This window comes from Lepidochelys kempii, chromosome 3 (assembly GCF_965140285.1).
Source record: "Lepidochelys kempii isolate rLepKem1 chromosome 3, rLepKem1.hap1, whole genome shotgun sequence".
Taxonomy (NCBI): domain Eukaryota; kingdom Metazoa; phylum Chordata; order Testudines; family Cheloniidae; genus Lepidochelys; species Lepidochelys kempii.
The window spans coordinates 112,576,905-112,865,262 of record NC_136382.1 but is presented as its reverse complement, the minus strand read 5'-3'; the positions used below and the strand labels follow the sequence as shown (position 1 = coordinate 112,865,262).

At 40.3% G+C, this 288,358-nt stretch overlaps 2 protein-coding genes across 12 annotated transcripts in view; both read right to left on the bottom strand.

The window, feature by feature from the left end:
- Positions 1 to 858, bottom strand: part of SAMD5 (sterile alpha motif domain containing 5) — a 3,218-nt gene extending 2,360 nt beyond the window's left edge. Inside the window, exon 1 of the mRNA XM_073336673.2 lies at positions 1 to 858. This exon is cut by the window's left edge and continues 408 nt beyond it. Within this exon, the coding sequence (XP_073192774.1) occupies positions 1 to 81 (81 nt within the window). The 5' untranslated portion in view covers positions 82 to 858.
- A 48,166-nt stretch (positions 859 to 49,024) lies between these two features.
- Positions 49,025 to 233,330, bottom strand: STXBP5 (syntaxin binding protein 5). 11 transcript variants are annotated; one of them, XM_073337566.2, is made up of 29 exons: positions 232,434 to 233,329; positions 230,557 to 230,654; positions 199,231 to 199,312; positions 197,762 to 197,862; positions 188,753 to 188,809; positions 173,417 to 173,551; positions 170,307 to 170,370; positions 169,597 to 169,680; positions 148,508 to 148,631; positions 147,514 to 147,592; positions 121,258 to 121,412; positions 119,214 to 119,286; positions 116,773 to 116,920; positions 116,623 to 116,690; positions 113,980 to 114,020; positions 112,074 to 112,294; positions 110,897 to 111,075; positions 107,095 to 107,220; positions 104,170 to 104,321; positions 92,262 to 92,327; positions 87,570 to 87,632; positions 87,422 to 87,469; positions 75,294 to 75,344; positions 72,681 to 72,920; positions 70,816 to 71,188; positions 59,446 to 59,611; positions 57,219 to 57,330; positions 55,656 to 55,876; positions 49,025 to 54,891 (listed from the first exon to the last, which is right to left on the bottom strand). In XM_073337566.2, the coding sequence occupies exons 1-29, from the start codon at positions 232,584 to 232,586 to the stop codon at positions 54,850 to 54,852; spliced, it is 3,522 nt and encodes a 1,173-aa protein (XP_073193667.1). In that variant the 5' UTR covers positions 232,587 to 233,329; the 3' UTR covers positions 49,025 to 54,849. The 11 variants fall into 11 exon arrangements, with proteins under 11 accessions (XP_073193667.1, XP_073193668.1, XP_073193670.1 ...); XM_073337567.2 differs by having other exon boundaries at positions 92,262 to 92,324; XM_073337569.2 differs by lacking the exon at positions 87,422 to 87,469.
- Between the last annotated feature and the right edge of the window lie 55,028 nt (positions 233,331 to 288,358).

Below are 288,358 nucleotides of genomic sequence, written 5' to 3'. Positions count from 1 at the left end.
ATAGCCATTATCTACGAAGGACTCCGCGTACTGGGAAAGCTGCAGGGTCTTCAGCCACTCATAGACTATGTTGGTGCACATGTTAGCTGCAAAATAGTAACTGCAACTTTTAACACCAAGCCAGGCTCCCCTTTCTTTCGCTTGCAAAACAAGCGACCACCAGAGCAAAATCTGCGATCAAATTAAAAGAGCAACATGCACAAGTCAAGGTCTGGAAACCAGCATCCCCCAGGAACAAAACAAATCTCCAAAGAAGCAGCAGCCACAGATCGCAGGCGCTGCTGAACGAATCCTCTTGCTTATTCCTTCTTCTCTCCTACAACCAAGCAGAGGAGCCTGTGTCAGTGGAGAAGAGAGACTTGGGTTGGAAAAAGGGGTAATACTTAAAGGCGCACCCCTTAAAATCCCGGGTCACGGCAGACACCCACTCTCTTTTGGAAGTAATTTGTTGTCGCTGTGTTTTCTCCGCCTCCTCCTGATTTTAGTTTCTTTTTTCCTTCATTCCCATCTTCCTTTTTTTCTGTTGCATGACGCGTCTCTGTTTACTATGTGCTGCTTTTTTGTAACGTTAGTACCCTGTTGAGCTGAGGAAGAGTACGAGCCTGCACGCTCGCCCAGCAGCATGTGTCTGAGCAAGGCTTCCTGCTAGCTCGCTCTGCAGGGCGTGCAAACCGTTGCTTTTCTTTTTCCTTTTCAAAAGACTCGTCTCGGATTGAAAAATAATCCCGGTCACTTCCCCCGAGTCACTTTCCCTGCTTCTCCTTCACCTCTGCGGGGATGGCCAAGACGCGTCGCCACAGCAAGCCCAGAAATTCAAGTTTTCCACCCTCCCTCTCCTCCTTTTCCGCCTTTAATCCCACCTTCCCCACGCAGTCCTGGGGAGGGGGGAGTCTCTTCTTCAGCCACCAGCCCTCACCCCGCTCCCAACTTTCTCGTGCCTGGGATGGCCCTGTACCGCCGGCTGGCCCGGGGAGCCGCTCTTGGCCGGGGAGGGGCGGAGGAGGCGAGGCTGCCGGGAGCCGGAGGCAGGAGGCCGGGAGGGAGCCGCACGCGGTGCTGCTGAGGGCTTGTTTGGGTGGCGGAGGCGCCCCGCCCGCCCTGTGCATTCACGAGCGGCGGCCGCTACAATTTGTCTTCTCGGCGGATGCGCTGAGCTGGCCCCGCTGTCTTCTTGTTTCTAACGGGTTTTGTTTTCCCTGTGTGCGTGTGTGTGACACCCGCTGTGCTTTCGGGCTCGTCTCCCTCCCCAGCCCGGAGCTCTCTGAAGCAAGGGGAGCAGATTTCCTCTCTACCCCGGGCACGCAGAGGGGTTTTCTCCCCCTCCTCCCACTGGCTGTTCCCGTCCCTCTCTTCTCCCCCTCCCCGTCCGCCTGTGCCCCCTGCCCACACCTGCCCCCCTCGCTCCAAGCCATCCCCAACTTCCACGCCCTGCTGGAGCAAACCCGCCTGAGGTAAGTGACCCAGTCAGCCGCCCCGCCGGGCTCCTCCAGCGGCAGGAGCCACGGGCCCGGGACTGCCGGGACAGAGGCGGGACAGCGGGGTAGGTCATCCATACGTTTGCATGGTAGCAGCAACCGCCCCAGCTGGAAACACGGCAGCGCCCTGCGTGGGCTTTGAGTGCTGCTGCTGCGGGCGGGGAAGGGAGCAGAGCGCTCCGGGGTTAGCGGGCAGCTGGGGAAATGTCTCCCCGGCTCTGGCTCGCAGGAGTCTGGGCGTCTGCTGTAGCCCCCGGGGCTCCCAAACTTGATCCCAGGTTTGGAAGAAGAAACACGTGGAGATCTGTGCGAGATAGAGGAAGCAGCAGCGCTAGGGGCCCCAGCTGGTCTTGCTGCTGCTCCCCTCCCCACGCTTTGCTGTTCCCGCCCCCCTTCTGCCCCACGGCCCTTCTGCCGAGAGCAGCGGCTACCGGCAGGAATCAGAAGCCGCTGTGAAGCCGTGACACTAGCATTGTCTGCTAGTGGGTTTGGTTCCTCTTTGCAGCCGGGAACGGAAGCAGCTGCAGGGGGGATGCTCGCGGGTGGGTGGGGAGTTTTCGGAGGAGTCTCTAAACTTTCCTCTAGGAATTTGGGGGTAGGGAGAAGAAAGTCCTCAGGCTTCAGCCTCCTCTCGCGCTCTCCGCCGCCAGCGGGTGACTCTGTGTCAGTGACTATGGGCGCTGGGAAGCCGGGCTGCTGCTTCAGTCTGTTTCTCTCAGGGTCTTCCCCGGCGCTTCTTCAGCTCTCTCCAACTCTGGACCGGCAGCGCCCTCTCAAGCCCTCTGGTGTAAATGCAGCCCAGAGCTGTCCCCAAACAACTCTAGCTACCTCCCTTCCCCCCACTGCACACGCCGTGCTGAGCCCTCCAGCCAGTCACTCTCTCAGCCCCGTGCTGCGGCTTTCAGCGAGTCTCCCCGGCCTAGGGCTGGATTCGGCCCTTAGAAAGTCCAAGCCAGCAGTGCGTTTAAGGGCTCTTCGTGGAGGGAGCGGTTTAGAACTGGAAGGACACGCGCATAGCGGTTTCCAGAAGACTGTCTAGGGCGCAGCCAGGCACCGGGTATTAAGCACGATGTGCTGAATCTAGTTTGCACTTGGCTACCCTTGCAGCGAAAGAACGTGCAGGAGCAGATCGGCAGTGCAAAAATTTACTTTTTGAGTCCTGTGAAAGTCTTCTGTACCTGAAGGGCTCAGGTGGAACTCTCAAGTGGGAGGACCCCAGTATGAATAAAGCAATAGATTATTTTTGTTAGGTGTCCAGTAGTAACTCTGTATGGTATCCGAATAGTTCTGTTTTTGTTGAGCTTTTGCGAACAGCCGTTTGGTTATGTAAGCATATAAATGGAAGCAGTCCCTTTAACAGGGGGCCAGGGCCCTCTGTCACACTGAGCCTTGTTTAAAAGGGGTGGAGAGGGGTGGGGTGTAGCCTGGAGCTCAGAATACAGAAGACAAAACCAAACAGGTTGAGTTTTGTTTTTTAATTAAAGTCACAACCCACTTTAATGAAGCTTGCTCTTCAAAAGAGTGATGTTTCATTCTGGAAAGTGTAACACAAATTTTCTGCAATGCCTTTATTCCAAGGCGTGTGAGCTGATGGCAGCAAACAACGTTTCCAGTGCAAGGTAATTCTAGGTAGCCCAGTTTTTATGAGAGGTATTACATGTCAGAAAACTTTACAGAGCTACATTGTACAAACAATTACAAACCTACCAAGGTGCAGATAGCACAAAGCAGCAGATTGCAAGTTTACTTACAGCAAAAGATGACTGGAGAGAGGCCAGCATTCATCCCCTCCCACAGCGTTTCTGATTTCCCTCCCTATCCGTTCTCCCAGCATGTTAGGTTTCCCTTACCTTTCAGAAGCAGGGGAAAGGGAAGCACACAGAAGATTTTAAACCTCCTGCCCAGGGCTGGGAAAGGGGTTACAGCAGCAGCATGATCTTCTCTCCTCAGACAAGGAGGGTGGGTTGGACTGGAAGAGCCAGAGCAGTTGCAAAACCGGCAGGGGCATGCTGCTTCTCAGCCAGCTGTAGCACTCCAGCCCTGGAGCAGGAAGGAGGAGAACACCAGCTCTTCCAGGTGCAAAGAGACCAGGCTGTCCAATGGTACGTTCAGCAGTTCTGTTTGTCTGTCTTTCCTCAAGAGTCTTGTTTTGTTTTTATTATATGACAAGAGTGTAGGGAGTAGCCAGAATGAAAAAGTCACAAGCTGTTCAATTTTCCACTCCCAGCAGGTATGCTCATGCCACATGAGGGGAGAAAGATCTCCCTTACTTCCCCCTGCCCACCATTCCCCTAGAAAGAGAGAATGAAGTAGCTATCCCATAGGCTTGTGCTGTCCCCATTCTCTGAGAAGACAAATAACCACTGAAGATTCTAGAGTGTGAGGGAGGAAGGAAAAGAAAACAGGTCTGTTAGCTTCCTTCGAACAAAGACCACTACAGGTAGTAGGAATCTTTTGAGGGAGTGGGAAATAAATGCAGGGGACCAGGGAACACAGGCCCAGAGGCTTCCATAGGTTTAAAATTCTGCCTGCTTATCTGAATCTCCAACCTTCGGAAGCCATAATAGTTAAGATAGTCACATTAACAATCCACATTCAGTAGGGTTCTCATAAAAAAAATCTGTTTCAAGGGGCCCTAGAAGCCCCCAGACAACAGCATTTTGGAGAACTGTCTGTGGAGAAAAAGATGGTAAATGTTTCCACCTGTGCAATGCAGTACATGCTATACAGATGGGATTTTCAAACGCACTCAGCTTGACTTAATGGTTCCCATTGAAGTCAATTATAAAATTCTCACCAATGTTACTGGGAGCAGAGCTAGGTTAATGCTAAGCACATCTGAAAATCCTACCCCCTAATTGCTTTTGCCAATTTAAGTCCAAACCTTAAATTTACTTTGAGCCATTTGACGCTATGTGGATGTTTAGCACATATGATAGAAATGGCACTTGTATGGCCCTGCTGTTGTGTGCTACATAACCTCACATCCCAAAGACATCTCACTTCATGAAACTCAGTAGATTCTGATGTACCCTGAGGTCTTGATCCTGCAAACACTTGAGTGATGCTTAACTTCACTACTTTCAGTGATTTCAATGGGACTAGGCATAGTAGTAAAATAAAGCAAATGTATAAGTGTTTTCAGGATCAAGGCCTTAGTGTAGGACTCAAAGGATTAGCAATTTTTAGGAATTAAATACAAAATTTTCACATTAATTTCAATATAGATAGATAGATAGATATACGCTATGCACTATGGGTCAAATTTTACTTTTAAGCATTTTCATCTGTATAATATATATTACTTCATCTCTGCATATATCACAAGGGCAGAATTTGGCCTCACATCTAGGGCCTTTCAGCATAACAAATTAGAAATGAGTTGAAAATTAAGAGCAGGCACATCTGCATGTTTTATACAATTCCCAGGATGCACCACAGAAAGAGGGCACAATGAGTCAAAAGGCTGATAGGTTCAAGCTACACTCTTTTCATCCTGACTCCCTCAACCCAATTTAAAAACTACACGTAGCATGTAGATAACTTAGTCCAGTACAAGGGAGGATTATGCTAGTGCACAACATGTGGAATGGTTGGCTTTGTCTCTGACATTGCCAATAGAGACAGGAACCAGAAGCTGAACATCTATGAGAGTGCTAGAGATAGAAAGAAAACAATAATAATACCTAGTTTTTATAAATAAATGAGAAAAAAAGGGCCTCTCCCCTTATGGTGCTCAACAGGAATTTCAGAAAGGGAATTGAGACCATTTTTCTCTGAGGGTGACTGAAGCTGCAGTTTGATATGGACCTCACCAGAACCAGGTAGACAGAGGAAAATTGCGTATTTGGAGTCTTGTAGTAGGTCCTTCATGTGTGCAGATTGTGGGAACAAACTTTCACTCCTATATTACAGACAGTTTTCTGCCCTCTTCATGTTTGAGGGCAGAAAACTAGAATCAAACCCAAAGACAGAGAGTTCACAATCCAGAATTGTGTACATACTTTAATACTTACATAGGAACTGATCCTGCAAACATTAATACATACTGTATGTTTAACTTTGTACCGTGAATAGCCTAAAATCAATAGAGCTACGCACAGCACTTAAGTATGTGTGTAAGTGCACTATCAGGACCATAAAGCTTACATATTTTATCTATAATTGAATAAAAATAGAGATTATTCTACTGAATGTTTGTAGGTTGGTTCATAGCTTACTATATTTATTTTTTAAGTTTGTAGGCAAAATTTCAACTTTATTCTCCAAATCTTTATCAGGTGATGAAGGTGGGAAAATTAACTGGAATTTGTGCTGGAAATTCTAGTAATCTTTTAGGTGATTTTCAAGTTGCAGTGGGGGAGGTTTAGGTTGGATATTAGGAAAAACTTTCTCACTAGGAGGGTGGTGAAACACTGGAATGTGTTACCTTGGGAGGTGGTGGAATTTCCTTCCTTAGATATTTTTAAGGTCAGGCTTGACAAAGCCCTGGCTGGGATGATTTAGTTGGGGATTGGTCCTGCTTTGAGCAGGGGGGTGGACTAGATGACCTCCTGAGGTCCCTTCCAACCCTGATATTCTATGATTCTATGTTCCAAAACCTGCACGTCTGTTTAGGCCTGTTGTAGATAGCAAGTACTTAATATTCACTGTTAAAGCAATAACTGAGTTTTTAACCTATAAACAAGTTGGTACCAAACAGTAGGGTCCAGATTACTGCAAGATGTGTGTAGCATAGAAGAGTCAATGGAACTTATTAATATCCTGTGCCAGAAAAATCAGGCCCCAAAATTAGGAGTGGAAGGATAAGAAAATGCATCTCCTTAAATTATTTTCTTACTATATTTTTCTGTAAGCTGTGCTTTTTTGAAAACTGCCAGAGTGGAGGCAATTCTTGGCTGGTCTCACCATGTCAGGCTATATTACTGATATAATGCAATATACTATGATTGATGTTGTCAGAAAAGATGTTTCACAGCAATGACAGGTTGGCTCAGAAAATGTAAAGGATGTAAAGCATTTATTTATATATATATCTATCTATACTTTAAACAGAAGTTCACTGTCTCAGTGTGCCAGTAAGTGGCCAAGGGTTCATCCTGGCTGGACCCTTGGGGAAATTTTCAAACAGCATATCAGTCAATTTATTGCTGTTAAAGTGCATTATTTCAGATTGTTTTATAAGAGAGAGTTTTATAAGGGGAGTTTGTTTATGGTGCTATTTGAGAGACATGACAACACATTTTTAAAGATATTTTTAATCTTAAGGATTTTTCTGTATTGTCACATATTTACCTCAATCTCTACATAATTTTATGTCTGCTGTTGCTCCTTATAAGAGTGCTAATACAATCCTTGAACTTCTGTTTCGGAATCCTATTGCTGTGAGAGAAGCATGTAATATCTGTTGGATCTCATTCAGTATGGATGCTGCAGGGCACATATTACGTGACTGGAACTGTCCTGTTTCCATGATGCAAGATGGGGTTGTCATGTTCTGGGGTTCAACTCAGACTGGTGAGAGATTGTGTTACTGCTTGTCCTGTAACCCTGAGTGCCTTAAAATGCTCTGCTGCTGCAGCAGCTCCCTATCTGGATGCTCCCAGCTAGCATACAACCATACACTGAGCTCAGCAGCTCTGACTCCAGCAGCCTGCTTGTTACACTGCAGCCCTGCTCTGGTCTCCACCAGCCTTGGTTATCATTAGTCAAGTGATCCCAACACCCAGTCTCGAATTTCCTCAAAACTATCTGCCCTGAAGGGTCCAGCCCTCTCCTGGAACACTCAGAGAAACATAATGAGGTTTGTTTGCTCCACTAAAGAGACAAAAGCACATTACAGTTTCTACTCCTGGGGGAATTCTGTGCCAAATAATTAAAAATTCTGTGCCAAAGAAATAAAAATTCAACACGTAATATTTAAAATCCTTCAAATTTTATTTGTCAAAATAACACTACATAATCACACAAGTTTCAATTATTTTGGTAATTTATTTCAAAATACCTGTCAGCAAGTATGTCTGTAACAATCTAGACATACACAAAAAGTCCCCCAGGAGTAGAAAGTTAAAGAAACCCCTTATGACAACCCAGCCCCCCCCCTGAGCCCAGCCAGGGGGCCGGACCCCCCAACCCCTCCCCCGAGTCCAGCCGCAGAGGCCTCCCAGCCCATACACCAGCCCCACTCCCTTCAAGCCCAGCTGTGGCCCCCCCAGTTCAGACACCCACCCACCCTCACCTCCCAAGCTCAGACACTACCCTCCTCCTCCCACCAGAGCCCAGCCGTGATCCCCCCAGGCCAGACACCCACCTCCTTCCCCACCCCAAGCTCAGCCATACCTCACCCCAGGCTAGACACCTGCCCCCTGCGCCCAGCTGTGGCTCCCCCAGGCCAGATACCAGCTCACCCCGAGCCCAAGCCCAGAAACCAGTCCACCTCCCCTCCCATGGCCCCTCAGCCCAGACACCAGCCCCCTTTCCTGCCCAGGGATCCAGAAGAAGAAACAGCCTGTTGCTGGGTCCCAGCCAGGCTTTTATGGAGTTTCCTATGGCCTGCTGTTTCCTTCCCTTGGGGTGTGCTGGGAACTGCAGCTGCCAGGAACTCTGTATTCCCCTCTCCTCCACAGTCCCTTCCCCACAATGTCATCTATGTGTGAGCTGGGCTCTGCCAGGTCTAGCGACTGCTAGTGGTAACCATCAGCACTGCAGCCCATTTCTGTCAGAGAAAGGAAATTATGCACAAAAAACATTAATTTCTGCATTGTGCAGTGGTGAAGAATTTCCCCTGGAGTAAATTTCTTAACTTAATTGGAGTAAATTCCATTCAAGCAGAGTACTGAGTTCATTTATTGTAAACAAAAAATAAGTTTATTAACAAAAGCACGTAAGTGATACCAAGTAGAAGGTATAAAGTTAGAAAGGATTGCAAACAAAAGTAAAAATAAACTTTCTAAAGGCTAAGACCTATTTTAACCAGCTGCAGTCTGTCTTCATGGTAGTTTCCTTACCAGTATTCCATTCACAGAGACTTCAACCCCTTTGGTTGAAGGACTCATCTTTCTAAGCTTGCAAGAGCTCTAATCCCCTGTCTATGTATAGTGCTGGGTGCCAAGATGGCTTCTCCACTCTTCTAATATCTTCCCAAACTCTTTGTATTGTCCCCAGACTCAGGATTACTGCATCCTGTTTTTCCCTTCCCTTGGACTTTCCATCCCCCTGCTGATCTATATGTACATGGGGCTTCCATTTTTTTTGCTCATACCTTGTTTAATTTCATTGAAGACCAGTAGCTTCCTTCCCTCCTGTCTGGAAGAAAACCTGTATTTTCTGAATGGGTTGTTCTGAAACACTAAAAAGTGACTTAATATACATTTTGAGCAAAAAGACAGTGTTGATAGTGTGTACACTGATGCAGTTTTTTTTCTTTATTCCAAACGCTTTTCATCAAATTGAATGCTTATTCCAGTGAGCTGTTGTTTCTGGTAAACACAGGGAAAATTAGACTTTATTTATTTTGTGGTATAATCTAGGAATTTCAACTGAGAATCAGAGCTCTGTTCTGCTAGGCACTTTACACAAAGTCTCTACTCCAGAGAGTTTACAATCCGGTATTTCCACAAAACATCATCTCAGAAGCATAGTAGTTAAATAGCTCAACACAGTGTTCATTCACACAATTACTGTTCACTTTCTGTTTATCTATCTTCTCTTATACAAACTTCTTCATACTGGTCACTTCATCAGAGAGTATTCTATCAAGCTCACATACACAAACATATTAAACAACAATCTTTAAGCAGCCTTCAGTTTTTTTCCAGTGAGGAACAGAGTTTCAGTTAGAACACACACTCACTACATGGTATGAATGAATGCATTACATGTAAGCACAGGTCTTGAATAAACATGTCCAGATTGTCATTTCATGCTAGGCATTCTTAAAGAAAACATTATATGAAAAAAAGAGACTGTCCTGGTAAAACTGGAGGTATGGTTTTCTTCGTTAGGTTATGCTGCCTGACCTAACAGTTGTGGTGCTAAATCCCAACTCCCTTAATGGAGGGTTGGATAAGTAGAGAAGCTGCCTCTTCCAGCAAGATGTCCCTTTCTGGCTCTTCAGATCTACAGAAATTAGCCTCTTGGTACTTTTAGGAGTATGACAGAACCTCTGTAAAATCAAAGGGTGAAATCCTGGTCCCAGTGAAGTCAATGGAAAACCCTTCATTGATTTCAATTAGGAGTTAGGCATCTAAGGGCTTTTGAATATCTCACAAGGTGCCTATTTGCATCTTTAGGCACTGAAATACCTTTAAAAATCTGGCCCTTAACTTCTGCCCCTCCTATACTTGGGTACTAGACACAACTGCAGCTACTGCCAAAGAGTGGCCCTTCTCAGTTCCCCCTGAACATATACTCGACTCCCCTCATCTATCTCCCTTAACTCTCCTTGCTCTATCCCAACCCCAGTCTGTTCTGTCTCCATTGCTCTATCTCCCACCCATCTTTTCCTGAACCACTGTGCCTCATTACTTCCCCTGTTTATCACCTCCTGCCTGTCCCTTCATCCCCTTCCCTTTTGCTTTTTCCCCCCTCTCTAGCCCAACAGCTTCACCTCCTTGCTGAACATCCTCCCCTTCCTATTCCATGACACCACCGCCACTTTATCCCCTCTCAGCTGTCATTGATTTTCCTCTAACCCCCATTTTTTAATTCCCATACACAAAAGCATTCAGTAGTGCATGGGTTGAGCACCATCCCTGCAAGGCTCTTTCCATCTTCCATAGCTCGCCTGCTATACACTATATCTAGTGTTTCTTATCCCCCAACAGAGAGACAGGAAATGCTAGCAAGAACCACATATAGTAGCAACCAACAGGAAGAAGGTAGAGAATGTACATTCTGTGTCTTCATGTCTATCAAAAGTTTAGGCGTCCTCCTTGCAAGAATGAGTCAAGGTGATTCTCCAAAGGAGTACCAGATAAAACTTCCTTCAGAGCAGTCCGTATTGCTGATCAATTGCCCACAGGACTGAGCACAATGCGTCTGTTAGCCTTGGAAGCAAAAGATATGGCACTATTTCACACCAGCTGCCCAATATCAGTGGAGTTTGGCCCATTTATGCTTCTGGCTTCTGGCCTTGAACTTGAACTATCACCATGCCAGCTCAAAACAAAGGCATTTTAAAGTGTGTTATGTTTTTCTGAAAGCTCCTCTCCAAATAATCAACATTTTAAAGAATCAAATATTTCCCAAAATTCCCAGTAGATGTTCCCATTTCAAAGAAGGAATGAGAAATAAATCATCCATGACCTTACTGTCAAACCTTACCCTTTTCCAGCTTTACAATAGTTTGTCAGCCTTCCAACTAGATCTCCCAAAAGACAGTGCTTCATGTCAGCTCTTGCCTTTCATGTGATCTTTTTCCAGTCGCTGAGGCTCAGAGTAAGGGGAAGGAGTTGGCTGTTTTACATTTGCAAAGTTACTGTATATAAATGTGATGCTCCAGAACCAAACTCATTAATCCAAGTCTGGATCAAGGTTTGGGTCAGACATGGCAATGAGAACCTGTTTTCATAGTGTTCTGAATGTGAACACCTTGAGCTTTCTGAAAGTTTGGATTCAAGTCTGTATTTCAAGCTCCCAAGCTCAAAAGCTCTAGAGCAAGGGTTGGGAAAGGAGTAGAACATACTTCCCACCTTCTGGCAGTTCAAGAAAGGAAGATGCAGGCAATCCTGTGAACTATGCCAAATGTAAAAGGATGTCTCCCTCCTGAGCACCCCTTCATGACCTGGGGTCCATTCTTGCCCTCCTCAATTAACTGTACACGCTGGCTTCAAACACTCCTCCTTGGGGTCTGGATTTAATAACACAGAAATTTAGAATTAAACTCCAAGTTCCAAAATAAAATCTACAACAGGGGTTCTCAAACTGGGGGTCAGGACCCCTCAGGGGGTCACGAGGTTATTACATGGGGGGTTGCGAGCTGTCAGCCTCTAACCCAAACCCCACTTTGTTTCCAGCATTTATAATGGTGTTAAATGTATTAAAACATGGGTTTTTTATTTTTGGGGGGGGGGTGTCACACTCAGAGGCTTGTTAAGTGAAAGGGGTCACCAGTACAAAAGTTTGAGAACCACTGATCTACAATGTTCAAATCAGTTCCCTGCTATAGCAAGCCACTCCGAGCCCTTCCTAGATGGAGCAACTGCCCTGGTGTCTCAGCATCTTCACTGTAGGAGTCTCTCTCACTCTGCAGTCTCTTCCCTTCTGACTCAGGTCAGCTGCAGCTTCAAGCTTCTGTCCTGCCTGGCACTAGGGTTGCCAGGCATCTGGTTTTCGACCGGAACACCTGGTTGAAAAGGATCCCTGGCAGCTCCAGTTGGCACCGCCGACCAGGCTGTTAAAAGTCTGGTTGGTGGCGCAGCAGGGGCCTATGGCTAAGGCAGGCTCCCTGCCTGCCCTAGCTCCACGTGGCTCCCGGAAGTGACCACAGGTCACTGCAGCCCCTAGACACATGAGTGGCCAGGGAGGCTCCGCGTGCTGCCCCCGCACCCAGGGCCGGCTCCACAGCTGGGAACTGTGACCAATGAGAGCTGCAGGGGCAGCACCTGTGGTGCGAGGGAAGCACGCGGCGCCTCCCTGGCCACCTATGCATCTAGGGGTTGCAGGGACCTGGCGGCCATTTCCCGGGAGCCGCGGTAAACAACGCCGGGACCCCACATCCCAACCTCCTGCACCCAAACGCCCTCCCAGAGCCTGCACCTCCCCCCCAACACCCTCCTGAACTCCAAACCCCTCATCCCCAGAGCCCACAGCCCCAGCCGGAGCCCTCACCTTCCTACACCAGAACCCCCTGCCCCAGTCCGGAGCCTTCCCAGCCCCACCCCAGAGCATGCACCCCCTCCTGCATTCCAAACCCCTCGGCCCCAGCCCAGAGCCCCTTCCTGCAGCCCAAACTCCTCATCCTCAGTGCCACCCCAGAGGCTGCACTCCCAGCTGGAGCCATCACCCCCTCCTGCACCCCAACCCCCTGCCCCAGCCTGGTGAAAGTAGGTGAGGATGGGGGAACATAAGAACGGCCATACTGAGTCAGACCAAAGGTCCATCTAGCCCAGTATCCTGTCTTCCAACAGTAGCCAATGCCAGGTGCCCCAAAGGGAATGAACAGAACAGATAATCAGAAAGTGATCCATCCCCTGTTGCCCATTCCCAGTTTCTGGCAAACAGAGGCTAGGGACACCATCGTTGTCCATTCTGGCTAATAGCCATTGATGGACCTATCCTCCATGAACGTATCTAGTACTTTTTTGAACCCTGTTATAGTCTTGGCCTTCACAACATCCTCTGGCAAGGAGTTCCACAGGTCAGCTGTGCATTGTGGGAAAAAAATACTTCCTTTTGTTTGTTTTAAACCTGCTTCCTATTAATTTCATTTGGTGACCCCTAGTTCTTGTGTTATGAGAAGGAGTAAATAAGAGAGGGGGATGGAGGAAGCTGGGGCAGGGCCTCGGGAAAGGGGCAAGGCAGAGGTGTTGGGTTTTGTTCCATTAGAAAGTTGGAAACCTGACCTGGCAGCCCCACTCAAGCTCCTTACTCCCTGTCAGACCTCTCCCTTATATCCCTATGCCTGGCTGAGCTAGTCACATGACCTTCCTGCCATGTGACCAAAATCATTTTCCCAACTGGGCAGGTTGTCACGGGTGGGACGAGGCCCATATCCCCTTAAAAACCAGACATCCTGTGATGGGGGGGGGCTATCATTGAACAAAAAAATAGTTAATATTTTTTAAATGATGCAGTTCCACCAAATTTGGGAGGTCTTTGCTTTACTTGGGTGGGGAGACCTGATGCCTTATGCTGCACGACCTCCTCAGATTTCATTGCTGGGAAGGACTAGTAAGACATTCTGTAATGCTGCAGGGCTTCCTGCAATCAGTCCTAACAGCAATGGACTGTAAAATGGCACAGTGAGCAAAAGCTACACTGTTGATATCGTTCTTGTACTTTTCAATGGAATCCCTATGAATACATCTGCTTCTTTTAATATTCAGCTATGCTAATGGACCAAAGCAATTTGAGAATTGCAGTGTTCTGCATGCCACTGGAATAAATTGATTTAAGCATTATAAATTGGATTCTGTTTTGCTTATATTAATTTTCTTCCCTACCTCTGAACTTGCACTTTTCAATTTTTTTTAAAGGGGAATCTAACATGCTAGCTAATGTATTTTCCTTGTTATGTTGCAGAACCTGCTTTTGCAAACTAATAGGCCCTGTCTGAAGCTATTAGCCAACCATTGCAACTACGTTTTGAGCAAGATTTCAGATTTCAGCATAGTTTCTCTCTGAAAAGGCTGATTTATGTAGACAAATCAGTTGAGGAAGATCTTTCTGTGGGTTTTGTTGATTAACAGATATTTAAAAGTTTTACATTTCATTTGAGTGCAGAATTCTGGCCCTAAAGACTAAGGAGGGTAATGTAATTAATGCAAATCAACATGGGTTTATGGAAAATAGATCCTGTCAAACTAACTTGATATCTTTTTTTAACAAGATGAGAAGTTTGGTTGATAAAGGTAATGGTGTTGATGTAATATACTTAGACTTCTGTAAGGTGTTTGACTTTGTACTGCACAATGTTTTGGTTAAAAAACTAGAATGATACAAAATTAACCTGGCACATATTAAATAGATTAAAAACTGGCTAACTGATATGTCTCAAAATGTAACTGTAAATAGGGAACTGTCGTCAAGTGGGTCTGTTTTCAGTGGAGTCCCTCAGGGATCAGTTCTTGGCCCTATGCTATTTAATATCTACATCTTTATGACCAGAAGGAAAGCATAAAATCCTCCCTGATAATATTTGCAGATGACACAAAAATTGAGGGAATGGTAAATAATGAAGAGGACTTATTCAGAGTAATCTATCATGTTTGGTAAACTGGGCGCAAGCAAACGGTATGCTTTTTAATGTGGGTAAATATATATATCTGGGAACAAAGAATATAGTTCATATGCACAGGATGGGAGGGGCAAAGGTGTTTGGTTTTCTGCAATTAGAAAGTTGATAACCCTATGAGACTCATGAAGAAATGTTAAAGTAGGCAACATGGCAGATATCTCAATATTATAAAATGAGGAAACTGAGGCACAATTGAGGCACAATTTCCAAAGATGCTCAGCACCCACAATTAGAATCAGATTTTCAGAATTGCTCAATTCCCACTTAAGGACCAGAATAAATGCCCAGATTTTCAAAAAAGGTTAGGCTCTGAGATTTTTTGAAATGGTGGCCATAAACATCGCAATGGGAACTGCTGGGTGTTTAGAGTATTCTGCAGCTGCCAGTCTAAGGCCCTGATTCTTTAAGGAACTCAGCCCTGTGGAGCTGTCTGCTCATGTGGCGTGCCTTGCAGGAGCTAAGCTTAAGTACTAATTTGGCCTCCCAACACCCTACTACCACACTGAGCCCCTAACAGCAGTAGGTGGAGAGGCCTTGTCACTTCATCACATTATACTACAGCAGCAATGAAATGGAAATATTGTCCTCTATTAAACAAACTTTTTTATATTCACATGAGGCTGGACCAAGCATTTCAACTGTTTATTTGAGTTTAACATTGCAAGATAGACTGCAGGTTACAGCCTAACTAATTAAATGCTCTTTGATTTGAGTGAAGTGTTTGGTGCAGTTTAGACAACAGAGCCTAATTAGTGCTAGACACTTAATGGAAATAAAGACCCATGAAAAGCAAGAGGTGTTCAAATGGTAAGTCAGTGAAAGAAATGCACAGGAGAAGCAAAAACAAAACCAGGAAAATAAAATAACCTTTGCAGCGCTGGAAAGAAAATATCTCAAAATAAACTCCTTTTAATTATGAAATAGGATAAACCTACATTAACTCAAATGTCTAGCAGTCTGAGGTAATATAATGGAAAACAATCTAAAATGTATTATGCTGGCAAGCAGCAGGGTAAGGTATTTCACAGTCTCATTACATTTCATTACTTTAAGGCCACCCAATCACCCATGTATTTCTGCAACGGAATAAAAACTTCACTCAAATTACACTGCGCATTATGATTCATAGAAGCGCAGCAGGGAACAGAGTGTTTGCTTTAACAGCACCTATCCCTTTCAGTACATGCAGCCAATGTATGGTTTTCCTTGGCTGGAGAAATATGCAAGCAACTATCCACTAAAATAATTTTGAAATCCCTATAGTAGTTTTTTTTAAAAAGTATTTTAAACAAGTGAATCCACTTTAGCTTTAAAGAGTTAAAATTTTATTTGATTTATACATTGTTCCTAAGGGAGGAGTAATGTAAAGTGGCTAGAGAACAGGACTGGGAATCAGAAGTTCTAGATTGTATTCTCAGCTCTGCCCCTAATTTATTGATGTCATTGGGAATGGTGGGTGCTCAGCACTTCTGAAAATCAGGACCAAAGTGTCCCAAATTCAGTAGCCAAAAGTAAAGAGAGTTAAAATCAGTGGCCAGTTTTGAAAATTTTAGCCTTAGGCTCTCTCTGTCTACAATTTTCCTATTGTATTGCCACCTTCTTTGACAGGTAATGGCAGATTTCAGGATCTTGCAGGTTGGTTTACCATTAGAGGAGAAATCAGTAATGTGGAGTGTGGGTATTTATTTAGTGTAAATTATTTACACTATAACCATCGGTCCCTGAACAGAGGTGATAACAAATGGCACACAAACCATCCCTCCCCTTTCAGGTACCCCAGCACAAACACCAATGCTTGTTCTCAAAGAACCTGCAACACAAAAGCAACAATATAACATTTCTTTAAAAAAGGGGGGGGGAAGTACATTGCTTGTCTGCTAAGGAAAAGAACTTGCATGACTATGTGTGTCAAGGTTCCTCCCCCACTCTGAACTCTAGGGTACAGATGTGGGGACCTGCATGAAAAACCTCCTAAGCTTATCTTTACCAGCTTAGGTCAAAACTTCCCCAAGGTACAAAATATTCAACCCGTTGTCCTTGGACTGGCCGCTGCCACCACCAAACTAATACTGGTTACTGGGGAAGAGCTGTTTGGACGCGTCCTTCCCCCCAAAATACTTCCCAAAACCTTGCACCCCACTTCCTGGACAAGGTTTGGTAAAAAGCCTCACCAATTTGCCTAGGTGACTTCAGACCCAGACCCTTGGATCTTAAGAACAATGAACAATCCTCCCAACACTTGCACCCCCCCTTTCCTGGGAAATGTTGGATAAAAAGCCTCACCAATTTGCATAGGTGACCACAGACCCAAACCCTTGGATCTGAGAACAATGAAAAAGCATTCAGTTTCTTACAAGAAGACTTTTAATAAAAATAGAAGTAAATAGAAATAAAGAAATCCCCCCTGTAAAATCAGGATGGTAGATATCTTACAGGGTAATTAGATTAAAAAAACATAGAGAACCCCTCTAGGCAAAACCTTAAGTTACAAAAAAGATACACAGACAGAAATAGTTATTCTATTCAGCACAATCCTTTTCTCAGCCATTTAAAGAAATCATAATCTAACACATACCTAGCTAGATTACTTACTAAAAGTTCTAAGACTCCATTCCTGGTCTATCCCCGGTAGAAACCAGCATATAGACAGACACAGACCCTTTGTTTCTCTCCCTCCTCCCAGCTTTTGAAAGTATCTTGTCTCCCCATTGGTCATTTTGGTCAGGTGCCAGCGAGGTTACCTTTAGCTTCTTAACCCTTTACAGGTGAGAGGAGCTTTCCCCTGGCCAGGAGGGATTTCAAAGGGGTTTACCCTTCCCTTTATATTTATGACAATGTGTAACAGCACTAGGTGGTGACTCTCTTCATAAAAAATACTGCTTATGTTCAAACACAGGGATCTTGTGTTTTGAGACTTAAATGCTTTTCCATATTCATTTGTTGCATTTTCTGTTAAATAAGACTAAGCACTTCAGGGACCATGTCTTCTATGGTGGGTTTTCCACACTTTGCATAAGGAGTTCCAGTTCTGACTATTATTAATTGTTTGTGTTACAGTAATGCCTTGAGGCCTCAGTCAGGAGCTGGGCTGTCACTTTACAAATGTAGTGAAAAAGATGATCCCCGCCCAAAAGCTCTTACAATCTTAGCAACTTACAAGATTCAAGATACAAACAAATGGGTCGGAGAGGGGAAAAGAAAAGATGAGGTAGCAGTAATACAAGCACATTTTCATGTGGCTTAATGTTGCACACAACGTAGCACACTAGGTACCTGCCTTTTATCAACAGGTGGTGTTCTGTAGGCCTCACAACAGAACCAAGTCTTCAACAGAGATTTGAAGAATGATAAAATAGTGGCTTTCTGGTGTTTTGGGGGAGTTTATGCCATGCAAGAACGCATGGAGATGCTTTCCTTGTGGTATAAGTGGACTAAATGTTTGTAAAGGTTTTATTTTTTTAGTGGACCAAAGTCAGCAGTAAAAAAAAAAAAAAATCTAATAAAACAATGGATTTTCTAGGGAGGAGAGTGCTGAATCATGAAGGACCTTAGAGAAGAGGATTAAGAAAAGCTTATATGTAATGCAGTGGAGAACAGGATGCCCGTGAAGGGACTTAGAGCAGGGCATGATTACTGAAACAGTGAGCTAGGAAGAATTCCTCCCCTACCCTCTCCTAGCAGTGCTATGAATGGCCTCCGCACCTTTTAGCATCACTGCAATACAAATAATAGTAATAATAATTAAAGATCCTTGGAAGTGCTATAGAAATTAACATATATTAATATTTTTCTCATATTTGAAAGCTTACCACTGACAACACTTTAGCTGTTAATTTTGGTTTATCCCATTATTCTTTATTTCATCCTGGAGTATCTTTGCAGACACAGGGAGCAGTGCAGCAACACCATTCATTCCTGCCCTTGTCTTATTCCTTTAGTAAGCCTAGCCTGGGTCAAGTCCCTGTGTACAATGACCCACCATCTAGTTTGTAATCAGCCTCTAGGTCGGATTGATCTTGTGTGCATTTGCGTTATTTTCTTTGACATCCTATCATCTGTTTATCTTCTGCAGTGTCCCCATCATTGTAATCTCTTCAACTGTATCCAATACCATGCCCTGATTTTACATCCTACTCTCCTAACTTCTTAATTTGTCTTTAAAATAATCTCACTTTATACCTGCCATCTTTTGAAGAACTCTCATCTCTACTGCCTTCAGCGCTCTGATATCTGATTCATTTAATGCAGCTGTTTTCGGACCACAGAGTAATACTGCAAGCACACTGGTTTGATAAATTTTCACTTTGGTAACACAATGTTTTGATCAGTCCATACTTTCGTCAATTTCTGTACAGCACTTGGGTTCTGTGCAGCACTTGGGACTAAGGCATGTCTCCTTTTAACCTCATCCTTGATGGAACTGTCAGCACTGATCAAGCTTCCTAGGTAGACATAAGTTTCTGATTCTATGACTTCACCGCTTTTGCATTTCAACACTTTTATCTATTGTCACTTTTCCAAGATGCAACCACTTTATCTTGTTGGCATTTATTGTAAGTCCAAGTTGACTGCATACATTTTTCAAGGTATCAAACTTTACTACTTATTCATGAAAGTTGCATAGGATCATAGTGACATCTCCTCTCAGAATTTCATGAGGGACTGATTGATTTTGCTTGTAAAAATTATTTGCTTCATCATTATCTTTCATGTTGGTAGGACCATATGCTGTGATGGTGGTAAGATGCCCACAGCCATCATTAATTCAAATGTGTTTGCCAGTTGAACAAGGTCATCTGCATAAGCTAAGGAGTTGTGCCCTCCAACTGTAACATTATCTATGTCCAGTTTAAGAACATGATGAAAAGTAATGGTGATTTCATCTGACACCATCTTTGACTTGACCCAGTTGCTCAATTTTCCACCAATCCTTATGGCACTGCTGGAGTGTTTGTACATAGCTTTCATAATTGCTATTATCTTATCTGGAACTCCATATGATTTTGCTACTTTCCATAATGCTTCTCTCCAAACCAAATCAAATGCCTTCCTAAAGTCGATGAAAACAGCAAAAATCTTTAATCGCTATTCTCACTTTTTTTCAACTGTTGGAGCATGAATCAATGCGACATTGGCCTGGTCTGCTGCTGCACTCTTCCTCACCTACTACTTTCTCTAATATTAGTCTTAATCTGGTGACAATTACTTTGACCTTGATTCTTCCTGGTACTGACAATCTTATACCTCTATAAAATACACAAAATAAAGGAAGTGGCACATCCTGCAGGTGATCAGACTCCATCATGTAGGTACACAGTTATATAGAAATGCCATATCCATAATATAGACCCTAGGTAAGATTTAAAGGACTGTGTGTAAGTTTAGCATCCAGGAGACTTCCTGCAAACCAGTGACCTAGCTCTGTGGCCCAGGGAAGATCGGTGCCATGCCTTGCCTCACTGCACAATTTATTGGTCAAACAGAAACATAGACAAAATACCAAATTAAAGTGGTTCCTCTGTCCAATATAGGCTATGTTCCCAGAGGCCTGTCCATCACCTCTCTCATCCAATGCCCTGAGCACAGTCTCCTAGAGAAGCCTTTGGACTCCCTATAGTTCCCACTTCCAGGCCATCTACCTGGGAGTCACCTAGTAATGGATTCTTTCACCCAACTCTGGATTTGTATATCATGACTGTTGACAGCGAACAGTTGTTAAAGAGGACATGATCAATAACAATCCTAGTGAAAGGTTTCAGAGTAGCAGCCGTGTTAGTCTGTATCCGCAAAAAGAACAGGAGTACTTGTGGCACCTTAGAGACTAACAAATTTATTAGAGCATAAGCTTTCGTGAGCTACAGCTCAAAGTGAGCTGTAGCTCTTGAAAGCTTATGCTCTAATAAATTTGTTAGTCTCTAAGGTGCCATAAATTTGTTAGTCTCTAAGGTGCTCACGAAAGCTTATGCTCCAATAAATTTGTTAGTCTCTAAGGTGCCACAAGTACTCCTTTTCTTAATCCTAGTGAAAGTATCTGGAGTGTACCACATCTGCTTCTGAATCTTTGGGTAGAAGACGAGCACGTCAGCAATCACTGCATCATTGGCAGCTACAAATTCCCAGCAGTTGCTGACCATTCCCAACCTTCCTGAGAATACTTGTCCTTTCCTACTTATGTGTGCAAGTTGCATAGGATCATAATGACATCTCTTCTCGGAATTTCATTAAGGACTGACGGCCTTTGGTGGTAAAAATCATCTGCTTCATCGTTAACCTTTGTGTTGGTGGGGCCATACAGTGTCATAATGGTAAGATGCCCACAGCCAGTATGGATACTGGATACTGGTTATCACCGGACCCCCTAACTTCAGAGCCTCAGCAGGGGAGCAACTAATTAGTGACAGATGGGGCTGGGCCCATCTCTCTTCAAGGGGTCAGTCATACTGGTGAGATTAAAACTCCAGGTGAGATTAAAACTCATCAGTGTAGAGAATGGGGTAAGAGTTCCTTTATGTTGTATAAAGAAATCTGGAAAGACAGCAACTTGGTCATCTCCAACACATTAGTCAAATTAAGGGTAGGATTTTTAAAAGCACCTAAGGTACTGAGAGCCTAACTTCCTTAGCTGCTTTTGACAATCCCATCCTACATATCCAGGCCTCAGCAGGAAAAGCTGGAAAGCTCTGCACAGAATGGTACCTCAGTAAAATTTCTAAATACTGTGCATAGTCTAAAGGAATGTGAAAAGCCTACCCATGGATTCCACTGCTGTAATTATCCTACTGTAGGAACGGCAGACCTGGATACAAGGGAGAAAGTAGAAAGTAAAAGTTTGTATCTGCTGATTTTTCTTTTCTGAATTCCTGACTCAGAATTAAAGACATTTTGGACTAAGACATGCCTCTATCATACTCAATAGATGAGAAGAATGGAGAGAAAATTATTATTAGAATTAATCTAACTTTTTTCTAAAAGCTCTTAAGGTATTTTTCACCTTTGGAAGCAGTCTCATCATGGAGTTTTCCCGAATGGGGAGCCATGTCCCTCCACATTGTTTGAAAGGTCTGAACCTGCCTTTTGAAGTTGCAGAGCAGTTAGGAACCTAGATACTAACAAAATCATTAGGTATCAAGTTTTACTTTCCATCTATGGCTGACAAGAACACTGTACCTTTTCCTTCTGGATTTGGACTTTCCCAATGTGACCATGCACTTGTGACCTCAACACTCACTCACTTGTAATTCCTTGTATTTAAAATGTGTGTTCAGCAGCACAGGCTGCCAAGAACAAATCGCCCCAGCACTGCGTTCTTTCCTGATCCTGCGTTCAAAATACCAAATCAAATACAAGGTTTCATTCATCTTCAAAGCCCTCTGTCCAATTGTCTCAATTATCTGAGAGACCACCTCACCCAGTGTGATCAGGAACTCCTATTATATCTATTATACACTCCAGTGGAACAATGGAAGTGCCAACCTTTAGACTGAAACTTGTGTGTGTGAGAGACAGAACTGTCTTGGCAAGTGGTCCAGGAATCTGGAACTCTATACTTGAAATATACCAAGATAACCAAAAACCTCTGCATCTTCAGAGGAAAATGCTAAATATATCTTTATGTGTATATTTAATAATTTTGAAAGACACTTCATGCCACTGTGATAAGCATCTTAAAAGAACCTCTATCAATAAATAGCATGACATGGCCAAAAAATAGCACAGAAATCTCTCTTGAAGGAGCACTCAAGATAATCTTACAACATAAATAACTAAAAGAATTTTATGGCTTGGTGACTGAATGGACAGGGCAATAATAATAGTTCATTAGAGTGAACAAAAAGCAGATTTTCCTAGAGGCAGTTGGCTTAGACCGTAGAGCAGAGATGCAGGGGATGAAGGGTTGGGGTGGAAAAGGAGTATTTTGTACTTCTCAACAGCAAGTCCTCCAACCAGTGAAGTATTGCTATGTGCAGGGCTTTTAAGAGCAGTTTGCCCCTTTTTATGCCCTCAGATCCAGGGTGGGGAATCCTCAGGGAGGAAATAATTTTGTTAATCATGTGTATTTAATTTAGCAAATATCGATCTAGGAGTATTTGGTTACAGGGAGAAAATGGTTGCATTTGATCCTTTTTGGGGCTGTTATAAGAATCATTAAAATTTGTGGGAAGCAGGGGAACTGAATTTGGGCCTGGTCTACACCTAAAACTTAGGTTTCAGAGTAGCAGCCATGTTAGTCTGTATTCGCAAAAAGAAAAGGAGTACTTGTGGCACCTTAGAGACTAACAAATTTATGTGAGCATAAGCTTTCGTGAGCTACAGCTCACTTCGTCGGATGCATTCAGTGGAAAAACTTTTTTCCACTGAATGCATCCGAATAAATTTGTTAGTCTCTAAGGTGCCACCGGTACTCCTTTTCTTTTTACCTAAAACTTAGGTCAGCTATATTGTGCTGTGAAAAATGTCACATCGTCTGTGACACATTTACCTCAGCCTAACCCCCACTGTAGATGCAACTATGTAGACGGAAGAATTCTTCTGTTGACCTGTGTGCTGCCTCTCCAGGGAAAGGATTTATTTCAGCAATGGAAAAACCTTTTCTGTCACTGTAGGAAGTATATACACTACAGTGGTGTAACTGTAGTCCTGCAGCTGTGCCACTGAAGTGTAGACATTCCTGTGGACAAGGGAGCTGGGGGCACAGAAGCTGAGGGCAGCCGGGGGAACCTACAGAATCTGATGGTACAGAAGGAGCTAGAGAGCAATGGGCTGGAGGCAGAGGGACCTGGAGGAGCATTGTGAGGCAGTCACTAGGAGGGATGAAGGGCAACTGGGTGAATAAGTTAGCTACATAGCCTGGGACATTTTGTCAGGAATCAGGACCTGCAGCAGAAAAAAAATCTCTGGATAACCTGATGAGTGCAGCTGGCCTGTAGTAGGCTAACTATTTGGCCATGACACCTGACTTATTGAAAGGGTCAGCAGACCGGCTCTTAAGCCCAGCAGCAATTCAGTGGCTGCTCAAAGTGGCTGTGATAGTTCCTGCTTGTTCCTGGTCTTGGTAACCTAGTTCTGACCCACAGCTCAGATTCCTGATGTTGGCTGTGACCTTTGTCTCCAACCCCTGGGCCACTGACACCTGCTTTGACCACTGGGCACAATCACCAACGTCCTGGTCACTGATACCTTTCTGCTGATTAGAGGGGGGAAACTGCCACTGTTCACACAGAGAGAACTTTTTATGTGAAGAGATTTTTGAGATGGAGTCAGAGTGCACTTGACTTTAGATTTCTGGGTTTCATATCTACATCTTTTTTATTCTAATTCAGCAACCACTCTTCAGTGTCCATAACGTGTCTCATGAGAGACAGAATAACAAACAGTATTAGCATGTCTCTATTGGTCCCTCTAATTAAGATGTGGCTAATAAAGCAAGCGAATCTGCACACACTCTGATAGAGGGTCTCAGAGCAACAACAGTACCAAATATGTTTGATTTATTATTATTTGTATTCTACTAGTTCCTAGAGGCTCAACCAAGACTGAGTACCCATTGTGCTAGGTGCTGTACACACATATCATAGGAGACAATCCTTGCTGTGCAGAGCTTACAGTCTAAATACATGAGACCAAGTAGGAGAGGAGAAATAGAGGCAAAAAGGATGAAGTGACTTGCCCCAGGTCACATAGTAAATCAGTGGCAAAATTAGGAATAAAACCTCAATGTTCTGATTCCCAGTCTAATACCCTAGCCCAGGGGTAGGCAACCTATGGCACGTGTGCCAAAGGTGGCACGCAAGCTGATTTTCAGTGGCACTCACACTACCCAGGTCCTGGCCACTGATCCGGGGGACTCTGCATTTTAATTTAATCTTAAACATTTTAAAAACCTTATTTACTTTACATACAACAATAGTTTAGTTATGTATTATAGATGTATAGAAAGAGACCTTCTAAAAACATTAAAATGTATTACTGGCACGGGAAACCTTAAATTAGAATGAATAAATGAAGACTCGGCACACCACTTCTGAAAGGTTGCTGACCCCTGCCCTAGCCACTATATCACCCTGTTTTCACTTTGTAATTATTCCTTTATCCTTGGATTTTAATTACACATAAGCTTTGTTACTGTAAGCAGTGTCAGGATGAGCTCCACCCTGACATCTGGTGGTGAGGTGTGGCAAGTTGTGGAAAAGAACTTCAGGGGCTGATCTCATTTGCATAGGCACATCCACCATGCCTAGAATGAGACCATAGCTGCCCAAATGGTCACTTTGGCTGCCGTGGGATCCCCAGTGTCTCTGTTATTGGGGCAGGAAGAATAAATTGTTATTACCCTGATTATGGGAACTGTGCTTGGAACTGTACGTGGCCTTTTGTTATGATGGAGGGATTCACCATCAACTAAGTAGCACTCGCTAGGCAAGGGCCATGGGTTCCAAAACTGTGTGAATGGAGAGAGGCTGGGGACAAGTATTAATACTTGGTGGCATGGGCCCCTTGGTGAGGGCCTTACATGCTGATTGCACTTCCTCCTCTCTCCACTGTGGAATATCAGAGCTAATTTTGATTTCATTAGAAGTCTAGTTATAGGCTGCTGAGCTCACTTTGGGCTGACAGTGCACCAGCACTGGGGCTCCCCTACTATAAGCTGAATTCACCTAAGAGCTGAAATCACTGAGTGTTGTGTTAAGTAGTGGGGGAGCCTGAAGATATATTGTGGAGCAGTTTGCGGGACGGCTGGTGAAGCAGTTCGACGCGGAGCAGTGTGTGGATGGCAGGAGCTGCTTGTGGGCCGTGGAGCTGAGTGAAGGAGTTCGTGGGGCGGCTGGCGGAGCGCAGCTGAGCGAAGGAGTTCGTGGGGCGGCTGGCGGAGCGGAGCGCAGCTGAGCGAAGGAGTTCGTGGGGCGGCTGGTGGAGCGGAGTGCCGCTATGGAGCTATGGGGCGGTCAGCTTCAGATCACGTAAGGTGCCTCTTACCCCCGTCCCATTTCCACCCAGGTTGGGAGGTAAAGCTCCGCCGATAAACTTTCGAACTCTGGGGCTGCCCTGACCAGGGACAGAGACTTTTGGGGCATTGGACTTTTGGGACTTTGGGTGATTTGGGGTTGCTGGACTCAAGAACCAAAGGGAAAAGGGCATGCCCCAATTTGCCTGGGGTGGGATTGTTTTTTGCTCATGGGTTGTGTTATGAATCCTGTTGGTGGTGTTTCCCCAACATAATGCCACATTGTTTCTCTCTGTTATTAAAAGACTTTTGCTACACTCAGACTATGTGCTTGCGAGAGGGGAAGTATTGGAGGCGCCCAGCGGGGGTGGTATATATTTGTCCCAGGTCACTGGGTGGGGGCTCGAGCCGGTTTGCATTGTGTTATTGGAATGGAACCCCTAGATATTGAACCCGGCCCTTGTTGCTGCCAACTCTGACGGGCAGAAGGGTTACATTACATATTAGTAGCCATTAGCAAGGAGATGAAGACAAATTAAAATACAGGAAATATAAACAACTAACGTCTAGATGGGTCATTCTAAGTAAAACAAGTAGAATATGGGCTGGGTTGCAGGGGTGGAATAAGATCAAAGAAACACTAAAGCCTAAAAACCAGTAGGCAGAGGACTGCAGGACACTTGAGCATGAAGCAGAAGAGATTCTGCAGATGTGAATGATGAGAACCCTAATGACTGAAATGAATTACACCCAGGTACAAGAATGGCTGGATCTCCCTTGAAGAAACGCAGAACAGCCTGCAAGAAGGAATGCCCCAAGACATGGTCAGAACACAGTTTAAGGGAACCACATCTCAAGGACAAACTACTCTTGAATTAATATAACCAGAACCACACACTCTAGGACTGTTGCTGTTGCCTATTAATTGGCAAAGCAAGCAGCACAAGTGGCTCGAGACTGAATTGCACTGATAAATGTTGCCTACGGTAGGAAAAAAATATTAGCTTTTCAGCCCCTGTGCTACCAAGGGGGGAAACTGTAGTGTAGATAGTGCATGGGCTTTTTTACCATTGGATCATCATCTCATCCTCTTCTAAGCCTCACGAAGAACTAAAACAAAATGTAAAATGTTTTCTGTAACCAGTTTCCCAATGCAATAGCGTTGCTGGAACTGAGGACTAATTCAGAGCCTAAAAGCCATGGAAGGAAGGCAACAGAGAGTACGTTAGTATTTATCTGTCATCAGCACACACCGAAAGTTGTTGAAACTGGGATATTTTTATGAGGACCGTTGATTAAGTCTTTGATTGCTGATATATCAATGGCTAAGTGTAATTTATATTTATGGCAGCAGCACTTATACAGTGCTAGCAGTGAGGATATTAATCTTTCTTCAATGGTAGATCGGCCCACAGTATAGAAACTTGATGCTTTTATGGCTTCTCTCTCTTGCTTTCAGTTCTAGATAAATACTTCCTGCTAGATAGTCTCTTGTAGCTTGTATTTCTGTCGCACCTTTCTTTGAAGAAAGCCCTTTACAAACATTAAGCCCCAGAGCCTTCCTGCGAGTCAGGTAAAGGGGAATATAGAGGTAGTGTCTTCTGTCACTGACATGCTGCCTCTTCTGGGGTTAAATGCATCAGTAGTCCAACATTTCACCTCAGTCCTACACAACAGGTTAGGACCAAAAATGAAGAATAGTATATGTAATAGAAACTGTAGCAGCAATTACAAGTAGGCAAAGTATAGTTTTTGGAATATAAAATCCACTTAACTTATGAAATTCCGGGGGGAGGCGCGGCAAGAAAGACACCAAAACTGTTATGAAAATGCCATGGGAGCTGTACTGTAAAGACCAAAAATAGTCCTAAAAATAACACTTCTAGCAGCACAGGGCCCCTAACACCAACATCACCAGAGGTTCCTTAGAAATTGTCTGAGTACTGACTTGGGCTGACAGTGTTTAGCTTTAGTGATTTAACAGGATCACAGCTATGGGCCAGATTTTTAAAGGTATTTAGGCATGTACAAAATGTAGCGAGGTGCCATGGGGATTTTCAGTGTGAGTCAGGCACCTAGGTGCTTTTGAAAATCCCACTAGGTGTCTATTTTCATCTTTAGGCAACTAAATAGCTTGAAAAAAAATCTGGCCTATTAACTGTGTTTCAAGATGCAGTTGGAGCCTAAGCATTTGCTGCCTTGTGCTTTTCATAACACTAATGTGTTCCATTGTTTTGTGCATTAATGCTTGCTCAGGATTCCACACTGACAGAATCAAGAATGGTTTATATGTCTCAGAATGCTGTTCATGCTGTGCAGAGCTCACGGCCTGATTGGCATGGCACACCTGCAGAATCCAGGCTTTTTCCTTAGATCTTCCTTTCCTATTTACAATTTTTTCCAATGTATCCATTCACTCCCTGCCCCACAGTTGAGAGGAAGCTGCTCAAATTCATTTATAATTGTTTACTATGTAGGAACTTTCACCAGCATGCTGCCACATTATAAAATATGTATTTATTTTAAAACCATGGAATACAGTTGGAATTGAAAACCAAGTAAAGTGCCTGAACAGATTGAGGCAAACGTGAGACATGATGAGAATTCAATGGGGACAAAATGTGATTTGTTAACTCCTGCAGTATCTGAGCATGGAAGAAATCCATCAGTCAGTATCTCTTATATAGGATGCCAGCAGAATCCCTCTCTCAGAAGAATCTTTTGAGAATAGGTTTATCAGAGGCTATTGAGATTATTCAGTTACACAGCAAGGTTTCAAAGCCCATTAAATTAAGGCTTTATTTAGAAAAACAGCAGAAGGTATTTTCAGCAAGCAATGATAGGTGTGCATCGTTGATACAGAGTTAGTAGCTGGAATAATGTATCTTCGTATTTTGTCTGACACCCAGAAACAAGTATTTTCCATTGTCCATTCTAAATGGTAAAGAATTGTTTCCATGTTATTTATGTGAATGATAATACATTAGAAATGCTCAATATCTGCTGCTTGAGATGACAGCATTTTATTCTCAAAGTGATTCTCAATAGCTGGCTAAGAATCTTAATAAAAATTCAAATTCTTTTTGGGAACATTATTGGATTTAATGATCTCATATTTTAGAATTCTATGCATGTTTGATAAGGGCTTCTTGGCTTCAGCTGGCTAATAGATTTAGGACTAGCCAGTTTGTTCAATCCATATTCTTAGCTGAAATACTGAGCTTTGCTATTGCCTATGGCTGGCTAATGGGGATACCATCATACAGGAAGAATAATTGTCAGAAGTGGGGTAAATTGTTTTCCCTGTGCTTTACACTACCATTATTGTTTTGAGTTTTGTATCAAATAAAGTTACCTAAACTGCCTGTGAAAGCCTCATTGCAATGTGATGGATTCCTACAATTTAGCTGACAGAACAGATTGCTTTGTGGTTCTAATATAATGCTGCACATTTTGCCCCATTCCATTCAACAGCCTTTGTCTTTTAGTTTCTGAGTACAAGTTACACTTGCATTATTTCACCTGCACTGCAATGCCATGACTGGAAGCTGAGTACTTCAAGCAGACTTAAAAGTATTTTTTCCCAGGAGAAAACTCAATTTATGCAGATTTTATTGTAGTTATTGCAAACTAAGTTCTAGAGAACATAGACCTTTATGAAGAGTGAGACTGACCCTAGTTGAGTGAAAATACAGGTAAATTGGGTTCTGAATTAAGTCTTACAGTTAAAACAAAGTGCTACTCTGAAAAGTGATTGTATAAAAGTGATTCCCTACTTGCTCAACAGAACAGCTCTATCATGGGGTACTTGCCCCTTATGGGGAGTTAGGATCCAGTCTGCCTGTGCCTGCCTTGTGAAGGCACCACCTGACGGTAATTGAGGGTATGTCTAAACTGCTATGTAAGGCCAAGTTTTTGAATACAGGCTCAAGCCTGAGCTCCCTTCTGTCTACATACACACTGTGCTAACCTAAGGCTTGGACCTAGGGTCCTAGGACCCCATGGCGGTGGAGGATCCATACCTGAATCAAGCTGGGACCCAGGCTTCAAACCCTATTGCATTGCACTGTAGACCCAGCCCCACTGGGCTGCTACTCTGGGAGGTCACCAAAAATATCCCACAGGCTGACTTTCTTTGTCCTTTGTTCAGTCAAATTTGGTGGACAGTCAAGTTTTCCCATACTGCACCACAAACAAAGGGCTAGAAGGTAATAGGAAGTCTGGGATATTTGGATTTGGATTCAGGCCTGCATAATGCACAGTAGGTACTGGAGACCCAGCTTGTGACCTAGGGGTCAAAAATTCCTAACTTGGGGTTACAAATGAGTGTAGACTCTCAAGACCAAGGTTAACAAACCCTGGGTCTGCTAACTCCAGTTCTACTAACCTTAGGCTTACACTGCAATATAGACATACCCTGACTTCCCCAGGTGGCTGATCAGTAAATGAGCCTCTGAATCTAATAAGGTTACGCAAGCTCAGTCAGAGGGGAAACTCCAAAAGGAGATGAGAAGCTTCTCTGGGGAGGAGGCTGAAGGAGAGGCCTGAGCAAAGAGGGTGAATTCTCCTGGGATCCACCACAATGGAGAGCCTGTAAGAGGTGCTCCTAGACAAGGGAGCCTCCTAGACAGAGGGCTACAGTCAGCCAGCATCCAAAAGGGCCTGGTCTCAGACAAGGGTATCCCTGACATGGCTGGAAGCCTGGCCTGGCCAGGATCACCTGCTGTTCCTGAAGAAGAGACACAGTGGATGGACCTCCCTGACTCCAAAGAAGGATCTTACTCCAGTAGAGGCAAAAGGACCAACACCAGTGTCATAAACTGGAACTGAGAGAACCCCTGGGGAAGAGCGTGAGTAGACGTGAGCACTAGAATCAGGTGGGGGGACAGATGGGCTAAGAATGACCAAGTCATCCAGCTGAGATGTTGATGTGAAAGCTTTTGTTTGTTGTGCATTGGCTTTTCTGTTAATAAATGAGACTCACCACAAGGAGATGCTCTTTAGCATCTAACAGTCTGTTTGGACTTACTGGGGTGAGGAAAAATCAAGTAAGAACTCACCTGCAAGACAATATCCGCCTGCAAGGGGGAGCACCAGAGCAGCCTGGAACGAGTGTGTGTGTGTGTGTGTGTTCAGAGTCACATCTGCTTAGTTCAAAAGACAGAAATAAGTTTTTATTGGCTCTTACCCTTGAGACACAATAAATATGGAACTCCACAATGCCATGGAGGCGAGGGAGGAAATCTCTGAAAAGACCATCTTTATTATGTTTTATAGTGAAATTTGGAATTTCTCTGATATAGCCAATTAGGTAAAATCTCTCAATCACCACCCTAGATATAGGAAACTACATGATATTAAAAAAAGTATTTTTGCTGAATATGGCGTCTAGACATGGAACATAAGAACATTTTTTCAGCCATAACCTTGACATTACTAGCTGTAGGGTAACATAGACCCTTGTAACGTAGACCCTTAATCCTACCGTAATACATTTCTTTTAGTAATGACATACAGTATTACTGTGCTATGTCTTAAGAAAGTGTGACCTGGGGACCTCTTGGTTCCAATTGGCAGAGAAGTGCATAAGGATTACAGGGATCCCCTGGCTCTGGTATCTACATAATAGTTTGTCCAAGTAAGGACTCTGCTGAGAGCCTCTCTCACACTGGTCCTCATAATCATTGAAAAATGTATGCACAGATAATGTGTATAGAGTTATGTATTGATACTGAAAACTATGTTCTTAAGGTCTGTGAGTTGGGGCTGGTTACCAGAAGATGATAAACAAGTGTATTTCATGCAGTGTGGTTGTAGCCAGGGGTGAAAGTAAAATTGAACTCTTACTGGTACAGGGTCCAGCTCTGTCTTCCCACCGCCCCCCTCTGAAGGGGCAGGGCCTCAGGCGGAAGGGGCAGGGCTGGAGGTCAGTGTCCTCCAGCCAGCCCATCCACGCTGCCTGGCCTGCACTGCCCGGGGCTCCAGTGGCGATTTAAATTGCCAGCACCGGGGCAGCTGCTCCTTTTGCCCCCCTGCCCCCCCAGTCGGTGGCCCGGGGGTGGGGGGAAAAGGAGCAACGACATTAAAGCGCTTTAAAGTCAGCTGTATGGGCTGGTATCAGCGACCACTTTTTACCGGTACGCTTTACCGGCCTGTACTGCCTTACTTTCACCCCTGGTTGTAGCTGTGTTAGGCCCAGGATGTTGGAGAGAAAAGGTGGGTGAGATAATATCTTTTATTGGACCAGCGTCTGTTGGTGAAAGACTCACGCTTACACAGAGTATCCATTAAAAGATATCTGACCCAGCTTGTTTCTCTAATATCCTGGGACCAACATGGCTACAACAACACTGCATACAACAAAGGAAGATATCAAATTTTGTCATCGGAAATGGAAACTCTACAATATGAAGAAAAAGGAAGCAAAACCCAGCCCTGAAGAAGTGTTCTGTGTAAGCTCAAAAGCTTGCCTCTCTCATCAATAGAAGGTGCTCCAAAAAATGATATTTCACCCACCTTGTCTCTCTTTTTCTTTCAGGCAGGAGATGCTTATCTACCTGTTTGGCTACATGTAGACTGAGTATTATATATTTCACAATAATTGCCTATTTACAGTCTGAGCAAAATGCTAATCAAGCGTTTGCAAAGTCTCCAGGGGAGATTCTAGACAGAAAAAAACAAGCAGCAGGTCTTGCCCTTTTACAAGTGAAAACAATATATTGTTGGAACTATATCTGGGGGTGCAGAGGTATATCCAGTTATCCTTCACTGCGGAGACAAATTGCCAGCTGGCTTGTCTTATGAACAGAGGATCACAGTCTGTCTGGCTGTTTAATGCTGGATGAGAGACATTGGATGAGCTAAACTTTATGAAAGGGGAATGTCTTGTTAATTAAGTTTAGGCTCTAAGAAGCATGTTATTTTATCTGTAACCATTTCTTTCCATTAATTCTACTTGCATTGTCTCAAATCTCTGTTAAATAAACTTATAGGTTTTACTGAAACATATCTAAGTGCCATGTCCTAAGTGCAGCTATGATCTAAAGTGTAACTGGTAAGCTGGGAGGATTTGTTATTTTGGGAGCAGAGGAGATGGGGATTCTGTGAGTGTAGAGTGGATCATGTGCTGGGCACATCAGGGGATGCTTGGAGTGTACCTGTCATTAACCAGGAAAGACAGAGCAGGGTCTGTGGAGGCCTGGAAGGCAGTGCTTGTGTTTTCAGAGCCTGGTAGTGTTGGAGAACTGACCCATAGCAGGCTCAGACAAGGGTCCCTCATCACTAAGGGCAAGTGATGGCAAGGTGCCTCACAACCCTGGGACTCCCGGGAAACATCTCTGCAGTAAATGAATTTGGGTAAATTAAAATCACATTCATTGCCTAGAGAATAATACTTTTGCCTTTCTGGAGAGTATAAAAATGAAAGCTGGGTCAAAATATAGACATGGGTGAGTGAGCTAACAGCAATGGAGTTGTGCTGTTTTGTACATTTTTTTTTGAAGATTTAGAAATTAATATATTTGAAGTGACAGTTTAAGTGCAGCTGTTTACATGACTTGAGTATTTCTGTGATGCAGTGAAGGACACATCAATGTATGAACTTGGATGTAAAGTTGAAAAGGTGCATTTTATTTTGATGTTCAGTGAAGAAAATATCTTAAACCATGAAATTTGGTTTCTAAACACACACAGTAAATCAGTTTCTTGTTGTGAGCTTGAGCCTGTTCCCTCTGCTATCTGAGGGAAGAAGACCAGGTCTTATATGGTCAGGACTATGGTAAAGTTATCTGTTAGTATTAGGAAGTAAAATATAGCTATTAAATACTATTGGTTGTTTGAGGTCCTATCAGTGCAGTTTGCCTGAGGAAGGTGTGGTGGATGACAGCCTCTGCTTGGAAAGGCACTGAATGTCTGATGAGTAGAATCATAGAATATCAAGGTTGGAAGGGACCTCAGGAGGTCATCTAGTCCAACCCCCTGCTCAAAGCAGGATCAATCCCCAATTAAATCATCCCAGCCAGGGCTTTGTCAAGCCTGACCTTAAAAACTTCCAAGGAAGGAGATTCCATCACCTCCCTAGGTAACACATTCCAGTGTTTCACCACCCTCCTAGTGAAAAAGTTTTTCCTAATATCCAACCTAAATCTCCCCCACTACAACTTGAGACCATTACTCCTTGTTCTGTCATCTGCTACCACTGAGAACAGTCTAGAGCCATCCTCTTTGGAACCCCCTTTCAGGTAGTTGAAAGCAGCTATCAAATCCCCCCTCATTTTTCTCTTCCGTAGACTAAACATCCCCAGTTCCCTCAGCCTCTCCTCATAAGTCATGTGTCCCAGTCCCCTAATCATTTTTGTTGCCCTCCGCTGGACTCCTTCCAATATTTCCACATCCTTCTTGTAGTGTGGGGCCCAAAACTGGACACAGTACTACAGATGAGGCCTCACCAATGTCGAATAGAGGGGAACAATCACGTCCCTCGATCTGCTGGCAATACCCCTACTTATACATCCCAAAATGCCATTGGCCTTCTTGGCAACAAGGGCACACTGTTGACTCATATCCAGCTTCTCATCCACTGTAACCCCTAGGTCCTTTTCTGCAGAACTGCTGCCGAGCCATTCGGTCCCTAGTCTGTAGCGGTGCATTGGATTCTTCCGTCCTAAGTGCAGGACTCTGCACTTGTCCTTGTTGAACCTCATCAGATTTCTTTTGGCCCAATCCTCTAATTTGTCTAGGGCCCTCTGTATCCTATCCCTACCCTCCAGCGTACCTACCTCTCCTCCCAGTTTAGTGTCATCTGCAAACTTGCTGAGGGTGCAATCCACACCATCCTCCAGATCATTTATGAAGATATTGAACAAAACCAGCCCCAGGACCGACCCTTGGGGCACTCCACTTGATACTGGCTGCCAACTAGACATGGAGCCATTGATCACTACCCGTTGAGGAGAATTAATGTATGAAATACACAGTAAGAAAAATAAAACTATTAATTAACTATGGACTCACTTGTATTGACGAGCTCCAGAAAGTGCCTGGAGGGGAGTGCGAATGAGGAGAATGTAGGTGACGATGAGCAATAGTGAGGATTTGTCTGCAGTGAGAGAGAGAGAATAGAAATGAAATATTTTGGTGAGTAGCAGAGAGCCATGGGATATTTGTCAACCTAGAACAGTTTCCAAATAGGTATTTGGAAATTGATGAGTCATAGGAATTGAGGTTTAAATATCACCCACATTGTTTACTTACAGGTCTTTTAATCAGGTTTTTGAAGCTGTGTTTAAACTGGAAGAGGAATATTTTTGTGTAACAGAGCTAAGAGCGCCTTGCTAGAATAATTACATATGGATTGAAATGAGCTAAATTTGTATTGTCACTTAGTTTATCAATTGAATTATTTGATTTGTTCCTTATCTAACAGCCTCCTAATGTAATTAAGTGATGATTGTGAGCAAGGGTGGGTAATCAGTGTGAAAATTAGCTTTTTTGTTGAATTAATCATCTGTTTACTCTGCTTCCAATCCAGTTTTTAGCTATTATTTATACTCTATTTAAGAAGATTGCAACTCTTCAGCAAAACCACTGTCTTCAGTAAAACCACTGTCAAAAAGAGCAGCTTTTCAAACTGAAATATGTGTCATTTCTCATAGCAGTTGAATGTGCTATCCTACTTAGTTTTGGCTTGGAAAGGAAATCATTATATTCAGATAATACTTTTCCCAGCCAAAATTATGCACTCATATGGAAAAGATTGACTGTTTAACTCCAGTAAGATCCTGTAATTTATGCATTGTGAATTTTATAATAGAAGCCTACTGTAAGAAAAGGTGGTTTTCTTGGGGGATAAACACACTCTTGGGAAAACAGATGATCTAGTGGTATGAACAAAAACTAAAGTCCTCAATTCTAATCACAGTTCTGGCAGTGACTCACTTGAATGGTATTCTGGGCAAGTCATTTAACCTCTCCCTGGGTGGGGTCCCCATCTGTAAAACCTATCCCTCACAAGGCTGTTGTGTGGATTAGTTAACATAAGTGCTAATTTATTATTATTACCAAATTATCTGGGATTCACTAAATTAGATTGAGGTAAAGGAACTGGCTGCTGCCTGGACCTGAGTCACTGTGCAAATGATTCATTCTCTCCATGTTTCTCAATTCAGAAGATACTGCAGTCAGGCACTAGCCACACAATTTTGGCTTGTGTTAGAGCTCTAGTGAGGTTTCACCAAAGTTACATCTTCAGGAAACACAAGTTGGACATGGAAAATACCTACTTAGAGCTCATCCCTGCCCCTTCCCTCCACCACTCTGTGATTATAGTGTGCAGCTTTCCCTAGGGCTTGCTGCAGTCAAGTTTTAAATGACTCAGATGATGGCTGCTGTTGCTTTCTTTGACAGACTATTCCACAGTTTAACACAAGGAAAAAGACTGAGACACACTTCATGTGGGTGATTCCTATATTACATTCTGTCAATGGGAGTATAGCAGAGTAGTTTTTAAATCAGAAATAAGAGTGATCCTAAAATAGTCTTATTAACCAGATTGATACTTCATGCTTTAGAAGTAGCAATTTGGGCCCCCTGCCAAATAAATGTAGATTTTTGTTTATTGATCAGTTAGAAAACATTGTTATTCTTCTAATCAGAGTTATTACAGAATGGTACATTTTTCCAGTAATGACTTAACAAAGAAGCCAATTGTGACAGGCAGAATACAGCAGATTCTAAAATTAATTTGAAGAGATCTAGGTTTGGGCTCATATATGAAGTAAACCTCTGGCTGTATTTAGTTGAAATGTTGAACTAGAAATCCTGCCCCGGATCCACAACACAATTTGACTGTTGTGGATGTAAGCACCAGATTTAGGCGCCATTGCAAACTATAAAATCCTGGTTTGACTGCCATCTACCATTGTAGGTATCAGAACTCACATGGCATCTATATTCTGCTGTAAAAATCCCCAAGGCATCTACATTTCTGCCACTGGGCATGAGCACTTCTGCCTCACTCTAAAGCTGTCTGCATGCCTAAGCCCCCGTACAGGTGAAGCTAGACATTTCCCTGACTATCTCACCTGTGGGGCTAGATCCAGTAGGTCTCAATCTCTCCTGCTGAAGTGTTCCACTGTGGAGAAATTATTAAAGAAGCATTGGAGCAGGGGCACTGGACCCTAGTTCTCCCACCTTCCAGGTGGGTGCCCTGACCACTAGGCAATTGAGTCACAGGATGAGCACGAGCCACTGCCCTGTTTCCATGTAGCCTCAGCAGATTTTCTGTTACTAACATTTTGGTTCCATTGAGAAAATACAGCTAATGCAAGCCTTTACTTCATATGATGTATGTTGATCAAACAGTGGTGAAGCACCATACCTAGAGATGCTATGTGTAGGACCATAGGCTTTAGCTAGTGTTAATTCATTGTGCAATGGCAGGGAGCATGGGTATGTCTATACTTCAAGCTGGGAGAGTAATTCCAGCTGGAGGAGACGGACTCGCCTGAGCACCAACAGAAAGGGCATGGTAAAAATGTGTAGTTGTTCCAGCATAGCAGCTGGAGGGGCTAACTGCTGAGACACCATGCCTATCACCTCAGCTGAGATTATTAATCCCTCTCACTGCTCACGCTGCTAAAGCTGCACTGTATGTTCAGTCCGAGCTAGTGAGAGTATGTCTCCTCCAGCTGGAATCACCCCCCAGCTCAGACGGCCGGTATGCGCTATACATGGGGAGAAAAAGGACTCTTGCCGCAGTCACCATGTAGCTGGTGACAGCTGATTCCCTGATTTTTCCAGAATGCTTTAAACTGAAAAGAAACACCCTTTTCTGTGCTCTCCAGAGCAAGCATAGTAAAGATGAAAGAGCTTTGGGCTTTGTAAAAACTTCATTATAAAACCTTAATTGGGGGCCAAATTTGACCTGACAGCATCTCTTGCAATGAACCCCTAGTATATCTAGTCCAGAACATATTTATCTTTCCCCAGTGTGCTGGCATGTGTCCACATCTCTCCATGTGGTTTTGCAACTATAACCTCTATTTCATGTGAGGGAGCAGTTTCATATAGTATGCATCTGCTTATAGCTGTTGGCTTTGCAATTGCTGTTTAGTCATAATTCTTCTGCTTTGCTTTGGGTTTCTAAGTCTGAAAATTATTCCCTTTGACACATCTCTCAGAGGCAGCTTTTCTCCAAGGGCTTGCTGTGAAGAGTTAAGTTTTGGCTGGAGATAGTTAAAGCTAAAGATATTCTTTTAGAAGTAAGGGAATTTTACATTCTTTTGCCATCTCTCTATTAGTGGATGGCACAGATGAGGTGCCCTGTAGTTGAGTCCATGAACTCTTAGACATTAGATGGCCATTCAAGGGCAAGATTAATAGCATGGCATAAAAAAGGCAAATCGATACGTATTATAGGTCATGTAGTTTTTCTCACCATTACCATTCCTTTTTGTGGATTAGAAAAATTTCTTTGTTCTGCAGTGTTTAGATTATTGAAAGACATTACAAGCCTGCACTTGTTTAATTGCAGGTCATTAGGGAGTGATCTGGGTTCAACCAGCAAGCCTGAAGTTGAAAGCTGACTTCTTCCCCCTTTTCTCCCCACCCCTCCGCCCCCCGACAAAATGTATTATGTATGCTTGGAAACATTTGCAGTCTCTCTGTCTTCTAAGCACATATATCCTTTAACCCCTTGCCAAACTGAGTATCACATTGAAAAAGTACACAGGAGTAAAGCCCTGTACTATATAAATCCACTAGTTCATGGCTAATCTCTCTCTCTCAATACTTCTTTTGAAATCAGTCCTCCTAAAAAGCCATGCATTTAGCTCAAAAAAATTCTTCATATTGCTGTGAGCCAAAAGAGGACATTTAAAAAAAAATCTGTCCTTTGGTTTTTGTGGATCTGTGTAGGCAATTCTGTCTAGGGACAGGGCCCTGGATCCACAAAGGGACTTAAGGATTGCAATACTCAATAGCTAACTTTTAGGTGACTTGAAAAATCACTGGAATCCACCAACCTTGAGTTAGATGCCTAGGCTCCCTATGCAATGCATGGGGAGAGAAAGGTACCCAAAAATGGGGCCCACAAAAGCCAGCACACTGGGTAGGGAGCTGCCTAAACTAGCCACTGGGCGATGCCAAGGAGAGGGCTGTGTCCTCTGCTCCAAACTCTGTGAAGGGGGCAGGGCTTATTTCTGCCTGTGATCCACAGCCCTGAACCCCTCTCCTGGAGTCAGGTGGTTGAGACGTCCAAGCCCTTGTGATAGAAAAAATGATATTAATAAACTTATTATAGCTTATTCTTTTGCCAGGTCATGATAAACCTTCCTATGCCTTTACTGAAGCTTAAGAGCTATTTATCATCTTTCATACATACGCGGAAAAGTACCTCATATGCATACATTTTTGTTTAATTATATGAAATATTCAAGCTAACCAAGAGAATTCCAGAAGGCTTCTGCTTTATGTTACCCTAGGGACAAGCAGCTGTCAGGAAGATAACCCCTCCTTAGCCATAAAGTCATGTTTATTACTCCTAGGAGTTTTATACAAAATCAGAAGACCTGCATTCTAAACCTTACCTTGCTTTAACTTTCTATGTCAATTTCACTTATACTACATTTTGAAAAAAGGATGTAAGCTTGGTTTCAACTGAGGTGTTGTACAGAATGTTTGATAGTTTTAGTAAGAAAGACTGCACCTGGTAAACATGATTTGGTCTAAAGGACTTCAAAGAAGTAGCACTGAAGATCCATAAAACCTAAGGGTAAAGTGAGCCCTGCCCTCCCCCTCTTTGCAAAGAAAAGCCTCTCAGAAAAACATGTGTAGTTGGAAGTTTGTATATGAGAGATCCCCTTTATCCTTAGAGTCTAGAGTCTGCTTCCATCCCTCAGGCAGCATCAACCTCTCTATTCTTACAGATTTGTATTTCTAGTATTTTTATTTTGGTAGTTCTGGCTCCAGTGCTCCCCTGTACACCCTGAGATGTCCAGTGAGAAACCTCAGATGGCATTAATGCTGTTTCAGCTCCTTTAAAACTCATAGAATTGCTTCTGCAGTTGCTACTGTGCACCGCTGGCAGTTCCCCCTTCAGGAACAGAGGGAGTGAGGCTGCAGGATCTCTGCGCATCTTGGAAGACCCACTAGTTAGTTTTGGGTGCCAAGTCCTCTCCTCTTCTCCCATCAGAATAATAAGCAGGAAACTCTGCAAGTCAATATTCAATTTGCTGCCACTCCTGAGGAAAAGCCCACACAGGAGAATTTGGCATTTGGTCAGGGGTGTGTTTTAAGATTCCCTTGGCTTTCCTCTGATTCTGCAGATAGCCTATGGAGTAGTGAAGCCTACCAAACAGCTGAGCTGGTGTTTATTCTGTGATTGTGTTGTGAATCTGACAGACAATCAATGTTCATATATTTATGCTTCTCTAAACTCGCACAAAAAGGCAGAATTTTTTTGTGTAGTAAACATCAAGCTGGAACTGAAAGCAACACTCCATAATTCCTTTGCCAGTGACATGTTTATGCAGCAGAGCAGTATCATAAAGGATGAGAAGTTTGTTCTCAAGACAGATTTTTCAACTTTACAGATGATTGAAATGGTCAGTAACTTACCCTGAGGCCTTTGAGAATGGAGGTATTGCTATGCTCTGAGACAGGTAGTCAAGCTGTTAAAACAAACATCTAGTTCACCTATGTGCACAGTATGAGTGGTAGCAGCCCACAAACTGTTCCCTGCGCTAATTCCAGTGATTGTCTGTTAGATTCAGGCTAGCAGCAGGGAATTTCTCAGCAGTTATTCCCTTAACAATCCCTACAGCAAGCAGAGAATATCATAGGTCCGGACTGCGCAAGTTACGGGGCAGCTACATAGAAAGTGCACCTCCTCTTCCATTTGCACAAGGATTAACACAATGGGTGGGACCTGGCTGAGGCCTCTGGGCAGTACTGAAATATACACTTGAAATGAGATACAGGGTAAAAATGTCAGGAGTGAGTAAGTGATTTGGGAACCTAAGTGCCATTTTCCAAAATTAACTTGGGCCCTTCTGACTTTTGAAAATGGCCCAACACCACTTTGAAGCAGATTTTCCAAGGCATGGAGGTGCCTAATGATGCAGGTAGGTGCCTAATGAAATTTTCAAAAGCACCTAAACAGATTCAGCACCTAACTGCCATTAAAATCAGTGACTTTCTATAGGAGTTAGTCACGTAACTCACTGTGGCACTTTTCTAAATTGCACTAAGCACTTAGCAGCTGTGATACACACAGCTGATTCAGGTGGCCCCTTGAACCAGCCAGCAATGGTTCAAATCAAATCAGCAAGAAAAGAGCAGCATCTGTACACATAACAGAGTCAAAAGACCCTTAATCCTCAGGACATTCAGCTCTGTTTACCTCCCGTGCCTCTTCCAGGCAGTTACTAGTCTCTGGCAATCCAGTGTTAAGTCTTTAGTGCGACTCCAGATTTCCAGGGGTTTCACTGAGACCAGAATCAGGCATCTCTATCATAGATTCATAGATATTAAGGTCAGAAGGGACCATTATGATCATCTAGTCCGACCTCCTCCACAACACAGGCCACAGAATCTCACCCACCCACTCCTGCGAAAAACCTCTCACCTATGTCTGAGCTATTGAAGTCCTCATATCTGTGATACTGACAAGAGGAACAGTGGCACTATTTGGCACTGTTGCACATCTTTTCCAGTTTATTTACATGCACAGGAGGAGGAGGAGGGATCTAGGCAGCAGCCCATAATCTGTTCTCGTCTCTGGGATTAGCGTATGCAGGTATTGGGGGTTTGGACAATCAGCAGGGAACTCTTCTGGAACTAGTTAGTCCTTTAAAAACAAGCTCCTTTTAAATTATATAAATGATTTTTAGTCAAACTAAAGCAGACATATTAACCACAGCTGTTTGAGCTGCATTCACTTCTATTGTGTCTCAAGTTTCTAGAGTCAAACTGTAACTGCTCCGAGGAGAGAAACTGGTGACTTTTCTGAGCAGAATAGTGGAACAATGGAAGAGAAAAATTTGGTTTCTTTATCAGTGGCGTCAATCAAAATTTTGTCCCTGGTGATGCAGAGAGTCACCCTGAAACCAAACCAAACCAAACATGCAAACATGTGATTGCAGAGCCACTGGCCATTATCTTTGAAAACTCATGGCGATCGGGGGGAGGTCCCGGACGACTGGAAAAAGGCTAATGTAGTGCCCATCTTTAAAAAAGGGAAGAAGGAGGATCCTGGGAACTACAGGCCAGTCAGCCTCACCTCAGTCCCCAGAAAAATCATGGAGCAGGTCCTCAAGGAATCAATTCTGAAGCACTTAGAGGAGAGGAAAGTGATCAGGAACAGTCAGCATGGATTCTCCAAGGGCAAGTCATGCCTGACTAATCTAATTGTCTTCTATGACAAGATAACTGGCTCTGTGGATGAAGGGAAAGCAGTGGACGTGTTGTTCCTTGACTTTAGTAAAGCTTTTGACACGGTCTCCCACAGTATTCTTGCCAGCAAGTTAAAGAAGTATGGGCTGGATGAATGGACTATAAGGTGGATAGAAAGTTGGCTAGATTGTCGGGCTCAACGGGTAGTGATCAATGGCTCCAATCAAGTGGAGTGCCCCAAGGGTTGGTCCTGGGGCCGGTTTTGTTCAATATCTTCATAAATGATCTGGAGGATGGTGTGGATTGCACCCTCAGCAAGTTTGCAGATGACACCAAACTGAGAGGAGAGGTAGATACCCTGGAGGGTAGGGATAGGATACAGAGGGCCCTAGACAAATCAGAGGATTGGGCCAAAAGATATCTGATGAAGTTCAACAAGGACAAGTGCAGAGTCCTGCACTTAGGACTGAAGAATCCCATGCACCGCTACAGACTAGGGACCGAATGGCTCGGCAGCAGTTCTGCAGAAAAGGACCAAGGGGTTACAGTGGATGAGAAGCTGGATATGAGTCAACAGTGTGCCCTTGTTGCCAAGAAGGCCAATGGCATTTTGGGATGTATAAGTAGGGGCATTGCCAGCAGATCGAGGGACGTGATTGTTCCCCTCTATTCGACATTGGTGAGGCCTCATCTGGAGAAGTGTGTCCAGTTTTGGGCCCCACACTACAGGAAGGATGTGGACAAATTGGAAAGAGTCCAGCGGAGGGCAACAAAAATGATTAGGGGACTGGAACACATGACTTATGAGGAGAGGCTGAGGGAACTGGGAATGTTTAGTCTACGGAAGAGAAGAATGAGGGGGGATTTGATAGCTGCTTTCAGCTACCTGAAAGGGAGTTCCAAAGAGGATGGCTCTAGACTGTTCTCAGTGGTAGCAGATGACAGAACAAGGAGTAATGGTCTCAAGTTGCAGTGGGGGAGATTTAGGTTGGATATTAGGAAATACTTTTTCACTAGGAGGGTAGCGAAACACAGGAATGCGTTACCTAGGGAGGTGGTGGAATCTCCTTCCTTAGAAGTTTTTAAGGTCAGACTTGACAAAGCCCTGGCTGGGATGATTTAATTGAGGATTGGTCGTGCTTTGAGCAGGGGGTTGGACTAGATGACCTCCTGAGATCCCTTTCAACCCTGATATTCTATGATTCTATGAAGGTTCAGGGCTTAACAAAGAGAGCGAAGGAATGAGAATGCCTTTTATGTTCACTTCTAACATTGATTTTTAAATGTCCTAAAATGAAGAAAAAAGCAGTGAAATAAAGTTGTTCCCTACAAGTCTTTCTGGTAGGTATATTGATAGAGAGAGATGAATGTAACTAACAATTTCTGCCACATACGTTGTCCCCTGCTAGGATGGGTTGGGAGCTTTTTATTAGCTAAATTTGTCTGCCCCTTTTTTAAGGGAAAATATTTCTAAAAACAATGTGGACAGTTCCCTTTCTGAATAAGTGACTGTATATTGCATTTTGTGTAACCTTGGCATATAAGTAACATTCACTAGGTAGTGTTCTGCCGTGTAAACAACGGTATGCCAATTAATACTTCCTGAGCTGCTTTTCAATTTTTGGGTGTGCTTGGGGAAATTTTACTACTTCTCTCTCACATTTGCAAATGTTTTTTATTCAATGTTGTATGAAAGTGTTTCAGCTTGTTCTTTACAGTTAGTCTCCTGCACTGCAGAAACCATATTTGAATGAAAATTCCTTTTACAAGCTACTAAGCAGGCCGTGCAATTGGCAAACTTACCACTGCATGGGCAGGATCAGGCCTTAGAATGCAGGCGCTTCAGAGCAAGACTAGTATTTTCTAGGAAGTGTTTAGAACACTTGTGGATGCTGTGAAGTCACATGCAGAACTTGAGGCTGGCAACTGCTATAAATGAGACTGTAAATCTTAACATGCTCATGACTGAGAATTTGTAGTAGCGATCCTTCATGACGCCCATTACAGCAGTTTTTAAGTCAACCAGCAGTTATGTACTTGTTGCTGCTGTCCTTCTTGCCTTAGTGCCCTGCAGCTCTCATGAAGAGTTTAAGAAAGTTGGAGTTGTCATTATACAAATCACAGCATAACCCAATTGTTAGCTGTCTTTTGTAGCTTAACATCTTAACGATGACCAAGATACATGGTGAAATGTAAAGGGGAAAGTTATTTAATCATAGAATATTTATGCAGTGTTTATGGTTAAATGAACGTTCCAAAAATCTGTCTGTCTGACAAAGAAGGTGAAGACTTGTTTTTTCCATTAAGAACACAACAACTGCTTTGAGATGGTGTACAGTAATTTTTGCCATTGGCTAATGCAGAAATGCTAGGTAGGACTGCCCTCCTGTGGCAATAGAATGCACAACCGTATTTGCTTATGACAAGTGAACAGGACTAAGCACAGGAGTAGTCAATAGGTGAACCACAGGCCACATCTGGACCGCCAGATGCTTTTGAATGGACCCCAAAATTGTTTTACTTCTTATTTTCTCTGGAGTCTGGACCTTGACAAAAATAATTGACTAGCCTGATTAGTATGTATACAAAACTATTAATAGATAAGGCTGGGGGGCCAATGTGATTATCAGTTCTGATCTGCATAACACAGGTAATTCCCCTGAATTAATTTGTTTCTGAACAGGTCTTCGAGAAAAAACATCCAATCTTGATTTTAAAATTGCTAGTGATGGAGAATCCAATACAACATTTTTCAAGCATTAATTACCATCACCTTATTTCCAGCCTGAATTGGTCTAGCTTCAACTTCCAGTAGTTATGTCCTGTAATACCTTTGTCTTCTAGACTAAAGAACCCTTTATACATTTTCTGTTCCCGATGTAGGTATTATAGATTGTGAACAAGTGATCGCTTAACTTTCTCTTTGTTAAGCTAAATACATTGAGCTCCTGGAGTTTCACTATAAGGAATATCTCTCTCTAATTATCCTCAGAACTCTTTTCTGAACCCCCTCCAATTTATCAACTTGTTTCTTCAATTGCGGACACCTCATTCCAGTAGCAGCCAAGTATACATAATTTAGTCTCCCTATTTCTTCTTAAAATATCCCGTTTATACATCTAAGGATCACATGAGCCCTTTTGACGGCAGTGTTGCACTGGGAGCTCAAGTTCAGCTGAAGATCTGACCCAATGCATTTTCACTCATTTCTTTCCAGGATAGAGCCCCCCAGCATGTAAGTATGACTTATAGTCTGTGTTTCTACATGTATAACTTTACATTTTGCTTTATTAAAATGCATATTGTTTGCTCAAGCAAATTTATCATGTAATCCAGATTGCTCAGTATCAATGACCCATCCTCTTCATTATTTACACTCCCCCAAGCTTTGTATGATCTCCACATTATCACTGATGATTTTGGTTTTTTCTAGGTTGTTGATAAAAATATTAGACAGTGTAAGGCTAAGAACCAATTCTTGTGGGACCCTACTAGACACCCCCCCCCCAAATGACAAGTCCCCATTTACAATTGCATTTTGAGACCTATAAATTAAGAAGTTTTTAGTCCAGGTAATTCACCATGTTAAGAGCATTATTTAAGATTGCAAAGTCAAGCACACACGTTTGGAAATGCCAGATTTATGGCTTTCTGTGCAATCTTAATTCTGCCTCGTCTACAGTGAATTAGGCAGGGGTTCTGTGGTAAATGTGATCATGTAATTAAAGATGATATCAGAATGTACACACAGGTTGCATGAGCAGCAGGAAATCTGACACTTCTTAACATTTGAGTGCTTGACTTTGGAACCCAAATAGTGTTAAGGTTTTTTTGTTTTTTTCAGGGGTGGTTATCTTTTTAAAAGAAAAAGCTTAACTATTCTTTTATGTGCAAGTGGCAATCCCCCATCAGATAGCAGCAGGGTCTGGACTCTGCACCTTCAACACCACAGCAGACTCGCAACTAACTATGTTATAATACAAAAAATAATAGCTTGCAGAAGCTGTTATCCTAAAGAGGGATTGGATGCTAGGTGTGGTCAGCTGAAGGGGATGGGGGAGGAGAGCCCAGCCTGGCTTGTTTGTCTTCCTCTCCTACCCCTGAAGTTAAAGATGTGCCTGCCCTATGTGTAGGGTCCTACCAAATTCACAGCCATGAAAAAACACATCACGGACTATGAAAGCTGGTTTCCCCCTGTGAAATCTTTTTTTGTGTGTTTTTACCCTATACAGATTTCACAGGGGAGACCAGCGTTTCTCAAATTGGGGATCCTGACCCAAAAGCAAGGTTATTTTAGGGGGAGGGGAGTCACAATATTGTCACCCTTCAGAGCTGGGTTGTTGGAGAATGGCAGTTGTTTGACACCTAGCTCTGAAGGGGGCACGCAGCAGCACAGAAGTAAGGATAGCAGTACTGCAACCCCCCTACAAATTACAATACCATGAAATTTCAGATTTAAATAGCTGAAATCATGAAATTTATTATTTTTAAAATCCTATGACCATGAAATTGACCAAAATGGACCATGAATTTGGTAGGGCCCTACCTATGAGATATACGGGGGAGGTGGATGGGGTCAGAAGACTGCACGATTGGGATCAGGGGGTGTTTGGTGGAGGGAGCTTATCATTGTCCCTGCCCCGTTAGGATTTCCCAGAGCGGGCATGGATACTGGGGCCCTGTGCCAAGTCCAAGGGAAACACAGCCTGCATTTTTTCCACTTCCCCACTACAGCTACTCTGGCAGCTCCGAGTCCAGCCCAGCTACATAAACCCAGCTTTAGAACGTTTGTGATTAGTTATTTTGGCACAGTGCCAAAACTTCCCTGACAAATTCAAGTGAGAGAGGGGTTAATTTCTCTCCCAGCAAAAGCTGATTTTAATTGGTGGTACAACTTGTGGCCAGTCAAGCCCTAAATGTAGGGGTTGCCAGCAGCTTGCCCTTAAGTATTTTCTGGCTTCATGCTGCATCATTCCATCTGAAAAGACTGGAGGCTTTGCCATAGCTTCAAATAACCTGGGTTGTTTTTTTTACTGAATTGAATAGGACATAGGATACCCCTCATTTCATAGTAAATTAAATTTTAGTCACTATTTTAAAAGTCATAGTGTACTGCAGAATTTAGTATTTAAAATGCATAATATAATAGAAGTTACAAGAGAGAAGCTGGAGGTTTTGGGTACTGAGCACCTACGGAAGATGTAAAATGCAATTTATTCTTGCACCGTTGGATGTTACTATCAACATTAAATATTGCACTACTGGTTATTTTAAAGTTGACATTATTTGGTTTCAAAATAGACACTCTCAGATGAATGGGGCAGTTCACACATCTCAGAGCTATTACTTCAGGTTGCCTCCAGACTTCGGAAAATATCATTGCATTAAGTCTTACACTTGATCTACATTTGGAAAGGTTTTCATTACAACTGTAAAGGCCAAAAGCAATTTTATAATTGAAAGTTAGAGGTGATCATCTGCAAATTCAACAGGCACCATATAACAGCATACACAGTGCACTGATTTCATCAATGGAAGTTCACAAATGTCTCTATTCCTGGATAGTGAAGGGGGGGAAAAATAGAAAAAATGTGGTCTCTTTTTCAATTATTAGAGATTTACTAAACTATCTTAAAATGGCAGTAGAGAAAAAATTTGCCTTATAAAGTCTATTTTGCAAAATGGGTGATCATAACTGTCTGTTGGTAGTCCCAGGGCTAGCTTAGAGTCATAGCGTTTAAGGCCAGAAGAGACAACCAGATCATCTAATCTGACTTCCTGTATATCACAGACCACTAAACACCACCCAGCCACTGCCACATCAAGCCCATGTACTATAAACCTGAGGAGAATTAATTAGTATGTGCCACAGGGAGAGGATAGGTGGGAGTGAGGTACACCAATGCCTGAGTCCTCTGCAATGTCAGGGAAATGATTAAATGAGATATACCCAGATGATCCTAGGAAGTGATCTGTACCCTATGTTGCAAAGGAAGGTGGGTGGGGGAAATCCAAGGTGACTGCCAATTCTTTCCTGACCCTGAATTTATAAGCAAGACCCACCTGCCAAGTAGCTGAGGACCAGCTCACTGCATCTATTGTCATCTCTCCAGCTGTGGCCATGTTTGATGCTCCAGAGAAAGGAGACAAAACCCAGAAAACATTGGGGGAATACTACAGATCAGAAACTTCCTGATAAGCAGCCTCCTGACTTTCTTGTACAAAAATACATTGATGAGTTTTCTGATCCCATTTATACTTAAAGCATCTTTTGGATAGGTTTTAGGACCCCCTTGTCTAATATGCTCAGGTCCACCCTTCCTAGTGATGCCAACCGTTCCAGACTGGCTGAAAGTCTCCCAGACTCGATCTCCTGGTGGCTACTGAAACCAATTGGGGTGATTTTAATAGGCCACTAAATGTCCGGTCAGCGGTGCAGCAGGGCTAAGGCAGACTCCCTACCTGCCCTGGCTCTGCATGTCTCCCAGAAACAGCCAGCACATCCCTTTGGCTCGCAGCTGATCTCTGCACATTGTTCCCACCTCAAACGCCGACTCCACAGCTCCCATTGTCCAGGAACCATAGCCAATGGGGGTGGTGCTTGCAGGCACAAAACTGCCTGGCTGCCCCCGAGCCTAGGAGCCCAACATGCCAGTCGCTTCCGGGAACCGCCCAGCTGGAGCCCATACTCCTCACACCCCAAACCCCTGCCTAAGCCCACTCTCGCATCCCAACCCCCTTCCTGCACCCAAATTCCCTCCCAGAGCCCAAACCCCCTCCTGCACTCCAACCCCCTGCCTCAGCCCAGTGAAAGTGGGGGACAGCAAGCAATAGAGGCAGGGGGGGATGCAGTGAGTGGAGGCGGGGCCTCGGAGAAGGGACAGGGCAAGGGTGTTAGGGTTGCAAACTATCTAATCGCCCAAACCCTTCCATATTTGTGTGCACATTTGCCTGCTCCTTGCTGTTCATTTTCACTTTCAGTTCTGCTCTGGCTTCTGCTGTTAGTGGTACACACCATCTCTGGAGCTTATCGGAGGGCATGCATCAGACAAAAAATGAAACTAATATACCCAAATTGCTGTCAAATGCACAATGTACAGAAACTAAAATGTTTAACAGTACTATGCTCAGAATATGTTTGTCAGATGGGAAACATCCTTTCTGAATAGAGTAACTGGGCACTATACAATACAACAAAACAAGACATTCAGTGGAAAACAAGTAACCACTAATTAAAAAAAAAGTCAGTTTGAGATCTTTCAGGAGAAATTTGAGTAGTTTATTTTGCCCAATCAGAGCCCTTCAGCATAATGAGACATTCATATACACATATGAACATTTTTCTGAAACATTAATGTATAATACATTTTCCATTTAAAATACCAGCTGCACAGGTATTTTTTATTTACAAAAATATTCCATACTTAATTTTAACTGTTCTGTTATGATGACAGTTTAATTCAAGTATGAGTAAAATAACTCTACACAATCTAACATTTGTGTTTGTAACAGTAGAATTTGCAGTTCATATGAAACTATATTTGTAGACAGATGGATTTGCAACCCTATCTAAAATGCATTTCCCAGTAATAACCCTCAAGACCTAGGGGGGCTCAGCAAGACTTAACTGAAAAATAAATTGCAATGAACAAAAAACCAAACCAAAATAAAATAAAACCACCATACACATGTACAAAGATATACATAAAGCAAGAACTGTACCACAAGCATGCGTACCCAAAAAGTGGGCAATATTAGAAAAATTTACTGATGTTTTCCATTTTTCCATTGTGCTGGTACAATGAAGCAGTAGCATGTTTCTTCTAGTTCTAACCACTGAACCATAATGGAGCTCAGGTCTGCAGTAACGTACTACTGTTTATTTACATTTTAAAAAGGGAATACTTAAAATATGTTCTCCCCTCTTGCCTTGCCTGTTGCTGAATATTATTGGTGCTTCATATAAGACTCCTTAAACTTAGTTTGTTTAAAACATGTAATGTCTATGAATCAGTCTTGACTGGTAATATATAACAAGTATTAATAAAAGGCATGCAACTGTCAAAAGAAATTACTACAGTTGCATAACAAAATTAAAATAGTTTTTGATGTGTTTTAACTTGAAAAATTAAAAGTAATACTGACTTAGTCACATCTTGTATTTGATTATTTTCTGATTACATCTCTACCTTTAACTGCTATCTGGATCTCTAGGCCTGGAATTCATCAGTCTTTTCTGAAGTGTAAAACATTCCAGAAATACACTGCTATCTTGAAACACTATAACCAAATATAAAGTTTACAGTACATTTATACAAGACACATGATGATTAGAAATGGGCATAATTTAAACAGCTTTGCTTTTAAATGTAAGTTAAACTGTCAGAATGGAAATAGTTAAATCAGTTACTTCAGCTGATCCACATATATTTTTCACTTTAACTTCACCCCCTCACCCTCCCAACAGTTAATTTCTGTCTACAAAGTATTTGAAATTTTTGCAGTGACAGCAAAGTCATTAAAATCCACAGGAAAAGATTCACATAAGACTATATAGGAAACTGGTTAGAATGAGGAAAAAGTGCAATTGAGAAATTACTCTGAAAAGGAAGGCAATCATTGCACACAATTCCAACAACATACATCAACACAGCACTGCAATTGCAATCCAATTTCCACCCAGGTAAATCAAACCATGAATAGAATGATGAGGGGACTTCAGACACAGACAATATGCTTTTTAAAACGTATTCTGAAAACAAATAATATTGATCAGCAGGTACAAAACTGATGAAGAACCAAAATTAGTGAACTACAAAAGGAAAACTTTAATTGACAAAAATACATAAAACTCCCTTATATTTGGAAATTTATTAGAAAAGCTGAAAAAAATACCTGAAAATCTAGTTTTTATTTTATTTTGTTTATCTTAAAACAAAAAAATTATGGTAAACATCCAACAGCAATCTGCAGCTCTTGAGAGGGGTTTTACAATTAGATTTTGTTTTTTGAAAGTACTACTTTCCCTTCCCTTTATTTTGGAATGTTCCAAAAGGGAGGTTATAGTAAGGATGATTCATTTCTGCAGAATATTTCTGAAGAAAAAAATGGGCTTTTTTTGTTTAGTAATTGTATCTCTATATGAGATATGAATGCATTTCTTATTATAAGCTTAAAACATAATTTTGTATGGATAATATACATACTTTTTAAGTACTTTGACTTAAATTTTAACACATTTTTTTAAATTAAAGGTAAAAGTGTACATATATAAAAAAATTTTAAAACTAAAAGCATTTTATAACAGTATGTATAAATATAACAGATTGCCACTGTATGATCTTGAAACCAATCTGAAAGTGTTGTAGTTATTTAAAAACCACAGATGCTGACACAGGGTAAGTGCCTTTATTAGACTCTATATTGTATATATTTATATACACAATGTTTGCTGATTAAAAAAAGCACACATTTTCTAAACTATATTCTAAACTGTAATTATCAGCTGTGAAGACTAGTCTGTTCTAAGCACTGTGTCTTGTATGAGAGTGTTTTTATACAAATAATTAATCAGAACTACAGAAATATGGAAAGTAAAATTGAGGAATAAAATACCAAGCTTTTAAAGTGCAGGAAATAATTTCAAGTTTAAAGTTCAGGTCAGATCAGTGCTATTTATTAAGCCAGGGAAAAAAATTCACTGCCAAAAAAAGTCACCTTTGGATATAGCTTTCTAATGTAATTGTCATGCAAGGAGTACCTCAAGCAAAACATAAGTATAAAAACAGACAAGGAATAGAGTTGTAAATTAGTGTAATACTTTCTAACTGATCATTTTCCAAAGAACAAATCTCTCTTGAGATGTGGGTGGTGTAACAGTTTCAGACTTATTTGGAATATGCTTATGTTTATACATAATAACATTCAGAACAAATTACAATTTTACAGGATTTCTAAACTCAAGCAATGCTTCTTCAATTTAAGATAATTAAATTAAATGTGACACACAACATTTAACACAAGTAGCAGCAGTTTCTTGCACTTCCATAAGAAAAAAAGAGAGAGAGAGAAGTGTAATAGTTCAGTTGTATTCTGATATTTTTCCAAACACAGAAAAAAAAAGTTTCAAAGGACTGAAAAGCTAATCAACAGGATAAAAGGTGATGTTTCCCTTCTCCGTTTGAAATGTGGGTTCACTGTATAAAATTTGTGAAATAATAGGAAATAAAATGCCACGTAGCTTCCGCATAACAAACTTCCTTCCAAGGAAAAACACTGACAGGCAACATTTTAGATTGAAAAGCAATTAAAATTGGCTATGTAGTCCCTATAATTGACTAAAGAGCCATTGTGTGTTCATTTTGTAAGCAACGATCATTTCACTAATTTTTGAAACTAAGTTATATACTATGACCCATGAGAAACAGAAACAATGCTAAGGAAAATATGAGACTGTTCAGTGCCTAAGAAACAGACATCTTCCCTGTTCCAATATATGCTCTCTTATTCCTTCCTATCTTGCTTTGCTTGCTGATGGCTGTCCAGTGCTTCTTTCTGGGAAGACTAAGCAAGACTTCCCTCTTAATCCGATGGGAGCTTCCATGGATATGACATCATGACTTGTTGATAAGCACTGCTAAGAATATCTCTCCCAAAGACTGATCAGAGTAGCTTCTTGAATAGATTCCTGTTGCCCTGAAATGCAGTTCCATTGGGGAAAGTAACAGAACTAATTTGAATTTAAGGGTGAGGGAAAAATTAAACAACCACTTCAGAATTTCTTTTTAAATTGATCTCATGTAAGTTTATCTGGTTTTCTGCTGCTGGATTGCAAGCAAACACAAGATTAATGTATATTGAATACACAGTAGGCAAACTGACTGCAAAACTGAAATAGGTACCGTACAGAAGAGATGAAACAAACGTGTGGTCAAAATAGCTGGAGCTAATATAACCCTTATCTATAACTTCTTGTTAGCATTTTCATGTCCATATCAGTAACTTCTTTCTTTTGTGCATCACTTTTTTTCCCTAACAAAAATTTAAATATATAGTCAGACTTGTTATTGTGTGTGATATAGCACAGAATGGCAGGATGTGTGGTACACCCTCAAGTACTGATAAACCAAAAGGCAGTCAGTGAATTCCATTAACAACTTCCTCACCCCCAAATAAAATTAAGTTATTTCACCAGTTTGTATAGAAAATTCTGAACACATTTTCTCAGACAAAACTTATAATTTTTTGAACTGTATTAAGAATCATTAACACTTCATATCTTGCATCTCTCAAATAATAAGTCAAGTTTACAGTAAGCTTATATACCCATAACAGCATTTTTCAATTAGATGTAAGCATAACAAATTTTGCCCTGGGAATTCCTGAAGAGGAGTGCATGACAAACGTGTAGAGCTACGGTGCTAGAAGGAGTTTATCTTAATGATTCAATATGGGAAACTTTTCAGAAAACTTCTCCACTGTTATTCTCTAACTATTCCCCCTTGCAAAACGCAATTAGTCACTATTTCCAATTTGAGATTAAAATAATGAAATCATGCAGTTTTTACAATGCAAACATTTTCTTCTCAGGGATTTGTCTTTCTTTCTTTCTAACTGTTCATCCCTACAGTTATGGCTTTGGTGCAGCAGTCATACACTAACCCAATATGCTGCTTTGATTTAGCACAATGCTTACTTTTTTTCCTGCCCAAATTTAAAAAGTGTGGTCCTCCATTTTGTGAAATACTGAGAACCTCTTTATTGTTCATTTTCAGTATCATTTCCATTTACTGAAAACATAGTTTTGCAGACTAACTCCAATCTTTAAGTAGGTCTTGAATGTTTGAAGCTACTAAGATACAGACTTGTACAGTAGCTCTACAAACAGGATTTAAGAAATAAACTAAAAGACTTATAGCTACTTAACATTAGATGCTTGCCCTTATCCTTGAAACAGCATCTTCACTGAGTTTAAAACTGTTTCAAACCTGAGTCCAAAGTTATTTGATTTGGTAATAAAGAACAAAAGGGGGATAAGTTAGCTACAGTTTTTGCTTAGAACCATCTCAACAATTTTAATTAAATAGCTGTAAAAAGATATTCTGTTAAACATTTATAAAAATTCACAGGATGAATGAAACTGATAGCCAACACCAAAATTTTACAAACTGAACCAATAATTGGTTGGTTGGTTTTTTTGTGTGGGGGAGGAGGGGAGTGGGAAAGATTTAGCTGAATGAAAGAAGATACATAAAAGACACTGAAATATTCTTCTCACCACAATGGAGATGTTTTCACTTTTCACTTCGCACAGCCTTAACACAAATGAAAACTCTCAGCATGATACGTAATTCATTCATATTATTCACTTGAGTTTTTTTTAATGCAAAAATGTTTTATCCTTTTGTTTTGCACTTGACAAAGTATGACATGAATACAAGAATACTACATCAGGGGTCCAAGAAGAGACTATGAACAGGTCAACTTTATATACATTTTCAATATGGAACTTTCAGACTTCCAGCTTGTCTGATCAAAGAGATGGTAGCAAACAGAGTATAACTCTTCTTCAGTAGTAATGGAAGGGAGGGTAGGTGAAAGTCAGCTATTTATACTTCAATAAGACAAACAACTTTATTCCAGCTCTCGGACCCCTGATTTATTGCCTCTCCTCACAGGAGGGTGAAACACTGGCATCAGTTACAACAACACAGAAACTTTTCGCATATGACATATTAACACAGGATTGATCCTGCATTGCCACTGCCCATCTTGCATCTTTTCCCCTTTGCCTCTCTTCTCCAAGTGTCCTGTGTCACCTCTGTTCCCAAGTGCTGAGTAAACCCACAGCTATGACAAACACTCAAGTTTTTGTGTGCGTCTGTTTTAAATATAATGCTCCTCAGTTAAAGCCATATGACTGAGGTAAAACTGTGTATGATTTGTGCTAGGAAACAACACTATCCAACAGACAGTGAATACTCCTCCAACTCCAATGGTCCTGCAGAAATTAATTAAAAGAAAAAAAGGACATTTTTCCCTTCTCAAGATAAAGTTAAATTGATCTATTTGGATGTAGGTTGTCAGAACTGGTACCACTTCTTATCTTTGTACTTCATCATCATCTAAAAATAAATGAAAAGGTAAAGATATAAATACAATTAACATTTCCATACAGTGCCATAGACATGCAGAGATACAATCACATAAAAGACAATCAGTTCTTTATTTTTCATTATCTCACAAAGTTTTTCACATTGTGATGAATTTCTTCAACAGTAATATCAGCAGATTCCATCACAAATCTGCTAAGCGTGAATCTGCTGCTGCCTTTCTGGCTCCTGATTGTGAGGGTGAAAGTTCAGTGGCAGGTAGCAGGACAGGAAGAGATCTGGAGGGCCTGCAATGAGGGTCTCTGTTCCTGGTGGCTGCTCTGAATGATCAAACTGGGATTTCTGCAATTGTTTGTAGAAACAATACGGTTGGTCTATCTGCATTTAAGTTCCTCAGGGCTCGTGTGCATAGTGTAAATAGAACATGTACATAATGTAAATAAAATAGAGTAAAGATACCCAACTCCATGACATGAATTCCTTTAACAATGGAAACTAACCTGCAGTATCCACCATGACACATGCCAGATAGGCACAGTCCAGCTCTGTAAAAAATTCTTATATGGTGAGGCTGGTTACTTTAATGGCAGACATTGTCAGCTTAACCATTAGGGGAAAATGTGATGCTCCATAGGGAGACAAAGGAAGTGTTAAGTATTAATCATATTGATTCCTATTTCTTGCAGATCTTTTCTCTTTTTCAGTGAATATAAAGTTAATTGCACATCTCATACAACTCTGATATAGCACCATGTTGATGCACTAAAAGGACTCACCTCATGAGCATGTTTAGAGAAAGAATCAGCACTACTTAGCATAGCAGCTGTTCTTTCGTCCAATTCTCCTAGTTTCTGCCCTCTTTCGTCTAGTGCAATCCTGGCTCGTGCCAGTTCACCAATTACTCCAGATGCTGATCCTTTAACACCTTCAATACCACCAGGCCCTGGGATATGCTGAGCAAGACTTCTTGATGCCTTTCCAGATGCTGATTCTCCAACTACATATATTCAAGGAACAAGATACCCAAAACAGAAAAATAAGGCTTCCTATAAACTGATTAGTGGTAACATTAGACACTGTTTAACTCCAACTTCAAAGCAGAAAAAATTAGGAATTTAACTCAAAATTATCATCCATTTAAGCATTCTGTTTGACTAAAACAAAAAACAAATACTACTGTTTAAATAATATTATTACCCTCACATCATATGCTACTGTAAAATTAGTACTTTTTTCCATTAGTCAAAGGAGGGCCAAATTATTTTTTCACTTAGGACACCAAATACCTAATGGCAGACCTGATTAAAAATCATATTGATTATTTTGTGTGTGTCAGGTCATTTCATCAGAGAAAAAAAATTTTTTTATAATAATCTGTTTAAGTCTTAGCTTAAGAAAACAAAATAATATCAAAATAAAAGATATAAAAAAAAATTACTCGTAATTTCTGGAGCATTATTTTTTTAAATTTCCATTTCAATTTATTCTTACTGCGATCAGAATATGCACATTTCTGGTTGAAAGGGTTGTTGCAATATCTTGAGATTTTCTGATCAGATTTTATATTTCCATACAGAATGGTTCTCATTCCATTTAACAATATAGAATTATATTACTGACTGCTTAAAAAAAGAATGGCATCAATTAATTGTTTCGTTTACATTACAACTGGAACCTGAAGTGAGGCCTATAGTTAAAAACTACCATTCTGAAGACATTTGAAGATACTTCTATAATTTTGTCAAACTTTTAGGTTTCATGCAGAAATGTGGTTGTTTTAGGTGGTGGTGGTTTTTCCCTGCCCCCCAGAGTCACTGCTTCCCAGGATAAACTTACCTGTTTTGTAAGTATGGTCTACATTCTTTGTTTTTAGATTTATAACTTTATATTTAGCCATATTAAAATGTGCTCCAGATCTTTCTGTATTACTGGCCTGTGTGCTTCATTATTTACCACTTCCCTTCCATATTTGAGTAATCAGTACAATGGGTGGATGGTGCTCAGTGAATCAGGTATGAGGCCACATATGAATGGTGATGATTAATATAATTATGTATCAGCTGTTGTACTTATTGCACCATCCAACCCCTGCATAAATGAGGCAGAAGATTCACTGGAAAATAATATGTGATCTCGTACTTAAGGATTTCATTATATTGCATATAAATATGCGAGTTATGTTTGCAGAGGAAATCTTATTTCCCGATTTCTGAGTGCTTCTCTTTAAAACATTAATCTTCTTTTAATGAACAATTGTACAGAATATTTAAATACATTCTGCATGGTTCACCACTTCCCTCATGTGGAAATACTTTTCAGAATAAAAGAAATGAACTTACAGAGTTCTTCTCTGTCGAGTGACTGTGCACCACCTCCAAACAGGCCTTTAAAGAAGCCCCTGTTTGGGGCTTCTGGTGTTTCTACTGGAGTGAAGAGCTCACCCAACATTTCCTTTGTAACGAAAAAAAAAATTATTGCAAGAAACAACATATTTCCTTTTTAAAGACTCTTATAAAAACATAAGACTACTGTAGTCCATTTTCACTTTAACCATCTACCTTCAGGGTTTGCAATTTCATAATGCAACGTATTCACACTAGGAGAGAACTTTGCAGCAGATATTCAGAAGAATTGTATCTTCTATGTTTGGCAATATGCCTGAATAGAAGTCAAGAACAGATCAGGAAACTCTTCAAAGTCATCTGCTATTGAATAGTTTGAGCTTGTAATACAAGAGTACTTGAAAATAAATATTTAAGAATAGCAATGTCTTCCCTCAACTAAAAATTGGGCAACCCTAACTCTTTTCCTGCTGAAACTACATTTACCACATTTCTGCATGTCCAGTTTATGTCCATACTTTATATGTAGTTCATGTTATCCTGCCTAATTTTTACATATTGCTTAATTTCAAGACATCAAGTCATTTCCATCGCTTCTGATACACAAGTCTGTGGCTATCTAATATTTCATTGTGGCACCATGTCTTCATTATATAACGAGCTGCCTTTATGTTTTTTTCTGATTTCTAATATGCAAAACACACAAATTCAAGAACATGTAAGTCAGGTCCAATTAAAACAAACACTCAGCTTTTCTTCTGACTTATAGCTGTGGCTGAAAAGCTGTCTTAGTTCTGGAATTTTTAAAATGAGATAACATTAGGATGGACAGCGACTGGATACTCATGGATTCACTTTTTAGAATTCTAGGGTGAAATCCTGGCCCCACTGAAGTTAATGACTTCACTAAGGCCAAGATTTCACCCCTATTGTGTTACTTGAAAACTCCTGCAAAATGTTATCCTTTCAGGGACATTTTTTTCATTTGTTTCTCTGTTTCACCCAGATGGCTCATTAGCATGGAAAAGAACTAATCCAACAGTATGGGAGCAATAGTTCTCATGAACTGTAACAGTATAAGAAGATGTACAGTGCACAAATTCCTGATGGTTGTCAGAGGATAGAATTCCTGTTTCTATCCCAGAATTTCTGTTTCTACAGTGATATTAAAATTTGCACTTCATGGCATAAAGATACATGAGAACACCCTTACCTTTGATTGAAGTTCTGAGATACTGGGTCCTCTCTAGATCCACACTCTTTGGTCCCATCCCTTTTGTGGGAAGCAGACATAATGGTGGAATTTTCAGGAACACTTGGTGCTCCTTAACTATTCTCCCATTGAAATTAGCAGTGAAACTTCCACTAAGTTCAATAGGAGCAAAGTCAGGACAATGCGGACTGCTTTTGAAAATCTTACCCAAGATGCTTACATGATATTCAAGGCAGCCAACACACATACACACACACACTGAAGTGTACACAGTATGCAACACATCCTGGTATTTAATGGTCAGTTCCATTTGTATCTAAATTATTCTTAGGAGAGTTATAAAGCCAGAACAGATGACTAAGTGGACTAAGAATCAGGCTTGTATGCTTACATGCTTCCAACTATGCACTGATGTTGAAGATTTTCCAAAAAAGGATAATGCCCTAATCCTGCAACATGTTGCTTGTTGCACGTGCATCCTCCACAGTTCTAACATTGCGGGAATTCTTCCCCATCCGTAACTGGCACTTGTGGAGTCCCTTTATGCTGTTCTGGACCTTTTATTTGTCATATGGGGCCAAAAAAGAGATAAGAATCTCATGCTTCATCTCTGAAATTCCCGCAACAAAATGCGTCAATCAAAATGCCTTCAGTATGTGCTCTCTGCTTCTGGCAGCATGCATCTTTGATTACTACCATTTTGACTGAAGTAATTTTGAAGTCCTTAACTGCAAGAATTATCAAGGAAGTTTAACATGGAACATGACTGACCAAAAAAAGGAAAAGACTGCCCCACAGATGTACACGAGATGTTTCAGCACCATTTGGCAGAAAGGGAACTGAAGCACCACAGATCATGATGTGTTATATATACTGTAAAGCCCTCCAGTGCACCATAGCTTCTTTAGCAGGGGTTTTAATCTACCATGTGATTATCAAGAATTAAGATCTGGGACCTGTAGAGGATACCTACTTATGAAGAAACAACAGTATTAACACTCTAATCTTTACCTGAAGGTTTTCACAAGTTTCTTGACTGTATGTGATTCTCTGGATTTCTGTAGGTGAGACAAGATACAACGCCTGTCCATTGTTGGTGAAGCAGAATGTTCTGGCTATCCGCATGTTGGTAAGTGGCAGGTAATATACATCCAACAATGGCCTTAAACTTGGCAAACTTGAGAAGAGAATTAAAAGATAATTTAAGTTAAGGAAGACTACCTTTATTTTTATTGTTCAGTTTCTCAACTTATATTTACAAACTATAGTATACTCTTCTTCCTCTTATCCTTTGTAATCGCATTACTAACAGTACTGCAGTAGACTGGTCTCAAGCAAGCATAATTCAGTGGGGGCATGAAACCTCAGTGATAACAAACAACATGTAGTGAACGAGGTAGCTCCTTGATTTTAGACCTAAAAACCCACCCGGTAGTAGAAAAGTCTATCGCCTAAAATTTAAAGTAGGATTGAACAATTAATTTCTAGCACAAAATTTTACTGCCCTTTCATATTAGTACACACACACACACACACTTTTAAACCTACACTATAAAATCAAGATTACCTCTTCCAGAAGTGATCTGAGTTTCACTAGAAGATACTTTATTTCATTGTGTACTTTTTTTTAGAGCATCTATTCTATTCATAGGGAAATGGGCATGGAAAGTACTCAAGAAGAAAAAGATTTCTACCATTTTGGTGTGAACTAGTCTCCCCTTTTCCCTAATTTGGTTGCATTTTAAGAGGAAACAAAGCTTACCTACCTTGTACTTTTTTTTTTTTTTTAAATATATAACCTTGCAGGATTCTCACTTCTTGGCCGCACTAGAACAAGTTAGGCTGAACTCTCCAAAGGCAGCAATAGTGGGCTAGACCATAAACCATGCCCCGTACTGGTGATGACATACAATCTCTGGGCTGTAAACATCATCCTTGGAACTCTTCAGTTAGCTTCTTATGTTATTGGAAAGCATTGCTTTCCTACACTCCCACCCCCTGAAATAAGTTAGCTAATCATAAATAAAATGACTGAAAAGATTAATTACTCAATGCAAACAAAGACAGACCACCATCTTAAAGTTCCCTTAGGAACTTGGGTGAGAGAGCAAAAGTCATGCAAGAGGTTATCTTCAGAACTGAAGAATTACATGCCAAGTAGTTTCCTCCTACTCTAAAAATACCAGCTGTGTAGGATTCTAACTCCTGGAGATTTAAAAAATGTAAAGGCAAAAATGAAACAAACAAGCAGCAAAGAAAAAGGGTAATAGCAACAAAATATACAAGAAGATTTTTTCTTCACATGAGGCATCTCTTCAAAATATCAAGCCTGATAGCCTGTAGAAAACAAAATTTCAAATGCATAGCCAACTAAAGGGACATCTCTTAAGAAACATATCAAGGAGATGGAGAGTTTCGGCTGCCCTGCTTCAGAAATAGGTTCTGCAGGAGAGAGACCAAAGCAGGATTCCTCCGTAGGGGCTGAATTCAAGCAGCATTGCTTTGTAAATATGTGGTGCAGGGACGAAGTGGCTGACCTGCATGTATCTGAAATAGAAATAACTGAAGACAGAGAGGAAGTTGCTCGAAGGTTGATTGAGCCAACACATTTTTCCAGCTTCAAGCTAGGTCAATCACAGCTATCTTAGTGATGGATATCAAACAAAGCAATATATTGGGTGGACTTCGTGTGAGGTATTTCGTCTGCTCCATTAGAATGGAAGGAACTTTTAATATTATGGACCTAGAGAAGGGCTTTGCCTGGGCATGTGAATATGAGAAAAATGTTGTCCTGCCAATAAGCTCAGTAAGGTGGAGCTCCATCACTACTTTGAAGATTACTCTGCAGCACCAACTTATCCTAGTAAAGGTTAGTTTAGGAGCATTAGTTACTAGAATCTGAAGTTCAGACACTCTGCAAGCTCAAGTCTCTGCTACAAGGAAAATAATCATTGAGTCTTTTAAAAGGCACATCATAATTTGTCAGGACAATATTAATGTTTCATGACACAGGAGGCATTTTAATTGGAAAGGGTACTAAAATATGTCAAGCCCTGAGCCCTTGCATGAACCTGATGATGAGGGGCTGTGGAAGCACTGATCTATCTTTGACCAATGCATGATAAGTCAAAGCAGCTACCCAACGAATTTAGATGGACCTAGACTTTAGGTTAGACTCAGACAGGTGAAGAAGGTTGTTCAAGCAGTTTCTGCACTACAGTGTGAAGAGGTGGCATTTGGAAATCCATTCCCTAAAGAGGATTATGCCTGGTCTGCTACCAGGCCACTGAGGCCGGAATATCATACTGTGTCATACTAATGGGATGTGAAAGGCCATGTGTTGCGTGCTTCAAGGTCCACTGCAGCTGCCTCACAAGGCCAAACATTTGTAGCATCATCCAAGATCACACTTGCTGGCTCTTGCATATCCTTTCCGCCAGACCAGCAGTCCCAGATCCTGCCCTGGGCTAAGAATGCTTTGAGAGTTAAACCATATCTGGCTGAATTCCGATATATTCCAACTGATTGCTAGAGACAAGTTGGGACACTGGGTAGTTCATAATCTGTGGTGAAAGAGACTGATCCTTTGAACAGCCAATTGTTCAAGTAGGAAAACACATACACTGTCAGCCTGTGCAAACAGACTTCTATTACTGCTGAGCATTTTGTATAGCCAGGTGGCTTCAATGCTAGCCCAAAAGAGACAATACAAAACTGATAGCATTCATCAGATAAAAGGAACTGGAGATGCTCAATTCCTGACATGTATTCCTAGCTGCATGTAAGTGTCTACAGGTCAAGAGCACATTGCCAGACTTCTGCCTCTAAAAGAGAATGAAGGCTCCCTGGGTGACCATCTAAAACTTCTTTGATCAGTTATCAATTCAGGTCATCACCATTAACTTCAATTGCCAACACCTAGATGCCAGTGGATTCAACCTATGATGGAGTCCAGCTTTCAGGAAGATGCAGGACACTTTGGTGGTGAAGCTAGGCCACTGACCCTACAGGTAAATTGGTTCTCTTGGGCAGTGCCAACACTGAGTTTTCATTTCCATGATTACCAATCAAAACTGACTCAGGTTTATACTTTGAAGATTTTTCTTTCAAAGCACTCTGATTGGCCTTGTGCCAGATGAGGTACCTCAATGAGCAATTTGAGGTGTTCCCCATAACAGTGAGTGCATATGGTGACAACTGAAGATGCAGAACAGTCCTACATAGCATATTAAAATTCCCAAGGATACAGGACATTTGCTGAAGTAATGACATCTTTCTGATGCATCATCCCTTGAAACTGATGTGTCCTTCCTTCCTTCCTTCCTAAGAAACAAACTCCTCCCTGAAAGAACAAACAGCTATGGAAATGAATAGGAGTAGAATCCTTGGAAAAGACACTAAAGCAATAATTGTTGAAATTACAAAGCAAAACTGAGCAAGAGCACTGAAACACCAAGCAAAAGCACCAAGTCAGTGGTGTCAAAAGACCAGAGCACTCGACACTGAAATTAAAAGTTGGACCACAGAACCAAAAGTTTTGGCTCTTAAGAAGTTGGGAACTAGCATCTTAGTGGTTTTCCCAGCCCTGTAGTGGGAAAAGAGCTTCAGAAAAACTAACTGAACAATGAAAAATTGGACATGCCTGGAAAGCAAAGGGAACAAAGAGAAATGAGACAATACCACTAAAATGAGGCACAGTGGAAGAGTTGGAGTGGTGGTTGGAAGACTGCAGCACCCAAGGGATGCTCCTTTGCTGATCGTTGTCAAGAATGAACAAAATTTAAGATCCCAAAGCAGTGGATAAACTGGTGTGTGCAACGACCAGTGACAGGGCTTATGATGGTATCTACTGCCACTGTCTTCGGGAACCAAAAAACATTAAGAGCTTTGGTAGTCTCACTTGTTTTTTTGCTCAGGGGCTAAGATCCTGGAGTAAAAATCCTGTACAGAAGAACCACAATTTTCTCTGTCAATACATCTAGTAGCTCATACTGCTTGGATCTTTGATATTTAAAAATTCACCTACTGCATTTAAGTCAGCAATCTAAAATATTAAAGAGTCTCATGCTCATAATTTAAAAAGAGGTTTAGTTTGAATAAGGGATTTGCTTAAAGAGGAAGTCCAAATTGGGTCAATTAGTTAGATTTAGAGCAGAGCTACATGAAAATGTCAGCAGCAGTCATCAGGTCAGCTGCACTGAGGTTCCCAACATTGATAACACTGGTGGAGTTGAACCAGTGTTAGTAACAATGAAACCTTTTTACAGAACTTTCCTAGCGTAGACAGTACTTTTTGGCCCTATGCTCTGTAGTACCATGTAGGACATTTGGTTTCTGCTCCCATTTGCTTATTCTCTGCAGATTAGCAAGCATTGCAGACACTGCATTGATAGCATACTGAGCCCTGGGTGGAGGGAGTACCTGTAACCTCCTCAGTGACCTGTTTAGAATGGTATTAACTAACTCGGAAAGGAGTGTCTCCAAATTCTGGCTGGACAGTTGGTGGCTGAGAGGTGAATCCTTGAATTGGTGAAGGAAAGATGGGCGTAAAATGGAGAGGGAAAAGTGACACATTCTTCAAATTTTGTCAAAGTGTGTCAAAATTGAGATTGGTAGAACAGCAGCAGATGTGGTAGTACTGTGCAGGTCAATATTGAGAAATAGAATTGGATTCCCAAAACTGAGACACAGAAATGTGGTCTGCAGTGAAATCAGTAATTCAAGTCTCAGCAGGAGTAGAGAGAAAATGACTGACATGCTACAGAGTTTGCTAAACTCCCTGCACAATGTAGTTCTCATGATTTAGTCTCCACGTATTTATACTTGTACAGTTGTGTGGAAAACAACCTGAACCAAGAACAATTAAAAACTGTGAATCTAACTACAGAATAATTTTAAGCAGATCTCGGAAAACCCTGCTTCACAACAGATGGTCTCTAAGCTATCAGAACTTGGTGGTTTGCCATCCTCATTAAAAGAGCTATTTGTGCGTAACCTCTTTCTACCCTGTTTATCTAAACTCCTAAACAGCTTGTCTAGAGAAGTAGGATGGAAGGTGTGTAAATTTCTGGACCTCTCACTGGCAGTGACTGATACCAGTAGGTCAAGAAGAATAATTTACAAAAAGCTCAACTCTATTTTGATACCTGATAATGCCTGACATTTTAGTCAGGCTTTACAAAAAAATAAAAAAACAAGACATTGACGCTTTGGAAGAGAGTCTTGAACTGCTTTACTGATGAGAAGCCACTTTTAAAAAAAAAACGTTTGCCTATTTGAGAAATACTTTTCCAGAATGAAGGAGAATGATGCAGCTAATGCCATAGATAACCAGAAAAATACCTAAAAACTTGATCCATTTGTAAAAAGGAGAGTGCAGTAGACAGTGGAATTCCCTTCATTGGCTTACTCTTGCCTTTCACAAATTCAGATTTTCTCATCTCAAAATCTTGGCACAAATCTGTCCTTGCTTACATCTACACAAGTTCCCTCCTCTTTATATTCTTAGCTCTCCATGTTTAATCTTTGCTCTCATTTTTGGACCTTCTTTCATGCTATTCCCTACTTTTGAAACTCCATCCTCTTGTTCAAAAGACTTCCCTGCACTCCGTCAAGTATGCATTTTCCATGAGGTCTTTGTATGATAACCCACTGTAGAATGGTTTCATTTAAAAATGTGTGCTACATATAGTCTGACTATTGTCTATGTTTAATTAGGATTTAAGCGGTTTGGGACAGGGACCACATGACAATTTAAAGTAAGTTTACAGTACTGAGTACAATGTCCACGTTAAACAAACAACAGGTTGTCCTCAAAAGATAAAGGAAATTCTGTCACTTTCCTTTCAACTCAGGGCTGAAGACTTCAGATTGCACAAGGTATGCCTATATTCCAGTATCTCTTGAAAGACCAGGAATGGAGAATACGCTAAGTACTGGATCTGTAAATTTACTGGTGAATCAACTGTTATCACAGGTTGATGATGGAGTGGACTGAAGGCATACTCCATTCCATAAGGGGAAATGATAAATATCGTAGGCACTATGGTTGTTATCAACACCCCACAAAAAAAGAATCAATGCAGATTTTAAACTCAGCTGTGAGCGGAAGTCTTGATCTATTTCTTGATGCCAGTTCTCAATAATGAGGACGTGCTCTCATTCTCTAGCACTGGGAATGGAGAGGTGTGAAATATATATGGACTTGTTCAATAAGAAACACTAAGCGTAGCCCACAGTAGCCTAGAAGGCTATTTTTAAGGGCAAATTTCCCATAAAATTCTAAACTATTTTCTAGGACTTTCAAGTTCAGACATGATTAAACTAAGTATGAAATGCCTGAAAACTTACAAATATACTTTTCTAAAAAGAGCAACTGCAAAATAAACTGCAAAATGTAAAACAAGAGGGGGGGAGTAAGGAAAACAAGGGGCTGCTAACATTTAATTTTTATATCATTATGATCATCAAATCATAATTCCCCCCTCAGGATTTTCAAGTTGTGAGATTAGTAATATTAAGAAAAGAACGTTGTAGTATGCCAAACAAACAGAACTGTGCTGCCAATTAATGGAAGCCGTAAAACTATACTAGATTTTTACCAACGTACATAGCCAAGCCATATGTAATTGGACTGTATATTTTATATGAGGTGAACTTCATTCAACTATAAAATTTTAGTGTCTTCCATGGGCCAGGCTACCAGTTTAGGAATATTTACCTCTGATGTCAGTGTGGGGTTTGCACAAAGAAGGAGGGTAGAATATGGTCAAGATGTCATAACTGAAGCTATTTATTATTTGTTGAAAACTTTAATGTCATGTTCAGTGTCACTTAGTGGACAAATATGCTCACCTTTAGGACCATCCCTATTTCTGCCCTTTTTTCCCTCTTCCTTTTCCATCCTCCTATCACTGTTTGTCTCCATCATCCCCGTTTTCCTTATGTCCTCAGTTCTTCCCTCTGTATATCCTCCCAGTAACAACTCATAATTCCCACTACCTCTGGGCTTGCTTTCCCTTTACATCTCCTAAAATGATTAGCAATGAAATACAGCAATTATGCAGACATTTAAGTGCCATAATTAGGCTTCAGAGTTAGCAGGAGTAGGGAAGTTCATACATCACAGAGCCATATTTTTAGGCTGTCTGCACACTGAGTGAGATAACACTGCATCATTTACTATTTTGAACAACTTCCTTGCAACTTTGAACTACACACTTCTTAAATGAAGGCTTAGATCAGGGGTGGCCAACCTGAGCCTGACCAGGAGCAAGAATTTACCAATGTACATTGTCAAAGAGCCACAGTAATACGTCAGCAGTCCCCATCAGCTCCCCCCTCCCGCCCACCCAGCTCCCAGCACTTCCCACACACTGGCAGCCTCACTGATCAGCGCCTCCCTCTCCATCCCCACACTTCCCAATCAGCTGTTTCATGGCATGCAAGAGACTCTGGGGGGAAAGAGCAAGGGCATGGCAGGCTCAGGGGAGGGGGGTGGAGTGGGAGTAGGGCCTGTGGCTTAGCCAGGGGTTGAGCAGTGAGCACCCCCCAGCACATTGGAAAGCTGGCACCTGTAGCTCCAGCCTCAGAGTTGGTGCCTATACAAGGAGCCGCATATTAACTTCTGAAGAGCCGCATGTGGCTCCGGAGCCGCAGGTTGGCCACTCCTGCCTTAGATTCAACACAATCTGCATATTTCAAGTGAGACACAAATACATCAAGTGTGCTGGATCCAAGCCAGATGGTTGACAACCCTCTTTTATATACTAGATTTATATAAAATGATATGAATCAATACAAAATTTGTCCTTTTCATTATGTCCTAAAATACAGTAATGTTATATAATTTACTATCTATGTATCTATCTGAAACATCTTGTTTCCACACAAGTTTGAAGGATAATTTTTTCCATCTGTTTTAAATATTTCAAGTTAAATGACATATTTATGATCACTTTCTTTGACATCTTAATTATCCATCATTTTGGATGAATTTGTTAATTTAGAAATGGTTATATCTTGTGACTGGGAGAAGACTGGATGATAAGATTAACAGAATAAACTTCTCCTTAGTTTCAGAGTGGTAGCCGTGTTGGTCTGTATCAACAAAAAGAACGAGAAGTACTTGTGGCACCTTAGAGACTAACAAATTTATTTGAGCATAAGCTTTCGTGGGCTAAAACCCACTTCATCAGATGCATGCAGTGGAAAATACAGTAGGAAGATACACACACACACATACACACACACACACACACACACACACACACCCCATGAAAAAATGGGTGAGACTTCCCTGGTCACTTGATTACAGACCTAAAAGTCGCAATATTACAACAAAAAAACCTTCAAAAACAGACTCCCAATGAGAGACTGCTAAATTGGAATTAATTTGCAAACTGGACACCATTAAATTAGGCTTGAATAAGACTTGGAGTGGATGGGTCACTGCACACAGTAACATTATTTCCCCATGATTATTCCCCCCGCCCCACTGTTACTCTCACCTTCTTGTCAACTGTTGGAAATGGGCCATCCTGATTATCACTACAAAAGGTTTTTTTTTCTCCTGCTGATAATAGCTCACCTTAATTGATCACTCTCATTATGGTGCATATGGCAACACCCATTTTTTCATGTTCTCTGTATGTGTTTGTGTATATCTTCCTACTGTATTTTCCGCTGCATGCATCTGATGAAGTGGGTTTTAGCCCATGAAAGTTTATGCTCAGATACATTTGTTAGTCTCTAAGGTGCCACAAGTACTCCTCGTTCTTTCTCCTTAGTGATTCTCTTCTTCCAAAATGACCAGCACTCTTGAGTGATGTTTTGAAAGCATGTAGGACTAGTGATATTTTGTTCTTATGGTTCTGTAGGCTAGGAGTTAAGGATTTTTGACAGAGTAGATCTACCTTAATCTTATTTTAAACAAGGCCTTGAAGAAATATCTGCCTCACACTATAGAGTCCTAGAATGACCTATGAGAACTGTTTGGCTGTATGTTATAATTATAGGCAGGGCTGGTTGCCTGACGCTTCCCATTATAAGACCCTATTTTCAGTTGCATGTATCAGTGGTTCTTAACTTTTCCAGGCTACTGTACCCCTTTCAGGAGTCTGATTGGTCTTGCAGACCCCAAGTTTCACCTCACTTAAAAACTACTTGCTTACAAAATCAGACATAAAAATACAAAAAAGTGTCACAGCACTTTTTAAAATAAATTCATTGGAATATAAATATTGTGCTTACATTTCAATGCCATACTTGAGCTGGTTTTTGTGAGCCTTGTCTAAAGCCCGAGCGCCAGGTGGTGAGGCTGAAGCATGTAACTTAACTTTGCGAGGCCCTCTGTGGTGTGGGGCCCCAGGCACTTGTCATACTTGCCACCCCCTAAGGCTGGTCCTGCACTTGTGATCCCTCTGAACCCGTGCTGTGACCCGCAGGTTGAGAAACACTGATCTAGATTAATTGAATACTCCCAGAAGACCACTGCCTACACCCAGGGATACACATACTCTTGGCTGAGAACCACTGACTTAGATCTTTGCCAAATTTTAACCATTTTAGCTGACACTTTCTATACCAAGTATCTGCCTCAGGCCGTGTGGTTTTGGTTTTTTATTAGTTCAGCCAAAATGGTTCAACAGTTTCTGAGAATGAGGCTAAGGAAAACATTCTTTTCCCATGTTATAATATTCTGGCAGCCATCTCTCTGAGTATGTCTATACTGGAGTAGGATGTGTAATTTCCAGCTTGGGTAGTCAGGCCCATGCAAGTTCTGATGGCGCAAGCGCTAACAACAGTAACGTAGCCATGGCTGCACAGGCAGCAGGATGGGCTAGCTGCCTTAAGTCTGTCCCTATGTATGGTCTTGGATGGGACTGGGCTCAGGACAACTACCCCGTTCTGTTGCCTGGGCAGGCACTGTTCAGTTGAGTATGCTAGCTTAATTGGAGCTAGCATGGGTCTTTTTAGCCGAGATCAAAATTACACTGTAGATGTACGCTTTGAGACACTCTAGTGCCTAGCATTAGTCTAGAACAATGGGCCCCACTCTTCGTTGGCCTTTATGCATTCCTGTAATAAACATTATTAATAATTATTAAAAATCTACCCCAAATCAGCCAATTTATAAGCCTTTAAAAATTTGTGTGACATGCTTAGCAGATACTTGCTAGACCTTTGCACTAAGATCTATGAAGATTTTATCTGCACTGAGCAGGACTTTCCCCACAACTGTATCTTGAGCTGCTGGTGGCTGGGTGGTACCCTGGGTCAGGGCACCAGAATTGAAAGCAGGAGCCTGTCTCTCTTGTGCGCTCAATGCTCCTCCTGCGGGGCCCAGACAGGTGGATGAAGTTCCTTGATTTCAATGCTGAGGAGGGCAAGGGCCAGATCCAGGTGAGGGTAAATGTGGTCAGTAGATTGAGACAAGGAGCCTAGGGGAGGGGAAGGGTAGAACTGTAGGATAGTGGGAGTAAGGAAAATGTGATTGGGAGTTGGGATTCTCATAAGACACTCGGGCTGTCTAGGCAAGAAGACTTGGACTTGGGGTATGAGAACTGGGACTGGGAGTCCTTGAGGAAAAAAAGGAAGGGATTGGGAGTTACTTGCCGCGTGTGCACAAACATGCTGAGATAAGTAATGTCATCAAAGATGTGATTAAAGACTGCATCATAATGCATACATACACAAGGGACTAAATTAAAGCAACAACAGCAGCCTTAATTCTGGCATTTCCTAACTTGAGTGCTTGACTTTGCAACCTTAATAATGTTCTTTGGGCATTTTTTTTTTTCTTTCTGTGCAATATTTTAGACAAATAGTGCATGTTTCTGCAAGCACTGTTGGGAAGAAAGTAATTCCTGAGAATATTAAAGCAAAAAAAAAAAAAAAAAATCAGTCAATACATAAGTGAACAAACTGAGGGGAAAAAGGAAATGTAAAATAAACCAAAACAAGGGATAGGGATAAGGAAGAGCAGGTTTTGGCTTTCAATATGTAACACAAGTTTTGTAACAAATCATGAAATCAGTAAAGTAAACTATGGATTTCATATGTGAAAACTTAAACACCACAATTTTATATTATACTTTAGAGGAGTTTAGCCTATGTTATTTGTTAGAAATTCATCTAAACTATAGCTTGAACCTAATTCGTATAGGAATAAATTTCAAGTTCAATATTATCCAGTCGCCAAATTTCCTCCACCCCCAAGATGTTACTATTCCTACAGGTTTATCATCATCATTGAATATATATTTTTTGTTTTTTCTCTGGATTGAGGAAACAGGATGCATTGCGGGACAGGATAGGAAGTGGCAGGGAACTATAATTTATCTCGTTTTAATGTTTAAATCATGATTAAATAGATCTTACCTAAAAGTCATAATATGTCCATTGGCACAGAAACATGCAAGGCAGCTACTATTACTTAATGCCACTATATCTCCACGAAGAACAAAAGAAGTCTCTGTTATGTTTTGTTTATGAATACAGTTCTGTGATGGCAGTGAGATAACTTTTGCTTGCTTTTCAGAACATATCACTGCATATTGGTTTTCACTGATTTCCTGAGAAGAAGAGGAAGGGGACACTGAGACAGGCCGCCGTTTTTTCGATTTATCCTTTTCATCTTTGTCTTCAGAAACATTGTGTTCTCTCCACGGCTCACGTGCTGGTGGAACTAAAGATCCCGTAGTGTCCAGAAAAGCCACTCTCAGGATTGCCCCTTTTAGCCTCAAAATGGTTCCTAGGATATAGAATTTGACATGATATCTAAAATAATTTTCCTGACTTGTCTTCCAAACTACATAATAATAGTCTTTAAAAAAACTGGCAAACATAAAAGGCATCCTTCCAAACAGAACTTTCAGATTTGCCTGGTCTCTTCTGCAGTAAAACTCAAATTAACTAACATTTTGGCCAATCTAATTAAAAAAAAATTTAAACTTTTGCTTAAGACCATCCCTATTCAGGAAAGCATTTGAGCATGAACTTAAGTTTAAGTGTGTGTATATGTCCCATTGACTACAATGGAAATTAAGCATATACTTGAAATTAAGCACATCGACCTTCCTAAACAGGGATGTTTTCCTGAATCAGAGAGACTGACAAGAAAGTGCAAAGAAACAGCTGAGGCTTTTAAAGGCGGACCAAGCTGGAACCCATGTGGTTTAAACTTAGATGTTAAAAATATACAGCTTTCACTTTTCCTCATAGGCATTTATGCTTTCCAAAACATAGCATCAATAAATTGTACTGTGTTTAATACCATCTATGATGAATACTATTAACTGTCAGAAGTGTCCACCTGTGTTTTCTTCTTTGAATTAGACATGTTTAGGTATAATCGAGCAGGCTCTCTTGCATCTTCCTTCCTAGTAGTATAATGGTTACTGAAAGCTATTGTTATGTTATATTTACTCAGATTAAATAAAAGTTTTGGTTTTTCCAACCTGTAAATCGAAGACATAATCAATCAGGATTTTTCTGAAGAGATCTAGAGGGCCCTTGAAATAGAGGAAAGAAAAGCAGCCAGGCCAGATATTCACAGGCAAGTGTTCTGAAAGGACGCTGAGACAGGCAAAAGGGCTGAACTAGTGACCCGAAGACACTGGTGTTGAACAAGGTGTGTGACCAGGAAAGAGCAGGTCATGATAGTTTCTATGCATTGAGGAAAAGCAGAGATAGCATAGGGGGAAAGCTGAAATCTGCCATATGGGTCTGAGAGAAGAATGTTGTCCTTAGGACATAGTACCAGCTGGTTCAATCATTATAGTCAAACAACTTTTATTCTTTTTTGTAGTGGGAAAATCTAATATGAACTTCATTGAGACCAAGGTGAATAAAAAGATTGTGGCATCTAACAATATTCTTCTCTTGCTGTCTCCCTCTAGTTATACTGTTAACACTGTGTGTGTTGCAGTAGAGCTACTCAAATGTCATTCTTGCTACACAAACAGTAGTCCCCATTGACCAGATATTCCTATACCAGATTGTAAATTTGCAGTTCAGACTTAACCTGATTAGCAATTTTCCAAATCAGTTATCTCTAACACATGAGTGACATAGCAACTTTCTAGAATACCAAAACACTACGCTGTCCTGACTTAAACAGGGAGCACTGTATAATTATTTATGGAATTATTACATAATTGAGAAAAAAACATTAAAAACCCCTCAAGAATAATAATGCAGAATACCAGCCACGTTATGCAGCAAATCTCCTGTCTTGTACATACCACTGGGAGAAACAATTACTGGCTGACTTAGTCTTTGTTCTCCTCCTGGGGGTAGGTTCAGTACAATGACTAGCACTGTACCCAGAGTAGTCCCAACCCATAAACATGGAGAAGGTGATGTATCTGCTTTCCGTGTGAAAGTCTCACAGAAATGAAGAGCAGAAATTGCTTCTCGGGATTCCTTATCGATGCTAGTTACACTGGAACTCCGGGATCGACTGAAGGAGTTGTCTCTGACATCTGAAACAAGTTTACATTAATTAAAAAGCACTGCAAAATACAGCATAAAGTTTCAAAATAAACTACAGTTAGGATTTTTTAGCATATTTTGTAAAGATAGTTCTTTAAAAATCAAGCATGTAGTAACTTTCACTCCATAGATTACTTCCTTTTGCTAAATATTTCCCTAATTACATTTCCTCTCCTGCCCACTGACCCCATTTTCTATGCTGTATTCTAATTGCAACAATCTCTTCAACTGCAGAGTACGCCACTATATAATTGTCCTAGATGGTCATTGTGTGTGTTCATCTTTTGCATGGGACAAAAGACAGTCATTTATCAAACAGCAGAAGCCTTTTATTATCTTAGTAAGAGACAAACATCTCAGTTTAAGCTTGTAAAGGGACCCACATACCATGGTGATAAATAGCTTGTCCTGTTCTCCGACTTTAGGAGATTGATGGAAGGAGGACTCACTGGCTATTCACATTAGCCTGAACTTCTGGCATAGGTCACTTAAAAAACCTAAAGTTCTTTGGTGGTAATGTTCAAAAACAAAGAAATTGGGTAATTGAAGACTTTCTTCTGGAGTGCTATAGGAAGTGACATTGATAAGCTTTTCCGGCAGTCATCCCTGGACTAAAAGAAGGTTGAGCACAAAGTAGCTCCATGAAAGGGTATTCAAATCATAAGCACAAAGTAATTTTGTTTTAATTTAATTCAAAGTTACTGTGCAACTCCTTAAAAATAGGCTATTATAATGGAAATGCTACCAACATCTGCATCAGCATGTGTTACCAGCTGCACACATTGTAAATACCAGAGAGGTCAACATTTTTAGAGATTCTCTTTTGTACTCAAGCATGAGTGTGATTTTTAAATTCCTGACAAATCATTCTCTTTCAGTTAGCATCTCCCAATGCTTTTACTAAAAGGCAAATCAAATTTATCACTGAAAATATGGTGTAGTTTACACTATGGCTTTGTTTAGGCCTGGATTATGCTAGTTTTAAGCCCTCACTGGTACACAGATACAGTTGGAAATTCTGTGTACTAGCAGGATTGAGGTTTAATCAACAGAATTTACTTATGTAATTTATTCATAGAAGCATTACTGCACAGCATAATGAGCCATTTCATTAATGGGCTACATTGTTTTCCCCACTGAGAGAAAATCTCCTAGGTAACTGTGCTTTATCTGAAAAGTTACTACTTTCTGCATTATAGTAAGAAAATATGGTACAGAGTCATATATCCAGCGAAAATAACGTGTAATACATGATGAATCGTTTGTTCTGCTAACTTCAGCTACTGATTATAGCACCCTCATCAAAAAGATTCTTCTTAAGATTTTAATATTTACTGGGGAAGAAAATAAATCAAGGGTTTTTCCAGTTAAATATCGGTAATACCCAAATTTAGTAATTTGTAGATATGATTAGCTACAGATTATATTTTCCTGTCATTAACAAGAATCTTGGAAAATCAGTTTAAAAGCAGTCAAATTTTTTTTTTTAATAGAAGTGCCTTAATTATACGGTCTCCAACTGAGCTGCATATTGAAGATAAAATTGAATTGACCCATTACCGAGCGTAAGAGAAGCTAACCAAAATTCTGGTAACTCACTGAAACTGGGGGTTGCAAATGACTTCTTGAATTCTGTCCCTTTGACTTTTGATTTGCATGTACCTTTCTTGTGTGCATTATATAAGAATTCTCCAGTTTCTTTTTCTGAGCAAAATAGGATTGTTGTGACAGATATAAAACTATATCTACATTTGTGGATTTAATATTCAAGAAAGATAACAATGTGCTGAAAAATATGCTTATTTTAAGCCTCTTTAATTATGCAACTGAATGATCATTTGTGTTTCTAAACTTTAATATGCAAGCTGTACAACTAGAATGTTTACTATGAAATTACTGTACTATGTCTCAACAAAATCGTAAAATAACATTTTCTTATAACAGTTATACATCAACTTAGCTCTACACATGTTAGCTTTAAACATGTTAGTAGCCTGGTTGTAGTCAACTACAAGTGTAACTGTTTGCAGAATAGGACCTTAATTAAAATCTCCTGGGAGGTCTGTAAAACTTCATTTTCCCTGTTATGTGGTTCCAAACAGACATGACATTTTTCTGGTAATATTCCTCTGGTAACATTCCTGACATCACAAGGTAACTGACATAAGAATTACAGCAGCCTCAAAAAATTCAGATAAAAATTTAACAACTACGCATAAATCTGTGTGCGTACAATTAGGATGACAACAACTGAGATTTTACATGTCTATTTAAACACATATTTTGGATTCTTACTTTATGGAAATTTACTCTTCCTATAAAACACAGTTGCAATATGGGTCAACCTTTATTTTTGAACTTACCTAAATCAGGCTTTAGTTCAGTTGGCAAACTTAACTTTCTGGACATCTTTGCTGAAAAATAAAATATATCTTTAAAAGAAATATGATAATGTTGGCCTTTTTATTAACAGATTGCCATTTTCCAAATGTTTAATACATCGCAATTTATTACATCCAATTTCAGTACTAAGCAATTAATCCAAATTCTGTATGATTGAAACCCTTGTGTTAAGCAGTGTTTCCACTAGAGTTGAGCCTGACTCAAAATCCCTACATCCAAAATCCCATTAAGTTTTGGGGAGGAGAGAACTGAAATTCAGACTCAAAATTTTAAGCTTATGCCATCCTTAAGATCTTGCCTGAAACTTGACAAAACTCATGGATTTTGTTTGCATTTTTTGCTTTGTTCAAACCCCAAGTTTAGACCAAAACTGATGTGGGGGCAGGTTATACAAACCCCTGGCAACGAACACAGTTCACACAAAGCCCTGTGCATGCAAACAGCTGAATTTTACACAACTTTAGTGTACACCTCTTTCTCTCAATGTAATCATCATCTTGACATATATAAAAGGCAGAAGATGTAATTTATAATTATGCCACATTAAGATAAAAGATTTTACAATTTTGTACAGTTTTTTTAAAGCCATCTTAAATATTCTGAAATTTAGGGCAAAGTTATGGAAATACAGAAACAACAAGCAATATATTGTCTATATACAATATGCACAATGTTTTCTTAGGTAAAATATAGTAGGACCTTGATAGTTTGGACCATTAGGGTATTGCACCGTTGTGAAATACTGAGTTTTGCAAATTAGGATGTTAAAAAGGAAAACACGATGCAGTACAACGCAATTTCTTCATTTATTGCAGTCATTTATTTTAATCTTAATTATATAATAGGTAGTCTTGGCTACTTTAATCCTCTTCTGCTCTTTGGGGTGAAGAGACACTCACTTTCCTGTAGGATAAGAGGATTCCAAGTGACCAGGGCTACACTAGCGCACACATTATAGTCTATTTTGTAAAAAAAAAAAAAGTAATTAAGCCCTAGTAAAAGGACATCTCACTACAGCACCTTGTATTTAAAATGGTGTTTCCCCCACATAAGAGCAAAAATTGGAATGAATTATAAGAGCAGTTTATTAGCAAGGTTCTACTGTGAGAGTGACAGGTATTGCTGGATAATCTGTCAGTCATTCAAATTTTGATATATTTCGTGTTAGTCTCATAAAACGCAGGTTTGAAAAATATTATGCAGTCACATTAAATACAGATTTAATACTGTAAATTTAAGGAAAACCTAAAAGTAGTTCTAAAGAAATGCCTTTTAGAGAGTTCTTTAAATTACTTCAGTTGTTAAGATGTTTTTCTAACTCAAGCATAGCTAGGATCCAACAGTGGGTTACCTTGTAGAAGACAAGGTAGCATTTTTTTTTAATGAAAAAAGCAAGCCTCATTAAAAATCCATTTCTGGAACAGTTAGGGTGATATTGCTAGGTGTCCCAGTGAGTGGTGCACTACCAACATGTAGACAGAAAATTGCTCTTTTTATGGACACTGAAACATTGGAATATTAAGATACCAGGAATGTAAAACAAAGTAATAAAAAGGTGAAGCCATGTGTGACAGGTGAACTATCCAATTCCTCAACTTGTGTCAAATTTTGACAGTCATTCACACATATTGTCTTCATATGTAACATAATTTAAAAGCCTACAACTATAAAGACTGTAAAACCTTAAACACAACACAGAGCAACTAAAGAGCCTGCAGTTCCATACACAGTAAATAAATTTCTCTTCACAAAAAGTTTCTTCGAAAGAAATAAGACAACCATTAATTCTCTCTTATCACCACAAGCAATACAACTGATAGATTTTTAAAACCACTCATTTAGGGATTCATAGAGTTACATAACAAAACCTGATTTTTATATTATAAGTGTTCTAATATTGTTCAGAACTATCTATCAGCCTTGTAATGATAAAGTGAAAATTAAATTAACATGGTAAAATTTTACTTACAGAAAACAGTGATTACATTCAGTCCATTTATAAAGCAAGTACACAACTAAAACACTCAAGTTATAACTAACTGCTACTTGAACAATTAATTATCACACTTTTGTCTGTCTTGTGATCAGAAAGGTGTTGTGTCTTAGGCACAGGACTGGGACTCAGGAGATTTGGATTTAATTCCCAGCTTCATGTGTTACCTTTGGTAAATCACTTAAGGCTTGTCTGCACTAGCTGATGTGCAGATTCTAACACACACTAGCATGTCATTCACTAACTGGCATGTGTGTACCCTGCTGGTGGGCACTAAAAGTTCCCTAGTGTGCATTAATGTGTACACTGGGGAACTTTTAGTGCATGCCAGTAGGGTCCACATGGACCAGTTAGTGCACATCATGCTATTGCACATTACAATTTATATTCCAGTTACTGCAGACTAATGCACCGTGTAGACAAACCCTCAATAGGGATAATACTTCCCTACCTAAAAGAAATGTTTAGAATACCCAGATACTACTATGATAGAATACTCAGATAGACAGACTCTTCCCCCACAAGTCCCCGACTTCCCTTTGCTGAAAAACAGCTAATTCTCACTTGTCATCTTTGCTGAAAAACAGCTAATTCTCACTTGTCATCTTTGTTGAAATTAAATAAGTGTTCATTTTTTGCACCCACACTGATGACGCATGTGTGAGCTCCCTACTCTTGCAGGGTACAATACCACTCAGGCTTATTCTTCTGAATTTTCTTTGAAAATGAAAGTGTCAGATTTAAAAATTTAGTATATTCTAGTAGAAGTCCCAATTATCATCAGCTGAACCCTAAGCATATGGGCAAGACTCACCAGCCAGATACCCAGGAAAGAATTCTCTGTAGTAACTCAGATCCCATCCCATCTAACATCCCATCACAGGCCATTGGGTCTATTTACCATGAATAGTTAAAGATCAATTAATTGCCAAAACAATGTTATCCCATCATACCATCTCCTCCATAAACTTATCGAGTTTAATCTTGAAGCCAGATAGATCTTTTGCCCCCACTGCTTCCCTTGGAAGGCTATTCCAAAACTTCACTCCTCTGATGGTTAGAAACCTTTGTCTAATTTCAAGTCTAAACTTCCCAATGACCAGTTTATATCCATTTGTTCTTGTGTCCACATTGGTACTGAGCTTAAATAATTCCTCTCCCTCTCCAATATTTATCCCTCTGATATATTTATAGAGAGCAATCATATCTCCCCTCAACCTTCTTTTGGTTAGGCTAAACAAGCCAAGCTCCTTGAGTCTCCTTTCAGAAGACAAATTTTCCATTCCTCAGATCATCCCAGTAGCCTCTCTCTGTACCTGTTCCAGTTTGAATTCATCCTTCTTAAACATGGGAGACCAGAACTGCACACAGTATTCCAGGTGAGGTCTCATCAGTGCCTTGTATAACGGTACTAAAACCTCCCTATCTCTACTGGAAATACCTCTCCTGATACATCTCAAGACCGCATTAGCTTTTTTCCCAGCCATATCACATTGGCAGCTCATAGTCCTCCTATAATCAACCAATACTCCAAGGTCCTTCTCCTCCTCCATTACTTCTAATTGATGCGTCCCCAGCTTATAACTAAAATTCTTGTTATTAATCCCTAAATGCATGACCTTACACTTCTCACTATTAAATTTCATCCTATTACTATTACTCCAGTTTACAAAGTCATCCAAATCTTCCTCTATGATTTCCCAGTCCTTCTCTAAATTGGCAATACCTCCCAGCTTTGTATCATCCACAGACTTTATTAGCACACACCCACTTTTTGTGCCGAGGTCAGTAATAAAAAGATTAAATAAGATTGGTCCCAAAACTGATCCCTGAGGAACTCCACTGATAACCTCCCTCCAGCCTGACAGTTCACCTTTCAGCAGGACCCACTGTAGTCTCCCTGTTAACCAGTTCCTTATCCACCTTTCAATTTTCATATTGATCCCCATCTTTTCCAATTTAACTAATAATTCCCTGTGTGGCATGGTATCAAACGTCTTACTGAAATCTAGGTAAATTAGATCCACTGCGTTTCCTTTGTCTAAAAAATCTGTTACTTTCTCAAAGAAGGAGATCAGATTGGTTTGGCACGATCTACCTTTTGTAAAGCCATGTTGTATTTTGTCCCAATTACCATTGACCTCAATGTCCTTAACTACTTTCTCCTTCAAAATTTTTTCCAAGACCTTGCATACTACAGATGTCAAACTAACAGGCCTGTAGTTACCCAGATCACTTTTTTTTCCTTTCTTAAAAATAGGAACTATGTTAGTAATTCTCCAATCATACAGTACAACCCCTGAGTTGAGAGATTCATTAAAAATTCTTGCTAATGGGCTTGCAATTTCATGTGCCAATTCCTCTAATATTCTTGGATGAAGATTATCTGGGCCCCCCCGATTTAGTCCCATTAAGCTGTTTGAGTTTCGCTTCTACCTCAGATATGGTAATATCTACCTCCATATCCTCATTCCCATTTGTCATGCTACCATTATCCCTAAGATCCTCTTTAGCCTTATTAAAGGCTGAGGCAAAGTATTTGTTTAGATATTGGGCCACGCCTAGATTATCTTTGACCTCCACTCCATCCTCAGTATTTAGCGGTCCCACTTCTTTCTTTGTTTTCTTCTTATTTATATGGCTATAGAACCTTTTACTATTGGTTTTAATTTCCTTTGCAAGGTCCAACTCTACTTGACTTTTAGCCTGTCTCACTTTATCCCTACATGTTCTGACCTCAATAAGGTAGCTTTCCTTGCTGATCCCTCCCATCTTCCATTCCCTGTATGCTTTCTGCTTTTTCTTAATCACATCTCTGAGATGCTTGCTCATCCAGCTTGGTCCACAACTCCTGCCAATCTAAAAGAAATGTCACTCTAGACATACAAATTCTGAAACACTAAACAATTCATGGCAATATTCCAAGGAGTTTAAAAATAAAGGCTGAAATTGGCACAAGAGATAAAATCCAATTCACTGGTGATCTGGAGTACATGAAAATTTGATGGGTCTTAGATTCTAAGATCCACATCCCTCCTTTTTAAAAAACATCAAGGCAATAAAAATCTAGAATTCCGTATCATGGTTGATAAAAATAAGTTTCAAGATGATTCTGCTGCACATTAGTTTATTAAGGAAAAGAAATATCTACTCTACAAAATGAAAATGTATTTGTTTTATTAATACTACAAGTAGATAAAACATATTTAAAGGGAAGATAATTATTGCAGAGATGATTGCTGAGGGAGAGATCACAAGGTGCTTAAAATATATAGTCTGTTCACAGCATAACATTTCAAAATATCTAATAGTGTGGACAGTATGTTGAACAAGTCAGGAAAGCACAAAGTAAGAAATGTGAATAATTATTAAAGGTTAAATAAAAATAGTGTCACCTTGTGTATAAACAGAAAATACTTCACAGTTTTAATTAATGAGAAAAATGGGAAAACCATCTTATTTTTCATTGGTTGTTAAGCTTTTAACCTGAATCACTCACTAGAATACTGATCATTTGCTTTTATTTCTCACTCAGCTAAACAGAAAACATTTGGTCTATGTATCTTATCTCCTTTTTGTACATATTATATTGTATGCATAGTATGAGATTTGTTGTGCAGAGGAGCTCCCTCTAAGACTGTCTCTATTAGAGAATTTTATAAAAAATGCTCTACTGGTTGTAACACGGGTCAACCTTAAGAAAACCTTCTGTGGCTGGGTAAATTTTGATCATTATTTAAAAATGAGGAATAGCAGATTTAACTAATTCAGCAGTAAAAGCTCTAAAGGCCACATGAGATGTATGTGCACTGTTGTGTAGTAGCAAAATATTTACCATGCCTCACTGCACATGTGGTTGTTTTGAGCAGTGGTCAAAGTATTTCCTGTAGTATAGTTTGTAGAAGTAGCTATTAAACCATGTTAAGTATTTGGGCTCCATCTGGATAAACAGAGCTATATAAATATAAGAGCATTATAATTATTCCGTAGAAGATTAGGTTTGGAAGAGACCTCAGGACGTTTAGTCCAACCCCCTGCTCAAAGCAGGACTATCCCCAACTGAATCATTCCAGACAGGGCTTTGTCAAGCCGGGCCTTAAAAACCTCTAAGGATGGAGGCTCCACCACCTCCCTTGGTAACCCATTCCAGTGCTTCACCACCCTCCTAGTGAAATAGTGTTTCCTAATATCCAACCTAGACCGCGCCCCACTGCAAGTTGAGACCACTGCTCCATAGTTAGCTTTTCATACAATTCAAATGAAAGTTTGGCTATAATAATGAGCCTACAGAAAGAGACATTGTCTGTGCTTTGGTGTCTGAGTCATGTTCATTCCTGAATAGTCCTAGGAGTGTTACTAAAATAATCAAAAGACTAGATAACTAGAATACATCTGGTAAATTTGGAATGGTGACTTTGTGACTCCAGTTTATTTTATATTCTTTGTGCTAACACTGCAGGTTTGTGTGTTTAGGCAAGTTTTTCTTCATCTTGTAACAAACCAATAATTCTAACTCGGACATCAATTTGTTGCTATAGATATGAACCTGTAGGAATAAAGAAGCTTTAGATAAGCACATATCTTCAATAAAATGATTAAAAGGAGAAAGGTTTGTTTTAAGTAGGGCTGTCGATTAATCGCAGTTAACTCATTCGATTCACTCAAAAAAATTAATCGTGATTAATTGCACTGTTAAATAGAATACCAATAGAAATTTCTTAAATATTTTGGATGTTTTTCTACATTTTCAAATTGATTTCATTACAACACAGAATACAAAGTTATAGTGCTCACTTTATATTATTTATTACAAATATTTGCACTGTAAAAATGATAAACAAAAGAAATACTATTTTTCAGTTCACCTCATACAAGTACTGAAGTGCAATCTCTTTATTGTGAAAGTGTAACTTACAAATGTAGATTTTTTTTTGTGTTACATAGCTGCACTAAAAAATAAAATAAAACAATGTAAAGCTTTATCGAGCCTACAAGTCCACTCAGTCCTACTTCTTGTTCAGCCAATCACTAAGACAAACAAGTTTGTTTATATTTACTGGAGATACTGCTGCCTGCTTCTTATTTACATCAGCTGAAAGTCAGAACAGGCATTCACATGGCACTTTTGTAGCCGGCATTGCAAGGTATTTACGTGTAAGATATGCTAAACCTTTGTATGCTCCTTCATGCTTTGGCCACCATCCAAAGGACATGCTTCCATGCTGATGATGCTTGTTAAAAACATAATATGTTAATTAAATTTGTGACTGAACTCCTAAGGGGAGAATAGTATGTCTCCAGTTCTGTTTTACCTGCATTCTGCCATATATTTCATGTTATAGCAGTCTCAGCTGATGACCCAGCAAATGTTCATTTTCCGAACACTTTCACAGCAGATTTGACAACACACGAAGAAGGTACCAATGTGAGATGTCTATAAATAGCTACAGGACTCGACCCAAGATTTAAGAAACCAAAGTGCCATCCAAAATCTGAGAAGGACGAGGTGTGGAGTATGCTTTCAGAAAACTTGAAAGAGCAACACTCCGACGTGGAAAATACCAAACCCAAACCACCAAAAAAGAAAATCAGTCTTCTGCTGGTGGCATCTGACTCAGATGATGAAAATGAACATGCGTAGGTCCGCTCTGCTTTGGATGGTTATTGAGCAGAACCTGTCATCAGCATGGATCAATGTCCTCTGGAATGGTGGCTGAAGCGTGAATCTTTAGCGCATCTGTCATGTAAATATCTTGCAACGCCAGCTACAACAGTGCCAGCTACAACAGTGAACACCTGTTCTCACTTTCAGGTAAACAAGAAGCAGGCAACATTATCTCCTGCAAATTGTAACCAAACTTGTTTGTCTGAGCAATTGGCTGAAGTAGGACTGAGAGGACTTGTAAGCTCTAAAGTTTTACATTTTTTTATTTTTCAGTGCAGTTATTTTTTGTACCTAATTCTACGTTTGTAAGTTCAACTTTCATGATAAAGAGATTGAACTACAGTACTTGCATTAGGTGAATTGAAAAATACTTTTTTTTTGTTTTTTACAGTGTAAATATTTGTAATAAAAAATAAATATAAAGTAAGCACTGTACACTTTGTAATCTGTGTTGTAATTGAAATCAATATATTTGAAAATGTAGAAAACATCCAAAAATATTTAAATGAATGGTATTCTATTATTGTTTAAAAGCATGATTAATCACAATTAAGTTTTTTAATTGCTTGACAGCCCCAGTTTAAAGATTTAGACATCTATAAATTTTCTTTAGGGAGACAATTCCTTATGGTCCTGCCACTGGAATAGTATCTGTTTTTCTCTTCAGTTAGGTGGGAGCTAGATTTTCAATTATCCTTTCATGAATGACACCTCCTTACCCTTAATTGCTGCCATGATGGCAGCAGGTAACTGAACACAAGGACAAGATTAGTATCTTCCTATGAAAATAATACTTTGCAAGTTAGAGCAATGGGAAGTGTGGGTAACTTCACCTTATCTAATATCCAAGAGTAGCCTCTCTGATGGGCTAAATCCTCAACAGGTTGGGGACAAAGAATTCCAGAAGCTTATTTTGGAATTCAGAGTTTCTTGTGTGGCAATGCAATGAACTGCAATCATGCCACAAGACAAGTCCCATCTGATTATACATTTGATAAAGTGAAATGATTTGTTTTACAATAGATCAATAAAATTGGTAACCATAGATGGCACACGTTTTACAAAATATCCCAATCCCTATCCAACTGATCACAATTCATTTTGAAATAATGAAGAGATAAAACATGCAATTATTAATGTCAAATAATGGCAAGAGACAGTGACATTCTGTAATATGACAGAGAAAAGGAAGATATTAAAGTAGCACCATAAGCTCACAAAACAGCCATGCAACATAAACATGCCACATACAATGTACAGTAAACGGCAATGCAAAAAAGTATTTTTGTTTTCACCGACTTCAAGTGGTCACTCCTTAATACATTTCAAATGTAAAATTACACAACAATCCTATTCATAATGGCAACGTAAGAACCATGAAGATGGGCATTTTCTAATTCTTCTAGATAGATTCACTGGGCTCCTACATTATTAGTAGGACAGCTGTCTACTCACAAACCTAGTAAATAATTATGAGTGAGATGACAAAATTTTCAACGATTGTACAGTTTATTAAACTGATAGCAGAAATTTCAAGTTACAATGTGGAGTTCATGGACTATATGTAAAGCAAAGATTTTGTCATGGATATTTTTAGGAAAAGTCAGGGACAGGTCAGGGGCAATAAAGAAAAGTTCACAGAAGCCTATGACCTGTCCCTGACTTTTCCTAAAAATATCCATGATAAAATGGGAAGGGACTGGGCAGCTGCAGGGTGGCTGGGAGCTCTGGGCTCCAGCGGCAGAGGGGAGCCTCAGGGTCCCCTGCCTGCTCCCCAGCATCAGGGGTCCCCCTGCTCCCCCATGGCAATGGCTAGGGAGCTGCCAGAGTCCCCCTGCCTGCTAGCAGCAGTGAGTTGCCAGGCTAACCCCCTCCTATGGTGGCTGGGAGCTTTGGGGGTACCCCCACTGCCCGCAGTGGCTGGGAACTTTGGTGTACCCCTGCTGACTATGGTGGCTGGGAATTTGGGGGCCGGTTGCCTCAGATGGCGAGGATACCTCACAGCTCCCTGCAGCTGTGGGAGGCGGCACAACTCTGCATTTCCCAACCGCCGAGCTGAAGACATGGAGGTCTTTGGAAGTCACGGATTCTGTGACTTCCACGACATTCATGACAAAATTGTAGCCTTAATTAAAGGATATTACACATAGCTAACATCAGGCTCAAGTTAACTCTGCATATCACTTTTTTCCTGAAAGATGCAATTCTTTCAAACTTGTTCTAGAACATTATTTGAGTTGTGAAGCAAATTCAAGACACTATTCTATTCCCTTAGAAAGACTTTAGAATGGAACAGATGTGTATAATTCTGTATAATTATCACTGATTTGTTTTATTAATACAATAATGCTGCAATATAGTGATGACACAGTAGAAATTACAACATCAGAGTCAAGTTAAACAGCTCAGACAGCCTGGTCAACAATTAACATAACTAAAAGCAATTTTTTGCATAATATAGGTCATTTTATTAAAATATAGAAAAGAACACTCCTTTTGGAACACTTAAGAGGAAGATGATTTACCTTTCTACCAGGCAAAGATAACATGTAAAACCATCAGGTAAAATTTTGCAAGCTGTGTCAGATTACTCTACCATTGTGTTATAAAACTGACTTCCAACACCCTTCTTATTTCAGTCCTGGGATGTTTAGAACAGAGAGATCCTGTTACATCTGATGCTTTTATTATTGTGGCCAGCTCTCCAATCAGGATTGGGACAAAAATACATCCTCTTTCCACATTCCTGCTGTCTCTGGTATAGAGTCTTTTTACTAGCTTAAGAGGCATTTCTTACAGTCTCCATACGTGGGACAGGGTAAGCAGCCTTCACAACCTCCTCACATCAACATTCATACAACTCTGAATTTTGAGTGCTATATTTTTCCCTTTAGTTGCTGCACTGTCATTACTTGTTGGTCTCCCTTTGTTCCATTCAGGTGCAGAAAAAGTTGTGAGTTGCCAAAGGTCAAACTATAAATCAGAGCCAATAAAAATCCAATTATCTCAACTCCTAGTCTTATACCTTATTCAGCAAATTCTGCTGTTTGTAGATTACTCATAAAATATCTCTATGATAGAGGTAATGGAACCTATGTTCGTAGATTACTCATAAACTACCTCTATGATAGAGGTAATGGAACAAATTCTTGTGTATAGAGGGTTCAAACTTTTTGTGCTTAGCACTCACAATTAAAGATAGCTAATGAGTCTATCTGGGACCCTAACTATTAAAATACAATAGCTAGTCATTTGCCAGCCAGCAAACATTAGAATTCTTCACCACCCACTTTTGTCTCCGCAGGACTAGGTTTGTGGATATTACTTTATGAAAGAGGTCCAGAAAAGATCGTAAACGTGATAGTGAGGTACCAAAATCCTATGGTGGAAGTTGGACATGTCATTCTGGATTGTCACTTTCAAACTTACTTTCACTCATTGTCTCAACAATTTCTTTATCTGTGGTAAATAATTATTACTACACTATTAGTTATTCTTTCTATGAAGTATACTTATATTCTAAAAGACATTAGAGGTATACCAAACAATCTTGTTATACATAACAACACAGATTAAATCTTTGGAATAAAATATCTCCAAAGGAATATAACTAAATCTTATTGCTACCATACAATGTAGATACAACAAATAAAAATCTTAAAGTACTAATGCTGAAATAAGAATAAATTAGAAAAATGAAGAGACCTTTTCCCAGAATACACCAAATACCCATTTGCCTTATTTCCTTACTGACCATGTGTTAGATTATCAATCCATCATATTTCCATTCTGACCATAAAAGGGTTCATTTCTTAGCTTGCATACAACATAATTCAAACCATTTTTAATTGCAACTTTTATTTAAAAGAATTTATAGACTGGTGACTTGTCATATTATGGCTGGATACCGCTAGCATATACCGCTCTGGGTTATAGTATTGATAATGAGGATAGGTATATATATAGCTCTCATTCCTTTTTATGCTGAAGGAAAATGCAATCCTACCACTATTTTGAAAACTTGTAGGGAAAACTAGGCCTTATGGATATGGGTGTGACATTTACAAGGAAGTAAATCAGCAACAGTTTCTAAAGTATACTGCACCACAACAAACGTAATAGTATGTTGCAATTTGCATAGACTGAACCCTTTTAATATTTCAGAATAAAGTAGAACCTCTTCTCCCAAATAAATAGGAAGGTGCACATCATATAAACTAAAGTATTAAAACACCGTTTCTCCTTGATTTTGTTAATCATTGTGCCCAATATATTTAGCACAGAAGCAGCCCAAAGGATTACCATTTAGCACAGGGAAAGATAGATTAAGAACTAAATACACTACAATTTGAAATTTTTTGCTGTTGGGTTAGTGTTGCATAGAGTAAGGCACTAAATTAGGAAGAAAGCAGAATTTTTCTAGTTCCTACCTATATCATTGGCTACCATCTTGGAAAATTTTCTGCCTTTGGTCTTCACTGTAAATAATATTTTAACAAAAAATGTCAAAAACTATAAATGTACTAAAAGGATGAACTGAACAAAATAAATAATGCTGTTAAAATAAAAATACTGTACCCTTTTCTATAAAATTATTCATTTTTTGATCATCATCATCAGAATTGTTTGGAGAACCAGAACCTATATGAGTGAAGACAGAATGAAATAGACATGCAAAATGGACATTCACAAAACAAGATACATGTACAACACTTATCTGACAGAAAGACTATGCATTATATTTAAGAAGTCTTATGAGACTTAACATACTGTCACACTGACTTCACAGCTAAGATACATCAAAGTACTGATCAAAAGATTAGTGAAGCTTTCTGTTATGTGGTGGCACTATAGATGCCAAACTCTTTGCAATAAAGAAGCGTACACAAAAATAAGCAGGTAATCTGAAGCAAAATTACGTATTAGAGCAAGACACTACCACAACACAGTGCATCTGGGTTATTTTGGTTAGAGACATTTATTTTATTTAATATAAACATTTTAATACGTGGACACCTAGTATGTTGGTCTGTAAATAAGAGGACAAAGAATTTATCCAGATTTGGATCTACAGAGCAAATGGAATATAGAGCATCATTTGGTCTCAAAGAAAGAAATCTGTTTAGAGCAGCAGTTTTATTCTGCAAACAACTCCTATCCCAACACCACAACAGAAAACTTAATTCTGCAAGCAGTGGTTCTAAAGACCACAGATGGTGAATGGGCTACGATTTATGAACCACTGTTTTAGAGACATTTAACTTGGTGGCTTTTTTAATCTTATTAAAATACCCAACACTGCAGGTTTTTAAATCACTAAAAAAACCCCACACCAATAGAAAGGACAGAAAGTGTTACAAGGGTATTATTTTCTTACTATTTTAGGTATCCAAGCATGGCACTTTGTATATTTTATGCAACTTTATCCAGGGCACTAGATGAGGGAAACAAAGTTTAATGCTTTTATAATCTCTTTGTTTTGGTTTTCATTTTGTTTCTGCTGTAATTTAGTTCTCGGTGTCTCAAAGCTAGAGGATGCTCTGCCAACTAGCAAGGGCATGGAGCCTTTTTTATAGCTGTAAATCTGTGTAACCACGCAGTGGAGGAAGTTAGAGGGTAACTGAAGTTGCAGCTCTGTTCATTTGGAAGACTCAAATTGTCACACCATTCATGCTGTAGCTTCAGTTGACCGAAGAGGTCTCAGACTTTCAGTCCCAAACACTGATCTTCCAGACTGTTGTACAACCAGTCTCCTAATCAAGCTCTAGTTGAGCATTATTTTATAACTGTAAGCTCCAAAACCATATTCACTGAATTTTTAAAAAATGCCAAGCTTAATAAAGTTAAAGTTATATTTGGATATTGCAGTCTTACCCCATAGCTAGTCTCTCCCTAACTAGACAAACTCCAAACACCAAAATCTGCCTTCTATTCTCTGCAACTTTAGTCTATCAGTGTTTGATGCTCTGATTTCTTCTGGAGCTCCTAAGTTCTGACAATATCCACTCCCCACCTTCCCAGCATCTCATAGGTCCTCCCCAGTCTTGTTGCCCTCTCCAAGGCCTTGTCTACACTACTGTGGTAAGTAGACCTAAGTTACGCTACTCCGGCTAAGTGAATAATGTAGCTGCAGTTGACATAGCTTAGGTTGACTTACTGCGGTGTCTACACCATGCTGAGTTGACGGGAGATGCTCTCCCGGTGACTTACCTTAATCTTCTCATTCCAGTGGGGTACCTGAGAGTGCTCTGCAGTCGATTTAGCGGGTCTTCACTAGACTCACTAAATTGACCCCTTCTAAATCGATCGCAGCAGCATTGATCCCCGGTAAGTGTAGATATGGCCTAAGAGTCCCTCTGTGAAGCCAACAACTTATTATCTCCAGCCCCATAGATCCCATTTCTCCATTTTCTGTTACTGCAAATTAAATGTTTAAGTTATCTTAAGAAGCCCACTTCTGAATTTTAATCTAATTCAAGACAAAACATACCCAGGATGGATGTTTGTTTTTTATTACCTACCCAGCAGAGTGTGTTAAATTTCTGCACTATGCATGTATATTCTTTGGTTCTTCTATGACAGAATACAAGTAGAATTTATTTAAATACTGTACCTGACCCCTAACTCAGATAGAAAAAATTGATTGGGGGCGGGGCGGGGAGAGATTATGTTAAATGAATTTACTGAAATTTTTGAATTTCAAATTTAAGTACAGTGTTGAATCCAGTGTTTTTTCCCTCATAAAGTCTTTGAAGACTGGTGATAAGCTGGAAATACTGATGAAAAACCCACCCTATTTCTTTTCTTCTTTATCACCTTCCCAGTCTTCTTCCTTTCTTTGTTTTCCAAGTTTTCCTTCCTTAGTTTAAGGTTCACTATATTCCTTCCACCTGCGATGTCTACATAAAGATTTTTCTGGGGCCCATGATACCTGACTTTCACAAAAGATGCTAATCCTTGCAGGATGAATATTTTTGGGTGTCTCCTTATTTCTCTACCTTTCCTTTCCTCCCCATATGTTCCCCATGCTTTTTTCTCTTTGCTTGCCCTCTTCTCATCCGTGAAATGTCTACTTTTTCACCTCTTCTCGTTGTCAGTCTTTTCTCGTGAAACACACTCATTTACTCCTAAAATTGCTATCTTTTGAAAAAACAAAAGAAATCAACAAAACCAAAACAACCCACACATACCAAATAATTATACCTCAGTCAATATTTTACGGTTCATTTATATTAATCCTTTTATTGGAATTATCTCCTTAGCTCTATTAACTAAATTATTATTTTTTTAATCAAAACTTGTCTTAAATTTAAATGTCCAGGTTAGGTCATTTTACTTACTCTACCTGTCAAATTCAAGTAGTTCAGTTAGAACTATCACCAGCATCACCTAAAATCTAGGCAGAAGTATTTCACTGAAACAACAGCAGAATACAGTAAGTGGATCATAGATTTTTGCATCTACTGGACATGGTGGGGGATGAGCGTTTTTTTGTTTGGTTACACAAATAGGAAGCACATCTTTGAATCCAAATGAGGGAAATACTTCTCTACACCAGAGTATAGGGTAGCCCAAAATCAGGTTTAACACTTCAACAAACTCTGTATTTAGGTAACTATATCATAGCAACACACTTCTTTAGTAGAATTTGGTTATAAAATGTGAAGTAGAGTTTGTCTGTTTTTAAATGTAAAGTAGAATTAATCTACTAATCATGTCCTGGTCAAATTCCAATTCCATTCTCAATTGCCCTTCTGAAAAGGAAAATCTTAACTGTTGACAGATTGACAGTCTGATGATGTACACTGAAACTCTGAATACAGTTTGAAGAGCAGAGTATGAATTTGTTGACATTCTGGGATCCCTAAAAGACGTATCCTTTTTACCCAAGCTTTCAATAAGGGCTTTAGGCTATAGAGGGTATAAATAGGATCAAAGACTTTGGTATTTAGTATTCTTTATAGGCTGTTGTGGTAAGGATCATTCATAGTGGCATTAGTTTATTCATGAGATGAATTAATTTTAATATATGTTCCCACCCAGTCCTTTTAGGCACTTTTTAAATATCCAGATAAAATAAATCTGCAATTTTAAATCGTAATCATCTCATCAGACTAGAGCTTCTGAGGGAGAATGAGTAAAACGATAGCTCCCATTAAGAGTATGATGAAAGTGATGGGAAAGTGAAACAGTGACAGATATTTCTAGACACTTTTGAAAATTCATTTTTAATACTATATATATTCATTATGAGTGCATTCTTAAGTATTTGGAAGAGCGGAGCCCTAATGAGTTATTATTCATTAAACTATTGAGCTATTAGAGTGAATCACCGCAGTTTTCCTTTAAAAATCCAGCTCCAGTGTAATGGAAAAGCCAACTTATTTGGAGTGGGGAGCTCCTATTTTGGAAGTCTGCTAGCTTCCAGAAAATTCTGAGAGCCTGACAAAAATTTTCAGCTACCACCCTCATGAGAAAATGGCAGTAAACTCACACTATAAAAGTCAGTCAAAAATAGCTTTCCCCAAAAAACAGGATTTTTTTTCCCTTTATCAAAGATTTTACCATGTAAACCTGTATTAAAAACAGAAAAACCTTAGCAGTACCAGTTGGAACTTGTGATTTGCACAGATATGGAAATCACTTAAACTATTATTGTAGTCACAAGTTGCAAGTGTGTCATATTACCGGTATCTCAGGAGCTCCACACTGCAATCTCTAGCCAAGATCCCTTTTCCTCCCTGGCTGTGAAGTAAATATATATATATATATCTATGATAGCCTTTTTCTTTCCATCGTGTTGTATTCATTTTGCCATATATTATAGACACACAACACACACACACACACACACAAGTGATTGACAAAATTAATAGGAAAAGCACTCATAAAATATACTGTAGCATGAGACCCTCACTTTCCTCACAGCCTCATAGATAGCATGTATTTCCAATCTAAGAATATCTTTGCCTGTGTGCTGTCTCCCTGAAGCATAACTATTTGAAACTCACACATGCCACTTGACTCATCCTTACTAGAAACTAGGTTTATATTTCCAAGTCAGATAAATTGTCCTTGATTTAAACCAGAATTCTGTAATGGTTAATGAAATCTTAAATGGCAAAATGAATAAAACATGATGGAAAGAAAAAGCTAACATAGACGGTTTCTATATAATTACTTAGCAAGCATTTCTGGCACAACTTAGAACAATGCGTGTCACATTCTGTGCAACTATAATGTTAAAGTATTTGAAAAAACTGTAGTTACCCGAAGTCGGTGACTTGCAGCGATCCTCTGGCACTGTAGTCCCTTCATTAATATCACAAAGACCTGCTGAAAAATACAAAGAACAATTTAAAATAGAAAATAAAATTGCTGTTTACAATCTTTCCTGAACTAGAACTTGTGAACTTTTAGCCTCTATATTACACTAAGCAAGTGTTTCTCCCACTTGACAGGGGGAGTGAGGGGAGATTTTTTATTTATTTATTTATTTAATAAGTCTTTCACTTAAGAGGCTGACCTCAGTTACAGCACTAAAATAGTCTGTTTGACAGAAGAATTATAGTATTACCTCAGAAATACTGAAACTTTTCACTAGATTTTTTTAATCAATTCGTCAATATTTAATCAGAAAAATAATATTTGGCAAACATTTAAGAAAAAAAAGACTAACAGATTTATTTGGGCATAAGCTTTTGTGGGCTAGAACATGAAGCGGGTTCCAGCCCATGAGAGCTTATGCCCAAATAAATCTGTTAGTCTTTAAGGTGCCACCAGACTCCTTGTTTTTGTGGTTGCAGACTAACACGGCTACCCCCTGATATTTAAATTTCAACACATCATTTGTCAAGTCATAAAGAAAACAGGGGATCAGAAACTCCATTTGTATCTCTAGTAGGCAGTATGCAACATATGGGATCCCAATGGTTTGACTTCCTTCTTTGCATCTAATTCTGCATTCTTTAAGTGTGCAAAGTTATCATTTCTTTCAGTGAAAGAATCTTGTAACTACAGTCTTGTGATTTGTATGATGATGGTGTCATATTGAGTGTTATATGAAAGTCCTCAACAGGGGAAAAATAATTTCACTCCCCAAAAATAAACCATAACCACCTTATATCATCAATCCATTTCTGAAATGAAATCAGTGAGTTCTGTTGAAAAACCAATGGTAAAGGATCACCTAAGTGTGGCTTCAGGAATATAGTATAACTTTACCCCAAAAAAGGAAAGTTTTCTTATTTCACAGTATACATGTTCAATGCACATGTATACTGTCCAAAACAAAAGAGTAAAGTATGACCTAAAATGTTAAGTGAAATAAGAAAACTAATTTATGTTTGTGATAAAATCAGATGAATAGGAGGATTTCAATATTAAGGAATTCTATAAAATACTTTAAGATTAACATGTGACCACTATTGTGTATTTTAAAATAATTTCTACTTTCCTTTTTTGGGGTAAAGTTATACTATATTCCTGAAGCCACACTTAGGTGATCCTTTACCATTGGTTTTTCAACAGAACTCACTGATTTCATTTCAGAAATGGATTGATGATATAAGGTGGTTATGGTTTATTTTTGGGGAGTGAAATTATTTTTCCCCTGTTGAGGACTTTCATATAACACTCAATATGACACCATCATCATACAAATCACAAGACTGTAGTTACAAGATTCTTTCACTGAAAGAAATGATAACTTTGCACACTTAAAGAATGCAGAATTAGATGCAAAGAAGGAAGTCAAACCATTGGGATCCCATATGTTGCATACTGCCTACTAGAGATACAAATGGAGTTTCTGATCCCCTGTTTTCTTTATGACTTGACAAATGATGTGTTGAAATTTAAATATCAGGGGGTAGCCGTGTTAGTCTGCATCCACAAAAACAACAAGGAGTCTGGTGGCACCTTAAAGACTAACAGATTTATTTGGGCATAAGCTCTCATGGGCTGGAACCCACTTCATGTTCTAGCCCACAAAAGCTTATGCCCAAATAAATCTGTTAGTCTTTAAGGTGCCACCGGACTCCTTGTTGTTTTTTTAAATTTAAAGTTACCAGTTATGCTTTTTGTTTTTGTTTTTTATTAAAAGCTTTCACTATGTTTTTTAAGAATATTAACCTTCTCAGAGGATCTGTTATGATGGACCATGCTAATCTAAATACAAGTACTAATTGCACAAATGAAACACAACTGAATCATTTGTTAGAAGAAAGTATCTGCATGTGCAGAACAAGATTTTCAACACAGTGCAATCATAGTTTAGTGTCTGAACCTTCTTCGGAAAAAACCCCACGAATGTGTAGAGACTATGGAGGAGATGGGGAGGGTTACACACACCAAGTCAGAACAGACAGAATCAAGCTGTACTCACTTGCACCTGTGCAACTCTACAGACTTCAGTGTGTTTGCATTGTTGATATAGAGGGCAAAAGTAGATGCAAAAAGCAGTTTTTCTTATTTCAAAACTCTGGGGTACTTAGTTGTTATCTTCTGGAGTCTGGGTTAACAAATGAATATTTTCTGAATGTCAAAACCAAAGACTTATCCTGTGAGGAAAAAAGTTACTTAACCTTACTGTAACTATGGTTCTTCAAAATGTTGTCATCAATGTGGATCCCACTCAAGGTATGCACCTTCTCTTGAACTGCATTTTCCATTGGGCCACACCTGCACTATGCATGTTCTCATAGAAATCACAGAACTGCAAGGGACCTCGAGAGGTCATCTAGTCCAATCCCCTGCATTCAAGGCAGGACTAAGTATTATCTGGACTCAGACTTTAAGGTCAGAAGGGACCATTATGATCGTCTAGTCTGCATAACGCAGGCCACAGAATCTCACCCATCCACTCCTGTAACAAGCCCCTGACCTATGTCTGAGCTATTGAAATCCTCAACTCATGGTTTAAAGACTTCAAGGTGCAGAGAATCTCCAGCAAGTGACCCGTGCCCCATGCTGCAGAGGAAGGCGAAAAAACCCCAGGGCCTCTGCCAATCTGCCCTGGAGGAAAATTTCTTCCCGACCCCAAATATAGCCATCAGCTAAACCCTGAGCATGTGGGCAAGACTCACCAGCCAGACACCCAGGAAAATTCTCTGTAGTAACTCAGATCCCACCCTATCTAGTGTCCCATCACAGGCCATTGGGCATATTTACAGCTAATAGTCAAAGATAATTTAATTGCCAAAATTAGGCTATCCCATCACACCATCCCCCTCCATAAACTTATCAAACTTAGTCTTGAAGCCACATATGTCTCTTGCCTCCACTGCTTCCCTTGGAAGACTATTCCAGAACTTCACTTCTCTGATGGTTAGTCCATCCGACAGCTGTTTGTCCAACCCTGCTCTTAAAAATCCCCAATGATGAAGATTCCACCACCTCCCTAGGAAATTTATTTCAGTGCTTACCCACTCTGACAGTTAGGAGGTTTTTCTTAATGTCCAACCTAAACCGCCTGTAGCGAGGCAACGACTCACTGATGTGGCGCCTCCTGCTGGTAGTCTTGGGAATTAGCTCTTCCAGCCTGGAGTGCCCTCCGCAAGCCGGTGTCTCGCCTGCAGCTGGCCCAGTGTCCCTCCCAGACTCCAGTTCCCCCTTTCCCTTGGGGTTCTGCCCCAGCAGTACCCCCACGCATCTCCTTCCTGGGGAACCCCCAACCCTCTAAACCCATCTTGCCTCAGTGGCTACTGCCCATCATCATCTAGCCCCTGCTCACTGGGGCAGACTGCAGTGTAATGGCCACTCATCACCGGCAAGGGGTTAGGACCAGCTGCCTCTGCCTATTCCCCGACTGCCCCTCTGCAGCCCCAGGACCTTTCTGGGCCTGCAGTCTGGGGGTTTACCAGGCTGGAGCTCCCCAGCTCCCTTTGCCCTTCCCCAGCACTGCTCTGCTTAAGGTACCTCGCTCTCAGGCAGCTAGCCCTTCCCACTCCAGGGCTAGAGTGAGACTCCTTTGAGCTCCTGGCTCACAGCGCTTTTATAGGGCCAGCTGTGGCCTGATTGGGCACGGCCCCAGCTGTGGCTGCTTCCCCCAGTCAGCCTAGCTCTTCCCAGCCACAGCCCTCTCCAAGGCTGCTTTTACTATTGGCTCCCCCAGGCAGCCCTCTCTCCAAAGACTGTTTTAACCCCTTCAGGGCCAGAGTGGAGTGACTACCCCGCTACACCGCCCTTGCTGCAATTTAAGCCCATTGCTTCTTGTCCTATCCTCAGAGGTTAAGAACAATTTTTCTCCCTCCTTCTTGTAACAAAATTTTATCTACTTGAAAACTATCATCATGTCCCCTTTCAACCTTCTCTTCTCCAGACTAAACAAACCCAATTTTTTTAATCTTCGCTCACAGATCGTGTTTTCTAGACTTTTAATCGTTTTTGTTGCTCTTCTCTGGACTTTCTCCAATTTGTCCACATCTTTCCTGAAATATGGTGCCCAGAACTGGACTCAATACTCCAGCTGAGGTCTAATCAGCATGGAGTAGAGCGGAAGAATTACTTCTGATGTCTTGCTTACAATACTCCTGCTAATACATCCCAGAATTATGTTTTCTTTTTTTGCAATAGAGTTACACTGTTGACTCATATTTAGCTTGTGATCCATTATGACGTCCAGATCTCTTTCCACAATACTACTTCCAAGACAGTCATTTCCCATTTTGTATGTGTGCAGCCAATTGTCTCTTCCTAAGTGGAGTACTTTGCATTTGTCCTTATTGAATTGCATCCTATTTACTTCAGACTATTTCTCCAGTTTGTCCAGATCATTTTGAATTTTAATCTTATCCTCCAAAGCACTTGCAACCCCTCCCAGCTTGGTATCGTCCGCAAACTTTAAGTGTACTCTCTATGCCATTATTTAAATCATTGATGAAGATATTGACCAGAACTGGACCCAGAACCGATCCCCGCTGGACCCCCTCGTTATGCCCTTCCAGCATGACTGTGAATCGCTGATAACTACTCTCCGGGAATGATTTTCCAACCAGTTATGCACCCACCTTATAATAGCTCCATCTAGGTTGTATTTCCATAGTTTGTTTATGAGAAGATCATGCAAGACAGTATCAAAAGCCTTACTAAAGTCAATATATACCATATCTACACTTCCCCTCCCCGCATCCACAAGTCTTGTTACCCTGTCAAAGAAAGCTATCAGGTTGGTTTGACATGATTTGTTCTTCACAAATCCATGCTGACTGTTATTTATCACCTTATCTTCTAGGTATTAAGCAATCAATTTGCAAACTATTTGCCCCGTTATCTTTCCAGGTACAGAAGTTAAGCTGACTGGTCTGTAATTCCCTGGGTTGTCCTTATTTCCCTTTTTATAGGTGGGCACTATAGAAGCACTATGAGTTTCTACCCCACTACAGTGATGTTAACACTGCCTTTTCAAACTTGGCATCTGGTCTTGCAGCTAGGTCAAGAGCATAGGTCTTAACAAAAGCCAGGGGATTACTCTAGGCAGCTTCCTTATGGATTTCAGACATGGGAATGTTCCAGAAGCAGGCAGAGGAAGCAGCTTGTCTACTAACAGAGTGACCTTTGAAATTTGGAGGGAAAGGTTTATCAGTCATTTCATAGCAGAATGATATGCACTATGTGGTCCACTTTGATATTCTCTGGCAGAGGAAAGCTTGACTCTTCAAAACACCAAAGATGGCAATAAAGAGATGAGAAGCCGGGATGAAGAGCTTTGTAATTTAACAAGACCCTTTCAATGTCCAAATTGTGGAGTGGTTTCGCTCCACAAGAGTGAGGTTTAGGGGAGAAAACAGATAAACTGGTTCAAATAAAATTCCAAAACCCCTTAAGGGATAAACTTAGGATGAAGTCTCAATACCACCTTATGCCTGTACAATGTTGGGTAAAGGGGTATCAACAATAAGAGCCTGGAGTTCACTGACCCTGCAGCTGAAGTGATAGCGACTAAGAGTATCATCTTGAGAGTGAGGTCGTGTAAGCAGCATTCAGAAAGTGGCTTGAAAAGGGGGCTCCATGAGGTTTGCAAGGACAATATTAAGATTCCAAGTAGGAGGGTTCTTGGACGCATGAGTAAGTATGCAGTAACCCTTTCAGGAATCTGGTTACTGTGGGCTGTGAGTAAACTGAACATAACTGAACAAGTGGATGGCATACAGAGACTGCTGGTAAGGTGGTGCTCTATGTACCTGAATGAAAAGCCAGGTTTGTAGGGATGCAGCCCCAGAAGGAAGCACTGGGAGGGACTGAGTACTGGTCACAAGCAGGTTTATGGGACTGCAGCTGGGGAAGGCATGTCCCCACATTTCCTTTCCTGGCTGCCGTCTCACAAACCTGCCTGTAGAGGTGGGTCCTTTTTTCTCAAAAAATGTTGTCAATAAATGGTATGCTGTTGCCTACATACCATTTACATTAAAGTCAATGGGACAGTATTGGTTCCTGGCAAAATCTTGTTATTAACTGGATGTTGTCAATATCCACGTATTCAGTGGACTCCACTGTAATATATTGCAAATGTGTTGTCTGTTAAGAACTGCGGCGTGGAATTCTGTAGTACAGGCAGCAAGGTAACCTGATCACTTGCAGCTCTGACACGTTTTGTGAAGGGACACATCTTTTTCAGACTATATTCCATGTATCTGGAGGTGATTCAGGTGGGCACCCCAACCTGTTCCAGACACATCCATAATCAGTGCAGTTGTGGGAGGCGGAAGCGAGAAGACCCTTCTTACTGTTTTTGGGATTAACCACCAGGTCAGTCCTGATAGGACCACTGACAGTAATGCTGATAATGCTGAGTAGTATGGTGGACCACAACTCATACTCACCTGATGTTTTGTAGGAGAATGGATGGACTTTAGCCAGGCTTATAATGGATGCGGGTGCAATCTGGCAAGCAGTGTCATCTAAATGCAGGCTCACATATGCTAGGCCATATGACATAAGACCTTTTGTCTTTTCACCAACTTTTTAAAATATTCCAAAAAATGTTCATCTTGTTAATTCATTAACTGATACATTTTACATAGTACATCAATGTTCTTTCTACAAAAAATACACACATATAAAGAAACACCACAGACATAAGGCTGATAGTGAGGTAGGGCAGCTATAGCTCCTTCCTTTTATAGCTCATTTTGTTCCTTCATTTGGACAGAACATAATGGAAGAGGTTGATGAAAATACAAGGGATTTCTCCCGTCAGCAGTTCTCATCCCTACCAACTCTGGAAGAAACAGCTTTAACGTATAATAGCAGTATGTTTTGCTGTCACAAGAGCATCATGCTGACTGAACCTAGTTTGCTTAAATGAGATAAAAGGCCAGAAATCCTCTTGGCTACATACTCAAAGTACACACATCTGTGTTGTTGTGATGCCATGATTTTAAAATAAATTTTGAAACTGGTGCTCCCATTGCAGAGAATATCAAGGTATTTTCAGTTTCTCTTCGTGCAGCAATAGTATCAGTAAATTTACATGAATGGTTATTTGAGGGAGATGGGTAAGAGCAAGACTACTAAGAAGAACATAAGTCGGTTATGAGCACACTACTGCTGCTGAAGATGTGCTAGGCATAAAAATGCATTTCAAGTACTAAATTTTTAGATTTTTTAAAAACATCAAATTTCCACATCAAAAACCACTTTCCAAATAAACCACTTTCTTTCAAAGCTCAAACAAGATCATGTTAATACTTTGCATTTTGAAACCAGGTTATACTTGAGTCAGGGATGCTGCAAATAAAAAAAAATTCTGATAATTTCACACAGCTCTACCTTATAAGATATTTTACTTCTTTGATAGTTCTATTTAAACATAAAACTATCAATTACGAAACACTATTGCTGTGTAATTTTTTGCAAGTAATAAGAGATTAAGTTAAATGTAACAATCTCTATACTGATGAATCAGATAAAGGGGGTTTTAGCCCACGAAAGCTTATTCCCAAATAAATTTGTTAGTCTCTGAGGTGCCACAAGGATTCCTCGTTGTTTTAATCTCTATACTGGTATGCATTGTGCTTCTGTCTTAGAGATGACCACAAAAGATAAAAAAACAAAAAATATGTTATTGGTGTGTTTGGAGGAAACCTTTTTCATTCTTTAAAATATTCTTCTATAAAATCTGCATTAGTAGAGATTAAACATTTGGCTTCAATTAATTATCCGTACTAAGGCACATGGATTTATTTATCAGAGATCCACATGCCTTAGTGGATACAAAGGATTAGGTAATTGCATGGTTGCTCGAACAGTTTCCTCTCTCCCGGCAAAAAAATACATACCAACAGCTGAAAGCTAGAGATTAATTTAGCAAGCAAACAAGTTTTTAAAAAGTTTAATTAAAGTACATCTCTTTCTTCTCATAAGACAAAACAGTCTTCTATGTGATCAGTTATTCTCCTCTCCCTCGTTTTAAAAAATAAAATAAAAAACAAGAATGAGATTCTGTGTTGCGCCTTTTTGAATTACAGCACAGAATAAGCTGCCCTGGGGAAGGGTTTTATGCTTGCTTTGCACCCACTTGATTATGGAGTATTCTGGGGGCTGGAGCAGGTCTAACATTTTATTCAGTTCTGTGGGTCTGTCTAAATCATGGCAGCCTCCTGGGGGTGCCCTATGTGCTATAGTGCTGCCCTGCATCTCTGCAGTGCTGTGTGCTATGGCCCTGCCTAGATGTACTGTGAGCTCCAGCCACGCATGCTTGGGCTCATTAGGGAGTCCTAAGGAGGCAGTCTTATGACGATCTTTCACAGTTCCTGTATCTGGGGAATCCTGCCCTCAACCAAATGTATTTCGGTGGTGCCACAAGTAAAAGATATGATACACGTATATGATTGAACAAATCATGCCAAAATCAGTTTCTAAAACTAGAGACATAAGGTGGGTGAGGTAATATCCTTTGTTGGACCAACTTCTGTTGGTGAGAAAAGATATTACACTTATCCACCTTGTGTCTAATATCCTGGGACTGACACAGCTACACCACCACTTTCTAAAACTGGACAGTTATTTAAATGGACTAACAAAAAATTCATGGTGTGTGAACAGCAAGTTATTTACATCAAATCCAGATGTTCAAAAATATTTTATTGCCATTAAATGACTGACTTATATGAGAGGTGTGAAGTTTTTTCACAGACTCTGAATAGAAGTTAAAAAGGCCGCACATACAAGGAGCCACAGTCAGCATACCTTAATGAAGCAATGAAAAAAGGAAAGACTAGACACAAACATAGTGTGTTTGAGACAGAAAAACCTACTGAATAACTTGAATAATCAGGATTATATAATGCTTTTGCCAGGCAGACAAACTGTTAGTAAGTGCAACTAAAGTCTGAAGAAAAAAAAAGTCTAAATATCTGAATTCACACTACAAGTCAAGATTCACACAAGTGAAGATTCTCTTTTCATTATCTTTATGAGCCGTACTGGATATTTCAGCTAATAAACATGTACACAGATGTGAAAGAACGGTTCAGTTAATCATGCTGGCAAGATGTTACAGTGACAAAGACCAAGAGCACTAAACAAGTAGTTTCTAGCATCTCCTAGAGTGACTTGTAATCTGACTATATAAAAGCAGTATTAAAGATTACTAACATTTTTCCCTAAGAACCTAAAATATTAAGCCTATCAGACTACCTGTTTTGATCATATCCCATGGAGGTGAGGAGGGAAGTTTCTGTTCTTTTAAAATGAAACGTCTATCCATTAAGGAAAATAAAGGACTAAAAATCTTTGAAATGCTTTATAATACAGTAGGTAATACAAGCAGCAATTGGTGCTTTTCTTAGTTTTGCGTTCACAGTTCAACTACTGAACTTCATTTTGTATTTATTTTGATGTTTCTCAAACCAATGATTTACTATCAAGAAATACCTACCTCAGTTACAGCATCTATAAATCTAAAAAAAGAATGGTGCATATGTGACACTGTACCTCAAGATAGCAACCTGAAGCCCCCATATTCACCTCCGTCATAGGATTATGATAGATTTTGTACAAAGTATGCCTTCTGAGGTATCATTTAAAAAGTATTGATCTGTTGAACCTTAATATCCTATCAGATTGAATATACTATCACTGTATGTGAAGTTATAAAGTTTTCCTATATGTTGTGAGAAACACCCACAGCTTTCAGTTGCAACAAAGAAGCAACCATCATGGTCCAGACAGGTATTAAAGGCTCATCTACTATCCCAGAGTCTTCCCAGAGAAGGCAGGTATACAATGGGGACTGTGTGACCAATAGGGACTGCCTGACCCCCCATGTCACAGCAAGGATTTTTCTAGCTGCTGGAAGAAAGTATAAAAAGGGGACCGTAACAGCACCACTTGTCTCTCTTTCTCCTCCCCCATCCATCTCAACACCTGTAAGATCCTCTGGAAGACAAAGACTTGAAAACTAGGGAGATAAGTCCCAGGCTGGAAGGGAGTCCAGTCTGTGTACTGAGGAACTGTAAACATCTGTTAGGGTGAGAGACAGCTTGATTAAAATCTTGCTTAGTCTGTTAAAGTTAGAAATAAAAATAGAAACTTAGTGTAAATTCTAAGGTAACAAACTTTGATCTCTAAGACCGCTAATTATAATCACTTAAAATCTGTCTTTCTGTAGTTAATTATCTGTTTTATATTGTATTTTACCTGAAACAGTGTGTTTTTGGTTGAAGTACTTGGGGAATCTCAGCTCAGATTACAAAGGCTGGTGCATGTCAACTTTCCTATGAACCTTGAGCAGTGTAAGACAGTATATTTCAGGGGTTCAAGGCTGGGAGCTGGGGTGACTGGCTGGTGCTTCTCTCTGTAAAATTCATGAGTGGCTCAGGGATTATTCATGCAATTTAGCTGGGTGTGTGGCTCTACATACTGACGGCTGAGTGATCATAGCATCTGGAGGGGTTTTGTTACTTATCACTGGCATAGCTTTGTGAGACACCCTAGGTCGGAGAATTAAGGGGGCACAGCGATCCCACAATTCCAGGTTGTACCCCAGGTATCCTGCCACAGTGTGAAACACTTGAGATAAAAGAAGAAGATGCTTGAATCTTCTCCTGGCTCATTTCATCTGAACCAAAACTATCACTGGATGAAATTTTTCAAATAATTCCTTTTTCACTGAAAAGTGGCCATTTTGAGGTAACAATTTTTTTCATGCACACTTTATCATTTTCAAAATAACATTTTTTCATTTAAAAAAATCCACCATGTAACTAAGCTGAACAAAAAGTTGTTTTTCAAAAATATTAGCTGTTTTTATTTCAGAAATTATATGAAGAATTTGAACAAAGGTCACAGCAATTTAAGAAAAACAGAATAGCGATTTCAACTCCTCCCCTCCACACCTAATTTTTTGACACGACCTATTTTACAAGTTTGGATTTACAAATTTAAAATATGCATTTATATTTCATACCCTGAGGTTTCCCCTCTGAGAAGAGCACAATATTCCATGAGGCCAGATAATTATGGACATTCCTAGTGATAAGAAATTTTAAACTGATAGCAGCAGAAGCAAAGGTAGCCAGTTGATGTCCCTTCTATGCTGAGAAAAGTGGTATACGTAAGTGTGAGAAGATTGGTGGGGAGAGCAGACATGACAGGGAAATTGCAGGATATTATCTAGGCATATTTACAAAACTCTGACAATTATAAAGCTATGTTGGTTATTTAATTAAGATCTTTTAAAGTTCTTATAACTTTTGTGTTTAATTTATACTTCTATGAATGTGTACAATGCTTGTCTAGCTGTTGCTTAAGGTGCTTTTAACACAAATTAAAAACACGATTGATCACAATAAAAACAGCAAGTACTTCCCCACCATAAAGCTCAGTCTACAACAAAGCTTAGTCTCATATCACAAATACAACTTAACAACAAGAGAAAAATGACATCTGGGGTCAGTCAGGGAGGATGGGACAAAAATGCAGGAGGGATCTAGCATAGATCCTCTCAGATACCTCTGATTCAAGATATTGAATTGTGAAGAATCATCACGTATGAGAATGCGAATACAAACCAATGTTCCATTAATTATTCTCAAAGATCAGACATGTAACATACATACAAAAATATACATTTTGTGTTGCTAATGTGCTTATATTCAAAGTGGTGACTGACAGCCCAACTATGAGTTATGGAGAAAGATACCGTTGTTGAAATGCAACATCCAACGATTCTTACCTCCTGATGGTTGCCGAGATTTGCGAGGAGATCGAGGTTCCCTACGATAGGGATCATTAGAGCCATACAATTCAATGGTGCCAAGGTTCAAGAGCACTGTCTTCTGCAGGTAATCAACCATTGCAATACCATTACAATTGCCAAAAACTACTCTGGAAGAAGAAGAGTAGGAGGAAAGATTAAGGCTCCAATAAAGTTGCTAATAAGTCAAATGTTGCTATTGTTTTTATTCTCGTATGTAGTACTGTCCTTGACAAAAAATTATAAAAACACTTTTTATTTTAAATGGATCTTTTGAATGAACCTGAAAAAGGATTAAAAAAAATAAATACTTGTGTGAACTAATATTTTAAAGTGCAGTTCACTGCTCTAGAAAGTGACTAAAAATAGTACTTTCTCCTCAATAAACCAGCTTCCTGTAGCTACAGAGTTCACTTACCAAAGAGAGAATTTGAATGGTTTTTACTCCTGTTTGACTCTGCAGAGCCAACATAGATAGCTATGTGACAATTAACTGGATTTAATTATGACTTGTTCATCAACAACACAATTGCTGATATTTGAGTCTAAAGGAATCTCTAATAATATCCAGATTCTAACTGGGGTTTGTAGAGCTGGCATTTAGCAGAACGATCATTTTATTTGCAAAATGAGCAAATTTAAATCAGAAAGAATTTCTACAACTCATTTTATAAAATACACTTTTTTACAGTAGATGCTTTTCTTCCACAGTTAAGTTTCATCTCTAGAATTTACATTTCCCTGTATACCTTTTTTTTTTTTTGGAAGTTCAATATACATTTATGGTGTTATATAAATAGATATAATTACCATAGGCCAAATAATTGGGCAAATTTCCTAATGAAAGATTCTCTCAAAGAAGCCCCCTTCCAACCCCCGAGACACTGTTCCCTTCACTATAATGGATGCAAAATGTACTCTCTCTAATGCTGCCAATACAATTCCTTTTGGTCATTTACTTTATTATTTTAGTGAGAATAACTACCATTACTATGAGGAAAAGGTCTACTGAAGTTCCTTTTAGAAATCTATTTTAATGAACTTATAACTTGCTCTTAGCTAAAACAAGGCAGCTGGACAGGATTCTTTTAAATCTATTACACACAAACTCACATACAACTCTGTACATTTTAAGATTTTTGGTGCACAAAAAAAATCTGAAATCTGAAAATTACACTGTTCATGTAACTAAAAACATTTAAACTTTACATATAACTTTCAAATTCTGTTCAGAGAATCGCCACCCTGCACTTAAGCAGGGAGGAGTTTGTCTGGTTGGCCAGGAGAAAGCGACAATGCTTTCTGGCTTGGGGAAGGAGGGAAGACGTAAAGCAGCTGGAAAGAGCAGTCAGCGTGGTAAATGACTCACCACATAGGAATGTAGTGTTTGAAAAGGTCAGTGGGCCTTGCCCCTCCCTCCCTTTACTCAGAACAGGCTAGGCAGCACCCACCCACCCTCCCTAATTAGGTCACAAATATGCTGGGTGTTTAGCTGTATCTGGTGTGGATATTACGCTAGCCGCCACACTAAGGGGGTCTGGGAAGGAATTTTTCCCTTACCACCATATTGGCCAGGTGAAGTGGGGGTTTTTTCGCCTTCCTCGCAGCAGGTTCAGGTAGGCTCAGTTCATGCACAGCATGACAGGTGGTAGGCCAAATGTTGCAACTCTTTATTTAAGTGTATAGCGGATGTTCAGTGCAGGTACTCCATAAATTAAGGCACAAAAGAATGAAAAAATGTCTCGGAAAAGGAATTAAGGAGAAGTGCTTGAGCAAGCCGGGGGCAGTTGGGGACTCCGATGATTGGTACAGCAGGGAGCCAAACCCCCCCATCATTATAGTCCACTTTAACCCCCTCCTACGAGGGGGCGTGGTCAGTAAGGTCCCAGCAAGGGAATTGCTGGAGGGATCTGGATAAATAGGGGGTAGCTGTGGAAGGCCCTCCCACCCTGGAATTGGCAAGGTCCCGGCAGTGAATCTGCTGGAGGGACATAAATTTTGCATGTGCACTGCACACATTTTATCTGCCGGGTTAGTCCCAGACATCTGTCAATAATAAAGTTGTGACCTGATTAAACCCATATCTAATGTCTCCTGTCATCCTTTAAGATGCTTGTCTGGCTATGCTGAATGTTTTTATGTGGTTTTTTTTTTAAATAAATTCAAATAGATTAGTTTAGGATATTCAGTATCGGTTTATAAATCCAGGTTTATAAACATACTTTAAATGACTAATTATCATGGTTACCATTAAAAAGTCAATATGTGCCAAAAGATACCACCTGTTACTATAGAACATAAGAACATAAAGGCAATACTGGGTCAGACCAAAGGTCCATCCAGCCCAGTATCCTGTCTACCGATAGTGGCCAATGCCAGGTGCCCCAGAGGGAGTGAACTTAACAGGTAATGATCTAGTGATCTCTCTCCTGCCATCCATCTCCACCCTCTGACAAATGGACGCTAGGGACACCATTCCTTACCCATCGTGACTGATAGCCATTAATGGACTTAACCTCCATGAATGTATCCAGTTCTCTTTTAAACCCTGTTATAGTCCTAGCCTTCACAACCTCCTCAGGCAAGGAGTTCCACAGGTTGACTGTGTGCTGAGTGAAGAACTTCCTTTTATTTGTTTTAAACCTGCTACCCATTAATTTCATTTGGTGGCCCCTAGTGCTTATATAATGGGAACAAGTAAATAACTTTTCCTTATTCACTTTTTCCACACCACTCATGATTTTATATACAAGTATTGCATCTATTTACTTTAAGAATAGAGGAAAACTGATGGCATCTCCAATATTCCTACATAGTCGGTATAAACAAATGTTGACTTTTTAGATGACAGCCACTCTAGTGAAATTTATTAGAAAACTAGTAAAAAGTACAGAATATACTTACAGGCCATAGGCAGAGTTCACTGCCAAACTGGTTATCTGCTGTGGAGGTTCTCCACTCACCCATACCAGTTGAATAACCAGTTCAATGTGGTAGCCTGCAGACTGTTTGAGGGGAGAGCTTTTTATTCTGCAATATAAATACAATGTATAATGTCTTTATATTCATCTCTCCACTTTGATACAATAGGATCTCATTAACTTGTACAAGGCAGGGAAACTGAGAATTACTGAATATTGCAATCTACCAAATGAATACACACAATATAAATAAGAATAATGCACCAAAAGTTAATTCACCTTAATTCCCATTATTTGTGATGATACTTAGATTTACTACTTAAAACAACCTGAGTAATGATTCTAAACACTGAGGGACGGGAAAGTGCAGGACAAGGGTAAACAGCACTAGTATCGTATGGTGGCTTTAGTAGAGAAATCATGTCACGGATTCTGTGTTTCTAAGAGGGGAGAATTAGGAATTGAAGCTTTAATGTAAAAAGTTTATATTGAGGAGGGATCTGAATATGATGTGTATGTATGACTAACTGAGGTAGGCAGGGGCTTTCAGGCAAAGGCTGCTGGTATGACAGAAGGCCACAAGCCCATAGAGAATTGGTAGCACCAGAAGTTTTGAATACCCTCCCATTCAAGGGTCCCCCACTTCTCAACAAGTCACAGGCTCTGTGTGTACCCTCCATTCTCTTTTCTCCCCCACTTTAGGGTTTCTCAATCTCCCTGCCAGGAGTTCTAGGCATACCCCTTCTCATATACCAGGATCTCCGAATATCCCACCCCCAATATCAGAGTCTCCCATTCTCGCCCCATGACAAAGGCTCTATGTGCATCCCCCTTTCCCTATACCTGGAGTCCCCAATCTTCCCCACACCAGGGTTGTGTGTGCCTCCTTTCCTCCCTCCCCCCATTCAAGGCTCTTCCAATCTTCCTCCCATGGCAGGACCTCTCTGCTTGCCCCTCTTTCCCCATTCCACGGTCCCTATTCTCCCTCCCGTGCAAGAGGCTATGTGTATGTCCCCAATCCTCCTTTGCACCACCTCCAACTCCCCATTATTACTTATCTTCTTTCAGTTAGAGATAGGCTAGCAACAAGTTAAACTTAATTGGGAGGACAGTCAGAGATGAGATGGGCTATTGTTCTGCTGGAAGGCATGAATGAGTGCCATCAACCAGTTGCTTGATTTACAGACAATTGCAGAGGTGCCTGAAGTTGTGGCAGGGGCAGAGGACAGGTGCTCCACGTGCCCCCCATGTATCCCTTTTCAGTTTTCCAATTTTTTCCAAGATCCAAAGTGCTGTTGGAGATCCAATTTTCTCCAAGATCCACTGTTGCCAAGAACATTCCCTGAAATTATGGAATGGAGTGGATGCTGTGTTCAGAAGTTATGGTATTACATAGAGAGAGCAGAAATGCTGCTGAGTTGAGTGCAAGACCTTCGTACTCACAGCTCAACCAAAAATACAATAGGAGTATTTTATTATGTAAGTTAGTGCTTTATATTCTGCAATTCAATATATTGGTAGGGCATGAAAGAGCTCCCACACATAGAAAACAAGTGTGTCCACAGAATCAGTTTTTAGGCTGTGGATTTAACCCAGGATTGCAAACTAAGATGGCGTGTTTACTTTTACAACTTGGCAGCTAAAGCACATGCCAATCTAAATATTATATCTGCAAGTGAGGATTTTTAATTGGTATTGTCCTCAGGTTAAATATGGTGATCTAGAGGCATAACAACACTGCCTTTAGCAGGGTACAAATTGGGAACCCTCACTCCACTCCTGATTCCTCAAGTGAACAGTAGCTGGTATTAGAGAGACGAAGTGGGTGAGGCAATATCTTTTATTGGACCAACTTCTGTCAGTGACAGAGACAAGCTTGTGAGCTTACACGGAGCTCCTCTTCAGGTCTGGGAAATATACTCAGAATGTCACAACTAAATAGAAGGTGGAACAGATAAGCATAAGTAGTTAACACGTTTCAAAGGACAATTCAAGGTGAAGCGTAGAAAAGTTGTTCTCTCTTGCCACAAAGAGCAGGACAAGAGCAATGGGTTCAAGCTACAGCATAGCATATTTCGATTAAATCTCAGAAAAATTTTCCTAACTGTAAGAATAGTAGGACAATGGAACAGACTGCCTGGGGAGGTTGTGGAAACTGCTTCACTGGAGGTTTTCAAAAGGAGGCTTGATCGCCATCTGTTTTGCATGGTTTAGCCACAACAAATCCTGCATTTTGGCAGGGAGTTAGACTAGATGACCTTGCCGTCCCTTCTAACCCTATAATTTTAAGTGGCCTGTTAACACCTCTCAAGTCATGGCAGTGAAAAGGAGGGGGGAAGGCAGCTGTGGGGGAGGGTTAGTGGGTTATAGATTTTTGTAATGAGCCATAAATCTGTGTCTTTACCAAGTCCATGATTTTTCATATCTAGCAAAGTTATGAATTTAAGCTCCAGGCTCATCTTTTGAAGGTGTCGTGCAGATTTCCTTAGAGAACAATTGAAGTTTTTGTGCAGATTTCCTTTGAGGATGAGAACTGAGAGGTCAGATATAAAGGGATTGCTGTGTGAAAAGTGTTCACCCAGAAGTGATATGGTGTTTTTGTCTTATTTTTGTGTGTGAGTTCAATCAAGAGAATAGTGATTGTCTGGTTTCAGTCCCATATTTGTTCTTGGGGCATGCAGTGCACTAGCTGAGGAACATCACATGTTATGCTAGGTAGGTACAATGGTATTGGCATTGTAGGAACAATGGATCTTGAAAGGTGTCTTGTCAGGAGTATGACCATCAAAGCTGTGGAGATATGACTGCATCTGTTGTTCTGGCAGGATCAAGTGCTACTTTAAGTTCATATGCGGGTGAAACCAGACAGACAATCACTACGCTCTCGAATGAACTCACATAAAAAAATCATGTTTGTTACAGTATTTACAATTAACCGATGGAACAGATGATACATCTATGATCACTTCTAATGTCAGAAAACAGATCTGAAAAGTTCCATTAGAACAGGTCATCTATTCCATCCTTCAGACCAATGTTTCCCAAAGTTTGCGTCACAACACCTAGCGGGGCTTGAAGAGCATGTGGTGTGTGTGCGTGAGTGAGTGTGTGCAAAAAAGAGGTCTCAGTTGTTCTCCAGAGTCTCAGACTTATTTGTATCCAGTTTAAACTAATTAGTATGGTTGCAAATAAAAATTTTAAAAACATGAACCAAGTGTAACCAATGTAGACATGTCTCCCTGAGGCTGCAGAGAGCCTTAGATAACAATTCTGTGGTGTGAACAGCCCCATTCATTTCAATGGATGTGAAATCAGCTACCATGATACCGGTGTCAACACTTAACTATTTTCTCATCAAAACATTTTAGAAAGGAGAGCACGTATATTATGATTTATATCAGCATTTCCCTAAGTGTGGAGCATGGCCACTGAGGGGGCATTAAAGACCAACTAGGAACAGGGTATGTAAAATTACGATAGGTACTCTTAAACAACAGATGGCAAGGTTTCTGTATGTGTGCATATGTGCATGGAGGGTGGGGTATTCTTGTGCTCTTGATAGGTTTCAGATTCCTGAAATGGGGCTCAACTTTCACAAGCTTGCAAAATGTTGCCTTCGTCAGTATAGGATTGTCCAAAGGCTATGATAGATTTTCTGTCGCAATATGAATGCACACAAGCACTTATGTCAGTATAGTCTTATCAAGTTTATGATCAATGAAAAGAAGAAGATACAATATTATAAACAAAAGTGCACCATAAACTTTCCATGTTCTTACACTTACTTTAAACATGGGACATTATCACGGAGCCCATCAGATGAGCTGCTGCTCGTAGATGGATGTGACTGGGGGGCAATGGACTGAGGATTGGAACCTGTGCCTGGAGTTGGCAACGGTGGCGCTTGCTCACCATCTGGAGAGTCTATGTCATTTATTTCATACAACAGCCGTACTTCAAGCATCTGTAAATTAAACCAAAGCAAAAGCAACAATAAAATACACTATCTTTCTTCTTGATGAAAACCACTCTCCTTTGATTCCCACATTTGCCTCTTGAAAGCCACAGAAATGTATATGTGAATTAAGCAAAGTGCTAATAAAAACTCAAATGGACAATCAGTATGTCAGGCCAGCTTTTGTACAGAAAAGCAGTTCAAAAATATCACTTTTTGCAGCTCTTTGCTGAACAAAAATGAAATACTACATATATAAGGGCCAAGGCTCAGATTTTTAAAGATATTTAGGTGTTGCTGCACTCAGTGTCATAATGCCTAACTGATTTGCCTAAATCTCATTTTCAGAAGGGATTTAGGTACTTGGAAGCCAAAATCCCTTAACAGTCCATGGGATTTTGACTCTTAGGTGCCTAAATCCCCTAACAGATTTAGGCTCCTAAATCAGCTAGGCATTGTGACACTGAACTTGCAGCAACACCTAAATACCTTTGAAAGTCAGGGCCTATGAATGGGGGAGGTTCAGAGTGGAATAAAAGAGGTGTTTGAATGGCGAGTGTTCTATTGCCAGATCCCCTTGAGAATACTTTGTCTCCTGATCTCACCCAAAGCAGTGGTTCAGGGATTGAAATTTGACCTTTGATGCAGCTTGGGCTTGATCCATCAATTGCTTTTTAAATTAGAACCAAAACCTTTAACCTAGAACCTGACTAGCAACTGGTAGAGGAATGCTTAAGTGCCAATGAAGTTAAAGTTAAGCAGGTGCTTTAGTGGTTTGCTGAATTGGGCCTATTAACAACACACATCCAACTCCTATAGAAAGATATAAATAGGGTAGTAAAACTTTTATTCAGTTTTTTTTTTTTTTGCAAGAAGCTGCTCCTAGTTTTGAAGATCTCCTACCTATGAAAATTTAACCAACAGGATGAATCATGATAAAAATCCAAATCATCAATATATTTCTACTACAGCCGAAATCCATACAATTAAAAAAGTGATAGTATTACCGGAATGACTTCTGTTGTCACTTCCTGTTTGCTGAACCTGTAAATAATGACATGTGCAGAAACTCCTGCTATGCACAGCATCCTACTTTCTGGACACCATGAGATGATCTGAATGGCATATGGATCTTCATCTACTATATCTGTGTTTGGCCTGTCATCCTTACTTCGTGATTTTTCAAATACTTTAGCTGTTTTAAGCTTGTAAAGTACTTGCAGTGTTACTAGGAATAAATAAGAATATACAACAAAGTTAGTTTTCAATTTAAACAGATATCTTTCTCGAATTCATTTCTCCTTTTTGTCGCCTTTTTCCCTTTACAAAGGTTCCCAAACAATTTTCAGCAAGAGGGATGCATAGAAGCAGGGTTACACAGTGTTAACATTCTCAGTTCTTTCATGAAAATATATCCACATTTAGACATTTAAAAAGGAAAAAGCCCTTAGAACTTCATTAAACTCGGCTAAAATCAGTTAATTTTTCCTAGAAAGAAATCAGGTGAAGATGGAAGAGTTACAAAACAGGATATCCATGCAGCAAAAAATGTAGTACTCCTAACAACATATAAAGGATAAACAACTTCCTTTTGAGCTGTGCTTGAATACCAATGACACAACATGACCCTAAATATGTGTATGTACTTATTTGCATACTAGTGTCAACAATGCTCTTCTAATTCAAAACTGTATCAGAAATAGTTTACTTTCTAACCTTAGGACCACTGAATTATTTGGATGCATTTATGGATGAACTTAATTCATTTCTGTGCTTTGCTAGCAAGAATTGTGGGAAACAACTATTTCTAGCTGCTATTATTTATCATGAACTTATATTTTATAAATATACACTTGTTACTTTTTGCATTAGAAAGAACAAAATATAGATCGGGGTCAGCAACCTGCGGTACGCGTGCCAAAAGCGGCACGCGAGCTGATTTTTAGTGGCACTCTGCTGCCAGCCAGGGTCCCGGCCACCGGCCCCACTCAGCCCGCTGCTGGCCTGGATGGATGGAACCCCAGGCCGGCAGTGGGCTGAACGGGGCCGGCGGCCGGGACCCCGGCTGGCAGGGGCAGGCGGACAGAACCCCAGACTGGCAGCAGGCTGAGCAGCTCAGTGCGCTGCCAGTCTGGAGTTTCATCTTCCGCCCATGCTGCTCGTCTGGGGTTCTGTCCACCAGCCCCTGCCAGCCAGAGTCCCTTCTGCTGGCCCCGCTCAGCGTGCTGCCGGCTCAGGTTTCCGTCCATCCAGGCCAGCAGCAGGATGAGCGGGGCCGGCAGCCAGGACCCCAGACTGGCAGCGCGGGCGGCAGACAGAACTCCAGACCGGCAGCAGGCTGAGCCACTCAGCCCGCTGCCGGTCTGGGGTTCCATCTGCCGGCCCCTGCCAAGCGGGGTCCCAGCCGTCGGCACTGCTCAGCCCGCTGCCAGTCTGGGGTTCCGTCGGGGGGGCCCTGTAAACGTAAAATTTATTACTGGCATGCGAAACCTTAAATTAATGAAGACTTGGCACACTACTTCTCAAAGGTTGCCGACCCCTGATATAGACAGAGATGCCTCACTAAAATTCCACTGTTTTCCTGCCCTTCTCCTCTCTTATACCTATGTGCCAATAGAGGAGACCTCCAGGAAAATAAGACAGAGGTTTTAAGAATGTCAAATTTCCCATTCCCAGCCTGCTCCAATAATTAGTTTTCTTTTGGGGAGTAAAAATCAAACACTAAACTATTAAAAAAAAATTAATAGACCCAAGTTAAGTCTATTACAATTCAAAGATTAACATAAGGCACTGACAGTGTGTGAAGCAGATAACATGAGGACAGCTTGCCAGCAATTATACAGCAGAAGCATGCAAGTTTAGGGAACTCTTCGGCTGTCTGAGTAAGTTACGATAATTATTCAAAATACTTACTTGCAGAGGCATCCCAAAACTTGATTGACCCATCAGCATGCCTATGAAATAAAAAAAAAACATTAAAAAACATGTTCTTGGAAAAAATAAGGGGGTTAGCAATGAGTAGGGAAGATTTAGACTAGATTACATTAATGACTTAGCATAAACCACAGAGCTATCATATTCTGATTAGCATTATGCCTCTGTTGCACTACCAGTAGGTACGATGGCAAAGAAGTGCTTAGTGATTTCAGGTGCCTCAATTTCTGGTACACAGCTGGAGACATTTTAAGAGTTCTGAATTTTTCTAAGAGAGTTGTGTGCCCAAATCAATTCAAGTTCAATAGGGATTAGGCACAGGCATCTAATTTGTTTAGGCCCCTCTGAAAATGTCCATCACAGACTAATAGGGAGACACGGTAGATGAAGTAGTACCTTTTACTGAACCAAGCTCAAAAGCTTGTCTTTTTCAGCAACAGGAAGTTGATCCAATAAAACATATTACCTTACCCACCTTGTCTCTCTAATATGCTGGGACCAGCATGTTCTACAGAAGCATTGCATAAAGTCACAGACTCAGATCTTCTAAGCAGGGACAGCATCCTTCTGAATTTCTGTGCAATGCCTAGCTCAATGGGTTCCTAATTCTGATTGGTGTGTTTGGGTGCTAAAGAAATATACAATAATAAATGTTTTGTTCTGCTCACGTTCTTCCAATGCTGTCCTGCCTGGTCTTTCAGAATCCCTTTTGACTGTTTTTCCTGCTACTCCTTTAGAGTGGAGTTGTTGGGACTTATTTAAAAGAAAAAGACTGACAGGTTGGTAATCCTTTGATTACTGAACTCAACAGCTATCTAAACATGAACATATATTTAAAAGCAGTGTTTCAAGGAAGCCTATGACGTAAATTAAAATAGTTTAAACATTATCAAAGAGTTGTAAATAGCAAAGGAAAATATATCTAAGAATTAGTGACAACAAGCGAATGCAATATATTTGAGGGTGGCAGCTTATTCTAGTGGATACACCTCCTGACTGGAATTATAATATTATAGTTATAATTATAACAATAGTTATGCACAAGATCAGGTTAGCTAGGGAGGTTGTGGAATCCCTGTTGGAGGTTTTTAAGATCAAGTTAGACAAACACTTCTCAGGGATGGTCTATGTATGCTTGGTCCTGCCTTAGCATGAGGGGATGGACTAGATGACATGTGGCATCTTCCACCCTACAATTCAATGATTCTGTTATTGTAACAATGATGGATACTACAGACAAGAAAGTACAATGAAGGAATCCAGGAAGAAAAAGTGTATTTTTTTTTGCAAAGAGCATAAGTAACTTGTTGTTTCTAGAAATATTATGTAATATGCAACAATATATCAGGTATTTTAGTAATTGGCTACAAATTATCTGACAATGAGATGAGAATCTCCCACAAAAGCAAGTTGGTAACAAAGATTCTGCTCCCATCCTGCTTTTGCATGAGGCTATGGTTCTCTTTTCAACATATAGACAGGTTTCAGAGTAACAGCCGTGTTAGTCTGTATTCGCAAAAAGAAAAGGAGTACTTGTGGCACCTTAGAGACAAACCAATTTATCTGAGCATAAGCTTTCGTGAGCTACAGCTTACTTCATCGGATGCATACTGTGGAAACTGCAGAAGACGTTATATACACAGAGACCATAAAACAATACCTCCTCCCACCTCACTCTCCTGCTGGTAATAGCTTATCTAAAGTGATCACTCTCCTTACAATGTGTATGATAATCAAGTTGGGCCATTTCCAGCACAAATCCAGGTTCTCTCACCCCCCCCCCCCCCACACACACAAACTCACTCTCCTGCTGGTAATAGCTTATCTAAAGTGACCATTCTCCTTACAATGTGTATGAAAATCAAGGTGGGCCATTTCCAGCACAAATCCAGGTTCTCACCCCACCCCCCCACACACACAAACTCACTCTTCTGCTGGATTTGTGCTGGAAATGACCCACCTTGATTATCATGCACATTGTAGGGAGAGTGGTCACTTTGGATAAGCTATTACCAGCAGGAGAGTGAGTTTGTGTGTGTGTGTGTGGGGGGGGGGGGGGCGACGGAGGGTGAGAAAACCTGGATTTGTGCTGGAAATGGCCCAACTTGATTATCATACACATTGTAAGGAGAGTGATCACTTTAGATAAGCTATTACCAGCAGGAGAGTGGGGTGGGAGGAGGTATTGTTTCATGGTCTCTCTGTATATAATGTCTTCTGCAGTTTCCACATTATGCATCCGATGAAGTGAGCTGTAGCTCATGAAAGCTTATGCTCAAATAAATTGGTTAGTCTCTAAGGTGCCACAAGTACTCCTTTTCTTTTTTCAACATATAGTTGCCTTCACTTTGTTTTAACTCCAAACACTTTGATAGGGTTGCACAGACAGAATATCATCACCCAGTGTACGTAATAGATACATATTAACCATATGTTTTCAATGTGTTATTCAAAAGCTATTACTTGTAGGGTGTTTTTAAGATAATGAGTTTTCTGTACATTCCATTAATTATTCACCCCTCCCATACAAATTATTTTGTTTTCTATAGGTTATGTGAATATGAACTATAAAAATGCACTCTACTTATTTTGAGTAAGTTAGTATACTCTCTTATCACTTACCCTGTAATAATTATCTCTGGGTAGCTCTGAGTGACCGAACCCCAGTTGCCTCCACTGATAGGCCATTCCTAGAAGGTTAATAATAACAGATTGAAATAAATGACACTTTACACTGGCATTATCAAATAAGTATATGCACCCTATACCTACCTTTTTACTGTAACCTTGACGTTTCTGTCGAGCCCCAACTGAATAAAGTGCAGGAATGAGGTCCACAGGACAATCAGCAAAATATTCACAACAGGTAACAGGAGATTCATGTATATTCAAAGGATAGGGATTCTCAAATATAGGATACCTTTATTGGAGAAAAGGGAAAAAATGTTAATCCAACAAAAGAGAAGTGGTCAATTTGATCCAGAATACACATGAAGCACTGAAGCCTGTCAATTTACTTTAAAAATATTTGTATAATTTTACTATCTGCCAAGTAAGTTAAAGAAATAGTGCAGATTGGATTGTCCGCTTCTTAGGGCAGGAACCATGCCTTCTTGTCTGTCTAAAAAGTATTTAGCACACACTGGGTAGCATTATGCATAAACAACAAATAATAAATATGCCTATAGCGCAAAACAATTAAATGCAGCTACTGCACTCTGCAAAGGTTGCTCGCTCAGCTGATGAAGATGTTGATAAGATATTATCCTTGTAATGTAAGTTTTTTAAATTGTCACTGTAGAGACTACTTCTTAATGGTTCTGTAGCAAAAGAAATGAAAAAGTAAGTTACTGAGCTCTAGTTCTTGTGCTCCGCAGATAAAAGTTGATTTCTGACTCTTGGGTCTATGCTTTCAGGAGGTAGGTATGAAGCCTCAACTTTCCTTTTTTAAAATCTTGCTCTCTTTTCAGTCAGGTATCTTAGACTGCCTCACTCTCCCTTCATTACCTAGCAGGTTTTGCCCAATTTCTCTAAATAAATAGACACACACGAATCAATTCCCCTAAATAAAGAAAATTATTTCAACATGTGGACTAAGGATGCTGACTTTAAGATTAGGGTTGCCAGGTGACCTGGTGGCTCCAGTCAGCACTGCTGACTGGGCCGTTAAAAGTCTGGTTGGTGGCACAGCAGGGCTAAGGGAGGCTCCCTGTCTGCCGTAGCTCAGCGTGGTTCCCGGAAGTTGCGGCTTGTCCCCCCTCCAGCTCCTAGTGTAGGGGCAGCCAGAGGGCTCCATGCGCTGCCCCCATCCCAAGCACCAGCTTTGCAGCTCCCACTGGCCAGGAACTGTGGCCATTGGGAACTGCGGGGACGGCCTGCGGACGGGGTAGTGGGCAGAGCCGCCTGGCCGCACCTCCATGTAGGAGCCAAAGGGGTGGACATGTGGCTGCTTCCAGGAGCTATTTGAGGTAAGGGTTGCTGAGAGCCTGTACCCCTGACCCCTTCCAGTGCCCCAACCCCCTACCCCAGCCCATATCCCCCTCCCGCCCTCCAAACCACTTGTTCCCAACCTGGAGCCCAATCCTACACCCCAAACCCTTCACGCCCACCCCAGAGTCTGCAGCCCCAACTGGAGCCCTCACTGCCCCCGAACAACCCAACCCCGTGCCTCAGCCCAGAGCCTCCTCCCGCACTCCAAACCCCTAGCCCAAGCCCAGAGCCCCCTCACACACTCTGAACACCTCATTTCTGGCCCCACTCCAGAACCTGCACCGCCAGTCTGGAGCCCCCTCCCCTACTCCAAACCTCTTGGCTCCACCCCCCAGCTTGGAACCCCCTCCTACACCCCAAAACCCTCATCCCTGGCCCCACCCCAGAGCCTGCACCCCCAGCCGGAGTCCTCATCCCCTTCCGCACTCCAACCCCCTGAGCCAACCTGGTGAAAATGAGCGAGTGAGTGAGGGTGGGGAGAGTGAGTGACAGAGGGAGGCAGGGATGGAGTGAGCAGGGGGTGAGGCCTCAGAGGAGGGGCGGGGCAGGGCAAGGGTGTTCAGTTTTGTGCGAGTAGAAAGCTGGCAACCCTACTTAAGATAACTATTAATATTAATTATTTGTATTACTATAGCACATAGATGGACCAGGACTCTGGTTTGCTAGACATTATACAAGAACAGAACGAAAAGGCAATCCTTGTCCAAAGAGTTTACAATCTTAGCAAAATACTAACATTCTATCAGACTACTGGCTGCTAGGTGCAGGGCATCAAAGAACTTTCTCCAGATGGGCTTAGCATGAATGAAATCACTAAAAGTTCTCTCTTATTAGCTGGAAGACAATAAACTTGGCAGAAATAGAACAATAATTACTCAATTATAAATGTATGCCATGTTACACTTGCCTGCCAGAGAGTAGGTCATACTCATAAGTTCTTTGTGATTATAAAAATATGGAAGTAGAAATTTTTTAAATAAAATCTAGTCCTTAAAACCAAACTGTAGAACAGAAAATTAGATGCTCTTTAAAAAGGATTTGCTTGTCAAGAGTCCATTGGGAGTTTTAGTAAGGCAATAATCTCAAACATAGTTCCAGTAAGTGCCATTAAAAATTATTTTCATTTGCAAGTGGAGCATTGATAGGTGACATCAAATGGATACACAGCGGCCAGCCTTTAAGTAGACACTCCATATACCCAGCATTACACCCTAGATTCTTACCCATTTTGTGCAAGGTCTATAACTACTAAATCCTTTTCTAGAAGAACTACCACAGCATATGGTTCCTGAAAATCTAAAAACAGACAGAAAGGTTACATATTAGTCATTTTAGTTCTCCTAACATATAGTCTCAGCAGTCCACATTGCAGGAGATTGCGTACCACACACTTTACTAGCCATAAGCAGTAACACCATTAGAGCATGCACAGGTATTCACAAATCTGTATGTTCAAAATTGAGGTTGTAAAGACCTCATCCACCTATCTTCATTTCCTCTCCCTCTCAATTAAATCCATTTCAGAACACTGAGAAAAGGAAGGCGTTTTGATCTGCAAAAGCAATATTTTCAGAGAACGCCAGTTACTAACAGTAACATTATTTCCCCTCACGGAATTGATTCTTTGGATCTTCACTGTGTGAGATTAAGAAACAGTAAGTGACCTAATTTACAAAAGGAATTGAAGACTGTTCATCTGAAAGGAGCACCAGTGTGGAACCAGAATCTGGAGCATTAAAAGGCAATTCCAGAATTTTAACCTGGAGTAGGCCAGACATTCTGAGCCACGAATGCCTGCAAACTAGGATTTCTGTGGAGAGCAAATGAACCACAATATTGTAAGTGTGCAATACTTGTTTGGACAGATCTTGTTCTTCCTGGTTGGTCAACTGCACCTCTATCCTTTCAACCTTTGGCAAAAAGTTTACAGGTAAGACTGAGTGAATAAGATGCAAGTCCCACCACCAAGACATTGAAAATACTGGTCTGCTACAAATATATTGCTAGTACAAAAAGTACTCTTAAATGAACCTTGCTGTGTCTCAATGTCCACCATTGGGACTTCCGAGGTACACCTATACCCAAATTTATGGCTAAGAGTTCACAGTAGTTCAGTATCAGCCTACCACAACTCCAAATCCTCATCCAGTAATAACTATACTAACAGCTATTTTTATTTAATTAATTAACTAACAAACAACAAGATGAGGAAAACAGAAATGAACCAGCAAGTTCAGTGGTTGCTCCAGCTAATGGAAATAGAGGCACTACAGAAGGATATGTGACAGGGGTCTTTTGTAACCATAGTTTAAAACATTTACATCTGTGGATGACGGACAAACACTGAAGGTTTTACTGCTTTGAACAACTCTGGGTCTTGAGACATGGCAGGTGACTTCTTAGAGTGGGGATGTGCACAAACTTTTCTCCCTTATGAAATTTCATTTCTTTTTCCAATTGCAAGCCCCGGAACAGTCACAAAAATAATGTAATGCTTTCATTTAAAACATCAGTTTGAATATATTGCTGACGTGCTTCAACAACTCATTTTTACAGTGATTTCTATTCTGAGCATGTGATATAATATCTAACATTTCAACACTGAAAATTTACCTATTAGATGTACTGACATTCTAATGATCTCCAAAAGGTATTTCTTCAATGGGTACACTGCATTTCTGACAGACAATAAAGAGATGTATTCTAATGGCCTGAGCACTGAACATAGTACTAGAAACCAATTTCTAATCCCAGAAGAAACACTGTGCTCTCTCTGTCAATTGGGGTAAACTACTTAATCTCTGATGGAGGTTGCCTGCCTGTAAAACATGGATAACTTACATACCAACCTCACAGGAATGTTACAATAATTAGTAAATATTTACACAATCACTGTAGATTAAAAGGCCTGGGTAAGTGCTAATCATTAATAATATTATTTATAACTGTCTTTGCATTGTATTTTATAAATGCTTGTATGCATGCACATTTTAATAAATTGTATTATTTTTAAAAGGAGAAAAACCACATGTAATTACTAATTCTTTTTCAGAACATTATAATTGATGTTGGGGTTTATTATGAAACCTATTTCACCTTTAAAAGAATGCTGAAACAAAACTTGACAGACAATAGCTACAACAGATGATATTGGTCCAGTCCTGTCCCTCACAGAGATATAATAGTGAGGCAGAAGCAGTAAGGAGTATTCTGGCAGAGTAAAGATACAAAGAGAATGGGTAAAAGTATAACCTTTACAGAACCTACCATTAGGGTATGGAGTTTCACAGAGGGTTAGAAAATCAACAACAGAATAATCCATTTCTAGCACAGCAGTGCTTTTCCCATGCATGACTGTTAAACAGGGTCTTCTTCCTACAGTATCATATGATAAGCCTCCCGACAGAATGATGAAAGGCTCCCTGGAAATAAAACAGGCATTTATGACTATGAAAGGTATACTGAAAAGGAAAGTGTGATCCGTTTTCCCACGGCCCCTTAATATGAGCTGAAGAGGACACAACTAATGGTAGATATATTTTGAGTGACTGGAAATCGCTATCCACACAGTGTGTACTCGGTCTGTAGCTTTGACTACTGATGGAGGTCAGAGTTAAGTGCTACAGCCTGAGCAACTGAAGGGGAATGGATTCTCAGAAACTAACATTTTTTTTGGTTTTGTTAACACGTACATAACTTTACTTCCTGACACAGGCTTGGGAAAAGAATTCTCTGCAAAAGACATTGTCTATGTCCTCTCAGTTAATGGCAGAGCCAGTTCAGATGTGCTGTCAAACATCCAGCTGCACGGACACCCCAAATCAGAGGATCCTCTCAGAGATGGGTTGAAATAGTACTATGATGTTTACTGCTTAAGTCTCCTTATTGTGCAATTTGGAGTATGAACTACTTTGAGCTTACAAAGCTCTGTGGTCATAATAGCTTGAGCCCTTTAGAGTAACAGGATGTCTCCTCTTTTATAACTGGCCCGCCTGATATACTTCACAGATGTCCCTTCTTTCCAGTTAACAAAAAACCTTTATCCAACGTACCTCTAAATCTCTACAAAAACTCACCTATTCTGAGTGCTTTATCTATTCTGCCCCATAGCACATCACATAAAGCTCGGAGATAGTATACGGATTTGGGTTAGGAATCAGAGACAAAGTTGCACATTGAATCTTATTAGCAGAGTTCAGGACCCTGATCCAATAGTTATGCAGGGAGCCCCAGATTTGCTAGAACCAGCACTGCTTGGGGGGGGCTAAGAATACTTGCACTCCAGTTTTTTTTTTTTTTTAACTTGCCAGCAAAGACAAGACTTGATATTCTTAATATTTCCTCATAAGAATGGTCATGCTGGGTCAGACCAAAGGTCCATCTAACCCAGTATCCTGTCTTCCGACAGTGGCCAATGCCAGGTGCTCCATAGGGAATGAACAGAACAGGTAATCATCGAGTGATCCATCCTGTTGCCCATTCCCAGCTTCTGGCAAACAGACTACGGACACCATCCCTGCCTATCCTGGCTAAGAGCCATTGATGGACCTATCCTCCATGAACTGATCTATTTCTTTTTTGAAACCTGTTCAAAATTAAAAGTGTGGGACAGGAAATCAATTAACCAAAATTGCTGTGTTGGAAGTTAGGCTTAATTGGTGGACAAAATAATGAGCAAATGAGCTACTTTTTCTGAGGTCCTTAAAAAGACTTTGGGGAAGAAAAATCTAACCAACTGTTAGCTGAGAGATGAGTGAACCAGAAGAGGCAAGCTTCTCCATCAAGGCTGCATAACACACCCTCTCCTGGGACGTGAGGATTCACTGCGGCAGTTAGCCCTTTGTTGTCCTAATCCTGAGAGATGTCCAGATGAGATCAAAAGTCAGAGAAAGGAATCCAGAGGACACTGCCACCTTCACTGGCTCTGGCTAGATCCCAAACACCACCTGGGATGTAAGGCTTTGGTTCCTGCACCATCCCGCCTCCTTCCCTACTGTGTCATTTTCCTTCCCTACCTTATTTCTTCTCTTTCCTGTCTCTTTCCATTTATCTTCTGTTTAGTAAGAGTCCGGCTTAGCTAGTAAAGACTGTATATTTTGCAACACTACTGTGAACCTGTGACCAAAGAAGCAATTCAAGACAGTACCCTAAAACAGCCAGATGCAGGTACCAGTTTGCCAAGACTTGGAATGGCTGATTGGAATGTGTGCTGGGCCTGTTTCTCTCCAGCAGTGAGGCTGCAAGTCAATCAGCCACAGAGATGGAAGTTCAATTTTTGTTGCGCATTTCTTTCCCCTTTTGTGTAAGCTTCTCTTGTTTTGCTTTCTAGGAGTAGGATCAGACTTTAAGAGTAGCAACAGCATCAGCTCCAGCCCATCTCAACTAACTTCTCTTACCCCAAAAGGCCAGTTAACATATTTAATACCATCTAAAAAACTTGTTAGAAAAGAATTTTTCTTCCTTCCTCTACCAGCTAAAGGGAAGAATATTGTGAAAATAAAAGCCTTGCTTCATACCTTACTTTTCAAAAGCTTTTCCCTCTTTTTCTGTATCTTTAATACATAGTTAAAAATTTTAATGATGTGTTTGCCATAGGACTAAGCAGGCTGAAGTTGCTGTATTCCAGTACCCAAAGCCTTTTATAACTGTTTAATGTTGTGCAGTGACAAAGTCACATTAACATCTCTGGGCCCAGTTACTCCCTCAAAATTAACAAACAACAATCAAATCTCAAACCATATGATGTACTGCTGACCACCCCAGTGGTTAAAAAGACATTTTTTCTCCCTTCCATATGGCACCATGTGTTGAACTGTGGAGCTAAGTGCTTTAAGTTTCCCTTCTTCCTAAGTATCATATATGGAGAGCTCTCTGAGAGGCAGGTCCACGATACTGGACCTGAAATACTAATGGATCTAATGTAGTAGGGTGATGTTCCTAGCTTATATTCACAAAGTATTTCAAAGTACAGCAATATAATTTAATAAGAAAGAGTAAATACTTTTTTTTTCCATTCTGTAGAATGGAAATAGAACAGCAATGTTCTCATACAATTATGGAACATCAGGTGCTTAATGTAGGTGATAGAAGGTCAAAGAACTTCATTTTGAATGAAATGGAAATGGATTAATTGACTACACAGTAAGTGAATGTGCAAACTGTATTACTTGAGGCAAAGTTATACACACTACATTGAGATATTAGAGTAAATTACATTTACTGAACAGGCCAATGCTGGCAACAAAAAGTTTGTTACAAATAGAAAATAAAAATATTTAACATTTATTTTTTAATGTAATGCATAAACATTTTAGAGTGATTTTGAGAGTAAAAATCACAGATATTTAGGATTTTCAAACACAATGAGAACAATTTTTCCATTAGAAATGCTGTCAACTCTAACTTCAGCACAAGCTTTCCACCTGTCTCTGACAACAGAATATTGTCCAGCCATTCATGATTGAATGACACTAACACATTGTTAGGTATGCTAATCCATAAAAATACTGGCAACACTACTAATTTCAATTTTAGTTAATTTTTTATTGCTTCATTATAACAATTACGTAGGTGATTAAAAATCCGTTTGGTTGTTCCTTGTTATTCACTTCTTTAAAATAATATAGTTAATTCTTAACACAAATATGCAAAGTGGTCTTGAATTATAGAAATATAAAGTAAACCCATTTCTCCAATTGTTTTTATGATTTTTTTTTATTTGAAGTGACACTATCAATTTAAAACTCACACTTTTTAAAAACTTATTGTGGACATCCAAGTTAACTATACTGTAAAAGATGATAAAAATATTTTACTATTTCTCAATTTGTTTTCTTGGTGTATTTGACAATATAATGTTTAGCCTAGTTTCAATGTTTTACTTGTTTGGGCTTTTCACACAGCTACAGGAGAAAAATATTTTGAAGATAAAGTATGATTATAAAACCACAAAAATGGCAGCAAGACTTAAGAGGAAGTATATACCAGAAACTATTTGTAAGCTATTTCTTAAGTGGACATTTTAAATTTTTGAGTTGACAGTGTCTCTTTATTTAAAGGCCCACAACAAAAACTTGAGTATTGTAAAAACACTCAACTAAATAAATCTACTAATGCTGTCCTCAAGTTGATGATTCAGCTTTTGATGATTGTCTGATTACTTATTATAAAAATGAATAGCTTTTTGAAACAGAGGCAGCTCACCTGATCTAATTCTAGCCATAAATCAGTTTTATACTTATCTGGAGATGGTGTAACTATCACGTAAATTAAATTCCTACTGTTTAATTAACTTTTTATATGACTGAACAATACAAAGACAAATTAGTTCTGCTTCATGGAAAAACTGACCCCTTCCCCTTGGGAAAGCAGATTATGGACTTTCCATTAAATTACTGGAAAGTGTTTTCACCTATAGTACAATATTTTAAATTTTTACACACACACACACACACACACACACACAGAGTTTTTTCAAAGCAAATAAGCACAAGTTTACATTTCCTTCAATAAAATTGCAAGAGTGAAACATAGCTGAATACGTACCTAGGCAATGGGATACTTTTTGTTTCTTATTCAACCATCATCAAAATCAGCAGTAATTTTAACACTGGATACAATATATCCCCGGGAAACATTGAATCACAATAGCTCATGAAAGCTTATGCTCAAATAAATTTGTTTGTCTCTAAGGTGCCACAAGTACTCCTTTTCTTTTTCCGGCTACAGACTAACATGGCTGCTACTCTGAAACCTGTCAATAGATTGTCAACACTTTCTTGAAGGAAGGGAGATTGATAGCTTCTCTTACTTCAATATGGCCACTGCTCAAGAAGCCATAGCTTGGATCCACAAAGAGAAAGGCATTGCAACATGAAATTTTTAGACACTCTGAAAAATCACTGAAATCCAAAAACCCTGGGTTAGGTGCCTAGGCTCCGTACACAATGCATAGGTAGAGATAGGCATCTGAAAATGGGATCCACAAAAACCAGCAAGCCAGGCAGGATGTTGTGTAGGTTAGTCAAAGAGATGCTGATGAGAGGAGTGTGTCCTAAATCCTGTGCCTCTCCCAGAGTTAGATACTTAAGTGAGAGCTGAAGGGAGGCACCTATCTTTGTTTGGGATCCACAGCCAGGAATCCTCTCTCTTGGAGGCAGACACCTATCCCCTTCTTGCAACAACAGCTTAGATGTCTGCCTCCCTTCGCACAAAACTGCCAGGGTGGGAATAGCTGACAGAAGTGGCCTCCTTTATAACCTTTAGCCCAGTGATTAGAGTACTCACCCAGGGTATGGAGACCCCAGTTCAACTCCGCCTCTGCCTGATGAGGAAAAAGGATTTAAATAGGGGTTTCTCACCTCTCAAGTGAGTGCCCAAACCACTGGACTATGGAATATTTTGATATGGGTCTCTCTCAGTCTCTCCTGCTGAAGCCATTCCATTCTGTATTAAACAATTACATGCTAATTGGGCTAGAGACAGAGAGAGGATGCCTCTATAGTCCAGTTCTGAGCATGCCTAACGGATCAGGCCACACAGGTGAGATATCCTGCCTATCTTCACCTGGTTTGAAGATCGCACTGTGTCTTAGACATGAGATAGAGTCTGGACATCTGCCTGAGCTAGCAGCATACAGGACCAGAGGCAGAAACTATTACAGCAATAACTAGGGCCCTACCAAATTCACGGTCCATTTTGGTCAATTTCACTGTCATAGGATTTTAAAAATTATAAATTTCATGATTTCAGCTATTTAAATCTAAAATTTCACAGAGTGGAACTGTAGGGGTCCTGACTCAAAAAGGAGTTATCGGGTGGTTGCAAGGTTATTGTAGGGGGGGTTACAGTTCTACTACTCTTACTTCTGCACTGCTACAGGCAGCAGCACAGCCTTAAGAGCTGGCAGCTGGAGAGCAGCAGCTGCTGGCCTGGAACCCAGCTCTGAACGCAGAGCCGCTGCCAGCAGCACCCTTACTTCTGTGCTGCTGCCTGCAGAGCTGGGCCCTCAGTCAGCAGCCACCACTCTCTGGCCACCCAGCTCTGAAGGAGGCAGCAGCACAGGGGTAAGGGTGGCCTGGTATGGTATTGCCACCCTTACTTCTGCGCTGATGCTGGGGGGAATCACTGCCTTCAGAACTGAGTGCCTGGCCAACAGCCACCACTCTCCAGCCACCCAGCTCTGAAGGCAGCGCAGAAGGAAGGGTGGTAATATCACAACCCACCTAAAATAACCTAGTAATCCCCTGCAACTCCTTTTTGGATCAGGACCCCCAACGTGAGAAATGCTGGTCTCCTCCGTGAAATCTGTATAGTATAGGGTAAAAGCACACAAAAGACCAGATTTCATGGTCCGTGACTTATTTTTCATGGCTGTGAATTTGGTAGGGCCCAAGCAATAAGAGATGCTAAATGAATTTCGGCACCAATAGGGTTAGGAGAAGCTAAGTGAGGGTTTTGTGGATCCACAAAATTTAGTTACCTAAATCCCTTTATAAATCTCGCCCACTGACTATCCTATTACCACCCTGTAAACCCAATCTTCCATTTTTGGTTAAGATTATTAAAAACATTGTAGCAAGACATCTCTCACATTAGATATTACAGTGATAAGCTCAGTACAAAAACCTATATAGAAAAGGTTTCAGAATAACAGCCATGTTAGTCTGTATTCGCAAAAAGAAAAGGAGTACTTGTGGCACCTTAGAGACTAACCAATTTATTTGAGCATAAGCTTTCGTGATCTACAGCTCACTTCATCGGATGCATACTGTGGAAAATACAGAAGATGTTCTCATACATACAAACCATGAAAAAATGGGTGTTTACCACTACAAAAGGTTTTCTCTCCCCACACCCCACTCTCCTGCTGATAATAGCTTATCTAAAGTGATCACTCTCCTTACAATGTGTATGATAATCAAGTTGGGTCATTTCCAGGAGAAATCCAGGTTCTCTTTTCCCCCCCCTCCCCCAAACCCACTCTCCTGAATAGCTGTCTCAGAGCTCTGTAACCACAGTCAATGTACCAACCTGGGTATGAGACAGAGAGAATGCAATGGTTGTATTGGTAACTCTCTTCTTGGTGATGGAGCTGATATCATTAAATCTATCAGCTGCCTTCAATACAGCTGATCGTGAGATGATTTTGACTAGTTTGTGGATCAACATGATTACAACCTGTCCTTATAGTGTATTCTCAGAAGGCAGTCGTGAGAAACTCTTCCTCTCTGATAGTGTTTGTGTGGAGTTTTGCAGGGGTTTCATCTGGTCTCCTGTCTTGTTCAACATTTACATGGGGCCATTGGGGTGGTTAGTAAGGAGATATGGGCTGCAGTGTTTTTGTATTAAATAATACATATTAATTGGGCTAGAGACAGAGAGAGGATGCCTCTATAGTCCAGTTCTGAGCACGCCTAACGGATCAGTCCACACAGGTTAGACACGTGTTACCCTGTTATGCTGATGACATTCAGCTTTATATCTAGATTTCATCTGACCTAGCCAAAATAGTTAACAGGCACACACTGTGTCTGGACGAAATTGGTAAAGACGAGAGCTAGATGAGTGATACTTAATACAGGCAAGACTGATCTGATGTTTTGTTTTATTCTAAATAGGTTCTTTTACCATGCTCATTGTCATAGAAACTAAACAACATCCAGTAGCACTCATTTAGTAATATGACTAACATCTCACATGTGGTTCGTTCTGTTTCTCATCCTCTGTCTGGGGCTGTCTGTGTGACAAAATATTTTTTCTTAAAATGTTGTCACCTTACAAGCCTTGCAATGCCCACTGGCTGAGGGCCGACTGTAACACACATCTGGCCTGACACACTCACTACCCCAACTGACACTGTTGTCATAACATGTATATAAAAGGTGTCTTGTAAGGCATCATATGTAAAAAAAACAGTTGTTCTTTGATATGTATTGCACATGTTTCTTTCACCCTTGGTGTGTGCAGCCTACGCAGTCAGAAATTTTTCCCATAGTGGTACCAGTTGGGGCTGCTTGAGTGCCTTGTGCAGCACTTTGCCCCAACATAATGGACCCAACCGCCCCATAGTGTACTCTGTTCCTTCTTGATGGAAGACTCCAATGCAGAGAGGCAGGAGCAGGTGTTATGGAATGGACACGTGCAACACATCTGGAAGAACAACAGTTACAGCAGGTCAGTAACCGCTTTTTCTTCGAGTGATTGCACGTGCCCACTCTGCTGTTGGTGACTCACAAGCCATAAAGCAGGTGGAGGATTCGGTGTCTGTGTGTACACAGACTGGAATACAACTCACCCAAATTTAGCATTGTTTCTAGAGTGCTGAGTGATGGCATAATGGGATGTAAATGTGTGGACTGCAAATCAAGCTGCCGCTCTACAAACATCCTGGATAGGGACTTTCACAAGAAACGCTGCCGAGGCTGCTTGTGATCTTGTCAGATGTGCAGGTACTTTGCTTGGTGGGAAAATGCCAGCCAGTTCATAACATACACAAACACGGGATGCTATCCACAACAAAAATCTCTGTGAAGAGTGTGGAAGAACTTTTATTCCTGTCTGCGATGGACATCAATAGTTAAGCTGACATATGGAATTGTTTAGTCCTGTCTATGTAGGACGCCAAAGCCCTTCTTCCTTGTTCATCTCTGTTGAAGTGCGGAGTCAGGTAAACTGTAGGTAAGTAAATGGCCAGCTGAATACAAAATTAGATATTAGAGAGAGAATTCTTGGATTACGGCGCAGATACACTTTGTCCTTAAAGGCAATTGTACAAGGAGGTTCAGATATCAAAGCAGCTCAACCACGCCCCAGGCTGAAGTGATGACTACCAAAAAAGCCACCTTCATTGATAGATCTAGCAAGGAGCACGTTGCTACAGGCTCAAACAGAGGCCCCATAAGTTTTGACAAAACTAAATTCAAGTCCCAGGGAGGAACAGGTTATCTTATCTATAGATATAACATTTCCAGGCTTTTCAAAAGTCTGATTGACGTAGCGCTACAAAAAATAAAATGGTTGTCCATGTGGGGTCACAAAGCCGATATTGCTGCCAAGTGGCCCTTGATAGAACTATTTTGCCAAATTTCAATGTTTTAGGTACAATAGATAGTCCAGACTATGCTGGATTGAGGACGGTATTGGCAAAACCCTGAACTGACAAGAGCAAATGGAGACTCACTTACACTTGGAAATGTAAGTACCCCTGGTGGAAGACTTTCTATTTTTTAGCAAAATATCCCAAACTTGCTCCGAGCAAGACTCCTCTCTAGAATTTAGCCATGTAGCCTCCAGGCTGTTAAATGAAGTGCCTGCAGGTTCAGGTGGAGCAGCCAAACATGATTCTGCAAAATTAGCTTTGAGTCCAAAGGAAGTGATATTGGAGACTCCACCAACAGATCCAGGAGAGTGAAGAACCAGTGCTGCTGGGGCTACTAGTATAACTTGGTCATTGTCCTGTTTGATCTTTAACTACACTCTGTGAAAGACTAGAACTGGAGGGAAAAGCATAGCAGAGCTTGTTCGACCAGGATAGTAGGAAAGCATCTATGACGGAATATGGACGGCGACCCTGTAGGGAACAAAACTGATGTCATTTCCTACTGGTTTTGTTGTGAACAGATCTCTCTGAGGATTCCCCCACTGCTGGAAAATGAATCTGGCTATATCTGAGTGGAGACTCCACTTGTAGCAACTCGTAAATGATCTGCCTAGGTGGTCTGCAAGCTCATTTTGCACCCATAGAATGTAAGAGGCTTCAAGATTGATTGAATTGGCAATGCAGAAGTCCCTGACAAAACAGGGAAGGAAAGGGCTCCTCTCTGCCAGCTGAGGTATAACATTGTTCTCATAGGAGAACAGCAGCAAACAAGTTTTTCCTTTGAACTGAGATAGAAAAGCCTGACAGCCTAAACAGATAGCCTTTGGCTTCCTGACACTGATGTGTACAGACAGGTCTTGTGAGGACCATAAATCCTGAGTTTGGAGGGAACCCAAATGAGCACCCCAACCAAGGGGATATGCATCCATCCACAAGGTCAGTGAAGGCTGAAGGTGGACAAAGGGAATGCCTGCACTTACACTGACCAGGTCTGTCCACCAATCTAGAGAAGTCAGAACGTGAGAGGGCACGTTTAGCACATAGCTCAGAGGGTGACAACTTGGCAAATAAATGGAGGCCAGTCAACTTTGAAGAATCCTGAAACGTAATGTGGCATGCTGGGCTATGTATATGCACTTGGCCATATTCCTCAGGAGCATCATACAGGTTGTTGCTGTTATGACAGGGTGAGCAAGCTGAAATCTGGAACAAGAGATTGAATTGTTTGGAACCATGCCTCTGGAAGAAAAGTTCCAGCACGAGTAGGGTACAGTACTGCTCCTATAAACTCTATCCTCTGAACTGGACAAAGGGTAGATTTTTCTAAATTGACCAGGAGATCCAGAGCCTTAACGGTTGACTGAATGAGACACACACTGGATAGTACCTGAGCCCTGGACCAATGAGGTGGACAAGGCTTTCTTCCAACAACTAGCGGAAGTTACTAGATCACAGGCCCTGGTTCTCATGGGAGACTTCAATCACCCTGATATCTGCTGGGAGAGCAATACAGCAGTGCACAGACAATCCAGGAAGTTTTTGGAAAGGGTAGGGGACAATTTCTTGGTGCAAGTGCTGGAGGAACCAACTAGGGGCAGAGTACTTCTTGACCTGCTGCTCACAAACCGGGAAGAATTAGTAGGGGAAGCAAAACTGGATGGGAACCTGGGAGGCAGTGACCATGAGATGGTCGAATTCAGGATCCTGACACAAGGAAGAAAGGAGAGCAGCAGAATACAGACTCTGGACTTCAGAAAAGCAGACTGACTCCCTCAGGGAACTGATGGGCAGGATCCCCTGGGAGAATAACACGAGGGGGAAAGGAGTCCAGGAGAGCTGGCTGTATTTTAAAGAATCCTTACTGAGGTTACAGGAACAAACCATCCCGATGTGCAGAAAGAACAGTAAATATGACAGGCAACCAGCTTGGCTTAACAGTGAAATCCTTGCTGATATTAAGCACAAAAAAAGAAGCTTACAAGAAGTGGAAGATTGGACAAATGACCAGGGAGGAATATAAAAATATTGCTCAGGCATGCAGGAGTGAAATCAGGAAGGCCAAATCACACTTGGAGTTGCAGCTAGAAAGAGATGTTAAGAGTAACAAGAAGAGTTTCTTCAGGTATGTTAGCAACAAGAAGAAAGTCAAGGAAAGTGTGGGCCCCTTATTGAACGAGGGAGGCAACCTAGTAACAGAGGATGTGGAAAAAGCTAATGTACTCAATGCTTTTTTTGTTTTTGTCTTCACGAACAAGGTCAGCTCCCAGACTACTGCACTGGGCAGCACAGCATGGGGAGGAGGTGACCAGCCCTCTGTGGAGAAAGAAGTGGTTCGGGACTATTTAGAAAAGCTGGACGTGCACAAGTCCGTGGGGCCGGATGCACTGCATCCGAGGGTGCTAAAGGAGTTGGCGGATGTGATTGCAGAGCTATTGGGCATTATCTTTGAAAACTCATGGTGATCGGGGGAGGTCCTGGATGACTGGAAAAAGGCTAATGTAGTGCCCATCTTTAAAAAAGGGAGGGAGGAGGATCTGGGGAACTACAGGCCAGTTAGCCTCACCTCAGTCCCTGGAAAAATCATGGAGCAGGTCCTCAAGGAATCAATTCTGAAGCACTTAGAGGAAAGGAAAGTGATCAGGAACAGTCAGCATGGATTCACCGAGGGCAAGTCATGCCTGACTAGTCTAACTGCCTTCTATGATGAGAACACTGCTTTCCCCTCATCCACAGAGACAGTTGACGTGTAGACTTTAGCAAAGCTTTTGATGCTGTCTCCCACAGTATTCTTGCCAGCAAGTTAAGGAAGTATGGGCTGGATGAATGGACTATAAGGTGGATAGAAAGCTGGCTAGATTGTCGGGCTCAGCGGGTAGTGATCAATGGCTCCATATCTAGCTGGTAGCCGGTATCAAGCGGAGTGCCCCAAGAGTCAGTCCTGGGGCCGGTTTTGTTCAATATCTTCATAAATGATCTGGAGGATGGTGTGGATTGCACCCTCAGCAAGTTTGCAAACGACACTAAACTGGGAGGAGTGGTAGATACACTGGAGGGTAGGGATAGGATACAGAGGGCCCTAGACAAATTAGAGGATTGGGCCAAAAGAAATCTGATGAGGTTCAACAAAGACAAGTGCAGAGTCCTGCACTTAGGACGGAAGAATCCCATGCACTGCTACAGACTAGGGACTGAACGGCTAGGCAGAAGTTCTGTGGAAAAGGACCTATGGATTACAGTGGACGAGAAGCCAAGAAGGCTAATGGCATTTTGGGATGTATATGTAGGGGCATTGCCAGCAGATGGAGGGATGTGATTGTTCTCCTCTATTCAACATTGCTGAGGCCTCATCTGGAGTAGTGTGTCCAGTTTTGGGCCCCACACTACAAGAAGGATGTGGAAAAATTTGAAAGCATCCAGCGGAGGGCAACAAAAATTATTAGGGGACTGGAACACATGACTTATGAGGAGAGGCTGAGGGAACTGGGATTGTTTAGACTGCAGAAGAGAAGAATGAGGGGGAATTTGATAGCTGCTTTCAACTACCTGAAAGGGGTTTCCAAAGAGGATTGATCTAGACTGTTCTCAGTGGTACCAGATGACAGAACAAGGAGTAATGGTCTCAAGTTGCAGTAGGGGAGGTTTAGGTTGGATATTAGGATATGGTGGTGAAGCACTGGAATGTGTTACCTTGGGAGGTGGTAGAATCTCCTTCCTTTGAGGTTTTTAAGGTCAGGCTTGACAAAACCCTGGCTGGGATGATTTAGTTGGGGATTGGTCCTGCTTTGAGCAGGCGATTGGACTAGATGACCTCCTGAGGTCCCTGATATTCTATGACTCTGTGATCTCTTACTAGCCAGACATCCAGGTAAGGATAGATTTGTACTCTTAGTCTCCTCAGAAAGGCAGCTATCCCTACCATATATTTTGTGAAAAACCAAGTAGCTGCTGACAGGCCAAAAGACAGCATGGTGAAATGGTAATGAGAGTGATTCACTATGAATCCGAGACACTTGTGTGACTTTGATACATCACCACATGAAATCAAGGGCTGCATACCAGTCTATAGGATTCAGGGATGGAACAACAGAAGCAAGGGTGACCATGCAAACAAACTGTATTTTTTTAAAACATCTGTTGAGTTGGCACAGGTCTAAAATTAGTCTGAGACCTCCCTTTCCTTTCTGTATTAGGAAATAATGGGAATAAAACCCCTTCCCTCTGACATGCTGGGGAACCTCCTCTGTGTTCTCACCAAAAGGAGAGATTGCATCTCCTGGAGGAGGAACTCCTCTTGAGAGTGGTTCCTAAAGAGGGATAGGGAGAGAGGGAGAGGTAGAAACAAATTGGAGGGTATATCTCACTTCAGGAGTGCTTAAAATCCATTGGTCTAAAGTAATCTGGGACCAAGCACTGAGGAAATAGGAAAGATGATTTGCAAACACATATGAGAGACGGGATTTGGAAACATCGAAACTGGCATGGCATCCCCAGCCGACCCATCAAAATGTCTGTTTAGCACCCCTCGGGAGTCTAGATGGAGCAGGCATTGACGTAGAAGCAGAAGGAGGTGGTGATCTGCGCCTATAACTAAGGCTAAGATTTTATCATGGATATTTTTAGTAAAAGTCATAGACAGGTCACAGACAATAAACAAACAAATATATGCATGTGAGGTACTTTTTTCCAAGCCCCATAGATATGACAGTAATGATAAATATGTCTTGACTTTCTGTAAAGGCAAGTTTAATAAAATTATAACTTTTTAAATCTTAGGTTATTATATTTTTGTATTAATAGTGAGAGCTCTCCTTTACATTGCACTCTCAGGTGCTCCTAGAAGATTAGGTAGCTCCAGCCACCATATTAATTCTGCAGCACCATACCTGCAGAGGGCGAGGACATGAGCACTCCTTTTGATTAGGGACCTTACTACTGTCATCCATAATTTAATCTTGAGGTGACAAAACTAATGCAATGTGCTCTATGTGAGGCTACACCTTAAAGCCACCCAGAAACTGAAGCAGGTGCAAAATGTGGCAGCTGCTTGGTAAGTGGAGTATCTCACTATGAACTTGCGTAGCTGGCACAGCAGGGAGGTTCTGAGCTTGTGTATGAGCCTGACAACTTCTGCTATACACATGAACCTTTACCTGTGTTAGACTATGTCTATACTACAGATCTTACAGCAGCACAGCTGTACTGCTGCACTGTAAGGTTTCCCGTGTAGCTGCTCTATGCCGACGGGAGAGAGCGTCTCCTGACGACATAGCGCTGTCCACACTGGCGCTTCTGTTGGTGAAATTTACGTCAGTCAGGGGGGTGTTTTTTTCAACCCTGACCGAGAAAAGTTCTAATGTAGACATAGCCTTAGTTTTCACACTGCTAAAAAGGAAATGAAAAAAAAATGTACAGTCAAGAAACTTCACCATATTGAAGTTAATTGGTTTTGGTGAAAATGACCAATTTCAAATGGACATTTTACTGTTGTACTGCTACCCACAGAGACTACATACCTCAACATACAATACTATATCTTGATTTGAGCAGCATAACCTATCATATTATAATGAAAGTTGCATGTTGGTACCTGTAGTTTCTGCAGATTTCACTTCTAATGTAAATTTGAGGGTAAATGGGCTGTACTTGGCAGGGTTTCTTGTAAACCAAAATAACTATACAGTTGACAACAGTATCCAGGAAATCCATCAAATATATTTCTACTCCACAATTGACTCAACCAGAGGAGGGGGGGAAGCAATGGATTTAAGGCATTTAAATGACATAGTAGCTCCAATATGAGAAAAAGGGCGTCACAATAAAATGTGCTGCAACAATGTTGAGGTTAGAAAAAGAAGGGTGTCAAAGTAAGACTATTCCAGGTTTGTATTGCATTACTTTGCATATTGTAGTGAATGAAATAAATCAAAGTTTACTACTAAAAGCAGATCCTAATATTGAAATGACAGTGTAATATAATTATGTTTGCTAATTATGCACTTTGAATAAGAACATGAAATTGAGATATGCAATAATATAAAAATCAAATGTATGATTACATAATTGAGAGCTGTATACAACCTTTTATGAACCATTTTGAAAATTATTTTAGATGCCTGCCAACCAGGTTGGGTAATTACATTTTGCCTACCTAATTTTCTCTTGTAGTTTCAATTAGAAATAAGTTTTTCACTTGTGGAATCACTGCTATGAAGGATTACTGGGAGCTGTTAGAAATTTGTGGTTTACTGCAGAAGCGGTTCTACTTCAGAGACAGCTGAAGTGGATCCTTATAAATTTACACATTAATTTTACAAATGATTTTGGCATCTTTTGCTATAAATCACTATATAAACTTATGGAATTACACAATATCGTTAAAAATTTAATGTAAACTATTAAAAAAGAATCTAGACTATATCATGCAGTTTGGAGCAAGACTACAACAGTATGACTGAGATCACTGAGTAACCTACACCTACAGGGTGTTTCTGCTGTGGTTTAATTAATCCATAACGGGTAAGCCTACTCCAAAAATAAGGCAATCAAAGACTTTGTCAAAGCCCCATTGAACATGTAGATGGGTGAAGGACTGGACTATGTGTGATGCCAGGCCATTACCACTGTATAATTCACTTTTCAGCCTCGGAAGCATTATTATTATAATAAATAGGGTAGAAAATATGTGGATAAAGGCCCTCATTTAAATTTGGATGAAAGACCTTCATTTAGGCCCTCTCCTAAAACACACTTCTGCAATGGTCAAAAGGTTCAAAAAGCTAAACTTAAGTTACCTCAACCTCTGTACTTCCCAAGTCTTTTAATGTTAAATTATATCTTCAGGGGAGGAACTGAATTTTGTATTTTGTAGAACCAAACACAGTGTTGGTACTTAACCAAAAAAAATTTACTGAGCTCCTGAGAGGATAAAAGGTGAATAGCAAAGTGAAAAGGAAAGTTGAGTTAAGCCCAGATTTATGTGCCGAATTCTCTACATGTATATTGTACCTGGATATTGTAAAATCTGTGTAAGTTACTCTACACACACATGCACAAGACCACAGTAACAACTATAAGCCACAGTGGGATATGCATTAGTAGGCTATTCCTGCATTTCTCTGGTGGTTGAAGTTACAAGGTCCTAAGGAGTGCTCCAATAACCTATTGAACATCCTCATAGCTTATTACTATATAAGAGAAAGAAGAAGGTCAGTGTGATGACTAATAAAGCAGACTGCATAACAAAATTCCAATACAGATACTGGTTGACACAAATTTATTACTTAATGGATTGTTTAAAGGGGAATGAAAAGAACCTCTTAGTTTCCCCCAATCTAGAGCATCAAACAGAGTTCCTTCACAGCCAGACTTCTATGTGGCTGGACTTTACAAAAATGAGACAAGCCATTTACAGTGCACACCTCACTTCTCTACAGAGGAAAAAGGACAGTAAACTATCTGAAGTCCTGCATGCCATAGGGGGCTACAACAGTGGTACCCTCAACTCACTAAACAATATTGTTAATCTATCCAACCACACACTTAGCCCGGCAGAAGAGTCTGTCCTATCTCGGGGACTCTCTTTCTGCCCCACCACCCCCACGAACATGACAGTTCTGCGGTGATCTGGAAGCCTACTTTCGTCATCTCTGACTTGAGGAATATTTTCAACACACCACTGAATAGTGCACTGACCCATAGGAACCCTCCTACCAACACTACAGGAAGAAGAATTCTGCATGCACTCCTCCTGACGGTCGAAATGACAGACTGGACTTCTACATAGTGTGCTTCCACAGACATGTACAGGCTGAAATTGTGAACAAACTTCATCACTTGCCCCATAACCTCAGCCGAAAAGAACGCAATACCATCCACAGCCTCAGAAACAACTCTGACATTATAATCAAAGGGGCTGACAAAGGAGGTGCTGTAGTCATAATGAACAGGTCGGATTATGAACAGGAGGATGCCAGGCAACCCCCCCAATACCACATTCTACAGGCCACTATCCTTTGACCCCACTGAGGAGTACCAAACGAAACTACACCATCTACTCAAGAAACTCCCTGCTACAGCACGGAAACAAATCTACACAGATACACCCCCAGAGCCCCGACCAGGGGTATTCTATCTGCTACCCAAGATCCATAGACCTAGAAACCCTGGACGCCCCATCATCTCAGGCATCGGCACTCTTACAGCAGGATTATCTGGCTGTTTGGACTCTCTCCTCAGACCCTATACTAGCAGCACTCCTAGCTATCTTCGAGACACCACTGACTTTCTGAAGAAACTATAATGCATTGGTGATCTTCCTGAAAATACCATCCTGACCACCATGGATGTAGAAGCTCTTTATACCAATATTCCACATGAGGATGGACTACAAGCTGTCAAGAACAGTATCCCTGTTGAGGCCACGTCGCACCTGGTGGCTGAGCTTTATGACTTTGTCCTCACCCACAACCATTTCAGATTTGGGGACAACTTATACCTTCAAGTCAGTGGCACTGCTATGGGTACCCGCATGGCCCCACAGTATGCCAACATTTTATGGCCGACTTAGAACAACACTACCTCAGCTCTTGTCCCCTAATGCCCCTACTCTACTTGCCCTACACTGATGACATCATCATATGGACCCACGGGAAAGAGGCCCTTGAAGAATTCCACCTGGATTTCAACAATTTCCATCCCACCATCAACCTCAGCCTGGACCAGTCCACACAAGAGATCCACTTCCTGGACACCACAGTACAAATAAGTGATGGTCACAAACACCAGCCTATATCAGAAACCTACTGACCGCTATACTTACCTACACGCCTCCAGCTTCCATCCAGACCACACATGATCCATTGTCTACAGCAAAGCCCTAAGATACAACCGAATTTGCTCCAATCCCTCAGAGACAAACACCTACAAGATCTTTATCGAGCATTCTTAAAACTAAAATACCCACCTGGGGAAGTGAGGAAACAGATTGACAGAGCGAGATGGGTGCCCAGAAATCACCTACTTCAGGACAGGCCCAACAAGGAAAATAACAGAACACCACTGGCCATCACGTACAGCCCCCAGCTAAAACCGCTCCAGCACATTATCAACAATCTAGAACCTATCCTGGAAAACGATTCCTCACTCTCCCAGACCTTGGGAGGCAGGCTAGTCCTCGCTTACAGACAGCCCCCCAACCTGAAGCAAATACTCACCAGCAACTATACACCACACCACAGAAACACTCACCCAGGAACCAATCCCTGTAGCAAACATTTTTGCCTACTCTGTCCCCATATCTACTCTAGCGACACCATCAGAGGACCCAACCACATCAGCCACACCATGAGAGGCTCATTCACCTGCATGTCTATTAATGTTATATATGCCATCATCTGCCAGCAATGCCCCTCTGCCATGTACATTGGCCAAACCAGACAGTCCCTACGGAAAAGAATAAATGGACACAAAACGTACATCAGGAATGGTAACAAACAAAAGCCCGTAGGAGAACACTTCAATCTTCCCGAACATTCTGTAACAGATTTGGAAGTAGCTATACAGACTTCAAAGAGAAACAGCAGAACTAAAATTCATTTGTAAATTTAACACCATTAATTTGGGCTTGAATAGGGACTGGGAGTGGATGGCTCATTACAAAAGCAGCTTTGCCTCTCCTGGAATTGACACCTCCTCATCTATAATTGGGAGTGGACTACATCCACCCTGATCCAATTGCCCTGTCAACACTGGTTCTCCACTTGTGAGGTAACTCCCTTCTCTTCATGTGTCAGTATATTTATATCTGCATCTGTAAGTTTCACTCCATGCATCTGAAGAAGTGGGGTTTTTACCCACGAAAGCTTATGCTCAAATAAATCTGTTAGTCTTTAAGGTGCCACCAGACTCCTTGTTGTTTCAGCTAGACTGGGAGATCCCTAACTTCTACATTTCTGCAGGCCTTCTGACTACTACTCCTGCCCTGCCACTCCTATATAACCAGAACTTCTGGGTAATCCAGTGCAGGATCCCAACAGAGCACATTAATTTTACCAAAAACTCCTGCTGGGCAGTTAGCCATGATAGCTGGACTGATTGCAGCCAGAATTCTCCCAGCAATCTTAGTTTGTGACTAGACTAAGAGTTTGGATCTATAATTCCTAATGCATGCCACTCCACCAATGAAGGCTACTGTGTAGACAGGCTCAGACAATTTTACCATCATGTTAATAAAATTAGATTTCATAGTGGTAGCTATACCTGGACCAGGACGTACCTTTTCAACACTACAACTTTCACAAACTCGAACAGTGAAGCTGCATCTGTTGGAAATTACTGGTCTGAAAAATCCCTGCACAGACAAACCCTGAAGGGAAGGCTGGGTAGTCTGGCTGTATGGGGCTATGTTTTAAGCCCGTTTGTCAGATATTATTGCAGGTACAATCACACAGCCACATGACTCAATAAGAAATGAATAAAGAATAAATCAGTGATTCTGAATTGGTTTAGCTAATGAACTACTGCATTTTTAAATGCTTTTGAAATCAAAGGGAGAAGTGAAGGAAGGTATGGACAGTTAGAAAGGAATGAAAAGCTTGCCAATATAAAGCTTGACATAGACAGCCGGTAAGGGAATACTTTAAAAAAAAAAATGCCACGTAAAAATCAGCAAATCCTAATACATATTCCAGGGTGTATAACAAAATGAATAAACTTATTGAGCCAATGGCAATTCTTTTGAAAGATCATAGTGGAGACGTCTTCCCTCCAAAATATCCCCCCAAGCCCTACACACCCTCTTTCCTGAGGAGGCTTGAGAATAATATCCTAACCAATTGGTTACAAATCAAAGACCCAAACCCCTGGATCTTGGAACAATGGAAAAATCAGTCAGGTTCTTAAAAGAAGGATTTTATTTAAAAAAAGAAAAAAGAAAAAGAAAAGGTAAAAATCATCTCTGTAAAACCAGGATGGAAAATACTTTATAGGGTATTCAGATTCAAAACACAGAGGATTCCCCTCTGGGCAAAACCTTAATGTTACAGAAAACTAAACACAGGGAAAATTCACATAAAACAAAAGATAAACTAATCCACCTTGCCTGGCTTACCTATACTGGTTGCAATACTGGAGACTTGGATTAGGGTGGGTTGGAGAAGATGGATTTCTGTCGGGCCTCTCCCAGGCCCAAGAGAGAACAAATATGTAAAAAAACCCAAAGAGCACAAAACAAAAGCCTCCCCCCACCCAAGATTTGAAAGTATCTTGTCCCCTTATTGGTCCTTTGGGTCAGGTGCCAGCCAGGTTAGCAGAGCTTTTTAACCCTTTACAGGTAACAGGATGTTGCCTCTGGCCAAGAGGAATTTTATAGCACTGTATACAGAAAGGTGGTTACCCTTCTCTTTATATTTATGACAGGCCCGGCTTGACAAAGCCCTGGCTGGGATGATTTAGTTGGTGTTGGTCCTGCTTTGAGCAGGGGTTGGACTAGATGACCTCCTGAGGTCTCTTCCAAGCCTAATCTTCTATGATTCTATGAACATGACAGAATATTCTAATCAAAACCAAAGCGAATGTGACATAAGTATGAATAAGTAATTTTTAAAGCAAGATTTTGAGTTAAGACAAAAACTAAACTAGTTAGAGCACTAATTGGAACCGGAAACAGCAATATGCTAAACTAAGGTGTCCAGTGAACTGTTGTTTCAGGGATTAGTGTTAGGCCTTGCTTTATTTAAACTTCTCTATTATCGATATGGAAGATAGTGTTATCACATTAGTGACATTTTCAAATAGGGTGGATAAAAATCAGTGATTTAAAAAAAAATTGAAAACATCGTATTTTTTTGAGAAAATGCTTTTTGAGGAAAAAACTTATCTAAAGGTAGTTTTAATTAAGATACATTATAGCTCAAAGATATCTCATCATGGAATAGGGATTATAAATTCTAATTCTATAATATGAGACAATATATTCATGTAATGTTTAAGAAAAGTTTTGTAAATGAGTGCCAATATGTCATGGATTAGGGACCCAATTTTATGGGGTTTCAGGGGCTCCTGTATAGATTATTTAGGTTAATCTTTCTATCTACCTAATGGGACTTGGTGCTCAGTCTAGAATAGGGGTTCCCAAATTTGGTTCGCGGCTTCTTCAGGGTAAGCCCCTGTCGGGCCGCGAGACACTTTGTTTACCTGAACTGCAGCCACTGGGAGCTGCGTGCAGCTGTACCCACGGACACTCAGGTAAACAAAACGTCTCGCAGCCTGCCAGGGGCTTACCCTAAACAAGCCGTGAACCAAGCTTGGGAACCCCTGGTCTAGAAGATACCATCAGAGATGCTTAGTTTTGCAGTTCTCAAACTGTGGATTTGTGTCTCCAGAAATAATCTGCTTGTTAACAGCAAAAATATTTTTAAATAAATAAATAATATACAGAGGTGAGAAACAACAGACCTCAACCCTATTGTCCCTGTAAATTTACATGCACGCGCAATCCCTTATCTCTCTCTAAAAGTGCAAAGTTTCAAATAGTTCAATGAATAGAACATTGTTGGGGGACGAATAGATCTGGATAAGTAGTAGAAGTCTGAAGATAAATGTGAGAAGGGAGGGACAGGCAGTAGAAACAAAAGTGAAGCTGTTTGAGCAGCATATGAGGTCTTTCTGAGTGTAGCCTTCATTGATTTGAGATCTAACATATCATTCTCTCACTAGAAGGGAAAACCTATAATGGAGCAGGCCATAATAGAGACCCAGTTTGGGAATATTTTAATGAAGTTCCTCTCCCTGTAAGACAGGCATGCGTGCAAAACGCAAACAGTGCAACAAAAAAATTCAAGGCTTGGCTGCCTGAATGAAACATCATGAGAAGTGTTCCTTCTCAGGAGGAAACTGCATTGAAGATGATGAAAGGAAAATGTCTGAACATGCAGGATCTTCAGGTTGGTAAACTTTTATTTCATACTTCTTTCGTAAGGACTGCCTGTCTTCCTTCTGGACTATTCTTGAATTTTCATCTTTGAGCAAAAATGTAGTTACTCTATTGTACTATCATTTTAGATGCAGTTGCGATAAAAAATAAATGGCTGAAATAGGCAGATCTTCCTTTTACAATTTCACCTTTAAAGTAGTACTGAGTGTCAGTGAATACAATAAGTAATACTAAATGAGCAGTATGGTAATAATAATTAAATAACTGCATTGACTTGTTTTGTTTAGGAGAATCCATCCTCAACGTACAGGATTCTGAAGACTATTCACCTTGAAAATCACCATCATTTCCTATAGTTTCAGATTTCAGAGTAGCAGCCGTGTTAGTCTGTATCCGCAAAAAGAAAAGGAGTACTTGTGGCACCTTAGAGACTAACAAATTTGAGCATAAGCTTTCGTGAGCTACAGCTCACTTCATCAGATGCATTCAGTGGAAAATACAGTGGGGAGATTTATATACACAGAGAACATGAAACAATGAGTGTTACCATACACATACACAGTAACACCCATTGTTTCATCTTCTCTATGTATATAAATCTCCCCACTGTATTTTCCACTGAATGCATCTGATGAAGTGAGCTGTAGCTCACGAAAGCTTATGCTCAAATAAATTTGTTAGTCTCTAAGGTGCCAGAAGTACTCCTTTTCTTTTTCCTAATCTGATGAGAGTTTGTGAACAAAATCATGAAAAAATAGATGGCACTGTCACAGCCAAAGTTCTCAACATTTGGCTTTAGAGAAATGTTGTACACATGCTGAGAACCCTGAAGCCTATTTCTGTAGCCTTGAACAAAACGCAGGAAAATAGCTGTTTTATTGCCGACAGTGTTCAAATTTGGAAGGAACTGAGTGAGATCTTAAAAAGAGAAATATGCAATGACAGAGTTAAATTACAAGCATTAAAAAAACGAATGGGACAAGCACTGTCACCAGCTCATTTTCTTGCAAATATTCTCCATACTTGGTACCATGGTCAAACCTTAACTGCTGAAGAAGAGGAGTTGGCTATGGCATGGACATCCAGCAATCATCCCTCCATAATGCCAACTATAATAAACTTCAGAGCTAAGGGTGAACCATTCAAGAAATATATGTTTGCTGATGATGTTTTAAAGAAAGTCACACACCAGTGAACTGGAGGAAGTCACTTAAGCACTTGGATTCAGAGACTGTTGAAGTGATCATCTCACTTTTAACAGCAGTAGTTTCTTCTGCCGGTGTAGAAAGAATATTTTCTTCCTTTGGACCAAATTGAGAAATCTTTTGGAACCTGAAAAAGCAGGAAAGTTTGTTTTTCCTTTTCCAGATTATGGACAAACCGGAAAATGAAGGTGAAGACGACTGAATTAGCTGCAGAAGCCAATATTTCTAATTTCTCATGTTGACCTGGGTGACAGTCTATTTAATTTTTAAAATATATTTCATTTAACTATTTAGTTAAATAACTTTAACAAAAACAAACCAGATTTTAAAAAACTTGAATGTTTAACTACATTCAAATGCTTGTTTTGTTAAAATATTATATGTTTGCTGTTGAAGAAAAAATCCAGAATATATAACGTCGTTTTAGTTAAATAAAACAAAAACATTTTAAAAGGTCTGTCTGGAGATGTTCTCCTCCTAATACAACATGGCAAGAAAATCCTCCAAATATTAATGATTAACCTGTTAAATTGGAGATAGTTCACCTCCCAATGACTTCATAAGTATCTGCTTCAATTACCTTTGGTAAATGAAATAACCAAACAATCATTCATTTTCTGATATAGCTGTAAAACTAATCTGAAAAGTCTTCAAAATAAACGACTGTCATAAATATAAAGGGAAGGGTAACCACGTTTAAAATCCCTCCTGGCCAGAGGAAAAAACCCTTTCACCTGTAAAGGGTTAAGAAGCTACGATAACCTCGTTGGCACCTGACCACAATGACCAATGAGGACACAAGATACTTTCAAAGCTGGAGGGGGGGAGAAACAAAGGATCTGGGTCTGTCTGTGTGATGCTTTTGCTGGGAACAGAACAGGAATGGAGTCTGAGAACTTAGTAAGTAATCTAGCTAGATATGCGTTAGATTCTGTTTGTTTAAATGGCTGAGAAAATAAGCTGTGCTGAATGGATATTCCTGTCTTTGTGTCTTTTTGTAACTTAAGGTTTTGCCTAGAGGGATTCTCTATGTTTTGAATCTAATTACCCTGTAAGGTATTTACCATCCTGATTTTACAGAGGTGATTCTTTTTACTTTTACTTCTATTAAAATTCTTCTTTTAAGAAACTGATTGTTTTTTCATTGTTCTTAAGATCCAAGGGTTTGGGTCTGTGGTCACCTATGCAAATTGGTGAGGACTTTTATCAAGCCTTCCCCAGGAAGGGGGTGTAAGGTTTTGGTGAGGATTTTGGGGGGGGGAAAGACGTTTCCAAATGAACTCTTTCCCAACAATAAATACTGATTAGACGTTTGGTGGTGGCAGCGAAAATCCAAGGGCAAAAGGTAAAATAGTTTGTAACTTGGGGAAGTTTTAACCTAAGCTGGTAAAAGTAAGCTTAGGAGGTTTTCATGCAGGTCCCCACATCTGTACCCTAGAAGTTCAGGAGTGGAGAAGGAACCTTGACAATGACTTTAAAAATGTATAGTGTGTACCTTCTAAAAATGAAACCTACGTCTATCTCTGAGTTGTGAAGAATATGTATTAAGGTTATAACAACCAACAAGAATGCACTTTTATGTAGAAAACCATGATTAAATCGAGTCTTCCTGACTCGAAATCAATTTGATGTAAATCAAATTAAATCAATTTGATGTAAATCAAATCCACCCTGTTTTCAAATGAGAATAAATTTGACAGTGTTCTGAACATCATCAAGCATGAAAAATAGCATAAAAGGACAGTTTTAAGGTAAGAAATAAAGGTAGGGAACAAGTTGAGATTCAACAACAAAACACAACAATGGAAAAAGCAAAATCTTGGAAAAATAAATATAGTTGGAAAGCTGTACTAACAGGAGAGGTTGTGCATAGTTAAGCTTGTTTGATTGCAACTTATCTTCTTTAAACCATGTCAAAATCAGTTAAAGTCTGCATGCTGTAAAAAAAACTTGTTACATTGTGGAGATTTCAAATGACATTTTTCAAATAACTGTTTGCAGTGTGAACACTTCAAATTGCCGAATTTTTATCTTGCTGCATCTTTTCAGTTATTTATAGCATAATTTGGGTCAGAAGCTTGGACACAACAGTTGAGCTGTCAGTTTTTTTAACATATCATGACTTCATGATTATTCAGTGTTTTTACTCCCTGTGGTAAGGAAATACCTGGACAGATGTAGACTGCTGCAAATAGTGCAATAGAACAATTGTTCTCGACTGGGTCAGCACTTTGCAAAAAATTGGGACTTGGCTTCAAAACCTTAAACCTCCATTTAATTGACTTTAAAGAAAGAAAAATGGTTCATATAACATTAAAATTAACTGTAGAGCATATCAATATATTTATGGAAGCATTTGTTAATCAGCAATTTTCAGTAGTCTTATTTACTTTGCAAACATTCAAGCAATACAGAAAGCAAAAAAATAATAGAAGGTACAACAAATAAATCAACAGAAATAAGATGGAGATTATTTGAAAATTGAACATCTGCAAATAGCTCCAAAGATTTCCATGAATATTATGATTTTAAATAGCACCTTTCACCCCAAGCATATCAAAATGCTTTACAACTGTAAATAAGAAACCCCTCATTGTATATAAAAGGATGAAAGTCTTCCATTAAGTTCGAGTGACAAGAACATGCTACTCAATATGCAGTAATGTCATCAGAGCCTCTTGTTGGAATTACAGCTTTATTATGTATACACAAATATACATAATTATGCACAGTGATTGTATAAATTACTGCAGCATATGAAAAGAATTCAGCCATACTCCAAACTCATATTGCTTCACTAAAAAAAAAAAAAAAAAGTTACTGATGGTCTCATTACTAGATAAAGTTAGCTTAATTCTTCAAAGGAACAGATTTCCCTTAAAACTTAGCACAACTGAAAATTTACTCAACTTGCTGCCTATTTATCAGTTTTTCTTTAATGTTGCTAAAAGGTGGAACATGTAATCATGAAGATTTAAAAACAGCAACAAATACTATTTTATCACATTTTTATATTTTTGCCAGCCCTTTGGTTTTAAAGAAGGAGCATATAGCTACGGAGCATTCATCAACATGTCATTTTTACCTATTCTAGTCACACATATTTTAGAATAATGGTTATGTTTTACCCAACAGTAACTATAGTTCATCACTTACTACTGCTTTCCAGAGGTTCCCAAGCTCAGTGACATTGGGTACATATCCCACAAATGAGAAGATACAAAGGACATTCTCAAAGACTACAAATATAGTGTTAAGAGTCAATTGACTTATAAACAAAGTCTTACCCAGCTCTAGCTGTTTTGTATTCCACTTTTAGGATAGGTTTGCAAGGTTCTGGCTTCTTCCCATCTTTTAGCTGCTTTCCTAAATATATATATATATATTTTTTTTTTTTTCATATATTAAACATTAAAAAAAAATCTGTAATGTGCTGAAATCTTATGAAATTATTCTTTTAAATAAATTACAAATTAAAATATGCACACAAATTACTACATCATCACATACTGTATTTTATGCCTCAATATAATGCAAAAGTACAATTAATATTGACAATCATGTAAACATGGAATGTTTGTTTGGGACAGCCTTCAAAAAGCAATATGGCAGAAACCAAAAAATTTTTTTCCCTATAATGTAGTTCTACTCTGAAAACTGATTAAAAACAGACATTAGAATAAACAGAGGGAGCTGATCTAGTGACTAAAATTGCCATTTTTACAAAACCTATTCCCAGAGAAGAACCACACTTATATCTTGATTTCCTATAAAATAGCAATGCAAACTATTTTATTTATTTGAACATTCAGTATACCTTTCATTAGGCTACTAGTTTGGTAATGGGCATATTTGCTTTAAAATTCTAGAATTTCATAGCACAATTTTGATTTTCCAAGAACTCACACAGATACTTGCTTATCCACAGAAATATTTTAAACAATACATGGATTGCAACATTAAGCACAATGCAAACTTTATGTTCATTCATCTGTGTAGCAATTTCCAAGAAATGCACTCGAGATGTTTCTGAAGACTTAGGAAGGCACTGATTTACATTATTCACATTCAGAAGTTTATTTTCATAAGGGCTTGAGACTTTTTGTAAACAGCTTGGATTTTGCAGAAGTTATCATCATACACCTAGGAAAAAACTCCTTTTGCTAGGGGAGTAGTTTTTAAGCTCTAGAATTAAATAAAACAGGATTTTATAGAAAGGTTTAATGACATATTTCCAGTGTAAGAACTGCCAGACCCTGTGTGTATTCATTCTTTTCTTACCATGTGGAGTGATTGTCTGAAGTGGCTTGGCAGGGGATTTTATATTCCATATGGTCAAGGTGCCATCTGAATGGCTACAAATGAACTGTTTTCCTTCATGGTGCCAAGCAACAGAGTGAATAGCCTGCGTAAAGAAATAAAAGGAAGAATTTAGAGTCTTCAGCAGAAAACCAGCAACTTAAAGGGCATGTGTACACTACAAAATTAAGTCAACTTAAGTTAGGTTGACCTACAGCCACTGCAGTAATTAAATTGGCTGTTCATGTCCACACTACACTCTGCCAGTGATGCACGTCCTCACCAGGAGCATTTGCATTGACTTAAGTGGGACATTATGAGGGGCTGATAAAAATAGCAATAGGCGATGTAAGCAACACAGTGTCTACATGGACACTGCATCAACCTAACTACATCAACCTAAGCGCTACACCTCCCATGGAGATGGTTATTAGGTCAGTGTAGTGGGTAACTTACATTGGCGGGAGCTATATTGTAGTGTAGATGCTGACAGAGTTAGGTTGACGTAAGCTGCCTTATGTCGACCTAACTCTGAAGTGTACACCAGGCCTTAGTGTGGTCTCAATTCCCCCTTCTTAAAGAAGATCACACAAACAGCAAATTTTAGTGTTAAAGTATTAAGCCATGAAATACCAAAACAAGTATGAATTATCCATGTTTAATTTTTCTGTTACAATTCAGTATTTCTTTGAGCCGTTTCTCCTTTTAAGAAGTTACAACATTGTGTGTCAAAAAGTTTTGATAAGAAAAAAATATTATCTTTATGCAGTATTAGTGTTTGCATAAAATTAAAGAAAATTCTATTCTACAATAATAAGTCTGAAGAGAATCACTCTCTCTTTTCAAGCAAACATTTGGCAGATAATGCCTGGTACTGTTATAAGCTGTATTATTTGAACATTAACACCTGTGCAACAGTTTCTATTAGATATATTCAAATCGTACATTACAAGGCAATTTTTTAAATATATAGTTTTCAGAAACTTATTGGTTACTTAGGTGATAATGAGACCTTCAGCTATAGAAGGGTGTGTATCAAATGGTTATTAAGTATGGAGTTATGCACACCGGTATTCTAGAGTTGTATCAAACCTTGAGAAAAGGCAGTTTTACGTTCCTTTAAAATAATTCAATACATTCTGAAAAATTTACACCCAGTATTTTTCTCTTTACAGGCTAGTCTGTATTATACTGCCTCATATTATACGGTTATACAATCCACAATCTTTGAAGTTTGAGCAAGAAAATCAAGGGCCTAAAATTATTTGTGGAATAACCTTTTAGGATTGAAGTGTGATCAAACTGCTAGTGTGTCTTGGATACTGCTTATTACTTGATATTGCCAGGCCACTTAGAATTATAACAGACAGTCACACTTATAGCTCCTAGTGATCAATTAACATCATAAAGAGCATCACTGGAGCAACAAAACTGTGAATGGCATAAAACCTAGTTAACTGAAAACTGGGAATTGCCCTGATGTACCAGATCAACATTCATCACCACCTGGATCACTATATACATCATTTTGGACTGCTGATGCCATTTTTATACTAGCATTGCTAGTCCAAATCTTTTGTAACAGAAATGAAAATCTGAAGTGACATTTATGACAGAGGATCAGCTGCAGTCTAAAAAGGCGATAGCAAAATTATTTAAATGATCACTCTGGTTACATTGTGTATGGTAACACGCATTGTTTCATGTTCTCTATGTATATAAATCTCCCCACTGTATTTTCCAGTGAATGCATCTGATGAAGTGAGCTGTAGCTCACAAAAGCTTATGCTCAAATAAATTGGTTAGTCTCTAATGTGCCACAAGTACTCCTTTTCTTTTTGCAGATACAGACTAACACAGCTGCTACTCTGAAAATTATTTATGGCTGCTTTGATGTTAAAAAATATACTAAAATTATAAACTCACCAACACACTTACACAACACAAAAAAAATGTATAGCTCTTCAGTTGATTTATATCACAATTCTCTAGCAGGCTTTAAAACTTCAGTGTGTTTCCAGGTGGGTTTTACAAAGTTGGGGTATTTTTGGTCAGAAAATTTTGATTAGGTTTCTGTCATAACCATACAGATAAGGGTAGCCTAGAATTTCTCCTTACCCGTAAGAGGTTAAGAAGCTCAGATAACCAGGTTAGCACCTGATCAACAGGACCAATGGGGAAAGAAGATACTTTCAAATCTTGGGGGTGCGGGAGGGGGAAGGTTTTTTTTGTACTCTTTGTGTGTGCGTTCTCTCTTGGGACTGAGAGGTGCCAGACAGAAATCCATCTTCTCCAACCCATTCCAATCCAGGTCTCCAATATTGCAACCAGTATAGGTAAGCCAGGCAAGGCGGATTAGTTTATCTTTGTTTTTTCTTGTGAGTTTTCCCTGTGCTAAGAGGGAGGTTTATTCCTGTTTTCTGTAACTTTAAGGTTTTGCCCAGAGGGGAATCCTCTGTGTTTTGAATCTGAATACCCTGTAAAGTATTGTCCATCCTGATTTTACAGAGATTATTTTTACCTTTATTTATTTATTTATTTTAATTAAAATCCTTCTTTTAAGAACCTGACTGACTTTTTCATTGTTCCAAGACCTGGGGGTTTGGGTCTTTGATCATTTTGTAACCAATTGGTTAGGATATTATTCTCAAGCCTCCCCAGGAAAGGGGATGTAAGGCTTGGGGGGATTGCTGGGGGAAGAGGAACTCCAAGTGGTCCTTTTCCCTGGTTCTTTGTTAAATCACTTGGTGGTGGCAGCGTTACTTAAACCCAAGGTAAAAGGGAGAATTTGTGCCTGGAGAGTTTTTAACCTAAGCTGGTAGAAATAAGCTTAGGGGCTCTTTCATGCGGGTCCCCACATCTGTACCCTAGAGTTCAGAGTGGGGAGGGAACCCTGACAATTTCAACCTATTTTATATTTTTTAAAGGCACCAGTCACAATAGCATCTAGGTATCAGTTGCAGTTATACATTGGAGGCCTTTTCAGTGGAATATGATGTTATTTAGTCTACAGCTGTAACATACTGGAAATTTTGCAACTGCAAAACTTAGTCCAGTGGCATGCAACACATGGCACCTGAATAGTGACCATACCTTGTAAAGAAAATGTATATTTAATTATGAATTAAAAATGTGTTTCCTGAGTCAAGCACCACAACTTTTAAAATTAAGGGTTTGAATCAGTCCTACTGTGGTAGGTGAAGAGATGGGGCGCAATCTCCCCAACTGCCTCTCACCACTCCTTCGGTAGCCTCACCTGGTAACTATGCTATGAGCCAGGAGCAGGCTGAGCAAACCCACCCAACCCCCTAGGCCTGAGAGCCTGAGCTGCAGTCCAAGTTCCAATGTCCACACTATGGGTATTTTTAGTGTGCTAGCTTGAACCCCTGGGCTTGGAGGCTCACACTCCACTGTAGTATAGACATACTCTAACTGGCTTTGCATGTGCCTAGGGGAGCACCTAGAAAAGGACGGCTCCCTTCCTTCACGCAGCCACCCAGGGAAGAGCAGAAGAAGCTGACAACCAACCACCAGTTACAGTCACCTGATTTTCTATCTCAAACCAGGTTAAAAGCCTGCTTTAAACTTCAGCCTGTTAGTGAAAGTTCACTAGGAACCAAATGCCAGCTGGAGATAGCTAGACAACAGATGACAACAGACAGTCAGTTCAGCCATTGCCCAACCACCACCACTGAAGCATTTCTATGCATCAGAAGCTGCATGGGGGAAGACACAGAAGCCAGCTACACTGGTTTTGGATAGAGAACAACTATGTACTGTAGACAGGAACTGAAGCGAATTCATGATGAAAATGGAATATTACCCTTAGTAGAAACTTGGGATGTAGGTGCAGGGAGACTTTGTCCTTATGGAACATGGTGAAAAGGGTGTCTGCCATCATGGCCCCAAGTTCACCCACCCTTCTCACTAACGTAATGTGCGCTTCCCACCTGCAAGAAATGTGTCTGTGATGATCATCCTGTCCAGGGAGGATGAGAGGAAGGGGATCCCTGCACAAATTTGCTGCAGGTCCATCCACCACTAGAGGGAAGAGAGCACATACAGGGGACTGTCAGCATAAGGTCCATGGTGTGTCACATGGGTGAGTAAACTCTCTGGAGCCTCATTTGTAGACAGTGAAGGTGGAGGTGAGCAAAGGTGGTGATGTATGTCCAGCCTGCCATGTGGCCGAAGAGGGATAGGCAAATCTAGACTGGGACAGACCTTTGATTACCCGGGCGACAAGTTCCTGCAAAGTCTGGAATCTGCCCCTTAGTAGGTAAGCTCAGGCTGTGATCAAGCGAATGGAGGCCCCTATGAAGTCTATTGACTGTGTGGAAACAAAGTTGATTTTTTGACATCGACGCAGACTCTCAGGGAGGCAAGGAGTCTGAGCAACATGGGGGTCAAGATTTGAGCTACGTCTTTGGATTACACTCCCAGTTGCTAGTTGTCAAGATAAGGGAATATAAGGACCCCATAACACCTGAGATGGGCCGCTATGACAGAGAAAACTTTGGTGAAGACTCGGGGAGCAATGGTAAGTCCAAATGGTAGGACCCTGTTTTGAAAGTGCTGAGGGCCCACCGTGAATCTCAGGAATCTTCTGTGGGTTAGATGAATGCCTCTGTGAAAATAGGCATTCTGCATATTGACAGCCAGAAACCACATACCTTTTACTAGTGACAGTATGATGGCTGCTCAAGTGACCCTATGAAACTCAAACATGTGGATGAAAAAGTTGAGGAGACAGAGATCCAGGACTAGTCTCCATCTGCCCTTCTTCTTGGATACCAGGAAGTAAGCTGAATAGAACCCTTTGCCTTGATAGTTCAGAGGAACATACTCTATCGCTCCCCTTTGTGGTAAGGGCAAGGATGTCATCAGAGTGGTCCCTGAAGGAGGATTGAGGAGGGGGATGTAGATGAGGTAGTTGATGAACTTGATTGTATATTCATAGCAGATGACATCCAGGACCCACTTATCCATTATTATTGCTCTCTAAGCTGGTAAAAAAAAAAAAAAAGGGAGTTCTAGATAACCCCTGAAGGGATAGTAGGAACAGTGGTTGACGGCTCTCTAGAGGCACTCAGAAATAGTTCTTAGAGGTTTGAACGTGTGATGATGAAGGCTGTGAAGGCGGGCCAGGAGGGAAGGACCATTGGGTCTTTTAGTGCTTCTGAGGTGGTCCACATGATCTTTGGTGGAAGAACTGAGGAGTCCTGAACTGTTGTGTAGGTGACAGGTGGTAAAAATTTCCAGTTGGGTGCAGCTGTATAGGTACTCAGCAATCCAAGTGTGGCTCTAGAATCCTTGAGGGAGTGGAGGGAATTTGCACCTCTCTGGGGAAACTGGATGAGTGAAGCCACGATTCTCTCCGTGTGACAATATCTGTAGCCATAAAGTGTGAAGAAGTATTCACCGTGTCGACAGCAGACTGAAGTGCTGTCCTCGCCAACAGCTTGCCCTCCTCCAGGATGAACTGGGAACAGGCTCCATCTTGCTGAGGCAGTTTTTTCAGTAAAGTTCCCCAATTCGCCATAGTTGATAAAGCCGTGTTTGGCCAACAAGGCTTGGTAGTTCAAAACTGGAGATTAGCGGACGAGAAGACCTTGTGTCCCAGCAGGTCTACGCATTTGCCCTCCTTATGTGTCAGGGTGGAGTGCAGATGATGCTATCTGAACCATTCCGTTGCTGCTTGCACCACAAAGGAATTGGGTGGGGGTGGGAGAAAAGAAACTCAGACCCCTTAGCCGGTATGTAGTACCTCTTCTCCGCCCCCTTGGGGGTAGGTATGCAAGTGGCATGGGTATGCCAAACTGCTCCAAATCAGTTATGGAAGATGAACCACTGAGTCCAAGTCACTGTTTGAGCTGCTTGGAGATGGGCATAGTTGATCAACGGAGCAACCCTGCTCAGTATCAAGGAATGAAGGATACCCAGGAGCTGATGCTGCTTGTCTTGTACTTCCTCCAGTGGAATATGAAGGTTGTCTGCCATCCTTTGCAGAAGTTTTTGCAACTGCCGAAAGTCATCTGGGGACGAAAGGGAAGCCGAAGTCACTGCAGCATCTGGAGAGGACATCCTTTATTCCTCGCTATCTCTACTGATCAATGATGCCATTCTCCAACCAACTCAAACAGTGACTCAGACTGAGTGGTTTGTCCTCCATAACTGGTTCGGAGCATCTGTTCGAGGACACCCTAAGCGGGGTAGTGGCAAAGTCTCTCTTGCTGAATGGGCAGGTTCCGAGGGTGGATAGTGAGGCCAGGATCCCCAGTAGGGCCAGCAGGACAGATCCAGCACATGCTGTAGAGGGCTCCATGGTATGGGAAATCAGTGACTTCCCTGCTGCTGGATAGGAGAGTACTCTGGTGGTCCCTTTGGATACCCAGAGCAGCAGTAGGGAATAGGCAGTCCTTGTACTCCATTGAAATACTCAGATAATTCAGATCCCGGTTCCAGTGGCTGTACCATTGGAGCCGGTGGGAATGTGTAAACCATAGCATGATGAGTTGAAGTATGACTTCACTGTGGTAGGTCCTGGATAGGCAATCAGATCTTCTGAGGTGTGGATGGCAGAAGAAGGTATGGAGATCTCAGTTCTCCTAAGGTGAACTGTTCACGTGACTCCAGTGATTTCTCTAATCTGCCTGGCGTTAATGGTACTTGTTCCATTGCCAGGACTGGCACCAGGATGGAAGACTGTCCCAGAACTGATGGATCCCTTGGTTTAAGGGAGGCAGACATTGAGGGTGTGCGCAGCTCTATACTGGAGGATTCACTGGTCTGCATGGTTTCTTTTCATGCTTGTGCATCTGTGCTGGAACTTGCAGAAGGTGCATTGTCCTTCTTCGGCTTGGAGGAAGGCTTACTGCCATGTTTATGCACATGCTTCCTTGCCTTCCAACAAGGTCATGGTACTAGGCTTGTAGCGGTGGTACCATCAGAGCCAGACTATCTCTGCAGCCTGAGGGGCATGCCTGGCTGTCTAAGGCCGATGTATAGAGGGGACAGGGATCTGACTGAGGCCTCATGGAGGCTTCCATGAGGTGCTTTTTAAGGCAGAGAGCCCAGTCTTCTTGGGTATGGTTTGCGAAGGACTGGTACATACTACACCTGGATGAAGTGTGGGCTTCTCCCAAGCAGTAGAGGTAGCCTTGGTGCTCGTTGACCAAGAAAGAATGTGGGTACTGAGATGGGGAGGAATCAGTAAACAGATTCCCCCAAAGTCTCAGTTCTGCTGAAACAATTACTAAAAGCTAAAACTACATAAAAAACAGTAAAGACTAGAAGAAAAACTAACGATATAAAATTCTAAACATTTTTCCAAGTGCATCAGAGACGGAAGACACTAGTAGTTCCAACTCTGATCATGCGGCAGCGAGAAGGAACTGGAGATGCTGTCAGCCCATCCCACCCTTTATCACCTTGAACGAACCATGAGGCAAAGCAAGGGCACACGTGTGGACCAACAGACACTACTACTTTCAAATTCACTGGCTGTGGACACATGTGAAATACAACAGGGACCATCACTCGAAAAAGTAGTTAAACATCTACTAGGGACAAACAGTTTTAAGGCAGCAGGTCTGGCGAATCTACGCTCAAGAGTCCTAAAAGAGCTGGCTCAGTAGATCTCTGGCCTATTGATGTTCATTTTTAATAAGTCTTGGCAACTGGAGAAATTAGAGAAGACTGTAGGAAAAGGGAAAACAGGATAACTCAGGTAACACTGGTTAGCCTGACATCAATCCTGGGGAAAATAAAAGGAAAAGTTGATATGGGAGTCAACTGATAAAGAATGAAAGGATAGGAATATAATTAATACTCGTAAACATGTTTTTATAGACAAAAGTCTTTTCAAACAAACCTGATTTTATTCTCTGATAAGATTACAAGTTTGGATGACCAAAGTAACGCCATAGATGTGATCCAAAAGTCTAAGTGTAAGGCATTGACTTTATACCATGTGACATTCTGATAAAAAAAAATAGCAGACAATATCAATAGAGCATACGTTAAATTGATTAAGAACTGACTAACTGAAAGCTCAGAAAGTAGTCATCAATAGGGAACCATAATCAAATGGAGATGTTTCTAGTGGGGTTCTAAAGTACTAAGCCCGATGCTGTTCAACATTTTTATCCATAATCTGGAAGTAAATATAAACTCACTGCTGATAAGATTTGCATATGTCACAGAATTGGCAGATGATAAATAATGATGAGAACAGGGCAGTCATGCAGAGCACTCGGGATACCTTGTTAAGCTGGGCCCATGCAAACAAAATATGTTTTACTACATACAAATGCAAAATTATACATCTAGGAACAAGAAATGCAGGCCATATCTACAAAATGGGGGAGCATATCCTGAAAGCAGCAACTCTGAAAAGGATTAAGGTGTCAGTGGACAAGCTACTCAACATGAGCTCCAAGTGTGATGCTAAAAGGGCTAATGCAATGCTTGGATGTATAAGCAGGGGAGTAGTAAGTATAAGGCACTGGTGAGATGCACACTGGAATATTGCATACAATTCTGGTGTCTACAATTTAGAAAGGATGGGAGTTCGAGTTCTATTGTGGCTGTCTTCCAATCTGTTTAGTTTACTGAAAAGAAGATTCAGAGGTAACTTGATTACAGCATAAGTATGTTCAGGAGGACAAAAAACAGGTATTAAAGTGCTCTTTAATTTAGCAGAAAAAGGCATAACAAGACCCAGTGGCTGGAAACTGAAGTCACATAAATTCAAACTGGACGTAAAATATACATTTTATGATTGTGTAACTGTTTGCACAAACTACCAAGGGAAATGGTAGATGTTCCATCTCTTGATGTCTTCGGATCAAGAATGGATGGACTTCTGGAAGATATGTTTTAGCCAAATACAAGTTATTGGGCTCATTACAAGGTAACTAGGTAGAATTTAAGGGTCGGTGATAGACACGTTAGAGTAGTTGACCTAGTGGTCCCTTCTGGCTTTGAACTCTATACATGTTAATTTAGGTTGCCAAGTCAACCACTTAAGTTAGAAAATGCCACATTTATGGTTGGCAGTGCAATCTTAATTCTGATTCCTTGTGTATGTGCATTATGAAACAACCTTTAATTACAGGAGCATGTACTATTTCTCCCCCTCCACCAGTTTCCCCAAGCTCCATGACTCATTCTGTGCACAGAATGGCCTCACAAAAGAGCAGAGAGAGTTAAGATGGCAGGGGTGACTAAATCTGGCACTGACTTTTGAATGCTTCAATTTGCAATCTAAATAACGGTCTTTATGAATTTTTGTAAGTAATATATAGAATAAGTCAATTTTTAAAACAGCATGTAGAAATGTCATTCACTGTCTCTATAAATGAATATTTTTCAGTAGAAGCTGCTATTTTACAGATACCTGCTCTTACCAAAGAGTGATCCACTTTGATTCTGTACAATAGAGTATCACAGAATCATGGAATATCAGGGCTGGAAGGGACCTCAGGAAGTCACCTAGTCCAACCCCCTGCTCAAAGCAGGGCCTATCCCCAACTAAATAGAGTAGGACCAATCCCCAACTAAATAGAGTAGGGCACTAGTTCTTATACGAATGTATAAGAAAGCAGGAAACTTTCAAATTTGTTTTAAGGCAAGGCATATGCTCATACTACTATTTTGGGAGAAAAACTGGGGACTGAACAAAACTAAAATAGTATGATTAAAGTTATTCTGTTTCAACAAGTATTCATGAATCAATTTTGATATAAACACAGCCCAGCACTGGGCATTAGGTGGAAACAGACTGCCCACTGGGAGCTCCAAGTAGCCTTGTGCTTCAGAAAGGTTCTCTTTTCTTCCCCATTTCTCTCTCTCTTTACCTCATATCCATCCTGTCCTCTTTTCTTCATTTCACCATCTCTATTCTTGTCCTGATACCAGTTCCTTAGCTTCCTTCTCAGCTCAGTGTTTGCCACCCTATATTTCCCTCTGTTCTTCCGCAATATTTCAGGCCACAAACCTCTGCCCCCATTCTACAAGATCCCTCTCATCTCTTCCACATCCCACAGGAATTAGCCCCACTCCAATCTCTACTTCTCTCCCTTCTATTTGACACTGATGATTAACTCTTCTGTGCAATTAAGTAGCAATTACAACACTACTGGGAAGATCTGGTTTAGGAAATGTAGCCATTTTTTATATTAGCAATGTTTGCCTTCGCCTATTTTTAGAGTGCTGTTCAGACTTCACAAATCAAAGATACCTGCCAGGTATGGTCTAGAAAATACTTAGTCCTGCCTTAATTCGAGGAACTGGACTAGAAGACCTCGAGGTCCCTTCCAGTCCTACATTTCTATAATTCTATGTATATGAGAACTCTTCTCCCCATATGGTGTAAAATAGTGTTTTCCACTGTTCCTGGGTGGTAAAGAGCATTGTTTCCCTATTTCTATGATCTTGCAAGAATGTATAAACTGAACACAGCTTGGGAACTAGTTCAAAAGGGTGAACCCAGAGTCCTTTCCCTTCACTAATACTCCAAAGTAGTACAAGAAGGAAAGAGAGAAATGCCATGATGAGGAAGAGAGATGGGATGGAATAAAACCATTAATTCCTATTTGATAAAAATGTAAACAGTATCTGAAAGCATTTAAAATCCAATAGTATCCCATCAAGGTATTTCTAACGCACCACTCAATGTGACATCTAGGAACCAAGTGCATAATCAAGAATTGTACAACTAATTGATAACACTGTCCCATACTCTAATCTTCCATTGTCTTTGGTAGAAATAGATTTACTTCTTAGCTCATTTTGTATGGCTAACTTGCAGGCATTTCTGACCTTTCTAAAAATACCATTTCCATTTTTATGTGCATGAGAGAGAGTGGCAGGGGGAAAGGATCCTGTCTGTATCCATTCTTTTGTCATAAATAAATTGCTACTTTGTTGACTAAATGGCAATCCCTTGGGCCATTTTGGTATATCCTCTATAAAGCTCAGGGATAAGCTCTGATGTTTACCCACTTATCAGAATACTGAGCCTAAAAATAGTAATCTATAATACATTTTCAGAGTTAATGCTTTTAAAGTTTAGTTTAAAACAGAGCAGGCAAAATATTTTTTCATTTAAAACCTGACAATTTTAAATGACAAAGTTACAACATTTCCAAACATTTATTTAAAAAGCAGATAAAAAAATCATGCAGTAATATCTTTGTTTTATTTTTTTCACGTCCACAAAACAGCAGAAAATGAATGTTTACAGCATAAAATTAATTCTATGTTCATATTGTATGAATAAGGCATGAAAATGCTTTTTATTACAATAACTATATTTGAACTTCAGAGCCTTTCAGTACAAAGAAACTCACAAAGGAGACACAAAGAAAGCTCTCATTTTCCATTCTATCATTTCACTGTGCATAAACATCTTGCAAGACAATGATAAAAAAAACTAACTGCACAGGATGGTTTGATAGGCATTATAAATAACTGCTCTTAAAAGTTAATTTATAACCACAGGTTTCTAACATTATAGCTATCACATTCCAAATAAACTTTTTTCCCTAGCTCTGTTAAATATGAATGCTAGATTTTGTATTCTTTCAGATGATTCTCTGTCAAAGAAATGATGGCTCATGCATTATTCTTACTATAAAGCATACAATACTACAGTTTTAAAATCCAACTTGTCTTGCACGAAGGGAGCAGTTTTTTTTAAACACACTTTGAGTGTCATTCTACAGACTTCATCTTGCAAAGAAAGGAAATTCCCTGGAAAACAGGTTTAATTCAAGGTGTCCATGACTGTAGTTAAAATGTAAAGGCAAAGATTATACTGGAAGATTTCATTATCTTTGCTGTTAAAAATGAAAGGAATCCATAAAATCTTATTTCATTTCTGCCTGCAGAAACCTGCGCAATCATCGTCACTGCCTCCAAAGTAAAAATTGAAAGTGCAGAGGATGGAATAACTGACTTAACATCCCCTAAACAATTTTGCTCAAGGACTACTTTCAAATTACTAGGACAAACATAGTATCCTAAATGCTAAGTATTCTGTTCTCTACTTCTCACTGTTGATTGGAATGCTTAAGCTTTGTCTACACTACACAGTTTTGGCTACAAAAGGCAGCTTTTGCCGACAAAACAGTGGAGGTGTACACACTACAGAAGTTACTTTTGGTGGCCAAACTCTGTTTAGCCAACAAAATAAAACCACCTCGATGAGAGGCATAAAGCTTTTGGTGGCAAAGTTAAAGCGACAAAACGTCATTGCAGACTTTTCCATTTGTTTTATTGCCAGAACTGGTATCCCCAAGTATCCCAGGATGCCCACCGTGACCGCTCTTGCTCGCTGTTTTGAACTCAGCTGTCCTGCAGGCATGCACCGCTCCCCTTTCAAAGCTCTGGGGAGTTCTGACAGCTGAGCATCTGGCAGCAAAGAGCAAATCATTAAAGTGGAATCCTCCTGCTCTTCCCTAGGAACACAGCGGCAGGCAGGCGGCTGCTGCGGGGGGTGGGTGGGGCAGGGAGGACTGCTGTGCTGTGCAGAGCCAGGGAGGGAGGCAGGCATTGGCTGACGAACTCAGCTGCCCTGCATTTAACTATGTAGGGCATGAGTCCCTCTCCTTTCAAAGCTCTGGGAAGCTTTGACATTCCTTAGCATGGAAAGTTTACAGAGCTGCTGAGGATGCCACTCCCAGAAACTGAGGAGGCTGTGGGAGATCTCAGAGGGAATCACAACAAAACCATTGGCAGGTAGAGCAGGCTGCTGCTGCTGCACAGGGAAAGGAGGGGGAGACTGCTGAGCCGTAGGGGAGGGAATGTCCCCACACTGTTTCTGTCTCTAGTCCCCCGCCCCCACACACTCCCTGCCTTGCCTCTCCCCTCCCCCCCCCCAAACTTCAGTTGAAAAGCAGCCGACAATCTACTCAGATGCTCATGGAATGATGGGATTGAGAAACCTTCATCATGTGACTGTACCTGCTCCATGAGGCATTGCAAACCCTTCCCAAACACAGTTGCACAGTGGGATAGCTACCCACAGTGCACTGCTCTGTGTTGATGCAAGAGCTGCTAACGTGGATTCACTCTGCTGATATCAGGAGCATAGTGTGGACGTGCAACAGCAGTTTAATTAAAGCAGCATAACTTGTCAACAAAACTCTGTAGTGTAGACAAAGCCTTAGTCACTCTTTCAAAGTTTAAAGTACAGTAAACTGCAATATTCTTACAGTTATTGCACAGGACTGGGAGTCATGATAGAGGATTCTATTCCCTCCTTGAACACAGCTCTTCCTGTGTCACATCTCAGTAGTTTGATTCCTGATCTATAAATAGTGAATAATATTACCTAGTTGCTACATGGGGTCAAGGAAGCCTAATTCAATAATATTTATGAAACTCAGACTGAGGTGGAACGTGCTTTGGAAGTGCAAAGCATTATCATTCAGACTTTTTGTTTTCATCAAGTGAATGCAGAGTTCATGGAAAGTGTCATATATTCAGCATTAGAAACTGAAGTACAGCACAGACATTTAGAAGCAAGACTTACCAGGAATTGACTCAATTACGAATTATTATCTAGAGCTGAGGGGATAATAATGATCTCTAAGAGAAAGACTAATTTAGTCCACTCTCCTTCAGGGTCCATAGGTTATCTGCTGATAATGTTAACAACAGTACAGTTAGTGTTATTCAAGATCTAGAACCCACTGGTATTCACTAACCTTTGGCTGTAGGCCAAATTCCAGCCTTAGGGCATAGCCGAGGGCCACATTAGTGACATCACTCAGCCAAAATAGGTTTCTGCCTCCTTAATGTGCTGGAGACACTTGTCATAAGACGGCCTAAAAAAGGAAAATATTCTGTCTTTTACAGTACGCTCCCTTAAAACAGAGGTTATGCTCATATCCATTATTGGCGCTCTCATGGGTGCTTGGGCAGTGTCTCAGCATATAATATAACTTCAAAAGCAGGTCTCTGTCAGGAAACCAGTCATTCATCATTAATTGCAGAGTCAAAGTCAAATACTGATATGCTATCACTGCAACCACAACTGTTCCAAAATGGCTATAAGTGGGATAGCAACTGTTCTAATGGAGTTTTAAGAAAGAGAGAGGGTGAATATTGCTGTTTTGGTGGATGACAGTTGGACTGCAAAAAAAACCAAAACAGACCCAAAGAACCATGCTCCCATAGTTCCTCATGTTTACTACTGAGCTGTAGTCTGCATTTCTTTGACAGAATAGGTATTCTGACTAAAGATTGCTCACATAGACCCCAATTTAGCAAAGTTCATAAACATGTGATTAAATACATGCTGAATTATGGCCATACAGGATCATGATCATAACTGTTGACAACCATCCCATCCCCATTTTAAATTTCTTACTCCCCTCCTCCTATTTCTTTGAAGGCTTTTGCAGACATATAAAGAGATCCACCAGATGGAGAATGTGCAGATACATTCTTAAGGCTAAAAGAAAAAGAGTACTTGTGGCACCTTAGAGACTAACCAATTTATTTGAGCATGAGCTTTCATGAGCTACAGCTCACTTCAGTATGCAAGCCTGTCTCCTAAGTACATGGTGCATACTGACATCTTAGCAACAAAAAAGGTAATGATCAACAAAAATAACTTTCTTTCTAACTGTAAAATTTATAACATGAAATATGTCAGAGATATGATAAAGTACATGTATGTTAAGTTTGAGGTGGCTGTGGTTCTTTAGCGGTCAAATAAAAATGAGACTTCTCAAAGCCCAATTTTAAAAGCTAAAAACATGTTCTTATTTTCTACAGAAAAGAGAGCTAATATTTTATCCAAAAATTGCCATAAAAAAAAATCATTTGACCTCAGAACAGTAGTGTGTTAAATGTGGAGACTTCAGTCACTGCCGTGACAAAAAGAATTTTTAGTGAAAAGCTCAACTAAAGAGACACTACTGATGATTCAATAATAAGCAGACAGTTTGGCATTCTGACAAACCTTGGAAACCAATTTCTTTGGCAAAGATGTGGGAATTTTGTGGAGGTGGAAATTAATCTATCCAGCTTTTTACTAGTGAGCCACTAAAAACTTAATCTGTTTAACACATAAGACACTTCCTGTGTGACCAGTTATTTTAACTGTTCAATCACTATTAAAGTAGGACAAGCTGGTTTATTACCAACACCAAATCCCAATTCTGCCAATATCACAAACAGTTGTGCTTTTCAATAACATTGTTTTGGTGTTTACAGTAAAAGTCTCAGAAACACCAACATAAGTTACATACATGACCCACAATCTACACATGATGAAAAATACTGCATGAACTTTCAAAGTGTGCTGAGCAGATTTGGTGCAGTTATGTTTTTTAAAGAGACTGCTTATAAACACTGACAAGCCGATACTGTCAAATTAAAAACCGTTTCAGCCACATACGTTAACATATTATTGACCTTATTAGAAACAATGCCATACTAACTAAATTCACAAACAAGAACACATTTATATGTGCTGTTACATATGGTTGGTTTGAAAAATAGTAGCAAAATGACATTGTGAGGTTCCATATTTACTCTCTCAATGACTTGTCATTTGCTTGAGTTAGTATTTTCCTATTCTAGCAGCTAACTTCAAAACAGAGGTTTTGAAAAAAAGAAATGAAAAATAAGCATAGGCAAGAAACACTCAAATAGCTCAATAAAAATAATTCAGAAAACTGTAGATACAACATCAATAAGTGCAATATTGAACTTACTCTGACAGCAGCAATCAAGAGAAGCTTCCTTTCCACCATTCACTTCTACATAGGTTGTTCTAATTTGTTGATGCAATATGCAAAACAGAATTAATTTATCTTTTCTGCATATTCAGGCTTCCCCAAATCTAGAACAAATCTGACTAGCAATACTGAACCCAAGTTATAAGCTGAAGGAATCACTGTCCTGAAAACATGAAATATAAGCACCTTGTCCATGGAGGAAAAAAGTATCTAACTAGTATTGCACAACAAGGAATGAGCTAACAAATTGTTACTTTATATATTTTTCTTCTTCTGAGGGGAAGAAATATTTGCTGGGATGGACCCAAACCTACCTAGACACGCTACTCTCCTTATTTTAAAACATCAGGATACATCATACATACAATTATAGAAATATAGGGCTGATATAATATAGATATACAAATATCTATATAAATATAGAGGTCATATAGATACCACCTCCCACGCCCCCAGGTGAGGTAGATCCAAGATCTAGAACGCTTTTGTTCAATCATTTTAAAATATTTTCCCCAAAAAAGTCATTGCTAGACAGTCTACCCTAAAAGCCACGCTCTTCCTTTTTACTACCTGGGCACTTCTGTCAATGCTGTACTGAACTTCAGTATCTAATCTATTATCGAAGCTAATACTGATTACAGTACTTCAGCTGTTATGAGGTTTACACTTGTCTGCATACAATTATTGGAATGAGAGTCTGCAGAGTTAGGAAATATTTTACACTTAATTTAAACGAAAAAAAGGCTAGAGACTATAGTGATTTTCTGATTTTTTTATCCTGCAGATTTAGATTGCTCCCAACCCTAACTCACAAAAGGGCCTTTCCTACAAGTTCCTGATGGTAGAAGAGAGATCTTAAACATCCATTGCATCACAGTTCTCTCCAAAGCAATTAATGCACTGGTCCTCTCAGCCCATAGGTAACTGCATTCAGACTGTTTTTAGCCTGCAGTATTAACTAGATCAGTTGTTCTCAACCAGCGTTCTGGGGCGCCCTGGGGGGCCACGAGCAGGTTTCAGGGAGTCTGCCAAGCAGGGCCCGTGTTAGTCTTGCAGGGGCCCAGGGAAAAAAGCTGAAGCCATGCTGTATGGGGCTGAAGCCCAGTGCCACGAGCCCTGCCGCCTGGGGCTGAAGCCAAAGCCTGAGCAACTTAGCTTTGCGGGGACCCCTGTGGCGTGAGGTCTCAGGCAATTGCCCTGCTTGCTACCCCCTAACACTGGCCCTGGCTTTTATATGCAGAAAAAACAGTTGTGGCAAAGGTGAACATTTTATAGCTTGTTGGGGGCGGGGGGAGAGAATGAGAAAGAAAAAGGTTGAGAACCCTGAACTAGATTATTAATTATTTAGTTTACATTAACCAAAAAAAAATATTATTTCTATTATATCTTTTTGGTTTGAGGTACCAAGCTACAACATGAAGTCTCAAAACAAACAAATCACTATTTTACAAAAAAAAATTTCAGCATAGAACAAAATCTAAAATATGCCAAAATCAATGAATCAAGAGAAAAATGATTACACAGCTAGGTGGGGCCTGTAACTCCTTAAGGCATGATTATAAATACACTCAAGACATGCATGTCAATCACTTAATAGCTTGCGTTGAAGCTAGATTCTCAATTCACGTCAATCACTAAGTCACATGACCTGGAAACATGAGAACAATGCAGAAAGTTCACTAGTTGAGCAAGCATAATGTGCTATGGGACAAGTGATTTAATTTAAATTAACAGAAAATCCTTGGTGGAAAGTTTGTAGAGGAAGGAATTCCTCCTTCCTTACTGTAAATTTGTTCTCACTCTTTTTATAAAAAGAAAATGAGTACTTGTGGCACCTTAGAGGCTAACCAATTTATTTGAGAATAAGCTTTCGTGAGCTACAGCTCACTTCATCGGATGCATTCAGTGGAAAATACAGTGAGGAGATTTATATACACACACAGAACATGAAAAAATGGGTGCTATCATACACACTGTAAGAGTGATCACTTAAGATAAGCTATTACCAGCAGGAGAGCGGGGAGGGGGGGTCGGGGAGGGCGAGAAAACCTTTTATAGTGATAATCAAGGTGGGCCATTTCCAGCAGTTAACAGGAATGTCTGAGGAACAGTGGGGGCTGGGGGTGGGGAAATAGTTTTACTTTGTGTAATGACACATCCACTCCCAGTCTCTATTCAAGCCTAAATTAATTGTATCCAGTTTGCAAATTAATTCCAATTCAGCAAGCTCTCGTTGGAGTCTGTTTTTGAAGTCTTTTTGTTGTAATATTGTGACTTTTAGGTCTGTAATCGAGTGACCAGAGAGACTGAAGTGTTCTCCGACTGGTTTTTGAATGTTCTAATTCTTGACGTCTGATTTGTGTCCATTTATTCTTTACGTAGAGACTGTCCAGTTTGATCAATGTACATGGCAGAGGGGCATTGCTGGCACAGGATGGCATATATCACATTGGTGGATGTGCAGGTGAATGAGCCTCTGATAGTGTGGCTGATGTGATTAGGCCCTATGATGGTGTGCCCTGAATAGATATGTGGGCACAGTTGGCAACGGGCTTTGTTGCAAGGATAGGTTTCTGGGTTAGTAGTTCTGTTGTGTGGTGTGTGGTTGCTGGTGCAACACAACCACTACAACAAAGCCTGGCAACAAAGCCCGTTGCCAACTGTGTCCACATATCTATGAATAGAGACTGGGAGTGGATGGGTCATTACACAAAGTAAAACTATTTCCCCATGTTTATTTCCCCACCCCCACCGTTCCTCAGATGTTCCCGTTAACTGCTGGAAATGGCCCACCTTGATTATCACTACAAAAGGTTTTCTCGCCCCCCCCGCTGGTAATAGCTCATCTTAAGTGATCACTCTCCTTACAGTGTGTATGATAGCACCCATTTTTTCATGTTCTGTGTGTATATAAATCTCCTCACTGTATTTTCCACTGAATTCATCCGATGAAGTGAGCTGTGGCTCACGAAAGCTTATGCTCAAATAAATTGGTTAGTCTAAGGTGCCACAAGTTCTCCTTTTCTTTTCTTTTTTTTTTGCGAATACAGATTAACATGGCTGCTACTCTGAAACCACTCTTTTTATAGTGAATATTGTGAAATGTATTGAGCTCTCTCAATACAAAGTCTTCAATTTTTTCTGTCCCTCTCTGCTTTGTGGCAATGCACAGTACAGAAAACAGAGACAAAACAAAAAGATTGTGAAAGTGTAAATTTAAACTTTTAATTCTCTCTATTTCATGATTTTCTTACATGAAAAATATGAAGAGTAGAAATATATTTTTATACCTACAGATTTATACTGTGATTCTAAATCAGTAAGCTGTTAGAATGTAAATGTTAGATTCACATGTAAATTCGACTCATTTATTTTAGCACTAGGCTAAAAATACATATCTATCACAACTTTTTGAAAGCTGAAAGATACTAAGGTTTTTATGGTTATGACTAGGTCATGAGAAGTCCAAACTAATAGCTTAACTAGCAGCTGCAGAGGCAGTCCGGGTTCTAGGAACATGAATGCATAACTGGAAGACAGGAACTCCTCAGTTCCGGTATCAGCCCTGCTAAACAACCACCATATGAAGTTGGGCAAGTCATTTCTCTCTTTCTCCCAGTTTTCTCATCTATAAAATAGGATAAATATTTCAATATCAACTACAGTCCTTCACAGGACTGATGTACAGTGTTTACAATATGTGAAGCACTATGTTATATGAGAGATGGGAGCTTGGGTTGCTTGTTTATCTGCAATCTGGCCAGGCCTCCTTCCCAACCTGAAAAGTATCTCAAAGGAGCCTCCCACTTTTCTACAGCCAAGTAGGACTGTGAGAGAGACAAAGACAGATTTGTTTCTCCATTTGTTGCCTGACCCAACTCCCATCTCCAAACCAGAAGCGCATCTTAGGTGAAGTATTACCCTAGCTTCCCCACGATACATCCCAGAAGCCCTGAGAGCATGTCTACACTGCAACTGGGAGGTACGAATGCAGCATGTGTAGACATACCCAAGCTAGCTTTGACCTAGTTAGATCTAGCTACCTCAAACAATAGCAGTGAAAATGTGACAGCATTGCTTGCCGCAAACCCTGGGTACATACTTGAGAGGATAAGCTGTGCTGCTGTGGTTTCACTGCTATTATTACTCAAATTAGCTTTAGTTCAAAGCTAGATATAGTTAGATCAAAGCTAGCCTACATATGTCTACCTGTGCTGCAATCACACCTCCCAATTGCAGTATAGACACAACAGGAGAGGCAGGCAGTAGCTGCATTCCACCTGCAGCCTGGCCCTTCTACTGAATCTGGAGAAGAAAATCTGAGAACTATAAATATTTGTCTCTGCTTTTCTCTTTTTAGTTAAACACGAGACAGATGTAAGACTGTTGCTTTACACTTACCCATACGTGCAGGAGACATACAATGGATCAAGTTTACTGCCTGCTTATATCAGTAAAAACTATGTTGGAAAGCTCTGGTGGCCAAAATTACACAACCAGGTTGTGCAAACTAGTCACAAATCCACCTTAATGGGGACTGCATGGGTCCTGTGCAGACATGAAAATGTGAGGCACAGTCCAAAAAGTAAGCATTACCAGGATGGCGTTAAACTGCACAAAATCAGCACCTCCCCTCACAAGATTCCATTGGTTTAATTTTTGTGAAGAAATAAAGGATATTGAAACAGTCTCCCTAATGTAAACCCAAAGCAGAGAAGAAAATCACTCCTTTGCGGCCTTGAGTACAATTGCCTTAGCTGACACAGGAAAGAGTACTTCACACCCTTGTGCCATCTTTATTGGACTTGGTCCATTAACTATTGATTAACAGTGATTTTATTTTTAGATAACAATAGATTATTATAGATATCAATATCTATTTGTAAGTTGTTTTTATATATTTAAATTTTCACAGCTGCACAGAATTATGGGTTATAGGCATTTTTTCCTATTTTTCTCAATAAAAATCTTCCATTGCAGGAAATTTAGAGAAACTGAAAATATATTAAGCATTTTAAACATATGAGTTGTATTTACCAAACCACAGCAAAAAAGACAATTTAATAATAAATGTCCTATTTAGAAAAAATGATTTTAATATAGCAAAATGTTTAGAAGCAACTGGTATGCTTGCAACAGACAGTACAGATTCACTTACGCAGGTATTAAACAGTTATGAGGAATACAGTATTCACTTCTAAACATCATTGTTCAAACATACAAAACATTGCCAATATTTAATGACTAAATCACAACAAACAAAAACATTGCAACACAACTGGAAATGAGTCAACTGAAGAATAATGTCATTACCTCATCATGTGTGTATCTGTAATCCGCCTTCTTTGACTTGAGGTCCCATAATACTACTGTTCCAGACTCATAGCCAATCAGGAGCTGCAATAATCAGAGTAAAGAACGTTGAAGGAAAGAAAATTACTTAAAATACCTGTAATTCTTGTTCTATGAAGTAGATACTGCAACAACATTAGATCCACCCTCTTGTATCTTTATTCCTACACGTGACAAGGAATCCTCCATGTGAGTCATGCAGTCACTGATGACAGCAGCCCTAAAAAGCACATGCTAAAGTTTATCTATCTTGCCTCTGACTGTTTTCAGCCTCTCCATTTTCTTTCACTATATCCCTATTGCCCATCACAGTAAGCTCCTTCTTCATTTATACCTTCTAGGATCTTCACAACTAACCTTTGTTCTATCTCCGCTTTCATCATTGCTTCAGCACACACACTCACTTCATTTAGCCCAAATAGCTCATCTGATCAAACCCTTCATGCTATTTTACTATGCCTATCTCAATACTTTTGGGCTTCCCCTAGCCCTGTATATCCTTGATATATCCTTTCCATCAGGAGTTTTTCCTCATGTATTGAGTACTTCCTCAAAATCCATGGCACTTGTATCAGGTTGTCTTTGGTTTATTTCTTTTTTTAAAAGATAAATAAATACACTTTCACATCACTCAATCTCGCTCTTTATTGAGATTTTCAAATTCAACATACCTTTCCTTCATCCATTGGATTGTCACTAATATGGACAACAGGTCCTGGATGAGATTTGGACGATCTGAAAGGGAAAACATTTCCATCTTAAATAAAACAAACACATTTTCCCCCCAAAATCTATTACAACTAGTTCCTTTTGAGATGAAATCCCATTTATGCATCTCAGATTCACATTAGCTCTTTTGGCCACATCATCACACTGGGAGCTCATGCTCAGCTGATTATCCACCATGACTACCAAATCTTTTACAGAGTCACTGCTTTCCAAGTTAGGGTCTCCCATCCGGTAAGTATGGCCCTACATTCTTTGTTCCTATATGTATACATTTACAGTTAGGCATACTAAAACATATATTGCTTGCTAGTACCCAGTTTTCCAAACAACCCATATTGATGCTAAATCAGTGACCTGTCCTCTTCATTATTTACCATTGCCCAGTTTTTGTGTCATCTACATACTCTACCAGTGATGATTTTATGTTTTCTTCCAGCCCACTGATAAAAATGTTGTGAACAGCTACTTATTGCAATTGCTGCAACCATAGTGAATCTATTACTATGTTACATTTATTTTATTTACCTGTATTTTGATTTTTTTAATTGAGAAGCAGTGATACAGCAGCCTTTATTATTTTATCCCACAGTAGAAAAGTAGCCTTAATGTTGACCATTCAGTATGCGTAAAACAATGTGCAAAAGTGTATATTACCACTAACTAATTTATTAGCTGCTAAATCACAAAGTTGCGGAGAATGTAGGACTCTACAGCCTCACAAATCATTAGCCCCAGCCACATCTCATTTTTTGGGTAATAATTTGCGTTTTATTATTGAAAAAAAACTTTACACATTAACTGAAAGACCCATAGATATAGCTTTGTGTGAAACAGGGTGTCAAGGTTCCTCCCCCACTCTGAACTCTAGGGTACAGATGTGGGGACCTGCATGAAAAACCTCCTAAGCTTATCTTTACCAGCTTAGGTCAAAACTTCCCCAAGGTACAAAATATTACACCCGTTGTCCTTGGACTGGCCGCTACCACCACCAAACTAATACTGGTTACTGGGGAAGAGCTGTTTGGACGCGTCCTTCCCCCCAAAATACTTCCCAAAACCTTGCACCCCACTTCCTGGACAAGGTTTGGTAAAAAGCCTCACCCATTTGCCTAGGTGACTACAGACCCAGACCCTTGGATCTTAAGAACAATGAACAATCCTCCCAACACTTGCACCCCCCCTTTCCTGGGAAATGTTGGATAAAAAGCCTCACCAATTTGCATAGGTGACCACAGACCCAAACCCTTGGATCTGAGAACAATGAAAAAGCATTCAGTTTTTTACAAGACGACTTTTAATAAAAAATAGAAGTAAATAGAAATAAAGAAATCCCCCCTGTAAAATCAGGATGGTAGATATCTTACAGGGTAATTAGATTCAAAAACATAGAGAACCCCTCTAGGCAAAACCTTAAGTTACAAAAAAGATACACAGACAGAAATAGTTATTCTATTCAGCACAATTCTTTTCTCAGCCATTTAAAGAAATCATAATCTAACACATACCTAGCTAGATTACTTACTAAAAGTTCTAAGACTCCATTCCTGTTCTGTCCCTGGCAAGAGCAGCATACAGACAGACACAGACCCTTTGTTTCTCTCCCTCCTCCCAGCTTTTGAAAGTATCTTGTCTCCTCATTGGTCATTTTGGTCAGGTGCCAGCGAGGTTACCTTTAGCTTCTTAACCCTTTACAGGTGAGAGGAGCTTTCCCCTGGCCAGGAGGGATTTCAAAGGGGTTTACCCTTCCCTTTATATTTATGACACAGGGTATTGCATGCTCTGTTTGTAATCCATCAATTAATCATCAAATAACAAAGCTTTGAAAATAATTTACAAATATGAATTGGTCTGCACTATACTGAAGAGCCGGCTAAACACGCACTATTTTTGGATTTCTTTTCCATTTCTGTCAATACACTATCAGCTTCTGTTCCTTTCAGTTTAACCTAAATATCAGGATCATTTATTAAAGACAATTTCACATAAGTGTTTTATCCCTAGCTATACTTAGTATGTGACAACTGTTAGTTCAGTAATGAAAGAAATATTCCAGGATCAATAAAACCAAATTCACTTATTTTAACCATTGTTATTTAAGCCTAAAAATTTATTGTGAGCACAAAAATAATCCTGCTGAATTGTACAGTTAATGACTAATGAGTTTTATTGTCTATGGGCCCATCCTGCCGCTCATTCCATTCAAAAATGCCATTTAAACAATGGCATTTTTGACAAAGTGCATGCACGGGTCCAAAAGTTGTGTGCCTAAGTTAAAGTTACAATAAATGTTCTATAAAAGATCTGAACTAGAAAGAGCCCCAGAAACCTTTAATTAAATTATCATTATGATGATGCCATCTGACATTGGACTACAACAAAAGCTACCAGACAAAGTCATATGGATGAGATAAATTAACACTTTTTGAACATTACAATCCTGTAGTCAAATATTTGAATACCGAAAAACTGGTTGGGAATCAGGCGGACTCAGGCTTCAGTCACCCCCTCCTGGGGTCGTGTAGTAATTTTTGTTGTCAGAAGGGGGTCGTGGTGCAATGAAGTTTGAGAATCCCTCTTCTAGAAACATGCAGATGCGTATATAATATAGAGAACTGTACATACTGTAGAAAATTCAGGGAGATTCACACACAAAGTGAATTGTACTGTACTTTAAGACTACTTTTCTGTTAAGAAAGTCTGGCAGCTGCAGTTTCACTTAAGAACTATAAAATAAAATTACATATTCTAAATTTCAGACATCAGATAAATGAAATCAATACTGTACTTCAACATGATCTACATACCTATCCTGGCAATGCTCATCACATCACATAAAAGATGTAAGTTTTTTTTTGTTTATTCCCCACACTCATGTAGAAAAGAATTTTAGACCAGAACATATGTATATGTTTCAGATTTCTGGGAGATAAAATGTGTTTATATTATTTCTATTTAAATTTGTTATTTAACACAAATGACATTTCTATAATTAACAATGGTATCCGGGACAAATATTTTTGTTTTCAGCTAGGTAATACTTAACCAAACTCACAGTTCAATGGCTTTATTCCACATGATGACATAGCCTGAGAGCGTAAAGGATTCCACATTGACAATGTGAATGTTTCCTCTTTCAGTACCCACATACAGCCATTTACTTTGGAAAGGCAGATGGCAAAATGTTATCCTGCAAGATACAATGCATTCAAAAAAGTAATTAGGAAAATTGTTTATATATCCTACAAATACTTTGTTAAAGCCCAACATCAGAAAACCAAATCCAGGAAGAGGGAACTATTTTATCTTTATTGTATTTTATTTGTATATATAAATCACTCAGCCATATGAAATTTTAAACTTCAGAGACCTGGTGTAATTGCTACATAAAAGAGCATGCTTCAGAAATTATGATATAATTAAACCGGTCTATAACAAACAAAAATTGCAAGTGTGAAGGTTATCCTTGGAACAAAGGATAAATCTTCACTTAAAATTTGAATACCTTATTTGCAATTTATTTTAAGATATTCTAATTGTACACTGGGTTTCCAACTTCTTTTTAAAATTAATCTCACCATATTACTACTTTTTTCCAGTTTCAAGGGCACAATGCATTTTAGATGTTGCCTTCTGTTTTATATATTGGTTTCAAGAGACACCAGGTTAATAAATCAAATACAATAAATATAAATTGTGACAAGTAATTTTAATTTTATACCAAAAGTTTTTCTTCCAAAAAATATTTAAATAATGCAATATTGAATTATAACCAATCTCAACAAAATTTATTTAAAAATAATTTTAGGCAGTGAAGTTGCTCCACTACGTCCCTGCTAAACATTAGAGTTTTACAACCATATTTTTTTCCTCTGGCTCTTGTATTTCTGTCTCGAAGATGTACATAAACATGGGAAAAAGCTAATGGTCACTTATGAAGCAGCTTTGTGCAGGCATAAGACACCACAAGTATGTAGAAAACAGAGTTTTTACCTAGAACGTGCTTTGGGCAGGGAGACTGGGATGAGAAACATGAGGAGTGAAGACAGACTGGATAGGCAAGAAGAATGGGATTAGGACAAGGGAAGTTGAATAGGAAGGCCTGGGATAGGGACAGATTGGAGAGGACAAGACAAAAAGTGTCAGCCTGTAAGAGGGAACAGATTAAAGAATCTGTGTTCATTTGAGTGCACATTCCTTCAGAGTCCGGAATGGAATCCAAGATTTCCTAGAGTTACCCTTCCTTTGCAGTCAATAAATCTCTCTGAAACCCTGTGGGCAAAGTGTCCAGCCCTTCCCATTCCCCTCTAATGCTTGTCTAAAAACGTAACTGTCAGCAGAATCTTGCACTTTAGGTTCTTTGGACTTAAAGATAGATCTCATCCAGCCATGTGAATTTACCGTCCCCTAAGTTTCTAGAGGCCTTAATAACTGTTAATTCTACACTATGACACCCTAATAAACAAATGCTTGTGAGAGAAATTTCCCAATCATCTTCTATAGTAAAGTAAAATCGAGCTTCATTGCAACCTTCTCCATCCCCTTTAATGACACTACTCATTTTTGGTGGGTTTGAGAACTGGTGTTATAATGTAATATACACTCTAAAACACTTACAAGACTTACACTCTGTCTGCTTTTATTTGAGCTGTTAAGCTAGTAGAATGATCACCACCACAAGATGCAGGGAGCTATAATAAGTGTAGGGATTATCTGGTTACTTCAGCTAGAAGCAAGATTACATTTTAGTCACAGGTATTTTTGGTAAAAGTCACGGCAACCAACAAAAATTGACAGCCATGACCTGTCCATGACATACTAAAAATACCTGTGACTAAATATCTTGTGGGGGGAGGTTGGGAGCTGGTGCTGGGGTACCAGCTGCTGGGTACCAGCTGCCTGGGGCCATGGACTGCAGCTGCTCTGGCTGACTGGCAATGGGCTGCTGCCCACCCGGGGACGGCTGCTGGGGGCTGTGGCTGCTCTGACCGCCCACCCAGGGACCATTGCCCATGGCCACCCAAACAGCTGCCAGTGCAGCCGGCTGCAGGGCTGCTCCAGCAGTGGCCGGTGTGGCTGTGCCAGAGCCAGCTGCTTGGGCAGTCCTGGGATCAGCCACGCTGGCCTCTGCAGTAGTCACAGAGGTTGTAGAAAGTCACGGAATCTGTGACTTCGGTGACCTCCACGACAGGCACGGAGCCCTAGCTATAAGGTTTGAAATATTCTGTGTTCCAGAGTTTAAAAAAAAAAGTCACTTGGCAGGCTGAAGTTGAATACAGACTGAACAAGAATGAAGTGGGGTTGTATGTAGCTTGCAAATAAGCATTTTCATACCTGCAACCCCATGTCATTCACCACATTGCCATGTCTCATTAACCATTCTCCCTGTGCATTGAATAAGACTGAGGTTTCTGTGGAAGTTAGTATGTGATCAGGCAGTTAAATATAATTATCACAATGCGTACAGACCCAAAGTGGGTTAAAGAAAGATTGATCAGAAAAAAACAATTCTGGCATTTTCCAGCTTTTGAGTTCTTGATTTTGCAACCTTAACATATTTTTGTAATTTTTATATATTAATAAATATATTCCCGTATGGGTCAGAGTTAACATATAAAATATCAAGAATCTGATCCTTATTATTTATTCAAAGTGTATTTTTAAAATCCTTACACCACAAAAAGTGCTCAATAAACTCTTCATAGAATATATCAAAGTATGCCTGTACAACTGTAACAACTTCAAAGGAACAAAAATCCAAAAATTGGGAAAATGCCATACAGAATATAAATTCACTGTACTAACCATAAAAAGAAAAGGAGTACTTGTGGCACCTTAGAGACTAACAAATTTATTTGAGCATAAGCTTTCATGAGCTACAGCTCACTTCATCTGATGCATTCAGTGGAAAATACAGTGGGGATATTTATATACACAGAGAACATGAAACAATGGGTGTTACCATACACACTGTAAGGAGAGTGATCACTTAAGACGAGCTAATACCAGCAGGAGAGCAGGGGTGGGGGGCTGGGAGAAAACTTTTTGTAGTGATAATCAAGGTGGGCCATTTCCAGCAGTTGACAAGAACGTCTGAGGAACAGTGGGAGGTGGGGGGGAAGAGCAATAAACATGGGGAAATAGTTTTACTTTGTGTAATGACACATCCACTCCCAGTCTCTATTCAAGCCTAAAATTAACTGTATCCAGTTTGCAAATTAATTCCAATTCAGCAGTCTCTCACTGGAGTTTGTTTTTGAAGTTTTTTTGTTGAAGAATTGCCACTTTTAGGTCTCTAATCGAGTAACCAGAGAGATTGAAGTGTTCCCCAACTGGTTTTTGAATGTTTTAATTCTTGACGTCTGATTTGTGTCCATTTATTCTTTTACGTAGAGACTGTCCAGTTTGATGAATGTACATGGCAGAGGGGCATTGCTGGCACAGGATGGCATATATCACATTGGTGGATGTGCAGGTGAACGAGCCTCTGATAGTGTGGCTGATGTGATTAGGCCCTATGATAGTGTCCCCTGAATAGATATGTGGGCACAGTTGGCAACGGGCTTTGTTGCAAGGATAGGTTCCTGGGTTAGTGGTTCTGTTGTGTGGTTGCTTCAGGTTGGGGGGCTGTCTGTAAGCAAAGACTGGCCTGTCTCCCAAGATCTGTGAGAGTGATGGGTCATCCTTCAGGATAGGTTGTAGATCCTTGCTGACGCGTTGGAGAGATTCTAGTTGGGGGCTAAAGGTGATGGCTAGTGGTGTTCTGTTATTTTCTTTGTTGGGCCTGTCCTGTAGTAGGTGACTTCTGGGTACTCTTCTGGCTCTGTCAATCTGTTTCTTCCCCCCCACTCTCCTGCTGGTATTAGCTCAGCTTAAGTGATCACTCTCCTTACAGTGTGTATGGTAACACCCACTGTTTCATGTTCTCTGTGTATATAAATATCCCCACTGTATTTTCCACTGAATGCATCCGATGAAGTGAGCTGTAGCTCATGAAAGCTTATGCTCAAATAAACTTGTTAGTCTCTATGTTGTCACAAGTACTCCTTTTCTTTTTGCGAATACAGACTAACACGGCGGCTACTCTGAAACCTGTACTAACCATATTACAACCACATAAAATAATCAGTTATTTTGTTTCAGTTTTGTGTTGAATGCAGTAAATGAGCTGTTACATTTTCAAGAATGTTTCTTTTATTTCTTGAACGGATTAAAAAGTAATGTTTTTCATTGCAATGAATGTCAATTAAATATTGGTACTATGGTGGCAAGAGTTCAAATCTAAAATATTTCAGTTATACTAGCATCACACAGGAAAATTAATGTATTAAACCTATGTACATTTTTCCCCTTTAAGCAATAAAATCCATAAGGGCTGATATCAAAGAGCAACAATTCTATGCTAGTTATAAACTCTAATCTTATTAAATGCAAAAACTTATGTGAAATCAACATTAAGGCTGCACAGTTAATATTGAAGTATGAAAAGCAGAAATTAAAGTTCTAACAGCAACGTTAATTTGGCTATATTGCAGATCCTGTATATTTTACAACATAGGTACTATAATAAGCATTCAGTTCCCAAATCTGAGTGTATTTAACTGTTTGAATTACTTATTATGATGACTTCAGTATTTTTCATTGAAAAAAAACCTCTCAGATGTGCTGCAGCCTGCACCAAAAATAAGTTTGAAAATCTGGCATGCAAGCATTTATAATATAAACATCTGATCTTCCAGATAATTATACATATTTAGGTGCCAGCAATGTGATGCTGTTCCAGTCTACTTGAACATACAGATAAGTGCAATGTAAAAAATGTGCAAGGTTAGATTGTGATTAAGACTTATAAATTTGAGAGACTGCAAATGCCAATTTAACTATACGACAAACACCAGGTGGTATATCACAGCATGGATACCACATACTATTTCCTACAGGGTCTTATTTTCATGGAAGGTGTGCACAAATATGTAAAAAGCTTAATTTACATGTGATAATACCATACCTGCATGTGCAAATTTATTATTTATATATGGCCAAACAGATACATATCTTTGCACATCCAGGTAAGGTATCTATGTCCATTTAAAAAGTCAAGGCATCATCAGTAAAAGCTGGATTAAATTGTTCCTTTTAAAAAAAATCGTAAGTCTTGAAGAGGTGGTGGTGTTGGGGAGCGGGAAGAGCATTCTTCTCTTATCAAGAAGTTTTGCCTGCATTGTTGATTTAACACAAGGGTCATGTATAAAGTTATGCAAGTAAAGCACAGTTTCATTATATTTGCACCCCTTGAGAATGTTTTGACATATTGGTTCACAAGTAATAAGAAAAATCTTAAGTGAACAGAGCATTGCAAAGAATAGAGTTTTTTGGACAGAGCAGCCTGACACAGGTTCCAAACATCCTGAAATAAGCAGAAACTGCTATCAAGGAAATCTACTGCAGGATCCATGGTAAGCTGATTTGGAATATATCCAATACATGAAAGAAGGCCATGACAGACATTTATTAAGTGCAAACTGACATTTTCACAGAAGAGCAACAAACTGACTAGCAAATGCACTGTCAGTAGGATCCAAAGGAAGGCATACTAGATTTACGGGTGCACAGGAAATCTTGTTCCCTTTGAGCACTACAGGAAAGTCCATAGTACACATGAGATAAAGATGGTACATGTTGAAAGATGGAGAAATGAAGATATCATGGAAGTGTAACTAGTAGGAAGACCATACAGGAAACCAATACAGAGCAATGCTGCATTGATGCAACATTAATAAGTTGCCTTCAAGAACTGGAGAAAGAACAGAACTCAAGAGAGAGGTCAGCAGTCTAACTATTAACCACAATCCAAGCTCTAAAGAAAACGGGAGCCATCAAAAAGAAGTAACAGGTAAGTAACTGATCAGTGCCACCATAGTGAAAAGTCTGGAAAAAGACATCTGTGGCTCACAAAGAGAGTAAGATGGCATGCTACCTCCCAAGTGCCAGGATAAATGATGTCATATGACACTGATGGGAAATTCACAATATTTCTAGTCCACATTAGAAAATCACTGGTTCACTTTATTCCTGGGGCATAATATTGGTACTTCGTTAGGAGTATAGTTAACAGACTCTTCAGGTGCACAATTTAAGAACTGATCCCCTAATACGGATAACATTCATCCATTCAGGTTTATTCTCCACTCATTAGTTCAACCTGTCTCTGATGGTGTTTTCTTTTCCTGCAAGGGAGGTTAGCACTATAAATTATGCTAGAGAACTAAAACTTGGTGCCACAGCTAAATTATGCGTTATAACAAGTGTTGCACAGCCAAAACTCTGTGTAGAGAAAGACTTAGTGTTACAGAGATGGTTGGTGCTTTCAAACCCAAAGTTTAGCACTGAGAATTGCTCTGGTGACACTAAGAGTAGAAAAGTAGAGTGCTCAATAGCACATTGTTTTTCATATTCACCTTGATGCAATGGATTCTTCAAAGGGAATAGGACCAGAGCACCCAAGGAAGTATGTGTCATGCATTTGTAAGTGGAATTCTTTGGTTCAGAGGAAAAACTATACAGTTTTTGGAGGGAGGACAGGGCAGAGGGGAGAAAGATACAATGCAATTGGAGCACCTCTAGCTACTTTGAAGGAGTGGGAAAAGGGCATGTGAAGACTACAATTGTAGATAAAAGCAGCCATTCTACTGGAAGTCTGTGTCTCAATATGAACTATAACATTTGTTTTTTAATTATTTAAAAGTTTTTACAAAAGACTACTTTTGCTGGAAACAGTGTAACAATATGGTGGAGTGGGAGCAAAAGGATGTTGATATGCACTGCATGGAACTTGGAGGAGTATTGCTAGTTAGAATGGCACAGCCCCAAAGGAACTCAATTAAACTGAACTGGACCACTGATGGCAGCATGCGGCTTTCCTGATAAAGCCGATGACTTAAAACTTGGAGCTGTAGGAGTGGGAATCCTTTAATATGTATATCTTTAGTGACAGAAGGACTTGTATCATGTACTGCCTCATAACTTTTAATCCTTGTTTTGTACACTTAAACACAGGATGAGGCAGACAGAGTGGGACAACGGAAGCAAAAAACAGAAGCTAGTTATGAAAGGGAAAGAATAGGATTCCAAGACACTATCTTTCTATTGAACATTTGTAATCATTAAGATCCCAATTCCATCCACCCCCATTAAGAGTGGGCACACTATTTCTAGTCTGAAGCTGCACTGGGACTCTGCAAGTACTTCCTCTGCAAGTGGGAGCAGGCTATTCAGTAAGATTCTAGCACGAATCTTTCCAGTGATGGAGAGGAGGGCAATACCTTGATAGTTGCTACAGTCGGCCATCTCCCTTTTTGAAAATGGTGATGATGTTAGCATTATGTAAGTTGGCAGGGATTTCTTCCGTGCGCCAGATTTTGAGGAGCTTGTCAGTCAGTTTCTCTCCCCCCACTTTCAGTACTTCAGCTGGTATGCCCTCAGGACCTAGAGCTTTATTGTTCTTCATTTGTTTAATTGCTTTGCAGACCTCCTCAGGTGTTGGTGGATTGGCAAGCGTTTCCCAGATTGGGTGCTGAGAGATGGAGTCGATGGTGTCGTCAGTCACAGTCAATTCTCAATTTAGAAGCCTTTGGTAGTGCTCCTTCCAGCGCTCTTTGATGGATTCGTTATCTTTAGGAAGGGTACTAGATCTTTGGATCTCAGAGGTGTGAGGCCACATGACCTTGGTCCGTACAGGGTCTTCATCTCCCCCAAAAAGCTCCACATATATCATGTCTGCCAGCGAATGTTTAGATTTCTTTTGCTTTGTCCTCCCATTTGTTTTTGATTTCTTGGATCCTCCTTTGAACTTCAGCTCTGCTTCTGACTGGATAGTGGTTGGTTTTGCCAGTCACAGAAAGCTTTTCTCTTCTGGTCCAAAAGGGCTGTAATCTCAGTGTTGTCGTCAAACCAGTCCTGATGGCAGTGGGTAGCAAGGCCAATGGATTCCTCACAAACCTCATGGATGGTCTGTTTTAGTGCTTTTTAGTGTTCTTCAACACTTGTGTTGTCATTTCCAGGTGTGCATATGGCCAGGTTTTCCACTGAGGAGTGTTTAGAAGTTCTCTTGGTGCACTGAGGATTCAAGTCTTTGGGCGTTTTATTGCCATCTGTGGGATTTGGACTGCTTTCTATGTTTCAGTGCAATCCTGATGGCATGACTGACCTCACCAGGCGGTGGTCAGTCCAACAGTTGTCAGTTCCTCTCATGACATAGGTGATTTTGACATCTCTTAGATCCTGCCACTGTTTTGAGCAGGGGTGTTGCCAAGTTGTTTTGTACTTGTTGCTCTGTCTGAAGTGTGTGTTTGTGATCACAAGATCATGCTCTGCACATTTGCAGAGTAGAAGGATGCCATTGGAATTGGTCTTGCCCACTCCTTCCCTCCCAATGGTGCTACTCCATATGTTAGAATCTTGGTCAACTCTTGCATTAAAGTCCCTTAAGAGGATTATCTTATCTGTTTTTGGAATGGATGACAATTTTATCAAGGTCAGTGTAGGATTCTCTCTGTTCTTCAGCATAAAGAGTTGGCGCACATGCACTGATGATAGTGGTAAATGACTTATTGACCAATTGGATGCAGAGGGTTATAAGGCGCCCGTTGATACCGACGGGGAGCTCAGTCAGGAGGTTGACTAGCAGGTTTTTGATTGCAAAGCCAACACCGTGTACACATTTGCCTGTCACTTGCTGGTTTTCCCTTCCAGAAAAAAGTGCAACCACCACCCTCTTCCCTCAAGTGGCCTTCTTCTGCACATCTTGTTTCACTGAGAGCCGTGATGTCGATGTTGTACCTTGAGAGTTCTCAGGCAACAACTGCTGTTCTGCATTTGGGTCTTTCACTTTTTGATCCGTCCAGTAGAGTACGGACATTCCAAGTTACAAGAAACCTTTTTGTTTTTCAACCGCATTGGGAGTGATCTCTCTGGACACGGTTATCCAGTCAGGTATGGTGGGATAGCATATGTTTAGGGCACCTTTTCTAGTCCCTTCCCCATATGGGGTGAGCAGAGGGGTTCCTAAAAAGGCCTGTTCAGTCATGACCGCTGCTGCCAAAAATGCCCCCCATCCCAGTCCAGGGGCACATGATGACCATCTTGCAGTCATCACCTGTGTGTTCGTCTGTGAGCTCAGTCAGGAGGTTGACTAGCAGGTTTTTGATTGCAAAGCCAACACCATGTACACATTTGCCTGTCACTTGCTGGTTTTCCCTTCCAGAAAAAAGTGCAACCACCGCCCTCTTTGCCGAAAATGCCCCCCATCCCAGTCCAGGGGCACATGATGACCATCTTGCAGTCATCACCTGTGTGTTCGTCTGTGACTAGGGACTCCTGATGATTACTTCACCTATCTGTTGCCACTCGCCCATTGCCACAAGACTTATGGGTAGGGGTGGGGACAAAGTTCTTCCTGTGAAAGAAGCCTGCATATGTGTAGTTTAATGGAGTGGGAGCTGATGCGCACCAGCAGCCACACAAATCTTTGCACAAGAGGCACCTGTGTCTGGTGGTAAGGAGGTTCAAGATGACTAGAGGTTTCTCCTCTGTTGCAGCCTTCACAGCCGTTGAGAGGTGATCCTGCTTCATCCACTTGTTCTGTCATTGAGGTCTTATACTGGGTTGTGTTGTGCTGGCACAATCAACAACATTTTCACAGCCAGGCAGATCCAGGAAAAATGTCAACACCACCACCAGGAGCTGTATATGGCCTTTATCGATCTGACCAAAGCCTTTGACTCTGTAAACCCTGAGGCTCTGTGAAAAGTCATGTCAAAGTTTGGCTGCCCAAGCAAATTTATCACCATTATAAGACTCCTCCATAACCAGATGACTGCCTCCATCCTGTGCAGTGACTCTGCTGCTGAGCTCTTTGTCATCCGAACTGGCATAAAACAAGGTTTTGTAATGGCACCCACCCTTGCTTCATTATCTTAGCAGCTATGAAAACACTAACCCAAGACCATCTACCACAAGGGATTGGCATCCAATATCGGATTGATGGCAACATCTTCAACTTTTGTTGTCTCCGTACCAGGACTAAAGTAATATTGGCAACAATAACTGAACTCCAGTATGCAAATGATTGTGCTGTAGCTGCACACTCAAAGGAGGATCTCCAAACAGTCCTTAATTGCTTCTCTGAAGCTTACAACAGCCTAGAGCTAACTCTGAACATAGGCAAAACAAAAGTTCTCCATCAGCCAGTTCCCAGACAATCATCAGACCCAGCAAGGAAGATCTATATCAACAAAGAAGAACTGGAAAATGTAGAATGCTTTGTCTATCTTGGCAGCCATCTCTCACAGAGGGCAGATACAGACATTGAGATTCAGCGCAGAATTTGCTGTGCCAGCCTTGCCTTTGGCAAACTGTCTTGCCAGGTGTTCAACAATCATAACATCAGAATACATACTAAACTTTTAGTTTACAAAGCAATGGTAATCCCAAGTCTCCTGTATGGCTGTGAGACTTGGTGACCTACAGAAAACACCTGAAAAACCTGGAACGCCAGCACCAGCACTTTCTTCGGAAGATCCTCAAAAAAGAGTGGGAGGATCATCACACTAATGTCAGTATCCTCACAGAGGCCAACTTCTTCAGTGTTGAGGCCCTGATTATCCAGCACCAGCTGAGGTGGAGTGGGCACTGTGTGAGCATGCCTGATGTACAGTTACCAAAACAACTGCTGTATGCACAATTCACTGAAGGAGAAAGAAAACAGAGGTCAAGAGAAACGCTTTAAAGCCACATCTCTTGATGTTATCTTGAGGGTGTCAGCAACACCAGACACTGGGAGACAGCAGCCCATGATAGGGATAACTGGCGAAGACTTGTCAGAGAGGTCTACTCTTGAGGAAAATCGCCTTGCCATGGTCATAGAAAAACACCAGAAAAGAAAGGAAAGACAACGGTCATGCAGCAATCGCAGCCCAAACCTGTCTTCCAACACCTCCTGCAATGTCTGCCAAAGAGCCTGTGGCTCAAGAATCGGACTCTTCAGTCACCAAAGAACCGATGAAAAATAAAACCTGTGAAAGAGATCGTACTCGACCTTGAGGGATCACCGACAACGACTATTTCTGGTCACCTGTGCAAACTGTATAATGAGCAATTTGGTCATAAAGTGCTGTCACTGCTGTGTAGGATTATTGTTCACTTATAAGCAATCGTTTTTAATTCAGGAGTAGGCTACTCCTGTAGTGGAATTTATGGATCCCTGTATAGCATGTAACGTAGTTTAGGATTCTACAGAATAAAAGGATATAAGTGAAAGGCCATCATCATATACACCTCTGTGCACAAAGAATATATTAAATTAAAATCTACACAAAAAATAAGGTAGCTTGCTTCCGTTTTCGCCTTTATGTTATTAGAAAGTTCACTTTCCACTTTTAAGGAATCTAAAAAAAACTTCAAACCTTTTAACTCTATTGAAAGCGAGATTTTTTTTTGTCAACTCTAGGATAAGTATATTTGTTTTCCTGTACTATTTCTAGGGAGTAGTTTAATATAATAAAAACTTTTAATAGAATAATATATAGAATCATCTAGCATTTGTTGGAGAGTTTATTTTTTTCTAGTGATTTCCACAGGGAGCCTTTAACTTTTGTTTAAAAAACTTAATGCTGCAGATCATAAACAACTTGACTGGAAATCCGAGTCTTGTGCTTTATAAGAAACATTTATAAGGTAACATATCACAGTGGAAAATGTCACAATGTATCAGAATGAACAGGAAGGAGCAGGTAGTCTAGTAATACATTGTTATAACCTAGCACCTCATAAAATACACATGCTGGTTGAAGCATGTTTTATGCCCCCATGGGTTAGGTCCACTGAATTTCAGCAGTTGTAGCATCACAGCATGCTGGGAAGTCACAGATGCATGTTAGTCGGTGAATCAAACTCTCTAAAGACCTAAAATTCATCTCAAACAGCATAATAGAAATTTCAGAATGAGATTTGGGCTTGGATATGGGCTAGTTAAATGAAATACAATCTAGCATTGGGAAAAACAAGCAAAAGAGATGGTGTAGACTGTATCACTACCAGTGACTACAGGAGAGCACCCCACATTTCTTTCTTTCATGTAATTTGGCTGGGGGTGGTGGTGGTGATCTTGTTAGATCCTTGAGTAATACTGCTTTTACAAATTTAGCACTTGGTAAAAACATCACAAACCTTTTATATAGATGTAGATTGTGCTCTAGTTATCCATGCACTGATCCAAATAAACTTACTATATTAATTTTTCCTTATTTTACATTAATGAATTTTTAAACCTAATTTGCATAATTGTGTGTGGGACTATATTAACAGTGACAGGCGGATCACTTGAGAAGAAATTTACGGACATGCTCCAAGGATTTCCTTTGCTAGTTGCATACCATATGCCTCTGATCAACTGTCAAAGTTATTTAAGAAAAATGTTTATCATGATCCCACCACAAGACATATCAAAACACTAATTACAACAAGAGACAGTTACTGAAAAGAACAGCTTCATTATGGAAGTCTCAAAGAAGGATCACTGATATTTGTACTAGCTTTTTAAAAATTGTATTATATGCATATTATGGAAATCGTATGTCAAATACCAAATAGAGAAGACTGTTATTCTTTAACAGTGTTTCTATTAAAAAAACAAGAATCCTTGTAAACTAACCTTTAATTTCCCTACAGTACATCTCAATTTAATTGCCTGTCAAACCAATCAAAACTTCTATTCATCAGGTTACTCCCTTGCTTTGTTGAAGGACAAAGTGACAATATTTTAATCAATGGAGAACACTGATCTATTGGACTGTTTTTCATTCAGAGTAACTAGATGCATTTCTAAAACGCAAACTGCAGAGAGTCATTAAACTCATACAATTACTTGTTACATCATACATTTAGGTCATGTAAAATGCCTTTGATCTTTCAAAAACAATAATTAATAAAGTTGCCTTTTAGATATTCACAAGTGTACTGTAATCTGAATGAGGAACAAAATACTGGCTCAAGTTTACAGTTTGAAAATATACCAACTTAAATTATTTTGTATTGGTTAAATTTTTTAATTCTAAAAATTGCCAAGCTAACCAAGCAACTTTTTTCATTTACCATAATTTCTGTTCATTTTCAGCACAGCATTTGCATATGTAAAATGAAAAAGGGACTAAGTATATTAATGTTAAGGAACTAAGCGGTAATTACTGGATAGGAGTAATGGGATTATTCCCAAATTTATTGCAATAAAAACTTTACACCCCACATGACATAGTAAAAAGGTTTTTGAGTAGCAGCTGTGTTAGTCTGTATTCGCAAAAAGAACAGGAGTACTTGTGGCACCTTAGAGACTAACAAATTTGAGCATAAGCTTTCGTGAGCTATAGCTCACTTCATCGGATACATCAGGTTTTTGTGGGTTTTTTTTTTTTTTTTAAGACAGTGGTTGAAGATATTGGCTCTGTTTAACCTAGAGTTACTTTAATTTATTTTTAAGCCTTCTTGCCAGTTATCGTGTTGCTATTTCACAAAGTTCTATCAAATTATCCAACTAAACAATCCTATTCTTGAGACATCAAGAATCCTGCATGGTCTGAAATACCATGTTTGCAGCAGAAGAATTTTTACAAAATAAATGGGGAAGTTTTCCTTTTATGGAGTAGAAGGGAATATCTGCCTTAGAAACAGAATTTTTGAGAATTGGGATATGTGTGCCCAGTCTCTAGGCTAGGTTTTGGAATCAGTGTAATAGACAACTATATTGATTGACATCCTGATAAAGCAGCTGTGTATGATCAGTGTTATGAGAGAAAACTGATGAATTGGAGACTGGACACGAAAGGGACTATGAAGGTGACTTATTGTTTTCTACACTTTGCCTAAAAAGGAAACTAAGATGGGAAAATTCACCAGATTCAATTTGACTCAACTTAAACTTCAGAAAGTTGAACTACATTTGGAAATTGTAGATTCATGCTTGTACACGGACTTATTATGCTTCAGTAAATCTACCATGGACTCTTTACTGTATTTTACAGGAAACCTGATTCAAGAGCATTAAGGGAATTTTTATTTCTCGGCACTAGTGGAGGTCTTTGGGATATCTAGCATTTTAAATGATAGAAATGTAATATGTTAAGAAAACTAAATGCTAACAAATAAACTTCCTATATTCTCAGATTTGCTACAAAAGATATTAATCTACAGACCCTTCAATGAGAAGCTCAGAATCTTTGACAATCTGGTCATTGATTAAAATATCTGAATATGAATTTAGGTGATTAACTTTAGGCATCCAAGTTTGACAACTCTGGCCATAGTCTGTTATTGTCTTTCAAGACCCTCACAATCTTAGCAGGAGATAAATACCAAGGGGGGGAAAAAAACCCACCACCACAAAAACCTTCCTTACCTAAAAAACAAGACTTCACATGCAGGTAAAACCTCAGTCATAGTAAGTCAATACATTATATCTGTGGTGATGTTAAATCTCCACTTGCAGAACTGAACTCAGTAACAAAAAAATAAAGTATACTGTTTAAAGAAAAAAAGGTGGAGGAGATTCAAACACCAGGCAAACTGTAAATTCCATTGTCCAAGCAGGAAAGAACTTCAAAATTAGTATTTAGTAAGCAAGTATTTAATAAGCAAGAGACAATCAAATTGTCTCAAATTCTGCCGATATAGCATTGGTGTGGACAGCATGAAACTTGTGCCGTTTGGGGCAAGGGGCGCAAAGTGGGCAACGTAAAGTTAGATCAACTTAAGCAGTAGTGTAGACCTGCCCATGACCATTAAGTTTTCCATCTTTCTTCTAACACCAGTACTAGCATACTCATCTGACAAATGGATAAACTACTACTGAGAATTAGTAGATTGCTCAAGACTGCAGAGTCAAATCAGGGGAAGAGACAGGATTCAAACTCAGGAGTGCTGATTTTTAGTTTTCTAGCAACACTGCCTCCTCTTAAATATAGGAAGGGGGCAGGAAGGAAAGAACAGATTAAGCCCTTCACCCTTGCAGGCTAGATTGCCATTCACAATGCACACTACTAAAAATGGCTGTAACAGTTCCATTGCCAAGTTAATGTCCATTTTCTTTGAGTTTGTCCTGTATTTTGAACCAAGAGGATAGCCAAAAATTCAGAGTCTTAGTGGTTGTTCCAGTTAAGAGGAGAAAGTAACGATGAAATAGGTACCTTTAATGCAATCTTATTTACAAATAATGTACAAAGTCCTGCTTCCCCTAAACCCAGAAGGAATCAAAACAATAGGATATAGTTTCTTTGCTTATAACGCCAAACGTTTTTTAGCTAGCACCAGACCCAAAAGCCCTCTCTCTATGCTTCTCACATACCACTTGTCCAGCCTGATTCCAGCTTCCTTCTCTGTCTGTTTCTGTGTACTTCTCTGTCTGAAAGAAAATTAACAACAGGGTGGATGGCAGTGGTCTCTTGAGCCCTTGAAGCGTCTCTGTTATTTTGTGGAATTTACTGGCTTACACAGAACATGCTCATTTTGTTCTAATGGGGAATTCACCACTCTGAATTTTCCACCCTCAACTTCCACAGGAACAGTCTCAGTTGCAGGGGTCAGCCATGATGAAATCATGTTCCACCTTGAATAGTCCTGTGGGATAACTTTGTGCTTAGTCCTGGGACCCAACAGTATCCTATACACAACTTCATTTATTATTGTGTCAGTACTGTATAGGGTCCTTCCAAAGGTTTATATAGATTTGGACTCCTCCCCTTCTTTCTTCCAGGATTATTTGGAACCAGACCAAGTCCCCTCTTTAAAAAGTTTCCCCATATGACCTTTTCATCTTATCAAGAAACTATCATTGAATTTTCTCTAGCAAAGGTGTGAGCTTTTCCAGTTCTGAATTGTAGGGTTTCTACATAGTCCAAATTCCTTTATTCCTCTTTAGGATCTCCATACAAGAGGCTGCTGCAGTCCTTAGTGCAAGCCCAAACATGAGGAATGCTGGGTATAGGTGGTACTCTCACTGACTGCTGTTCTATAAACCAGTGGTCCTCAACGAGGAGTATGTGTACCCCTGGAGGTACACAGAGGTCCTCCAGGGGGTACATCAACTCATCTAAATATTTGCCTAGTTTTACAACAAGCTACAGAAAAATAACTAGCCAAGTCAGTACACACTAAATTTCATACAGATAATGACTTGTTTATACTGCTGTATATACTATACACTGACATGCAAATACAATATTTATATTCTAATTTATTTGTTTTATAATTATACGGTAAAAATTAGAAAGTACGCAATTTTTCAGTAATAGTATGCTGTACCACTTCTGTATTTTTATGTCTAATTTGGTAAGCAAGTAGTTTTTAAGTGAGGTGAAACTTGGGGCTACACAAGACAAATTAGACTTCTGATGTAGGAGCAGGATTGTATAATTGAACTATAAGAATAGAGGTACTAATGTATGTCTTGATTTCATTTTACCAGCCACCCCATTTGAATAGCAGAAAGATGACCCTTTGGGGCTAGGAGAGATTCTGTTTCCCATGCATTACAAATAAGGCCCTTTTAGTTCTTTGTTTTAAGGCTTAACTAGTAAGAGACAGGATCCTGTGTTGTGTCTTATGTTAAATGGATTAGAGGAATGTTGAAGGCCTACGCGCCAATGTGAATTGTTTTGGTTATAAAGTGTAGTAAGCTTTAATTTACAATGTCTTTTACTTGATATAAAATACTGCTGTTAGTATTCTTAAAGGTCTCTGTAAAAGACTGTTTGTGTGAATGAGGAACGTATGCATCAGGAAAAGATAAGGTATGAAGGCCATTGTTATAGCCAGATGGTCAAGGAAGGAGTGAAGAGACTTGACATCAGAGAACCATCGATGTGCATCCATAATGAAGGAAGGGCAGACTGATGACCCTGAGGTGAAGGCTGGCCCCCGTAAAGACAGGACAATTGATTAAATCGAAATCAGGACAGGATGACCCTCTCGGAGGTGTATTGGAATGTTGACATCAAGAGATACACCAATTAAGAACTAACCGGTCCCAAACTGACACAGCAAAATCCATAGACTTCAACAGACAAAAAAAGACTATAAGAACAGGGTGGTTGGCCATGGGACTTTGGGTTTGTCTTGCCACACTCCAGGAGCACTGGAGCGTGACCAACAGAGCCCTGCTCCCCTCTGCGACCAATCTGGCTGGCCACTACATTGATCCAAACTATAAACATCAACTGGCAGAGGAAGGGGTGTGTGTGTGTGTGCGCACGCGCGTGTGCACGCATGTAAGTAAAGCATATGCTACCTGTTGTATTCTCAATAAATGTGGCGTGCTGCCTTCTCCCCATAAAGATCCCATGTGCTTCTTTTAAGTATAACACCGAAACAGGTATAGTAGTTTGAAAAGGTTGAGAGGCACTGCTATAAACCTTCAAAAGGAATGCGATATTCTGTTACCAGTCCATTTGGTGCTGTTCTATAAAAAGGTAGTGAGCTGAACACCACCATCCCATTAGACTATGGACGAGCTGGGGTATTGCACGTTTTATGAATCCCTGCTGAAGCACTTTGGATTCTAAGTTTCAAAGAGATCAAAAGGAGAAACTCAGTTGGGACCCCAATTGAACGACAAAGTCATTCACTAGGATGCCTGCCACCATCACAGTGCCTTGATTTCTTACTGGGTAAACTTCAGCTCATTTTGTGAAGTAGTCAATAGCTACCACAAAATAATTGATTACTAGCCTGTCTCATGCAAAGACCCAAACATATAAATAAAATATTGTTTCAGAAAGGCTCTCCCAGTTTTAGGAGAACCCTTCTTTGCAATGTGAGCATCAATTTTCCTGCACCAGTTTTTTACATCCTGCCTGCATTTTACCCAATAGAAAACCTCTCAGCTTGGCTAAGATTTTTGCAAAACCACAGTGTTCAGCAGTTTTAAAATAATCACAACCTCAGAACTTTCTTTTCAATCTATATGGCACAAATAGCTAATACCTTTACCCATAACCTGCTGGTTTTTTCCATCTTTTAACTTCAGGTTTTCCCACTGTGACCAGAAAGCATTTATTTTGGTATTGTGAAGGGATACTGCATTCCAGAATGGCTGCGTTTGCCAATGGATTTTCCCACCACATACTATTCTTATATCAAGATCCTCTCTTTAGAAAGCTTTTAGCTGCTCTAAAGTCTACTTCTACGACACCAGGAACATTTTCACTTCTGAAAACTGTGGGAAGAAGGCAGACACTCATTTCTTCCTAGGAACATTCTTTCTTTAGCAATGAATTCCTTGCTCTCCTGGCACTGTTTGCAATTAGACCCCGAACAAAGCATCAGCACTATCATGTCTGTGCACAGACAAGTGTGCAATTGTGAAATCATAGTACTGCAAGTTTTTCCAACGACCTGGGAAGTTGCCTTTCAGGATACCCTGAATCTGAAGTGCCATTGCAGGGACCTTACACTTTCTTGCATACAAATAGTGATGAAAATATTCTACATATTTAATCACTTCCAGGAGTTCCTTTCAGGTACTGCAAGAATTTATCTCAGGAAAAGTTAGACATTTGATAATAATAAGCCACTACCTTCTCCAGTTCTTTGTGTTCTTGTGTCAATACTGACCTCAAACGAAAGCATTAGCATATTAGTCCAATATAAAAAAGCATTCTGAAACATGGATAGGCAAAGACAGGAGCAGTCACAAGAGCCTTTTCCAACTCTGAAAATGCCTCTTCACACACTGCTGACCACTGAAATGGTTTCCCTTTCTCAACCAACTTATGCAGTAGTTTTGCAGCACTGGCAAACACCAATAAATCTTCTGCAACAGGAGCAGAGATCTATAAAACTTTACATATCTATGAATGTCCTGGGAGACGGCCAATCTGTACAACTTCAATTTTTCTTTTTATCAGTGGAAATTCCTTCCACACTGATTGTGTGCTCAAGATAAATTACTCCATTTTGAAACAATTCACATTTTGGCGGTTCAATTTCAGATTGGAAACATTCTGTTTACCACAGACCATTTGTCAATCAATACATGTTCACCAAGATATAACATAGAAACAAGCAGCTGAAAGAGGCATGCCATGTAATACTTTCTCCAGTTGTCTGTCAAAAGTGTCTGGTGCATTGCACAAGCAAAACAATTATTTCAAGTTATCGCAGGCCTTGACCTGCCGTGAAAGTAGTTTTTCCTTTGTATTTTCGATCCACTTCCACTTTAAAGTGACTCCACACAGAATCTGGTGCTGCCATCTATTTTCTCATCCAGAACTATGGTTGAGGCCCAGGGACTAGTAAAGCCTTTGTCTTTATTTTTCCCTGTTGGAAGGACATTCCCCTCCTCCCCGCAATATAAAGCACAGATGATTAAATATATCACTACACACTTTTGGGTATCATTTGCTTCCAATATACAACATCCTCTTGAACAAACATGGTACCAGTGCACCCTAAGATGTCTTACATATTTCATTATGGATACAACAGAGGAGCTTTAGGCTATGCTTCAGGTTGCACTGAAATAAAGCAGAGAGTAAACCTTGGTTATACTGAAAAATAGCGTATCCTCTACAAATTTACAGCACTTGAAGTGCAGAATAAGTTTTGTGTTTTTGATTAAATTTTTTAATTTTTAAAATTGGCCATTTAAGAATGCTCTTGCTGATTTTCAGGAAGCACAACCTTCACTTTAAATTGCCGGTCAATTTCCCGGCTTTTCCTAATGTCTCTGTTTTTGTGTGGTTGAGTACTCTTACTGGTTCTGAGAACTTTCTGTTTTTAGCTTCCAGCTTCCATGCTCTGGAAGGGTACAAAGCACTGATAAACAACCTTAACTCTCCTTTAACAAGCTTTTTTTGTTGGTGAATATACAGTCCATAAAGAACAGAATTCATCATAGGCTGTGTTTATTTCATTTCCACCCCCCATCATGTCTTCCTTCCTTATTTTTCAATTTCTACCTATGATAGTTCCAGAATATGGGGTTGGGGTGGGGAAAGGGAAGAGCTATTTCCTTAGAAAATGTCTAGAGAAAGATTAAGTAGCACCAATGCTATCAACCAGTTTAACCTTAGGGTGCTTTTCAATTTCTAGCTGATGACTAATTAAATTCTAATTGTATATGCTTTTGGGAGTATTTGTCTCTTTCAGCATCTGACCCATCTGTCATCATCCACTGTGCATCACACTAGCTCTGAGCATACACAGGGAGTTCTTCCTGAGCCACCATGACCCCAGGAGTTGTCCCTGTGAGAGTTTCATGACTGAATCCAATAGACCAGCTTGGATCTGTAGTGTATATATTTTCCTTGTGACACAGACATTTCCCATGTATTTACTGTAACGTACAAAGAATACATGTAGTATATGCACTATATATTGACAAGCACACAATTAGGTCTATTTGCCACTAGTTAAAAATTATCACTGTGGCGAGTACTTTGGTGAATGAAGCATAAGAAAGTATTGCCAACTGTCATTTCTACCAACTCTAAAAAATCTCTAGACAGAACATTTTCAGAAGAGTTCTGCTCTCCTTTATTACAAATATCTGAAAAATAAAAAGGTTGATGTTTGCTGTTTTGGTTTTGAATTGACTGTAGTGAGTCTTAAGGAAACAGTTGTCATGTTTAGTGTCTTATGTGGAGAAGTCTGTGTGACTATTAAAAAAAAATAAGGATAAAGCTTGAATGGTTAAGCACCAAAAAGTCATTAAATGCCAAAGTTTAGGATGCTACTATGTATGCACTACAACGCAGCTGTATTATTAATGATTTGTGTTCTCAAATACAATACCAAAATATTTCTACATTCCTCAATATACATTTGGCATCTTGTAAATTTCTTTATCTTTACATACCATAGTTCCATTAGTTTTTCTGTCATATAACAGTTATTAATTTAGTGGCAATCCTAAGAGCTGCTGTGCACTGCTTCAATGGAAGTCTTCTCAATTACAAATTGCCTCAACATCTGTCTTTCAATCATTCACAGCACCCATGTTCTATACACTTAGATATTCTCATGTTTGGAGACATGCCTCTGAACAGCAGTTTATTATTTCTATATCTCAGACACCGTTTCTCAGAGAAATACGCATATACAAGGGTAAGATACCCAAACATGGAAGGCTCTGATTTAGCAAGCAATGGTTTAATAAGAACCAGTAGCTGAAAGTTGAAATTTTAAAAAATTTATCTTTCTTTCAAACTTGAAATAATCATGTGTAATTAATCACTGGAACAATTATCTAGGGAAAAAATGCTTACTTATCCTACAGCCACTGTCATTCTTTAAGAGTTGTTTTCAGTATAGATTCCACTGTCAGAGGACACACACGTGCCCCTTTTAAGTGCCCCAAATGTTCAATGTTGGATTCTTTGGAATAGCAGTATGCTTCAGGGCTGTGCATTCTTGTGCTACCATGCAAGGGCAAGAAAGGGAGATGTAGCTTTTTCTATGATGTTCTTCAATTTGGATAAAATATGTATACTGGCATTTGAACTGTAATTGTGTAGAAATTAAATAACGTTTAAATGTTTTTAAGTGAGTTTGCTACTGAAGCAACACATTGCCGTACTTTGATAACTACATAAGAGATTAGTGCAAGGATTAATTCTAGTATTTGATATTTGAGATATTAGTGTAAATTATAAGGAAATAATCCTAATCCAAGTAAAAATATCGATAAAATTTTGAAGGTTTTTTTTCCATTATTAGGTTGTCATAGGTTGTCCTCAATTCACACGTCAGTCAACTCTGCTCACAGGAAATTTCTCATGGGTAAACTTCACTTATTGTACAAAAAAACCCTAAGAAATTAGCTGATCCAAGCAAAGGCATTGTAAAGTATCTACTTCAAAATAATGAAAAAATATCAACTTATAAATACAAATACAAACCTTACTAAGAGTACTTATATCAACCAGTTAAAAAAAAAAAAATCAACATACATCCTCTCCAGGAGTACTGTAGACTCCAAGAATGAGGATTTAGAATTATTTGTCTTCAATATACCTATAGTACCCAGTAGTAATCATAATACAATTATCCTTCACCTTTCTGTCCCCTAACAGAGTTGGAGTCTGTTTTGTTTTATAAATGATATGGTCAAAAGAAAAAACTGACCTTTCAAGGAAGTTGGTAAAACTTATCCCACAATACCAGATAGGAATGTAGTGTTGGAGGCATTTATTAGAGTTTTAGAGAGTATTCTGATCACTTCATAGGTCAAGAGGCCATTTTTTTTGCAGACCTATGATATCTACTTTAGAGACTTTGAAATTAATTCAATTGTGTAAATAAAATAATTTTGATAGTGACACACAAACAACTGTGCACTGCCAGAGAACCAGCAAAATTTGTCTTTGCAGCTCTTGCTAGATTGCTCACATTTGGTTATCTACTTTGCTTTTATCCTGCTTAAATTCACAAGTATGATTCTGAATGTGTCTTTTTTAGCTGTGGAAGATTCACACATTTATCAGAAAGCTCACACTTATGCTAATGATACTACAGTCAATATCCACAATACATAAAACCATTCTTAAAATTCCCCACCTGTCTTCCAGTGTCTAGCATTTGTATGATCTTAATGTGTTTAGATACTGATGTTTATTTTTGTTATGATTCTCACTAAATAGTAAAGTTTGAATGTAAAGAGACAGTTAAAACTATCAGATTCCATTATATTATTAATAAGGCTGCGAGTTTTTCCACAGAGGTCACAGATTCCGTGACTTTCCATGACCTCCGTGACTTCTGCAGCGGCCAGTGCGGCTGACCCTGGGGGCCGCCTGAACAGCTCCGGTGGCCCCGGGCCAGCCGCACCAGCTGCTGCTGGGGCAGTCTTGGGCCACTGTGCCCCCCTCCCCGCAGCAGCAGCAGGAGTTTGGGTATGTGAGGGGGCTCAGGGCTGGGGGAAGGTGAGGGCTCTAGGCGGCGCTTACCGGAAACAGCGACATCCCTCAGCTCCTAGGCGGAGGCATGGCCAGGCAGCTCTCGGCACTGCCTCCACTCCCTGCCCCCAAACACCCGCGGTGCCCCTGTGCTGCCCACCCCCCTCCAGCATTCGTGGCGCCCCCCTCTCCCCCACACCTGCAAGATTTAGTCAGGGGTATACAGTACAAGTCATGGACAGGTCACAGGCCGTGAATTTTGCATCTGATGAAGTGGGCTTTAGTCCACGAAAGCTTATGCTCAAATAAATTTGTTACTCTCTAAGGTGTCACAAGTACTCCTCATTCTTTCTGCTGATACACACTAACACGGCTACCACTCTGAAACCTGTTTACTGCCCATGACCTGTCCATGACTTTACTAAAGATAACCCTGACTAAAACGTAGCCTTAACTATAAACTTACTCCTAATGTAAAAATAAACAAAGTATGAGACATTAAGGATCAGTCTTAAGTACTACAAACAAGGCTATTCAATCCCATCAGTCAGTGCAGCAACCTCCGTTTCAATTATAGGTGAACCCTATTGTGTTTCACGCTAATCATAACATTCTCCTTAACGAGTTTTGGAACAAAAATATTAGTCTACTATAAAATCAGGAGCCAACTATCTCAGCTCCTCTCACAGCACAAAGCAAAATTAATGAACTACTACAGAATGTGTACCCAATCTACTTATGCATCCTTTAGTACTTCTTAGCATTTAAAAAATTTAGGACTAGCACTTCAATATTCAATGACATCTAGTTTTCTAGGCCACAAATTTTGTATTTTTTGTACTCCTTTTAATTTCAAAGGAAGTTTATCAACCCTTTCTACTTTTCTCCAATACATATTTTGGATTTTTCAATAAAAAAATTGAAATCCCACTTTGAAAGCCAACTCAGTGTCTCACATACAAGGATGATTTAAATGGTCTAATGAGATTAGTAACACTAAAAATATTTTTAGTACCAGTGTTACTCGGATACACCGAACATGTAAATACAACTGATTATGAAGTGTCAAATTCAAAGCCCATTAACTCTATGAAAAGATTCTATTTACTTAAGTGTGTTTTGGATCAAGCTGCAAGTAATTTTCATCATGGTGACTATCTTTAGCACTCATTCTTATCAGACAAATTGAATTGTAAGTAACTGTAGAAAATAAAAGGGTGTTTAAATATGTTAGTGTTTCTACTTGATTCAACTAACTTAGGTCCCAATTATCCTGCAACTCAAGCCCACACAGTCAGTTGCAGGACCAGAACCTTAATCTGTAGCAGTTTAGGTAAAATATTCTTGAGATAGTTTGCTGTTCAATCAATCTGTTCTTTAGATTTACACACCCCCCCACCCACCCACTTCATATATTTTTAAAAATATACATATGCAGGTGATTATGACCCAATTCTTACCTTTCTCTGTTAAATTTGAGTGAATGAAGTATAGCGGGTCTCTTTTGACGCAAATTCCATAGGTGTAAGGTGTCATCAGCCAAGGCACTCACAAGAGCTCCCTTGAGAAAAAGGATCATTCAGATGTTCATCTACATTTAAAGTTTATACTATCTTTCACTTGTGTAATATTCAGTTTCCAGAGACTTGTTTAACCAACATCAATGTGAAGAAATTTTATAGCAAGACCATCATTCAAACTGAAAAGTGCTATAGTAAATTTATACTACTACTTAAAGTAACAGCTTCAACTTTAAAAATTTACTTTTGGGGTAAATGTAATAAGAACATTAATAAAACATGGAAATGAGTACCAGTTTTATTTATTGAGAAGGTACATATTTTAAGCTACTGGATCACATTAAATACAATATACTATGTGTATTTCACCACAGAAAAAAAGACTAATTCTTAAATAAGTCACATATTGCCTTGTAGAAAGTAATAAAGCTTTTGGTGATATTTCTGATGGAGTATTTAGAAAAATATTTACCACTTCTTTTTAGAAAACTATTTAGTTTTCTGATATCCCTTATAACTGTTATTTTACATCAATGTCTCAAGAAAAAACAGTAGTTTGTTCCGTAAGATCCCAGAACTACTGTATCACATTTCATGAATATTCTTGAAACTACCACAAAATTTATAAATTAAAGGTTTGTTTTTTAAACTACCAGTTCTGTCTGACAATGTTAACACCTACTAACTCTTACAAATTACATCTCCGAGTAAATTATTTAAGAGCCTACAGGAAAACAAATATTTTTATTTTTCCAGCTGGTTTACTTCTTATATGTGACAGCATTTTTGTTAGTTTCCTCTGTCTGAACTAAGCAACAGCAGACAGCAAAAAATAAATTAAATCTCAGAATTGTTAAGCCACAAAAATTGGCAAGGTGTTTCTGGAGCAGATGTAGATAAATTAATCTCTTTTAAATGACCTATCTTTCATATTAATGGTGTCCCTTTAAATTCCAGATGTGTAGCTACTCAATTAACAATGTTTTTAATAAAGATCAGACTAAATAGCTTTGGCAAATGTTTAGAAAGATGGTGAATGAGGTAATATCTTTTACTGGGTTAACTTCTGTTGGTAAAAGAGACAAGCTTTCGAGCTTATCCATTCTGCAATGTTTGACCATAGTTTTTCTAAGAAAACCTATGAACATTATTATCTTGTTTACTGTGATAAAATACCCCAAAGAGAAAATTACTTTAGTAGTTTATTTTTGGACACCTGTATTTTTTTCTTGGAACAGAGCAAGAACAAAGTTAATATATAAGGACAATGAATAAATTATTACTATTCGATAAATATATGAAACAGTAATTCATATTCTTATTTGTATTTGAATGCTTTAAAAATACAGCCTTAAATATATGACGTACATTCTTTTTGAATGACAGTAAAGATTAAACTCTTTACAAACCTCATTAATCAGGAACTGGAGCTGGATTACTGCAGCTTCACTGTCATGTTGGCAGTAGCATTCAACTCCTGGCCGACCAAAACTGACAATGCTATTAAGGAATAACTGTTGTATGTAACAAAAAATTAGTAAAAATGAATATTATAAAAGACTTGATGTTTCTGAACAAGTCCTAAATAGCTTTGCAATTTGGTGCTTGCATTATTACCAATTTAGTTAATTATAAAACATGCTTATGTAATAATCAGAAAAGTTATAAATCACAAAGCCATTTCAAAATGCAGATCAGACACTTTATTCCTGTTCTTATTTACAATATAAATTAAGCCCCATCTTAATGATGTTCCAAAACTATTACTTAAACTTTTCACAAATTTGGCTGAGGAAGGATCAAAGTGGCAAGGGAATGGCAGAGAAGTAATTCCAAAGGACAATGAGGTATTATGGCAGTTGTGAACTCACTGTCACCCTCTCTATGCTCAGAGGGTGACTGAAAGGCTTTCATATTGGTAGGATTGAGGTAAACCCGGGACTGAACCACAAAAGGTGAAACCTAGACTTACTTCTCAATGAGTCCTTTATTTCTCTCCTTAAGAAATAAGGACTCCTCCTCTTTGGTGCCTTTCAGAACTGTAGGAAAAACATTACTTGCTAGTTAATTTTGATCTTTTGCCCTTTCCACTATCTCACATTTAGTTACAGAGCAGTGAGGAAATGGAAAAAGCTGCTGGAACACCTTAAGACCAGCAGGCTAATCAAAGCGGTCAGTGAAGAAATGCAGGGCCATGTTTAAATTAGTATTTAAAAGACGATTTGAGAGCTCTCATTGAAGGAAATTCTAGTCTTCTTATGCTCTCCAGTAACGGTCTGACTCTCCTACTCTAGTTCAGGGTTAGAGAAACAATCAAAGGGGCTTTTCAGTGGACGGAACTTAGGCCAAAATATTATAACACTATCATATGCAATATATCGGTGGAACACCACCTCGACTACTGTGTTCGGGTCCTATCACTTCATCTCAGAAGAGATATAGCAGAAAGAAAAGAAAGCCAAAGATGGGCAACTACAATGACTAGAAGAATGGAAAGAATTCCATGCAACGACAGATCAAAATATTGGGTCTGTTTAGGTTAGAGAGGAGGTGAAGAAGAGGGAATGCTGTAGAGATATATAAAATAAAGAATGACATGGAGAAGGAAAACAAGACAATCAAATTTAATACAAAAACCAAGACGACATTAAATTAAATTGAAAGAACTAATTAAGACTGAAAAAAGAATTTTAACAATATGTAATTAACCTGTGGAACTCCCTGCCACAGAAAATTGAGGAAAAGATGCAAGAAAAGATGCAAGATGCATTTATATGGACAGCATCAATTATATGGAAGGTTTAGACAAGTTAAGTAGTCTGGCATAAGCCAGCTACTAACTGCTTGAGGGCAGAAAGAATATTTCCCTGTGGACAAAGTTATTCAATATTTGTCCACTAATGGTTTTGTGCACCATTTTCTAAAGCATCCGATACTGACTACTGTCAGAGACAGAAGTCTACGGTATATAGACAGCTCATCTGGACCAGTACAGCAATTCCTATCTGTTTTAACCCTTTAGGAGCGCCAAACAACACTGTTTGAATGTTCAATCAACATTACTTCCTACTATGATTCAGCTATGGTACAGAAAACTTACGTCACAATAGGATAACACAATAAGTTATCTTATTCTTGTCTAACTTAATTTGACACCTAAAGGTTTCATAGAGCATCTACAACTGTATTATTGAAGTGACACTCAGTACCGTAAATCAGTTTACCACCACAACCTCATAAAATGTCAACTTTTTGAAGGAACAGCCAAGAGAAAAACAGTAGTTATTTCACAAAGAAACATATGGACTGTTGATAGGCGATTGTAAAAAGATGGGAGTTCTTAATCTCACTGCGTGTTGTAAATATCTTATTTAAAAACAGGATTGTCTTTTCCTTTCTCACAGCAAAAATAATCTTAGTCTTTCCAGTGTGAATGGTCTGACAACTGACTCTGGTATACTCCTAGACAGCAAATTAAACTGATAGGATAATATTTTCTGCTGCCAAAAGACAAAAAAAGGAGGATTTAGCATTCGTGAAAGTTATCAGAGAAGCTTGTATTTATCTTTTAACAGGTTCTCCAGGAACAACAGTATATCCACACAGCCACAACTACTGAAAGAAGGTTGTATTTTAAAAAAAAAAAAAAAAGTTTGGCACTTACGTAGAATCATACATATCAAAATCACTCTCCAAACACTAAATATTTATCACAGATACTATAGGGATAGCAGTAATTACCTCTGTATTAACACTGTCAACCCATTACCTTATGAAAATTCTTCCAAACATTTTTTGAAAAGCTGCAGGACTGGCACTAGAAAGACCCAGTGATAATCCAATCATATCTGGCCAGGTTATAAATAAAAACAAAATCCACTATTTTTATTTTGTGTTTTGTTCACTACACCTTCTTCCTGGCTTGCTGCCGAAAGCAACAAAATTTCATCAGTACTGGTCATTCACAGCTCCAGTCTTGTGCTTCAGCAACTCAGAGCACTAAGCCTCTGGAGAAAACAAAGGTGAATCATGATGCTTTCCCCCATCAAAATACCCTGTGCGTAAGGAGTTGGTGCACAGAGCTGGTAACTAGAAAACTGATGTCTAGATACACTTCTACTGATCAGTGTTGATTCTGAGTAGTTGTAACCTTTACTAATTGAGGTCTAATGCCCCACTAAAAAGTCACATGGCTGAGAATAGAACCCAAAACCTGCCTCAGATGTAGTACATTCTGCACACTGTTTCAGTGTGTCACCTGTGCTCCACTAATACCTAGTTCATATAGGAGAATAGTCTTCCGCTGCTAGCTAACTGTAGTTACTACTTTAACCTCAGCAATAGAGGCTCATATTAAAGTACTGAAAGTCCAAGGTACCTTGATGATATTTATGATTGAGGGTGGACTGTGAATTATACAGTTGCAAATAATAGAATTTGCTTTTATTTTTTAAATCTACATACTTACACATAAACTATATTAAAAATGTTAAGACTGCAAAGTCAAGAAGTCAGAAGTCAAGAAATACCAAAATTAAGATGGTCTGTACAACCTTAGTGTGTATGCACAAGGGAGCAGAATTGATACAGTCTTTAATTGAATGGGCATATAGCATTTTATCCAGAGAACCATTGCCTTATTCAGTACATAGCATGGATGGTGGTGAGGCACTCTTACTTTCTGGAGATGTTATATAGTAGAAACAGAATTAAATGAGAAATTGATTTGGCACATCCAAAAGCAAAGAAAAAATCCACAATCACGCACGTATAATTGCGTGCAGAGCTATTTCTGAATATCTACTGCTGAGAAAATGGAGTTGTATAAAGTATGATATACTGAAAAAGTCTGGTAAAAGTTACTATCTGAGTTACTGGTTCATATCCAAATGTTATTAGTGGTAAGCTATTTAGAAGCACCATCTCCAGTAATGTAACAATTGAAATTATCAAGCTTTGTATGCTAGGATTTCCTGGGTTCACACGAGTAACAAAAAAATATTTGCAACAAAGGGTTTTCCCAAATAGTACAATTAGCACTAAGCCACCAGAATGAATATCAGACAAATGACAGAGATTCTCTTCTGTCTCCACATCAAATATTTCAGATGTTTTAGTTTAGAATTTGCAACAGTACAATGTTTCAAAAGTTTCTCAGGCACCAATTTCAAGTTTAAATTAATGTAAATCACAATTTCACTTATAAAAGATTAAGGGTTTTCTTCCACCCCAGAAGAAAGAGAAAAATACTTAGAGAAAAATAATGAGGGGAAAAAAGCAATGAACACCACAAATGCTCTGTGTGAAGTAGCCCAGAAAGCAAGCTTGCAGTATAGTAGCAATTTTGCCAAAGGGCTGTGTATCTTGTTCTCAAAAATAAGGCAACTATTTAAAAGCACAAAACAGCTCAGAATGTCAATTAGGGAAAAAATGGAAAATATGCAATTAATTCTTTCTACATATAATATAACCTCAAAGTTCATTACAGGAAACTGGCAGAACCTTGAGCATTCTGCAGTTCTGCAACTAGTTCTTGTTTGTACTGAAAATTTACAGTTGGAAAGTGGAATGCATACAATATATACATGTTTTGTGTACTGTCAGTTCCATTCAAAGTGGAGCCTATATATTAAAAGGATGAAAACAAATTGCATTTACTGCGTTCACTTTGGCTGGCAGCTAAGATCAGAAATGCTGTGGATGTCAACTGGCTAGTCAGGTGCCTCCAACAACTTTCAAACAGGTGGTTGGCGGGGAGTGAAACACAAGTGAGATTTTCAGGCAGGAATGTACTTATGGTAAGGGAGTTGGTCTTTGCAAGTTTTTTTAAACACTACACTTACCAAAAGTACAGACACATTAAAGTATACTAAATTACCATCTGCTTCAATACATACTAATATTGTGTTGTGTTCATTTGTTTTTCCTCTACTACATGATGAACCAGTACACAATTGACTAAGTGATGCAAAACGCAAGGAACAGATGTCAGAGAATTCAGCATCCTCCACAATGCCAGCTTTCTTCCACACAGAATTAGTAGTTTACTTTAACCCCCCAGGGCCAACAAAAATGCAACAGCTAGCTATGTTTCCTTCCCAATCTTTTTATTGGGTTTCATCTGAATTTGCAATAGATATAAACTAGTATCTTTACTATTTCTTATTGTAAAATATCAAATTACTCATGAATCATTTCTTTTGGAAAAAGAAAAGGAGTACTTGTGGCACCTTAGAGACTACATACAAACTAATGTGAAGAGAGTGGTTACTTTGGATGGGCTATTACCAGCAGGAGAGTGAGTTTGTGTGGGGGGGGGGGGAGAGAGGGTGAGAAAACCTGGATTTGTGCTGGAAATGGCCCAACTTGATGATCACTTTAGATAAGCTATTACAAACTATTACATAAGTTCTGAAAATCAATGAACAGACATCTGCTTATTGGGTTATAGTAAAAAAACCCAAGCCAAATCAAAAAAAGCAAAAGTTGTCAGGGTATAAATGGCACCATATTTAAATGTGTAGAAAACCAAGAAGAAAATATTTGAGAATTTGACATAACTGATATTGTTTATCTAATTCTTTGCTGTAACTCTTCCACAGGGGAACTCATTGCAACATCAGGGACTTCAGTTTGCTATGAGATAAATATAACATTGCCTCTAAAAGCTAATGAAGACTAAACTTAATCAAGAATATTTTCTGTATCCTAGATTACCTCTTCCTTTTGAAATACAGTACTTAAAATAACCATGCCAAAACTTCTGCTGGAAGTCAGGATAGCTCAGATGATCACCTGCAAGTCACTAAACTCAAATCCAGCCAGAGGCATTTCTGAGTTGAAACGGTTATCAACAGGTTTCAGTGACATCAGAAAAATCATTTTAACATTTGATAACTTTGCTGGCAGTCTCAGCAAAGACGACAAGCAATAAATGAGTGTCAGACAGTGGTTTTCCTCTCCGATCATGAGACAATGATAAGATGGTGTAGCGTAGTGCAAGCTTGTACTTGCTACCTATAATGCAGCTATTCTGTGGATGCATTAATGCAGTATCAAAGCAACAAAAACTATTTTTCCACCATTGCCAGATAAAAGACAAAATATTTTTGCTTAAATACTCAAAAAACCCAAACAAAACAAACTGTCTTCAGGAAGGCATTAAACTTTGGAAATTTCAGCTAAAGGGTCATTGTTTCAGAAAGCTATAAATATGTGAAAACCATAGACTATAAGCATAATTTTCCCCCCCGACTGTAACTATGTTCAGAGCTGTTCAATGCTTGCTAGAACAGATTGTTATTTAAAAAATAAACTTATGTAATTTAAATTAAAAAACTAATTTAAATAATCTATTTTAAAATTGATTTTTATCCACCCTGCTGAATTCCAAACCCTATCTTAATCCTTCCTTGCTGAATCCCTTATTAATCTTAATAGAGACTGCCTCTGCAACAAATCCCAATGTCCGCACACTGTTATAGCATTTTGACGCACCTTGCCATCCTTTAATTGGTTTTTAACTTAGAATCAAGGTATCAGATCCTTCAGATCTCTATGATCCTTAAATTCCGAAGATCTTTTTAAAATCTTTCTTTGCTCAAGCACTTACTAACCCTGATAGAGAAGTAGAACACCCCCTGACTATATACACCTGAATATTTAAAGTACACCTCTACCCCAATATAATGTGATCCAATATAACACAAATTCAGATAGAACACGGTAAAGCAAAAATGTCTCATCTACAACATTCGTTCTCAAACTGGGGGTTGCGACCTGGTTATGGGGGGTCACGAGCCCCAATCCCAGAGCGCGGTTGCAAGTTACGAGCCCCAACAGGGACGTGGGCCTGCGAGCCCCGACCCCAGGCTTGATGTGAAGAACGACATCAAATGCGCCCTTTCTAAAACATCAAGAATAAAACTTCTTGTGTCAAATACTGTAATAATAATGGAAATGCTTGAGGCCAAACATGTTCGATATAACGCAGTTTCACCTATAACGCGGTAAGATTTTTTGGCTCCTGCAGACCATGTTATATCAGGGTAGAGGTGTACTAGCTACTTTACACTCAGACAAAATTGGCCAATCAAGATCCAAGCTTCCAGAGGTCTAGCTGTGTCCAAATGGTCTCCTCACTGGCTCTCAGCACCAACTACCAAATTCCACCCACCTCAGACTAAGTGACCTGAGCTGGCCTTTATCAATGTGGATCACTGCTTGACTCTCCTCTCTGACCCCTGACCTAGTTCTTGCAGGTAGCCACTGCCACAAGGACAGGAGAGAGCTTCTATCTGGTTATGCTCTCATCCCTTTCTGAATCCAGTGAGCACTGCACAACTTTCCAATCTGACTCTGGCATCCAATCCTTCCAGGAAACCCTATTGCATTAAGATTGTCCCAAAAGTCCATAAAACCTCCATTATTTTTCCCTTCAATAAATTGGGTCTGCTGAGGAAGCAGCCTACTGCCAAGTGTCAGGTGGCAAAGGGATTTACGTCCATCTTCCTCATGCTATGGCACATCCTCTCTACGCGTGGGAACAGGGGATGTCCCTCTCTATTCCTGGGCTGTATTTGAGGAAACCAACTCCCCTCCATAGGTTAACCATGCTCGTCCCGCAAGGACAACTCCCTCTTAAGGCCTGGGCTACATTTAAAACTTACACCTAGCTATGTCTCTCAGGAGTGTGAAAAATTCATACCCATGAGAGATGCAGTTACACTCACCTAAGCCCACATGTAGACACCACAAGGTCGACAAGTGAATTCTTTCTTCAACTGAACTATCACCTACAGCGATAGGAAAACCCTCTTCAGCTGTTGTAGCAAGTGTCTATATGACAGTGCTACAGCAGTGTATGTGCAGTACCATAGCTGTGCCACTATAGCGTCTACAGTATACACAAGCCTATTGTTTTGATTCTCAGAGAGCTGAGAGTCAGGACCCCTTGACTGTGGTGTCCCCTAGTATCCATGGACACCCTCTGTAATGGGTCCCTCTATTGTAGGTCACAACCTCACGGCTGCAGCCTATGTATCTTGGACACCACGCCTCAGTTTCCCTACTGGAATCTTTGTTACAGCCATCCTCAGCTGCTGATTGGTAACTGACATGAGAGAGTTCCTTGCCAAATGCACGGGGCATAAAGATCCTCCCATTCCCACAGTGCACACTGTCGATCACCTGGTTTGGCCACTTCCTGATCCCTCTTTGGTTCCACTCAGGTAAGTGGAACCCAAATGCAGTAGAGACCCTTAAAGGAGCCAATTGCCTTTTCTTTCACTTGTGAATGAGTACATAACAAAAGCATCACTTCTTTTAAATCTTTATTCCTTTAAGAAAAGGGAAATTAAAATTATACAACCGGCAAGGCCTGTTTATAACATCACTGTTCTGTGTCACTTCCAAGCCCCACGGCACATTTTTAATGAGTGAGAACTGGTTCTTATGCCTTTCTATACAGTACCAAACATACAGTTGATGTTATAGCAATAAACTTCTTTTCTAGGACTCTAAATTCAGCACTTTTACTTTTAAAAAATATAACATCTGATTTCTTCACTGGTAAGTGAGAGTTTGCAATAAAAAAAATCAAAATATAGTTTAGCAAAGTAGAAAAGAATACCAGCTAACAGTTACATTAAAATGAAAGTCACTAAAGAGAAATAGGAATACAAATTAATACAAACAGGATGCAAGTAAATCAATGGAACTTAGATAAAAGAAAACAGTTAGCTGGAACCAATGAGAAGTGGTATTGAGGATATTTTGCATTACTTACTTCCTCCAAACACATAATGTCTTGCTCAACAGTTTATGTTAAAATTGATTTCTTTATTAGCTGGGAATAGGAAAAGTAAACCAGTCTAATTTAACTACTTCTTTCATTTAAAATAAGGAGCTGTAGCCTTATTAGGATCTAATCCTTAAAACCATAAGGGGAAATATATAAAACCCTAATGTGTTCTTAAAGTAGCTTCATCTGATTTGGGTAAAATGCCTTAATCATGTGACTATTGAACAGCATCACACAGGGCCGAGTTACGGTTCTTTGGATGCCTTAATTCAATTTAATACTTTAACATGTATGCGTTTTTTTTTTTGTTAACGCTAAATTGCCTCGATTTGTTATGCTTAGTTTTAGGATAATTAAAACATCCCTGTAAGAAATTTTATCCTTAAATTACCATCATGCACTCTTAATCCTAACTCCAATTTAATGGAGTTTTTTTGCCTGGGAACTGAAAAGAAGATATTGTAGTCTTCTCTCACCAACACTCAGCATGGTCCAATGCAGAGAAATAAAGTGCAGTGCTATAAAATAAAATAATCATCCATCAATAATTATAGGAAGTTTTTTTTTTTAAAAAAAAAAAAGGCAGAAGTTGTGGAGCCAAAAGAAGACTTGCTTAAATGTTTGGAGGCTGTTAAGTTTGTAAAGAGCCAGCAAATGTTCTTACACCACTACGCTGTTTTTAAGGAATTATGATTTTGTCACTACATAATTAAAATATGGTAGGAAAAATACTCTGTAAGCAGCAGCAATTAAACACATTTCTATTTCAAAAAGGGCTGGGAAGTCTGTACTGTATTTTCTGGATCTTTAAAACAACATTGAAAATACTGGGTAGGGGTAGAGAATAGAAAAAGAGCAGAAGAACATGGGAAGCTAGTAGGATCTATTTACTGTGAGATTAAAGTTAATCTGTTGAAATGTATGTTTTCATTTTGCAAGGTAAGGCGAGCCTGAGGGAGCAGGAAATTGACATGCAGGGGGGTGTATCTGTAAACAACGAAGACACAATCAGAAGACACTGGTCGCAATTCATATGAATGAAATACTATCTTAGTGTGTACCTTTTGGATAGAATGAGACAAGGATGGACCTGATGGTTGCTTGGAGCGAGAGTAGTCAATATTGTGCGATGCAACTGACAACAAATGCAACTACATTGAAGACAATTGGACAATCAGATCCATGGTGGGGGATCAGGATAAACAGACAGCATAATTAAAACATTAGGGGAAGCAGGCAGCCTTGTCCAGTGGATAGAACACTGCACTGGCAGTCAGGAAACCCGACTTTACTTTCAAGGCCCTTCACAGACAATCCCTACCCTATCTATCATCTCTTATTTCCTATGGAGCAGTCAATACACAGCTCTGATTGGCCCAAAATGCCAGCTTCCATTGTCCACTTGTTAAATTTTCAAACAGGTACCTCATGCTTTGTTCCATGCTGACCCACAGATTTAGGAGGCACTCCCCGTGAGCATCTGCAAAGCTACCTGACTAGCCACCTTCAAATCCCTCCTTAGAACTCTTTTGCTGTGATAAACAAAAAACCCCACACATGTTCACAACAGTTAGCCCATGGTCTCAGCAGCCTATTCAATAATCAATATTGTCTCATTGATCGTTGTGCTTCCTTGTTTGTCCATCTCCATTTGTTGTTGCTTGTGTTATACCTACATTGTAAGCTCCTTGGAACAGAGACTGCGTGTGTGTGTGTGTACAATGCCTAGCATGTGACTAGCTCTTAGGCACTATGGTAATACAAATAATACACAACAATTTGTGTGCTATTCCCAGCTCTTCCAGAGGCTCATTCTGCAATCTTAGGCAAGGCATTTTACTTCTCTGCACCTCAACTTCCCTCTCTTTAAAGTGTATCTATTTACTACCTCTTTGGAAATTGCTTTAAGATCTATGGATATAAAGCACTATATACATGTTAAACACTACTACTACTCTAATGTACCATATGTTATGAGATAACTATATAAAAAAGTACAAGAAGTGACATATTATTGAGTCACATTAGGAGAGGCAAATGAAGTAGATGCTAAGCAATTTAATTTGCCACATAAACAGAAGGACAAATGTAGCTTTTAAAATTAGAGTCTTTGGATAGCTGGGTGCGCATGCACGTTTTTAACTGGCTTCTCCATTTTAGAACTGTTGTGTCCATTTGGCCAAACATCTGAAGTTAAATCTGAGTTTCACAGCCAGCTGCTTCCAAATACAAATTAAGAATGCACTGTTCTTATCTGCAGAGGGGAAAAGTGTCACTAGAGGGCAATGCAAGGTTGCTCTTAGCCAAGGGGAAGCAACATCCCACCACTCTCCTTTGCTGGAGTTACAACCCCATAAGAATGTGAGGTACTTGGGGAAAGACAGAAAAATAAAGGGAAAGATGCCTGCCTCGGGCCTAAGAGGCACTCAAATGACTTTCTCCCTTTAGGACTAGAGAAAAGTGGAAAGAGGAAAATAAATAGGAAATGGAATTATCAGAGAGTATATTCATGCACCAAGAAAGCTGGAAAGGTATTAACATTTTATTGTAAATTGTTGCAGATAAAGATTACTAGAGAGCAGAAAAAAAGTTTCTACTGAAGTTACTGTTGAATTTTAACATACTGTTTTCCTTGTGAAAGCTATTGCATAAGATGGTTTAAACAGTATCTTGTTTCAGACTGCACTGATTAAACTATACCAAGGTTTCCATTCAAATACAGGTTTCTTGAGACTCTCCTTTAGGTTTGTTGAAAAATATATTAATGTTTTATATGCATCTTATTGGATTTACGTGGTTACATTTGAATTCAAGAACTTTTAGATAAACTGAGATATACAAGTGTCAGTGTTTCTCCTGCAAGAGACTAACCCATCAAACTGGAATTTTACACTCTGTGTACACTAAAAATCAAGATATAGTGGTTACTCTCTCCCTATAGATGCGCAATCGGGGTGGATAAAAATGGATTTCAAAAATATCAAAATACTTAAACAGAATTTTCTTTTTAAAAATAAATGTTTAAATTTTAAGTTTGACAACCTATGTTAATGCCTAAACTTACTATAATCTATTAAAATCATTTTAATTTAAAATAACTTCAGCAGCAAACGTAGTGCTAGAATGTATAAAAATAGCCGAAGTGCTGAGCTGGTCAAAGTCACCCAATATGCACTTAGAATTATAAATTTATTGTTGTGCTAAACCATCTTTTTGACAGCAGAAGCCTCTTCTGCAGGTGCAGAGAGTGTTTTCTTCCTTTTAGCTTAATCAACTAATTTAGTTCGATGACTAGCTCACTCAAAGTTAAGAAACCAAGGGCAGCTGAAAAAGCAGGAAAGCTTATTTTCCTCTTCCACTTGATGAATAAAAACTAGATGTGAGACGATGAGATCTACTACAGTAGTTCTAAAATCCTGAAGGACAAGTTGAGAAGAAAAATAAGTTCTATTCACTAACTATAGATAATTATTTATTAAACAAAGATAATGTTATTTTAAATGCAAAGCATTTTTGATAAACTTACTTTCTCTCCTTATGCATGCAGAACATTTAAGATAGGTTTTGTTGTTGCAATTGTTTAAACCAATTTTAAAAAATGTAAAATGCTGTTTATATGCATTTTTAATTGAATTGTAATTTTCATCCAAATGCAGCTTGACTCAATCACCAGTAAAAAGTTACTCTTGTAAATAAGAAATGCATTATCCATCATTTTCTAACATAACAAAAAGAGAAAGAATTAAGAATCTGAATAACTGTTAAGCTATGCAATTGCTTAAATAAATGTGTATAGATTTTGCTAACCAACAGGATACAGTAAGTACCATCAAATTTAGCATAAAAGCTATATTTGATTACAAATAGACATGTTTTAATGGTTACCAACCAACCTTTCTTTAGGAAAGTAGCTAAAAAGTAGAAATGCAAATCAAGGTTCCCTTTTTAGTGATTTAAATCAATCCATCCTGAGCACAACAACACTCACTGGTAACAGGGCACATCACTAATGAAAAGGTAGAGACGCACTAATGTAAATTTAAAAATAGTCACAATTTTATTCAAAACACTAAACAAAACACACTGTGGGTTGTCCACACTAATTTTGTTTTCTGGCTGCCAGTAACGCCCACTTGTAAGCCACCTCCATTATGGCTACCCTACACACTACTCTATGAAGCAAATATAACCCATGATCGGCAAGTAAATTCACTAAAGAATATCCTAATCTAGGCAGTATTTTAAACTATTACTACAGTCAAACAATACAAAGAATGCAAAACAAACAAACAAACAAAAAAAAACAGTAGCTTAACACAACAGATATGTCAAATTGCTGTTAATCCATTGTTCCATTTGCAGGATATATTTTTTGCATTTCATCCATATCACATCATTTCGTTATGGTAGTTGCATGTCTAAGTCCCTGACTATAGCAAAAAAAAAAAAAAAAAATTACATCTGATAGTCTGTTAAATAGCAATAAACTGTGGAAACATTGGAATACTTTGGTGCTTAAGAATTCCTGAATACCAGAGATGAAAAACAAAAAAACAAAAACACATTAAATACAAGTATAAAATGAAATTTTGGAGTCAATTTATGCCTAAAAAAAAAAGTAAGTCAGAACAATAGCAGCTATCCTAAACTAAAATCATTCTGAAAATAAAAACAGTTTTTAGGGCAATTTGTATATTATTCTCCTCCTGTGACAAGGGGAGGAAAAAAGTACATAAGAAGCCACGAAAAAAAAACAAACCAATGGTTATGCGTAGGTTTTATTAAAAATAAGTAAGTGAATGATGAGTGTTTTTATACAGAGCTTTTTAAAGAGGGTGTATAATATACCAGTAAACTGACTAGTCTACAACATTGCTGTTGTGTCTACTAAGGAGGGGAAAAAGCACATTCACACTTCTGACTGATTTTTGAAAAAAATATATACAAAGAACTAAGCCTTAGAACAAACCAGTGAGTAATTAAAGGAAAAAGCCATCTATTAACTCAATATTAATATTACACTCAGGTTAGCCTAGCCATGCTGGTGAGCCAAACAATATGTGCATCCAGTTCATCTGTTCTCTCAAAATTTTTATTTAATTTAATACTAAGTCTCCTATTATAAAAAACACTTTTTCCGCCCCCTTAACCATCATCTCCTTAGTCTTTCAAGCTTCTCCCTTGTTGTCATCAGGCTGCAGAGAGTGATAACGCAGCTCACTGGACACTTAACCCTCTGTCCAAGCCCCTTAACCAAGACAGAGAAGAGATATAAGTTTCAGAAGCCTTTCAGCACCTCTCCTTAGAGAGGTTCTGAAGATTTTTTCCCCCTTGGGGACACCACCATGAAATTACTTATACAATAGTACTTTTAACAAACATAAAAAATTAAGAACAGAAAGAGCGTATTTAAACAAAAGTAACAATTTTCTTATCACTAGATGTACACTTTTCATATAGTAAAGTAGATAAGGAATGTTCATGTTAAGATTTATGTTCCATGTGAAAAACAGTAAAGTCATTAAATGCTGCTAACAAAATCACTGTCAACATTTTGTAACAAAAAAATTGGGCTTAGTTTGTTCATTTTTCAAAACCTTCATGCATTTAAGTTCAGATGTAAGTTACCAGGTCAAGCTACTAAAAGTTTGTTATTCCTCAGAACAGGTACACCATAGAGAATAAGCTTCAACTATTTCTTGATGAGGAAATGGGGACAACCACCACTAGGGATGAGAAGAATTAGAAAAGAAAGAATCACTGAGCATCTGTGCTATGAAAAGAGTTGTCTTATTGTATTAACCATCCTACCATAGGATGAAATGTACAATATTTAAAAAATAGCACAGGGTTATTTTCTTGGATCTTATTATTCAAGGACATTTTTAATAATTTAAGACAGTGCCCTATTTACAATATAATGGTATCCTCAGCTAAACGTAAGGGCTGAAGGCAGGGTGGATTAGCACATCACAATATAGTTATTATTTAATAGGAAGACCTCCAAATCATCATACTAAAAGATGCTCTTCAGCTTTTCACCCCTCCATTCTAATGTTACTTTAAGTCTGTAACGTTTTTTACCCCGTGGGAACGCCCTACACCCCATGTTCAGCCTTATGATTGTGTGGTATCTAATGCGAAGTCTGTTGTGTCGGGTGTCTTCAGAAGACTCATGATGTACTGAGCATTGTTATGGTAATATTATAGTAATCATTGTTATAGGTTGTAATTTCATGTATATAGTTATGAGGCTGAAAATGTGTCCTCATGGCAAACCCAGGCAAAAACTCTCCAAGAGCAAAGGGGCAGTTCACACCTCATCAGGGCATGTATGGGACAAACCCAGCCCAGCCTCACAGGAACAAAGGACACTGACCTAGGCAACAACAAAGGATCTGTTGGACACTTTAGTGAGTCACCCCCCTTCCTTTGGTCAGTTTGAGACTGTGATGAGGTAATGCTCAGCTGACTCTGAAGAGAGCGGGGGGGGGGGGGAACCTAGAGAGAAGAAAGAACATGATAAAAGGGAGAGACATTTGCCATGCTCTTCCTTTCTCTCTTCCACCTCCATCTACAGATATCACCACCAAGCAACTGAAGCACTGATCAAAGGGGAGAGCCTGGCTGAAGGGCAACCAGCCAGCCTGTGGTGAGAAGCATCTAAGTTTGTAAGGGCATCGAAAGTGTTAAGATCAGCTTAGAATGAGTTTTGCTTTTATTTCATTTGACCAAATCTGACTTCTTGTGCTTTGACTTATAAATCACTTAAAATCTATCTTTGTAGTTAATAAATTTGTTTCTTTATTCTACCTGAAGCAGGGTGTTTGGTTTGAAGCGTGTCAGACACTCCCCTTCAGATAACAAGCCTGGTGCGTATCAATTTCTTTGTTAAACTGACAAACTCGTATAAGTTTGCAGCGTCCAGCAGTCATAACTGGACACAGCAAGACGGAGGTTCCGAGGGTTGTTTCTGGGACTGGACATATTGGCTGTGTCATTTAGTTGCACAATCCAAGCAGCTTACACACCAGAGGCTGTGTGTGAGCAGCCCAGGAATGGGGGTTCTCACAGCAGAGCATGATAAGGCTGGTTCCATTAGGGAAGTCAAGGATTGGAGTGACCTAGCAGATCACCAGTCCAGATAACACCAGGGGAACGTCACAAAGTCCCTCTGCTCCATTTAACTACTACACTCAACATATTAATATACATGCATCCCTAATACTGATTGTGACGGGTTCCCCCTGGGGTGCCACCTGGAACTGGGCTGAGCCCTCTGACCCACAAGCCTGGACTCCCTCACTCTGTGCTGCTGTGACAAGCTGCAGACACACTCCCAGTCTTACACTTTCACCAGCATACACACAGGTATGGACACACCCAGCTGCAGTTACACACAGGCTCCCTGACCAACCATTGCATGTGAACCAACAACAGAGAGGCTACAGCCAGTACACTCCCCAGCCTAAGACACCAGAGCTGTACTGTCCTGCACTGGTGAAAACTGGACCAGTATGAATTTATTCCCCAGTTTGCCACTTCTGCAAAGTAAAGTGGACGTGCACCAGCTCTTGTTCATGAGCTGAGATTTTTCCCCACTTTGCACTTCAAACATACAGTGTTTTAGCTAAAATATACAATAGATTTATTAACTACAGAAAGATTGCTATCACTTATAATCACTTAAAAGCTAACAGCTCAAAGTAGATTACCATAAGAAATAAAACAAAACCACAATCTAAGCCTAATATACTAGTTAGTATTTGAAGCAGTGTCTCAGGTTAGCTTTTTCAGGCAGGCTTCCTTCTTTCCTGACTGGGACCAGCACTTTCCCCCAGTTTAGTCTTTGTTCCTCAAGTGTTTCCAGGAGTCTTCTTGTGTGGGAAGTGAACAACAGATGACGTCACTCCCTGCCTTATATAGCTTTAGCATATGGCAGGAACTCTGGTTTGGGAACCAAGTTTTGAAACAGTTTATGGAAAAATACTGACATCCCAAGATGGAGTACAGAATCATGTGGCCTGGTCACATATCCTTGTAGAGTCATAGCAGCCATTACTTACAGACTGTCTGGAGGCTGTTCAGGAAGGCCTATTATCTTCCCTAATGGCTCATTGCCCTGAATAGGCCATTCCCAACCAGCAATCTAGACTGAAAGCATCTTGTCTAGTGGGCGTTACCCAGGTAATCATATTCAGAAAATCATAACTTTTCCAGTGACACCTCACATGACTTATCTTGTACAGAATGCATCATAATTATGCCAAAACCATATTATAGTAATATTACTATGACGAATATGAGGTGCAGTATCACAATGATCACCTCAGCTTCTCACCCCTTCTTTAAGGAGCAAGGTAGATCAGATTTGTGGGAAGTCTTCTTTCCTCCCATCCCTACTAACAGCAGTTTCTTTTTAAATTAAGTTACATTTATTAATTGGGGTTAGGTGGTGATAGGCTCAAAAATTTAATTGAAGCCCTGGTAGTTCATATGAGAAATGTGAAGGACGAGATAGTGTGATGGTTCCCTTTTAGTGGGATCAGCACATGGCTGGTGTTTTGGCCAGCTTTGGCTTTTGTTAGCTATTTTTACCCACCCCCACCCACACACAGTCCCCACTCCAAACAAACATACCAGGGTTCCCTGCATCCAGGTCACTTTCCCCACCTGGGCTGTGAGACATCAGGAGCTGCTGCTCTTGAGCCCTCTCCTTACACAGTCCAGACAGGGAAAGTGACCTGGATGCAGGGAGCCTTGATGTTGCTCCTCGCTCCCCACTTCACAGCCTCTTAGAGGTGTGCAGGGCAAAGGAGCAGCAGTCTTGGGGGGAGTGAGCAGCAATACCAGCTGCTTCGTGCATCCAGGTCAGTTTCCTCACGTGGGTGCAGGAGGAGGATGCAGGGGCAAATGAAGGGGGGAGCAGGCCTTTGGGGCAAAGGGAGGAAGGGGAGCCTGGAGAGCCCATAGCGGCCAGGGGGAGAGGGGGGCACCACGCCCACGGCGACCAGGGACACCAAAATGCAAGTTCACCCAGGGTGCCATTTTCCCTAAGGCTGGCCCAGGCCAGCAGTCATTTTCCCCAAAAATTGGTGACATTGACTGTCAGTATTAGAGTAAGCCTAAGCCAAGAGAGAAGTCTTTACCTTGGATGAAGTGCAACAATAGCCTCATTCTTAGGAGCAGCAGTTTGATCAATGTCCTCCCTATGAGATAAGCAGTACAAGGGATAGCTTAAACTTTAGCAGACGCCAACTTAGGTGGAGAGAAAAACCAAACCATACACGAATGATGAGGGTTATACATTTCTTACTAAGAAATTACATACAAAGCAGTGTTTCTGAACTCTCGTATACTTGTGAAAGACAAAAAGGGGTTGCCAGAACTACCAATGTTTAAGGATTCCAAAACAGGTGTATTAGGCCCCCTCAACCAATAGCTCTCAAGGTAGCAGAGACAAAAAACACAAACAGATTAACAAAGTTCTCTGTAACAAAAAAAAACCAAAAACATACATTTCTTCTGTGTTTGTACATCTTTCTTTTGATTAATAGAGTTCTGGTCTTGCCTTTTTCAGGAGAACATACTTCTGCAACTCATTCCATGAAAGGCAGCAACAGTGAATTCAGCAGAGAGGTCAGAATGTAAAGTACTATGCAACAAAATATTTGGCACAATTTTTCCTCTACCTATCACTCATGTGCTGCAGCACCTGACCAAAAGTTCCATAACTGCATATCATAAGTTGGAGCACTGCTTTTTTATACTCTATTTTATCATGTTGCTCTTCTAATATGTGAAGGGAAAGTATAAGAATTACGGAAGATGAATAAAGGTTTTCAAATCAAATATGTCAAAGAAATTCATGCAAACTGAATATAGGAAGTACAAATAAAATATAATTTTCATTATTAGTTTTCCTTGCAGCCTTGTACAATGCAGTTTGAAATTTACAGTTTTTTCTTAAAGAGCAACTGATGAAAATTTTCAGTATTTCTCGTGTCCCATACCCTGGTTTAAGCACCAGTCATTGAATGAGTCTATTTCTGGGGCACTACTGAAACCAGAAGGACAAGAGAAGAGGCTGAAGTCACACCAGCAGAAAATTTGGCTCTAGGGCTTTAAATCCCCAGTTTCTGGAATGTTTTCATTCTGCCAAGGCAGGCTGTGAAACTGCAGTCATTAGTACTAAAATGGAGCTATTAATACTACACTAGACATCCAACTATCAGCTGTTCTAAATTAAATTAATCCAGACAATGCAGAAGATGGGCTAGACCACACACTAGAGGCCCTTTCCAACTGAAATGTTGATTATGTGATCTTTGTTTATTATTGGCATTTACAGCCATACATCACTTCTCTAATATTAAAGACCCTAAAACTCTACTCCAAAACATTAAAGGGTAGTTTCATTCTGAAGAGTGAAAAATATGTATAAACTGCACTAAAATCCAGAAAACAGATCTGTTATCAGAGTCTTATTTGATAACTGTAGTAACAAAACGTTTTTACTGCTTTTGTTACCAATAAAGAGCCAACACAGCTAAAATTGAGTGTGCTATATAATTTCTGTTATGTCTCATGCATCAACAGAATTGTTTACCAAGGTCCTATCAGTTAAACCTATGAAAAATCTATTTAAGGTAAAGAGGTTACAAAAAGCCTAATCTGAAGACAAATTGAGTAGCACACATATAACTGAGGACAAAATCTCATCTAAAAAAATTTTATTTCTGGCCATGGTGAGTGGAAGGTAAAGAACCCAGTTTATCCCTCAGTCAAGGTAGAGTTTACCAGCTTAGGTTAAAACTTCCCCAAGGTACAAATTAATTTTATCCTTTGTTCTTGGAATATCCACTGCCACCACCAAACTCTAACTGGGTTTACTGGGAAACGTAGTTTGGACACATCTTTCCCACCAAAATCCTCCCAATCCTGGCACCCCACTTCCTGGGAAAAGTTTGGTAAAAATCCTCACCAATTTGCATAGGTGACCACAGACCCAAACCCTTGGATCTGAGAACAATGAAAAAGCATTCAGTTTTCTTACAAGAAGACTTTTAATAGAAATAGAAGTAAGTAGAAGTAAAGGAATCACCTCTGTAAAATCAGGATGGTAGATACCTTACAGGGTAATTAGATTCAAAACATAGAGAATCCCTCTAGGCAAAACCTTAGGTTACAAAAAAGACACACAGACAGAAATAGTCATTCTATTCAGCACAATTCTTTTCTCAGCCATTTAAAGAAATCATAATCTAACACGTACCTAGCTAGATTACTTACTAAAAGTTCTAAGACTCCATTCCTGGTCTATCCCCGGCAAAAGCAGCGTACGGACAGACACAGACCCTTTGTTTCTCTCCCTCCTCCCAGCTTTTGAAAGTATCTTGTCTCCTCATTGATCATTTTGGTCAGGTGCCAGCGAGGTTACCTTTAGCTTCTTAACCCTTTAGAGGTGAGAGGATTTTTCCTGTGGCCAGGAGGGATTTTAAAGGGGTTTACCCTTCCCTTTACATTTATGACATGAGTCTACTCTAAAGCATCCTCAAAACAAATACAAGTCTGCCCCACCTTTATAATCCATTAAGTTACCTATTTTTGCAGGTCCATTGAATGGTCACTAAAAATGGGTCTACTGCAAATACTGCTTGCATGGGTAGAATCTGAAATCAAAAGAATGAAGCAGTCAAGAATATAGGCAGCTATATATGCTGCAGAAAATGGAAGAATCTTCAGGATAGATTTCTAAAGGAATGGGAGGATAGAAACTAAAAGGAAAGCAATTTAGCAGCAGACACAGAGTTAGTGGATGCCACTGGATCTACAATCACCTTTGGCAGGGCACAGTTGTGGAAAAATTGCCAGTACAAGAAAAGGATTAGGTACTGTACTTTCAAGAGAGCGGTTGCTGAACTAATCTGGAATTCTTCGAAAAAATACTGTTTTGAAGAATTAGAGTATTAAAAACCTTCCCATGTTAGTGCCAAAAGTGATTACACCTTAGTTACTTAACGGGAACTCTAATTGAAAAATTCTATGTTTACTTTCATCCGTTTTATAATTGATTTCCTTGCTACAACCCAACTTCAAATTGATACTTTTCTGGTTTTATTTGTATTGAGCCAGTTTGATACACAAGTATCATGTGACAAGTGCAATACAAAGGAAGGCTTCAAAATCAAACTGTTATTTTAGTATTACACAGGCAAACCACTCTATATGAGTAAGCATGACTTTTTAAAATGACTAAATTGTATCTCTAAAACGAAACAGTTCTCAACTGCACAAGGTGAATTACTATCGGTAAACAAATTAATATATTTGAAAATATAACAAATGTTAACTACTTGAGGGGATACATACTAATGGCATTACCAAGTACATTAATCCAGTTAATGTAAAATTAATCTAAATGTAAATTAATCACAAAATCTATTACTGTATTCTCCATGATACCCAAATACAGTAACAAACAAGTACATAAAAAGCAAATTAAACATTTCTGTCCATCTATTGATTATAGATATCAGAACAATTGCTGCCTCCTTCACAAATAAGATCAGAATTTTGCAAAGCAACTGTTATTACAACTTGAAACCACTGTACTGCATTAAATACAGGTTGGATTGATACTTCTACAGCTCTGCTGTTCTCTTATTTAGTAATATATTATGACTCAATTTGTGTGTGAATTAAAAATGTTATTGAAAACTAAACACTGACAGCAACTGTGCAATCAGTTAAAAAAAAAAGTACATGACCTTCATAACTGCCTGCAGACAAAATCTGCAAAAAAGTTAACAAAAATGGAGGACTCCTGCATGGTCTTCAGTGATTTAGTGGGCACATTCATTTGTGCTTTAGTTGGCTACTATTTACATCAAGATAAAAATCTCTTCTTTTTCCTATGATGGCCACAGTCCAGCTTCTTGCCTTCAGTTGGGACAAACAGTGGCTTAGCAGTTGATCTGGCAGATTTGCAAAACTTATATCTACTCTTCACCTTATCAAGTGGCCTAAGACCAGCCCTGGCATCTATTTTTAAAGAAAACTCTATTCAGCATCATTCTTATTACTGGAAAGCCAAGTTTTGGACACTTTAATTGGCATGATCAGCTTTGCCTGACATTTCTTAAAAACCCTAAAGCAGAACTTCAGTTACACTTCATTTTCTCTGTACTAATGAAAAGAATACGTTTCAAGACCTTTACACATTAACTCCTCAACATTTAAGCTGACAGAATTCACTTGAATGAAAAACATCTGTGCTTAGAGCCTCTCTCCAATACAGTAGAAATACTAAAATTAGGAGAGTCCTATCCCTGAATTCCAGCAATGCAAAATTAAAAACACACATTTTAAAGAACTATAAGGTAGATACATTCTGACTGACTTGTATTGCAGAATCTCTGTTGGCAGAACTACTGCAGCTACCTAGCATATACTTTTTAAAAGGGAACATGTTTGAATCCAATATCAAGTAAAAAAAATTGTCTTTGGCCAAGTTTCCCCCTCTATACACCTGTTGTCCCGATCCAGTTACGGTCCCCTTTTGCCTTGTGACTTGGCCCTCCAGTCAGGTCACTTTTGGTCTCATCCCTTTCAGGTAAAATAGGATTTTCACCCAATAGTCCTAGGATCTCATACCAGGTTAATGGCCCTGATGTAGGCTCAACAGCCCTTCTAGCCCTTTGTGTCTGAGGTCTTCCAGTTAGTTTTCCAAGTGATGTTGCAGGGAAACCCAGCCCATCCCTCTACGCCGGGTTCTGACCCAGCTACCCTTGTAGCAAGTAGTTGAAGTGTCTGGTCAGACATCTTGCTTCTTCCATAGACTACTTCCTACGCTGGCCCACCTTCTTCTCAGAGGGCTCATATTCTCAGTGCGGGGGTCTACCCCAGAGCAAAACCCTTAGTCCCAGTTCTCAAGGCCACAAAGGAAAGGAAACTAATTTAACATAAATAAAGAGCAGTACCAACTTCTCTGTCCTATCATGATCCTCCAGCCATTTGTCCTATCACTCTGTGTTCATAGGTAAGGCTGCAATTTAGTCATGCAATCTGACTTCCAAAGACTCTGTGACTTTAGCCAGCACCAGATGGGAGCTGCAGGGTCCTCTGCCGCCTGCGAAGGCGGGGAGCCCCTGCAGTGCTCTGCTGCCACTCCTGGCCACCATGGGTGGCAGGCGGGAGCCTGCAGTTCCCTGCTGCTGCTCTCAGCCATCACGAGCAGCAGGGGAATCCATCACTCCCAGCTGGCAAGAGGGACCCCCGCTGCCACGGGCAGCCTGGGGGACCTGGCAGTAGGGGGAATCCCCGCTGCTTCCAGCTGCCGTGGGAGGTAGGAGGGACCCTCGCAGCTTGGAGCTGCCAGTGGAGGGGGACCCTGGAGCTCCCCCCACCACCACAGCTGCCCAGGCTACCCATTTTATCACAGGTATTTTTAGTAAAAGTCAAGGACAGGTCACGGGCGTCTGTGAATTTTTCTTTATTGCCAGGGACCTGTCCTTGACTTTTACTAAAAATATCTGACAAAAACTTAGCCTTACTCATAGGCAACCAAAGGTAGCTTGAGTCTGTGTGGTGCGCCTTTCTGGGAGCTGAAGATGAGAGGTCCATCCACCTCCCCAGGCTGCGTCCCTGATAAACTGAGCTCCTCTGCCAAGATTGGCATGCCTTGCAGGTGCGGGACTGCCTGAGCCCAAATCTGCTCTTTAACCACTTCTTGCCTTCTGTGGGATTTGACTGCCCATTGCACCCCTCCAAAACACTTGGACAATTTCAGATAGATTTAAAGTGTATTTTTCATTTCACCACCAAAGATGCGGTTTTGACTGACAAAATAGCATTATGTTAATTTGCAGTATGAGGATATTCTCAAACAGATCCTCTGGAGCGGTCAACATGTCAAACCAGATAAGTAATCACCATTTTAAAATCTTCAAGTTAAATAGAAAAAAAGGTCATTTTATGGGAAAATACATATTAAAATAAAATTAAAGATCTGGTTTAAATAAAAAATGAGGTAAATCAGGTTTCAGGATGAATCTCTATGTTTATCTCATCCTATAAACACTGTATATAGATTTACACTGCTCTTCCATGCAACAGAATTAGTGGTCCAGAAATTGGCAAGCACAAGCTGGGGAGTATCAGCATCAGTGTTACAGACATCAGCGATGGCCCTTGTGTACTCCACAGCTGAGTACTGTGCACCAGTATGGACCAGAAGTAGCCATACTCAACTTGTTGATGTCGAACTAAAACACTGCAATGCAATCACTAGAACCCTAAAGTCAACCCTAACACCTGGGATGCCGGAGGTGTTGCACATTGCTCCCTCACCCATTTGCCACGATGCTACAATCCTCCGGGAATTCCAGAGGGTCATGGAAAATGTATGTCTTCCCAACCACCAGAACCTTAACAACATCCATCGCCACCACCTGAAGTCTCATAAGCCCTTTTGGACCCACACATTTAACCTTCAATAATGCAACTTCAACCCGGATGAAGCTTGGAAAGCTGAACGGAGTTCACAAGAAATCATAAATAAATGCCTTATGAGAGACTGATTTAGAAGATCCCTGGCTTTCATCTTCCATGAAGCTCATGAGCTACCCTAAACTATATCCGCACAGACCATGGTAGACGCAGATAATTGCTGCACAAACAGAAAATTAAAGACTCTCTATTATGCGACTGTGGTCACCCAGAACAGACCATAGAATATATAGCTACTCACAAATATGAAGGAGGCATCACTGTAATACACTCTGCTACTCCAGATGCAATTATCTGGATTAACCATCTGAACGTAAAATTATAGTTGTTGCTCTACATTTACATCAGCCATATGAAGAAGAAGAAGAAATGGATGATAGTTAAAACTGAAGCTTTCTATTTCCAAGGCTCTGTTTCACATCAGGCCATTCCCACAAAGTTTTTAAAGTTGTGCACAGGGTGCAACTGCGATTGATTGTGAATCGTTTTTATGCCAGTAAATCTTTACATAACCCTCTAAAAGGGTAGGTGCTCACATTTAAATCAACAGTGAAGGTAGTGTGTGAACAAATATTTTAATTTACAAAGCAAATAAAGTAATAAGAAAAAACATTTTAATGCAAGATCATAATTAAGAGCGTGCCTGAAATAAATCAAATGACACAAATACAGGTCACCTTACACATCACTAGCTGACCTGAACATTACAACCACTGGCATAGCCTCATTATGACTGTTGATCAGTTAGCACAACTCAAGAACCTACTGTGATTCAACAAAACGAAATAACCAGGAACCATATTTAAGAAGTTGCTGCAAGACAATCTGATGGCACTGGCAAGACAATGTACTACCACGCAGACAATTCTGGTTCACAAATTCTGACTCACAGACATGAGTCTCTTGTTCTCCTAGCCAGTGGAGAGTGAATACATCAGGTCTCCTAGTGAGTGGTATCATGCTTGCATGCAGAGCACACCCTAGTGAAAGTTAAATACCAGCATTCCCCTCTCAAAAAGGAAAGCAGTGTCACCTCATGATGGGAATGGGCCAGGCACACCAACAAAAAGGGATTAAAATATGACATACATTAAAAACAAAATGTAACCTTTATTCTCACAAAAAAAAGTTACCCTAAAGGGCGGTCTGCGTCCTTCAGATGAGAATCAATTAACATAGAATTATTATGCAGGAGTGAATGAAAACTTCACCCAAGTTCTCGTATTCTACAAATATTTAGATAGCATTTATCACTGTATGGTCATTCAAGTGCTGACTACCACAGGAATAAGGATTTACTTTATAAATTTGATTATCTTCTATTTTCGGATAGACACTGTTCTGAGTAATCAGACTAACATCTTTTCTCCCATTGTGTCTGTGCTTTCTGAAGTGTGAGGTCTCATCTTAATGTCACCTCATATCTGCTTATTGGACACATTAGCAAGACCAAAACTATATCCTTCTAGAAAAAGGAGTCCATGCTGACATCAGGTTGCCAAATTTAAATGAGCCCTGTTTCTGTAGCTCTCATTCAGCAGTATATATGTCCAACTACCCCACTGCACGTGCTGCTTTTCAGGGGTCTGTGGCGTTTAGATGCTGCTTGTAATTATTAGAACTGGGAGCACTGGCTGTCTGAAAGGACAGGAAACGGGGGGGCGGGGGGAGGAGTGTTAAGGAGGCTGAGTGAGAGCTACCAAGGGCGCAGCAGCAGCTTGGTAAAGAGGTTTCCACTTTAAAAATAAAGTCCTGTTGAAGTTTGTTAGTACCTTGCCTGGTTGTTACAACAGGGTCCCACACTGTAACATACAAGTTGAACATACTTTTACTGTTCCAGGCCCTTAATTCAGAGATAAAGGAAAACATACTAACTGATGAAAATTCTACTGCTTTTCCAAAGCTAAGTGAGGACATCCTCTTCTAGGATATGCTCCACCCTCATAAACCTCCTCTGTAACCATGTTGTTTGGACTTTGAACAAATATGAATAGTAGGAAGGAGTACAAGAGGTTAAACAACAGAAGCAATAGAATAGTATGTCATGATGTCAGAACATGCTCTGCAATTACCTACCATATTTGTGAGACATATGTATTGCTCAGTGCTATCACATACTCCTCATCCAAAATTGTGTTGGCACAGAGTCGTCTCTGAATAAGAAAAGACCTTCATCAGACAATGATAAAAAAAATGGTTATTGCACCACAAAGTGGCAAATTAATTTGACTTTCTTGAATCCTCAAAACATATGTTTTAAAACATTAGAAGAAAAGACCTATATCGAAAACAAAAGTTAGTTTTACTCTGAATATATAGAGCCACTAATTCTATGAACTTACTAAGCACTTTCTATTTCCCTAGAGACAGTGGCAAAAAATTAAAGCTATTTAATATAAGACAAGCATCAGTCTGCCTCCCTGAATGGGTGAAATAAGTAGGGATCAGAACTGTATAATATCTTCACATGCACAGAGAACATAAGGCGATATTAACAATGTTCTTTTAAAATACTTTCTACGATCTGTAAGAAAGTTAGTGATTAGTCTCTCTTCAACACAAAGAATAAGTCAACACCCAAAGATGGGAGGAAACGGTTTGGTGGATATAGATATTCAGAGGAAAGTATAAGATGCCATTTCTTCCCTCTATTACACCCAGGACCATCAGTCAGAACAATGGGATCTTCATTGCAGTGGAACTCTGAAGGAGAATTATACATATAGTCAAAATGTATGTACAGAAAAAGATTCAAATCTAGAATAAGATTATTCAGGTACTACAGCATGAAGCATTCTTTTGCCAGAAGGGAGATCAAAAACTTCACATTCAGCTTATAATGCCTCGAAAACACAAGTGTACGTCTTTTTTGCCCATGTTGTAGATGTGACCATTGCAGAGGGGTCTTAAATCAACCAAAATAAGTTTTCTGTGCCTCAAATATGTAAAAGTTTAGCCATTCACTTACTGGTGATTCAATAGTTTTCTTCTCTTTCACTGCCAGAAAGAAGAGGACAAGAGAAGAGTCTGGCATTTTGAAGAACTTGGACCTTTCAATGTATATTATTTTGACCATATGATGAGCAGCCAGATCACCAATTGTTTACTTTTTGTGAATTGTGTATATACATGAGGAAGAAATGTCTCCTGTGGTTAATAAAAGAACCTACTCAGATGGAGTCCTAAACACAGTTTTGTCTGTGCAGAAGACGCAATGCTGTAATTCCACTGACAGGCCCCTACTTCTGAAGATCTTCTAGAGTAAATAATCGCAGCCAGGAAGAGTACCTTGAGTGTTAGAGAGACCGAACTCCAAGATGCAACTGAAGGCTTTTAGGCCTGTAGAATAATAATTTTTATTTATGGAGTACCTTTCTTGAGAGACTCTCCAAGGATTTTACACAGCTGGGAAAACTAAAGCATAGAAAATTGCTTCATGGAGTTCATGGAGCAAATAAGCAACCGTGGAACATGGAATCTAGGTCTCCTCACAATCTCCTGCTTTAACCACTAATTTTACCTTGCCTCCCTTAAAAGAGCCAGATCAAGTTTTCAACCGGTTGGACTCCCTGAATCTTTTATGCTGTAGCTTTTAATGATCTTTAAAATGCATGAACAAAACCAAAAAAGGAGCAGGTTTATTAACTAAGACACTGGCATATACAAGGCCTTCAACAATTCCATTATTGAATTAGACACCAAAAGAAAGGTCATCTTGAAGACGAGTATTGAGAAAGCCTAGCAGCTATAGCTTTATTTTTTGGAAATGTATTATCAGATACACTTTAGACAAATCTGAGTATACGATATCTGTAGAGTGATTTCTGAACAAAAGGAGATGTGAAATGACTGAGAAAGAATTTTTTTCCCCCTAATAGTTTCCTTGCAGCATCTAGGATACTAAAAAAGTTTGTCTAAATTCTTAAGTATTTCTTAGCACGTCCTTCCATCCAGGGAAGGGAAGGAATCGAATCTACTGAGTTATCAAGTGCAAGAACTAGGGTCTCATCTGTGAGCATGGCGTACTATTAAAGATCTTTCACAATCTTTCATGAAATTCTGGAAGAGAGAGACTGCATAGAGAAGTTCCTGTACTCAGGACTAAGACAAGGCAACAAGAACCATGGTATCTTCTGCCTCCATCTACTAAAAAGTCACGTGATTTTGTTTGAAAGGTCTAGAGTGAGGTCACCACATTTTTCTATCCATAGCTCTGTTTCTGAAGCTACAACAAGATCGAAAAGCAGTTGCTGCTCAAGGAAGGAACAAGCTGGCCATGGAATAGCAAAGCCTTGCGTGAATAAGCCACCCACCTAAGCAAGGTAAGTTACACTGACCTAAGCAACGGTGTGGACACTGATATACTGGTGGGGAAACTTCTCCCACCAACAGAGCTATTTCCTCCCATGGAGGCCGTCTTATTATGCCAGCAGGAGAGCTCTCTCCCGTCAGCCTAGAGCATTTTCACCAGACATGTTACAGTGGCACAGCCCTAAAAAAGCGGGTTTTTTTGTTTTTTGTTTTTGTTTTTTTTTAATACTATCATGTGTGCTAAATCCTGATATTTAAACAGTCATTTAATGTACTAAAAACATACCTTTTATTCCAGGTGCAGACATGGCCATAATGGACAGGAATTAAATGGCAAAGCTGTAGGGAAGGTGTCACACTCCAGCCCACACTATGCATAGCTCTAACCAGTACTGATTTTAAAACCTGAAGCAGTTCAAAACTACTCACTAGAACAATTTTTAAATGGTTTAAACTACTCAATGTAGACGTCCAAAAAGCATTAAAATAGTTGAATAATATTCATTACTAGGTAGTCCCATGATTTGTAAAACATTTTGGACCCATTCAGTTTCATGAGTTAAATCATGTTACCTTTTAAAATTTAAAGTGCCTTAGAACCCTGTTTAAAACTGCATCACGTAAAAATTTTAATAGAAGCAACATTGAGGCCCTCTCATGAAAAGGAATTTCCCATATAAATTGGTGGAGAAATGCCTAAAAACCTACTCATCATACCTCGTATTGGATTTAACTTGAGATTAGACTGATTTGATTCTTTAAATATGAGCTACAGCAGTCATTACAAATCTAGAGTTAGAAATATGCAACGAGTAACAAAACACTAGAAGGATTTCATAACCTAAAAATTTACTATTTACTAGTCAGAGGCCAATACAAAAAACAAGGGGAAATCCCACCAATTAGATTCAGGACAATGGGGGTGGGGAGACTTCTCATCTAGCTGAAAGACACCCTACCTCAATCTAAATGGTACCAGAGTGTGTGGAGGCAGAAAGATGGGTCTGTTTCTCAATACAGTTCCTTAGACTCCATTTTCGGGTCCTATTCCCCTGTGAGTAGCTCTGGGCCATGTTGCTGTTCAGAGTATTCATTAAATCATCAACAGTGAAAGCTATTCTTGTCAATTTCATTGCCCTCTGCAAGGTTCTGGCTAATAGCAGCGAAAACTAATAAAAGTCAATTTCCCTCTCTTTTAGAAGGCTATTAGCAGCAAAGTCATGCCTATACACTCAGGAAGACAAACATTGTTTTATATTTGGAATGCTTCCCCTCTCTAACAAACAAACAAAAACAAGAAGTGAAGGTTTAAATTCTGCAGAGACTGATGGTTTATCCTCCATTCCAAGTCAGACAACATTTAAGTGCCTTTAGCAAGTGTATTTTTCAAACATTAGCCAAAGATTTACCAGTTATATGTTTCAGATAAGAACCACATTTTGAAATATTTTTCTCCGTTTCACTAGTTTGGTACAACTGTTTCAACTTTTCCATTAAAATATCAGAAGAGTAAAACAAAACATTTGTGTTTACACTGCTGCTCAAGCTAAACTTCCTTGTCCTCCAAGAATGCTTACTCTTGCCTACTAAAAAGCAAGCACACTCATAAGATACTATTACACTGATATTAGGCAATTAATTCCCTTCTTCATTTAACCACTTTTACAGGTCACCCTCACTATCATCCTCCTTCATTGTAACACTCATAATACTTAACTAGGGATGCCATGTATGGCTATTTATTTACAGGAAACAAATAGCAACTTAATTGTAAGATATATCTTCGATATATGTAAATAGTATTTATTTAGTTAAGAATAGTTTTAATAAAATATCAAGATTATTCTTATAATATGATGCTACCATGAACAATTATAATAAAATACATCACGTTTGTATGTTTTTACACGTCTAACCTCCGTTTATATCTAAAATTCTCTCCTCTCTGAATCTCTCATATAACAATTAACTTTTTGTAAATATAAAACTTAAATCATCGAAAAGAGAGCTTAAAAGGACTGAAAAATCCATTAATATTGTATTTCATTTTTAGTTGAAGGAGGTGGAGTTATCATCATGTTACTCTAACTCCCAGAATACTACAAGCAGTCGCAAGGAGTACCAAAAGTAGCAACAACAACAACAAAAAAGATGAGATTTACCGGCAGTGTATAAAGGGATTAACTTATTTTTTCTAGAAAGATATATTTGAAGCTTCTAGAAATGTCAAAGCTTCAGTAGATTTCAGGATAATAGCAAATTCTATTGACTACATTCCCCTATTAAGTGATGTTCAGGAAATTCCAACGTTTTTTGGAAAGACATTTAGGCCCCTTCTCAACCAAATAAATGCACCTAAATTTTTATTTAGTTAGTACAATGTATGCACTGTTAAACATAGAACACCACAGTTATTGTTGATTTATGCTACAAATTCCATATGCTAATTTGAGTAACTTGTTCATTTCAGTGATGATGATGTAACTGTTAGAAGATCAAATGGTGCTGCTAAAACAATCTTTTGGTGGCTAAAAAGCCAACGGCAAACAATTACAGCGTTAGAAAGCAGCTCCCCAAAAGAAAATCCACAAACTTTTAACACATCCTAGCCCAGGCCTCTATTCTGATTTGTGATTAACTGCTGTAAAAATGCCAAAGCAACAGAGACTTCACAGACACATATACCAACCCAAGATACTGGAAACTGAGGAGCCATACATCACAGCACTGGCACATCCTCAAACGATTTGTGCACACCTTTGCGCACACAAAGAGAGAACCCAACAACAGCAACCAAGGCTTTTCATAGAACATCAGGGTTGGAAGGCACCTCAGGAAGTCATCTCGTCCAACCCCCTGCTCAAAGCAGGACCAATCCCCAATTTTTGCCCCAGATCCCCAAATGGCCCCCTCACAACCTTGGGTTTAGCAGGCCAATGCTCAAATCACTGAACTATCCCTCCCCCCTTTTCCCTCTCCTTCAAATGCAAACGCATACCTGGTTTCCAGAGTGCTTCCTCACACTAGCTCCAGCAAAGCAGAAGAATAAGCCAGGACTGGACTCCAATCAGCAGCACAGTGATTTTCTTTTTATAACAGAATGAAAGGATACAGCCTTAAAGCTCCAGTTTGAGTCCCAATTGCCAGTATCTTCTGAACAGGATCAAATGCCAAGGCCGAAGGCTGATAGGGGAAACCATGGCGTACGGTCTAACAAGTCAGAGCAGTGAAGTAACGGTGGGTCAAGCAGCAGACCAAAAATAAATAAAATCAAGAGTGTATTAGGAGGCGGAATTCAGTTTTAACTACACTTCAGTAAGGAAACAAGCATTTAGGAAAAAATATTTGATGCAAAACAGCACTTTAGCCTGAATTCATTACAGAAAATTTCTGGTAAAGAATCTATTCGCTTATCCTTGAACATGAAATAAAAGATGGTTACCGAAACCTGGATTTGATTTTTACCTCTTTTCTTTAAAAAAAAAAAAAAAAAAAAAAGCCACCAACTACTTCCATTTCATTTTGACCCTTCCCCTATTCTCTGGCTTCTTGTTTATAGTGGTATACAAAAGTCATTTGACAATTAAAATATGAAACGTTTCCTGGGAAGCTTGACAACGCAGACAGCACTGTAAATTAAACTATTACAAATCATTAGAACTGCTCTTCAGAGAGCCATCCCCATTTCTCAAGCAGGACACAGTGCATTCTCTCTCCAGGATAGTGTTTTAAAAGAAATCACACATCCCCCACAAAACCAATACTTAATATTAAGCTATTGGAATGGCTACCCATTTTGACTAGCCAGGATTTTAATTACTGCTTGTGCAGTTATCAAATTAACTGTACTGTAGGACAATAATAATTGATTCAAATTAATGAATTGTGCTGTTTTACTACATGACTCACTTTCACACAAAAATATTAATATAATGATCTAACCTTGATCACAGCTATGCAAATGAAAAAAAAAAGACATACAAATGCTAGCTTTTCTATTTTAAAGAAATCTTATATTAAAATTACAAATATAAATATACAGATGCCAGTGTGGTGATTTAGGACTTCAGAAATGCACGCTCACACAGGTTTTACTTTAATGAGGTTAAATAGGTTATGTTAAACAGCCATGCCTCTCAACTTTCAATAATTTTGCAAGTGATAAGGTATTACAGTGCAACTGTAAACAAGGCCATTTAACTCAACACTGCTTTTTCCTTTCCAGATCCCTTGCCTCTTTTAAATTGCTGGTAAAAATGCATGGAACACTAGATAAAATGTAAAGCAATATACACAAACAAGCCCAACCAAATAACAAGTAGGCCCTGGGTGTTGTAAAGATAAAGATGGGCATTAATATTCAAATTAGTTTGTATTCCTCTTGGTGCAGCTGCTGGATTAATTTGCTGCATCATCCTTTTATAAATGTATAGACCTCAACTGCAATAATTATACTAGCAATAAACAATATTAACTTCTCTCCCATCTCACATTGTGAATATCAGCAGTGTCTACTTGATAACAAGATCCAACAAATTCGGCACAAACGTCTACAGCCCGTTTTAGGTGCAAAAGGATAAATGCACTTCCAAATGTGAAGGGTTAGGTTCCCCATACTTCCAGTCCATCAGCCAAACGCAAAGCAAACAGATTTCCATTATAACCAGGTACCATTACTCTCCTCCCTACTTTCCACTTTCCCCCTCCCCAGCTTGTTCTGAACAGACACAATATTATGTGCATGAAATAGCCTAGAGTCAAGAGAATCAATCCAGAAATTGTCAAGGGAAGGAAAAGATGATGATTCCCATAAAAGAATCGAATAAACCCTTTACAACTCCCCCAGCATTCTCTCCCCATCCCTAAAGAGTGGAGAGGTTCAGATAATTGTAGGTATTGAAAACCGAAGAGCCCAAAGCCTGCAGAGCCCATCATGGCTACATTATGTCCCTCAGGGCTGCGAGCGGGGCTCCTGGCTGCAGCCTTCACCTTGCAGAGCTGGAAGTGCTCGGACTGGAGCGTCTCCGGGATGTCGCTCTCCCGGTTCCCGGACTGCTGTTGCTGCGAGGAGGAGGACGCCGAGGAGGAGGACGAGACCGCTGTCAGGCCGTCCAGCACCTTCCTGATGTTAAATTTCCTCATGGTCTCGGCGGCGGCGCTCCCTAGTCTTCTGCCCGCCGCCGCCTCCCCCTTTTCCGGGCGCTCCCTGCCGCCTCAGCCCGCCGCGCACCAGGAGGGAAGCGGAGAGCCCTGCAGCGCAGGCGGCGCTAGGCGAGTGGCGGAGTCCAAGCGGTTCCCCTCATTCACGGGAGCAGGGACCCAAAAGCAGGGCGGCGGGCGGACCCGGGCAGGCGGCGAGCCCCTGAGCCGGCAGGGGAGGAGAGATCCTAATGCAGGGGGAAGCCTAGGGCGCGGGGTGGAACACAGCCTGGGAGACGGGGCACCCCAAGTGACCCCTAGGCGGTAAATCTGCTCCCCACGCCGCCTCCTCTCGAGGCCTCAGACGACACTCCTCCCCCCCCGACCCGGTCCCCCTTCCTGCAACCGCCGAGGCCCCAGACGCGCACACAGCCTTGGCCCCACTCCGGGCCCTTCCCGTTGCCGAGGCCCCCGGCCTCCGCCTGAGGCTGCCTCTCGGTGCAGCGGCGACGTGACAGCGACGGCCTCGGCCCCTCTCGCCCACCCCGCCTCACATAGCGGTAGCGGTGGCCGCGCTGCTAGCCCTCCACGTGCCCCGGCCGGCCGCCGCAGTCCCTGCCTTTCACGCTCGCCCTTCCCTCGGCTCAGCAGCCTCCGCGCGTCAATTTCAGTGCGGCGCGTGCCTTAGCAGAGCGCCTCTCGCTGCCGCTGCCGCCGGCTGCCGGCCCGCCCCCCGACCACCATCCCCCTGCTCCAGCCGCCGCCGCCGCCGCCCCCTGTCTAGCCCTCTCGCCCCACAACGCGGAAGCGCAGCGCCCTCAGGAGCAGCTGCTGCCACTGCCGCTGGCTGCCGCCGCTGCCTCCTCACCCACCCAGCGGCGGCTCTGTAGAGCATGCGCGCAAAGGGCGCCAGCACCCGGATGTCGGAGTCCCTGTCCCTGCTCCTGCTCCGGAGGGAAGCTTGACGGGCCGGGGAGGCCACCCCAGGAAGGGGTGCACGGTGGGATGGCGAAAGGCACTCTGTGAGCAGAGGCAGAGCCTCCCCCAGAGGTCGTGGGTGCCTGCTTTGAGTCCTCTGTGCAAACCACAACGACCTTCTGCCACTCTGATGTGGCACCGGGGATCAGATGGCAGGTGTCGAGAGGCTGTGGTTCCTTCTCTCTGCGTCTGTGTGGTATCAGTAATTCAGCCATACCCACAAGTACCGGGGTAAGGCACCCATGCTTTAACCATACCCAGTTATGGTCATGGGTGGATACCAGCTGTGGTGAAGCTGCTCACCATCTCTTCATAGGTTTCAGAGTAACAGCCCTGTTAGTCTGTATTCGCAAAAAGAAAAGGAGTACTTGTGGCACCTTAGAGACTAACCAATTTATTAGAGCATAAGCTTTCCTGAGCTACAGCTCACTTCCTCAGATGCATATGTGGAAACTGCAGCAGGCTTTATATATACACAGAGAATATGAAACAATACCTCCTCCCACCCCACTGTCCTGCTGGTAATAGCTTATCTAAAGTGGTCATCAGGTGGGCCATTTCCAGCACAAATCCAGGTTTTCTCACCCTCCACCCCCCCACACAAATTCACTCTCCTGCTGGTGATAGCCCATCCAAAGTGACAACTCTTTACACAATGTGCATGACAATCAAGTTCATCATAATTAACCCATCCACCTGGGGAGGTGGACTAGACCCCCTGATGCTACAGATCTAAAAACACTGACCACCGCTACTTGGTCTCAAGAAGGAATTACGGTAACAGTGAACTTCCTTGTGTTCTTAGGAAGCGGCAATCAGCCAATAGCAACATGATCAGAGATCAGTGGCAAAATTTTACTGTTCAAATCACTGAGAACAGGATTGGTCTCAGAACTATTTACAGAATATAGTACTAGTTAATATTTTTGCCTAATTACATATATTTTCATAACACTGCAGATGCTTCATTGGTTTCAAGGAAATGTAATGTAATCTAGAGCATAATGGAAGCTAGTTACAACCTTAACTATGGAGGAGCTACTGTTTCTCTAGAACAACTAAAGCAACTTAAATTACCATAATAAAGAAAGTATTGATAAGGGCTGTCCATCTTCAGTCTACAAAGCATAAACTGATTGATAAGGTTAGGAAGACATTTCCTTTCATGGGTGCTATTACACAACTGAACAATTTAGATGGGTGGAGCAGAGTTACACCTTTCTGTAAAATATCAGACACTGGCTATTGTTGAATACAGAATATCAAGGTAGACTCCATTTCTCTGCTGCAGTATGACAGTTCTTATCTCTCTCACTAGTGGGTCAAATACCCAACAATGAAGGGTAATGTCATTATCCTCGCCTCAAACATTAATTCCTTTATTTTTAAAGAAGTTTAAGAAAATCTTCTGAAATGCAAATCATCCCCTCTTCAGTTGGTGAATAAAGAGGGAGAATCTATTATAATCATGACTTATGAGGAAAATAATTCCAGGTTATAATTGCATGCAATCCTGGTATTGTTAGCCAGTGGCATTACCTATCTGTAACAAGAATACTTTAAGAATAGCATTAGACCAACACACAGCATTTACATAATATCTCTACATTATACATAGAATAGAGGTTTATTGGGGAAAGGCACAATACATTTAAATGCACAGATTATATATATATAAGGATTCCTCTTAGTCAATCTGAATGTGGCATAGCAGTGGTGGTGCAGGTGTTGTATAACTTGGAAAGATTATCTCATGGATTCTCCATGGCATCTCTGAGGTAACAGAAATGAAACTTCTATTCATTTTTCCCCTGGGATTATTAACTCAGTAAGTCAATTTGGAGCTGTATGCCAAGCAGGTCTATGTTGCATGAGTAGTTGGGAAAAGCTAAGATAGTTCACATAGTTTTAGAAAATGTTTCTAAAACTGTTTAGAAAATGTTTAGAAAATGACTGAAACAGTCGCTTTCTTACATTACCTGTGAGAAGAGACGGGTGAACATTGGAGTTCCTCAAATCATCCTCAAAGAAGTGCTCTGAGTTGACCCAAAAGATGGCATGAGTCTGTTGGAAATATTTAATAAAAATAGGCTTAGATAAGGGTGAGGGTACATTTTTATGAAAAAAATAATGTTTTGTTGTTGTTTTGTTCCTGTTTATAAAACAAATTGTGTTCCTTTTCTAAAATATGTAGGTAGTTCCAACTCCTGTTTTGTTATCCATTGCTCTTATACATTGTTAGTCCATTTTTCTTGAGTTTTAGTTTGATTTCCTCCATCTTCTGACAATTGTTTATACTATAAACAATAAACTGGGAAAATAATGCAACTTGATTGCTCTTCTTGTATGGTTATGTGTATAGGGCTCAATATTGCAAAGACTTAGGCTTATAAGTAATTTTACTTTAGGGAATGTTCACATTGCCAGCCCTAAGCCTGCAAATACTTAACCATGACCTTAACTTTACTACTGTGAGCAGTTCCTTTGAAGTTAATAGGACTATTCACGTGTTATGCTCTGATGCACCCCAAAATAGCAATCTAAAAACACAAAAAAAATGAAGCAGGACACACAGGTGGGTTGTCGATCAAAACCTGTAATAATCATGAACTGGTGAAGTCAGCAACAATCTGAACAAAACATGATCACAGTCCAAACAGCAGGTAGGTAGCAACAAAACAGGAATGGGAACAAGAAGTAGGAAACAGAAAGGCAACACACACACCAGTCATCACATCACAGTAGTAAAGTTAAGTATGTGCTTAAGTGTTTGATGATTTGAGGCCTGTATAACCATTTTTTCCCTACTATAGTCACCATCATTTCCTGACCCTCTCTACTGTGTGCCCTCCAGTTAAGTACTAGTGTCTTTAAGTATATGGTAAAGTCTTTGGAGCAGAGACTGTTTTGCTGTATTTTTAATACAATACCCAGCACAGGAGGACCCTGATTCTGACTGGTGTCTCTCATAGCTACTGTAATACAAATAATAAATTATAATAATATATGCCGTTGCTGCTATTTTGTGTAGTACTGCAGTTTTCCCCCTCTGCCTCTCCGACTGATGCCATTCACCAACTTGACCCTTCCTGCTACTTTAACATCTGCTCCCATTGAAGTCAATGGCAAAACTCCCATTGACTTCCATGGGAGCAAGAGTAGGTTTTTCATTTTATAGTGCAGCAAACATCCTCCTTATCTCTTCTCTCAGGCTTTAGTTGCAGTATTTCAAAGCTTCCTCCTCCCTTCTCCTCTTACCCAATAACCACATCCTCTCTTTGCAAACTAAACTGACTCTGCCCAACCTCCTCCTTGTGCCCGACTCAGACCTTTCTGGCCTGATGTCTTAACTCTCTTTCCAATGTTTGACACTCCAGTCCCAGTCAGGGACAGCATTTGCTATGGGGTAAGGGGGCAGTTACCTCACTCCTTGACTTTGGTTTGTCCCCTCTCCAGATTTTTCATAGCTCTATATGCTCCATTGTGTCTTCCACTCCTCTTCACCCAATTCTGCAGGATATAATGTAATCACATATAATGCTCCATATGCTGACACACCTTTGACCACCCCACTCCACTCTGAATTATTCTGAAATGATGCTTCTGGTCCCTGGCCCAAATATTTTACACGGCTGGGGAAGGGGCAACCAGACCAGATTTCCTGGAAGATCCTTGGGTTCTCCCCAACTGTCACAGAATCTTGTGGCTTTGTTGCTACGGCACCCTCTGTAGAAGTGACCAGAATTTCACTCAGCCTAACTCTGCATTTTAATGGGCCTTATAAATTCCCCATCTGTTATTATGCCACGTAGGGCCCCTTAGCTTTATTGTCTTCAGATAAAGACTCACTCATCTGCTGCCCTTGGAAAGGGAAGAAGGAGCTCTCATGCTCAATGCTGAATGCTCCACTCTTCAGAAACTTTATAAAAACTCAAACTTTTCTTTTATCTCCATAATAAACTGAAGCTTTTATCTCAAATTTTCAGTTCCTGGAAAGGGACTCTCCTTTCGTGGCCTTATTTATATTTAAATCCCCAAACAGACTACTTTTAATTATAACATTCTTTATTATGGAAAAATTCTGCCGTACTGGTATAAATCTGAACTAATGCCATGAGATCACTGGAGCTACTCTGAATTTACATTAGTATAATAGAGCAGACCTTCACTCTACATTAGCGAATAGAATCATAGAATATCAGGGTTGGAAGGGACCTCAGGAGGTCATCTAGTCCAACCCCCTGCTCAGAGCAGGACCAATCCCCAATTAAATCATCCCAGCCAGGGCTTTGTCAAGCCTGAACTTAAAAACTTCTAAGGAAGGAGATTCTACCACCTCCCTAGGTAATGCATTCCAGTGTTTCACCACCCTCCTAGTGAAAAAGTTTTTCCTAATATCCAACCTAAACCTCCCCCACTGCAACTTGAGACCATTACTCCTTGTCCTGTCCTCTTCTACCACTGAGAATAGTCTAGAACCATCCTCTCTGGAACCATCTCTCAGGTAGTTGAAAGCAGCTATCAAATCCCCCCCCATTCTTCTCTTCTGCAGACTAAACAATCCCAGTTCCCTCAGCCTCTCCTCATAAGTCATGTGTTCCAGACCCCTAATCATTTTTGTTGCCCTTCGCTGGACTCTCTCCAATTTATCCACATCCTTCCTGTAGTGTGGGGCCCAAAACTGGACACAGTACTCCAGATGAGGCCTCACCAATGTCGAATAGAGGGGGACGATCACGTCCCTTGATCTGCTCGCTATGCCCCTACTTATACATCCCAAAATGCCATTGGCCTTCTTGGCAACAAGGGCACACTGCTGACTCATATCCAGCTTCTCGTCCACTGTCATCCCTAGGTCCTTTTTCGCAGAACTGCTGCCTAGCCATTCGGTCCCTAGTCTGTAGCTGTGCATTGGGTTCTTCTGTCCTAAGTGCAGGACTCTGCACTTGTCCTTGTTGAACCTCATCAGATTTCTTTTGGTCCAATCCTCCAATTTGTCTAGGTTCCTCTGTATCCTATCCCTGCCCTCCAGCGTATCTACCACTCCTCCCAGTTTAGTATCATCCGCAAATTTGCTGAGAGTGCAATCCACACCATCCTCCAGATCATTTATGAAGATATTGAACAAAACCGGCCCCAGGACCAACCCCTGGGGCACCCCACTTGACTCCGCCTGCCAACTAGACATGGAGCCATTGATCACTACCCGTTGAACCTGACAATCTAGCCAACTTTCTACCCACCTTATAGTGCATTCATCTAGCCCATATTTCTTTAACTTGCTGACAAGAATACTGTGGGAGACCGTGTCAAAAGCTTTGCTAATGTGTACATTAGCACAATAACACTTTCATTCCATAATGTAGATTACTTAACTATTTTAACTTTTTTTTATAGGTATTTTTATTTTTTCTTATTTCTTCACAATGGAATCTTGTAAAAAATACTTAATATATTTTACACATTCACTTGTCTCCAAAAAAGTCTTTGGCTTTCCTCATTGTATATTACTGATAATACATACAGTTTTTTATTACCTTAGTTAAATATTGTTGTTTAAATCTCCATCTCGTTTTAGTAGAGGAGTACCCTATCAATAAATGTAAGTTATTTTGAAGAAATATCTAAGATCCAGATCTACTTTCTGCATTTTCTTCATTGTCAGTCACTTCTTCAGTTCCTAAAGTAAGGTTGTTTTAGTAGTATGTTCCTCTGGTTTGGCCCAGCCACTCCTTTAATTCTATCACTGTCCGAAGAAGTAATTTATTTTTCTACTTATCCAAATCTTCCTTGGCCAGTGAAAGCACTTAATTAATTTCCTTCCAATGTTGTTCTAAGAATGCACAGTACTTTTCCTTTCTTATACGTAGTCTATCAATTTCTTCTTGCTCTCTATGTTTCAGTAAGCATGAGGCCAGAACAAATGCAGGAAGGCCAGAACAGTAAGCCAGAACAAATGCAGGAAGTTTGTCCTTTACTATCTCCTCTTCTAGTTTTTGTTTAGTATTTACTGTAGCCTTTTCAATGTGCCTAAGCTCTTTCAATAACTCACTTAATGCAAAACACCCACTTTGTTTAACATACACAATATTACTTTATAGAAGTAACCAACCATCAAGGGCTACATCCACAAAGGGAATTTATAGTCAGTGTTGCATAATCTTAGGTTAAGTATTCCTAATGGACTCCACAGCACTGATTTAGGCCCCTGGGCTCCGTATACAAAGTATGGGGAGCATTAGGCGCCTAAGAACAGGACCCACAAAAGCCAGCAAGGTGAGCAGGGAAGCTGCCTAAACTAGCCAACAGAAAATACTGGAGAGGGTGGAGCATAAACTGATTTTAGGTACTTATTGCTACTTGGGAGTCATAGCTGTGAACCTTTTCTGGGAGTTAGGTACCTAAACCCTTTCTTACAAAAAGCCATGACAGTGGTACCGTTATATCAATTAGGCCATTGATTAGAGCACTCACTCAGAATGCAGGAGAATCAGATTAATAATCCCCCTTTGTCTGATTTGGAGCAGCGATTTAAACCTATGTCTCCCACCTCTCAGAAGCACACCCTCACCACTGGGACATGGGATATGCTGGATTGGGTGTCTCTGCTATTGAAGCCATTACAGCCATGAACACATTTCTTGAAGACTTATCAGGTCCCTCCTCAGTCTTCTTTCTTCAAGATTTAACACACCCAGTTTTTTTAACCTTTCCCCATAGCTCATAGTTACCTCCCACGTTTTACATACAGCAGTCCTGGTAATACAACCCAGAATGATATTAGCCTTTTTTGCAGCTGCGTCACATTGTTGACTTGTATTCATTTTATGATCCACTATAATCCTCAGATTCTGTTCTCCAGTACTAGTGCCTCGCCAGTTATTCCCCACTTTAGTGGTGTACATTTGATTTTTTCTTAACTAAATGAAGTACTTTGCACTTGTCTTTATTGAATTTAATCTTGTTGATTTCAGACCAATTCTCCCATTTTGTCAAGATCATTTTGTAGTCTAATCCTGTCCTCCAAAGCGCTGTCACCTCCTCCCATTTTAATTGTATAGGCATTTTGTACCCATCTAGTTTGTTCCCTTTCTTAAATAATGATATCTGCATGAAAGCAGATTATTTCTCACTAAGGAATTCATCTCCTCATGATGGTTATGATGTGGATTTTTTGTTTAATTTATGCTTGAATATGCATGTATAAGATTATCACTCTAATACAAGAAACAGGCAACAAAACTTAAAATGTACAAACTGTACAACAAGAATGTGTAATAAAGCTGCTATTTATCTTCAAATTCAAGTCTACTTAAGATGTATGGCGGTGGCTTCAGAGGTACTAGAAATGAATAATACTATTAAAGAGCTTCAAATTTTGGCCCTGATTTAGGATAACACTTAAGTGTACTCTTAAAGTTAAGCATTTGCTTAAATCCCACTGAGTTCAAAGGGACTTATACACATACTTGAAATTAAGCCACATTCTTAAGTGTTGTCCTAAATAATTAGGAATTTTTTCCTGAACTGGGACCATTGTTATCAATTAGGGCTGTCGATTAATCGCAGTTAACTCACGCCATTAACTCAAAAAAATGAATCGTGATTAATCACAGTTTTAATCACACTGTTAAACAATAGAATACCAATTGAAATTTAGTAAATATTTTGGATGTTTTTCTACATTTTCAAATATTTGATTTCAATTTACAACACAGAATACAAAGTATACACTGCTCGCTTTATATTATTATTTTTATTACAAATATTAGTACTGTAAAATGATAAAATAAATAGTATTTTTCAATTCACCTTATACAAGTACTGTAGTGCAATCTCTTTATCGTGAAAGTGAAACTTACAAATGTAGATTTTTTTGTTATATAACTGCACTCAAAAACAAAACAATGTAAAACTTCAGCACCTACAAGTCCACTCAGTCCTATTTCTTGTTCAGACAATCACTTAGACAAACAGGCTTGTTTACATTTATGGGAGATAATGCTGCCCACTTCTTATTTACAATATCTCCTGAAAATGAGAACAGGTGTTTGCGTGGCACTGTTATAGCTGGCATTGCTAGGTATTTACATACCAGATATGCTAAACATTGGTATGTCATTTCATGCTTTGGCCACCATTCCAGAGAACATGCTTCCATGCTGATGACACTCGTTAAAAAATAATGCTTTAATTAAATTTGTGACAGAACTCCTTGCGGGAGAATTGTATGTCTCCAGCTTTGTTTTACCTGCATTCTGCCATATATTTCGTGTTATGGCAATCTCAGATGACCACCCAGCACATGTTGTTGGTTTTAAGAACACTTTCACTGCAGATTTGACAAAACTCAAAGAAGGTAACCTTATCTGAGATTTCTAAAAGTAGCTACAGCACTTGACCCAAGGTTTAAGAATATAAAGTGCCTTCCAAAATCTGAGAGGGATGTAGGGTGACCAGATATCCTGATTTTATAGGGACAGTCCCGATATTTGGGGCTTTGTCTTATATAGGCTCCTATTATCCCCCACCTCCTGTCCCAATTTTTCACACTTGCTGTCTGGTCACACTAGAGGGACGAAGTGTGGAGCACGTTTTCAGAAATCTTAAAAGAACAACAGTCCGATGCGGAAACTACAGAACCCAAACCACCAAAAAGAAAATCAACCTTTTGTTGGTGGCCTCTGACTAAGATGATGAAAATGAATGTGCTTCAGTCTGCACTGCTTTGGATCATTATCAAGCAGAACCCATCATCAGCATGGATGCATGTCCTTTGGAATGATGGGCAAAGCATGAAGGGACATATGAATCTTTAGCACATCTGGCACGTAAATATCTTTGCATGGCACTGTTGCCAGCTAAAAACAGTGCCATGCGAATGCCGGTTCTCACTTTCAGGTGACATTGTAAACAAGAAGCGGGCAGCAAATGTAAACAAACTTGTTTGTCTGAGTGATTGGTTGAACAAGAAATAGGACTGAGTGGACATGTAGGCTCTATTTTATGCTGTTTTATTTATTTGAGTCCAGTTTTTTTTTGTACATAATTCTACATTTGTAAGTTCAACTTTCATGATAAAGAGATTGCACTACAGTACTTGTATTAGGTGAATTGAAAAATACTATTTCTTTTGTTTCTTTTTTACAGTGCAAATATTTGTAATAAAAAATAAATATAAAGTGAGCACTGTACACTTTGTAATCTGTGTTCTAATTGAAATCAATATATTTGAAAATGTAGAAAACATCCACAAATATTTAAACAAATGGTATTCTATTATTGTTTGACAGAGCAATTAATCGCACGATTAAAAAAATTAATCGCACAGCTAATCGCGATACGTTTTTTAAATTGCTTGACAGCCCTATTATCAATACTAAACATGCATTTTACTGGAATATGTTGCTTTCATAATTAGGTTTATTTTAATGCAGATTTAAAACATATTGATGTATGAGAAGTGACCACATACTGTACTTCTCTAATGTCCCACTGTTTGTATTAAAAGTTGTCCTGGATAAGAACTAGGTCTCAGTCCTGCAATCTTAGCAGGCAAAATGCCCACTAAAAGTAATGGAAATTTTGTCCACACAAAAAATGTCAGGATCATACTTTATCATTTTTATGAATGAGCATTGTTTCATATTTATTAATCATAGAGGTTGTGTTGCATTGTATTTGCCACATAAGTACCCCACAATGCAATATGAAATATAATCTGTCTCCATTTAAAAGGAAGTAATATATTGTAAGTCAAATGAGCATCAGCCTTATAACCATCAGATAAGGATGAAATATGATTATCTGCCAGTGAGGAGGATTTTCTGACTAAATAAATTAAACTTAAAATATGTCCAACAAAAGTAATTTATGTACTCCTAAACACAGGTATAGTGCTACAACTTTGAAAATGGCTTTCCTGTATAGTGCTCAGTGCATGTACAGTAATTTACATAAAGTATACAATTCCAGACAAAGAATCTTTCATCAATGACTCATTGTAAATGACTACCCACCTACAAAATTAAAAAAAAAAGTGCCTCATTTTTACAACTGTCATAGTAATAAAAACACATCTCATGGAAAGTTTCGTATTGTAGTGTAGATTCAAAATTCAGACAAGTATACATATGTCAATAGCAAGTATTTTTCATTTATTTAATTTTAGAATATGGGTCTTACATCTAGAATATATATAAGCAGAATGCTGCTATTTATTTCCAATACTCTATAATAACTCTACATAACTGACAGAATGGAACAGGAATCAGAAGTACTGTATCATAGGCCATTGCAAATAAGCAAAAATAAACAGTTTATTCTTCTATTTGATATTTACTGCACAGTGTATTTGTAACATGTGCAGGAAAAATGTCCATGCTTCAAAAAGAAAGTAGTGGTGCTGTTTTCACACAATGATTATAAAAGGTTTCTAAAATTCAGTTGGGTGGAACAAGGATTCTGATCTTCCCACAGAAGTTGCCACATATTTACGTATGTCTTGTTGCCACATATACAGTTGAATACATTTGGATTGTGTGGGGGATAGTCTTGTGCTCCTAAGGACACCCATTGTATACAGAAGGGAGAAGTCGTCTGTTTGTTTTTGACATAAATCTCTTTTTTGATCTAAAATACATGATCTGTGCCTGGTAAATACTGGAAAATGGAGAATAATTATGCGCTTCAAATAGTTTTGACTGCAAAAGTCATTAATATAATGAAACACAGTATAATACAACTGCTGAACAATTGTGTACTGAATATAATTGCATTTTGCATTAAATTACAGCTTGATGGACAGACAGGAAAATATCATTCCCATTATATATAGGTTCTAATTCTGTCTGTACCTTCCCTTGCAATTGTTCCCCGAAGATGGTCTGAGTCCATGCTTTATCAAGAATGAATATATTCATATATAAATAATGGGCTAGATACTTGACCACTGATACATCTCCAATAAATAAAGATATCCTAACAAGACATTTGGGGATTTTCCTTGCTTAGAAGCAGCGCTGGCTGCCTCTACACCACTTCCTCTTGGCCACTCCCAGGGCTCACCTTACCATGAGGCGAACTGAGGTGGCCATCTCAGGACCCAAAGTGTAGAAAATTGTGTCTGCTGCTGGTGCATATGTATTCTCTCTGCTCTTGATGCACAGAGATGGTTGGGTGCTGTGCTGGAGGAAGGAGGGCACAGGAGACATAACAGGCAGACAGGAGAAAAGGTGAGAGGGACTAACAAAAAGCAGCAGGAGTTGAGGGAGAGAGAGGAGGAGGAGCCTTGTGTGTACCTCTCTAGCACCCGCAGGAGCCTGGACTGATTAACACCAGCTTCTCAGGGAGCTTCCTGTTTCCTGCTGCTTCCCTGAACCCACTTGAGGAGAACAGGCAGTCAACTGAAGTAGTAGGAGCCACTTAGGCTGATATCTTCCCTCACTCAGGCCCTGCTACCAGCCTGCTTATTTGTCCCCTACAACTGAGAATTGCGAGCCACTATAGCTGGAACAGAACAGCAGTCATGAGTGAAAGAAGAAAACTCCCCTCTGGGGCAGCATTCAGAAAAAGAAAGGAAAGGAAGCTTTTCTATCTAAGCAGGAAGGAGCTCTCCTAAGATACATAGACACAAATGTTCACGGTGAGCCTTCTGGCCCCATTGAGGATGTGAGTGGTGAGGAGATGCCTGATCTTCCAGTTAGTCAGAGTGCAGGTGACCTGGCAGCTACTGCAGCATCCATATCTTCATCTCAAATGGATGTAACAATGCACATTCCTGAAGAAAAGTGTAGATCAAAAAAGTGTGTGACGGAGGCGCAAGAAACAGCTGTTGCTGAGTTTAGTTCCTTAAGTCTAGATGATCCAGGACTGTGGACCCACTTGAGCAGTAGCCTGAGGGACTTCCTTGTACTGCATGGGCCACAGCAAGTGAAAAACGTCATGTTCCCCAAAGACAATGAAAATAGAAGTTCCCATCCAACACATTACTGGCGTGAAATCCCCAATGGCGGCAAAGTGGAGAGGCCATGGCTTATGTACTCAAACCTCCAGAATGCTGCACACTGTTTTTGTTGCAAACTCTTCCAATCTAATGTTCCAGCCACATTGGGTTCTACAGGAACAAAGGACTGGAAAAATCTGGCTAGAAATCTGGCATGCCATGAGAAGGCAGCAAATCACCAGAGAGCATTCCATAGGTGGAAAGAGCTTGAGATGAGGCTAAGGTTAAAGGCCACCATAGATGATCGGCATCAAGAGAAGATAGCATCAGAGTCTCTTTACTGGCAAAATGTTCTGAAAAGGCTCATTGCCATTGTGAGAATGCTTGCTACCCAAAACCTAGCACTGTGTGGCACTTCAGATCACCTATATGTGCCAAACAATGGAAACTTCCTTAAAATTGTGGAACTGATGGCTCAGTTTGATGCTGTACTCCAGGAGTATCTAAGAAGAGTCACCACCCAAGAAATGTACACACCACTACCTCGGAAAAACAATTTAAAATGAGATCAAACAGTTACTGGCAACAAAAGTCAAACAGAAGATTGTTGAAGATCTGAAGTCAGCAAGATATTACTCTGTTATCCTGGACTGCATATCTGACCATCAGCCATACAGAACAAATGACTTTAATGGTGTGTTTTGTAACAACAACAGAACCTAGTGAAAATGTCCCTGCAATGGTGACTGTCAGAGAGCATTTTCTAGAATTTATTGACATTGATGATACTACAGGAGCTGGTATGACAAATGTGCTTCTTAAAAAGCTGTAAGATACGGGAATTGCGATAGCTGACATGAGAGGTCAGGGCTACGATAATGATGCCAACATGAGAGGAAAGAACAGAGAGGAGTGCAGACATGGATATGAGAGTTAAACCCTCAAGCTTTTTTTGTCCCATGCAGTTCTCATTCATTGAACGTGGTGGTCAGTGATGCATCACCAGCTTCTAGTGAGGCTGCTGAATTTTTTAATGTAATCCAAAGCATCTATGTATTTTTCTCTGCATCAACTCATCGATGGCAAATTTTGAAGCAACATTTAGGAACATCCATTCTGACACTGAAACCACTGAGTGCCACACGATGGGAAAGTTGAGTAGAGGCGATAAAGCCTATCAAACACCAAATTGGGAAGGTAGATGATGCCATAATTGCCATTATGAAGGATAATGCTATGACAGGAACTATTCGTGGGAGAACAGTGGCAGAGGGAAATGGAATAACCAGAAACATACATAACTTCAAATTCCTGTGTGGCTTAGTGTTGTGGCACGACACACTGTTTGAAATAAATGTTTTAAGCAAGAGACTCCAAGGTGTTGACCTTGATATATCTGGAGCAATGGAACAACTGGACAAAGCAAAGTCATACCTACACTCTTACTGGTCAGATGAGGGATTTCAAAATGTTCTGAAGAGTGCACAGAAGTTGGCAATGGAACTTCACACTGAAGCTATTTTCCCACCCATTCAAGAATACAAGAGTCACTGAAGAAAACATTTTGAATCCCATAAGAGACCCCAAACAACAATTCAAAGTTGAATTCTTTAACCAGGTGCTAGATTGTGCAATACAGTCAGTTGAAGAATGTTTCATGCAGCTCAAGGAACACAGCAGTATATTTGGGATGTTGTATGATATTCCAATACTCCTCACTATACCTGAAGAAGACCTTCATCAGCAATGCAGTGCACTAGAGACAGTGTTGACACATGATGACATGTGCGATATTGATGCGAGTGATTTAGGTGATGAACTGAAAGCCCTTTCAAGGTACATTTCAGCAGGATCAACTCCAAAGGCTCTTCTGGAATATATGTGCACAAATAAGATGACCACGCTCTTTCCAAACACTTTTGTTGCTCTGCACATACTTCTAACACTTCCTATACAGTTGCCAGTGGAGAATGCAGCTTCTCCAAGCTGAAGTTAATAAAAACACATCTACGCTCCACAATGACACAGGAGAGGCTGATCGGCCTTGCAAGCATCTCAATAGAGCATGAGCTGGCCCAGACTGTGGACCTTCAGGAAGCAGTTCAAATCTTTGCAACCAAGAAGGCATGGAAAGCACCACTTTGATTATTCAAACAGATAAAAATGCCAGTGTTTACTATGCAGACAAGAAAAGTTACATTTGCTGTTCAGGCGTTTGAAAGTTAAGTGTTACTTAAAATTTTTGAACAAGGCATTTTAAGTTGTTAGTTCTCCTTTATTGGGGTAGGTAGCAGAGCAGTACCATGAGAGGAGTAGAACAGGACGAAGGCAGAATTGAGACCTTTCAAAGTTTTGGCCCGAGTGAGAGGGCATGGGGGCGTCATTTGAGCTCCCCCAAAATGTTGTGGGCCAGCCCTGGCCACTCCCATCATTTCAGGAAGCATGTCACAATGGTTCACAGCAGCTTCTATGATTTAGGATCCCAATAAAATTATTATTATATAAATACACACAAAACATCTTTCTACCTCCCGCTTTTTTAAAAAAATATTATACCCACCAATTCATCTCTCTATGGTTTGATTCCTTACAACATAACACCTATGATTATGAAAGTTGTCAATTATGGGTAGTCCTCTTGAAAGAACCTACCCCCAAAAAGAATTCTTCCAGAGTTCTAAAATAGCAAAACTGCAACTCTCTCCACATACAAAATAGTAGCATTAACAAACAGGAACAAACAGGAGGTCACAGGAACAATCCATCCCGATGTGCCAAAAGAATAGCAAATATGACAGATGACCAGCTTGGCTTAACAGAGAAATCTTCGGCAAGCTTAAACACAAAAAGGAAGCTTATAAGAAGTGGAAACTTGGACAGATGACTAGGGAGGAGTATAAAGATATTGCTCAAGCATGTAGGGGTGTAATCAGGAAGGCCAAAGCACAACTGGAGTTGCAGCTAGCAAGGGATGTGAAGGGTAACAAGAAGGGTTTCTACAGGTATGTTAGCAACAAGAAGAAGGTCAGGGAAAGTGTGGGACCCTTACTGAATGGGGGAGGCAACCTAGTGACAGATAATGAGGAAAAAGCTGAAGTACTCAATGCTTTTTTGCCTCGGCTGCGGGCAGCCATGCCTGAGGACAGTCAATGTAAACACTGTCTTGTGGCCCGCCAGCAGATTACCCTGACTGGCCACGTGTGGCCCATGGGCCGCAGGTTGCCCACCACTGAGCTGGGCTGTTTTCAGTGGTGGCAGATGACAGAACAAGGAGCAATGGTCTCAAGTTACAGTGGGGGAGGGTTAGGTTGGATATTAGGAAACACTATTTCACTAGGAGGGTGGTGAATGGGTTACCTAGGGAGGTGGTGGAATCTCCATCCTTAGAGGTTTTAAGACCCAGCTTGACAAAGCCCTGGCTGGGATGATTTAGTTGGGGTTGGTCCTGCTTTGAGCAGGGGGTTGGACTAGATGACCTCCCAAGGTCTCTTCCAACCCTAATTTTCTATGATTCTATGAACACTCCTTTCTAATAAAAATAACACAGTACAAAACTTTTTAGGATGAGTAGACATGTTATTTCTGAGCAAAGAAAATGACTGGTAAATTGGAGTACGCACTGTTACTTGTATTATAGGTTCTTATTCTGCCCTCATCACTGTAGTATCTGAGTGCCTTCTAGTAGTGCATTAAGTAACATGACTAACATCTATTATGTGCAGTTTGTTCTTTGCCTCAACCTCTGGAGACAATTGTTTGTGCAGTGTGGTGTGCTGTTTTTGTTCATACACACTGCTATGTGTTTATATAAAAGAAGGGAAGGTAGAAGTAGTATGCCTTGCACTTGGAGCAGAGGGTGATGAGTTTGTGATGGTCCTTAGTTCTTTAAGGGACACTGTAAAATGTATTTGATGGAAAAATTAGAATTTAAAAAAAATATGCATTAGAAAACACAAAACCAAAAGAATTTTTTTAAATAAACCCATTTCCCCCCCCCAAAAAAAAAGAAGGAAAAGGTTTTTCTAAATAAACATTCCCTTACAGTATTTGAAGTCCACGCATTGACCTAAGTGCTGTGCGTTGTTGAAAATGAAACAAGAAGGAAACTTTCTAGTTTATTTTCACTGTGGGAAATACAAGATAATGAAAGAGTAGACAATGAAAAGTAAAATAGATTTTGCTTTCTTTTTTCCTATTTTAAAATATATTCAGGGAACGATTTTGCTACTACTATACATGTTGATTAATGCTATACTCCTCAGGTAGTTCTACTGAAATAATACAAAGTAGACCAATGTCAATAGATGAAATCCTCCCCAAACCACACAAACTTTGACTTTCCTACTATCTAATACAAACTACTCAACTAAGACCTAGAATCCTATTTTCGACGTCTCCGACTCAAGGAATATTTCCAAAATACTTCTGAACAGCATACTAATCCACAGAGTTCTCCCTACCAACACTACAGAAAGAGGGATTCTAGGTGGACTCCACCTGAAGGTCGAAACAGCAGACTGGACTTCTACATAGAGTGCTTCCGCCGACGTGCACGGGCTGAAATTGTGGAAAAGCAGCATCACTTGCCCCATAACCTCAGCCATGCGGAACGCAATGCCATCCACAGCCTCAGAAACAACTCTGACATCATAATCAAAAAGGCTGATAAAGGAGGTGCTGTTGTCATCATGAATAGGTCGGAATATGAACAAGAGGCTGCTCGGCAGCTCTCCAACACGAGTTTCTACAAGCCATTACCCTCTGATCCCACTGAGAGTTACCAAAAGCAACTACAGCATTTGCTCAAGAAACTTCCTGAAAAAGCACAAGATCAAATCCGCACAGACACACCCCTGGAACCCCGACCTGGGATATTCTATCTACTACCCAAGATCCATAACCTGGAAATCCTGGGCGCCCCATCATCTCAGGCATTGGCACCCTGACAGCAGGATTGTCTGGCTATGTAGACTCCCTCCTCAGGCCCTACGCTACCAGCACTCCCAGCTACCTTCGAGACACCACTGACTTCCTGAGGAAACTTCAATCCATCGGTGATCTTCCTGATAACACCATCCTGGCCACTATGGATGTAGAAGCCCTCTACACCAACATTCCACACAAAGATGGACTACAAGCCGTCAAGAACACTATCCCCGATACTGTCACGGGTAACCTGGTAGCTGAACTTTGTGACTTTGTCCTTACCCATAACTACTTCACATTTGGGGACAATGTATACCTTCAGATCAGCGGCACTGCTATGGGTACCCGCATGGCCCCACAGTATGCCAACATTTTTATGACTGATTTAGAACAACGCTTCCTCAGCTCTCGTCCCCTAAAGCCCCTACTCTCCTTGCGCTATATTGATGACATCTTCATCATCTGGACCCATAGAAAAGAAGCCCTTGAGGAATTCCACCATGATTTCAACAATTTCCATCCCACCACCAACCTCAGCCTGGTCCAGTCCACACAAGAGATCCACTTCCTGGACACTACAGTGCTAATAAACAATGGTCACATAAACACCACCCTATACCGGAAACCTACTGACCGCTATTCCTACCTGCATGCCTCCAGCTTTCACCCTGACCACACCACACGATCCATCGTCTACAGCCAAGCTCTGCGATACAACCGCATTTGCTCCAACCCCTCAGACAGAGACAAACACCTACAAGATCTTTGTCAAGCTTTCTTACAACTACAATACCCACCTGCACAAGTAAAGAAACAGATTGATAGAGCCAGAAGAGTTCCCAGAAGTTACCTACTACAGGACAGGCCTAACAAAGAAAATAACAGAACGCCGCTAGCCGTCACCTTCAGCCCCCAACTAAAACCCCTCCAACGCATTATTAAGGATCTACAACCTATCCTAAAGGATGACCCAACACTCTCACAAATCTTGGGAGACAGGCCAGTCCTTGCCTACAGACAGCCCCGCAACCTGAAGCAAATACTCACCAACAACCACATACCACACAACAGAACCACTAATCCAGGAACTTATCCTTGCAACAAAGCCCGTTGCCAATTGTGCCCACATATCTATTCAGGGGACACCATCAGAGGGCCTAATAACATCAGCCACACTATCAGAGGCTCGTTCACCTGCACATCCACCAATGTGATATATGCCATCATGTGCCAGCAATGCCCCTCTGCCATGTACATTGGTCAAACTGGACAGTCTCTACGTAAAAGAATAAATGGACACAAATCAGATGTCAAGAATTATAACATTCATAAACCAGTCGGAGAACACTTCAATCTCTCTGGTCACGCAATCACAGACATGAAGGTCGCTATCTTAAAACAAAAAAACTTCAAATCCAGACTCCAGCGAGAAACTGCTGAATTGGAATTCATTTGCAAATTGGATACTATTAATTTAGGCTTAAATAGAGACTGGGAGTGGCTAAGTCATTATGCAAGGTAGCCTGTTTCCTCTTGTTTTTTCCTACCCCCCCCCCCCCCGATGTTCTGGTTTAACTTGGATTTAAACTTGAAGAGTGGTCAGTTTGGATGAGCTATTACCAGCAGGAGAGTGAGTTTGTGTGTGTATGGGGGTGGGGGGGATGTGAGAAAACCTGGATTTGTGCAGGAAATAGCCCAACTTGATTGTCATGCACATTGCGTAAAGAGTTGTCACTTTAGATGGGCTATCACCAGCAGGAGAGTGAATTTGTGTGGGGGGGTGGAGGGTGAGAAAACCTGGATTTGTGCTGGAAATGGCCCACCTGATGATCACTTTAGATAAGCTATTACCAGCAGGACAGTGGGGTGGGAGTAGGTATTGTTTCATATTCTCTGTGTATATATAAAGTCTTCTGCAGGTTCCACGATATGCATCTGAGGAAGTGAGCTGTAGCTCACGAAAGCTTATGCTCTAATAAATTGGTTAGTCTCTAAGGTGCCACAAGTACTCCTTTTCTTTTTACTCAACTAAGAATCGCCTGGGAAAAAAGATGAGCTTTGCAGCATGACCTGAAGGTCAGCAAATTTGGGCTCTTGTGGATTAACAGAGAAAACATGTTCCAGAACTGAAGATCTTTCAGTGAAAACATTCTGCCTCTAACCCCTTCCTGTTTAAACCAGGGGGCTGTTAGTCTGAGCACTTCATTGGATCTCAACTGTAATGGTATTATATGGGGATAGAGGCATATACCAAAGACAATTAAGTTATATATAATTGTTGTACCAATAAAATAAAAACCAGCAGGATCTTATTAAAGGGAAAAAGGCAAAATACCACATTTATTGTGAATACAGAAAGTATCATAGTAAGCAGTTAGTTATAGCTATAACATTCCATTCAATCTCATATTTATTCTCACATTCATTCATACAAACACACACACACACACATACACACACACAGGTTCTGCAAGGTTGTTATCATAGTTACCAGCCTTAGAGTTGCTCATGCCAAGCCACTGGCCAGGTGGCCTGGACATGAGGAGGGAGCAGGGCCTTGTCAGATGCTCATCTGATGCTCCTGGAAGTTGGTTTGCAGAATCAGACCCCAAAGTTCTCACTTTTTAGAGTCTATTTTTATAGGAATTTCTTCCTATGGCAGTCTATGGGAATTGCTTCATCATGCTGTTGCTGAATCAATCAGCAGATAGCACATTCCTGATGGCTCCAAGATGTTATCTTGTTCTTTGGTTCTCCCATTCTTGAGGCTGTTGGGTGGATTCCAGTCTGCCCTCCGGGGGGTCCTCTGGTTATTTCCACTTGACGCCTTCTTCAGCCGATGGACACTGGATTCTTAGGCTGGCACCTCCCTGATCATTCAGTTATTATCCACACCAAGCATCCATCCACATACATCCTCTATCTCTATTTTAATCACAATTGTTAATACAACAAAAGGGTGGGGAGTCTCTGGGTGCTGTTTCTGTTGTTAGAGTATTGCTTTGAGTCTCTCTCTCTCTGTGAATTGCTTTGAGAACAGACTCTGTCTTAGAATGTACTAACACAATTAGCAGCTTGCAAGTTTCACACATAGAGGGAGAGAAACAGTTCCAAAAACCAAGAGACCTCTTAATTAGTAATACCCTGGAATTTAAACTCTGGGGAATCAAACTCATTTGTGATTTTAATACAGAACTTCTTTAATATGATCCAACATAATTTTCTCATTTGGTTACAAATTCTTGTCTTCTGAATTGTTCTAATCAGTGACCAGGGCCCCCAGTTAGTTCTCTTTGTTCTTATTATAACATGTGGATACTTTAAAGCTGGGGATAACAGTACAAGTAATTGTTAATGGTTTATGAAAACTTTTGGCAATATATTTGATACAGAAGAGTTTTATATTATATTTGATACAAAAGTGGAAAAGGATAATTTTGCATGCAAATTTGACAACTTTCCAGTGACATGGGTATATCGAGACTTGGAAACGTGCACTTGCTATATCAGTGGATATCAGGTAATCATCAGGGAGAGATGATAGGCCTTTAGTGATGCCAGCCTGTCCTGGTTTTTCTTCTGCTGCACTGTCCATTCTTTCTGCCTCTATTTTGGTCAGTTCTCATTCTCTTTCTCACTTTCAGTGGGAGGTACCCCAAGTCACTGTCCTTGCCCTTTACACCCCGTCTCCAGGCAATCTCATCCATTTAGGTGGTTACAACTGCCATCTCTAGGACTGATTTTCAAGTCTCTATCTCCTTCCATCCAATCCTGAGTCTCAGCTCATCTATCTGATGTTTCTCTGTAGATGTTTCATTGTCATCTTAATACCTTACCTCAACATAACGTGTTAATAATCAGACTACTTGTTGGATCATATTAAAGAAGTTCTGTATTAAAATCACAAATGAGTTTGATTCCCCAGAGTTTAAATTCCAGGGTATTACTAATTAAGACGTCTCTTGGTTTTTGGTACTGTTTCTCTCCCTCTATGTGTGAAATTTGCAAGCTGCTAATTGCGTTAGTACATTCTAAGACAGAGTCTGCTCTCAAAGCAATTCTTTGTAACAACAACTACTCACACAGAGAGAGACTCAAAGCAATACTCTGTAACAATAGAAACAGCACCCAGAGACTCCCCGCCCTTTTGTTGTATTCATCTCGCTTTGTTAACAATTGTGATTAAAATAGAGATAGAGGATGTATGTGGATGGATGCTTGGTGTGGATAATAACTGAATGATCAGGGAGATGCCAGCCTAAGAATCCAGTGTCCATCGGCTGAAGAAGGCGTCAAGCGGAAATAACCAGAGGACCCCCAGAGGGCAGACTGGAATCCACCCAACAGCCTCAAGAATGGGAGAACCAAAGAACAAGATAACATCTGGCAGCACAGAGCCGTCAGGAATGTGCCATCTGCTGATTGATTCAGCAACAGCATGATGAAGCAATTCCCATAGACTGGCATAGGAAGAAATTCCTATAAAAATGGACTCTAGAAAGTGAGAACTTTGGGGTCTGATTCTGCAAACCAACTTCCAGGAGCATCAGATGTGCATCTAACTAGGCGCTGCTCCCACCTTATGTCCAGGCCACCTGGCCAGTGGCTTGGCATGAGCAACTCTAAGGCTGGTAACTATGATAACAACCTTGCAGGACCTGTGTGTATGTTTCTATCTGTGTGTGTGTGTCTCTGTGTATGTATGAATGAATGTGAATAAATATGAGATTGAATGGAATGTTATAGCTATAACTGCTTACTATGATTCTTTCTGTATTCACAATAAATGTGGTATTTTGCCTTTTCCCCTTTAATAAGATCCTGCTGGTTTTTATTTTATTGGTATTACATACTGAGTTCAATTCCAAAACCTGCTCTACTTTCCACTTCTTCTATTACAGTTGAAAACCCCACCTACCACCCCATCATTCAGGTCAGCAACCTGGATGTTAGTTTTGACCCTCCTATCTCCCTTGCCCTACACAATTAAGCCAGGTCCAAATCTTGCCTCTTCTTCCTCTTCAGTTTCATCAAGATCCACCCCTTTCCCCACCCCCGCTCCTTACATTTAAATTACTCATTCAGGCGCTCACACCCCACATCCACTACTATAATATCTCTCCAACCTCCCTAAAATCCATATTGCCTCCCAGGCCATATAAAATGCTACAGTGCAAGTTATCTTCCTTGCCCATCTTTTGATCATGTCACTTCCTCTCTTTGAATCCTCCACTGACTCCCCATCCAATATTACATCAAATTCAAGCATCTTGTCACCACATTCAAAGTTCTAAATACCTCTAACCCTTCTTACATGTTCAAATTCACATTTGCTGCTAAAGTTGTTACCTTTCATTACTTGTTTGTCACCTTCTCCCATAAGCACTTCAGTGTCTTCTTCCATGCTGCCACACATGCATGGTATGACACTGGCAGACTAGGTGCCAGCTCATGCCAAGGCCCCTAGACCTCACAGAACACTGAGAAGTGCATAGTTGGAAACCAGTCTGCTTCACCTTTGTGTTAGCAGTGTTAAATTAGATGTTAAGTTGATAAGAATGTGTTCAGTGTTTAGACTTGATGAAATGCTTTTAGGATGCTGAATGTATTGATCTCACTTATAACATACATAGCCCATGGTAAAAAATTATATTGAGCGTTTGCATTGTAAACCTCTGTAATTGTGTGACTCATCAAACAGGAAAGAAGCATTACTTAGTGAAAAGTGTTGGTTCTGCAACCAAAATGGCTCTCTGAAACCAAATGAGCCATTGTGAAACATCAAAAGATAAAGACTTTGTTGATTGCCCTGTGACACTCTGTACCTCAGAATAGCACCCTGGAACCCCCATATTCACCACTTCATATAATTATGATGTGTTTTATACAAAGTATGCCTTGTGAGGTGTCATTTTAAACATCTTTATTTTTTAACATTAATATCCTGTTAGATTGTATGTGCTATCACTGTATGTGAAGTTATGAAGTTTTGCTATGTGGGTATTATTGAAATATGTTGTGAGGTTGGCCACGATCAGCCTTTCAGGGAGAAAATGGAGTAGCCAGACATGCTGATGGTCCATTAAAAGGAATCCAATTTACCAACAGTCATTCCAGAAGACTTCTCAGAGAGAGCATCTAGACAATGGAGACTGCTTCTCCAATGGGGATTGCATGATCCCCACATCACAGCAAAGGTCTTCCCAGCAAGTTGGAATAATTTATAAAAGAAAGGAAGTGACATCATCACTTGGCCTTTCCCCCTCTCCAACCCTCCCCCCGAACTCAACACGTGGAAAAAAATATCTGGAGGACAAAGATTTTTAAACTGGGGAAGGGTGGTCCCAAGCTGGTCCCACAGTTCCAGCCTGTATATTGACGATCTGTGACCTTTTTGTACCATCTGTCAGGGTGAGACACTGCTTGATTTAAATCCCATTTAGTTTGTAGAACACAGACTGTGAATTTATTGTTATATCTTAGGTAACCAACTTTGATTTCTACGCTTGCTACTTATAATCACTTCAAATCTATCTTTTTGTAGTTAATAAATCTGCTTTATATTTTACCTAAAAAAGTGTCTATTTGTTTACAGTTTACAGAGGCTACTGTCCATCCTCTCCACATTGAGGGAGGCGCAGACTGGGTAATGAACTTACACTGCCCAGGCTTCTGACCAATGTAAAACAGTACAGTTCTGGGGTGCAAGGCTGAGAATCTGGGGAGAATTGGCTGGAGCCTCCCTATTGGTGGTTCATGAGTGCCTGGGAGATCATTCATGTCATTCAGTTGGGTGTGTCCCTGCCTGCAGATGGCTGTGTAAATGCAGTGCCTGCCAGAGGTTTGTGGCTTGACACAGCATCACAGTGTGAGAGGGATACCCCAGGCTGGAGGGTCAGAGGGCTCAGCAGTCCCACAGTCCAGGTTGCACCCAGGGGACCCCATCACATGCCCACCACACATACCCATGAAAAGGAGACAGGTGCTGACACTTGTTCCATCTGGGGGAAGGGAATAAAAATGCCTAACCAGAAGGAACTGTATCAACATGCTGCTTGGAATTCAGAGAGGACAATATTTCTAAGCATGAGCAGGGATCTCCGAAACTGCTTAGCTTTGGTTAGCCCTAAAGGGCTTATAGAGCTTGCATATTACAGCAGTTTCTATTACCTTTTGAAACCCAAGACTAACTCATTTGTGTATGTATGTTTACTTGCTTTAACCTTGTGTATAACTCTCATTTCTTTTTTGTAGTTAATACATTTTTAGTTAGTTTATTATAGGATTGGCTACAAGCGTTGTCTTTGGTGAGAGAGCTAAGGTATAATTGACTTAGTGTAAGTGACTGGTCCTTTGGAACAGGGATAAATTGAATATTGTTGTGACTTTTGGTGTAAAGGACCATCTATCACAAAGGCAAACTTGACTAGAGGGCAAGATAGACCAAAGTACCCAAGGGGACTGTTTGTGACTCCATGTTAAATTATTTTAGTGCTTGAGGAGTTCACATTTAATACTTGGTTGCTGAAATCAAAGTATAGAATACACAACCAATTTGGGGTTTATGCCCTGTTTCTTAACAATCTGCCCTGAGGTTGGCACTCATGGTCTTAGAATCATAGAACTGGAAGGGACCTCCTGTAGTCATCTAGTCCAATCCCTTGCGCTCATGGCAGGACTAAGTATTATCTAGATCAGTGGTTCTCAAAGCCAGTCCGCCGCTTGTTCAGTGAAAGCTCCTGGCGGGCCAGACCAGTTTGTTTACCTGCCACGTCTGCAGGTGCCGCTTCCCGCAGCCCCCATTGGCCTGGAGCGGCAAACTGCAGCCAGTGGGAGCCGCGATCAGCTGAACCTGCAGACGCGGCAGGTAAACAAACTGGTCCGGCCCACCAGGGGCTTTTCCTGAACAAGCGGTGGACCAGCTTTGAGAACCACTGATCTAGACCATCCCTGACAGGTATTTCTCTAACCTGCTCTTAAAAATCTCCAATGATGGAGCTTCCACACTGTCCCTAGGCAATTTATCCCAGTGATTAACCAACCTGACAGGAAGTTTTCCCAATGTACAATCTAAACCGCACATGCTGCAATTTATGCCCATTGCTTCTTGTCCTATCCTCAGAGGTTAAGGAGAACAATTTTTCTCCTTCCTCCTTGTAACAACATTTTAAGTACTTGAAAACTGTTATCTTGTCCCCTCTCAGTCTTCTCTTCTCCAGACTAAACAAACTCAGTTTATTCAATCTTCCTTCATAGGTTGTGTTTTCTAGATCTTTTATCATTTTTGTTGCTCTTCTCTGGACTTTCTCCAGTTTGTCCACATCTTTCCTGAAATGTGGCGCCCAGAACTGGACACAATATTCCACCTGAGGTCTAATCATCATGGAGTATAGCAGGAGAATTATTTCTCGTGTCTTGCTTGCAACACTCCTGCTAATACATCCCAGAATGACGTTTGCTTTTTTTGCAACAGTGTTACACTGTTGACTCATATTTAGCTTGTGATCCACTATGACCCCCAAATCCCTTTTCATAATACTCCATCTTAGGCAATCATTTCTCATTCTGTATGTATGCAACTCATTGCTCCTTCCTCAGTGGAGTACTTTGCATTTGTCCTTATTGAATTCTATCCTATTTACTTCAGACCATTTGTCCAGTTTGTCCAGATCATTTTGAATTTTAATCCTATCCTCCAAAGCACTTGCAATCCCTCCCAACTTGGTATCATCCACAAACCTTTTAAGTGTACTCTCTATGCCATTATCTGAATCACTCATGAAGATATTCCACAGAACCAGATCCAGAACTGATCCCCACTCGATATGCCCATCCGGCTTGACTGTGAACCACTGGTAACTACTCTGTGGGAATAACTGGTTTCCCAACCAGTTATGCACTCACCTTATAGTAGCTCCATCTAGGTTGTATTTCCATAGTTGGCTTATGAGAAGGTTATTTGAGACTGTATCAAAAGCCTTACTAAAGTCAAGATATACCACATCTACCACTTCTCCCCATCCACAAGGCTTGTTACCCTGTCAAAGATAGCTATTAGGTTGGTTTGACATGTTTTGCTCTTGAGAAATCCGTGCTGACTGTTACTTATCACCTTATTGTCTTCTAGGTGTTTGCAAATTTATTGCTTAATTATTTGCTCCATTATCTATCTGAAGTTAAGCTGACTGGTCTGTAATTCCCCGGGTTGTCCTTATTTCCCTTTTTATAGATTGGCATTATATTTGCTCATGTACCACTCTAGACAGCTTTGACACATGGTACAAGCTTCCTAAGCTTATCTGCTAGGCTTCTACCCTGTCCGCACTTAAATCCCTCTCACAGACCCAGTTCTGCTTTGATATCTCCAACCAAACATGTTAACATGTATATTAAATGAAAAGAAAGAAAAAATGTTATTTCCCATTCAATTTGTTTATCTCTCTATCTGATTGTGAACTCCTTGGGACACAGACTGCTTCAATTTATCTGTCTGGAATGCACCTAACACATAGTTAACACTACCACAAATAAATACATAAATAAATACTTATAATGATTAAGAATATATTTGTAATAGTGACAGAAATGATAGTGACAGGTCCAAAATCTATATCCCTTATGCTTGAAAACCTTTCTTGTATGAGGGGGATTGAAATGACTCCTTCTGAAACAGTTTTATACACTTAGATAACAGTTTTATATACTTAGATAACTACACTGTTCAAAGACTCTGACTTCTTGGACATCACAAAGCATGCCAAGAGGAGCACTAAAAATTTCTAACTCTGGGTTCTATCTCTCTGGGCCCTGTTTTATCTGCAGGGCATAGTGCATGGTCATGTTTATAATCTTTTAGTTGGTTACTTGGTATCGGAGACTATATATATATATATATATATATATATATATATATATATATATCAGATTGTTGGCTCTTCACTGCATTCAGAACAATTTGAGAATTGTTTTTTCTAAGATATCCTTGATTGTAATAATTTAGAACTGGAAATTAAGGAATTTTTTGGGCCAGACCTAAGACTGTAGTTGCTTCCTGTGTACACTTGAGGTATACCTACACTACAGCTGTGAGTGTGATCGCTGTACTCTTGCTAGCTGAGTAGAAATGAGGATGCCATAGTGTAGGATTTGGCACAGACAGCACAAGTCTGCCTGACCTCCCCCAACCCCGCCCCCCCGGGTACGGGTACGTGCTTCCTTGTGCAGTTCCTGATGAAGCCCACACCATGGTGTCCTCAATTCTGTTTTTAGCGAGCTAACTAGAATACAGCTAGCACAATCACATCCACGCAAACTGCCTTTCATGCCACCAGCTGCAATATAGATATATCCATAGCCCTCATTTCTTGTGGCTCTGAATACAAAAAGAGTATTTCTGAAACTTTCTTAGGTTAAAGGGATAAAAGTAATTCTTAAACCTGTTTGTGGTTTTGAAATCTCTCTTGCCTATTTTGTAAGGAAGGCCCCTTAATTTACTACTTCTTGGAACAGGTATTTCTAGAGGTACAAAAAGAGAAGCTATTCTTGAGTTAGCCCGAAATAACACAGAAGAGTTATATCAAGAAATAGCTATAGCTATACGGTGATCACAATATAATTAGATTTCACATTCTTGGGGGAATCAAATCAAACACTAGTATTATGGTACTACACTTCAGAAAAAAAAAATGTTTTTAAAAAGTTAGTCAAAAAAGTCTTGGGTTGCCAACTTCCTACTCACACAAAACCAAATACCCTTGCCCTGCCCCTCCTCTGAGGCCCCCCCCGCCCTGCCCTTTCTCTGAGGTCCCGCCACCCACTCACTCCACCCCCCCCCCATCGCTCGCCCTCCCCACCTTAACTCACTCGCTCATTTTCATTGGGCTGGCTCAGAGGGTTGGGGTGAAGCAGAGGGTGAAGCCTCTGGCTGGGGTACGGGAGCCGGGCTGGGGCCAGGGATGAGGGGTTTGGGGTGCAGGAGAGGGATCTGGACTGGTGGTGGAGCTGAGGGGTTCACAGTATGGGAGGGGACTCTGGACTGAGACAGTGGGTTGGGGTGTGGGAGGGGGCAAGGGCTCTGGGCTGGGGGTGCAAGTTCTGGGGTGGGGTCAGAAATGAGGGGTTCAGGGTGTGGGAGGGGGCTCCGGGCTGGGGCAGGGAGTTGGGTATGTGTATGGGGGGCGATGAGGGCTCTGGCTGGGGATGCAGGCTCTGGGGTGGGGATGAGGATGAGGGATTTGGGGGTGCAGGAGGGGGCTCTGGGCTGGGATGAAGGGGTTCAGAGGGCTGGGGCAGCGGGTTGGGGCATGGGGAGGTGAGTGCTCCAGCTGGGGGTGAGGGTCTCTTGTGTGGGGACGAGGATGAGGGGTTTCAGGTGTTGCTCCGGGGCTGGGACTGCGGGGTTTGGAGGGTGGGACGGGGCTCAGGGCTGGGGCAGGGGGTTAGGGATGTGGAGTAGGTGAGGGCTCCGGCTGGGGGTGCTGGCTCTGGGTGGGGCCAGGGATGAGGGATTTGGGGTGCAGGAGGGGGCTCCAGGCTGGGATCAAGGGGTTTGAAGGGCAGGAGGGGGGATCAGGGCTGGGGCAGGAGGTTGGGGCATGGGGGAGGGGTGAGTGCCCTGGCTGGGGGTGCAGGCTGTGGGGTGGGGCCAGGGATGAGGGGTTTGGGGTGTAGGAGGGTGTTCCAGGCTGGAACCGAGGGGTTCAGAGGGTGGGAGGGGGTTCTGGGCTGGGGCAGGGGGTTTGGGTGCAGGGGGGTGAGGGCTTTGGCTGGGAGTCCAGGCTCTGGGTGGGGCTGGAAATGAGGGGTTTGGGGTGTAGGAGGGTGCTCCAGGCTGAGACCAAGGGTTTTGGGGTGCAGGAGGGGGATCAGGGCTGGGGCAAGGGGTTGGGGTGCAGGGGAGGGCGAGTGAGGGCTCTGGCTGGGGGTGCGAGCTCTGGGGTAGGGCTGGGGGTGAGAGCAGTGCTGACTGGAGCCGCTAGGGTCCCGTATCAACCGGGCATTCCTAAAAAAGCCCCTAATGTCAAAAGGCATAAAATTAAAGTCCTAGACTCGAGGCTACTTGAGCATTCTATAATAGTCACAGAAGAGATGCACACGTCAAAAGAATAAAGAAGCAAAGTAAACAAGTAAAAATCCAGTACAGTCAGATAGCAAGATTCAAGAGTCTGAGCCAAACATCATCATCATTATTATTACTGTAGTAACCTAGAGCTTGTCAGCTAAATAGTGGATAAAGGAAAACTGGAGGACCTGCTTTATTCAGACTTTCCAGAGCCTTTAACAAAGTCCATCACAAATGGCTATTATCCCCTATTAAGTGGCCATAGGAGGTAAAAAATTGTCAAATTAAAAACTGGCTAAGAAGCAAAGAGCAAGACTAAAATAAGACAGAGTAGGAATAAATAGTAAATTAAAAATAATTAATAGTACCGTGCATTATTTAAGTATTAGGGAGACAAGATGGGTGAGGTAACCTATTTTATTAGATCAACTTCTGTTGGTGAAAGAGACAAGCTTTTGAGCTAGATGGAACTCTTCTTCAGGTTTGGGAAAGTTACTCAGAGGGTCTTTCCCCAGACTTGAAGGCAACCTCTGTGTAGCTGGAAGCTTTTCTCTTTCTCCAGTGGAAGTTGGTTTGATAAAAGATATCACTTCACCCACCTTGTCTCTCTAATATCCTGGGACCAACACGGCTACAACACCACTACAAACAATTATTTAGGATAGCGAAGACTAGAAAAGAGGAATATCAAATGGATCTAACAAAGCTAAAAGAATGTAGGGTGTGGTGGCCATGGAATTCAGTGTTGACAATTTAATGCACACTGAACAGAAGTATTTCAAATTCTCATATCTATTTCCAGGTTCTAAACTAACTGTAAACACTCTGGAAAAACACCAGCATGTTACTGTGGACAGCACAATGAAAATATCTGTGCAGTGTGTAGTAGCAGTTAAAAAAGCAAATGAGCTGTAAGGATGTATGAATAATTAATAGAAGATATTTCTGAAAATATTTTAATGTCATTATACAAAATTAATGGTATGGTCTTATCTGGGATACAGTGTTGAATTCTGGTCACTCTTAAAAAAGACAACATATAAATCAAGATGGGTGATAAAAGGGTGACAGGGATGGGGAGACTTCCATACCAAAAGAGCCTGAAAAGACTGGACCAATATTCATCTGATCAAAATTCAAGAATAAGGGGAGATTAAATGAAATTGAAATATAGAAAATTAATAAAAGGAAATGTCTTTTTATACCACACACAATTAACCTGTGGAGCTCGTTGCCAAAAAATTCAAATGAGGTCAAGACCTTATTAAGATTCAAAAAGGACTAGAAATTTATATGGCAAGAATAATCACAATTAAATTAACTAGGATAACTTTTTTTATAAAAAGAAATAGGGCATATAAACGCTCATTTTCCAGGGATAAGGCAATCAGAAGGAATCTGGGATTGGGAAGAAACTACTTCTATAAGCAGATTATGTGCATTTGTCTATTATGGGGCTTCTTGTAGCTTCATCTGGAGTGTCGGATATTAGCTTCTGTCACACTGGACAAGATGGACTACTGATCTGATCCAGTATGGCAAATCCTATGCTCCTTAGCTTCAGGTAAGACACCATTTATTTCCTCAGAGGTATCTTTTTTCTTCACTATTAAAGGGTCTTCTTTCTACTCACATCTTGTGGCAGGCACCTCACACACTTTTTTGGGGTGGGGGTGGGGGGTGTGAAATGGAACCTTGGGGCCTCTCTTACCTAAAATTTCCCTCAGAGTCTTGCGACAAGCATTTACTGCACTCTAATATTGGTGGCAGGACACGTCATGTTCTAAGTAATATAAATAAGAAAAAGGACCACTAGTACATTGTGTGTGTGTGTCTGAGATTTTATTTTAAGCTTCATATATATTTGGCAAACACCACCTGACATTTAAAATCTTATTAATATTTGTACTGGAATACCAGAAGACACCTGAAACTTATGCAGCCAATATGCCTAGACCTCTGTAGTAAGCTTTTTCTAGGTACAGAGAATCTACTTTTTCTGTGAAGCATTTCCAAGATTTTGATCCAGGATCCAGAGTTACAGGAGATGTAAGCGCTCATAATTGTAACTCAAAGCTTTTTAATGGCTTTCTTAAATATAAGAATTCCCTCATTATTTCAGCACCTAATAAAACAAATTACACATTCTAGTTTACTTTTCACAATTAGTAGTGTTTATTTTTTGCACTATGTTCAGGTTAGAAAATGAACACCAACAAGCTGGTTCAATTTCAGATTTTCATGTATTAGCACAATGCATTTTGGGTCACAGACAATGCAAAGAAATACTTACATCCAAACACACACACCCTTTTTTTCCTTTGATTTTTATATATACCTTGCTGTTGATCAGAGCTTTTACCTAAAAGCCTAATTTGGTAGCATTGGGGTAGCTAGGTGCCCTAATTAGGAGATTAAAAGACAGAACAAGAAAGAAAAAGTGTTAGTCAAATGCTAATCAGAAAAATTGCATCTGGCTTCAGGCCCTGAAGGCTGCAAGATTCAGGCTCTGCAGGTCTATTGGGGACTGCAAATCCCAATGTCAGGATCCCTCAAGAGAGAAATTTCTGTCACTGGCCATGGTGGCTGGATTCAGCCTCGATGTAAACAGACATGACTCCATAGCTGCTCAGATACTGCAAAGATGGGGGGCCATCCAAGGCAAAGGTTCTCAACCTTTTTCTTTCTGAGGCCCCCATAACATTCTATAAAAATTCCAAGTCCCACCTGTACCATAATAACTGGTTTTCTGCATATAAAAGCCAGGGCTGGCATTAGGGGGCATGGTAATTGCCTGCGGCCCCAGGCCACAGGGGTTCCCGCAAAACTACATTGCTCAGGCTTTGGCTCCAGCCCCGGGTGGTGAGGCTAAGGCATTTCTACCCTGGGCTCCAGCAAGTCTAATGCTGGCCCTGAAACCTGCTCGCAGACCCCCATAGGGCCTCGGACCCCTGGTTGAGAACAACTGATCTAAGATATTCAGATTGGTAGAGCGTCGTTGGTATTTCATTTACACCTGTTAACGTCAAGCCTGTAACTGGCACAGAAAGTTTCAGTGCAGGTTCTAATAGATAACGCTTCCAGCTGCCATGATGGGTAATATGCTTCCTGACCATCCAGAGCTTTAATCATCACCAACACCTTCAATCTAAAAAGAAATGAGTGCAGAGACCTGAGCAGGGCTACTATATATTCAGACCAACTCATGCCAATCAGGAAGCAGACAGCTCCATTGTACACTCGTCGTAGTTTCTAGATGGGATTTACAAATGTTATCTTAACTAGAATATTATATGAGTCCAACCCTAGAGTAACAAAATCACTGGATCCACACTTGTAAGGAATGGGCACTGGTTCTTTTCGAGCTATAAAAGGTGAAAAGCATAAAGTACCACTGCTGACATCAGGGAATCCGGGAACAATGACCGGCCCAATAAGATATAGAGGCTGAGAACCTTTTGTTAAAAGTTGGTTATTCCCTTTAATTGATGTTGCAGGAACAACTTCTATATCCTCCCCCAACTGGCCTTTATGTCAACATTATTCCTGTTTCATCTGGGCTGAGCTTTAGCCAGCTCATCTAGATCCCTATCTGTCAGATCCTGGCCAGATAGCAAAAAATGTAGAATTTGGGTTTGCTGAAAAGGAGAGACAGCTGAATTTCAGTATATTAGTCTCACTTCAGTCCAGAATGCCTCGTAGTACCCCTTTTGGCTTTATATAAAACACTGAACTAGAGAGGTAATAAGATGGAATGCTGCAAGATCTTCAGGAAAAGCCTCTGAGGAGAGGAGCAATTGTCCAGCACTACCCATTGGGATTCCCTATCAGGAGGCAGTGAAATCCTTGAAGAAGCACTGTGACTGAGAACAGCTCTAACAAATCAGCATAGACACTTTATCCCTGTTTTTTACTGGAAAGAGATCAATTTTAATGCAGCCTAATTAAGATGAAAGAAAACTAAGTATGTGTGTGTGTCTAGACTTGGCTCAATAACACCTTCCAGAGACAGCTCTAAAAGTAGGACATTCCAGAGTAGCAAGTTATTGATGAGGATGTTGGTATCCAAGGATAGCACAGTCTAACCAATGAGTGCTTAAGCCTGGTCAGCAAGCTTGCCCTCATGAAGGGAGGCATTAACAATTCTCAGCAGTAATGTGTCTCTGATTACCAGTGTGACTGTGCTGACTTTAATCAGCCATGAATAACACACTTAATAATGATGGGATACTACATAATGATGTAGGTTTGAAACTGTTAACAGAAGACCTCTCTGAGTATGACACATGGTGTATTAATTTAAAGTCATGTTGGATCTTCAATACCATGCCCCACGATGAAATCAGTGTTTTTGAATGGTAGTACCATTTCCACAACCATCTCTCTGATAATATTAAGGATAATTTAATCTATGTTTAATGCTTCCTCTATTTTATAGTTACATTTGAGTTCATTTTATAGTAGGGTGAGCAGATATCCCGATTTCATAAGGACAGTTCCAATATTCAGGGCTTTGTCTTATATAGACACCTTTTACCCCCACCACCGTCCCAATTTTTCACACTTGCTATCTGGTCATCCTACTTTATAGAAATTGGCTCAATTTTAGACTCCCTCCCCACCTGGGTCTTAATATATTTTACTTCCTTAAATGTACCAAGATATCAATTTACTGGTCACAATGTCTGAACTGTAAATGGAACTTACAGCATTTGGATGTGGAATTAACATCAAAAGGAGTCTCCCCCCTTGTAGGTTTTCTGATAGGGAAATAAACTTTTGCCACATATAATTTTTAAATATGAAAGAATCCCTTTTAACCAAAATGCAAACACGGCAAAAGCTGTGCATTTTGATGCCTAGGTTATAAACAGGGTTTCTCAAATAGTGTGTGGGCTGATGTTTCATTAGGTTTGCGGATTTAAAGACGCATGGTTCCACTCAGAAAGTTGATTGTAAAATAGCATTTTGGGATTTCATGTTAATTACATGTCAATGATTTCCCACTAAAATCCATTCTGTTTATAAGAAAAAAAGATTCTCCCCTGCTCCCCCAGTCCCCAGTTGCTAGCAATGCAAACTCCAGGGAGCTGAAAGGCAAACTAGATTCTTTCTGGCTCATGCATCGTAAAAATGGGCACCCCACTTGGCACACTAAAAATAGAAAGCTACAAATAAAGTCTGCAGGCCAAATTTTGCTTTTATTTACATCTTTGTAACCCCATTGTTCTCAAAGGCACAACTCACATGTCTTAGTTACTGCCAGAAAAGAATCCATTTCAGTCTCCCATAACTGTATTGGTGATGCCATGATAACAGAAGTAAGGAGTGGGCAATAAAACTTAAACTTCCTTACAAACATAAGATGATCTGACTGAATAAACACAAGGAGCAGAACTGATGGGCCAGGAGGTGCCATATATTATATCATAACTTTTCAGAGAAGAATTTAACTTTAAACTAAAACACAAACTCTAAACTATAATTCTTCCCAAATCAAAACTGAGTTTCAGGTTATTTGCAAATCTGTGTTCTTGGAGACTAATTCTGAGGTGTGTTGCACCCATGGAAAGGAACTGTAAGTACTAAAACTCACCTTTGAAAATAGCATAGGCCCAACACTGCATAGTTGCTATGTTCTAAAGCACCCATATCTTGGCAGCATAGAAAAAAAGGGGTTGCTCTTTTCACAGGTAATGTAAATCTAGAGTTATACACATGGGTCTGCGAAAGTGGGCATAGTATTTCCATGGGCTATGTCCACGCATACTTGCTACGCAGACACCATTAACTAAGATTATTTACCTATGATAGACAAATTATAGACCACCAAGGAGTTTCTTACTGTTAACTGGTGGCTCCTCACTTTCTGCAGAATTTAAGGTTTCATTTAAAAAAAATAGTTACTAGCCCTTATTGTTGTGAAGAAAATAGTGTAAATGCAAATAGATATAATTTTGTCTTACTCAGTGTGTAGGCAAATAGCCTGACACAATAGTTATGAAAAGTGTAACTTGCCACATTCATTCCAGGTAGGTGTTAACTCTGACGCCAAATGAAGTATCAACATTAACTGTTTAAGCGGAAGAATCCATTTAGCCGTCACAAAAGCTAGACAGAGGAGAGAGTCCCCAAAGATCTGAGGTATACAGCCTGTAGTTTCACTAATAATCTTTCTCTGCATGAGCAGACTTCAAGTAAGAGCTGGTGGGGTAGGAGAGTAGAAATCTCCTGTGTGTATTAGATAAACAGAATCATTTCTTGACTTTTGTGAAAATATATTTCAGGCACTCAAATATTACACTTCTGAGAGAGCAATGACTTTTGTTTGCAGCCTGTCAGTGGAATGACCTTTCCAACTTGCCAATTTATGCTGCAGAAATATAGGTGTGATAGTTGTCCCTTTGTAGAATATTTCAAGATTCTTCTAATTTTGTTTGATCATTGGTTCAGCAACTTTCAAGCAGAAATAAACAAATTCAGATTTTTTGCAGACTCAGTTTCAATTGGACCTGACGCAGCTAAACCTAATGTCCATTTAGAATTAATCCATGTTTAATTAAGGAAACTTATTGAATTCCTATAAATGTCTGCCATGTGACAGATATCCAGAGTTTAATAAAAGGGCTGCTGTTTGTACAAGCCTCTTTGGAAGTACTTATATTTGTGTTCAAATGTTTTCCTTTATGAACATGAATAAACTAAACCCCTGTAATTGCCTAACAGATAATTATCTGCATTCTGTAATGCATATAGCTACCGCAAAGGTAAAGTCTTACATCAAAAGTTAATTTCAGACAAGCAGAGCTGGTCTAACCACTGATGCTTTTCTTCCAGCTATCTTCAAAGGAAATGTTCTCTTTCTGTTGTTCATTATCATAGAATATCAGGGTTGGAAGGGACCTCAGGAGGTCATCTAGTCCAACCCCCTGCTCAAAGCAGGACCAATCCCCAATTAAATCATCCCAGCTAGGGCTTTGTCAAGCCTGACCTTAAATACTTCTAAGGAAGGAGATTCTACCGCCTCCCTAGGTAACGCATTCCAGTGTTTCACCACCCTTCTAGAGAAAAAGTTTTTCTTAATATCCAACCTAAACCTCCCCTACTGCAACTTGAGACCATTACTCCTTGTCCTGTCCTCTTCTACCACTGAGAATAGTCTAGAACCATCCTCTCTGGAACCACCTCTCAGGTAGTTGAAAGCAGCTATCAAATCCCCCCCCATTCTTCTCTTCTGCAGACTAAACAATCCCAGTTCCCTCAGCCTCTCCTCATAAGTCATGTGTTCCAGACCCCTAATCATTTTTGTTGCCCTTCGCTGGACTCTCTCCAATTTCTCCACATCCTTCTTGTAGTGTGGGGCCCAAAACTGGACACAGTACTCCAGATGAGGCCTCACCAATGTCGAATAGAGGGGGACGATCAAGTTCCTCGATCTGCTTGCTATGCCCCTACTTATACATCCCAAAATGCCATTGGCCTTCTTGGCAACAAGGGCACACTGCTGACTCATATCCAGCTTCTCGTCCACTGTCACCCCTAGGTCCTTTTCTGCAGAACTGCTGCCGAGCCATTTCGGTCCCTAGTTTGTAGCTGTGCATTGGGTTCTTCCATCCTAAGTGCAGGACTCTGCACTTATCCTTATTGAACCTCATCAGATTTCTTTTGGCCCAATCCTCCAATTTGTCTAGGTTCCTCTGTATCCTATCCCTGCCCTCCAGCGTATCTACCACTCCTCCCAGTTTAGTATCATCCGCAAATTTGCTGAGAGTGCAATCCACACCATCCTCCAGATCATTTATGAAGATATTGAACAAAACCGGCCCCAGGACCGACCCCTGGGGCACTCCACTTGACACCGCCTGCCAAATAGACATGGAGCCATTGATCACTATCCGTTGAGCCCGACAATCTAGCCAACTTTCTACCCACCTTATAGTGCATTCATCCAGCCCATACTTCTTTAACTTGCTGACAAGAATACCATGGGAGACCGTGTCAAAAGCTTTGCTGAAGTCAAGAAACAATACATCCACTGCTTTCCCTTCATTCACAGAACCAGTAATCTCATAGAGGGCGATTAGATTAGTCAGGCATGACCTTCCCTTGGTGAATCCATGCTGACTGTTCCTGATCACTTTCCTCTCATGTAAGTGCTTCAGGATTGATTCTTTGAGGACCTGCTCCATGATTTTTCCGGGGACTGAGGTGAGGCTGACTGGTCTGTAGTTCCCAGGATCCTCCTTCTTCCCTTTTTTAAAGATTGGCACTACATTAGCCTTTTTCCAGTCATCCGGGACTTCCCCCGTTCGCCACGAGTTTTCAAAGATAATGGCCAATGGCTCTGCAATCACAGCCGCCAATTCCTTTAGCACTCTCGGATGCAACTCGTCCGGCCCCATGGACTTGTGCACGTCCAGCTTTTCTAAATAGTCCCTAACCACCTCTTTCTCCACAGAGGGCTGGCCATCTATTCCCCATGTTGTGATGCCCAGTGCAGCGGTCTGGGAGCTGACCTTGTTCATGAAGACAGAGGCAAAAAAAGCATTGAGTACATTAGCTTTTTCCACATCCTCTGTCACTAGGTTGCCTCCCTCATTCATTAAGGGGCCCACACTTTCCTTGGCTTTCTTCTTGTTGCCAACATACCTGAAGAAACCCTTCTTGTTACTCTTGACATCTCTTGCTAGCTGCAGCTCCAGGTGCGATTTGGCCCTCCTGATTTCATTCCTACATGCCCGAGCAATATTTTTATACTCTTCCCTGGTCATATGTCCAACCTTCCACTTCTTGTAAGCTTCTTTTTTATGTTTAAGATCCGCTAGGATTTCACCGTTAAGCCAAGCTGGTTGCCTGCCATATTTACTATTCTTTTGACACATCGGGATGGTTTGTCCCTGTAACCTCAACAGGGATTCCCTGAAATACAGCCAGCTCTCCTGGACTCCTTTCCCCTTCATGTTAGTCCCCCAGGGGATCCTACCCATCCGTTCCCTGAGGGAGTCAAAGTCTGCTTTCCTGAAGTCCAGGGTCCGTATCCTGCTGCTTACCTTTCTTCCCTGTCTCAGGATCATGAACTCAACCAACTCATGGTCACTGCCTCCCAGATTCCCATCCACTTTTGCTTCCCCCACTAATTCTTCCTGGTTTGTGAGCAGCAGGTCAAGAAAAGCTCCCCCCCTAGTTGGCTCCTCTAGCACTTGCACCAGGAAATTGTCCCCTACGCTTTCCAAAAACTTCCTGGATTGTCTATGCGCCGCTGTATTGCTCTCCCAGCAGATATCAGGAAAATTAAAGTCACCCATGAGAACCAGGGCGTGCGATCTAGTAGCTTCTGCGAGCTGCCGGAAGAAAGCCTTATCCACCTCATCCCCCTGATCCGGTGGTCTATAGCAGACTCCCACCATCACATCACTCTTGTTGCTCACACTTCTAAACTTAATCCAGAGACACTCAGGTTTTATTGTATAATATGTACGCAATTAACACTAATTATATATAAAATGGTATTTATCAAATTAAAATAATGAATTTCTAAATTTGGTTGCAGTCTTATCAGTATCATAGTCTCTTTTCCAGTTGAGAGGAGATAAATAGTTAGCTGCTGTTGTGGTGGGCTGGGCATGAGCCTGTAATGGGTGTGAGTATTTATTAAGATACATACCCTACACAGCTCTCTACTCATGCAAGCCCTTCTATACTGCTATTTTTATCAATATAATGTCCCTGCTTCCCCTGCTGGAGCCTTTCCCTGCTGCAGGAAAAGACTCCAGCAGTGGGGAGAGAGAGCAGGGAAAGGTTCCAGCAGCAGGAAGAAGGCTCTGCCAGCTCCCCGCTGCTAGACCCCTGCCCCACCATGAGGAAAGTCTTCAGCAGTGGGGAGAGGCTGTGGAAGCTCTCTGTTGCTGGAGCCTTTCCCCACAGCAGGGAAAGATTCCAGAGGCAGCAGTAAGGAAAGACTTTGGCCGTGGGGAGATAGTGGGGAAAGGCAGTCTGACTCTCCCTGCCAGAGCCTTTCCTCATCCCAGTGAAAGGCCCCAACCACAGGGAGCTACTGAAGCCTTTCCCCTCTGTCTCACCTCTTTTAGTCTTTCATGGATATGTGTGTAGCTGCCCATATGCTACACCTCACCAGTCATGGTGTGTAGTGTAGATACAGCCCAATGGGCTGCACATCAATTGATCTGTGTAGACCCTGCTGGGGGACACTAAAAGTTCCATAGTGTGCTTTACTGTAGTGCTATTTCAACTGTAATGCTGATTCAAGAGTTTTTGACTAGGACTAGAACCACAGTCAACATGATGACTGTGTGTAGATTAAAACCTCTAGTATCATATCATAGTGGCTTCCTTTTATTTTGATCCCCTCCCCCCATTTTTGCTCTTATCTGGTCTCTTCTTGACATTTTTTCCTCTCTTTCTCTCTCTCTCTCTCCTTCCTTCCTTTTCAGTTCCATTAGAATGTCTCAAAACTTTCAGGAACTTTGCAGGAAGATCATCTGTACTTTTAATTTCACATCTGCAGAAACTGATGCCAAGAACCTCCACCACCCACCTTCAGTCAATAAATATCATTACTGCAAACAAGCATGAATTGTAGGAGCAGAACAAATCAAGATGCGCTTTTGACAGGTTCTCTTGGCAGTGTAGGAGGATATTCTACAATTCTAAAAATAGCTTCTATTTTCACAGACATTTTGGGATGTTTCTGTAAGTTCTCACTACAGAAGATGGCCCCAAATGCCACATGGTAAAAGTCAATCTGACAGATAGATATTATATAATAATCCTTTTTTATTAGATTAGAACAAGATATTCTCTTCACCTTACCTCCCAAACAAGGAGCAAGAAAAGAAAATCAGATCCAAGATAAAACAACATAGCCTAGACAGAAATGATAGTCCCAGAAACCACAGAGAATAGCATTACCCCATGTCGGGAGCATTGTGTCCCTCCAAGCCATATGAACAATTATCAGATGAGGTAAAGTAAGAAGCAGCACTCATTAGTTGTAGAGCTAACATTCAATGTTACTACCATGAAAGCAGAAATAAGGATGCAGAATAACAGAAATGTAAATGATTCTTTACACAATAAAAATAAGGGGTGAGCAGAATGCCAGAGAATGGCACAATATTTATGCTCAAATAAATTGGTTAGTCTCTAAGGTGCCACAAGTACTCCGTTTCTTTTTGCATCACTTTAGAGACACTATTACCAGCAGGAGAGTGGGGTGAGGGGAGGTATTTTTTCATGCTTTGTGTGTATAAAAAGATCTTCTACACTTTCCACAGTATGCATCCGATGAAGTGAGCTGTAGCTCACGAAAGCTCATGCTCAAATAAATTGGTTAGTCTCTAAGGTGCCACAAGTACTCCTTTTCTTTTTGCGAATACAGACTAACACAGACTGACAATATTTATTGTAGATGTTTTGCTGATCTATCAATATTGCCAAAGTTTAATTAATTTTTAGAGAGGGACTGAAAGCTATCCAGTTACATAAAAATATTGGGCTAAATAGTGGCACACATTAAGTCTCCTTTTTGCTTCTGTGTCAGGTCAAAGGGAACTTAAAGCATCCCAAACGGACATCAGAGGATTCCCCTGAGGCAGGGATATGCTCCTGTCCCACCACCATTCTAGTTTAGGGGGCATATTAAAGTACATGGCGAGCGCACAGTGTACTCAAGTGACTGTGTCCATCTGCGAGTCCTTAAAGAGGCTGTTACAAGTCAGCAAAAGATAGAGCAGCCCTATGGATGTTTTAAATTTCACCGGAGGCCAAACTGTTCCCTCAGATTTTTGATCAGGAGGCAGAAAGGTTCAGGGAGACCACCTTTGCCTCCTGCCCCTTCAATGTGCTAAGAGTACCTCTGGCACAACTGAAGACTGGCCTCTTAAGTAAGCACAAACACTGCAACCTCTTTCATGGTAGCACTTATAACAAGAGACTGGGAGCACTTGGACATATTAATTTGATTTCTTTACATCAAAACAGCTCAAACATTCTGTTTAGTGAGGACTGGGTGACTTAATATCACCACTGATTTACAATGACACACTGTACTATACATAAAACAATACGGGTCACATTCTGTCTACAGGCAGGGTCACTGAAAAAGCAATTTGAGCATTGCCAGTAATTGCAGATAGGAGAACACTTTGCAATGTGCCATTTCAGTGCAGTTAAGCCCAAAGGGAGGCCATATCATAGCATTTTTCACTTTGTTTAGAAAGCCCCTTTTTGTAGCATTTTCTGACAGTGATATACTCTGGATTGCATCCCAAATCAAACTAACGACATACAGTCAGGAAAGAGTAAACCTTACAATATTTGCAATAGAGCAGTTCACACTGTATCTGGTGGTAACAGTAGCCGCAGCAGCACTGTAGGGAAAAAAGGAAAAGACACAACCTTGAACTTTTTCAGTCTTCAATAGAAAATGACAGCCTTCTTCAACTGAGGTTTAAATAGCCCAAAGTGTGGAATTTCCTGGTAGTCAGAGGCAACTGTGAGTACTCATACATTTTCTAGCCTATTCCTGTAAGCCTAAGGCCTTTGTCTGCAGCCAGATTAAAAGAGCAGCCAAGCAGCAGCCATTAGCTGAGAAGCAGGAAGTCACATCCTCACATTCCACCTAAATTACATTAAAACAATGTAATATCAGACTGTTAAGAAGGAGACCCCATCCTAATAGCACCCACTATCACCAGATAAAGAAAGAGAACTTAAGATGGTTAAAGAAAACTTAGTTTGATAGCATTCTGTCTGGCAAGAAATCACTTATCAATAGGTTTCAGAGGAACAGCCGTGTTAGTCTGTATTCGCAAAAAGAAAAGGAGTACTTGTGGCACCTTAGAGACTAACCAATTTATTTGAGCATGAGCTTTCGTGAGCTACAGCTCACTTAATCAGATGTTTACCGTGGAAACTGCAGCAGACTTTATATACACACAGAAATCATGAAACAATACCTCCTCCCACCCCACTGTCCTGCTGGTAATAGCTTATCTAAAGTGATCAACAGGTGGGCCATTTCCAGCACAAACCTGGATTTGTGCTGGAAATGGCCCACCTGTTGATCACTTTAGATAAGCTATTACCAGCAGGACAGTGGGGTGGGAGGAGGTATTGTTTCATGATTTCTGTGTGTATATAAAGTCTGCTGCAGTTTCCACGGTAAACATCTGATGAAGTGAGCTGTAGCTCACGAAAGCTCATGCTCAAATAAATTGGTTAGTCTCTAAGGTGCCACAAGTACTCCTTTTCTTTTCACTTATCAATAGTTGTGGTTGTGAAATCCTCCTTTCTTTATTGTTTTGTCATTATGGTCCCCACTTCCCTATTGTTTATCTGCATGGTCTCTGTCTGGTTCTTTAATTGTTTCTGTCTGTTACATAATTAATTTTGCTAGGTGTAAATTATTTAGCATAGTGGGATATGATTGGTTAGAGAATTATGTTACAATATGTTTAGGATTGGTTAGATAGATTTCAGTATAATGATTGGTTAAGGTATAGCTAAGCAGGACTCAAATTTCACTATATAAACTGGGGTCCAAAACGAAGCTCTTTGGGAACCAACTCCAGGACACAGCCCAAAAGATCAAAGCTGCCAGACCTCAACACTGCCAATGACACTGTGCAAACGACACTGTGTGTCGTCCCATAGATTGACCTGATCCTGAGTGGCCATCAAGAAAAGTTCATCTGTATTATTGGGAGTGGTGAGCACTGTATGTGCAGTCTGGTTTTGGTGATTGTTAATAAATAGAGGTTATGTAGTATATTACTGTGTAAGACTCTTTCACTGGTAAAAGGTCCTGCAAACCTGCAGAAGTAGTATACACCTGGAGCTCTACATATTGGGAAAGGATGTAGGTACTTAAATTGACCAGGTTAGTTACACCCTGAGCCCTATGAATTGGATATGAGTGGCCCTGAACCCTACTGATTGGGTAAAGGTAGGTGCTTTTCACCTGGAGCCCTACGAATTGGGAAAAGGTGGGGGTGCCTAAATTAACCAGGTTACACCTGGAGCCCTACAGACTGTGAAAAGGTGGGGTGCTCTAATGTGTGCAGGTAACACTCGAGACCTCAGTTCTTTCTCTTTTGGGTTAATATTCTCCACTCACTAGAACTGCCAGCATCTTGCTAGCCATTAGTGTAATAAACCACTGGGAATTTTCTGAGGTTAAGGCTAAGAAGCCTAATCTCTGGCAGCTGTGGGGCCTTTGTCTGCCCGAGATTGGTTTTTATTCCCACCTTCCTTTGCCTTGCTAGGAACTGTGATGAATCTACCCACTCATCGTCAACATTTTAAAAAAATCCTGGGACAATTCTTCAAATTTGGTGGGAGATCAAAGAGTGAAAGCTAATGTTGTGCCAATATTTAAAAAGTGTAAATGGGATTGCGGAGATAAACGAAGAAGGTGGCACACCTCGGGGCCCTATTTCATCCCGGGGTATTCGCTACTTCCCACCACCAAACACAGATATAATGAGGTTAAGTGGTGTCCGAATAAAATAAGTAAGAACTATTAATTATTCCTCAAGAAAGGCTTTTAATGATTTTCGACTATAATAACAGCATAAACAAAACAAGAAAAGGAAAACCAAAGACCAGCACTGAATAAGAATTAATACAAAAGGCAGATTATATTGAAGACAAGCGCAAGTACATGTAATATTGTGGACCATTTACAAGTTTCTGAACAGTGACTCTACATATGCTGGTCCTGGCAGGTCATAATAAAAGCCCAGAAGACAAGCATAAGTAAAGCTCTTATTCACCAGTTTTATATTTCTGGTGATAAAATATTTTAAAGGCAACACAACAATACGTATAAGGAGCTAATGAATGACAGCACTACATGCATCCGCTCGGGCTACTTGAAAGACAAGCACGATACATACAAAGCTATTATGCATCAGCCACCTACTATTGATTTTATGCTACAGTATCGATACAACTATGATCAATTCAGCTCGAGCGACCAGACTTCTTTTACTCCGTAGACTTACCCTGCATTCATCCGAAAATATGTTACCCTTCAGTCAGACGCTTTCCACACTGGCCAGGTAGACAGTCAAGAAGTGCACGTCCCTTCGGTTCAGGGGGTGTGGGTACCGAAAACACACACACACAGTCCCATGCCTTCGTTCTTTTTATCTGGTCTGACGGCCATGTTTTAGAACAGACCAACCAACCAGGGTGGGCCACATTGTTTAGGTGGTTGCCCTAGTTGTATAATTGATGTGTATTTAATTTTTATGTCCAATTGTTAGTTGTTTGTATAATTTAGGCCTATTTATTTTCTGTAGCCAATCAGATCTTGAATGTGGGTAATTTGGGGTTGATAAATACATAGGAGTCAGCATAAATTGTTATCTGGTTGCAGCGCGTCCTGACCACAAGCCACAAGCTTAAGCTTTGTTTTTGCAAGGCTTACATTTTGAAGTATACGGAAGTTTGAGGCCTAACAGTTGCAATATTTCTATTTCATTCAAGCTTGACGAGACAGTTGTTCAATTTATTCATAGGGATGACCTGGAAAATTACAGGCCTGTCAACTTGACATCAGTCCTGGGAAAGATAATGGAGTGGATGATACAGGACTCGATTAATAAAGTACTAAAGGAAAGTAGTGTAATTAATGCAAATCAATGTGGGTTTATGGAAAATAGATCTTGTCAAACTACCTTGATTTTTTTTTTATGAGATTACAAGCTTGATTGATAAAAGTATTAATGTTGATGTAATATATCTGGACTTCTGTAAGGTGTTCCACTTGGTACCACATAACATGTTAATTAAAAAACTAGAATGATTTCAAATTAATATGGCACACATTAAATGAATTAAAAACTGGCTAACTGATAGCTCTCAACTGTAATAGTAAATGAGGAATTGTCATCAAGCAAGGGTGTTTCCAGTGGGTCTGGTAAGGATCAGTTCTTGGCCCTACACTATTTAGCATTTTTAATCAATGATCTGGAAGAAAACCTAAAATCATCACTGATAAAGTCTGCAGATGACACAAAAATTGGGGGACTGGTAAATAATGATGGTGATAGGTCACTGATTCAGAGTGATCTGGATCGCTTGATAAACTGGGCGCAAGCAAACAATATGCTTATTAATATAGCTAAATATAAATGCATACATCTCGGAACAAAGAAAGTAGGCCATACTTACAGGATAGGGGACTTTATCCTGAGAAGCAATGACTGAAAGAGATTTGGGGATGTGGGTGGATATTCAGCTGAACATGAGCTCCCAGTGGGATGCATAAACAAGAGACTCTTGAATAGGAATAGAGAAGTTATTTTACCTCTGAATTTGGAATTGATGTGACCACAGCTGGAATACTGTTTCCAGTTCAAGAAGGATGTTAATAAATTGGAGAGGATTCAGAGAAGAGCCATAAGAATGATTAAAGGATTAGAAAACATGCCTTTAGTGATAGACTCCAGGAGATCAATCTATTTAGTTTAACAAAGACAAGTTTAATGGGTGACTTGATTACAGTCTATAAGTATCTACATGAGGAACAAATATTCACTAATGGGTTCTTCAAACTAGTAAAGAAACATGATATTACACGATACAAGGCCTGGAAGTTGAAGATAGACAAATTCAGATTGGAAATAAGGTATAAACTTTTGACAGTGAGGATAATTAACCATTGAAACAATTTACCAAGGGTCATGGTGGATTCTCCATAACTGACCATTTTAAAATCAAGATTGAATGTTTCTCTAATAGATAGGCTCTCTGAATTATTTGGAGAAATTCTGTGTCCTGTGTTATACACGAGGTCAGGCTAGATGACCACAGTGGTCCCTTCTGGTCTTGGAATCTATGAATCGTGATGAATTTTGGGTTCTTTTAACTTCTTAATTATTTTATTTATTTTTGTTTAAATAAATAAAAAGACTCCTATCTATAACAACACAACACTAAAAACACAGTTAATTGTTAATTTAATGAGTCTTAAAAGGTTTCATCTTCAGACAAATATCTAGAGTTTTGGATGCTTATTCCACCGTATGGAAGCCCTCACATGATCATCTGTCCCCAAAACACTTCTGTCCTTTAAAAAGGAGAGGAGAGTGTGTGGGAGCCCAGCTGGCTAGTCCCCATGTTCTCTTCGGGCGGGGGGAGGAAGCAAGCCTTATCCTTCCTTCCAGCATCTTTAGAAGGTATCTTTCTCCCTTTTGCTTCCCAGGGCATGGGTTATATGGCTTTTCCCAAACATCCATCAGAGCTGAGAGCTTGTCCACTTTATTATCTCCTCTCTAAGGGAGGAATGTGTGACCAAATGCACCCCCTACATGCTACTTTAGTGATCTTTCTACAAAATATGCCTTGTGAGGTACCATTTGAAAACTAATAACTCACTGGTCAGTAATATCATGGTGAAATGTATGTAGCAACATTATATGTGCAGTTATGAATATAAGCTGAAATCATGACTGAAATGTGTTTACCAGACCTCTTCCTCAAAGACAAAGGACAAGCTAAAGCCTCTAGCCAGGTGTCAACAAAGTTGATTTGCAATCACCCATCAAGTGGCCATTTTGTGGCAACATAAGGGGGGCAGGAATAGATTGATCTAAATGTTAGCAAGCAACAACACGAAACCTCTTTTACCATGAGACTCCATGTTGCCATCCTCACAGCAGTAAGGAACTTTATCTCGGGATGACCCTCAGGAAAATGAATTTCAAAGGGTGACTGGACTTATAAAAGAGAGGGCAAAACAACCCAAGGTTCTCTCTTTCTTTCTCACCCTATCTCTGTCACTCTCTCATCTAAAAAGACAAAGGAACCAGCCTTTGGATCCTGATGTGAAATTTTTGTTAGCAACATTTCTGGAAACGTGTGGTAAGCATTTTACCTTGAACTGAGACTAGTTTGTTAAGTTTTGTTCCTAGAAAGCATTTTATCTTTTTGTCTTTTGTAATCATTTCTGACTTTAATAGCTTATACTTGTACTCACTTAAAATCATTGTAATTAAATAAACTTGTTTTATTCTTTAATCAAAAGTAGTTAAGTCTTGTGTTTAAACTGAATTGTTTGGTAGCTCCAGTTAAAGTAGCAAAGTGTTGTATTTTGACCCATTATAGGGGCAACAGCCCTCTAATTAGCCAAACAGTCCAGGAGAGGTCTGGACAGTGCAGAACACATGTTTTGGGGGTAAATCCAGGACTAAGAATATATTGAGGTCACCTTGCAAGTGGTAACCAAGGCTGGTGGAAGCCAGAGTGTGACTGGAGTGTTGCAGGCAGGCTGCAGCTATATACAGACACTCAGGGTGTGACTGAAATGCTGTTTGTGAGTGGCCCAGGTTGGGAGCTACAGCAGCAAAGCATTGTGAGGCACCCAAGGTTGCAGGGTGGTGGTGACACAGCCCCTCACTAGTCTGAATTGCACCCTGGAATGCAATAGAATGGGGATTTCCCCTTCAGCATGCTCCTTTTTCTCATTCTCTTTTTATTCCTTCATCTCATCTTCTTGTAGCTCTGTATGTCTGCACTGCATCATGTCGCATCCCCACCTCCAGTATTATTAACACTTGCAATTTCATTTTAAGTCTTGTGATATTTGGAGCAAGCTCCCCACAGACCAAGACACACCAAAGTGGCACCAGATCTGGCCCAGAAGAACAGATGCAAAACCTGCAGACATATTTCCACTGCTACCGTGATCAGCAACCCTTACATCACACCTTTCAAGATCCATGGATCCCACACACACATATCACAACATGTGGTATACTTCACTCAGTGTACTAAATGCCCCAATAATAACTATGTGGGTGAAACCAGACAATCACTACGCTCTCGAAGGAACTCACACAAGAAAATGAGAAAAGATAAAAACACCCTATCACCTGTGGGTGAACACTTTTCAAAAGCGATCATTCTATATTTGACATATCAGTCCTCATCCTCAAAGGAAACCTGCTCAACACTTTCAAAAGATGAGTCTGGGAGCTTAATTTCATAACGCTACTAGACACTAAAAATGATAGAGTGAACAGAGACACTGGATTTACGGTTTAGTACAACAAACTCACTAATTAGTAATTTAGTAACTTAGTAACTCACTAATCCCGCTCTTTTTGTCCTATGACTGCTGATGTGTTAACGGGCCACTCTACCTTGAATGAAGAAAAGGAGGACTTGTGGCACCTTAGAGACTAACCAATTTATTAGAGCATAAGCTTTCGTGAGCTACAGCTCACTTCCTCAGATGCATATCGTGGAAACTCAGCAGGCTTTATATATACACAGAGAATATGAAACAATACCTATTCCCACCCCACTGTCCTGCTGGTAATAGCTTATCTAAAGTGATTTCCAGCACAAATCCAGGTTTTCTCACCCTCCACCCCCCCACACAAATTCACTCTCCTGCTGGTGATAGCCCATCCAAAGTGACAACTCTTTACACAATGTGCATGACAATCAAGCTGGGCTATTTCCTGCACAAATCCAGGTTCTCACATCCCCCCCACCCCCATACACACACAAACTCACTCTCCCGCTGGTAATAGCTCATCCAAACTGACCACTCTTCAAGTTAAAATCCAAGTTAAACCAGAACATCTGTGGGGGGGGGTAGGAAAAAACAAGAGGAAACAGGCTACCTTGCATAATGACTTAGCCACTCCCAGTCTCTATTTAAGCCTAAATTAATAGTATCCAATTTGCAAATGAATTCCAATTCAGCAGTTTCTCGCTGGAGTCTGGATTTGAAGTTTTTTTGTTTTAAGATAGCGACCTCCATGTCTGTGATCGCGTGACCAGAGAGATTGAAGTGTTCTCCGACTGGTTTATGAATGTTATAATTCTTGACATCTGATTTGTGTCCATTTATTCTTTTACGTAGAGACTGTCCAGTTTGACCAATGTACATGGCAGAGGGGCATTGCTGGCACATGATGGCATATATCACATTGGTGGATGTGCAGGTGAACGAGCCTCTGATAGTGTGGCTGATGTTATTAGGCCCTGTGATGGTGTCCCCTGAATAGATATGTGGGCACAGTTGGCAACGGGCTTTGTTGCAAGGATAAGTTCCTGGGTTAGTGGTTCTGTTGTGTGGTATGTGGTTGTTGGTGAGTATTTGCTTCAGGTTGCGGGGCTGTCTGTAGGCAAGGACTGGCCTGTCTCCCAAGATTTGTGAGAGTGTTGGGTCATCCTTTAGGATAGGTTGTAGATCCTTAATAATGCGTTGGAGGGGTTTTAGTTGGGGGCTGAAGGTGACGGCTAGCGGCGTTCTGTTATTTTCTTTGTTAGGCCTGTCCTGTAGTAGGTAACTTCTGGGAACTCTTCTGGCTCTATCAATCTGTTTCTTTACTTCTGCAGGTGGGTATTGTAGTTGTAAGAAAGCTTGACAGAGATCTTGTAGGTGTTTGTCTCTGTCTGAGGGGTTGGAGCAAATGCGGTTGTATCGCAGAGCTTGGCTGTAGACGATGGATCGTGTGGTGTGGTCAGGGTGAAAGCTGGAGGCATGCAGGTAGGAATAGCGGTCAGTAGGTTTCCGGTATAGGGTGGTGTTTATGTGACCATTGTTTATTAGCACTGTAGTGTCCAGGAAGTGGATCTCTTGTGTGGACTGGACCAGGCTGAGGTTGGTGGTGGGATGGAAATTGTTGAAATCATGGTGGAATTCCTCAAGGGCTTCTTTTCCATGGGTCCAGATGATGAAGATGTCATCAATATAGCGCAAGTAGAGTAGGGGCTTTAGGGGACGAGAGCTGAGGAAGCGTTGTTCTAAATCAGCCATAAAAATGTTGGCATACTGTGGGGCCATGCGGGTACCCATAGCAGTGCCGCTGATCTGAAGGTATACATTGTCCCCAAATGTGAAGTAGTTATGGGTAAGGACAAAGTCACAAAGTTCAGCCACCAGGTTAGCCGTGACATTATCGGGGATAGTGTTCTTGACGGCTTGTAGTCCATCTTTGTGTGGAATGTTGGTGTAGAGGGCTTCTACATCCATAGTGGCCAGGATGGTGTTATCAGGAAGATCACCGATGGATTGTAGTTTCCTCAGGAAGTCAGTGGTGTCTCGAAGGTAGCTGGGAGTGGAGGGTGAGAAAACCTGGATTTGTGCTGGAAATCACTTTAGATAAGCTATTACCAGCAGGACAGTGGGGTGGGAATAGGTATTGTTTCATATTCTCTGTGTATATATAAAGCCTGCTGCAGTTTCCACGATATGCATCTGAGGAAGTGAGCTGTAGCTCACGAAAGCTTATGCTCTAATAAATTGGTTAGTCTCTAAGGTGCCACAAGTCCTCCTTTTCTTTTTGCGAATACAGACTAACACGGCTGTTACTCTGAAATCTACCTTGAATGGTTCATTAGAATATGTGCTAACTACCCATATCAATTAATCTGTTGCACCTTGCATTTTGCTGTGATGCTCAGAGTACCTTTCCCAGACCTGAAGAAGAGCTCTGTGTAGCTCAAAAGCTTGTTTCTCTTACCAACAGACGTTAGTCCAATAAAAGATATGACCTCACCCACCTTGCCTCTCTGATATCCTAGGACTGACACAGCTACAGCTACACGAACTTTTGAGTGTCACAGCTAAATACAAGGTGGAGCAGATCGTTTAGCATAAGGAGTTAGGATATGTGTTTAGGGACTATACAAGATGAAGTTGGCAGTTAACACCTCTGCAGTCATACGACAAAGAGGGAATTAGTGGGTTACAGCTTGCTGTAATGAGCTGTAAACCCAGTGTCTTTATCGAGTCCATGATTTTAATGTCTAGCAAAGTTAAAAATTTAAGCTTCCAGACTCGGTTTCTGGAGATGTTGTGCAAGTTTACTTTGAGGCTGAGGGCTGTGAGGTCAAATATGGAGTGACAGTTTTGTGAAAAGAGTTTGCCCCTGCGTACTGTGGTGCTTTTGTCTTTTATCCTTTTTCTGTGTGAGTTTATTTGGCAGTGTAGTGATTGTCCGGTTTCACCCATATAGTTGTTGTTGGGACATTCAGTGCACTGGGCTAGTGCATATATTGTGATAGGCATGTGTGGGGCCCATGGATCTTGATAGGTCACTGGACGATTGAAGTGCTAAAGGAGCACTCAAAGAAGGAGCGGCGAATTCGCCACTGGGCCCATGGGGCACAGGCCCAGGGTCTCTGGACAGTTGGGAGCCCCCAGCTTCCACTGTGTGGGGGAGTGGGGGGGGGAGGCCCCGCGTCCCCAGGCCCATCCCCGGGAGAAGTGGTGGGATTGGGGAATCCCCCCTGCGGCGTCCCCGACCCCACCCCCAGCAGCAGCTGCAGGCAGCGCACTACCCCCCACCAGTTCCTATCCTCGCCCGAAGCAGTGGCACAGGGGAAGCGCCCCCAGCAGCGCCTCCCTTTACCCCATGCCAGCAGAAGCCGCAGGAGGGGGAAGTCCGCAAGCAGCACCCTCCCGACCCTGTCCCTGGCAGGGGAAGTCCCTAGTTCCCTGACCCGTCCCTGGCAGAAACTGCAGGGCAGCAGGGGAAGCCCCCGTGACCAACCCACTCTCTGGCAGAAGGGCCGAGCGGGGAAGGAGAAGCCCCAGCGCCCTGACCCTGGTCCCCTGCAGAAGCACAGCACCTGGACCCCTACTGCAGCCTTGGGACTGGAGGAGCTCTCACTCCCCCCTACAGTCCTGGGGCAGTGGCGCGGGGACAGAGCTTCTCTGGTCTTGGTGCCATAGTGGGGGGCAAGGAGGAAGAAAAGAGCAAATGGGGTGTGGAGCAGGCAGAATGGGGGGGACCCTGTATGGAACAGGGGCAGGGTACCGGGGAAGGGGCAGAAAGGGGTGGGGCTATGGCCAGGGTCATAGACAGAAGGGGCGGACTGCAGGTGGAAGAGGTGGAGAGGGGCCCCCCACTTGCTCTGGCTCAGGGCCCTGGGAAACCTTCATCCACCTCTGCAAGGAAGAAAAGCCGTTGAGGAAAAGCTAAATGAATTCTTTGCATCGGTCTTCACTACAGAGGATATGGGGGAGATCCCCACACCTCTGCCATTCTTTTTAGGTGACAAATCTGAGGAACTGTCCCAGATTGAAATGTCAATAGAGGAGGTGTTGGAACAAATTGAACAATTAGTCACCAGGACCAGAGGCTTTTCACCCAAGTTCTGAAGGAACTCAGATGTGAAATTGCAGAACTACTAACTGTGGTATGTAACTTATTGTTTAAATCAATCTCTGTACCAGATGACTGGAGAGTAGCTAAGATAACAACCCATTTTTAAAAAAGGCTCCATAGGTGATCCTGGCAATTACAGGCCAGTAAATCCAACTTCAGTATCAAGAAAATTGGTTGAAACTATAGTAAAGAACAGAATGATCAGATACACAGATAGACACAATATGTCAGGGAAGAATCAACACAGCTTTTGTAAAGGGAAATCATGCCTCTCCAATCTATCAGAATTCTTTGAGGTAGTCAACAAGCATGTGGACAAGGGTGATCCAGCTGATATAGAGTACTTGGATTTTCAGAAAGCCTTGCCCAAGGTTCCTCACTAAAGGCTCTTGAGCAAAGTCAGCAATCATGGGATAGGAGGGAAGGTCATCTCATGGCTCAGTAATTGGGTAAAAGATAGGAAACAAAGGGCAGGGATGAATGGTCAGTTATCACAATGTATAGAGGTGAATAGTGGGGTTCCCCAAAGATCTGTGCTGTTCAACATATTCACAAATGATCTGGAAAACGAGGTGAATAGCACATTGGCAAAATTTGCAGAAGATACAAAATGACTCAAGATAGTTTGAGAAGTTAAATCTTCTCAGTCAGCTTTGGACTTACACAGGGATCTCACTAAACTTGGTGACTAGGTGACAAAATGGCAGATGCAATTCAATATTGATAAGTGCAAAGCAATACACATTAGAAAACATAATCCCAACCATACATACAAAATTATGGGGTCTAAATTAGCTATTACTATTCAAAAATAGCAGTGTTTGAGTCATCATGGATAGCTCTCTGAAAACATCCAGTTAATATGCAGCAGCAATCAAAAAGTGCTAACAGAACGTTAGAAACCATTAGGAAAGGGAGAAATAATAAAACAAAAAATATCATAATGCCACTGTATAAATCCATAGTACAACCATGCCTTGAATAGTGCATGCATTTTTGGTTGCTCCTTGTCAAACAATATATATATATATATATATATTATAATTGGAAAAGGTACAGAGAAGGACAACAAAAATGATTAGGGGTCTGGAAAAGCTTCCATATGAGGAATGTTTAAAATACTGGGACTGTTCAGTTTAGAAAAGAGACAACTTCAATGGAATATAAGAGAGGTCTATAAAATCATGACTGGCGTGGAGAAAGTGAATAAGGATGTGATATTTACTCCTACACATAACACACAAACCAAGAGTCACCAAATGAGATTAACAGGCAGCAGTTTTAAACAAACATAAGTAAGTACTTCATCAAACAATGCACAGTCAACCTGTGGATCTCTTTGCCAGGGATGTTGTGAAGGCCAAAAGCATAACTGTGTTCAAAAAAGAATTAGATAAGTTCATGGAGGACAGGTCCATCAATGGCTATTAGCCAATATGGTCGGGGATGCAACCCAATGCTCTGGGTGTCCCTAACCCTCTGACTAGCAGAAGCTGGGACTGGATGGAAGGGTTGGATCACTTGATAATTGCCCTGCTCTGTTTATTCTCTCCGAAGCATCTGGAACTGGTAGCTGACAGAGACAGGAGGCTGGGCTAGATGGACCATTGGTCTGACTCAGTATGGCCATTCTTATCTATGTGTCATCATAGCAATGGAGTTATGTCTGCAGGTTTTGCATCTCTTGTTATGGCAGAATCTGGTGCCACTTTGAGTTTGTCCTAGTCTGTGGGAAGCTTCCTTCTGATGATGAGCTTGGGGAGTCTGAGAGGTTTTTTGAAAGCCAGAAGAAGGGGCAGGGGAAAGATTTATTTCAGGACCTAGTCCCCATTGAGTATGGATTGTAACTGTTTAATTATACCCTGTATGGATTCCAGTGTGGGGTGGTAGGTGACAACTAGTGGGTTTTTTTTTCTCTGAGACATTTATCTTCCACAGTTCTTTGAGAATAAACTGTTCTTACACAGTTTTACAATTTAGAGAGTCAGAAACAGCTTATCCAGGCATGAAGTTCATCTCCCTGCCAGTGTTAGATTGTGCCTCACAGTTCATATTTATTGTTTTGTTCAGACATAGTTTTAAAACTCCCAGTGATGGAAATTCCACCAATTTCTGTGGGAAACTGTTTGTGCAACTTAGTAGATATAAGAGGCAGGAAGCTTTTCCCTGATATTCATACTAAATTTTCCTTTGTGTAGTTTAGTGGTATCCTCAGTGGTTGAGTCTGGTATAAAGAAACCTCCTACTACTTTGATTATTGTGTCAAATTTCCTGGGAACTAATCGCAAGTCTCCTTTTATGGGAAAATATATGAGCATAGATAGAGTAGAAGTTTACAAACAGGGTGTGTGCTTACTTTGCTTAGGTCCATTATTGCAGCCTACAATATTGTTCACAGATGCAAACAATGCTGCAAACATGAACTGCATAAGTTGCTGCTCTGTTGCCAGAAACAGCTGTTGAGTAGTTTGGTTACTTCATATCTTTTTATAAAAGCAAATAACTTTAGCACTTTAGTAGGATTACTCCAGGAGTGGGCAAACTACAGCCCAAGGGCTGCATCCGGCCCTTCAGATGTTTTAATCCAGCCCTTGAGCTCCTGACAGGGAGCAGGGTCCAGGGTTTGCACCGCTCCAGCAGGTGAGTGGGGTTCTGGAAGCAGCAGCTCCTGGAAGCAGCAGCATGTTCCCCTCTGGCTCCTATGTGT

Bases quoted from the DNA above. Each gene is read 5' to 3' on its own strand.
- STXBP5 (XM_073337566.2), bottom strand. From the start codon at position 232,586: ATGAGGAAATTTAACATCAGGAAGGTGCTGGACGGCCTGACAGCGGTC. The intron at 148,632-169,596 runs GTAATGACATTA...TTCTTTACGCAG, and splicing joins ACAGATACACACATGATGAG to GCTATTCACTCTGTTGCTTG. The intron at 107,221-110,896 runs GTAAGTGTAAGA...TTTATATTGCAG, and splicing joins GATAATGTCCCATGTTTAAA to AATAAAAAGCTCTCCCCTCA.